General features: G+C 38.5%; 13 protein-coding genes and 3 long non-coding RNA genes across 31 annotated transcripts in view; 11 read left to right on the forward strand and 5 right to left on the reverse strand.

Annotated features, from left to right (window-relative positions):
• The first annotated feature begins 4,630 nt into the window (after nucleotides 1-4,630).
• On the forward strand, nucleotides 4,631-18,999 carry LOC144063627 (cholesterol 7-desaturase nvd-like). Its single transcript, XM_077585351.1, has 7 exons — nucleotides 4,631-5,050; nucleotides 15,798-15,986; nucleotides 16,231-16,409; nucleotides 16,680-16,805; nucleotides 17,066-17,185; nucleotides 17,935-18,111; nucleotides 18,386-18,999. Exons 1-7 carry the CDS (start codon nucleotides 4,648-4,650, stop codon nucleotides 18,545-18,547), a joined length of 1,356 nt encoding a protein of 451 aa, XP_077441477.1. The 5' UTR covers nucleotides 4,631-4,647; the 3' UTR covers nucleotides 18,548-18,999.
• Nucleotides 7,066-14,931, reverse strand: LOC144063628 (uncharacterized). The gene is made up of 2 exons (XR_013296609.1): nucleotides 9,689-14,931; nucleotides 7,066-9,068 (listed from the first exon to the last, which is right to left on the reverse strand). It is a non-coding gene; the product is annotated as an uncharacterized LOC144063628 (long non-coding RNA).
• A 7,501-nt stretch (nucleotides 19,000-26,500) lies between the features above and the next one.
• Nucleotides 26,501-32,964, forward strand: LOC144063626 (cholesterol 7-desaturase nvd-like). The gene is made up of 7 exons (XM_077585350.1): nucleotides 26,501-26,933; nucleotides 29,878-30,066; nucleotides 30,311-30,489; nucleotides 30,760-30,885; nucleotides 31,146-31,265; nucleotides 32,017-32,193; nucleotides 32,474-32,964. Exons 1-7 carry the CDS (start codon nucleotides 26,531-26,533, stop codon nucleotides 32,633-32,635), a joined length of 1,356 nt encoding a protein of 451 aa, XP_077441476.1. The 5' UTR covers nucleotides 26,501-26,530; the 3' UTR covers nucleotides 32,636-32,964.
• A 15,598-nt stretch (nucleotides 32,965-48,562) lies between these two features.
• LOC144034219 (glutamate receptor ionotropic, NMDA 1) lies at nucleotides 48,563-98,216 on the forward strand. Of its 12 annotated transcripts, XM_077542827.1 has the most exons (23): nucleotides 48,940-49,057; nucleotides 56,008-56,022; nucleotides 56,084-56,142; nucleotides 57,576-57,752; nucleotides 66,441-66,503; nucleotides 67,268-67,365; nucleotides 68,237-68,358; nucleotides 69,281-69,455; nucleotides 71,781-71,925; nucleotides 74,798-74,884; nucleotides 75,199-75,346; nucleotides 75,640-75,767; nucleotides 76,715-76,879; nucleotides 78,079-78,197; nucleotides 78,503-78,615; nucleotides 79,035-79,183; nucleotides 81,362-81,519; nucleotides 82,088-82,249; nucleotides 82,533-82,642; nucleotides 82,970-83,115; nucleotides 90,370-90,396; nucleotides 90,997-91,107; nucleotides 96,483-98,216. In XM_077542827.1, the coding sequence occupies exons 3-23, from the start codon at nucleotides 56,122-56,124 to the stop codon at nucleotides 96,549-96,551; spliced, it is 2,493 nt and encodes an 830-aa protein (XP_077398953.1). In that variant the 5' UTR covers nucleotides 48,940-49,057; nucleotides 56,008-56,022; nucleotides 56,084-56,121; the 3' UTR covers nucleotides 96,552-98,216. The 12 variants fall into 12 exon arrangements, with proteins under 12 accessions (XP_077398942.1, XP_077398943.1, XP_077398944.1 ...); XM_077542816.1 differs by having other exon boundaries at nucleotides 48,563-49,057; nucleotides 56,008-56,142; XM_077542817.1 differs by having other exon boundaries at nucleotides 48,563-49,057; nucleotides 56,008-56,142; nucleotides 96,486-98,216.
• Nucleotides 98,217-103,665: 5,449 nt separating this feature from the next.
• LOC144034222 (ectonucleoside triphosphate diphosphohydrolase 2-like) lies at nucleotides 103,666-112,947 on the forward strand. The gene is made up of 9 exons (XM_077542828.1): nucleotides 103,666-103,982; nucleotides 105,374-105,491; nucleotides 105,647-105,797; nucleotides 108,195-108,354; nucleotides 109,355-109,582; nucleotides 109,691-109,960; nucleotides 110,083-110,202; nucleotides 111,392-111,526; nucleotides 111,617-112,947. Exons 1-9 carry the CDS (start codon nucleotides 103,866-103,868, stop codon nucleotides 111,830-111,832), a joined length of 1,515 nt encoding a protein of 504 aa, XP_077398954.1. The 5' UTR covers nucleotides 103,666-103,865; the 3' UTR covers nucleotides 111,833-112,947.
• LOC144034223 (uncharacterized) lies at nucleotides 104,379-111,792 on the reverse strand. The gene is made up of 3 exons (XR_013288181.1): nucleotides 111,736-111,792; nucleotides 105,638-105,733; nucleotides 104,379-105,215 (listed from the first exon to the last, which is right to left on the reverse strand). It is a non-coding gene; the product is annotated as an uncharacterized LOC144034223 (long non-coding RNA).
• Nucleotides 112,948-113,559: 612 nt separating the features above from the next.
• phpt1 (phosphohistidine phosphatase 1) lies at nucleotides 113,560-115,103 on the forward strand. The gene is made up of 3 exons (XM_077542354.1): nucleotides 113,560-113,905; nucleotides 114,347-114,474; nucleotides 114,572-115,103. The coding sequence occupies exons 1-3, from the start codon at nucleotides 113,740-113,742 to the stop codon at nucleotides 114,662-114,664; spliced, it is 387 nt and encodes a 128-aa protein (XP_077398480.1). The 5' UTR covers nucleotides 113,560-113,739; the 3' UTR covers nucleotides 114,665-115,103.
• Nucleotides 115,104-116,889: 1,786 nt separating this feature from the next.
• Nucleotides 116,890-133,661, forward strand: mamdc4 (MAM domain containing 4). The gene is made up of 28 exons (XM_077542394.1): nucleotides 116,890-116,992; nucleotides 118,131-118,214; nucleotides 119,548-119,709; nucleotides 119,900-120,025; nucleotides 120,144-120,377; nucleotides 120,492-120,617; nucleotides 121,820-121,975; nucleotides 122,117-122,220; nucleotides 122,290-122,445; nucleotides 123,954-124,044; nucleotides 124,129-124,242; nucleotides 126,095-126,187; nucleotides 126,271-126,408; nucleotides 126,491-126,630; nucleotides 126,766-127,072; nucleotides 127,301-127,435; nucleotides 128,907-129,034; nucleotides 129,109-129,325; nucleotides 129,393-129,530; nucleotides 129,612-129,739; nucleotides 130,331-130,421; nucleotides 130,557-130,706; nucleotides 130,805-130,930; nucleotides 131,029-131,153; nucleotides 131,231-131,336; nucleotides 131,420-131,623; nucleotides 132,521-132,582; nucleotides 133,053-133,661. Exons 1-28 carry the CDS (start codon nucleotides 116,926-116,928, stop codon nucleotides 133,086-133,088), a joined length of 3,744 nt encoding a protein of 1,247 aa, XP_077398520.1. The 5' UTR covers nucleotides 116,890-116,925; the 3' UTR covers nucleotides 133,089-133,661.
• Nucleotides 133,662-133,832: 171 nt separating this feature from the next.
• Nucleotides 133,833-157,985, reverse strand: LOC144034310 (uncharacterized). The gene is made up of 3 exons (XR_013288198.1): nucleotides 157,881-157,985; nucleotides 151,239-151,302; nucleotides 133,833-133,994 (listed from the first exon to the last, which is right to left on the reverse strand). It is a non-coding gene; the product is annotated as an uncharacterized LOC144034310 (long non-coding RNA).
• On the forward strand, nucleotides 138,503-145,112 carry LOC144033870 (glutamine synthetase-like). 2 transcript variants are annotated; one of them, XM_077542241.1, is made up of 7 exons: nucleotides 138,503-138,540; nucleotides 139,036-139,228; nucleotides 141,597-141,758; nucleotides 141,844-141,990; nucleotides 142,669-142,796; nucleotides 142,929-143,128; nucleotides 144,716-145,112. In XM_077542241.1, the coding sequence occupies exons 2-7, from the start codon at nucleotides 139,060-139,062 to the stop codon at nucleotides 145,023-145,025; spliced, it is 1,116 nt and encodes a 371-aa protein (XP_077398367.1). In that variant the 5' UTR covers nucleotides 138,503-138,540; nucleotides 139,036-139,059; the 3' UTR covers nucleotides 145,026-145,112. The 2 variants fall into 2 exon arrangements, with proteins under 2 accessions (XP_077398367.1, XP_077398368.1); XM_077542242.1 differs by lacking the exons at nucleotides 138,503-138,540; nucleotides 139,036-139,228 and adding an exon at nucleotides 141,298-141,378.
• arrdc1b (arrestin domain containing 1b) lies at nucleotides 157,705-188,527 on the forward strand. 2 transcript variants are annotated; one of them, XM_077543046.1, is made up of 8 exons: nucleotides 157,705-158,087; nucleotides 172,847-172,957; nucleotides 176,752-176,802; nucleotides 179,381-179,535; nucleotides 179,855-180,037; nucleotides 180,990-181,166; nucleotides 182,155-182,611; nucleotides 184,495-188,527. In XM_077543046.1, exons 1-8 carry the CDS (start codon nucleotides 157,970-157,972, stop codon nucleotides 184,557-184,559), a joined length of 1,317 nt encoding a protein of 438 aa, XP_077399172.1. In that variant the 5' UTR covers nucleotides 157,705-157,969; the 3' UTR covers nucleotides 184,560-188,527. The 2 variants fall into 2 exon arrangements, with proteins under 2 accessions (XP_077399172.1, XP_077399173.1); XM_077543047.1 differs by lacking the exon at nucleotides 157,705-158,087 and adding an exon at nucleotides 158,135-158,242.
• Nucleotides 188,528-189,366: 839 nt separating this feature from the next.
• On the forward strand, nucleotides 189,367-195,200 carry slc31a2 (solute carrier family 31 member 2). Of its 2 annotated transcripts, XM_077543099.1 has the most exons (5): nucleotides 189,367-189,457; nucleotides 189,553-189,660; nucleotides 193,280-193,346; nucleotides 194,241-194,469; nucleotides 194,622-195,200. In XM_077543099.1, exons 2-5 carry the CDS (start codon nucleotides 189,652-189,654, stop codon nucleotides 194,785-194,787), a joined length of 471 nt encoding a protein of 156 aa, XP_077399225.1. In that variant the 5' UTR covers nucleotides 189,367-189,457; nucleotides 189,553-189,651; the 3' UTR covers nucleotides 194,788-195,200. The 2 variants fall into 2 exon arrangements, with proteins under 2 accessions (XP_077399225.1, XP_077399223.1); XM_077543097.1 differs by lacking the exon at nucleotides 189,367-189,457 and having other exon boundaries at nucleotides 189,464-189,660.
• A 1,562-nt stretch (nucleotides 195,201-196,762) lies between these two features.
• Nucleotides 196,763-211,248, forward strand: nars1 (asparaginyl-tRNA synthetase 1). Of its 2 annotated transcripts, none has more exons than XM_077542661.1 (15): nucleotides 196,763-196,942; nucleotides 199,806-199,888; nucleotides 200,286-200,351; nucleotides 201,001-201,093; nucleotides 201,178-201,267; nucleotides 201,423-201,501; nucleotides 201,589-201,659; nucleotides 201,841-201,927; nucleotides 202,416-202,637; nucleotides 204,338-204,537; nucleotides 204,802-204,937; nucleotides 205,035-205,148; nucleotides 209,558-209,689; nucleotides 210,192-210,323; nucleotides 210,405-211,248. In XM_077542661.1, the coding sequence occupies exons 1-15, from the start codon at nucleotides 196,921-196,923 to the stop codon at nucleotides 210,534-210,536; spliced, it is 1,659 nt and encodes a 552-aa protein (XP_077398787.1). In that variant the 5' UTR covers nucleotides 196,763-196,920; the 3' UTR covers nucleotides 210,537-211,248. The 2 variants fall into 2 exon arrangements, with proteins under 2 accessions (XP_077398787.1, XP_077398786.1); XM_077542660.1 differs by having other exon boundaries at nucleotides 196,764-196,963.
• A 1,310-nt stretch (nucleotides 211,249-212,558) lies between these two features.
• fech (ferrochelatase) lies at nucleotides 212,559-230,062 on the forward strand. Its single transcript, XM_077543013.1, has 11 exons — nucleotides 212,559-212,778; nucleotides 214,440-214,530; nucleotides 215,582-215,701; nucleotides 215,842-215,990; nucleotides 217,233-217,367; nucleotides 219,062-219,168; nucleotides 219,375-219,473; nucleotides 219,661-219,768; nucleotides 222,615-222,779; nucleotides 224,722-224,781; nucleotides 228,243-230,062. Exons 1-11 carry the CDS (start codon nucleotides 212,742-212,744, stop codon nucleotides 228,378-228,380), a joined length of 1,209 nt encoding a protein of 402 aa, XP_077399139.1. The 5' UTR covers nucleotides 212,559-212,741; the 3' UTR covers nucleotides 228,381-230,062.
• Nucleotides 230,063-247,318: 17,256 nt separating this feature from the next.
• onecut2 (one cut homeobox 2) lies at nucleotides 247,319-275,740 on the reverse strand. Its single transcript, XM_077586346.1, has 2 exons — nucleotides 274,230-275,740; nucleotides 247,319-247,677 (listed from the first exon to the last, which is right to left on the reverse strand). The coding sequence occupies exons 1-2, from the start codon at nucleotides 275,428-275,430 to the stop codon at nucleotides 247,388-247,390; spliced, it is 1,491 nt and encodes a 496-aa protein (XP_077442472.1). The 5' UTR covers nucleotides 275,431-275,740; the 3' UTR covers nucleotides 247,319-247,387.
• A 10,545-nt stretch (nucleotides 275,741-286,285) lies between these two features.
• Nucleotides 286,286-288,358, reverse strand: part of st8sia3 (ST8 alpha-N-acetyl-neuraminide alpha-2,8-sialyltransferase 3) — a 17,610-nt gene continuing 15,537 nt past the window's right edge. The window contains exon 5 of the mRNA XM_077542352.1: nucleotides 286,286-288,358. This exon is cut by the window's right edge and continues 1,922 nt beyond it. The gene's annotated coding sequence lies outside the window, so the exon portion shown is untranslated.

Here is a 288,358-nt window from a genome sequence, read left to right on the forward strand (position 1 = left end):
TGCGCCTGTTTGTTTTCACCGTATTAAGGAAGCATTTGCATTGCATTGCATTGGGGAAGTATCAGAAATGTCCGGATGTTCGGAGAGGACGAAGTTGTGTTGCTGACGTCGGTCACAATTGTTTATGCCAGCAATGGGGTATTTGCCACGGAGGAGGCGGGACTTCCGACTTCCGGGTGTCACACACTTGCGCTGGTACCGGTTCCTGTTTGCGACGTGTGGGCCGCGTCCCGGTGCTTGCGCTGCTTCCGCCCTTGTGCCCCTCAGCTGTGTATTCCCGTCGATGAGTGTAAGTGTGTAGTGTGTCTGTCTCAGTTCTCAGAAGCATTTCAGAGAATTGAGATGGTTGTGGGGCACAGGGGTGGGGGTGCGAGTGTTGGGACGCGGACTGTTGTGTCTCAGCAGTGGCCGGGAACGGCGTGGGTGTGTGACTTACGGAAGTCGGAAGTCCGTGGCATCTACCCCATATGAACGGTGGACACACATTCTTCAAGACGAGTCAAGTCATCTGTTGCACCGGGACCAAGGTTATTCTAGTTAACATAATGAAAAAACTAAAACTAAAATTCAAAAAAACAATCCCACTCCCACTTCCTCCCACTTTCTAAAAACATGCGTGGCAGGTTAATTGAACACTCTAAATTGTCCCTAGGTGTGATTGTGAGTGTGGATGGTTGTTTGTCTCGGTGTACCCTGCGATTGGCTGGCAACTAGTTCGGTGTACCCTGCCTACTGCCTGAAGCCAGTTGGCTTCGGCTCCAGCAAGCACCCCCGTGACCATTGTGAGGAATACGTTTTTAAGAAAATGGATGGATGGATGCATAGGATAAATGTAAAAAAAAAAAAAAAAACTCAAAACGAAATAAAAATTAACTAAAATGAAAATTCAAAAACTATAAAAACCCTGCCCGGGACAGGCGACAAGCTACCTGGAACAACTTCAAAATAAAAGTGTCCCAAGGCTTTGCGCTCCACTTATTTGATAAGGTAAGCTTTATTTTGACGTTGGCCTTCTCTCCGCATTGGTGGCGTGTTGCCAGACAATATGTCAAATATTACCCGTAATGTAAACTGTTTACTTCGCTGTAAAATCGGGAGACATCACTGACCGGGAGACAAGCGGGAGATTGGCTTGTCATTCGGGAGTCTACCGCTTGAATCGAGGAAGTTGGCAATCTGTGTACTATAAAATGATGACTGTGCACAGGTGTAAAACCAAGGCCCTGCGGCCAGATGTGGCCCGCCAGATCATTCAAATCATTTGTCAACCATGAATCCCTGCTAAAATCTACCAACATTTCAAAATGTCATGTGCAATAAATAATGTTGAGATTTTGCAATAATTTTTTGTCACCCATTTTACAGTAATTTCAAAATTGAACAAACTATTACCCTTGTGATTTCAAAACTAGTAAATCATCAGCTTGTTTGTAAATGACGGCAATGTGTAAAATAGCCGCTAAGTGGCAGTCGCACGCCGTCAGCCAAGTGTTGTTGAGGTGAGGAGGCAATTAAGGTTGAAAGATTTCACCTGCTTATTTTCCTCACCGTCTGCAACACTTGGTTGGCACGTCGAACGTTATGTGCTGCGCCGTGTGGTGCTGTTGTTCAGATCTCAATTATTTTTTCATGTTAGTTTGCTTTTAACAATGTTTTTCATGAGTATTGCTGTTGTTGGGCGTCTGTTCAGGCATTTGTTTCAATAGGATGTGGACTCATCTGTCAAGTAATTGTTTCCAAACGTTTAGCACCCTTGGTACGTCTTTTTTGTCTTAAGTTGTGTTCTTTGTTGATGTGTGCTGTTTGTTTTCTGTTTCATTAAGTTTAAAATGTATGTTTTTGCTTAGTTAAAATTAGTTGTGCATGTGCATGATTTATTTTTGAAAGTGTTCATATTTTTATGCATTAAAGTGTGTGTAGGTAATTATTTAGGGTTTCTTATGTTGTAAATTTGCCATTAACCCTTTGCTTTCTTTCTGTATTTCAATGAAATAGTTTCAAAGTGTCTCAAAATAAAGCACCCATATGAAACGTTCCACCTTGTCTTGACCATTTCTGCCAAAGGCAACTACTTTGTGTGTGTATATGTCATAATTTGATGAGGTGAATAAACATTTATTTGGTTTCTTTCATAACAGCCCTCTGACGTAAGACAAAACTACAAATGGGCTTGCGACAAAACTGAGGTTTACACCCATGAGCTGTTGTAACATATTTATCACTCCGCTGACCCCTATTGGAGCCATTATCTCTGGAATTGGAATTAAGAAATCATTGAATTTGTAGAAATTTGTTGATAAGCACATATAGAACCTTTTTCAGGGTTAATACTGTATGTAGAAAATAATTCAGAGCCAAAATGGTGGGACTCAAACTTTTATTGAGGACGTATTTCAGAAAATAATTTTACAAGACATTGAGATGGACGTATTGTGACATGTTGTGTCTTCTTTACACACAGATCCAAACAGGGGACACCTGAAGGTTCTGGTGAACTGGCCTGAATTTGTCTGTACTGGACATCAGTAGCTGGGCATTAGTACAAGGATGAATGAAACCTCCATTAAACAGGATTTGAAGTTATGTTTTATAAAAAATTTGAATCAGCACCCTTCACAACCCCTTATCTAACAACACTCACTGATGCAAAACGTTTGATTTATACAAATAAAATCACGAGCGCAGATACTTTGAAGTCATTCAATATGCATCATCTTGTAAAAGCCAACCAAATGGATCGGAAAATGCAAATTAGCAGTGCACAAAATGACAAATTGACATCAGTCAATGATGGTTTAGTAGTTCACTTGCCTGACTTCCATCTGGACAGCATGAGTTCATTTCACACACATTGAATGTGAATGTGTCACGGCCGATCGAGTGAGCTGGGATACGCTAGTCAGCGGAGTAATTAAGATTATCAAAATATATTATGCATCATATAATGCATCATTATTATGACACATTAATGTTCTACACCACTGTTAATCTACAGGTACGAATAATAAACATATTATTGTTACATACATAGTGTCTATCAAAACCGAGCCATATTTTAGGCCACATTTTCTGTAGTGTAGGTATTAGTGAATTTCATGTTGTGGCCTGTGAGTGTGTACCAACTATTCCAACTAAGAATATTAATGTTGTGGTTACAGGATACACTTTGGCTGTTACCAGGCATCACTCTGATGCATTCGAGACAAAGGGATTAGAAAAAGCAATTGTTTAAATTAGGCTGACCATAATTTAAAAAAAAAAAAAAAGGACACTCGACCTGTCTGATGTGTTACATTTGCTCTGAACACGAAAAAAAAATAGCCCAATACGTTAAAAATAACCAATCCATATAATGCAATTGCCGCACTTGATTAATGAACTTATTTATTTTTGTTACATATATCAAGAACGCAAGAATGGAGGACACCGACCGTTCCAGATGTACAGTATCCAGATACAGTGGTAACTCTGAGTTTTAACATAATTCGTTCCTGCAAAGTGTTCAAAGTCCGAATTGTTCAACCTCCGAACATTTTTTCCCATACTTCGAATTTCAAAAGTGAGTTCAAACTTCGAGGCTTTTTTTAACTCCGATTTTTTGGGTTGAAGTCCGATTTGTACGAGTTCCGAGACGTTCAAACTCCTAGGTTCCACTTTATACAGAATCTACAGTACCTCAAATGACATATGGATTAGGAATGAACCTTCAACTTTGGTGCTGACTACCTGTTAAAGATAGCATCATCATCACTGGCAGGATAAGTGCTGCTTCGTGTCACTCTAGAAAAGTGGTGCTCAACTTCAGTCCTCGAGAATCCCTATCCAGCCTGTTTTCCATGTTTCTCTCCATTAACACACCTGATTCATGATCAGGATCGTTATCAGGCTTCTGCAAAGCTTGCTGATGAGCTGATCATTAGATTCAGCTGTGCTGCAGGAGGGAAACATGGAAAACAGGCTGGATAGGGGCTCTCGAGGACCGAACTTGAGCACCCCTGCTCTAGATAATGCTTGCAGTTAGCAACTTGGCAAGGTAACATGGGTAATTTACTAGTAATAGTTTACTCGCCCACGCTGTAAAAAAATAATTAAAAACATGTTAAAAAAAGAGGGAAATTTGTGTTTTCTGGTGGGTTACATTGAATAGTGGGCCCCCGGGACAATTGTAACATGTTTGACATTTTGACATCTAATTCTAACTTTGGGCCCTTGTCCAAACTGCTATGCAAACTACTTCAAGCGTCCACTAATAAATGGCATGGAAAATATCCGTGTCAGTTATTTGTCAGTTTTTTTCCTCTATACCTTTTTTAAATGATACTTTTTACTGTCTGGCTTTTAGTAAGGGCCAAATGCGCTAAATTTCAGCCTGCATGTCAGTGTTTCTTCAGTAGAGACTTGAGTCAGAGCAAAAGCTTCTTCAAATGTTCTTAGATTTTACGGCCAACTATTTTTCCCAATAAAAATCTTAATTATATTAAGACATTCAAGTAAAAATTAGCTTCTGGCAAATTATGTAATTTTATAAATGAGCTCTATGGAAACGCTTTAAGGCGTGTTTACAGACAGAGGGTGGATTCAAAAAAAGAAAATACTATCTTGCGTTCCTGTTGCCTGCACTCACTTTTCAGAGAGCCAGCCAGTAGCATGAGTCCGAATCAGTATATCAAAAGATTAGCAGCCCCGACCGCCCTGGCGGTATTCGCCCTTCTCTTCATGCAGCCGGAAGAGCCACCAAGCTCGTTCGTGGACACCTCCACTTGGAGGGACACGCTGTTGCAAGGCACTCCAGTGGGCATCATAGCATGTGTTTCCCTCTTCTTGTTGGTCTCCGCGTACAAACTGCTCTTCAGCCCATTGGAGCTGCTCAAGGCACCGGATGATGTGGGATACATCGTGGAGGACGGCCGCTCCAAGGCGCGCACCGCTAATGATGTGCGCCGCCGCAGGACAATGGGAGACCTTCCCCCGGTCTACCCAAACGGCTGGTACCGAGTGCTGGATTCTCACACGCTGGAGAGAGGAGACGTCAGAGATGTGACCATGGTTGGTATGTAGCCTACAACTGCATTCAAATTAGATCATAACAGTTCGGTGTAAAACTCGCTAAACTTGTAGTGCGATGGATTACACAATAAAAATTAGGTTCGATTTGATTAATCTCTAGAGTACAAAGTAACTGAAATTGTTTGAATTTAAGGGCTCTTGTAGCATTTACACAATGATGGCTGAGTTGAGATAACTTAAAATGATGCATGCAAATTGACTTTATTTTGTTAATGTTTCTTTATTCTGTCAGAATGCAAATCACGATTCAAAGTGTTATCCGGGTACAATATTGAACACATTTGTTTACTGTGGCGCTTCATATCGTAGCCTACACTACTAATTAAACTGAAGCATGCTAACCGTTTATGTTTGTTGTGAAATTTGGATACTTAGTGACATTGTCTTGTCTAACAATGCCTCATTGTTGACAGCTTTTCACACGTGTATGTAGTGTGTAGGCTTGTAGCCAGAGAAACATAACTCCCTTAACTCATTCACTGCCATTGACAGCTATAAACGTCAAAAATTCATTTAAACTATTTCTATTAGTTTAACATTTTTTCCCACTTTTGTTAACAAGAGTATGAAAACCTAGAAAATAAACTTTATTGTACATTTAGAACAGATATGAAATTTGTGATTAATAAAGAGTTAACTAGTGAAGTCATGCGATTAATTACAATTAAAAATGTTAATCTCTTGATGAGATGATTATTAAAAATTAGGGGCGTCAGGCGATTAACATTTTTAATCGTAATTAATCGCATGACTTTCAATAGTTAACTCACAATTAATCACAAATGTTATATCTGTTCTAAATGTACAATAAAAACATCTAGGTTTTCATACCCTTGTTAACAAAAGTAGGAAAAAATATGTTAAACTACTCGAAATAGTTTAAATGATTTTTTTACGTTTATAACCGTCAATGGCAGTGAATGAGTTAATCGTGTAATTCTTAGTCTAGCTACAACCATTTGTGAAAGCCTAGCACTTGTCTTGAGTAGTCACAAAATTAATACCACTTGGAGCTCATGACGATTAGTTTACAGTATTGATACTGACCAGAATGGTCAAGGGAAAGATGGCTCAAAAGTTCCCAAATAAAGTAAGGTTGAACTTGTGAAAGCTAGCAGGGCATGGCCCTTCTGAGCAGATGTCAGAAAATTTAAAGATGTCACTTTTGATCCTTCGATGTTGGATCTTCGTACTCTGAGGCAGAATTGACTTAATGGGAAAGATTAGCTACATTTAGACCATTTTTTCATCCTGTGTTGTCACACATGAATAAAATGACAACTTCTTTGTCATAATAATCACCCCCCCCCCATTAAATATTATATTATTCTTAGACAATTGCAACAATTTCCTAATTTTCCAATTTAATTCACAACATTTTTCTCATAATAATGCAACTTTATTCTGTTCAGCCATCATCAATTAATTAATTCTTCTCTGTACAAGTCTGTTTTGGCTTTTTAGCTAATTAAAAGTAGGGAAATAAATTAGATCCATTAATTTGATGATGCCCTGTTCATTTGTCCTTAATGTGTGTGGTGAATGAGTGTTATGCTTTCATGTAGTAATATTATTTTTAGTCAACTTATTCCCACACTCATTTAACAGTAACGTTAAAATGTTACATACAAATTGTTTGTAAAGTTAATAAAGGATTCATTTTAACAATGCCTTTGAACAGATTATTTCTGTTATTATTTCCTATATGGGATAAATGACTTGGAAAGAGTAGCTGGATTATGTCTGAAATCTCTGAGGAAATGTTGATATAGTTTTTGTTTTTGGTATTTAGGTCAGCCATATACTAAATCATTGATTCAATAAATGTATAATGCCAAAACACTTCATTGGGATAAAGCTTGTTAATGTTGGAATTTATTGCTATATTAATATAAATTTAAGTTAATAATCTGACTCCAATTTGTGACCTTACCAAACTATCACTCATCCAACAATAGCATGCTCGTTCTGCAATAGAAAGGTATCAGGAAGCCGGCATTTTCACACACGAGTGGATTTATTCCTAACATTCAAATCTAATACAAACAGCTGGGGTCCCGGGTCCCTATCAATACAATTCTGTACGCCTCTGTTGCCACCAGCAGACGTATTCTCATCCGAGTTGCCCCAGTGAATAGTTATACTACACAATATGCAAATCACACAAGATAAAGACATCCTAACATAATTCTATTGGCTATGTGTTACTGCAGTTTTAACTTTAGCTCTCTATGATTGGACGTCCTTTCTTCGCCAAGTTGTTTTCGGGCTGCTTCTGGCTGGAATCTCCCCCAGACTTCTGGCCTCCGGTCTTATCTCGTCCTTGAAGCTGGCTCCTGTTTACTCTGAAGCACTGCATTTTTGTACATCCTTACTCAAACCCTTATTTCCTTTATTCCCATCTTTACAAGCTCTTATATTCCTTTAATCCCTCTCATGACCTCAGACGACTGAGGTCATCACTCACATACCTTATTTTATTATTAAAGACGAGCTAAAAAAACACTAGCCATTAAGCTAAAAATCTATTAAACACGAGCTAAAAAAACACTAAACAATCAAAAATGAATAAACATCAATAAAGATTTCACTCTTATAAAAAATCTATAAAAAACTTCACTTCTAATAAAAAATTACTACAAAACTTTCACTTCTAATAAAAATCTATAAAACTTTCACTTCTAATAAAAATCTATAAAAAACTTTCACTCTCTCTCATGGCCGCAGGTCCCTGAGACCACCTTCACATACTTACATCCCGGACTCCCGGAGGGCGACAGCTGTCTCCGCTTCCTGGGGGTCCTTCTGTGGGATCATCATATACTGACCACCCGGGGGTAGTTGCCCCAACGTGCGTTCAATTGTCTTAACAGTCAATGATCTGATACATGGAATACAACAACATCCGCATAACACCATGATAGCCTGAATGCTCTTTCATTTTATTACTTAGCGTGCGCAGACCCTCCAATGCCTTAGTAAGGCGACCATCAGGAGATGTATTGTTGGGGATCAGAGTACAACACTGCTCCCCAAAAATACCACACACTCCTCCTCTTTCAGCTAACACCATATCTAAACTCATTCTATTTTGGAATGCCATAAGAGACGTGGCTGCTAATTGCTCGTGCACTGCCTGGAGTGCCGAAGTGGTAAAGTTCGCCAATCGTTGGACATTATAGTGGACATAATTAATCCGGTCCACATTTTTGTTTACTGTAATAAACAGAAAAATACTCTCCCATCCTGCCGCCACTTGATCCACCAATTTGTATTCATCAGGGACCCCTCTCGGAACTCCAATTGCATCTATGTATGTGGGGTCTCCTGCATTCAACCATTCTTGCATGTCCCTTTTCTTCCTCCCAAGGAAGGGGATTCTTCCCCACTGTCTAACTCCTTCCCAATTTATCCTAGCCATGTCTAATGCTGTCACACTAATTGGCATGATCAGCGTTACTAGGGCGCACTTACCTGAGGCATTGGGGGGAAGCCTATCGTACAACACTCTCTCTCCACACCACAGCCAAACATCAGCACGAGCGAGAGGTATTCCTGCTGGCAAAGACACATTTTCATTACACCATGACTCCTGGATGTTTCCAATCCCAGGGCCACTCCCATGTAACTTTAGGCAGGTAAAATTTTGTTGTGCAACATGGATGTCAAAAATGGGCTTTTGCTTTTCCATATTTGTCAGTGGAGAGGCCGAATCCAATTGGCTGCACTTTCCTTGGCCAATTTATCTAACAAATCAAGCCATTGTTGAGTCCAGTTGAAAATTGTCACCCAAGTGTTCACCTGTGTCGGTTGTTTACACTTCAGATTTAACAGTAGTTGTTGTGTCTGTGTCAGCGTCTTACCACCATCTTGCTCTGCTTCATACCATACCTTTCCATTACAGGAATGATACACCATCACTCGTTCTCCTTTCGTTCCATCACTTCTATCATCCCGCACCATATGTTCAAACGCTAACATAGTCCACACAAAGCACAAGCCTGCAAACAAAATAGTCAATAAAGTTAAACATTTGCATCGTCGTCGATTTTGTTCAGACACTTCCGAGTCCGATTTTGATCCAATTCTCGCCATCGACACATTCCCTCTCTTGACCTGCCCGTCCGGGCAGTCAATCTTTAAGCTCACCATTGGCAGGCACAAAGTCTGGGGCCGGGCGCAACTGTGAGTAATGGCACCACTTTTGTGATCGCTTGCACCTCATTTGGGAGGCCGTTCAGCATCGCCGTCCTGAACATCATCTCAGCTTCAGGGTAGCTGCCTGGGTGTTTACCTGTGGTCTCAATCCACAGCTCCAATGCCTGAGCATAATGTTACTCTTTACCGTACATCAAATTTCTGTATTTTTAACGCTGGTTTCTTATTATAGCAGTGTAAATCATTTAAAAACAACATCATCTTAACTCAGAACTATTCATGTCCGGCCGGGCCATGAACAGTCTGAGAAGAGATTTATACTTATACCTTAAATAAACACTGCAGTTCATTTTTAACAACTTGTCACCCAGGTGTGTCAATGTTCCTTCCACACCTAAATGGCATATTCCATGGGCTCTAGAAATTATACTTTTCAATTGTTTCTGAGATGGAACATACTTACCGTATTTCTGCTATAAGGGTCGTCTTTTGTCATCTTTGTAGAACTTATTTTTCCAACTCCCATCCTCTTCATTCGCTGCCTGTAAATTCCTCACACCAAACTTCATTCTCACATCAGACAGACCAATCATTCTCACATCAGACTTCCTTTTCAACCATACACAGACAGACCAGTCATTCCCCCATCTGATAAAGATCAATTTTGATCATTTCAGACCTGAATGTGAAAACTGCAGCCGCTTCCAAATTGCTGCTTCAAAGAGGAAAAACAGACACCTTGTGTCCTGTAGATTAAAAAACAACCAAATTGTGACAATTTGGCCAACACCAGAACTATAAAAAGATCTCCAGCTGAGCTAGCCAGGAGCCATAAAAACAAAAGCCTTTGAGGCAAGAGTTTGTAATGTAAATTTGAATTCTGTAGATTAGAAAAACAACCAACTTAAGCAGATGTAAATTAAGATACTGCAGCGGAGGACCTTTAGGGTCAGGAAGAGATGAAAAAAAAGATTTAAAATAACCCCATTAATCTATTGCAGGTCACGAATCTTCCAAATATCTGCCATCTCAACTAATAAAAGAAACGAGTTATAATCAGAAAAACAAAACAAAATCCCTACTTTACACCAACCAAAAAGTATTCTTAAAATGCTAACTAACCTCACCTCTTCTACAGAGTAGTGGGGGCTTGTAAAAACACAGCAGGGAACTTTGCCTTTGTGCATTCCCCGTGGAATCCAAAGATCAGTGCTGTTGAGCTTAATCAAAATTAAAAATTTAACCATCAAATTTGCCGTAAGTGTTCCATATCTGAGTGAGTCCACTCTGAGAAGCCAAAATTATAAAAGAGAAATGGGAAAAAATAGAAGGCCAAATTCAACAAGCATCAAACAACGGAAAATATAGTATTTAAAGATTAGACTAAATTTTATACTACCCTAATTCACATAAGCTGTTCTCAATTTCCGAAACTGCGTTGCTATAGATCACATCTCCTTTTCCGACACAGTACAGAGTGCAAACTGTACCCAAAACAGACCAAAATATGACTCAAAGGCCGATCTCAGATGACTCGAACTTTGAGTCCACACTGGAGTTCATATTCCTTCCTGTCCTTGTTGATAGCAGTTTATGCAGGGCAAAGTTCAAAGCAGGCCTTAGCTGTCACTGGAGACCGCTGACAGTTTCATCAGGACGGCTGTGATGAGAGTTTGAGATGTCTGCTCAAAGAGTTGATGGACATTTTGCTCAGATAATTCATAAGAGTCATTGAACAGTCTCATGGCGAGCGGATTTGCAGTATACCATCCTTTTCGCAGTCCGTGTGATCACTTCCCCCCCCGAAAGTGACCATTGTTCAGTTCGCCGTCCACTCTGTGCCCAACAGCCAGGTTATTCCAGCACGTTGGAGACACCCAAGAACAACACCTCTCGTCAAAGATTGAACCTGCCTGAAACACTTATACACTCGGAACAGACAGAGGGAGATGAGATCATAGCAAGATATTTATATGCTTGTTATAATTAAAAAAATAATAATTTTCTCAAAAAATATGTATTTTGTAGTTTCATCTAAATATGTTCTACATTATAGCAAGTAGTATTACTATATTTACGCATATGTCTACCATAGACTCCTTCTTCATTACATGTTACCTTAAATTATGCCTCCACATGGAGGGAAGTCTCAAATTCCAGGATTTCTCAGACTTCTAGAATGGGACTCAGATAAGGACAAAGGTTAAATCATTTTCACACCTATGAATGAGTTATCAGAGATGCAGGGGAAATCAAAAAATCTAAAATGAAAAGTCTATTTCAATTAAAATTTGGTTTTATTACTTATTCAACTATATTAAAAGTTGGTTTTATTACTCATTCAACTATAAAAACACAGACCAGATTTAAATAATAATAATAATAATAATAATATGGATAGTGGCCTGTAGTTATCATCTAGACCTCTTTATCTTTCCGCATAACAGGACCAATTTGATTTTATGACTAGAAGACCCCTGCTATTCACACACACAACAGACTACAAGTCCCCCAAATGGAGACTATGGGAGAGAGGACTAAACGTATCACACCCCCTTTCCTTTTTATTTAGTTTAATTTAATTTTAACAGACAACAGTACAAATCACCACCTTCTTAAAACAGCAGCTCACGGCCCCCATCCTCACAGACCTTTAGTCCCTAATCAAGCGTGGGGGGAAGAGCTTTAAAAATTGTCACAGACAAAGGCAGAATTCTCCCCTACTTTCAAAATATGCAGATTTCCTGCTTACCATTCTTTTTCACCCTTTTTTTTTTTTTGAGGACAAAGAATTTTGGAGGGAAAAAATTACTTTCCACCCATCTTTTCTTTCTTTCCTACACTTAAAAATCACTGTCTCAAACAAACTTACACTTCCATTCACTTAACTTCTGCACTTTCCTCATCGGCCATTTTGATTTCTAAAATCTCGCTAGAACATCACACAACACACCTTTCCCATTGTCAGAGTCACACAAACAGTCACAAACTCCCTGCAGGCACACAAACAAGGAAAAAAAAAATCACACAATCCACACATGCTCCAAACATTTCACCAACTGGGCTCAACAAACACTCACACACAACCTCCTCAACTTAATTCAGTGTCGTCTCAGTTGTTGAACCACAGACGAACACAAACCACTCCGAAGTGCGCACTCATTTGTAAAATACACCATTTATTCGTCTAATAATAACTTCACCACGTACTTATAGCTCAAAGGTCGACTTATTCGCGCACAATCCATCGCAACGTTACGGCTGCGACACAGACACGTCGCGCACAATTTAAAACAAACAACGAAAAAAACGCGTGGCCACAACACACCATGGAGCTTAACAAACAAACAAACGCGTACACTCAACAATTCATTTCTAAGCCAAGAGCTCTCGCTTGGTTCAAATTTTCCCCCCGGGTCATCTTTCACAGTCAACACTTCATCCAATTTATGTTCCAATTTCTTAATAGATGCGGCTGCCCGCAGCTAACTCATCCTTAGCCTTAAAAACAGATTCGCACAGTAGCATCTTACCAAAAACTCCTCTTCTGCGCAAAACTTGTACGCTGGCAGAGCCGCTAGCTTAGCATCAGTTTCCTCATTCTCAAAATCACAATCATCTCCACAAACACACCACATTTTACAACGGTGAGAACCAACCACTATCACAATTCGTGCGCATTCATACATTTAAAAGAGTTTCATACTTACGTTGACGCCGTGGTGGAAATGCGTCCAGCATCATGACCTCACTGTTCGCTTAGCGACCAATTCTGACTCTCGACCGGAAGTCTATACAAACCTCCTTAGTTACGGTCAATTTTTTCGTCCATAATATGTAGTAATTAGTCGTTTTTAATATTTATAAAGTCAGTGACGTCTCACTTATGATACTACGATATAACAGATCAAAACTATTCTCATTAATCCCCCCAGAAAAATATTTTTCTTTTTTTTTTTTCCAGACAAACACAAACAAGACGAAAACGAAACAGATATTAAATACCTTTTGCGCGATCAACAAATATATCCTGGATCTTCACGGCGACTTATAACACACAGCCCTCGAACGTAAAAAATTCACGGACGGCTAATATCACACCACGCACCGTCAATAAACGGGCGTTTAACACAGCAGACGTCTTGTGTGTTCAACACAGACCGCTGATAGCACAACACACACAACAGCACTCACTTAAGTGTGATCAACACTTAGCGGCTAATAACACACCTACAATCAACCCAAAAGCCAATCCCCCGTGGTACTCAACCTCTTTCTTTTCCTCTCTTACTTTCTATTCCACTAATCAACTGTGATTCCATTTTAGCGTAATGACCATTAATCTCCGACCAGACTTCAGGGGACCCGAGACCCTCATCACACTTTCTCTTCTCCGCCATCCTTAAATCCACTCGCACGTGTCCTAATCTCTTCTCTTGCAGTTTAATTTTAGTTTTTACATTCACACCGCTTCCACACTGATACGTAAATCCCAGATTTTAAACCGTATCGATACGTAAATCCCAGATTTTACACCGTATCTAACCACGAATAGTTGCGACCTATTCTAGTAGGTAAATCCCAGATTTTATACCCTACTAATGTCCACACTTTATACGTAAATCCCAGATTTTAAACCGTATCAAACCACGAACAGTTCCAAACTTATTCGAGTAGGTAAATCCCAGATTTTATACCCTACTAACACGTCCCACATTCCTTCCTCTCATAATTTAGCGTTGCCAATGTGCAGAATTTAAACAAAAGGAATCTGCTCACCTTGTTTGAGTATGGGCCCAAGAGGAAAACCGATCGGACGTGTGGCTTTTTCAGGTCGTCACCTGAGTGTGGACGTGGATCCCAGATCCTTGAGTCCCAGACTCTTGTGGTTTTCTCGAAGTCCCAGACTTCTTTTTTACCTCTCTTGCATCACGTCGGCGTCACCATAATTGTTGGAATTTATTGCTATATTAATATAAATTTAAGTTAATAATCTGACTCCAATTTGTGACCTTACCAAACTATCACTCATCCAACAATAGCATGCTCGTTCTGCAATAGAAAGGTATCAGGAAGCCGGCATTTTCACACACGAGTGGATTTATTCCTAACATTCAAATCTAATACAAACAGCTGGGGTCCCGGGTCCCTATCAATACAATTCTGTACGCCTCTGTTGCCACCAGCAGACGTATTCTCATCCGAGTTGCCCCAGTGAATAGTTATACTACACAATATGCAAATCACACAAGATAAAGACATCCTAACATAATTCTATTGGCTATGTGTTACTGCAGTTTTAACTTTAGCTCTCTATGATTGGACGTCCTTTCTTCGCCAAGTTGTTTTCGGGCTGCTTCTGGCTGGAATCTCCCCCAGACTTCTGGCCTCCGGTCTTATCTCGTCCTTGAAGCTGGCTCCTGTTTACTCTGAAGCACTGCATTTTTGTACATCCTTACTCAAACCCTTATTTCCTTTATTCCCATCTTTACAAGCTCTTATATTCCTTTATTAAGAATGTGTCATCTACATGTGAGAATTTGCGATTATAAAATTGGATTAGTGAGCAGCAAAATTTTTGACCTTGTGGCAGTCTACACTATTTAGGGACTTCTAAAAATTGTGATGCAGTATACTTTGACTAGAATCTGATGCTGCTTCCTCAGTCAGGACAGCCACAAATCTTGTTCTAATCTCAGAGCAACATTATCACTGTAAAGTGTCAAGTGTTAAACCCCATACTCTAATGACAGTGACGAAGACAAATTAGCCTGTAACAACTCTCGGATTTGATGTGCTATTTTAAATATATTTTTGAAGTTTAGCCACCACACAAAATCAAAATAAATATCAACAAAGATATGGATGGATGGGCCTGGCCTGGTTTTGTGACTTAGCAGGGACTACTGAAAATTAGTTCTTCTTACAAGCATCACATTTTCACATTATTTTAAAGACAATGTTATTTTATGTGATGAATGCTTGAAATGCGGCGTCATGGTGGTTGACTGGTTAGCACCTCCACCTCCCAGTGCAAAGGACGTGAGATTGAGTCCGGGCTTCTGCCTTCCTTATTTATTTATTTATTTATTTAGAAGACAGGCTCCAGCATGACCCTAGTGAGGATAAATTGTTCGGATGATGGATGAATGTATGTATGACTTGCAGTTCTGAAAGTGGGGGTGGCGGCCGTTCTGTGTGAAGTTTGCATGTTCTCCCCATGCTTCTATGGATTTTCTCCAAGTACTCTTGCTTCCTCCATCATTGCAAAACATGTTTCTTAGTTTAATTGAAGATGTGAATGTGAATGGTTGTTAATATGGAGGGGAATAAAGAATGTTGGTTTGATTTTGTAACAAAACAATAGGCGGGGAAAAAATAACCAAAATTTGTATGTCAGCGTAAAGTCTCAGGAAGGTGCCTTTCTAAAACCCAAATAAATGTCATCGTTAACACCATCTGCTCTAATATCTTACATTGTTGCTTTGTCAAAATGACTACTGTGAAAAAAGGTTATTGAAGCAACAAAGTCAGCGGTGGCCTAACGTTCATTCTGCAATTGCATCTCTTAGGTGTAAAGCTGGTAGTTTTCCGAGGTGAGGATGGGAAGGCCTACGTGTTAGATGCCTACTGCCCACACTTGGGTGCCAACCTGGCGGCGGGAGGACGTGTGATGGGAAACTGCATTGAGTGTCCATTCCATGGATGGCAGTTTCGAGGGAACGATGGCAAATGTGAAAGGATACCGTACGCTGAAAAAGGTAATGACCATTTCAGATGCATGTTTATAATCACTTCTGGAATTCAAAGAAAAATATTAAGTAATAAGATAATGTTGTTCAAGCAATAAAGAAAACAAATGCTTGAGCGTATGTTACTTTAGCCTTCTGTATTGTTGATGAATATATCCAGGTCCAAGTGTGCCACCAATCGGAGAGATTTCCCCAAAATAAGGAAGGTCTTTGGTGTACGACGGTATTGCCTTTAATCTATTTGTTCTTTAAGTGCCAGATTTTGCAAAGGTGGACACCTGGCCCAGCTGTGAAGTTAACGGTCAGATCCTGGTTTGGTTTCACTGTGATGGAGAAGATCCTCAATACACTGTTCCAGAGCAGGAGGAGATTACCAAGGGCCAGTGGGTCTATCGTGGAAGAACAGAACATTTTGTCAGTGCTCACATACAGGTACGTTCTTGTGATATATAAAAAACTAAACAAAAAAAACCAACAACTCTTTTACTGCTCACCTTGTGTGTAAAGCAACCTTAATGTAAGAATCATTTTCTTACCAACATGTAAATCAAAATAAGTTTGTGGAATGTGCCATTTTGAGAAAAAAGAAAATGTAAACGTCTCAATTTTTATTGCAAAAGTCCCCCTATAGTTCCTTATAGACTTGATATTGTGATGATGCATAACCGAGTTTTGCATTAAGTTGCCAGCGTCACTCTGCAGGACATTCCTGAAAATGCAGCAGACCTTTCGCACCTGACCCACTTGCACACGCCAGGCATCGTCAGCGGGGTCGATCTTCGCTACACAAACAGCAAAGCTTGGCAGTTTGTGCGACATGATTGGAAAGTATGTTTATTTGCGGCTAATTCATCTTTTCTCTGCCACCATGTTCACCTTCCTGGCATTCTTACAATATGTAAGCCTGATTCTAGAGGACATTGTGCCATTAAATTTGCACTTTGGTGTCTTAATCACACATGTGAAGCATATCACAGACATGTTAAGACATCTTGGCACTCTTTGAAACACTTTTTATATAAGAATTTGCGTTTTAAGTTATGTATTTTTCTCAATTCTATGTACGTGTGCGTGTGTTTTAATTCAAGGCTCAGTGGGCACCAGAGTTTTTTCCCAACAGTCATTGCTCTCAGATGCTGGTGAAACATTCCCTTTATGTGTTTGGATGCCATTGGCCGGTGTTGGATCTCCACGTTGTTGCTAGACAGGTACAAGAAAGTTGAAAGCATCTCACACTGTAAATCAACATTAAATCGATAGCTTGATAATGCATCTTCTTAGACTGCTGGCTTGTAACTGTAATTATGATAATAGGGTCATACTGGGTTACCTTCCTTAAGTGCACAAAGGTACACTCACTGGCTGACTTTAATTTATAAGACCCTTCTTGGCATGGCTCCATTTTATTTAAGGACCTTTAGACAGAGAACTGCAGGACGTTATGCATTACGGTCCTGTGACATTCTCCATCTTTCTGTTCCTCGCGTCAGAACTGAACTAGAGAAGAGATCATTCCGTTTTTATGCCCCCACAGCCTGGAACTCTGTACAGACTTAACTAAAGCTCTCAGGGCCTACTACAGTTGGAGGCTTTCGATCCATATTGACTGATAAACAGTGTGAGACCACTCAGTAGAGCCTGTGTTTATGATTTGTTATTTGTCCTTTAACGTGTATGCACTTTATTTTAAGACATCATACATTTGTAAAATGTATTTAAATGTATTGTATGTATAGTCTCAGTTTTAATGACGTTTGCTGTTGACCTCTTGGCCAGGTCACCCTTGTAAAAGAGATCTTGATCTCAATGGGTTTTTAGCTGGTTAAATAAAGGTGTATGTATACAGTATATATATATATATATATACTTGTGCACAGAACTGTACATTTGAATGCATCCACACAATTGACTGAAGCATGCATATCACATTGAAAACAAAACATTTGATGTGTTTCAGGTAGGACCAGGATTGGTGTTTCTGCAGTTTGACCACAGCTTCTTGGGCAGTGGAGTGATCCTGCAAGGTGTGACACCAGTGGAGCCTCTCTTGCAGTGTGTCTCACATACAATCTTCTATCAGTCAAACATTCCTGCCCCGGTGCCCAAATTTATCTTGAAAGGAGAATCTATTCAGGTAAAGCCTATTCGAAGCATTAGTTTAAAATGACTTGCATACCTTAACTGGAATCCTACATTTCTTCTTCTCCTCCTTCTCCTCCTCTTCTTCTGCTTCTACTGTCGTTTTGCCATTGCAAATACTTTTGCTGGGTAATCACCATCTTCTAAAATGGAGTGTGTGACAATATTCAATGATAGGGTAACAGGAGTATCTGCTACTTCTGTACCACTTAAAATTAATTTACCATTATGCCATCTTTTGTTTACTGTACCGTATGTTGTTTGTCTAGTTTGAGCGGGATGTGATGATCTGGAACAATAAAAAGTACATCTCGAAGCCTCTCCTGGTGAAGGAAGATTCAGCCATCCAGAAACACAGACGCTGGTACAGTCAGTTTTACAGCGAGAACAGTCCTCGACTCCAATACCAGCGGGACACTTTAGACTTTTGACCTCCCTTTAGTTACTTTATAAATATTTACTTTCAAGTTAAGCATAATTTGTGTATGTTCATAATTATTCACCTTATTTTTCTATAGAACTATAAAATAAATATTATATTATGGTACTCACAGTGCCCAGTTGTTATGCAATTAATTAAAGCCAATGCTATGTGTACCTGTAGTAGTGGTGGCAAAATCGAAACTGTGTTTGGTACGTACTGGAACCCAGGCAGAACTTGGGATTCAAATTGCGTTTGTAAATCTGTCTCAGAATCACAATGTCTCGTGACAGTTGCTGTTCCATTACGCGAAGTAAGTGAACATGTAATCCCTTTTCTAAAATTAAATAAAATCCTACCACTGCACTATATGAAAATTCCTGGTCCGAGTGGTATGTTTTTGCAGGTCATTCTTTTTCCTCTCTAATGCTTTCTGTCGAAACTTGGATGATGAAAGATGCCCTGTCGCAAAAAAACAAAAACAAAAAACAAAACCAGACTTGCAAATGTAGAAATTTGTGGTTAAATGTGATAGTACTATGAGTCTCATTAAAGCAATTAAGTCATTTTGGAAAATGATTATTTTTTTCAAAGGCAAAATCAAAACAAACCCATAATCAACAACAGTTTTTGTTGTTGATTATGGGTTTGTCATTTGTTCTTCTATAGGCCTACTTATTTTGACGGGGTAGGGTTTATGCAGTTTTCCCCCCATGATATTATCTCTTTTTTTTTTCTTTTTTTTTACAATTACAGTATATTGCCAGTTATGTAAATTAGGTGATGACAGATAGCCAATAGTTAATTTCCTTACTGTTGAGCAGAGCTGGCAACACTAATCTGCTTTTTGAATGTAATATTTTACAATTGGCCACCAGATGTCCCTGTGGGGAGATGTTTTGAACATTCCAACAGATCAATTCTTTTTCTGAATGAATTGTTACTAATGATGTGATCGTTTTAATGTTCCATTTCTGCCATCCCTAATGAATAGTGTTAAACTGCTATTATTACAATATCGTGTGGGGTCCAACTCTGAACATTTGGGGCACTATGTGAAAGAAGCACATACAGTAGATTAAGATGTGAAAAATAAAGAATAGACAAAGAAGAAAATAGATTCTGGTGTATATACAAATGTAATGATTGATGCCATGTAACTTCTGTGTGCTAGCTGCTAAATAAATTGAGTCAATAAAGGAATGCAAAACTGCTTCTTGAAAAGCCCACATACTGTCTTGGCAATGAGGATGGCGGAGCTGAACTTGAGCCAATCTTCACCCTTTCTGCAGAATGTCGAAGATCCACCGTTCAAAGCATGGAAACAGACTTTTTAGAATTAGTTGCTAGATTTCTGATTCATATCTAATGGAGGAACAAAACTGTGTATTAACCTTTTGCACGTGACTGTCATTGCCCTCATGGGAACGCCCCCTCGGGGACACTGGACGGCAAAAGAGCCACTTGCCTGTATTGTAACCATTGAATCTCATACAGCTTAAAGTCCTTCATCTAACTGATTATCTTTTAAAATGGTCATATCTTGCTTTGCGGTCGGTTGTACAGACAGACAAAGGAATAAACCAAATGTTGCTTTTTATCGCATACCTACCAATGACGTCAATTGATAGCAGCAATCAACAGAAAGGACTGGCAGCCCACAAAGTATTCACGGATTTGCAGCGATCATTTTTTTGCATGGTTAGTAGATTAATGTTGTAATTAGTAGATAAATGGTCATACATTTTACAAGTAAACGTACACTCTAACAAAGATTGTGCATTTGACTGTTTAATAATGGGGGATTTCGTCTTTGTGTTTGGAGTTTTAACTCTGGAGCTGGAGTCATATTCATGAAATTACTGCATAGCTTGCCACTAGCTTGTTCCATGCTAGTAAACATAGTAACATAACATCATCACAGCGTTTTAATATAGAATGGACTGTGTAGAAATAAGTCAATTAGCATGATAAACAAGTTTTACCTTTGCATTACGAGGTATATTGTCCCCCGGTGTGAGCGTAGCATCTCGTCACAGAGATTCAGCCAGCGACAAGCTTTCAAATCAGCCCCGGTGTAAGAAGAAGAGGCGGCATTGACTGCATAATGATATAGGTCGTGCGCTGTGAATTCCAGCTAAGTCGGCGATTTGATGAACTTGGTAAAAACAGCATGTAACAGATAATAAAGGGTTGTTTTCAAACTAGCTCCAACTTCAGTAAATATCGCGCTCTGTGAGTCCCGACTAAATGTGCAACTTCGGCTGACAGGCAACCTTCGGTTGAAGTAATAGATTCCATGGCTCGATGGGCAATAATAACTTTTCATTTGTAAAATAACAGTCGCTAAGTCACTAAGTCGTCCACGTCCACTTCCATTCAACATTTCCTTCCGCCGTTCGTCATAGGGCAGTCACGTGATCACGTGATGTCGGTCAATATTATATGTCAGTCGTGTTAATATATTGTATTGTAGAGTGGATATATTAACAAGCAACATGTTATCATGCATACATTTACTAGCCTATATGAGTCTAAATACACTGTAACAAATTGACTGAATAATTTACAAGACCTAGCTGGCAAAAAAGTTGCCAGCTAGGTCTTGTCTAATATGTCAGTATATTATTCTATTTTACAAGTATTTACTGTATATAAATTACAGTTACTTACCGTATTTACCTTTACAGCAATTCACTATAATCTAGTTTACAACCATTTCTTGTATACTACGGAATTTAAGCTGCCATTAATTTACTGTTAATACATAATACAGTATATCGTAAAATCCATCCATCCATTTTCTTAACCTCTAATTCCTCAAAAGGATGGCTGGAACCAATCCCAGCTGGCTACAGGCAGTACTGAACTGGTTGCCAGCCAATCGCAGGGCACACAGAGACGAACAACCATCCACACTCACAATCACACCTATGGACAATTGAGCGCTCCATTAACCTGCCATGCATGTCTTTGAAATATGGGAGGAGACCGGTGCAACCGGAGAAAACCCACACAGGCACAGGGACAACATGCAAACTCCACCCTGAAAAGCTGAAGCCCAGACTCTATCTCACTCCCTCAGCCACCGTGCCGCCCTCATTGTAAAATTAATCCTTGTTCTGCAGCCGAGTGCTTAAATGAACGTTAGCTGTAATGTTGCCTGTTTATCGGAGAAATGCGATGTGAAGACGATGCAGACTGCCCTCGTGTTAAAATATTACTCACCAATTCCCTGAATCTTTGTCTTTGCTACGGTGACACTACAGGGTCCGCTATTTGCTTCTTCTCCTATAGAGATACCAGCCAAAACCAACAATCTTTACAGTATTTACCTGTAATTCACATATATACATGCCAAAACAGTGGCAAATTACAGTACTTTGTTTCTACCCACAATGCTCTTTTGTTTTACCCATAATTAATTGCTGTGTAGAGTTAATTACCGTAAAATTAAAAAACAAGATAATGCTGTAAATTTTTACTGTCGATTTTACAGAAATGTGTTACAGTGTATACTTCATAGACTCATGAATTCAATCCCAGCTGTATCTCAATTCACATGTCACATGATACCTGTGTTCATTTTCCTGTTGGAAGAAATTTATGTTGAGAAGATTATGGATATATGGATGAACTTCAAGCAAATGACAATGGCTTATTGCAGACCAGATTCCCTGTTAATATATAATATAATAATATAATATATAATAGAAAATGGAAAAAAATATATAAATGTAAGTGAAAATTATCATTTACAGTATAGGCTGCGCTTCAAAGATGCTGAAAGTTTCTAGCTAACTGTAATACAGTGCACTTACAAAAAAAAATACTGAATTTATGTCCTATGGGTTTGGAGGCAGTGATGTTATTTTGGGGGGGCGACATGGCCAGACTCATAATCCTAAAATGAAAACAATAACCCAAAACTTTATTATTTTCAATATGAGCTGCTCTGCGCCCATCCTAAAGGCATCAAGTTAAATTATGACAAATAAATGGTACTCTCTGCTGACTCAAACTGTCACTCTTACTGCTCACATCTAGGCTTAATCAGTATTATTTTCAAAATTCTGCTCGTCGTGGCCACACATGCTGGCATGAGGAACTCCTCTCCCTGGGTCCATTGCCAAGCGGTGCTGGAGGGCACCGGCGCCCTCAAGCTGTATTCGGAGTATCGATGATCAAAGTGGCATGCAATTCATATTAATGTACTTTAACAACAATGTAAGGAAAACTCGAATCGAGATCGGCCAATATGAAACATCTAAAACGTAAAGCATCAGCTCTCTTGCTGACAGAATCTGCTGCATGAAACAAATAAATATGAGAGAGTGTTTTTAATTTTTGATTGCTAGATATTTAATTCAATTTGTATATTGTATTTGTATTTATTTTCACCTTTATTTTTTATATATATATATCATTTTTTCAACTTTATTTATCTATTTATTTTTACTTTTATTTATTACATGTTACTTAATTCATTTATTTATGTATTTAAGTATGTACATTAAAAGTGGTCAATTTCTTTCACACTGGTATCACAATTAATGGTCAAAAAGTTACTTTAAAATTGGCCTGCTTTATAAAGGTATTATGGTCAGTTTGACCTGGATCAAAAATAATTGCTTGGATTCACTCTCTTCCTTGATCATAGAGGATTATTTATCATAATAATAATAATTATTATTATTAAATTTACCATGTTTGGACACGTTTATGAAATGTGCCCTCTGTAGTTTACGCAGCACAGTAGCACACACAGAATGAGGTATACCTGTACTCAGCTGCTGCATGTACTACTGCAAGCAGAATTTGTGTGACATGCTTGTTTCCTAAATCCCAATAGGAAAACTGCAGGCTCATCATTATAATGATTCCATGTAAATTTGGGACAGATGACTATGCTGCCAAACACATTAGGCAAAGGACTTGGAGGGCCTGTAGCAAAGGCAGACAAAATCAGGCAACACGCACTAATTAATTTACTCCCAAAACAAGCTGCTAAGGGTTATGTTAAGTTTATTTATACACATGGACTCACTACTCTGTAAGAAAGAAATAATGTACTTTTTCAACACAGTGCCATTTGCTCGATATGATGGAGCACCTGTGTAATACTGAGTCAAGTGCTTGTGTCAGAAACTGAATTGCAAAGTGTTAAAAAAGCAAAGGGTTTAGACAGAGTAATTTTCCAACATCAGGACAGCTGTTGGGAGAAAGGCAAAACGGGTGACAAATATGACAGATGGGATAACCAAAGGACATCTGTTCCACTGCAGTAAGACTTGGCCGGCATGAATTATCCTCACTGTAGTGTAGTGTCAGTAGGTTGTTTTGCCTCACAAATTGGCACGAGGGTCCCATCTGCAGCGAGCTGTTTGACTGGCACGGAAAGCTCAGTGTCACCTTCCTAGGCTGCAACCACGCACTGAGCCAAAGAACCTTGGCTCACTCACTGCAGTGCCCTTTTTGTCCTAAGGCCACTGCATTCCCACAATGGGCCACAAGGGGAAGACGTAGAGTGACAAATAACTGAACACGTTCTTTTCACTTCCTTTCCTTTCCTTTATTTATTCTTCTCTTTCTTCTACTTCTTTTTTTAAAGCATTTTTATAATGAAGATACTGAATTTCACAAGCCTTTAAGTACACATTTGATTGTTTGGCAGCAAATAGTAGGGCACATTTCGACAAACAACCTCTCACACACGTAATTCCATAATGTTTATGGAATGTGGGAGGAAGTCCTTGGAGCAGGTATGGGCGAATGGTGGGACACTTACACAACCACACTCCCCTTGTGGCCCCTTGATTAAAACAAACAAACAAATAAATAAATAACTTAATTAATTAATTAATAATTAAATTTGGCATTTTCTATACAGAATATATTTTTTTACAACCCTCCCAAAATCTTCACACAATAGTATGTGGTTATTTTGTTGTTTGTTTCAAAGCCTTTGTTGTTGGGTTAGGATGCTGGATCTTTCATGAAAAATGAAATATATTAAGAGCACATATTCTGCACATATACACATACTCTGTCCATAACAAAATTGCATTTTTGTCATGCATCTGACTAGGAAGTGCAAGTTCCTATGTGGCGAATATCTGATGAAAAATTGCGGTCCCCTCCAATATTTAAATTGTCCATCTCTGACAATAACATTGCCTTAAAGTGGAAACAAAAATTTCAATTTATTCAAATAATCTTAATTAATATTTAAATAAACAAAATCACACACTTTTGTTAAAGAAACAAAAAAAAGACCACTGGATTGGCTAGAAATTGACAAAACAAATACTGTACTACTACTACTACCACTACTGCTAATGAAAATTCAGCATTTCCTTATTTTTGACATATATTAACAAATTAATTACACTGGCCTGGTGGTGGTGGTGGTGGTGGGGGGGGGTCGATAATGGTACCCTGAACTTAAAAGATGCACATCCATTTTTTTTCAATCTCGCTGCAAGACCTAAAATTGGTGACACTGACCCCTGAAAGAGAATAGATGCAATTATTTAAACATATATATATTTTAGAATAAATTATTTGCAGATTTTTTTTAATCTACTATTGTTATTAACATTTAATATTTAATGTGATGTACTTTGCTTAATTGAAGATTTGTGGAGCCAAGTATATGACTTTAAGTAGTTGTTCTTTCTAGGTCATTGTCATTAGAAGCTTGAATGCACTTTGTGTGTGCAATATATTATTAGCAGCAAAATCACCTTGAGATCACACAAACAAAATAAGCCAACAAATATTCTGCACGTATGTATTGTTTTTTTGTTTTTGTTTTTTTGGGGGTGTGGTGGGGGGGTGCATACCATTAGCTGAATGCTGATTGTGAACTTCTTAAGGCACCTCCCCCTTGATTTCTTTTGCTCAAAATATAAATGTTTCATCAAGCATTCTTGTCAGTGTTGTACATGTCAGTCAACGAATTGTGTTCTTTCACTAAGAGGGAAAACTAGTTACTTTGAAAGTGGATTTAGATTGTTGTTGATTTAATTCAGATTGCAAGGTACATGTTCTGTATGAGTGCACTTCTGGGCACATCATGTTTGCAAGAATTACTTTCCTGTGCAGAACCATCCTCAGAAAAATGTCAGAGGTCTGTTGTCAAATCACTACACATTTACATGAAACAACATTTACACAATGTCCCTCTGCCTCCGAGCGAACAGGCCTCTCTAATTTGACACACCTATTGATCCATAGCCTATCGATCCACCATTCAACCCCCACTGTTTTTCCTAGCAAACGTAGCAGAAACCTAAAATGCATGGCGTGCATGTGTACTTCAGTTCAGCATGAGAAGAGGCTAGTCCTGACAGGGATATCACATCTATGATTTATGTGGGGCCTAACATAACATGGGAAACACATCAGAAAGACAGGCCTCAGTTTGACAATGACTCACTGAAGCATTCATTTCAAATACCACATCAGCTCTGTTTATGTCAAAGTGTTGGCAAGTGGAAAGCCTGCTTTGGCCTCCCACTCTTGATCAGATAACATGGGTTGCATATCACAGTCGTCCAACCATGGTGAACGTTATAGGGTTGTGTTCACATTAGACTAATGTGAAAAAAATGCTTTGTGTATGAAGAACACATGCATGTTTTGCACACAAGCAGAATGCACGCAAAGCGCTCTGATGTGCATACATTTCAAGCTGAGGGTTTTACTTCATATATATATATATATATATATATATATATATATATATATATATATATATATATATATATATATATATATATATATATATATATATATATATATATATATATATTGGTCCTGTCAAAGTTAAAGCCTTAATTTAGCTTCTGGCAAATTATGTAATTTTATAAATGAGCTCTATGGAAACGCTTCAAGGCGTGTTTACAGACAGAGGGTGGATTCAAAAAAAGAAAATACTAACTTGCGTTCCTGTTGCCTGCACTCACTTTTCAGAGAGCCAGCCAGTAGCATGAGTCCGAATCAGTATATCAAAAGATTAGCAGCCCCGACCGCCCTGGCGGTATTCGCCCTTCTCTTCATGCAGCCGGAAGAGCCACCAAGCTCGTTCGTGGACACCTCCACTTGGAGGGACACGCTGTTGCAAGGCACTCCAGTGGGCATCATAGCATGTGTTTCCCTCTTCTTGTTGGTCTCCGCGTACAAACTGCTCTTCAGCCCATTGGAGCTGCTCAAGGCACCGGATGATGTGGGATACATCGTGGAGGACGGCCGCTCCAAGGCGCGCACCGCTAATGATGTGCGCCGCCGCAGGACAATGGGAGACCTTCCCCCGGTCTACCCAAACGGCTGGTACCGAGTGCTGGATTCTCACACGCTGGAGAGAGGAGACGTCAGAGATGTGACCATGGTTGGTATGTAGCCTACAACTGCATTCAAATTAGACCATAACAGTTCGGTGTAAAACTCGCTAAACTTGTAGTGCGATGGATTACACAATAAAAATTAGGTTCGATTTGATTAATCTCTAGAGTACAAAGTAACTGAAATTGTTTGAATTTAAGGGCTCTTGTAGCATTTACACAATGATGGCTGAGTTGAGATAACTTAAAATGATGCATGCAAATTGACTTTATTTTGTTAATGTTTCTTTATTCTGTCAGAATGCAAATCACGATTCAAAGTGTTATCCGGGTACGATATTGAACACATTTGTTTACTGTGGCGCTTCATATCGTAGCCTACACTGCTAATTAAACTGAAGCATGCTAACCGTTTATGTTTGTTGTGAAATTTGGATACTTAGTGACATTGTCTTGTCTAACAATGCCTCATTGTTGACAGCTTTTCACACGTGTATGTAGTGTGTAGGCTTGTAGCCAGAGAAACATAACTCCCTTAACTCATTCACTGCCATTGACAGCTATAAACGTCAAAAATTCATTTAAACTATTTCTATTAGTTTAACATTTTTTCCCACTTTTGTTAACAAGAGTATGAAAACCTAGAAAATAAACTTTATTGTACATTTAGAACAGATATGAAATTTGTGATTAATAAAGAGTTAACTAGTGAAGTCATGCGATTAATTACAATTAAAAATGTTAATCTCCTGATGAGATGATTATTAAAAATTAGGGGCGTCAGGCGATTAACATTTTTAATCGTAATTAATCGCATGACTTTCAATAGTTAACTCACAATTAATCACAAATGTTATATCTGTTCTAAATGTACAATAAAAACATCTAGGTTTTCATACCCTTGTTAACAAAAATAGGAAAAAATATGTTAAACTACTCGAAATAGTTTAAATGATTTTTTTACGTTTATCACCGTCAATGGCAGTGAATGAGTTAATCGTGTAATTCTTAGTCTAGCTACAACCATTTGTGAAAGCCTAGCACTTGTCTTGAGTAGTCACAAAATTAATACCACTTGGAGCTCATGACGATTAGTTTACAGTATTGATACTGACCAGAATGGTCAAGGGAAAGATGGCTCAAAAGTTCCCAAATAAAGTAAGGTTGAACTTGTGAAAGCTAGCAGGGCATGGCCCTTCTGAGCAGATGTCAGAAAATTTAAAGATGTCACTTTTGATCCTTCCATGTTGGATCTTCGTACTCTGAGGCAGAATTGACTTAATGGGAAAGATTAGCTACATTTAGACCATTTTTTCATCCTGTGTTGTCACACATGAATAAAATGACAACTTCTTTGTCATAATAATCACCCCCCCCCATTAAATATTATATTATTCTTAGACAATTGCAACAATTTCCTAATTTTCCAATTTAATTCACAACATTTTTCTCATAATAATGCAACTTTATTCTGTTCAGCCATCATCAATTAATTAATTCTTCTCTGTACAAGTCTGTTTTGGCTTTTTAGCTAATTAAAAGTAGGGAAATAAATTAGATCCATTAATTTGATGATGCCCTGTTCATTTGTCCTTAATGTGTGTGGTGAATGAGTGTTATGCTTTCATGTAGTAATATTATTTTTAGTCGACTTATTCCCACACTCATTTAACAGTAACGTTAAAATGTTACATACAAATTGTTTGTAAAGTTAATAAAGGATTCATTTTAACAATGCCTTTGAACAGATTATTTCTGTTATTATTTCCTATATGGGATAAATGACTTGGAAAGAGTAGCTGGATTATGTCTGAAATCTCTGAGGAAATGTTGATATAGTTTTTGTTTTTGGTATTTAGGTCAGCCATATACTAAATCATTGATTCAATAAATGTATAATGCCAAAACACTTCATTGGGATAAAGCTTGTTAAGAATGTGTCATCTACATGTGAGAATTTGCGATTATAAAATTGGATTAGTGAGCAGCAAAATTTTTGACCTTGTGGCAGTCTACACTATTTAGGGACTTCTAAAAATTGTGATGCAGTATACTTTGACTAGAATCTGATGCTGCTTCCTCAGTCAGGACAGCCACAAATCTTGTTCTAATCTCAGAGCAACATTATCACTGTAAAGTGTCAAGTGTTAAACCCCATACTCTAATGACAGTGACGAAGACAAATTAGCCTGTAACAACTCTCGGATTTGATGTGCTATTTTAAATATATTTTTGAAGTTTAGCCACCACACAAAATCAAAATAAATATCAACAAAGATATGGATGGATGGGCCTGGCCTGATTTTGTGACTTAGCAGGGACTACTGAAAATTAGTTCTTCTTACAAGCATCACATTTTCACATTATTTTAAAGACAATGTTATTTTATGTGATGAATGCTTGAAATGCGGCGTCATGGTGGTTGACTGGTTAGCACCTCCACCTCCCAGTGCAAAGGACGTGAGATTGAGTCCGGGCTTCTGCCTTCCTTATTTATTTATTTATTTATTTAGAAGACAGGCTCCAGCATGACCCTAGTGAGGATAAATTGTTCGGATAATGGATGAATGTACTGTATGTATGACTTGCAGTTCTGAAAGTGGGGGTGGCGGCCGTTCTGTGTGAAGTTTGCATGTTCTCCCCATGCTTCTATGGATTTTCTCCAAGTACTCTTGCTTCCTCCATCATTGCAAAACATGTTTCTTAGTTTAATTGAAGATGTGAATGTGAATGGTTGTTAATATGGAGGGGAATAAAGAATGTTGGTTTGATTTTGTAACAAAACAATAGGCGGGGAAAAAATAACCAAAATTTGTATGTCAGCGTAAAGTCTCAGGAAGGTGCCTTTCTAAAACCCAAATAAATCTCATCGTTAACACCATCTGCTCTAATATCTTACATTGTTACTTTGTCAAAATGACTACTGTGAAAAAAGGTTATTGAAGCAACAAAGTCAGCGGTGGCCTAACGTTCATTCTGCAATTGCATCTCTTAGGTGTAAAGCTGGTAGTTTTCCGAGGTGAGGATGGGAAGGCCTACGTGTTAGATGCCTACTGCCCACACTTGGGTGCCAACCTGGCGGCGGGAGGACGTGTGACGGGAAACTGCATTGAGTGTCCATTCCATGGATGGCAGTTTCGAGGGAACGATGGCAAATGTGAAAGGATACCGTACGCTGAAAAAGGTAATGACCATTTCAGATGCATGTTTATAATCACTTCTGGAATTTAAAGAAAAATATTAAGTAATAAGATAATGTTGTTCAAGCAATAAAGAAAACAAATGCTTGAGCGTATGTTACTTTAGCCTTCTGTATTGTTGATGAATATATCCAGGTCCAAGTGTGCCACCAATCGGAGAGATTTCCCCAAAATAAGGAAGGTCTTTGGTGTACGACGGTATTGCCTTTAATCTATTTGTTCTTTAAGTGCCAGATTTTGCAAAGGTGGACACCTGGCCCAGCTGTGAAGTTAACGGTCAGATCCTGGTTTGGTTTCACTGTGATGGAGAAGATCCTCAATACACTGTTCCAGAGCAGGAGGAGATTACCAAGGGCCAGTGGGTCTATCGTGGAAGAACAGAACATTTTGTCAGTGCTCACATACAGGTACGTTCTTGTGATATATAAAAAACTAAACAAAAAAAACCAACAACTCTTTCACTGCTCATCTTGTGTGTAAAGCAACCTTAATGTAAGAATCATTTTCTTACCAACATGTAAATCAAAATAAGTTTGTGGAATGTGCCATTTTGAGAAAAAAGAAAATGTAAACGTCTCAATTTTTATTGCAAAAGTCCCCCTATAGTTCCTTATAGACTTGATATTGTGATGATGCATAACCGAGTTTTGCATTAAGTTGCCAGCGTCACTCTGCAGGACATTCCTGAAAATGCAGCAGACCTTTCGCACCTGACTCACTTGCACACGCCAGGCATCGTCAGCGGGGTCGATCTTCGCTACACAAACAGCAAAGCTTGGCAGTTTGTGCGACATGATTGGAAAGTATGTTTATTTGCGGCTAATTCATCTTTTCTCTGCCACCATGTTCACCTTCCTGGCATTCTTACAATATGTAAGCCTGATTCTAGAGGACATTGTGCCATTAAATTTGCACTTTGGTGTCTTAATCACACATGTGAAGCATATCACAGACATGTTAAGACATCTTGGCACTCTTTGAAACACTTTTTATATAAGAATTTGCGTTTTAAGTTATGTATTTTTCTCAATTCTATGTACGTGTGCGTGTGTTTTAATTCAAGGCTCAGTGGGCACCAGAGTTTTTTCCCAACAGTCATTGCTCTCAGATGCTGGTGAAACATTCCCTTTATGTGTTTGGATGCCATTGGCCGGTGTTGGATCTCCACGTTGTTGCTAGACAGGTACAAGAAAGTTGAAAGCATCTCACACTGTAAATCAACATTAAATCGATAGCTTGATAATGCATCTTCTTAGACTGCTGGCTTGTAACTGTAATTATGATAATAGGGTCATACTGGGTTACCTTCTTTAAGTGCACAAAGGTACACTCACTGGCTGACTTTAATTTATAAGACCCTTCTTGGCATGGCTCCATTTTATTTAAGGACTTTTAGACAGAGAACTGCAGGACGTTATGCATTACGGTCCTGTGACATTCTCCATCTTTCTGTTCCTCGCGTCAGAACTGAACTAGAGAAGAGATCATTCCGTTTTTATGCCCCCACAGCCTGGAACTCTGTACAGACTTAACTAAAGCTCTCAGGGCCTACTACAGTTGGAGGCTTTCGATCCATATTGACTGATAAACAGTGTGAGACCACTCAGTAGAGCCTGTGTTTATGATTTGTTATTTGTCCTTTAACGTGTATGCACTTTATTTTAAGACATCATACATTTGTAAAATGTATTTAAATGTATTGTATGTATAGTCTCAGTTTTAATGACGTTTGCTGTTGACCTCTTGGCCAGGTCACCCTTGTAAAAGAGATCTTGATCTCAATGGGTTTTTAGCTGGTTAAATAAAGGTGTATGTATACAGTATATATATATATATATATATACTTGTGCACAGAACTGTACATTTGAATGCATCCACACAATTGACTGAAGCATGCATATCATATTGAAAACAAAACATTTGATGTGTTTCAGGTAGGACCAGGATTGGTGTTTCTGCAGTTTGACCACAGCTTCTTGGGCAGTGGAGTGATCCTGCAAGGTGTGACACCAGTGGAGCCTCTCTTGCAGTGTGTCTCACATACAATCTTCTATCAGTCAAACATTCCTGCCCCGGTGCCCAAATTTATCTTGAAAGGAGAATCTATTCAGGTAAAGCCTATTCGAAGCATTAGTTTAAAATGACTTGCATACCTTAACTGGAATCCTACATTTCTTCTTCTCCTCCTTCTCCTCCTCTTCTTCTGCTTCTACTTCTACTGTCGTTTTGCCATTGCAAATACTTTTGCTGGGTAATCACCATCTTCTAAAATGGAGTGTGTGACAATATTCAATGATAGGGTAACAGGAGTATCTGCTAATTCTGTACCACTTAAAATTAATTTACCATTATGCCATCTTTTGTTTACTGTACCGTATGTTGTTTGTCTAGTTTGAGCGGGATGTGATGATCTGGAACAATAAAAAGTACATCTCGAAGCCTCTCCTGGTGAAGGAAGATTCAGCCATCCAGAAACACAGACGCTGGTACAGTCAGTTTTACAGCGAGAACAGTCCTCGACTCCAATACCAGCGGGACACTTTAGACTTTTGACCTCCCTTTAGTTACTTTATAAATATTTACTTTCAAGTTAAGCATAATTTGTGTATGTTCATAATTATTCACCTTATTTTTCTATAGAACTATAAAATAAATATTATATTATGGTACTCACAGTGCCCAGTTGTTATGCAATTAATTAAAGCCAATGCTATGTGTACCTGTAGTAGTGGTGGCAAAATCGAAACTGTGTTTGGTACGTACTGGAACCCAGGCAGAACTTGGGATTCAAATTGCGTTTGTAAATCTGTCTCAGAATCACAATGTCTCGTGACAGTTGCTGTTCCATTACGCGAAGTAAGTGAACATGTAATCCCTTTTCTAAAATTAAATAAAATCCTACCATTGCACTATATGAAAATTCCTGGTCCGAGTGGTATGTTTTTGCAGGTCATTCTTTTTCCTCTCTAATGCTTTCTGTCGAAACTTAAGATGCCCTGTCGCAAAAAAACTAAAACAAAAAACAAAACCAGACTTGCAAATGTAGAAATTTGTGGTTAAATGTGATAGTACTATGAGTCTCATTAAAGCAATTAAGTCATTTTGGAAAATGATTATTTTTTTCAAAGGCAAAATCAAAACAAACCCATAATCAACAACAGTTTTTGTTGTTGATTATGGGTTTGTCATTTGTTCTTCTATAGGCCTACTTATTTTGACGGGGTAGGGTTTATGCAGTTTTCCCCCCATGATATTATCTCTTTTTTTTTTCTTTTTTTTTACAATTACAGTATATTGCCAGTTATGTAAATTAGGTGATGACAGATAGCCAATAGTTAATTTCCTTACTGTTGAGCAGAGCTGGCAACACTAATCTGCTTTTTGAATGTAATATTTTACAATTGGCCACCAGATGTCCCTGTGGGGAGATGTTTTGAACATTCCAACAGATCAATTCTTTTTCTGAATGAATTGTTACTAATGATGTGATCGTTTTAATGTTCCATTTCTGCCATCCCTAATGAATAGTGTTAAACTGCTATTATTACAATATCGTGTGGGGTCCAACTCTGAACATTTGGGGCACTATGTGAAAGAAGCACATACAGTAGATTAAGATGTGAAAAATAAAGAATAGACAAAGAAGAAAATAGATTCTGGTGTATATACAAATGTAATGATTGATGCCATGTAACTTCTGTGTGCTAGCTGCTAAATAAATTGAGTCAATAAAGGAATGCAAAACTGCTTCTTGAAAAGCCCACATACTGTCTTGGCAATGAGGATGGCGGAGCTGAACTTGAGCCAATCTTCACCCTTTCTGCAGAATGTCGAAGATCCACCGTTCAAAGCATGGAAACAGACTTTTTAGAATTAGTTGCTAGATTTCTGATTCATATCTAATGGAGGAACAAAACTGTGTATTAACCTTTTGCACGTGACTGTCATTGCCCTCATGGGAACGCCCCCTCGGGGACACTGGACGGCAAAAGAGCCACTTGCCTGTATTGTAACCATTGAATCTCATACAGCTTAAAGTCCTTCATCTAACTGATTATCTTTTAAAATGGTCATATCTTGCTTTGCGGTCGGTTGTACAGACAGACAAAGGAATAAACCAAATGTTGCTTTTTATCGCATACCTACCAATGACGTCAATTGATAGCAGCAATCAACAGAAAGGACTGGCAGCCCACAAAGTATTCACGGATTTGCAGCGATCATTTTTTTGCATGGTTAGTAGATTAATGTTGTAATTAGTAGATAAATGGTCATACATTTTACAAGTAAACGTACACTCTAACAAAGATTGTGCATTTGACTGTTTAATAATGGGGGATTTCGTCTTTGTGTTTGGAGTTTTAACTCTGGAGCTGGAGTCATATTCATGAAATTACTGCATAGCTTGCCACTAGCTTGTTCCATGCTAGTAAACATAGTAACATAACATCATCACAGCGTTTTAATATAGAATGGACTGTGTAGAAATAAGTCAATTAGCATGATAAACAAGTTTTACCTTTGCATTACGAGGTATATTGTCCCCCGGTGTGAGCGTAGCATCTCGTCACAGAGATTCAGCCAGCGACAAGCTTTCAAATCAGCCCCGGTGTAAGAAGAAGAGGCGGCATTGACTGCATAATGATATAGGTCGTGCGCTGTGAATTCCAGCTAAGTCGGCGATTTGATGAACTTGGTAAAAACAGCATGTAACAGATAATAAAGGGTTGTTTTCAAACTAGCTCCAACTTCAGTAAATATCGCGCTCTGTGAGTCCCGACTAAATGTGCAACTTCGGCTGACAGGCAACCTTCGGTTGAAGTAATAGATTCCATGGCTCGATGGGCAATAATAACTTTTCATTTGTAAAATAACAGTCGCTAAGTCACTAAGTCGTCCACGTCCACTTCCATTCAACATTTCCTTCCGCCGTTCGTCATAGGGCAGTCACGTGATCACGTGATGTCGGTCAATATTATATGTCAGTCGTGTTAATATATTGTATTGTAGAGTGGATATATTAACAAGCAACATGTTATCATGCATACATTTACTAGCCTATATGAGTCTAAATACACTGTAACAAATTGACTGAATAATTTACAAGACCTAGCTGGCAAAAAAGTTGCCAGCTAGGTCTTGTCTAATATGTCAGTATATTATTCTATTTTACAAGTATTTACTGTATATAAATTACAGTTACTTACCGTATTTACCTTTACAGCAATTCACTATAATCTAGTTTACAACCATTTCTTGTATACTACGGAATTTAAGCTGCCATTAATTTACTGTTAATACATAATACAGTATATCGTAAAATCCATCCATCCATTTTCTTAACCTCTAATTCCTCAAAAGGATGGCTGGAACCAATCCCAGCTGGCTACAGGCAGTACTGAACTGGTTGCCAGCCAATCGCAGGGCACACAGAGACGAACAACCATCCACACTCACAATCACACCTATGGACAATTGAGCGCTCCATTAACCTGCCATGCATGTCTTTGAAATATGGGAGGAGACCGGTGCAACCGGAGAAAACCCACACAGGCACAGGGACAACATGCAAACTCCACCCTGAAAAGCTGAAGCCCAGACTCTATCTCACTCCCTCAGCCACCGTGCCGCCCTCATTGTAAAATTAATCCTTGTTCTGCAGCCGAGTGCTTAAATGAACGTTAGCTGTAATGTTGCCTGTTTATCGGAGAAATGCGATGTGAAGACGATGCAGACTGCCCTCGTGTTAAAATATTACTCACCAATTCCCTGAATCTTTGTCTTTGCTACGGTGACACTACAGGGTCCGCTATTTGCTTCTTCTCCTATAGAGATACCAGCCAAAACCAACAATCTTTACAGTATTTACCTGTAATTCACATATATACATGCCAAAACAGTGGCAAATTACAGTACTTTGTTTCTACCCACAATGCTCTTTTGTTTTACCCATAATTAATTGCTGTGTAGAGTTAATTACCGTAAAATTAAAAAACAAGATAATGCTGTAAATTTTTACTGTCGATTTTACAGAAATGTGTTACAGTGTATACTTCATAGACTCATGAATTCAATCCCAGCTGTATCTCAATTCACATGTCACATGATACCTGTGTTCATTTTCCTGTTGGAAGAAATTTATGTTGAGAAGATTATGGATATATGGATGAACTTCAAGCAAATGACAATGGCTTATTGCAGACCAGATTCCCTGTTAATATATAATATAATAATATAATATATAATAGAAAATGGAAAAAAATATATAAATGTAAGTGAAAATTATCATTTACAGTATAGGCTGCGCTTCAAAGATGCTGAAAGTTTCTAGCTAACTGTAATACAGTGCACTTACAAAAAAAAATACTGAATTTATGTCCTATGGGTTTGGAGGCAGTGATGTTATTTTGGGGGGGCGACATGGCCAGACTCATAATCCTAAAATGAAAACAATAACCCAAAACTTTATTATTTTCAATATGAGCTGCTCTGCGCCCATCCTAAAGGCATCAAGTTAAATTATGACAAATAAATGGTACTCTCTGCTGACTCAAACTGTCACTCTTACTGCTCACATCTAGGCTTAATCAGTATTATTTTCAAAATTCTGCTCGTCGTGGCCACACATGCTGGCATGAGGAACTCCTCTCCCTGGGTCCATTGCCAAGCGGTGCTGGAGGGCACCGGCGCCCTCAAGCTGTATTCGGAGTATCGATGATCAAAGTGGCATGCAATTCATATTAATGTACTTTAACAACAATGTAAGGAAAACTCGAATCGAGATCGGCCAATATGAAACATCTAAAACGTAAAGCATCAGCTCTCTTGCTGACAGAATCTGCTGCATGAAACAAATAAATATGAGAGAGTGTTTTTAATTTTTGATTGCTAGATATTTAATTCAATTTGTATATTGTATTTGTATTTATTTTCACCTTTATTTTTTATATATATATATCATTTTTTCAACTTTATTTATCTATTTATTTTTACTTTTATTTATTACATGTTACTTAATTCATTTATTTATGTATTTAAGTATGTACATTAAAAGTGGTCAATTTCTTTCACACTGGTATCACAATTAATGGTCAAAAAGTTACTTTAAAATTGGCCTGCTTTATAAAGGTATTATGGTCAGTTTGACCTGGATCAAAAATAATTGCTTGGATTCACTCTCTTCCTTGATCATAGAGGATTATTTATCATAATAATAATAATTATTATTATTAAATTTACCATGTTTGGACACGTTTATGAAATGTGCCCTCTGTAGTTTACGCAGCACAGTAGCACACACAGAATGAGGTATACCTGTACTCAGCTGCTGCATGTACTACTGCAAGCAGAATTTGTGTGACATGCTTGTTTCCTAAATCCCAATAGGAAAACTGCAGGCTCATCATTATAATGATTCCATGTAAATTTGGGACAGATGACTATGCTGCCAAACACATTAGGCAAAGGACTTGGAGGGCCTGTAGCAAAGGCAGACAAAATCAGGCAACACGCACTAATTAATTTACTCCCAAAACAAGCTGCTAAGGGTTATGTTAAGTTTATTTATACACATGGACTCACTACTCTGTAAGAAAGAAATAATGTACTTTTTCAACACAGTGCCATTTGCTCGATATGATGGAGCACCTGTGTAATACTGAGTCAAGTGCTTGTGTCAGAAACTGAATTGCAAAGTGTTAAAAAAGCAAAGGGTTTAGACAGAGTAATTTTCCAACATCAGGACAGCTGTTGGGAGAAAGGCAAAACGGGTGACAAATATGACAGATGGGATAACCAAAGGACATCTGTTCCACTGCAGTAAGACTTGGCCGGCATGAATTATCCTCACTGTAGTGTAGTGTCAGTAGGTTGTTTTGCCTCACAAATTGGCACGAGGGTCCCATCTGCAGCGAGCTGTTTGACTGGCACGGAAAGCTCAGTGTCACCTTCCTAGGCTGCAACCACGCACTGAGCCAAAGAACCTTGGCTCACTCACTGCAGTGCCCTTTTTGTCCTAAGGCCACTGCATTCCCACAATGGGCCACAAGGGGAAGACGTAGAGTGACAAATAACTGAACACGTTCTTTTCACTTCCTTTCCTTTCCTTTATTTATTCTTCTCTTTCTTCTACTTCTTTTTTTTAAAGCATTTTTATAATGAAGATACTGAATTTCACAAGCCTTTAAGTACACATTTGATTGTTTGGCAGCAAATAGTAGGGCACATTTCGACAAACAACCTCTCACACACGTAATTCCATAATGTTTATGGAATGTGGGAGGAAGTCCTTGGAGCAGGTATGGGCGAATGGTGGGACACTTACACAACCACACTCCCCTTGTGGCCCCTTGATTAAAACAAACAAACAAATAAATAAATAACTTAATTAATTAATTAATAATTAAATTTGACATTTTCTATACAGTATATATTTTTTTACAACCCTCCCAAAATCTTCACACAATAGTATGTGGTTATTTTGTTGTTTGTTTCAAAGCCTTTGTTGTTGGGTTAGGATGCTGGATCTTTCATGAAAAATGAAATATATTAAGAGCACATATTCTGCACATATACACATACTCTGTCCATAACAAAATTGCATTTTTGTCATGCATCTGACTAGGAAGTGCAAGTTCCTATGTGGCGAATATCTGATGAAAAATTGCGGTCCCCTCCAATATTTAAATTGTCCATCTCTGACAATAACATTGCCTTAAAGTGGAAACAAAAATTTCAATTTATTCAAATAATCTTAATTAATATTTAAATAAACAAAATCACACACTTTTGTTAAAGAAACAAAAAAAAGACCACTGGATTGGCTAGAAATTGACAAAACAAATACTGTACTACTACTACTACCACTACTGCTAATGAAAATTCAGCATTTCCTTATTTTTGACATATATTAACAAATTAATTACACTGGCCTGGTGGGGGCGGGGGGGGGGGGGGGGGGGTCGATAATGGTACCCTGAACTTAAAAGATGCACATCCATTTTTTTTTCAATCTCGCTGCAAGACCTAAAATTGGTGACACTGACCCCTGAAAGAGAATAGATGCAATTATTTAAACATATATATATTTTAGAATAAATTATTTGCAGATTTTTTTTAATCTACTATTGTTATTAACATTTAATATTTAATGTGATGTACTTTGCTTTATTGAAGATTTGTGGAGCCAAGTATATGACTTTAAGTAGTTGTTCTTTCTAGGTCATTGTCATTAGAAGCTTGAATGCACTTTGTGTGTGCAATATATTATTAGCAGCAAAATCACCTTGAGATCACACAAACAAAATAAGCCAACAAATATTCTGCACGTATGTATTGTTTTTTTGTTTTTGTTTTTTTGGGGGTCTGGGGGGGTGCATACCATTAGCTGAATGCTGATTGTGAACTTCTTAAGGCACCTCCCCCTTGATTTCTTTTGCTCAAAATATAAATGTTTCATCAAGCATTCTTGTCAGTGTTGTACATGTCAGTCAACGAATTGTGTTCTTTCACTAAGAGGGAAAACTAGTTACTTTGAAAGTGGATTTAGATTGTTGTTGATTTAATTCAGATTGCAAGGTACATGTTCTGTATGAGTGCACTTCTGGGCACATCATGTTTGCAAGAATTACTTTCCTGTGCAGAACCATCCTCAGAAAAATGTCAGAGGTCTGTTGTCAAATCACTACACATTTACATGAAACAACATTTACACAATGTCCCTCTGCCTCCGAGCGAACAGGCCTCTCTAATTTGACACACCTATTGATCCATAGCCTATCGATCCACCATTCAACCCCCACTGTTTTTCCTAGCAAACGTAGCAGAAACCTAAAATGCATGGCGTGCATGTGTACTTCAGTTCAGCATGAGAAGAGGCTAGTCCTGACAGGGATATCACATCTATGATTTATGTGGGGCCTAACATAACATGGGAAACACATCAGAAAGACAGGCCTCAGTTTGACAATGACTCACTGAAGCATTCATTTCAAATACCACATCAGCTCTGTTTATGTCAAAGTGTTGGCAAGTGGAAAGCCTGCTTTGGCCTCCCACTCTTGATCAGATAACATGGGTTGCATATCACAGTCGTCCAACCATGGTGAACGTTATAGGGTTGTGTTCACATTAGACTAATGTGAAAAAAATGCTTTGTGTATGAAGAACACATGCATGTTTTGCACACAAGCAGAATGCACGCAAAGCGCTCTGATGTGCATACATTTCAAGCTGAGGGTTTTACTTCATATATATATATATATATATATATTGGTCCTGTCAAAGTTAAAGCCTTAACTAATTAATTAATCACAAAAAATTATTGCATTAATCATGTATTAACGCAGATTAATCACACTATTAATTTTGACCACAAAGTATGCTTTAGCTTGACAGCGGATGGTTATGTTAAAGATAGCACAGGTTGTGTTTGAGCAATAAATATAACTACATGCAATAAAATAAATTTTTGTTAAAGTTAAACTGGAGTTATTTTTTAATTTATTTTAAATTATACAAATAATTAACTGATTAGAAAAAGGGGTGGATGAGAATGTGTGCAGTGGATCAAAAAATGTTTAAGATGTCCTTATAACATTAAATGTCAAAAGAATTAACACATAACGTGCTCTTCAAATTTGGCTAGCAAAAAATTTTGTTTAAAAAAAGCCTTTTTAATTAAGTGATTAATCGGGATTAATCAAAATTCTAAGATGTGATTAATCTGATTAAAAATTTTAATCGTTTGACAGCTCTAATATACTGTATATATATATAATCATCAAGTTGGCTATTGTCATTCCCATAAAGGTGCAAATCTCATTGCCCATCTATGAAAATACAAATAGAAAGAAAACTCCACCCATACCCGCAGTTACACTTTGCACTACTGTAGATTTGTGCTTAGTCCTTTGATTAACAGGAAATGTAAGCCAATTGATAAAATGTAGTTACAACAACAAAAAATATATGATTGACACGTGTATATTTTTCTAAATACCGAAATAACACATAAGTAGCACAAAAACTTCTAGTTCACTTTATTGAACTGTATTGTAACTTGTCATCAATTTTATTGGTAAAAGCATACTCTTACCTTTTGTCATGTCTTTATCCTCATCAAACCCAAAAACATGTAAATACATTTTTTAATACTTTGTCCTTCACTCCCCAAAACATATTTACATGTTTTTCTTTTAATGTTTTTTTATGCAAGATCATACAGAAGGCTTTGATGCAGCTTCTGACATGAAGAGGTTGTTTACAGCAATGGCAGGTATTCAAAAAAAAATGACCAGCAGGTGGCAACAGAGTATAAGAGATCAGCCAGGGCCATGTTGCAACAAGCTCTTTTTGTCAGTGTTTTAACCAGGAATATTGATGAAACTTAACTATATTCTAGTGCTAATTGCTGCAAAATGGAAACAGATACAAATATATAATAATATAAATATAAATATTTTTTCCTGATGAAAGACTCGAATCTTTCTTTTGGTAGGTTCCATGTGTTTATAGGAATAGAACAGAATATTCTATGGGCCTTGCAAAATCAGTCAAAATCCAGTAAAGCAGACGGGAGCGAAGGGGGTTGCTTCAGTGAAAATGGCTTGGAGTGAATGAGTTATTGAGCAAATACAAAACAAATCAGCAACATTGGTAGTTTTGAAACTAAAAGAGAAACCAAGAGCTTGAACCAAGAGCCTTAAAATAATTTATATATTTTGCAGTTTGTAGTTTGTACAGTTTGCCCCATCGTCTTTGTCCTCATCTTGTCGGTGGATTTGTACTGCTATTGTGTAGCTAGACTGCTCAGTGCTTGAACTCAAGAGTCTGTTAGTGTACATGCCCTTCTGTGGGTTTGCGTGTGTGATTGTGTTAGATCTTAAAGCCTGCAACAATTTCTGCATGCTTGCCAGCTTGCGCTTATTTTGTGCCTCAGTCTGACTGAGTGCGAGAGCATTTTCAAAACTCGTATGAAACTTATGTAATGACTGCAGAGCGGGTTGGTCCCATCTTACTGATGTGCGAGTGGGTGGAAATAGAAGCAGAGGAAGATTTCTCACCCTCATTTAACAAGGAGCCTTGACACTGCAGGGCTGTCCAATAAGTTAGTGAGTTGAATGCAAACTATCTGCAGCAGTCACATCAAGGCAAGGGGGTAAATATAAATACTGATGCCCTGCTTGCCTCCAACACTCTGAATGCAGAAAAATCTAGACAGAAACACATGTAATGTTTGTTTTTGTACATGTTAGCCTTTTTCTACAACAAAATCAAGCAACAATTGGTACAACTAACTACAACAAAACCATCAGCAGCAGCAACAACAATGCACTGGAACCCATTTTAGATGACAAAAATCTCACTGCCATTTCATAAAAAATAATACAAGACCATAACGACTGTATAGCAACTAACAAGATTATCATCATAAGTGAGATATCAGCTGCATAACAACAGACAATATCAACATCATAACACAATAACTCCATGACCCAACCCATAACAGATACTTTAGTTAGGAATGACTGTTGTAAAGCACAATCTTTTGTACACTGTAAAACTGTAAAAAATGCATTGTGTAATTTACATTATGTCGTCAAACTCTGAACCAAATAAAAATGTTTGTTTTGACAGTAAGAAAATGTTAAAAAGATCACTTTTTTTATTTTTAGAATTCACAAATTATTGTAATTTAAACACAGATAAACTGTAAAACAAAACAAAAAAAACATTGGGACACAGTTAATATTACATCATAGCAGTGTTAGAATAACACTTTTTCTTAGTAGGTTCTTTGGTACACTTAGTTTATGCTAAAAGAAACATCCATTTTACAAATTCATATTACAGATAAGAATATTTAGATATACAGTAAAACCATGTGAATATAAAGGTTAAACTAAATGTATTATGTTCATTCAAAATTGATATGCTGTAGACCTAATAATTAATAATTAATTTATCAGTACACTTTTAAATAATTCTGTTGTTTACTGAAAAAAAAACAACTTGCAGCTGTGGTTACCAGAATAGTTCTATAAAAAAAAAATACAGTGCAAATATAAACATTACAGAACGACTTGTATATTATATATCCTGTAAATTTTAAACTTGTATATTCAACAGTCTTTTAATGATAACTTAACTAAAACACAGTGGCGTGGATCAGTGGTAGAATGGTCGTCTTGCAACCCTGAGGTTGTTATGTTGATCCCAACACACTGTGTTGAATATCCATGAGCAGGTTAATCAAACTCCAGTTGTTTCTGATGCTGTGTAATCAGTACATGAATGAGTAACCAAAATGCAAAGCACTTTGAAGGCTTTGTAAGATAGGGGAGTCCAACCCAAGACACATTAAGAACCACCTCCTCGTTTGAATTAAATTTTGTCCTGGCACGTCTGCAGCATGAAAAAAATACATGTGAGAGCAGAATGTTTTTATTGATTGATTGTTATTTAATTATATTTAAATCTTTATTTTTGTATTTATTTTGAAATTTATTTTTATCCTTATTTATATTTTTTGAATCTAGTTTTTAATTTTTGCATTTATTTTCACTTTTATTTATTTATTTATGGACATATTTTTGTTGTTGTTGTTTTAATTTCCATTTATTTTTATTTTTTGTATTTAATTTTAGATTATTTTGATATCCGTTTTTTCTACTTTTATTCATTTATTCATTTTTAATTTTGGCAGTTTTTGTCTTTCATAATTTTATTTTATTTTGTTCTGTAAAATTTACATGCAGTTTTTTGTTTATTGTACATTGAATCCCGGTAAAATTTAGAAGTAGTTGCTGTTTATTATACATTAAATATTAGTAAAAGGCACAAGCTGTTCTGCAAAGTTACTTACATTTGCACTGTATTTTTTATTTTTACAGAATTTCTCTGGTAACCACAGCTGCCAGATTATTATTATTTTTTTAATTTTATTTTATTTTTTACAGGGATAAGTCAGGAGGTTCCATTTTGGCATTATGGTCCTCATCAAATCGGCTCTCTGTGGTATCACATTGCTGTGGTGGCATTATAAAATACATGAAAAAAAACCCACAAAAAAGCCAAAGAACTTTTGGGTTTTTGTATGATCTATTCTTCACATCTTATACACTAGTACAGCTGCTGACGTATATTTGTATGCTTTCCCGCTCATTATCATTGTTGTTGCTTGTTTTATTAACAAATGGCAACAGTACATGTATAAATAAAATCAGCTGAATTGAATTAAATTGTCACGAGAGACAAAGTGAGACAAATTGAAACCAGTTATCTCCACGCTTGCTTGCTGATGATGAATGGTGATGTGTTCATCCTCGTGATTAATTCATCGGCTCCCTGCAACACCAAGCGACACCAGCGTGTTGACTGATTTATAATTCAGCACACCGTTTGATGATTCTTACACTGGCCCCGTTTTCAAACACCTTTTCAAGTGACGGCATTTGTTGATAATAATAATATGCCTGGAATAAACTCATCATGGCCCAGAGCTTAATCCCCGTGGGTGAAAATATTCATTTAATAATTTAGTAAAAAAACAAATGTGTGTTTGAATTCACACAATGAGCTTATGACTGTTTCCGTTTTGTGAGAGAAGGAGAGAGATTCTTGTTTCCTAGGTAACGGTGAAGTTGATTCATCTCCTGTATGTAGCAGCAAGGATGCTCCTAACATTTACTCGAACCAGAGTTTACACACACTATCTAATCCCACCTTCTGTCACCCACTATAAGGAACACAAGTTGCGTGGGACAGTAAGTGTGTGACAGATGGAAAGATGGATGTGACTGACTTGCTATTTGATTAATGGCCTGTCTACTTTCAGTTCCATTTTATTCCGTGTGCATTAGAGCAAGACAGTAAAATCATATTCTTGGACTCTGCAGGATACTTTCACATTTCACTATCGCATCATTATTGTGTGAATGTTTAACATTGTATGGAGTTTTTCTATTTCTATTCTGCCATGTCTGTATAAACTGTTGGAGAGGCTTGTGGGTGGGCAGTTAACTGATTACCTTGAAACATACAGTATTCTCTCTAGTGTTCAATCTGGTTTCAGAAATGGCCATGGGCGTGTAAAAGCAACCCTTACAAAATCTTGATGTTCTTTATAACTCTGTAATCCGCTTGATAACAAATGCTCCCTTCAGGACTCACCGCTGCACTCCATATTCATCTGTGAATTGGCCTTGCGTCAAAAAACTCACTGGTTCTTGGTAATATACGGTATATACACACTCCTTGGTCTACCTCCACCCTTCCTGTGTCAGTTGGTGCATATCACCTGCTTACAACACTCGCTCAGCTAATGCATCCTCTGCTTTGGGTCTGTCTGTATTTCATGCTGCTGCAGCTACAACCTGGAATGAATTGCAGAAATAATTAAAAAAACAATTTTACTTCTGTGTGTCTGTTTTGAGTTGTTTTGTTGCAACCCTCTGTTTGTGAAAGAATGAAAGCTACTACTACTACTACTAGTCCGACTACTACTACTAGGACTACTACCAGCAGTAGTATTACTACTAGTACTACCATTACTACTACTACGAATAATATAATAAAACTATTATTAAATTAAATGAATTATTAAAAAAAATACTGTATCAATGACTAAATGAGACACCAATATTTCTATTAGTTTAACATTTGTTTCTACTTTTATGTTAACAAGAGTATTAATTGTACATTTAGAATAGATATAAAATTTGCAATTAATTGTGCTTTAACTATTAAAGTCATGCGATTAATTATGATTAAAAAATTTTAATCGCCTGACACCCCCAGATAATAATAATAATAATAATAATAATAATAATAATAATAATAATAATAATAATAATAATAATAATAATAGTGCATTTCTGAAGATTAACCACTGAAAATCAGATATTGCATTTGAATTGTGGTTTAGTAGAATTATTTTCAACAACATGAAACAACTCATGAAATAGGTCTTAACATTTTGTCACAGATTTTTGTAATTTTCAATGAGACAGCCATATCTAGGAAGGTTGGCTACAGACAACTTTAGTTACAAGAATGTCAAGCTGCTTGAAGACGGTTTTAGATAATTTACCTTTAATGAGCTTGTCAATACAGTAATTGTATTTCTACTCTCCAGGGCCCAGTTGTTTAAAGGTAAATGGAACCAATTTTGCATAATGGATTGGATCAATTCTGGAAATGTGTTTCCAGAACAAAACCAAATATGGATTCTCAAATCGGAATAGGTCTCACATTCCAATCTTGGTTTTAATTAGGATCGAGCCCCCAGTTTGTGTTGTTCAAAACTTTTTAATATGATTGGGATTGGGAACTTTGATCCTACAAATCAAGATTATTTTAATCCTGTCATGCATCAAATGTGATTTAAAATTAAATTCTACCTGGTCAAATAAATAATGAAAAGTGACTTTTGGCTTTTCCTGTCTCTTAAAAGCTGTAAAAATCAAACAATAAAGAATTTAATTCTAACTCTAACTAGAAAGTTTCTATTAACAGACACCAGTATAATTTATTGTCCACTAATAGTTTCTGACAATGGCATCCCTTCCTGCACTTACGTAGTCACTTTAATTCTGACTGAAAGTCAGAGGTATGTGTTAATTTTTATTTGGCTCAGGAACATCAGTGACCTCATCACAGAGGGGGACATGCCTCTTTGTAGCAATATTGTGTAGGATATGAAGTCTAGATTTATTTTTATTTAGAGCATTTATTATACGTAATCCTGGGTAGCCCCAAATTTATTTCAAAATATTTTTGATCCAGATTACACCATTTGAGCAACTGGCCAACGTTGCACAAAACTTCAGCCTGGATTGGCTGGCAACCAGTTCAGGGTGTACCCCGCCTACTGCCCAAAGTCAGCTGGGATAGGGTCCAGTTCCCCCGCGACCCTTGTGAGGAATATGCGGTCAAGAAAATGGATGGATGGACAAAACTTAAGCAGATAAACTGCAATGTTATGTGATATCAGGTAAGGTGTGAGCAAAACTAGTCCAATTTCAACTAAAGACGAATGCCATAAGTCTTTTTTGCTCGATTTGATCAAGCTGAAGTTTAGAAACTTATCGCCATTTTGGACACAGTTTTGTATTGTTGCCTAATGCCTACTAAAGTTGAAGTGAATTTAGTGTGACATTCTTGGGAATGTTAGCACTCACTAGGTCCTTCCCCTTCAAGGCACACACAAACACACGAATGCTGCATAGCTTGCATATTTGCATGTGTGTTTTTAGTGTGTGTGTGTGTGTGACTTTTGGCTTGACCCCACTTTTTTCAAACCATATTTCTTTAGCATTTTTTTCAGAACACTAGCAGTTCGAGTACTGAACTCTTCAGTAGTCACTGGTACCAATACCAAACACCGATACCACTAACACTTTTGACACATAACACCCCCCCCACCATTTTTTTTTTAAAGAAAGACCTATATATCCAATGTATCCTTAAAATTGCATGAAATGAAGGACAATTTTCTATTGTTATTATGATGATATTTTCTCTTTATTAAAACTGTCTAATAATAATAAAACATTGGTATGATGGGACTGAAACGGATGAATAACATTTCAATTCATTTTAAATGTGAAAATAACTTTCCATATGAGTAAAATGAGTTGTGAGCTTGGTCATGAAACAAAACTCGTAAGTCAAGAGACCACTGTATTAAAGTTTTGTGACATTTTTGTGTTTTGGTATGCCATGTGATTTTTCTTTGTGAAGAATTAAGAGATTTTTGTGTCATTGTGTTTTTTAGATATGATTTGAATGAATGGGTCATTAATCGCAGAATGCAAAACGTCAGCTCTGATTGTTAGATAGCAAATGCATGAGATAAGCAAAGCAACAGCAATGATGATGATGATCTGTAAATTAAGCTCAGCAAAACATTGCATTTTCATTCGACTTTTTTTTTCTTCTATTTTTTACTTTGACCCTGCTTGTATTATGAGAATGTTGACCAATGTTCTGGGTATGCGTGCATTTTATTTCACGAAACCCTGACTATGAATGGTACGACTATCAATAAATTCTCAGTTACAGAGGGGCTGCGAGCATGCGTAGTTGCGCGTCCACATACAGGTCAATTTAAAGCAAAAAATTAAGAGCCCCCAAAAAATCAAGCTGCTCATATGTGCCTTAATTGGCTCAATAAATGTTGAGGAACTGTTCCCTGCACAGTATTTTTGCAGTTGTGCAGCACCTCACGCCAACGCCCGTACAGAATGAAAAAAAAAAAGTGGTAGTGCATATCGGGAGCGCGCAGGAGCACCAAAGGGCGCGTGCACAGCTGTCAGGACCAAGGACAGCAGCCGCTTATCCCGGAGCGACCTGCAAGGGGGAACTTTCGGCGTGATCATCCCCACACGCTTCATGAGACAGTATAGATGGCCTAGACGAGGATTTTTTTTTTCCACGGGAGAAAGATGCAAGATGTTTCTTCATCGCTTGCTTCTAAGATGATCGTGCTTGGTCCTCCGCATTGCCGATAAATTCACAGCTCTGTCGGTGTTCTCACTGCTTTTTTTTGTGTGTGGCCACCCTCCCTCCATCGCTCCCGGATCACACCGCCCACACTCGTGCCTGCTGCAACCGACTGCCAGAGTCGCGCTGCCGTCCAGAAGCTGCTCGAGCCGAGCCGCCTGCACCGGGGAGAGAAGTGTGCGGGCTGGGGGCTTGTGTTTGACGGTGCTGCTGGTGCAAACGATGCGGCTCTTTCTGTTAGCCGTGCTTGTCTGGTGCTCGTGCGCGCGGGCCGGCTGCGAACCGAAAATTGTCAACATCGGAGCCGTCCTCAGCCAGAAGAGGTACGAGCAGGTCTTCAAAGATGCGGTGACCCAAGCCAACCAAGTCTACGGACGGGACAAATTTAAACTCACGGCCATCTCCGTCACGCATAAACCTAACGCCATCCAAATGGCTCTGTCCGTATGTGAGGACCTCATCTCCAGTCAGGTATGTAAATGCTGCCTAATTTATCTTACTGTGCTGTATTTTCAACTCAACTCTGAAAAGGGTTTGAATTGTGTTGGGAGGGGTTTGGAAGCAAGTCTTTAAATGAAAAGTTAGGTGGGAATCATTTCCTGCACTGTACCGTACTGTATGCCATTCAAGTCTTTTTCCATTCAGTTGCCATGGTTACATCACCATCTCTGAACTCCACATATAGACTTCATACAGGTTCATCCATCCAGCCAATTTTTGCATCACTTATTTTAATTAGGTTCGCGGGTTTGCTGCTGGGGAGGTGGGATAATCCCTGAGATGGTCACCTGCATATCACAATCATGCACATGCACTATTCACACTTAAGGACGTTTTTCAAATGTGGAAGGAAGCCACCTGGAGAAAAAGCATACAAGAATGAGGAGAGTGAATTCTACTCAACCTCTGATCTGCGAGGCGGATGTGGTAACCAGTGATACACCGTGCTGCCAAAGCATTTTGATGGTGAAACACACATTAACATACATACATTCACATTAAAGCAGATTTTAGTGGGACTCCATTTTGACGTCTATCTAATGAGATACTTTGCAAAAGTCACATTTTAACTTTAAACTTCCTTAAAACTGCTGGGCCAAAAATAACCCAATTTTGGTAAATAATAAATAAATAAATAAAAATAATTGGGTCAATACTTGCGTCAATTTGACCCAACAATCTAGGTTGTTTTGTACAAAGCAACCCAAGAAACCCAAGGATCCTAACCCAATAAATTGGTTTGTTAAGTTCACAACCCAAAGTTGGGTCAAATTGACCCAAGTATAGTGGGTTGGTCCATTTTTTGTTTGTTTTGACCAAAATTGGATTATTTTTTACCCTGCAGTTTTGAGAGTGATCATAAATATTTGACACAATTCAAATTTGGGTTTACATATTGAACAATGAAATATGTGAACAATGAAAAATCCATTCATCCAAGTATGCCAGTTCCAACAGGCTACTTCTTACAGTATATGATTACAGTATGATTGCAAGTTTTAACAAAGTAAAATTATCACAATTCACAAGGTTTTGGGTTTTAAATGCCTTTCTTTAGATGCAATTCAGTGTTTTGTTTTTTTGTGTGTGTGTGTGTGGGGGGGGGTATTGTTCTCAAATATCCTCGACCCAAAGTAAACACCGGTTTAACAGTTGAAGTCAATCAAAATCAATCTAAAGTTTTTAAGACTAACTCAATTTGAACTTTCAACCATAACCTCAATTTAGTTAGATTCGCTCCATGGGTTACTTTAACGCTTTACTGGACAAGCAATTCTATTGAGCTCTAAAGTTGGTGTTCACTGTGGAATCACAAAAATCTCAATTACAATCTGATGTTTCTCTTCTCTGAACCAATTAGTTATAATAATAAAAACAACGCTGATTATTATGACTAATTTGTATAATCATATACAATTGATTTTACTGAATAAGATGATAGAAATGTTTAATTTTGAGGAAAGCTCCTAAAAGTGCTGGGTCAAAAATAACACAATTTTGTTCAAAGACTGGACAGACCCACTACTTGGCTCAATTTGACCCAACCTTCTGGGTTGTTATGTACAAAACAACCCGAAGATGGGTCAAATTGACACAAGGAGCGGGCAGGTACAATTTTTGACCAAAATTGTGTTAACCCAACTCTTGGTTGTTAACCCAGAACGTTGGGTCAAATTGAACCAAGTAGCAGGTTGGTCCAATTCTTGACCAAAAGTGGGTTATTTTAAGGTTTAAGGGTGAATGTATTTTGCCTTATAAAGGCTTAATGCAGGTTGTGCATTGAATGAGATACTTTATGAATGCCAACTGTACACCTACAGTACGCCTAATCTTTCCTCATTGAACCGTTAAACTGTCCATTCAACTTGGACATTTTCCCAGATGTTCTTTTAAAAAAAGTCAAAATAAACGATTTTTAACAGAAACACAATTTGGCCAGTTTGGCATGCATTCAAAATGTAACCCAAAACACAAATCAGTTCATTTTCAGCTCCCCGTACAGACAATAGGCTTTGGTTCGGAGGCATATCTCGGATGAAGGGGCTACCGTACATTACAGAACACACAGCTGCAGATCTAGTCAAGTGCAATGAAATTCAGTGAGGGGTGAAAATGGGGGGAAATGCCTTTGACTATTATAGGCAGCCTGACAGGCATGCACTGTATGATAACTGATAGTGATAGTTGTAGTCACCCTCAGTTACAATGTGTTTGATATTCAATGTTGTAACATGTATGCTGCTTTGAAATGCGTATTAAATACATGTCTTTCTGCATTACAATTGTCTTTACAAATGTAGTACATATTGAACCCATTAAACACATTCCATAAGTAATGCATGGTAAGTACGATGCACCTTGGAGAATTGTACAACCATACTCCAACCATATGTTCATGTAAAACGCAACATGTTTTTTAAAAACCTTACATCATGGCATGTTGAGGCGTGAAGTCACTCTCTGTCCCCCCACACATATTATTAGACTTCATGTAATAATAATTATTAATTTAAAATAAAACAACCTCAGCTTGTGTGCCACTCTGTCTCCAGTCCTCTGCATGGTGCAATGACTCTCATCAATACTGTATAGTCACATTCAGTCTTGTAGCACATGTTCACTCGTAACATGTAATCCAAGTCAAAATTGGGCTTTTGCAACAGCACTAATGAAGGTCCATGCACACACACTGGGCCTAATTCAGGCAGAGTCAATGAAAGTTTTAATCCTCTGAGTTTGGCTTGCGGGCGATTGCAGTCACTGAGAGGGAAAGTCTGTGGCAGATGGAGGACTAGATGCCTGCGAGCAATCCTTGGATTGCAACTCTCATTTTTGACCCAAACATACGGGCGGCTTGCGTCCAATAATCCACGGCTGCACGCACACGCCAATTCCGTTCCATTTCCTCCACCACCACAGCGAATTTTTTGGAACCTATTCGATATGATGATGTTTTTCTGAGTGTGTAGCTGGGTGGTTTTTATGGTTTGGTTTGGTTGATCCAAAATAAATGCTTCTTTCTGGTCTTATGTCTCTGATAGTATAGACTTTCAATAAGATTTTCTATAGTGCAAGTGAAATAAATTCATCATGAGGTCAAGGGCAAAATTAGCAATATTACAATTTAAGGCTAGATTATCAACCAGTGCAAGTAATCATTCAATTACCAATTTATGTGTTGAAGCATTTTTAAAGTCTGCTTGCTGGATTTACTTTTATGTGCTTCCAATGACTCAGGATTTAAGTGGATTTAGACTGAGAACTGTATTAAAACAACATGATGGACATGGTTTTGGCCTCATCAAAAAGAAATAGGATTTTTATGAATAATAATGCATGGTTGTTATAAAGAAAATGCCAAAGCACCTTGAAAATATGTCAAAATATAAATAATCTGTAAAACATTTTCATGATAGCATTGCTCATGCATGTGTTGAATGTGATTCAGTGTTTTGTAAAATTGTATACCAAATTATGTGAGTGAGACATATATCAATGAATTTCATTAAATTCAAGGTGTTCTATTGTGATGGTTTACATTGGGAGCTCTGAGTAACATTGAATAATATGTATTTATACAAGTAATTATTCCAGTTTCTACATATTTAAGACATAACATGGTAGCATTCATTTTGTAACCATTGGAAGCAAGGTCAAACTGCTGTGTGTGTAAGTCTGTGTGGAAATGGAGGCGATGATGCAATTCATTTGTGAGAGAAATGTGCGTGCTGCTGACAAGATAAATGCATCTCTAAGGTTTCTACAAAATGTCAGTTCGTCCCAGTTTATCACTAGATTAAAATTTAATCTCTGGACTGCACTTAGTGATGTACGGTAGTCAAGGATGTCAAGTCAAGTACTCAATTTGCACCCCAGTCCATGGATGCCTTATGCCTATAGTAGATTTCTTTCATCAGTCTATTATTTAGCCTGGTAAGACTTTACTTCTCGCTCGAATTTGGCATTGCAGTGAAATCAGATTAAGCGGGGGATAATCCACAATATACTTAGTTTATTGTGTCACTCATATGTCTGGCCAGTTACATATGTAAACAATGTAAATATACCGTGAAAGATTAAATCTACCACAGTTCCTCGTAGCTCTCTATTTTCAGTGCTTAACACCGTTATGTTTTTGCCATTGCTGCCCTAAATTAATGGGCTCAAAAGGCACTGCTCTCAATGAAGTACTGTCCTCAGTGGTGTAGTGGTCCCTGGAGAAGTGGGTATACTCTAAATTTTACTTACTTTAAATTATTTTTTTTTATAGAAAAACACCCTGTTTTAGAAATGGTGACATGTGAGGGAAAAGCCATCGTTTGTAATTACGCAAAAATAATAAAATTATCATGAATGAATGAGGAGCAGTTTGTAATGTAAAATGGATTTATTGTGAGGTAAACATGAATAATATATTATCTACTATAAAATTTAACTACATCATATGAGTTAGTTAGGGCTATAACTTGGTTAACGTTACTTAGACTTAAAAAAATAAGGTAAGGGGGGAGGGGCTTCATAGACATTGAGATAATCTCTGGTCCTGGCATTTATTACAGTTTCATTCATCTAACTGACACAAGATGGCACAGCACTGGGGTTTTTTTGTTCACCCAAAATGCACTGTTTGGTGGTACTATTGACTGAACAAATATTTTGCAGGGGGTAGATCACTGAAAAAAGGTTGAGAACCACTGCCCTACATGATCCTAATCTAGTAAATTTAGGGCTAAATTGCGAACGTTAGGATAACATTACATTTCATAACATTAGCCGAGCCAAAATGCACAGATTAACTATAATGCATTGGCAACAAAAACCTCCTCTGTACAGTCACATTGCCAGTAGTTTAAAACAATGATTTATTTGGAAACAACTTTAAAACTTACCTAGTGTGAATGATGTTTTCATTGTATATTCAGTATGTTCGCATAGCCTGCATGCCATCACTCACTGGAAAGACGTTTATTTATTTTTCTGTCTCGCTCACATTTACTATCATCTCGCAGGAGACGGAGCGACCTGTCAATCAACTAGAGTGGCATTGGCACCCACGCGTTAGCAATAAAGTCCTCGGCATGACCTGCCCTCCTCATTCTCTGATAGGCGCATCAGTTCTCATGCCTTTAATTAACCAATAAGACCGCGAGTGCAGTCCAGCCAGTTAGAGGCAAAGGAGGGTGGGTCATGGCCACTGATCTGTAAATATTACTGGATAGCCGATAGCAGAGCCAATCCAGTAATATACACAGAACAATGGTCATTGCTGAATGGTGCGCAAAAACTGCGCATCCAGGAGGATTCAGATGTGGGTTGACGCAAAATTGGGGATTTAGAAGCGGGTAGATGCCAAACTGACTGAAAAAGAAATCCCTGGACTATACCGCTGGTTGTCCTCATAAAAGCAAAAAACATGTCCACTGTGAAACAACAGGCTCTGCCACAGAAGTCTCATGTCACACGACCCTGTCATCATAGCTCTTGGGAATGTCTTGGCAGTTGAGTGACAGTGGCGAGAAGCGAGTGTCAGTGGCGAGAGGCGAGTGTCCGGCGCCGCTAAATAGCCGGAACCAATGTGCTAAGCGCATGAAAAACCCCACAGAAAACCATTGTTGCACCATGTTTTGGGGGTTTTAGGCCCATTCCTGTCAAAATTTGGGTAACTAATAAAACACTAGCAAGGATATCATCATATCATAGATGCATTAATCAATTAAATACTGCACATGTATTTTAACTCTTATCTAAAGATGCAAACAACAAAGAATACATTCGAGCTGTTTCATATTCAAATCATCATGTCCTCAGCCCGTAGTTCTCGTACTTCTGGCTGCACACACAGGAAGTCCACTATCCTGCGTTCTACTGTACGTTTGGTCACATGACATTCCACAAAAAGTGGATTGACCACACCTAAAAAGTAAAAGAGAAGATGAGCAAAGGTGCTACAGGACTTGGAGGAAGAGGATCAATCTCTACAGAATCAATAGAAAAGGACGAGAAAAAGCATGGATGGACACATGAAGAAACTGTGGGCAGGAAGCAGAGGTGGGGTGGTAATCTGGAAATTTGGGATAAATCCTGAATGGGCGGTCAATTTCAGGCCAACTAGTCAAACGTTTTTGTTTAATAGACCCTAATTCCTATAATGGGTGTCTTCAAATGGCAACCCATACAATGTGTCACGTGGCTGTTTTTTTCTGCCACTATCAAAGACTATTCATATGGAGGACCAAAAATGGCAAAATAAATAAATACATAAATAAATAAATATGTAAATGTGACAATAAAAATTTATAAAAAATCTAAATCTAAAATTAAATAAAAATAATATAAATGAAAATTAAAACAACAAAAATACATAAATAAATAAAAGTAATAAATACAAAAATAAAAACGAGATTCAAAAAGATAAAATACATGTGTAAATAAACAATAAATAAATATATCAATAGAGTTAAATATCAATCAATGAATAAAACTCTGTTCTCATATTTATTTCACGGTGCAGATGCTGTCAGCATGAAATGCGTCATGTTATTCAAATGAGGGGGCGGTCCTAAGTGTGTCTTGGGTTGGACTCTTCACTGCTGCAAACTGCCTTTCGAGGGTGGAGTGTTCTCTCACTCACACCATGCAGGTTGGCGAACATGGAACATGGAAAGCTACAGGAATGGGCGACCAACTTGACCACTGTCACCACAACTTGTGACTTGAAAGTCTAGTTGCTCGACAACGTCACACACTTAGGACCGCCCCTCATTTGAATAACAATTCATGACTTATTCCATGCTGGTCCTTTCCCTGGATCAATGCTATAAAGTAATTCTAATAAATTGATAAAATGCAAGTTGATCTGTGTCACAATAGCACAGGTGATTTGTTTTTGGCTCTCAATGCAAAGTGTTGTGTCCTTGCAGGTCTACGCCATCTTGGTGAGTCACCCGCCCCAGTCCAATGACCACCTGACTCCTACACCTGTCTCCTACACTGCAGGCTTCTACCGCATCCCCGTGGTGGGGCTCACCACTCGCATGTCTATTTACTCAGACAAGGTACGCATGTGCTTTATGAAATGATTTGAATGAAATGCAGGCTGGGAGGGAGGAAGAAAGAGAACGGCCAGAGAGACATGGAGTCAGGAAGTCCCCAGGGAGAACTTCAAAAGCTTCCTAGATTAAATGGCCCATCACTGTCCATTAGAGGGCGGATGATTGAGTATGTTCACAGCATGAAATTGAAAGAACTGCATCAATAATATCTTTGACCTGAATTATGTTTTTATGAAGCACCGACCACTAACAATTAACTTTTAAAGAGAACACATAAATAAAATTCCAAAGGCCAGTTTAGAATTTATGACTGCATAAACGATAAAGATTATGCCAAGGTTATCAAACCTATATTTGTCCTCTGACTCTTGATTTCTCCTCAAGTTTTTGTTGTTGTTGCCTCAAATCAACTATTTTTTTCTTATTTTTATGTTCTGTTATGTTTTAATTAATCAAAGTGACCATATTGAGGCTGAAAATTCATGTTCTTAGGTACTGATTCATGCAAATGTTTACCAGTTTGATAAACACTTCTGGGCTAACAAATTTTGGTCAAATTACCTTCCACTATGCATTCTAATATATATGACGACATTGATTGTGTTCATTATTTCAATGGTTTTCCAAAGTAGGAAACAAATAAATATCAATATGCATACATAGCTTAACATCTGTAATAAATAATAATTGACTCTGTTCACAAGCATATTACATTCGCCTTCATCTGACCATTAGCGTGGATTTTAAACATAGAAAGGGCCAAAACATGCTTTGTAAAAATTAAACTGCACTAAAAAGCTAGCCACCAAAGGGTGCTAGAACTGCACAAATAGAAATCAACCTGACTGTTTTTAAACAGATGTCCTGCTTTTAATATCGTGACATGACGACCATGATATTGTGGCAGTTTTATTATCGCGATATCATGATATTGTCGTTATCGTTACATCCCTAGTTTTTAAAGTAGGCCATCGGTGTACAAATGTGGTCCATACCTGTCACCCACAGGCACCATGTTGGTCATGCAAGAGGAAGAATTCAGCCTTTTTGTTGGAACAATGTTCCCTTTGTAGAGTATAAAAACATTTGCCTTAAGACAATGAGGTCTGAACTATGACAGACAGCCCAGAGGACAGAAGTGCCTTCATGTATTAGCCCATATTAAAGACGGTATGAAAAAACATTACTTGGACCTTTCTAAAGGCCAGAATGTGTCATTGTGCGTAGTTAAATTCCACTTCCAAAATATAATCATCATGACATTCATGCCGTTCATCAGCTAACCCGTTTTGGGCACGTTCTGACATATAAATGACATGAAAGTGCTTCATTTGAACTACGGACTGTTAACAAAGTAAAATCTGTTATTTTATTGTTTACTTAAATGTTTTTCTACAAAAATAAGCTCTCTATATGAAAAATCTCCTTGATCCCAGAGTATCCACCTGTCCTTCCTGCGGACCGTCCCTCCCTACTCGCACCAAGCGCACGTGTGGTTCGACCTGATGCGAGAGTTCAACTGGAACCATATCATCCTGATTGTGAGCGATGACCACGAGGGCCGAGCTGCTCAGAAGAGGCTGGAGACGCTCCTGGAAGAAAGAGAAACCAAGGTGAGATGCTCCGTCTCCTGGGCCACCTGCCCTTTATTTCTCACCTCCCAGAGTTTGTACGTAGCTGTTTCCCTCTCTGTTACGTGGCCACATCTCTTTCTCACCATTGTGTAAGCATTTGCTAACATTCAAGGAACATCAACAGCGTCTAATGTGGTCTACTTTTGACAAAAGTTTGTGCGTTTATTTGCTCATCTTCACGTTGCTTTTTGCCATAGTCCAAAATTATCCCATGTCTATCAACATTGGGAGCCAAATAGTGGACTTTGATGTGAGGCTTTGCAAACCATCATAGACAGAAGTCATGGTGTCTATTGGAGGGGGTCATGGTCGGGATATTTTTCTTCTTAGATGTTTGAATTTATTGTAGCGCACTGGATTTTGGCCATTTTACATAGTGCTGATGCACGCATCTATGTGTGCCTCTGAGCTGCGCATATGGGCCATTGAAATGCTGATCTTACGTGAGGCAAATCTCACATGACCTGCAATGATGCAAAAGGGTGATAAAGGGAAGTGTAGAGAAGCATCTTCCTCATCCTTTTAATAAGCTGAAATTACCCAAGGGTATCTTTTTTTTCTTTCCACTCTCTTTGTGCCTCTCTGGGCCTCTTCGCTGTAATTGTGTACCAGAGTGAAATGAGTCCCGATTCAGAGGTTTAATTAAATCAGAAGGCGAAGACATGGCCAATATGACGCTCTCACTTGAGGCAATTCACAGGATGGCTGTGAAAGCTGTTGAAATAAGTGACCTGGATCAGCCGTGATTAACACGAGGCTTTTGTAACATTTTGGATTTCATCACACTGGATTGGGCTACTCTGCATTTTCAACGCTGCTACTGACATTTAAAATCAGCAAGCACTAACTCACAACATGCAAGAGGGAAACGTGTGTATGAGAAGCATTTTGATGAGAGCCCTGGAAGTATTTTTATGCTTATATTCTGGATCTGAAAATGAAGCTGTAAAAAAAACAGTTTTTGGGAGGGAGTGATGAAAATGAAATAAGTTTTGGACTTTGCAACCGCTATTAAATTTGTGATTGGATCATCAAGGATCCGGAATTGTAACTTCCACTTCCACGTGCATCGGCTTTGGTATTGGTTGCTGTCATGAGTACCCGATATTTATTAGTTGTATTTGCTTTTTCCTATATCTTATCTTACTTGACTTTAAATCAATCAATTATAGATTACCATTAGTCACTACAGTAAGAAAAAAATGATTGTGATTACGGACATGCATTGATATTGTAAACCAGTAATAACTTTTTCACTTGAATGTTTTATGTGATGTGAAATTATATTGAGTTTGACTACCACCTCATCTTGTCATGCTCTAATTAAAAGAGGAATATTGTGCTTAATCACTTAGTTGAGCTTCACTGATGCAGTAAATTGACACTATTTTTAGCAATGTGGCGAGCCATGAGCGAGGTCATTTAGTCACTGGGGGATCACTCACACCACCAGCAAAGAGTTTCCGGACACATTGGACTTAGTCAGAAAGCAAAAGTGAATAACACAACATGAAATATGAATGTGGATACAAAAATAGAACACTCGGGGAAAAAAACTCTTAAGAAAAAAAGACAAACACAATTTTCCTCTCATGTGGAATACGGTTGCTAAGTGGAGAGACGTACTTCGAGATAAACGATTCAACACTCAACTATGATTTAAATGTCATTTCTAAATCATTTAAGCTGCTTTAATATTGTAGCATCCCCTGAGAATGAAAACATTGAATATTTTAGCTTTAACATTTCATTTAATAGTAAGCAATGCAAAATTATTGGTTGCCAATTGAGTTTCAGACATTGCTCTTTTTTTTTTGCACTCCTGAAGCTTAGCATTTTAATGAGAAATTATAAACCACTGACCATTTGTTTCAGTTTCTTGATGCACTATTAACTGTAAAATTTAAAGGATGTATAATATTTAGCATTTTCTTTTGTCTCCAGCACCATGATGTGATAATAATAATAATAATAATATTATTATTATTATTATTATTAATAACAACAACAATAATAATAATAATAATAATAATAATAATAATAATAATAATAATAATAATAATAATAATAATAATAATAATAATAATAATAATAATAATCAATCCATCCATTTTCTTAACCGCTTAGTCCTCATAAGGGTCGCAGGGGGCGCTGGAGCCTATCCCAGCTGGCTTCGGGCAGTAGATGGGGTACGCCCTGAACTAGTTGCACAGCCAATCCAGGGCACAGAGAGACAAACAACCATCCACACTCACAATCATACCCGGGGACAATTTAGAGTGTTCAATTAACCTGACATGCCTGTCTTTGGAATAATAATAATATAATAATAATAATAATAATAATAATAATAATAATAATAATAATAATAATAATAATAATAATAATAATAATAGAGTTTAGTATTGTAGGAGCACAGTAGCATGGTTGGCCACTAGCTTACAGCAGTGTGCTGGAAAATTCCATTAGAGGTCTGACAGGCAGACGAGTCTCCCAGTGGTGTAGACACCAGAACCAGTTGGGTGGTAAACTTCTCAAGATGATGCCTCAATCCATCCATTTTCTTACGCTTTTCCGGGGTTGGGACATTGGGGATTCAGAGACTAGAGAAAGAAAAAAATATACACCTATGCACCTTACGTATATCACTGTTTAAGCACCACTAGCAAAAGAAGCATGTTTGAGACGATTATGAAATGGTGTGTCTGAAGTGAGAGAAGATATTCAGAATGCAGTTGGGATTGAGATGAGATGCCAGGCAGCTGTGCAGAAAACTAAGTGAAGCAGCAAGATGCAACTCTTATGGCCCTATTTTCATGCATTTCATTTCAGCACAAGTCTAGCGCAAAACACAGTTTAACTGTGCATAAGGGTGGAGCTTTCTATATTTTGGTATTTTGCTAGACTAGCACATATGCAGTAGAAGAGGGTGTTTGTCCTTTATGCCCCGTTGTGGGAGGGAACACAGCCAATTCCCGGCCGCTCCCAGCTCATTCCCTTTAAATTCAGCGCAGAGAGAGGCACGCGCGCCGCAAGGATTGCTGGTGTCCATGCATGAGATCAGTGAGTGTAAAGTGCATTTACAGTAAAAGGAGCTGCAAGAAGATCTCCACTTGAGGATGATGTAAAGTTGGACGCTTTGGATGGGCACATGGAGACCGCCTTCTACCCCTGATTGTGTGTCAATGTGTGATGGCGCTATATGATATCATAGCTGGACATTTGTCAATAAAATGAATATTAACATTCAGGAAAAAGCACATGTAAAAATATAGTGCTTTGACTCAAACACACGCTACATACATTATGTGCAGCAAATGCTATTTGAAACATAATTGATGTCCAACTGTTAAAATCTATGTGACCATCCCTCCAATGTAAGGTTTATGTCTCAACTAGCCTAAATTGACAGCATTTAAACAAAATACGAGGGGCAGTCAAAAGTCATGAGCCCTGTTCAAATTTTTTTTTTTTTCGGGGAATTTCAACAATAGCTAAAATATTCATTTAAATATAAACTGTTTTTAAAAAAAAATGCTTGAATGTATCTACAGTACTTGCTGCCCGCCATTTTTCACCATTGGATGTTCATCAGAAGCAAAGAGCTGAATTCCTTGTTTTGAAAGGCCCACCAATAAACCTTTTCAAAAGATTGAAAATGCAAAACCTATTTGCCAAATCAAATCAGTTTTTGTTACACCCCTAATAACTATCCATATAACTTCTACATCACTTATCTAAAGGCCGTGGATATGCTGGGTCCTATGCCAGTTGATTTTGGACTGTGCACCCTGAACTGGTTGGCTGCCAGCCACGTGACACCCATAGACAAACAAGAATTCACTGTCACATTCAAAATTGCGACCATTTTAAAGTCTTCATTTAATTGAAAAAGCCTATTTTTGTAATGTAGGAGGAAATTGCAGTGCCCACCAAAGCCCATGTAACTATATTAGGTAATTATTTTAAGCAGTTCTTAAAGCAGGATTATGATGCTACAGCTTTGTTATGGAACATTCATCAATAAATATGTCACTTCAAATATGGTACGATTTGCATTTCTTTTGTTTTGTTTTTTTAAATCCAATTAGAGGCTAAAAGGAAAGCTGTGAGTCAACCTGCAGTACGCCTGCATATATGTTTGTTCATTTAAGGTATTTTAAGAGATGGTCTCAAAATGCCATTCAGCAGCTGCAGTACTGATGACCTGCAGCAAAGTAGAACATCCCAATTGTGAAATTTACATATTTAATGTACTTAGAAGAATATCCTTTTGGGCCAAAACAGTTTGTATTTGCAACAGGGGCGTTGGATTTGCTCTTTGATAAGCAAAATGTTTGTGTGCAGCAATTGTGGCTCGACGAATCCTATAGGCGTGTCTGCAGCTACTGAGCCAACACTATGAACCTGTTCCCTATTCTTTTTTTTCCAATTAACCTAAGAAGTACTTAAAAGGCATCCCAGACCCTTCTGGCCCGAGTGGTTTCAGGCCAAGGATGTTCTGTGCTCGCACTTCACACTTTGGGCAAACTGCACAGAGGCAGTAACGCAGATCAGAATGTGACACTAATTAGGTGGCTGCACACTAGGAAAGCATTTTGCTTGCGTTGCTAGATGCTGCAAGGCAGGCAATAGAAAGCTCACAATATGAGCGGGAATCATATTGCCTGTTTGAAGTTATTGTTGAAGGAGGTCCATAAACCTCAAAGTCACTTGAACAGCGCACCTTGGTCTCATTCAGTGTTTATTTGCAGATGGATTGTTGAGTGCGTCTGATTATGGGTTGTTGCGTTGTTAAATTCCAATTGATGCTGACAGAATATACTAATAATATACATTGTTGTTTGGTTGTAGTCTGCAGTGGTATAGAAATGAACTACTGTACATTGCAACACGTACAGTGGAAACAAAGTATACACATACATGCTCAAATGCTAGGTTTTTGTGATTTTTTCCCTCGATTATTAAATATGGCTGTTTTTAAGCGTTTTCTAAATAGTCATTTTCAGTTAGTTTTAGAACCCAGTCCTATTACTTACAATTTGTATTATTACTATTTCTTGTTTTTATTAATTGTACATGTTTAAATTTGGGGTTGACTACAGTTTAATGTGATTAAGATTAAGTTAATGTTGTTTAATCGATGATGTCATTCGTATTTTTCCCTGCATGGTGCAGCGGTCCCTACCCTTTTGTTGTACAACGGACTGGTTTCACATAAAGAGACATTTCAATGGTCCACATAGAAACAAACTATTACAAATACAGCTTCACATTACTCTGAATGTAGTAATTAATTATTGGGAGTCCTTTGCATGTTTATCTATTCATCAAGCTGGCCAGGCTCCTTTTGTGTTCCACTGCATAGCCTGTTTTTTAACACGGAACTTTGTAGCAGGCTCCAAAATATTCGGCAGATTTCTGTTTCTCTGTTTCTCTGTCACTTGTGTGTTTCTTTTATCTGAAGATAGAGTTTTTTACATTGCAAGTAACCAAACTACCTGTCACCTTTTTGGTGAAATATTTCCATAGCTGCAATGTTCCGTACTCTGACAAGTGTCATGACACAGTGTTGTGATGTCGGTTTGTATTGTATGGATAAAGGTTTCAATATCACACACTTGTCGCTGACTAACAGTTCGGCGTCAAAGATGGAGCATCACTTCGTGCAGCTACCCTTGTTCGTGGTGCTGGTATTAATATTTCAAGACTAGCAGCAAGCATAATAGCCAAAGCTAGTGTGTTAACCGCTACTCTAATCCACACATAATTTATTTTCATACTCTCCGACCCAGGGCCGGCCCTATGTGATTTGGTGCCCTAGGCGAAAGTGTAGATTGTAGATCCCCCCACCCCCAGACAACTACAAGTAATACAAGTAAATGTTTAGTGCAATTTGTGTAGTTAAACAATGAAACATTGCTCCAATATGAACCTTGTCCCCTTCTCAGCCAGGTGCTAAAGAATCGTTCACTAAATTAGTTGTAAACTTCAGTTTTCTCTGATTTCCTGTGGCGCGCACACACATCTCTGCACTTGGAAGACTTTTTCTTCTTTTTTTTTTGCACTCACTCACACATACATTAACACATACAAATATGGTCCCCCAGGCAGGGAAGCGAACCCATGCCAATCTGCATTGTAGGTACCACTCCGCCACCTGGAGCCCAAGACAGCGCTACCAATGGAATGGCAGTACGTCGGTTACTTCCTACCGGTTTATGAGACCTTTTCCGAATAAAACAACACAATTCTTCAATACAAAAATTCAAAAATAAAAATAATAGCAGGGTCGTTTACATATTTTATTTTAGAAAAGCTGAGGGGGAAAAATATATATATATATTTTTTTGCCCTGCTATTTGGCACCCCTCCACCAGATGGCGCCCTAGGCGACCGCCTAGTTCGCCTATACCATGGGTGGGCAAACTTTTTGACTTGCGGGCCACAATGGGTTTGAAATTTTGACAGATGGGCCGGACCAGGAGCATTTGGACCTCATAGCACAGTAAAAACACACAGATAAATGTACAACCCAATTTACTTATAGTGTGCACTTAGGACTGCGTTTTTCAAATGTGCAAAATCCACATATTTAAAACAGCTTTTTCAATAGCTTCATTTTTATTGTTTTAGCTCAACTTTTGCTGTGTTTTTATGCTTTGTAAAGTGACCTTGGGTGTTCTGAAAGGTGCTGTTTTTAAATGAAATGTATTATTACTATTATTATGATTATTATAAAATAGCCCTAATCCAGGTAGTACGTTTGCCTCAATGAATATGCAAGATGCGGCATTTACACACTATTTGGCAAAGTGGGAGGAGAAATGTAAATAGATTATAATAGCACATACACTGTGATCTGTCAAACCTGGTGACTGCATCTATTACTAATAGATTTCAATTCAAGGCGTAAAGTTAAAGAATTTTTTTCCATTGGCCCACCCATTTTTAACCCGGGCCCACAGTACGTGTGACACATGCGGCTGCATGATAGCCGCTGCTGCCTGTCACGCGCTGAGGACAAAGCGCGTACATCCAATCCGTCTCTGACCACTTTTCCATCTCCGTGGGGGACGCATAGCACACGGTGTTTGTGCAGCAGCTCAAAAAGAAGCCAAAAGCCAACGAGGAAACGCTCATAGAAGTGCTCGACGCACGCCCCGGGGATGTATTCACCAATATCAACAGTCTGCTGCATGCGCGCTCCTCACCTCACCCATGACAACATGTAGAAAGAACATCTTCAGCTGTCAAAAGGGTCAAAACACGCAACAGTGCCACAATGTTGACTGATAGACTGAACTCTTTGTCCCTGCTTTCTTTCAAAAAATAATTGACCGATTCTCTGGACTATCAGGACATTATTGCTGTGTTCAACACAAAACCGTGCCGTCTCCTGCTGTAAATGTCCAAATCCAAATCCAATAAGATAAGATAAGATCCACTGATTGTCACACCCATCTAAGTGGGGCAAAATTTGTTCTCCGCATTTGACCCATCCCCTGAGGGAGCGGTGAGCAGCAACAGCGCTGTGCTCGGGAATCATGTGGTGATCTAACCTCCCAATTCCAACCCTTAATGCTGAGTGTCAAGCAGAGTGGCAATCGGTCCCATTTTTATAGTCTTTGGTATGACCCGGCCGGTAATTGAACCCACAACCTCCCAGTCTCAGGGCGGACACTCTAACCACTCGGCCACTAAGCTGGGAAAAAAAAAAAAAATAATAATAATAATTAAAAATAATAATAATAATAATAATAACAATAATAATAATAATAATAATAATAATAATAATAATAATAATAATAATAATAATAATAATAATAAAAAAATAAAATAAAATAAAATAAAATAAAATAAAATAAAATAAAATAAAATAAAATAAATAAATAAATACATTTCTAGCCTTATTGGATAAATTCAGCGGGCCGGATTGAAACGCATAACGCTATATGCTATAGTAGTCAAAAGTTGTTTGGGAATTATTAAAAACACGTGATTAGCAATTTACCAGCATCAGTTAAATAAATAACACTTGAAAAGACGGTAATACGGTGGACTCTTGTATACTTGCATGCAGCACTCAGAGACTGACCTATTTTCCATTTTTTTCCAATATTTTTTTTACATTAATTTATTCTTTTTTTGTTTTTTGGGCTTAGCCAACACCCATTTTCGTGGAAAACATTTAATTGGAGGTTTATCCTATTCTTTTCATTCATAATGAGTGTCAATTATATATGGAGTTTTGCTATTCATGGGGGATTTACTGTAAATTTCTAGAGTCTTTATGTGCATAAAGGCAACCACGTTTGTGTTTTAGCTGATATGAGTTTCTAGTATGTGGTTGTGTAATATCTGTTGCAATTTATTAATGTATGTGTGTAATAATATTAATCAACCAATAAAATAAAATCAATTAGTATGAAATCATTAACCAAGGCTATAATACTTGCTATCTTTGTATATTATATTGTACTGTAAGTCTGATTTGTACGACCAGTGTTGCTCAACAGTCTTGATGTCTTTGCAAGCCTCACAATGAAAGATCCCAATTTGAAGCGCAAGTGGAGATTTGTTGGAATGCTTTTCTGCCCTCCATTTTCAACTGTTTATAATATTTTTCTGTGTCTGCATATTTTCTCTGTGCACATTACTCATCAGAATAAAAAAAGGAACTATGAAAACCTCGACCAACTGTCCTATGACAACAAGCGAGGACCTAAGGTATATTTGCATGGTCAATGCACGCCGCCCACCAACTTTCCAATCGTAGCAAATAGAAAACCAGCCCGAACCGGTCACCAACAGACCCAGAAATGCCCCCCACCCCCTTGGTAGCACGTGTTTTCTTTAATTTTTAATTTGAGAAATTCCCATGTCGTTTAAATGAAGAATGGTTTTGCTATGGAAAATGTTTTCAGCAAGGAAAAAAAAATCAGCGAGCAGCGCCCTGGCTTCTATCATTTTCATTTTCAATTTCCAAAAGAAGGAATGCATGTCCTCTGAACTCTCACTCTCACACGAAAATAGTTTGCAAGTCTTTTTTTCTTTGTGGAGAACCGGTCGTGTGGGAGCAACCCGCCTCCCGGATGCTACTTCCTCCTTACTTTTCAGCAGCTATTTTTTGTTGTTGTTGAGGCAAAACGTCCCTCTCACCTCCTTCACCTGATTTTAGTTACTGGTTGCATTGACCTTTTTCTTCCCCCCACCTAACACATGCACGTCCTTTTTTTTGGAGCCTTGATAATCCTCAGTTTGCATGTAAAACCAAATGCAAAAGTTTTTTTCCCTTCAAGCTTTTAATTATATTTTTATTCAGCCCGGTAACCCACTGGATCGCTTTCCTTTTTTCTTTTTTTTTTTTTTTAACTTTTCCTCCCGTTTACAAAACATAATCGCCCAAACTCGAACCAAGCAGGTAAAGAGGCATCATGGTATCTAAGGGATGGGAAGTAGCTGGCTTGACCTTTCTTATGACCCCATCACAGGCAGAGAAAGTCCTCCAGTTCAGCCAGGACACTAACTTAACAGCCCTGCTGCTGGAGGCCAAAGAACTGGAGGCCCGAGTCATCATCCTTTCCGCCAGGTGAGAGTTTTTTGTTATTCGACTTTTTTTTATTCTGCAGATTTTCGTCGTTCAACTACTTCTACATTCCTCAACCGATTCAAAACATTCCAGCTTCAATATATTACAAAAATCCATGCTTCGCAGGCAATTATTTTTCTTTTTCAAAACATTCACAGTTTTCCCACAATTAAAAAATGTTCACCCAAAAAATCCCCATTCATTTTCAATGAGACAATTCATTCAAAATGTTCAGCTCATTCAATTCACTTTGGAATCAATTTTCAACATTCCCCTATACACATATTCACCACCATTTGACATAATTCCAAATCATTCAATAACATCTCCCCTCATTTAATTTGTTTTCACATGTTCATTATTTCTTTCAACATTTTAGCATTCACATGCAATTTCTCCAGAAATTGCTTCATCGAGTTTGTAAATTTGATCAATTTCAGTGGAGAACTTTTTTTTGTCCCACAATAAACAATCCAAGAAATATAATTCTAAAAATAACTAATAAATAGAAAATGTATTAAATAGTTTAATGAGGTTTGATCCTGCACATCTAAATAAAAGTTTAAACATCGTTTTAGTGACATCATTGTCATTACTCTGGTCAACTCTGAACCAGCAAGAACACCTTTCATGAATATGTTGCTAATATGTATTACTACTAGTAGTAGTACTGCTACTAACTGCCACTTACTACTAAATCGATAAAATAGTTTATTTTCAAGACAATTATCATGTGCATGAATTAAATTGATCTTGCTTACTTAATACTTTTTCAGGCACTGCAGTTATAATTTCTCTTAATTCAAACTTCACCTGGTCTCAAAAACGTCTTTATTTATTTGCTTTTAATGTCCTCACCATGTCGTTTCAGCGAGGAAGACGCCGCCGCAGTGTACAAGGCTGCCCGCTTCCTCAACATGACAGGCTCAGGCTACGTGTGGCTGGTGGGCGAGCGGGAGATGTCGGGTAAAGCGCTGAGTGAGGCACCAGACGGTACGTTCATCTTTCAGCAGAGACCTGTGGTAAATACACGGGCGTAACTCAAAGGATAATCGCAACAAAAACAGGATTAGTGAAATTAACAATTGATGTATTACTGTACATGATTTCACCATGGAACCAATGTGTGTCGTGTGATGGATAAGCGTTTAAATGTTTAAGCACCATTTGTGTTTAAAGGTTTAAATGTTTTGTGTTCAGTACTCCTTGTTTTCTTCAGTTGAATTGTGTGTTTCCTGGCTTTTCATTGTGCTATTCTGCCATGTTAATGTCCCGATTTCTAATTAACTATTAAGGAAGAGTTTTGCAACTGGTAGAATGGTAAGCTACAACAGCTTTTCTTGTTCTCATTTCTTCAGTTTCTCTCACTACATTGTATCACTTCGTGGTCACCTACTTTGTGTTTCTGCCCTCCCAGTCACCTTCTACAACAAAACCCCTTCTCAGAAAGCATTTTTCCACTTATTTTTGTGCTGTCATCGTCTCCACTTCCACTGTGGCTTCTTGTAGAAGTCAATTGGACCTGGTTGCAATCAGAAAACTTAGCTGAAGTTGGATTATTGACTGCTTTGATGGTGTTTTTGTTTTAACACAAAAAATCGTTTGCCTGATTCCCCAAGTTCTGGATAACAGGAAAAGAGTAAATGAAATCCAACTTCAAGGGACTCTTTACACATGCTGTAAAAGGTCATCAGTAGCAACCAAACAAGAAATAACGTTATTTATGTTGCCCTGCCTGATGACTTATTTTTCCAGGCAGGGCAATCAGATAACTACTGATGTGCCACCTTTTTTCAGGATGTCTAAACTAGAGACCCTATAAGTTTTTGCCCACTTTGAGCATTGCAAAAGGATCCTAGGAGGCAGCTCCTTTTTCAGATCACTGATTATGCGTTTGTCATTGGATCGGTCATAGGTTTGATCGGCCTGCAGCTCATCAATGGGAAGAACGAGTCAGCTCATATCAATGATGCAGTGGCGGTGGTGGCCCAGTCCATCCAGGAGCTCTTTGAGAAGGAAAATATCACTGAGCCACCAAGAGGATGTGTGGGCAACACCAACATCTGGAAAACAGGACCTCTCTTCAAAAGGTATTCATAAATTTATGTTGTTGGAGGTTTTTTGTCTTCAGATTTGATTGAGAAAAGAGGTGTTACTCCATTTTCAAAATGCTTGTCACGTCATCTAAAAAGCAACTATACGTGAATAGAGTGGATAAGAATTACAAACAAAACCACAAAACTGAAAACAAACTTACATATTTTTGTAACTTCCTGTGTCAGTCAGTCTTGGTGACTTTAAATAGATCCATGACCTTTAAGAGGGTAAGACGATAATCTTTTTTTTTTGCCCTTCTCATGGAATACAGTAGGCCTACATGTTTGTCAGTTGGTCCATATTTGCTAGTGCTGTGCAAAATGTTCGTATCTTTCAGATTATATTACAGAGACAAGATGTGATGAATATTTTCAAGCCATTTTGCATATTTTCTTCTTTTTTTTTCTTTTTTGTATTTGATTTTTTTTTTTAAATACAAAATGATTATTACGTATTCCGTATCTGTTCACATAGTCATCACAAAGGATATATTAGGGATGTGGCCGGCGAGGCCCCAAATACTCATTAAATGAGACAGTGACAGTGAATTTAGGTTTTATAAATTGTAAACTAAGGAAAGAGTCCAACAATTTTGTCAACAAGTCATCAAGGCACTTGACTTAAGGATGTCCGGTTGTGCTGCCTTGTTAAACTTGGTATAAGTATGTTACTTTTGCACATAGAACATAACGGCTTCAGCTGGCTGACAATTGGAAATTTGCATGTCATGTGGGATCCCTCAAGGGTCAGTCCTTGGAACCCTTTTGTTTAGTCTGTATATGCGCCCCTTGGGCCGAATTCTTCAGACTGCCACTGTTGGCTATCATGGCTAAGCAGATGACAAACAGCTATATCTTCCAAAGTCCTCCAAAGTCCTTAAAATACAACAGCTCAGTAAAAGTATTGTCACAGTCGAAAACAAACCAAAATGTAATTCAAATAATAAAAATTGTTTTTGGTAATAAAGAGTAGAGGAGACCACTTGGAGTCCCTGTCATTTTAGAAAGACCAAGTCAGACATTTTTTTGATTAATTCAGAACTGACTTTCAGAAGTCATATCAACTATAATTCACTAAAACAGCCTGCCTTTCACTATCTGAAAAATATATTGAGAGTGAAGGGTTGCGTGCCCCAATGCTTAATGCTTTACACTACACTTGATTATTGTAATGGTCTTCTGACTGGACTCCCTCAAAAGAACATCAAAGAGCTGCAGCTCGTTCCAAAACAGATCAGCACTTATTATTTTAAAAGATGTAGACTGGTACCCAGTCAGCTGTAGAAAAGACTTTAAAGTTCTGCTACTGGTCTACAAATCACTGATTGGTTTAGGTCCTGAATACATTAAATAAATTAATATAAACCCAATAGGACTCTGAGGTCTTCAGACTCAGCTCAATTAGTGAAGTCCAGACTCCAAAGCAAACATGGGGAAGCAGCATTTAGCTGTTATGCTGCACATAAATAGAATATACTTCCAACAGATGTGAAGTCAGCCCAAAGTGTAAATGCTTTTAAATCTAGGTTAAAAACTCACTTTTTCCCTTGTGCCTACAACAAAGGTCTTTCGGAGCATTTTAAAATCTTGATTTCCAAAATTTGTTCTCTCAGTAATTGTAGTTTCTAATTCTTTACTTTGCCTTTAAATGTATTTAGCTGTTTTGTTTGTGACCTATTTTAAATGCATAAAAACTTTCAATTATGGGAAGCACATTTAAATTACCTTGTGTATGAAATGCGGTATATAAATAAAGCTTCATGCTAAACATGGTATAAAACGTCCTAATTTTGTTTATTTGGCTGCGTCAAATTTGCTTCAGTGTTGGTTTCACACAAAAAGAAAATATGTTAATTATTATAGTCCTAATATAACGCACATTTAACGTATACCTTTTGTTTCTATAGTAAAATCAATGGCAGAATTATTTATACATTCTAAACTATGAGGCATTGTCGGATCATCAAATACAAGACAACATTAGACTATTGTGTAAAATGCGTTTTTTAAATGAGAAATGCTACAGTGGTTGCAATCACAAATACGAAACAGATTACATCACATATTCTATCTGTGGTACAGAAAATGGCCAGCCGACATTCAAGTGACCCATTTAGACCCTTTTTTCAGCAACATAACAGGAAAACAACTCCATGCAGATGTTTATTAAAACAGCTGACATCAGCTCAACACACGAAGATGAAGCGTTCAACTCCTCTGAGAATACATATATATACAGCACATTATTTCATGCTCAAACACACATCCGCTCTCTCATTATGCACATGGGCTTTAATTATTCGTGTTTGCCTCCCACAGGGTACTCATGTCATCCAAATACCCGGAGGGGCTCACAGGACGCGTGGAGTTCAATGACGACGGGGACAGGAAGTACGCCCACTACAGCATTCTCAACTACCAGAAGAGTCGACTCGTTCAAGTGGGCGCTTATAACGGGACGCAGGTAAACTGACAGCTGCCACAGATTTGCATGGGGGTTCACTTAAGGCATGGTTCAGATTTATAGCTCTTTTCTGCTGTGTTGTGTATATATGACACTTTTCTGTTTAGCTGTGCTCAGCAGAAAAGAAACAGAAGGCAAGTGACACTTGTGTCTACGCTAGAGTGGTCACGACTACATGCACAGACATTTTGGGGGGCAAGTGCTCTGGATGGAAAAAATGGCACATTTATGCTTATGGAATACCTTATTGACAATTCCGAGATGATGTCACAAGTCAAGATGGTGGTCAATTTGGTTAACAAAAACTATCCGAGGATTATTTTGATTTCGAAATGTGATGAGATGTCGTTTGACTACTATGCCAATCGGTGTGGCTTGTATGATAGTCACAGGCAAAAGCACTACAATCAGCCGTTTGTTTTCACCGAAGAAACGAAGCATTTGCATTGCGTTGCATTGGGGAGGTATCAGAAATGTCTGGATGTTCGGAATTGCCAATAGAAGTTTTTAAATAAACATTACACACACATATAATAATTAATAATACCCCGCAGCTTTTTTAGTTTTAATAACAGCCTATATTAGGGCAAAATAGGGCAACACTTGAAGCATTGAAATAACTTACATCTATGGTTTGTACAAAATAATAGCTAATAATTTAGCTAATAATAGCTTCATGCCTGCTGATTTAGTACAAAACACTTAAAAACAAAATGTGAATAGCTTTTAAGATTTTTCAATAAAATTAACCATAAGGAGCAAATCAATATTAAAATAGTTTTAAAAGATGCTAATCACTAGTTAACATGACTCTCTCTGGCCTTGACTCTGACTTTTCATCTTCATGTGTCTTTGGTTTCATCCAAGAGAGCAGAGAGTTGCTTCCCTTGGCCGCTTGCTGTATAGCTCCTTTTCTTTTTCCCCTTTTCAGCTTCTCATTTCTAAGCATTATGCTACAATTAGTAAATAAATAGAGCAATTGTAACCAGACAGACCAAGGGCACGAGAATGAATAAGACTGACTGTGTCCAAGCATCCAGGCATTTATGATATTCACACAATGCAACTCAATGCAAATGCTTCGACCACCGACAACGTATTGGATTGATTTTGCCTGTGACTGCTAGCATAATACAAACCAGACACAAACGACATTTTATCACATTTTGAAGTCAAAATAATCCCCACAAATCAAATTACAATGATCCAAGGTGCAATGCTTTTACATGCACGGACCACTGAGAGTTTCCTTTCACCCTCATTAGTTGCACCCTGTGGTGGTCATCACGTTATCTATTATTGATTTAGCAGCGCATAGCGTTAAACTAGCTAATTAGGTGGCCATTCGGCTAATTTATGCTCAGTTGTTTGTGCTGTATGAGACATGCTACCGCGACCGTGGCTATCACAGTCAATCTCAGTCTCTTGTTCCTAACATAACCATTAAACCACCTAATACTGAATCTATTTGATGGATTACTAATGTACTTTTTTTTTTTGCTTTTGGTTAAGTTTTAAAAGGAACCCCGACTGTAATGACAAGTTTGCTACATAACATTTATTTGGTTGTTACTAACATATCTATGAGATTCATTTTTCAAAAATCCTTTCCAGTTTAATACATTTTGTATAAACTTTATTTGTACGCACGCCACCATTGTTGTTTACGTCGAAATGCATTCTAAGTCACCCTTCCCCACGCCATGCTCTCTTCCCGGTTGCATGTTGTTTCTTTAGGAATGCTACAAGGCTTACCTTGCTTTCTTTATACCCGTTTCGCATTGCTCGACAGAGAGCCAGGCGTCCTTCTACGTCTACGCAGAATGTGTTGCGACATAAACAACAATGGTGGCGTGCGTACAAATAAAGTTTCTACAAAATGTATTAGACAAGAAATTATTTTTGAAAAATTTATCTCATAGATATGTTAGTAACAACCAAATAAATGTTATGTAGCAAACTTATCATTACAGTCGGGGTTCCTTTTAAAACTTTACCAAAAGCAAAAAAAAAGTACATTAGTAATCCATCAAATAGATTCAGGATTAGGTGGTTTAATGGTAAACAGTAGGAGTGTGAAATACTACCTGGTGATTTGATCCGTATCACGATTCATAGGTCACGATTCGATTCGATACAGATTAATCCCGATACGAATCTATAAGTGTATTATTGTGATTTTTTTCTCAAATTTAGAAAATACTAATCAGTAAACTTGTACATGTACACTGTAAGATTTGTATGAAAATGTATTTATTCATCTGAAACTTCAGGCTGTGAGCCACTGTATTTAACAAACAATCTGTTTCTTGTTTGAGCAGCATTGAAATAAAATATTAAGGCTTAATGTTCCAATAATATAAATTCTTCCATGCTTAACGTGTGAACCCTAAGTAAGACGTTTTGTTGAATATTTCCATAAAAAATTGATGTTTAAACATCGATTCGGCTGCATATCGAATCGATTCAAGAATTGTGCGCTGTTATATTGCGATATATTGCCGAATCGTTTTTTTTTTACACCCCTAGTAAACAGATACGCAAACGCAAATTTGGGGTCCAGACTATAATACATACCCTTTTTGTCAACCTAGTTTTGTTATTGTTGTTGTTGTTTTGTTGTTATGTAAAATAGAAGTTCATAAAAAAATACTGGCAATATTATACTGTAAGAAAAAATTTCATGACACCTTAAGGTAGGATGCGGAAGTCAAAGGGCAATCATAAATAACCAAACAGCTGTGGTTATATAGAAATGATTCATTAACGATGCTTACGCTCAATGTAAAGTTCTTATCATCTGCACACCTTATGTCAGCACACTCTCATTATACTGTAAATGTGTGTGTGCTCGTGTGTGGTCTCCCTGTAGGTGGTAATGAACAATCAGCGCAAGATTATCTGGCCTGGTGGGGAGACGGAAAAACCACAAGGCTTCCAGATGTCTACTCGATTAAAGGTAAGGTGGCTTCACATCAACACAGTGATGTGATGTGATGTTCCTGTCCACACAGATCAAGTTTGAAGCACAACTTATGTTCCCTGTGAGTGTGCAGAGGGAAATGAAGCCGCCGCATATCCAAGACCTGCAGCAATATATTAAACATTTCTTTTCAGAAAGGATCTGCAAAAAGCTTCTCATTACTCTGTCTGTGCATATATTCTTGCATAATGTTTCTTGGACATCCTTTTTTCCATTGCTGTTTGCTGGTCCCATTGGTTGAAAACAGCTGAAACAATGTGATCAACAGCTTTCTGTCCTATTTGTTGTAGATAGTGACAATACACCAGGAGCCATTTGTTTATGTGAAACCCACTACGCCAGACGGAACATGCAAGGAGGAAATGACATTAAATGGAGTCTTAATTAAAAAGGTTATCTGCACTGGGCCCAATGAGACCATCCCAGGTAACACATCAGGCACGTTTACATCAATGTGCTTTTAACGCACATTCACCTACTGGAGATGCATACATATATATGCAGTAGGTATTTATATATGTATGCATGCAGCTGAGTGTGCCATTGAGAGTGTGTGACGACTGAGCTAGGTGTGTGTCATGCGCTCAGAGCGACTGCGTGTGAGCATGAAATCTGCATACGGAGAGCGTGAGGCATTTGTCCAGTCAACATGCGCCGGAAAAGGATTTCAATTTATGAAAACAGTATATTTCCTTTTGGTAGATTGTGACTCGCAACCTTTCTGGTTACAGGACGCCCAATTGTGCCGCAGTGTTGTTATGGATTCTGCATTGACCTGCTGATCAAGCTGGCTATGACCATGAACTTTACCTACGAGGTTCATCTGGTGGCTGATGGGAAATTTGGAACCCAGGAGCGGGTTGGTGTCACTTGACCTCACTAATGGACATATTTGTTATTCATTATTTCTGCATATAAATGCACTTGGCACAAATAATGTACACTGCTTCTCACATTTTTCTATGTCAATTTTGGAATTGGTCATTTATCCTACAATTTGGATGGAGATGGATGTCGTAATTCTGAAATTGGTGCCATAGAAGTAGAAGACACCACTGGCAATTATTTTCCAATAGATGAACCTAGCTGTCATCATTGGCTGAAAAATAAGTGATGAAAAAATGCAGACAATTTATGATCTTAAACTTTTTTTTGAAGAGTTAATAACTCCATTTTGGTCTAACTGGTGTTTATATTGGGTGTAATTTCACTGTTAACCACTAGATAGCAGTGACTCAGTAAATTTCAGACGTGGATTTGAAAGAAGAAGAATAAAACAGGAAGTATTTCAACATAATCTAGTTTTTATTAAATATTACTGATTGTTGTCCACTGTAATCCTGCTTTTTACACCAACAGAAAGCTACAGCTGTAGGTTCATTTTATAATTTAACTCTTTGGGCATGATTCTAGATGTATATTGTGAGATGATAAATTATTATTATTATTATTATTAAGTTTGCTATTTTTGTGTTATCCATTGCTCCCGCGCTTTCTCAATTTTATGTACAGTATTTAAATGTGTGTGTATTATTTTTAATGTGATTTTAAAGACCTTAAAAACTGTCATGTCGTAAACACTATAAAAAATGCCTAGGGAGTATTTAAATAGGGTGTTTCTATATTGGGCATTTATTTTACTTGTTTCCGGGGTGGTCTGGAATGTAACACCCATGATGAGGAGAGGGATTGTTGTACTGTCAAAAGGTCTCTTATGTTCGTAGATGACATTTTGATTCAAACTTTTCTGGAATTAAGTCATTTTAATCCAACAGCATCCTAATTTTCATGCTATTGGGGTTGCAGGTGAACAACAGTAACAAGAAAGAGTGGAATGGCATGATGGGAGAGCTCCTGGGGGGCCTAGCTGACATGATTGTTGCCCCGCTGACTATAAACAACGAACGAGCCCAGTACATTGAGTTCTCCAAACCCTTCAAATATCAAGGTCTTACTATCCTGGTTAAAAAGGTAAGTTAATGAGTTTGGAATGATCTCTTAATAAGTAAGCACCCACATGTAGGTTTTTATTCCTCTTTTATGGGAAATAAGATACCACATTGGCCGATGTGCAGCCAAAAATAGAATAAAATTAATCACAAAATATTATTGTATGTATTTTATTATTTATTTATTTTCATAAAAATAGCATAATAAAATAACATTAAAAGAATAGAAAAAGACTTCAAACCCATCAAATATGAAGAAAATCTTCTTAATTGTTGTTCTTTAATTATTCTTGTCAAAATTGGTCATTTTGATACATCTATTACGCAAGTATAAGAGATCATTGTTACAAAACAAAGGTTCAGCTAGTGTGTCACCAAATTTCTAATCACATCATAAATGTTGCTGTAAAGGTTGAGTTACATGCTAGAGCCATCCATGGTTTATTGCTAGTCACCGTCTAGTTTTAGTAAGAATGTGCACATCAAACTATTTTAAGACATTGGCATGTGTTCCTTATATTTTAGATTAGATTTGCATTTGTGTTTTATGTTAGGTGGGAGCTTGAACTTGTAAATGGAATTGATTGCTAACTACTCATTATTAGGGTGTCAAAATTAGTGTGATTTTGAGTTAATTTAAAGTTAATTTTTTTTTTTTAACACGCGATTGGAAAAGCCTGTACTGGGGAGAATTCGAGTCGAAATGCAGCAGACACGTCCATGTCAAAATTTAACAGTGAAAATTTTAAAGAAACATGCTCTGAACTTTCACCAATGTTTTACAAATGCAATTATGCCATCTAGTGGCAGAAAAATGACCTCAACACATATCAATATCACACTCGTTTTTTATAGTACAGTACATATTTTTAATTTCAACTCAATTTTATGCATTTTTATGAAAATAATGTATCAACGACTAAAAGATGCAGCCATATTTCTCTTAGTTTAACATTTTTTCCCCACTTTTATGTTAACAATAATATGAAATTTTTAAACATATATTTATTGCACATTTAGAACAGATTTGTTTTTGTTTTTTTGTTTTTTTTTGTTTTTTGACAGAAAGAACATATTTGTGATTAATCGTGAGTTAACTATTGAAGTCATGCGATTAATAACGATAAAAAAAAATTAATCGCCTGACACCCCGATTTATTACATTATCTACAATAAGTAGTTGAATGTTTATGAGTAACCAGTTGCGATGTATGTTTCCAGGAAATCCCTCGCAGTACACTGGACTCGTTCATGCAGCCTTTTCAAAGTACTCTGTGGCTGCTGGTGGGTCTTTCGGTACATGTGGTGGCGGTGATGCTTTACCTACTAGACCGGTTCAGGTACACAGGGAACAGTGTGTGTGTATGTGCGTGCGTGCGTGTGTGTGTGTGCGCGCGTGCACTCCTAATCCTTGTAGATCTTCCACTCAGTTTAGATGAGAAGACAGACAGATGCGAAGATTAACTCCAACCATCCCATCGCCATATCTCTGTGCTGCCTTCTTTGTCTGTTTTCCTTCTGTTCGTCTTTCTGGCTTTGCTCGCTCATGTTCAGTTCCTTCCCTTGCCCTCAGGCTGCCACGGTTTTCACAGGCACATTCTCTGCAAATGCTCAGTGGATCTCATGCAATCCGTTTCCCTTGCAGCCCGTTTGGAAGATTTAAAGTAAATAGTGAAGAAGAAGAGGAAGATGCCCTCACCTTGTCATCTGCCATGTGGTTCTCCTGGGGAGTGTTGCTCAACTCTGGAATTGGAGAAGGTGACATGCACACCCCGAAAGAGGAGAAATTTGTCATTGGGTTGAATGTGGCACATGGTATTGAGACTTTAGGGCAGAACATTAGTTGTACCTTTCATTGAATTTTCAGTATTTTGTAACTTGTAGATGTCAAAGTCAAGATATTAAGAAGCTTGTTGTTTCTTTGGTCTTTGTGCAATGTGACATGCTCCAGATGATGTGCCTCTCTTTAAAGATGACATTGTAATTGATTTTAGAAAATGCTTTGATACTGTTTGTCTTGTAACAGTTTTACTCCTTTTGTCTTTCTACATATTCACTGGAAAGTGCATTCTTGTCCATTTTTTTTTAGTTCTTCCTTGGTTGTATACAATATACAGAATATATGCTTTAGTCTAGTTTCCGAACAGTGATATTATGTTTTTTTTTTTTACTCGCAGGTGCACCTCGTAGCTTTTCAGCGAGAATCCTTGGCATGGTGTGGGCTGGCTTCGCCATGATCATTGTGGCTTCCTATACTGCCAACTTGGCTGCTTTCCTAGTGCTGGACCGGCCTGAGGAGCGCATCACCGGCATCAATGACCCAAGAGTACGTGATGATACAACCCCAATGTCGCCACTACATCACTTGCAATGTTAACCGGCGCATGACTAGGAACTTAATTAAAGATCTCATATTATTCAACTTTTCAACATACTAAAATATTTCTCAAATGTGTAAAAGACACGTCTGTGACATGCATTCGTCAAAACTGACTTTGGATCTAATATTGTTGCTGTCCCTAAATCAGCCAAAAAATGCTCTGTTCAAAACAACTTGTGTTAGGGGCATGTCACTTTTATGTAAATAGCTGTATCAGGCCACGCCTAGGCCATACCCTTCTCTCTCGAAGGGGCCCATTTTGGTCTTGGTAGCCATGTGCTAATGTTGTGAATGGTAACGACTCGCAATGGCGGGCAGAAGCAGTGTGGTACAATCGTACCAATTTGACAGACATGTCTTTTACACATTTGAGAACTATTTTAATATGTGGAAAAGTGGCATAACGTTTACCGTAAGAAAATGTAGCATAACGTTACTGCAGACACTATGTTGTAGCGTTAGTTTGCGATTGTTTAGGCAATGGTTATTTCGCCGTAACCGGCAACTCTTCTGCAAGCGTTATTTTGCCGTGAATGTCTCGGATTTGCCGTGAATGCTTTTAGACATTTACAAGCGGTTATGAATAACACAAATGTGGACATTTAGGCCACTGCGCGGTCGCAACGTGCAAGCCATCTCGTCGAGACCACTTAGCGGCCGGTTACCATCACAAAGTCACGTCAACTAGGTGGTGAGTTGCCAGTTACGGGAAAATAACCACCGCTGATTGTATCTTGGCAAAACAATACGCGACCACTTCAGTATTATCCAACCACCGTCTGCTTTATCATATCTGACCTCTTGTAACCAAACAATCTCCACACGACAAATGTAGCTCCCACTTTAGGCACTAAAAATACACCAGTAATATGGTACATCTAGGTACATCTCTAATTGGAAGGATAGGAAGGAACTCTAAATCAAAATAAAATGTTTAACTTACATCTTTCACGTTTGCAATTGCGTTTGGGATCACCTTTGGGACCGATCCATTATGCTTAAACAGGCTTTCACTAACAAAACAGTCCTTCAAGAAATGCTGTCAGTACACGTCCTTCAAAAATAAAAATTAATCCACTGTCTTCTCAAAGACTAGGATGAAGGAAACAACCACTTTTTCCTGATCATTGTTTCCCCTCTCCACTAAGCGTTTGCGAGCAGGGAAAAAAAAAAGGAGCAACCAGCTTCTCGAATTTCTGTGTGTGTGCCAAATCTTTACCAGAGGCGGTACCACTAACCCGACGGGGCGGGGTCGAGTGCACTTCCGTGTTTTATTGACGTCACCAAGTCATGGAAGTTTAATCGGCCCGTTTGAAGCACACCTTTTAGAAAGGAGGAGAAAGCTAAAAAATAAAAAATGCGTCGCAGACGTACTTTTTTCATACCTGCTTGGATTGTAGACAGGCTGGCGATGCATATTATTGATAGAAACCCCCACTTAAGTTTCATACCTTCATATTATAAGACCTTTAAAGGGGAAGTCAACCCCCCAAAAAATTATTGACAGTAATATGATCTATGCAGCCCCACTAGTCTAAATATGGTATTTTGGTTAATATTGCGTTAGTGGAGTATGAGTTTAGCAGCAAAATAAAGCAGTTTTTATCAATATCAAAAAGGCGGCCATTTTGCCACTTGCTGTCAAGTGAATCTGACATCACAGTTGCTCGGGTATCAGCTAACAACCAATCACAGCTCAACTTCAGAAAACAGGTAAGCTGTGATTGATCGTTGCCTGGGCTCTTGAGCAAATGTGATGTCATCTTAAATTGACAGCAAGTGGCAAATTGGCCACCCCCTGAGATGGAGAAAAATGGCTGGATTTTGCTTCATAACTTATATTCCACAAATGTAATATTAATCAGAATGTCATGTTTAGACTAGTCGGGTCACATATAACATATTATTGTCAAGAAATGTTTAAGATTGACTTCCCCTTTAAAACTGCTGTTATATGTGCAATCTGGTACAGATCCAAATATACTACTCAGCTTGACAATTTACTAGGGGCGTTGATTTAAAAATAAAATCCCGTGTAGAGGTAATTTTCCCACAAGTATACCAACAAAATATTTTTCAGAAGTACTTATAGTTTTATGACTTTCTGACAAATGTTCTCTTCAGCTCAGAAACCCATCTGACAAGTTCATCTATGCCACGGTGAAGCAGAGCTCCGTGGACATCTACTTCCGGCGGCAGGTGGAGCTTAGCACCATGTACCGCCACATGGAGAAGCACAACTATGAGAGTGCCGCCGAGGCCATCCAGGCAGTGCGTGACAAGTGAGTCTCGGCCAGGCCGCGCTGACCAGAGCGTGTTGGCTGGATGCTCAACCTGTCAAGCACAAAGTTAATGCTGCCCTATTCAGGTTTGGGGGGAGGGACGGCGAGTAGGTGAAGGGACACATGGACCTGTGGATCAGATGGGAATCCGTAGGACTTACTACAGTTATCTGTCTAATCCAGGCCCATGGCTCAGCAGAGAGCAGACTCAGTGGGTGGGTGTGGATTTAACAACCGCACAGGTACCAGAGAGAGGTGGAGCTAACACTGAGTGGAGGAGCACCCTTTTTCAGGTTGTACCCAGACGAACATCTATGAGATGGGGAGGCGTCCCTTACCCATCTGGAATTGGATTACATTTGGCCCATAGGCAGCGGTACCGATTACTGGTAAACGCTGAATGACACACAAGATCTGGTGCACGAGAGCGAGAGAGGGCCGCCGACCATAAATGTGTATGTAGATCATTGTACTGTTGCACCGTAACCCCTCCTCCTCCTCCTCCTCCTCCTCCTCCTCCCTCCCACCTCCTTCCTCCTTCCTCCTCCTGCCTCCCCCTCCCTCACAGCAAGCTGCATGCTTTCATCTGGGACTCTGCGGTGCTGGAGTTTGAAGCCTCGCAGAAGTGCGACCTGGTGACCACGGGAGAGCTGTTTTTCCGTTCGGGCTTTGGCATAGGCATGCGCAAGGACAGCCCCTGGAAACAGAATGTGTCCCTGGCCATTCTCAGGTCTGTCCCAGCCGAAGGTGCATTACTCGTCGGATTTTTTTTTGTGTCTGTTTTTTATCTCTATGATTTCACGGTCATGTATTGACCATTTTTAGTCATCGCCTTGTGTTACATCTCTATTTAGCTCCCTTTCGTACCCTCACTGTCTGTCTATGTCTGTGACCAGTCTTGGTGTCCGTCCCATATAAGTTGCGATCAGGGTATAAGCGACTCTCGCATCTGATTATTTGCACAGTGCATTAACTTTGTCACCTCTCTCCTCACCATCCCTGACCCCTTGCAGTTCTCATGAGAACGGCTTCATGGAAGATCTAGATAAAACCTGGGTGAGATACCAGGAGTGTGACTCAAGGAGCAATGCCCCAGCCACACTCACCTTTGAAAACATGGCAGGTATGGTCCTTAAGGCGTAGAAAAAGCGTTAAAAGTGATTGGACAAAAACTGCAGTGGTAAGTTACTGTAGCCCTTTTTTGTCCAATACCTTTTTACCCAAAACATTTTTTTAGTGTTGGCGTTGGTCATGTGTACCGTCTCTCGTGCTGTGGCTTCGTGGTCGTAAAATATGAGCAATGTGTGCTTTTCAGTTGTCCGTGGGAGCTGTTTTAGAAGAAGGCGTGGCAACCACTGAGCATGACTCACGATGTCCATGCTCAGTGAGAGAAGTGTGTGTTTTTAGCATCAACAGCTCAACTCTTTTCTCTCCTGTTCCCTCTGTACAGGGGTCTTCATGCTTGTGGCTGGTGGCATAGCAGCAGGAATCTTCCTCATCTTCATCGAAATAGCCTATAAGCGCCATAAAGACGCCCGCAGGAAGCAGATGCAGCTCGCCTTTGCGGCCGTTAATGTCTGGAGGAAGAACCTGCAGGTAGGAATCATTTCCTTTGTCCGCACCAGGATTCTCAAAGCTCAAAACTTTCCAAAAATAGTCTTTAATTCATTCAAACCCCAAAAAGTATAAATATGTTGTTGTTGTTTTTTATCATTTTTCCTGCACTCCTAAAAACGTATTTATACAATGTGCGTTTTTTTTATTTATGTTTTTTTATGCTAGAGCATACAGAAGGCTTTGATACAGCTTTTGACATGAAGAGGTCGCCTAAAGCAATGGTAGTTAAATGGCCAGCAGGTGGCAGCAGAGTATAAGAAATCAGCCAGGGCCCTGTTGCAACAAGCTCTTTTTCCCAGTGTTTTCAACAATTTTGTGAACAGATACAAACATACTTTTTCCCCCCTCGCTGTTTTTATAGCAATAGTACAGAATATTTTGTGGACCTTGCAAAATCAGTCCAAATCCAGTACAACAGCCAGGAGCGAAGGGGGTTGCTTCAGTGAAAGTGGCTGGGAGTGAATGAGTTAGCAAATTGGACATTTTAATTCAAACAGATTGTCCATATCATGATGGTTTCCATTATCGCCTGTGTAATCTGTTTAGGTCACATCATGCAAACATAAAAAATAAAAAATACAATTTCCAATTGGTAAAGGCAATCACAGTTAGTTTGTGGTGCAATTCTATTATGTCATTATTGATTCGTTCACTCTGGCCGTAGCCACAAGCTAACAAGGACATGCAGAGCATAAAGATTCACATCAATTCCCTGGTACAATCAAAGAGAACAAATATTTTTCTTGTCATCGTGGTCAAACAGCAAGATGTTGTTGGAGGCCCAAACTGGCAGAAGAAATATGAAAGAGAAATTAAGAGACTTTAACATTACCAAATAACTTTGACAGATTTTGTAGTCCAATATTAACCTTGTAAATACTATTTTCCAAATTATTATGCATGTAGGATTTAAGTTGTGTTTTGTTGTTGTTGGGTTGCTATTTTTTCCCAAAATTTTCAACAGTTTCCCCCAATCTATTAAAACCACTGATATGAATCTGAGACAGGTTTGACCCAGTTTTCCTCTTTCACGTGTAGTGTTTGAGCTACAGTGTATGTACTAAATAAAACACTAAGATGGAATAGCATAAAACAAAATAGAACTTACAACGGTGTAGCCATCATGGTTACAAGTTTAGGGGAAAAGACAGCACTAATCCTCTTAATTCCTTCTATGATAGCTTTCTGTTTGCAGATATTGATAGTACTGACCTCTTTGCACACACCTCTCACCTCAATTTTAATTACTCAATTACTCTTAAATGTGACTGTACAATCAAGTTGCCAGTTGCCAATGGTAAAAGATTCTTCTTACAACAGTTTTACAGTTAATCAGTGGAATTCTGGTGGGCAAGCTGTGGAGAGAAAAAAAACCTTGATGTGGTTGGAAAAAAAAAGATTGCAATTTTGGAATCAGCATGTCAATTTTAACTTAAATCAGCACAAAACTCAATAGTAATTTATTTTTATTTTTTTTATTTTTTGCCCAGTGTAATTTGAATATGGCTCAGATTATCAAACAGGTTTGTCCCGATAAAAGCATATTAACAAAAACTTTAAGTAAAGAAACTGCAACAAGTCAAAAAGAGCAGTTGTAAAAAAACTAAAATTACTGATGATCAGCAAGTAGATATTTGAAGTTGCTGGTAACTCTGGAGTCGCAAGACCCTCTTGATGCAGGTTCCGCCAAAGGCCGCAGTCTTTAAGGCTACTGTATATTTTGTTACGCCCTATCAATCCGCACAACATTTGCTGTTTTATAAATGGTTTCTAACGAATGATAAAAAAAATCCAACATTTTTTTGTTGATAACCATTTGTTTTTTTTTTCTGATTTGCATAATAATTTGGAACACTTTGTTTTTAATTTAAAAAAGCAACAACTTGCCATTGTGGAGAATTTGTTCAATAAAATCCTGATTATAACAAGAATATAATTATCATTAGTCAAAAAATTGTATTCAATGTGAAAAATGGACAAAAAAACAACATAAGGTGGAACACAGTGTGGACTACTTAGCAGAGAATATATTTTTGCCGCATCTTCCATTTGACTTCCCACTTTGAACTATTCATTAATACAATTATATCTTTGGACTGTTTGGCTGACTCACCATTAAAAGTACATGATAAATTTTAAAACAAGTAAGGGCTCCCTCTTGAAAGAGGCACCCTTATCTCCTTCATTCTTACGGTTTCACTGTGATCGGTGACAATGATGTGAGCCTTGCACCATATCTGTATACTGTTGTATGATCCATAACACAATGAAAAAGGTAGAGTATAAAATCACAAGTGCCTGTCAACAAACTAATGTCTTCCTGAAAGTTGTCTGTCATTTTGCTGACTACAGTATAGTGTGTATTTGTTGTGACTGTGAGTGTCCTGACATGGATGTGCATTCTGTGTGTGTGTGTACAGCAGGGGATTGCATGGGATGCGTAGAATGTGGGCGGGGGTGGGGTCGCATCACGGAGAAAGGAGAGGGGCACACTTAACTGCGAGTGGACCAGCACGATTTAGATCCACGTCAACGACGATCGCGTCGATTTTTTTCTGCAAGGCTAAGCAAAGATGGCTCAAGCACGCTCATCTTTGCTCATTAACCATCGCCAGGGCCTTGGAGCTAAAGATAAACATAATCTTCATTGCGCTATCAGTCGCTATAATGAGACCTCATGCGAGGAGTGCTGAGGGAGCCCATGACTTGAGCTAATCCAATATGTCCTGTGCCAGATATTATTCATACTGTTTGGGTGCGCTGATATGATTGCTCACAGTTATCTCATTTTGACAAATGCAAAATGACAACTTGGTTATGTAGGACACGAAACTGTCACGATGGAAAATCTGCAGTGTATGTGGTCTCCTCCTCCCTCAGTGCAGCGACCAATAAGTCCTGGAATCCCACTGTTTGAAATGTTTTAACTGCTTGTATTTGTAAAATGTTTATTATGGCTCACGTCGGTATATGACGCAAACCTGCATACTCCATAAATGAACAAAGAATTGTAACCTCAGAAAATGTGCACTTCTGACTAATCAAAATATGTTCACGCAGTTTACTTCTTACTCCCTCAAAACTGTCTTGGTCTCCCTTTGCTGTTGATGCATAAATATACTTTACTGACCTTTCATTGCACTCTATACAGGTGAACCTCAATCATTTTGAATGTACTGTTAAAGCCTGTGAATAACATGCAACCCGTGGATAATACCCCCCCCCCCAGAAAAAAAAAATCATCCTTAACAACATTTGCTCCCAAAAGCGTATAAACACGTTCTATTGTAAATTTTGTCATGGTCCCAAAAATGTATTTATACGTTTTTTTTCTTTATTTATTTTTTATTTTTATGCCAGAGCATACAGAAGGCTTTGATGCAGCTTTTGACCTGAAAAGGTCACTTAAAGCAATAGTAGTTATTACAACAACAAAAAACGTCCAGCAGTTGGCAGCAGAGTATAAGAAATCAGTCAGGGTCATGTTGCAACAAGCTCTTTTCCCCAGCGTTTTCAACAGGTTTGTGAATAATGATGAAACTTAGCTATATTCTAATGCTAATGGCTGCAAAACAGAGACAGATACGAATATCCTTTTTTTTCCTGATGAAAGAAGAAACTAATCCTTCTTTTGTTAGGTTTCATGTTTTTATAGCAATAGGACACAATATTCTGTGGGTCTTGCAAAATCAGTCAAAATCCAGTAAAACAGACGGGAGCAAAGGGGATTGCTTCCGTGTAAATGGCTGCGAGTTAAGACCTGAAGCACCTATCGGTGACTTTAGAATAACCCAAGAAAAAACGTTTTTCTGGAAATTCAACAATACAGTATTGTCAATGCCTGATATCTCAACTCCTGAAGCAGATAGAAACATAATTCCAAAAACATTTGAGAGCTTACACCTGTGATTTATTTTATATAAATGTTCAATATATTTTAAAAAACAACAACAACAATAAACTTCGCTCAAATAAATCCAATAAAACAGACAAAATATTGTGTGAATAATACAGACTTCCACACATTATTTTTAATTTGAATTATTGCATATTTCATTTAATTATTAGTAGTTTTTATTTGATTTCCTTGTGTTACGATTGCTGATTAAAAAAATATATAATTACATGTGAGCTGGGAGCCCCATGCCGATACATAGCCCTATAAAAGTTTTCATCTCCTGCACAGTCGGGTGAGACCACTGACATATTTATACTTGCCGGAGTGTGTAGGCTCCGGTCATCGTAAATATTGGTTTCAAGTTCTTTAGTAAAAACGTAACTACTGTGTAGCATCTGGGGGAATATTTACCTTCAACCTTGGGGCTCTGTTGTAATAACCTCGGGGAATCGAGTGGTTATCCGTCCTTCATTCTGTTTTAAAAATTTTCGACATTATCATTGTCTACAAACATATCTCTTAACAAAATATCACTGTTGACTGCTTCTGCTGGTTTGAAGTCCTCCAGCACCTTCGTGTATCACCATCATTTATTTCATAACTCCCTCGAATCTGATCAGCCATCAATGCTCAAGTAAAGTTCCAGGAAATGCTACAAGCCCCATGTAACCCTCACGTGTATATTCTGATGCACTTCATTGACTAAGAGACCGAGAATTGGTCAAAACAAAATAAATGACGTATCCGCATTCCTGGCTTTAAATGTAGAAAAGCACTACAGCGCTCCCGGCTCTAATGGTAGAAATACATTAATGCGCTCCTGGACAAAATGGGTTAAAAAGCATTTTTCATCTATGCTTGTGTATAATACGGTCTCCCAATTTGCTGGTATCCTTTAGTATCAGTGTGAATAATCTGAATGATTTAAAAAAAATACCAATAAAGTGTAAATGTTTATAGATCCTGTTTTAAGACTATGCCCTTTTTCCCATTCCAAAGATTATAGCCTTTTAAAATTGTGTTTTAGAAAATTTTATTCTTCAACTGTACACTCTTTTAAAGCTTTACTCAAAGTTCAAGTTCCACCAAATTGTGTTTTAGTGATTTTAGTAAACTGGTTAATGCTTTTCTTTTCTTTTTTACTTTGCTTTTAAAGCTCTTTAACACAGTTTGTAACTGCTTTTGAATGTATTTTAATTACATTATGTGAAGCATATTGAGTTATGCTGTGTATGAAATGCCATGAATCAGTGATTCTTTAAAAATAATAATAATTTATTCATTTTCCAACCCCCTAGGAATTGCCTATAGGTACTGTTTAACATCTAAAAATGTGAAACAAAATTTGGTTTCTCATTAAGCCCCCGTATTAAAATACATATATTAATAAAAATAATAATTATTATTATTATTATTATTTGAGGGGAAAAAAAATAAGTGGTAGTTACTTTGCTTGGTAACAAATTACTTTTAATATGAAGTAATTTAATCACTAAATCAGTTTTTTGGGGGGAGCAAGTAATGAGTACTTTTATAAAGTAACATTCCCAACACTGCCTACTAGTCTAAACATGGTATTCTGATTAATATTGCATTGTGAAATACGGCTCAGAAAACAGGTGAGCCATGATTGGTCATTACCTGAGCAACAGTGATGTAATTTTCAGTCGACAGCAAGTGGTAAAATGGCTGCCCCCTGACATGTATAAAAATTTGTAGATTTTGATGCTTAACGTATCCCTTTTAGCCTATGTTAAATAACAAGGAAAGGAGCATTAGCTTAGATTTGCCTCACGTGATTTTTTTTCACGGAGAGTATCTCAACATTGTTTTACTGTTATTGCGGACTTAGCCATGTTTGTAATGAGCGGACAGAACCGAGGCATTTGTACCGCTGCTCCTCTGTTTTTGTCTTGACGCTCAGCCCTGCATCCTTAGCAACAAACGAGGCTTACCAACCAACATTTCCATTTCAAATATTAGTCAGAAGTGCACTGTCTGAACAAACCTTCTCAAATTATTAAATGAACTGATTCATAAAACCTGTCATGTGATCTGAGTTGATGATGATGATGATGATGATGATGATGATGATGATGATGATGATGAAGATGCACCATAGTGGCACCCTCCACCTGCTGTGGAGAATTAACCAGCTGCGAGCCCCCCACCGATGTGATGGCCTTGCATTCCTTGCACAGCCTGGGCTGTGTGTAAGAAATTATGTTGAAAAAAATAAGTCTCTTGGGAATTGTTTTACGTACCTGAAGAAGACAAAGTTCGTGGCAGTTTGTTTTTCCCAGACTTTCATTATAAACTAACAAAAAATGTCGTTTTCCAACAGGAGAGTCATGTTATTCTTAATTAAAATCAAGCCAGCAATCACTCCTTGTGCCAGCTTTCATCATGCCAACCATGCCTGCCTCCTGATCACATGCCATCAGGGGTTTGAGAGGAACGTGCTGGATGGCAAAAATGTGCCCTTAAAATAAGTGTGGACATGAGACCTGATGAAAAGGAAACACTGCGGGGCCAGTGTTGGAGATTCTGAATTTGTCATGCTGTTTGTTTTGTCTTTCTTTCTGCTATGTTTTGCCATTTTCTTATCTTTCCATCCAACCACAAAAAGTCCTAGCATGATAAAATTCACACCACACAGCCCTGCCCCTCCCAAAGCATCCCACCTGCCCTTCTTACAAACTCTTGCTCCTTACGTTATTTATGCAATGCTTTCTTTTCAGTATAAAGTATGAAGTATTTTCCTTTCACGCCTTAGCTGACTTCTGGTGTATAATTTGAATCTAGAGTCTGCTTTTTAATATTATTTCATACCAGAGGTGACAAATCCAGGTCCAGAAAGTAAAAACCCTGTCACAGTTTGGCTTTAGCCCCAGGTGCTAGCTAGCTTCTAGCTCGCGCTCATGGTGCTCGTTTACCTGCTCAGCTAGCTAGCATAAATAGCTAAAGCCAAACTGTGGCAGCGTTTTTACTTTCTGGACCTGGATTTGCCACCTCTGTTTCATACCATTTCATTCCCTGATGTGTGGGGTGAATTTCCATTATACCCTCTGTGGTATAATGACATTAAATGGGCTTCAGTTACAATTGCTGTTGTATCCCTCCTCCATATGCATTTTAGTGGCTCTCCACTAACCCTATTGTAGCTTGACTTTTTATATCTGCCTGGCTTTGAATGTGGATGTTTGCTTTGCTAGTGGCTTTTTATTCAAGATCTTTTCCCTTTTCCTGATCCCTTGGCTTATGCATAAGGATATTCTTACGTAATAACGATCAAGTGGATGATTCTTTTATTTTTCTTTTCTTCCCCTATGCAGCCATCTTCCTCTCTAGAGACTCAGGATGTAAGAATACCTTAATATGAGTTCTTACATGCACACTAACACAAAATTGTTGAGCTGAGAGTAGTGGCGGGGCACTCTGATGGTGACGGATATGATTAAAATATCTTCTTTTTAAAGTTTTTAAATAGTATGCATGTTGAAATAATGGCAAAGTAGAAGTTATTTGATATATCTTCTAGCTCTTTATATTGGGTCTGGGTGTTATTGATGAAAGGCAGTCGGAACTGTAAAATGTGTGCTCAAGCACTAGTTGGGAATATATGGCCTAGTTTAATTAGTGAAACATGGTATCACACTCACTGACATCTTTACTACCCATCACTCATTCTAATGCATTTCTAGGAGCCCCACGATTGGACTACCGTGACATCTTTGCGGTGCCTGTGTGACAGCTTGCATAAAATTTACGAGTGCCCTCATATCATACGGTTACACCCACTCTCACGTCCTGAACACTCTCTATCTTTCTCTTTGCTCATTTTGCTTCCATCTAATTAGAGCATGACACTTGACGTCGGTTATTGGGAGAGCCAAGTGAAAGCAAGGTTATCTCCCCAAGGCAGAGAACATGAATAATGTTTCTACATATATTTATTTTAGGATAGAAAAAGTGGTAGAGCAGAGCCCGACCCCAAAAAGAAAGCCTCTTTTAGGTCCATCAGTACCACCCTGGCCTCCAGCATCAAGAGACGTAGGTCCTCCAAAGACACGGTAAGGAGACCAAGAAGCAACATCTTCCCTTGTTTATTTCTTCCTCTCTATTTTCTCCTCCTTCTGTCCTCTCTTGAAATCATCTCCATATCCGATCACGAGGGCGTGCCATGCTCCACTCATCCATATCCACAGGGCTCAGCTGCCTCTGCCACGTGTCTGTCAGTTCAGCATTCGATCCATCATCAAACATCTATAGCGCCTCTACTGGCTGGAGGGCTTTAGGTCAGTCAGGTCAGGCCGTGAGCTAGGCTAAAGAGAGGCTAGCTAGCGGCATTGATTAGAAGGAGAATGTTAGAGCGCAATGCGGAGGGGGGTTGGGGGATTTAATGAAATTAATTTTTAAAAAGCTGCCAGTGGTGCGTTGTCTTGGGCTGCTGGTTTGGTTGTGGAATCTGCCAATTGTTTGGTCTTAAGACATGTTGTGATGTGTGTCCTGTAAACGGTCATGTGTGTGTTTGTGATCAGTAGTTTTTGCGGCTTTATATTTCACGTCTTCATGTTTTCTTTGCACCAATCCTGCACTTTGTTTGCTTTTGGTTTGAAGCATGTCCCGCTGTCCTATCATTTTATTCAAAATTCTATTTTCAAGGTGGTTATTTGATGGCCGAGCCTGCTGAGAAGAAAACTAATGAGGTTTCAAACTGATCCAGATGTCTGTTTCAGGATTACACATGGATTTATGTGTATGAATATTCAAGTCAATTCTTTATTTATTTATTTTGCTTTGTCATATTTTGCTGTCATAATTATTGTTTATTTTTCAGTGTCCTTGTCGTGAACCGTCTGTGACTTTTTCAGGGTGTTTTCAGGTGCTGAAGACTTCTTTTTGTTTCTTTCCTTTACTTTTTGAGGCCACAGACTCACTGTGCTACAATGCAAACTGATTTATTTTGTCTTCATTCCTCTTTTAATCTTTTGTTGCCGTGCATTAAGAATATCAGTTTTACAGTTTCGTGTATAACCACAACTTGTTGGATAGCACACAGAAGTGATGCTATATATGTGTGAGACTGCGTGTGTGTTTGTTTAAAGCGGAAGTCAACTTTAAACATTTTGTGATGATAATATGTTATATGTGACCTCACTAGTCTAAACATGACATTCTGATTAATATTACATATGTGGAATATGAGTTATGCAGCAAAATCTAGCCTTTAAAATAAAAAAATCTTGCCACTTGCTGTCGACTGAAGATGACATCACAGTTGCTCAGGCTCTGGCTATGTCCAATGACAGCTCACCTGTTTTCTAAACCTGAACTGTGAACGTTTATTACCTGAGACTTGAGCAACTGTGATGTCATTTTCACTCGACAGCAAGTGGCAAAATGACCCCCTTCTGATAATGATAAAAACTGCTATATTTTGCTGCTTAACTTATATTCCACTAACACAATATTAACAAAAATACCGTGGACTAGTGGGGCTGCATAGAACATATTATTTTCAAGATTTTTGGGGGGCTTTCTCTTTAATATCGTCTCTCAGTTTCTCTTGTGTTCTATGTCCTTATTTTGAACAAAATTACCTTTACTCTCCCTTCTTGAGGTTCAGCAGTAGAACGGAAGAGAAGAAGAGAGAGATTGCCATTATTTTTAGACCTACATCTTCTTTCCTTTACATTTGTGTTCGATTTGGGAGCCCAAGTGGAAAAGTTCAAAGTATAACAGCATTTAGTGTAAACACAAGATGGAACTAAAATATTTGCCATCCTCAGTCTTTGACCTTTATTTTTGATTTTATATAAATGTTCTTCTTTTACATGAATGAATATCAATGGACTTTAGTGTCAGTGTCCCTCACCCACATGCCACACTGCTCCTTTTCTCCCTCTGCAAGCATGCAAACTGTCATAGATGTAGTGGCAGTAGAAAACAGTGTAATACCCTCTTTAGTTGTTCTGTGTACTGATAAGCTCCATCATAGCTGTTTTCATTAAGGCAATTTGAACCTATTAGTATGCTTGTGCCGTCTCTATTGTGCTGCTCCACTTGACCCCAGTAGAGGCCACTGTTAGCTGGCCTATGAAGGCGCAGGAAGCCATGAGCAGGAACTTGAAGGTCAAACTCATGGAGGACGTCCATTCTTAAAGATAATACGAGTATCTCTAGTGTGGATGTCTCTCTAAAAAGGAGCATGGTATTAGGGCTTCACTGAAAACAAAAAACGTGATACTAAGTCAACAAAGTCACAAAATTAGACACTAGATCAGTCCTAATCAAAATAGTGGGGTACTATGTGAACAGGAACGTTTTATTTCTTTTTTTATTCATTTATTTTTGCTGTAGTAGAATAAAGTGAAATTGCACATTCACTACAGTAGGTGGCGCTCCCCTTGTCATAGTGTGCGCAGGGAGTAGAAACAAAATTATGTTCTTCAGCAGATTTATATTTCTTTCTTTTAATAGGGATACGATACCTATAACAGTTAGATAAATTATATTATTTATAGTCACAGCAGAGAGAAGAGCTGGCGCAAAGTATTTTCTTCTTCTGGGGGGCGGGACAGAAAATAATTGTGAAGAATCGAGCTAGATACTAGCAGAAGTGGCATCGCCACTGAATTTTGAGGGTCTGTCATCGTCAGTCTGTCATTATTTCAGGCTGAACCAAACAGCAATCGTCAAACCGTCATCGTTATTTTAACCGCTTTTCCATTATCGCCAAATTAAAGCAGCTTTTTTAGAACGTCAGTAAATTTCATTGGTCCGTCAGTGCATCATTGTTATTGTGATGAAGCAGTGAGTGTTTTTTTTTCTTCAAATAAATACATATTATTAAGTGATGCATCCAGCTCAAATTAGGTATTAGAAATGAGATTTTGAGTTCTTCCTCTTCTTCTACTACTACTTCTTTGTTTCCTTCTACTTCTTCTCTTAGTTATGCGGACGTTGAGAGTAACATAGGCAACGCAAAATGGCTGCCTTCAACCAAGAGAGCCTACTGGAAATCCAGGTTATTAAGCCCTTATCCCACTGAGGTGTGAACATTTGCGACATTAGCGAATGTTGATTTCACGTCAGGGTTCACTCAAGGTTGCAACATTCGCTAAACGTTCTCTAAACAGTTTGAATGGTTCTCTCAACAGTTTAGCGAACGTTGGCGAACCCTGACGGGAGTGCATATTCGCTACCTTCTCCAAAACTCGTAAATGTTCATCACTCAGTGGGATACGGGCTGTAGCGTTGCAGAAATGATCAGACCAAGCAGCAAGCAAACAACAAACTCTTTAATGAAAACACAGAGAAGATTACTGTCGACCGTAATCATGCCAAGACAACAACTACGCTAACTGGTGCCTTTGTGGCCTCTCTAGAATGTAGGAAACTACAGAACTTATGAACTATATGCAAAATTGCTACACTATTAGTTCTGTGGTCCACGTAGGTTATAAATTCTTGTAGGCGCGGAAAATGTGAGCAATGCGGAAGCTGCACAGAGGGGACATGTTTGCTAAAATTATGTAATTTCGCCGTATGGAACTAGCATGAACCAAGCTTCAGTCGTCAGCGAAACGGGAGTCGTCAGTCATTACTGACCCAATTATTGACAATTACATTGACGTTGAAGTCAGTATATTCAGAGAAAAAAAACAAGATCAATTTGAATGTAATTTTCTGACATAATAAAATCCAGATCAACATCAATGGGAATAGTTTAATGTAATCTGTAAATGTTTGTGGGCGAACAAAACTGAAATTGCATCAAGTGTTGGAAAAATATACGCTGTCACTGGAGAGAAGCGACAGCTCCACTCAGCATGCTATGTTTATGGCCGCGTGGAATTTTTTACATCGACATCATAAAATTATAGTTTTTGTCTCACTTTTTCTTTTTTGTGTTGCCCTAATACTCCTTCACATTTCTGCATGTGGCTTCAAGATTTAAATGATTAAAAGTGCTCTGTAATTAAGCACACTACGTATCTGTATATATAAGAACATATTCCTGACAGAATAATTTACTATATTTTATGATTGGATTTTTCAATCAGTTTTGTAAATCAGAAAAAAAAAGCATGAACACTGAAAAATATACCCTGCGGCTGTCAGACCACATTCTCAATGGAAAAATAAATCAAGCAAAATCCCTGTTGCCATAGCAACTAGCAGCCTGCATGGAAACCAAGTCTTGCTGCTCCTCTTTATAATTTACTCCACTCTGCTTTAGATGAAGTGTTCAGTAGTAACGTGATGGCTCGGCCACAACAGCACTTTGAAATCAACCCAAAATGTTATTTTTTTCTCTTCCTGGGCTTCTAAAACAACATTCTACAAAAAAAACTACAATATGTAGAAGAGTAGCTGTAGATGTAGTAGAAGAGTGACTCTTTCAGTGAGAGGAAAACATCCTTTGAAGTAAAGACATGATTCAAATGTGCTGTTGTCTTGGCTCAGGTGTAGTATCTGCTCCCAACTGGCCCACCTCAGGCACAAAAGGTCAAGAACAAAACTGATCAGCCTGAGAGGGGTTAGAAAACCTTGCTGTGGTATTTAAATGCATTTCAAACAAAACATGTACCGGTAATGATGTACAACGGCGTATTAGGGCCCCGTATATATATATATATATTTTTTTTTAGAGGGCAGGGGCAATATTCTGAGAAAAAACGTGCAAATTTTCAAGTTTAAAAAGTGGCTGATTTGCGACTGTTTATAAAATGAAAAGGCAGGATGGAGACGGATTCATTCTTAAATTAAACTTTACTCGTCATACACGGCAGCTAAAGCAACAACACTTCCTGATCCCCTATCAACTGACTAACAATAACCAATCAAAAGCTAGCATACTTTAGATAAATGCAAGTGAATGATGGAGAGCAGCAGATTCGACACATCAATTTAGATACTTGTACAAAAAAATACCAAAATGTATGAATGTGTAAATAATAATACTAAACATAAATGTACAAGTAAATGTACATTTTAACAAATTAACTTAAATGCTTGATCCTCAGGTTGTGGACCTTCGGAAAGCGAGACGTCTGTGTTGCTGGCCGTACCCAATGCTTCAAAGAGCGCTAACATATGGTTAATCTCTGCTTAAGCAATTACCATGTCCTTATTTAAAAATCCCACCTATAAGTATTGGCACAAACATTCGAGTAGAATGCTATGTGTATGTTTAAGTGTAAGTGTGTAAGTTTTTTTCTTGCAAATTTGCCCCTTTAAAAACTCAAAATTTTATTAAAAATTTATGTTTTTGCAATTTTTTTCTCAGAATATTGCTCCCGCTTTTTAAAATTAATATATATTTATGCGTGGCCCGAATACACTGTCATAATTATGATACCACAACTCCACACATTTTTTTTCTGGACAGGAAATGACACCCTTGTGTGTTCTCCCTCCCATTTTCTCTCCATCTCTGCAGCAGTACCCGCCCACTGACATCACGGGACAACTCAATTTGTCTGACCCGTCCGTCAGCACCGTAGTGTAGGGCGCATGACGCCCGCCCAATGAGAGAGGAAAGAGGAAGAGGAAGGTGACTTCCTTTTCACCGCCGGCAAGTGGAGGAACTGAAGACGTGGCTCAAAACACTCAACTTGCACCTTTTGAGCAGTCAGGATTTTCTGACCATACAGGTAGATGTTTGTAGGCTGCCTGAGCATGCACAGAGCCATCCGAATCACATCTACATTTTCTTATTATGTATAATACTACCTACTTACTTATTCTTCTTTTCCTGTCAGTTTGCCAACATAACCTTTGTCGTTTATTCCGATTTTCTTACCTGCCTCATAGCTTTCTGATGTGTTAAGTTACAATAATGAATAAGCCAATTTTAAGACCAGTACTGTAACATATCACTTCCAAGTAGAGCCTATAAACCACTGTAGTATGTTTTTTTTTTTTTGTGGCACAATCCTGCAATATATGTCCAGTAAGCTTCCTCTAAGGAATTTGTTTGTGTGACCTTACGCAATTTAAAATAGTTTTATTGATTTCATCGGCATCACTACTAAAGAGCCTAATGATAAGTATATGATTAATCACGAAAGCATGTGTGTGTGTTTGATCTATTTGTATTTGAATGTCACTTAATGTCATGGAATTACTAATATGTTAACACGTTATAGTTCAGACTCTTTGTAAACTGCATCTGTCCCTCTTTAGTTGTCCACTAAAATGCCAAATGCATTTTTTTTTTCTCCAGAAAAAAAAAATGCCAAATGCATGTTGTTTAGTTAAATTTCTTCACATTTTCTAGAAGCATTTATTTTGCAGCAGATGAAACTGCAAATTCTGTAAGCCATGTTCCGTTTGGGCCTGCCCTCTGTCTTCCTCTCTCTCTCTTGCAGTCTCTCTCTTTTCCGGTCTCGAAAGGGTTGCATCAAAAGGCCGCGTTTTTCAGCCAACCAGCACTCAATCTTTGGTGAAAAACCTTCCTCGGGGCAGAGGTTGTTGCCGGGGAACTTTTTCATGAAGGAGCCTGAGTGAATTTGAAGCATTGCTAAAGCTTGCAAGCGTTGGTTGGATGCAAAAACAGGCCTTTTCCCAGTTTCTGGAGATGAGAAACAACTGCCTTCCTGGTGTCCGGCACCACAAAGCACTTTACGCTGAGATGGCATTTCCAAACTGTTTAAGAAGACATAAAATCACAATAACTGTTTCTTTTTATTCTTATTATTATTCTGCACTGTTAGACACTAACTAAATCTATGATTGATTTTAAACAATGTAACATTTTGCACAATCACATGGTGCCAAACACACTTTTAACAATTTATTCTGGCCTGCATGCTGACATGTTATTACCACTGCTATAGTACTCTTTTCTTTTTCAGTTTTTTTTTTTCGGACATGTGTTGTTGTTACTGTGGATTTAAAATGAATGATGCACTTCAATTGAATGAAATAATAATAGAGTTTGGTTTAGTGATGGGAAACTTGTATAGCGTGCTTGTGTTACGATTGCTGCTGAGAATGTCTTTTACTACTTATCAACACACTTTCACACATGCACACACAAACATGCACACGTTGTTATACAGGCATGCACACACGCTTAATATACCGTATGAACTCCTTGATTTCTTACCTTAATTCAGTGAAACGTTTTGTTAATAGAACTGTAAATAAAATATACTTGCAAGTCCCAAAATTCTGTTTTGAAATTATTTATCACCTAGATATTACTTTTTTCCAAGACCAATAGCTGTACGAGTATACATAATATTCACATGACGTCACCGACCCCCACCCATCGGCAGCCATTTGATGGGTTAAACAATTTTGTGGCAAACAATTGCAGCCAGCGAGACAATGCAAGCAAATGCTGAGGAGCGCTCGTGTTGCTTAATACAAGTTACTTTGATTCATTCATTATTTCATTCATTCCGGATTTTCATGAACCGCTTCACAATGGTACACACGTGCCGTTCAAGGGTGCAAAAATAGGGCGAAAAAAGATGTGAAACGAAACTTCTGTTTTTGATGTTTCTCTACTCCAACACACCTGATTCAATGATCAGGATCATTATCAGGCTCTTGCTGATGAGCTTAAATATGAATCAGCTAGAATCCACATCTCCCATGAGTAGCTAATGCCTTAAATTAATGTATCGGCTAATAACATGTCGGCCCAATACCTGGAATCAATAATCGCCCATCCCTAATTTACATGATTGCGTTAGAGTACATACACATTAAGATTTGGTTTGAAGGTTTGAGACCTTCAAATTATGGTGACCAATATTGACGATTTAGCTTAACTGTAAATTGAGCCTTACATACAAAACCAATTCCAAAAAAGTTGGGCCACTATACAAATTGTGAATAAAAACTGATGCAATTATGTGGAAGTGCCGAATTTCAATATGTTTTTATTTTTTATTCAACATTTTGAAAATACTTTTTTTTTTTTTTTTTTTTTTGGGAGATTGGGACATTTTGAAAATACTAATCAGTAGTGATAGACAAGTGAAGCTTCATGAAACACTTGTGATATTTTCTTATTCCTCTAGATGGCACTCTTATTTAAAGGTGCTAGCTAGCTAAACAGCTAACTAGACAGACAGACAGACAGACAAAGGAAGCTTTATGAAGCACCTATGATATTTTTTGACTCCTCTAGATGGCACGCTTGGGTTTAAAAGCGAACCTCAAGTAAGATGTTTTGTTGAATATTTCCATCAAAAATTGATGTTTAAAAATCGATTTGCCGCATATTGAATCAATACGAGAATTGTGCACGGTAATATTGCGATATATTGCCGAAACGATTTTTTTCAACACCCCTAGAGCCAACAAATCAAAAAAAAAAAAAAAAAAATGGGACAGGTACGAATAAGAGGCTAAGTCAATTTCACTTAAAAAAACAAAACAGCTGGAAGACCACTAATGAGGTCCATTGGCAACTTGATTGGAGTCTAAAAAGAGCTTCTTTGTGTGGTAGTATCTCTCAGAAGTGAAGATGGGTAGAGAATCACCAATTCCTCCAATGTTGCGCAGAAAGATAGTGGAGAAATATCAGAAAGGTGTTTACCAGCGAAAAAATTGCAAAAAGGTTTAAGTAATCATCATCTACAGTGCATATCATCATCCAAAGATTCATAGAATCTGGAACAATCGCTGTGTGTAAGGGTCAAGGCCGAAAAATCATACTGGATGCCCATGATCTTCGGGCCCTTAAACGGCACTGCACCGCAAACAGGAATGCTAACTGTAAGGGAATTCACAGAAAGGGCTCAGCAACACTTCCAGAAAACATTGTGGGTGAACACAATCCACCGTGCCAGCCGCCGTTGCCAGTTGAAACTCGACAGTACAAAGAAGAAGCCATTTCTAAAGCAGACCAAGAAGCGCAGGCGTTTCTCTGGGCCAGGGGTCATTTAAAATGGAGTGTGGCAAAGTGGAAACCTGTTTTGTGGTCAGACCAATCACGATTCGAAGTTTTTTGTGGAAAACTGGGGTGCTATATTATACTGACTAAAGAGGACAAGGACAACCCAAGTTGTTATCAGCACTCAGTTTATAAGCCTGCATCTGTGATGGTATAGGGTTGCATGAGCGCGTGTGGCATCGGCAGCTTCCACATCTGGAAAGGCATCGTCAATGCAGAAAGGTATATTCAGATTGGAGAACAACAAATGCTCCCATCCAGGCATCATCACTTTCAGAGAAGAGCTTGCATTTCTCAACACGATAACGCCAGATCGCATGCAGCACCAATTACAACATCATATCATATCATCCCATCATTAACAGATCTTTCCACTCAAGGAGCAAAACACCTGTCCAGAGTTGCACAACAATAAGCAGACAATTTTTGCAAAACATTACACAGTGATTTGCAAAACTTATATTATACTTATATTTATAAACTACACCATAGATAAGGATTTTGATGTTGCTTACTTACAACTAATTACAAAATCCCCAATGACCACACTAATGAACAAATTAGATCATCACATCCACCAAGTGTGCAAGCACATGTCTGTACTTAATTGAAAACACTTCATGTATTCATTTTATTTGTCTATACTTAACATTAGTAAGAAAAACTACTACAAAGTATTTTGTTTTCATTTCTATTGTTGATTGATATGTTACTGTAACTGAGTATGCTAAGAAATAAATATTTTCAGCCTGCAGCATCAGTATTGTGCAGTGCTTGGTTAGTTTATAGGATTTGTGTACTTTCTCTGTATATCAATCATTTTATCATCTAAATTATAAAAATGCCTGGCAAAAAAAAATCTGGCACATGCTATTCCCTAAAATAGGGGGGTTTTTTTTTTGTTTTGTTTTTTTACAAATGTCTTTTGTAATGGTTACAGTAGTTGACTTCATTAATGTTTGATCAATTGAAGACTGCCTTGGTAAGATGAAAACAAAACAGAATTGTTATATGTGTATGTTTTTAAAGCAAGTGCACATACATTTTGAGGCATATAACTTTGCAAACAATCTAGGAGTTATGCAAAATGAGTGTTTGTTTGGATAATTGTGAGAATGTTTTGAAAAAAGGAGCCCAGTTTTCAAAATTGTACATAAACAATGGGGTAAAATATACCAAATACTGTATACCAAACATCAATATGTAACTAGTGAACTGCTCTTTAAGTGCTTTTGACAAGATCTTCTCTACGATGAGATCTGGATCTGGTCAGTGCTCATGTCCGGGTGGAACTTTTATGTCTGGATATGCAGAAGATAGTTGGGGAAGATGGCGGCCGCTGTGTCTAGCCTCGCTATTTGAAGTTGAAGATGGCAAAGATCTCTACCTGTTCGTCACGCTGGTGGCTGGGATGCTTCTGCTAGGGATTGGAGCCCTCTGGCATCGTCGGATGCTGAGGAAAAAGGCAGATGGGCAAAGAAAAAGGCAGTAGAAATGGCTACTGTGGCTGGAGTGCAAGCCGACCTGTAATGACAAGTCACGGGTGAGGAATGACCTAGCTGCATCCAACGTTGCCACGACCAGAATGAGAATGGACATGACTACAAAGCTGCGCGGTCTGGAGAGGATTGCACGACGTGAAGCAGTGGTGAACAGGAATCAAGATGAAGACAAAACCGACTAAAGGTGTGGCTTTATCCTCAACTATCTAATGCTACTGGACCAAACTGAACAACAAGGGAACTAATCAACATTTGATCAACAAATACTACCTGGAAGATGAACTGATGGAATCAATCAACAACTTACTCAACTAGATATTTGACTAATTACCATATTGATTATCTGCGTCCTAATGTATTCTTGGGACGGGAATTAATAAATTTCGGCTTCATCCCGTCAGCCTTTTTTCTTTTCGAGTGTTACTATAAATACATGTTGTAAACTGTATGTTGAAAATTGTCACAATGATTGTCCGAAAGGAAAAATAAAAACTCTAATGCCAAAAAGTACCTTTCAGAGACAGTGTGTAGAATTTAGTGCCATCTAGTGGTGAACTAACAGAATGCAATGACCTAAGTTCGAAGCAAACACTACGGTGCCTCAGAGGGACCACACTTCACAAGCCTACCTTCTTCTCCTTCAGGTATCTGTAAAAGAAATGTGGCGGCAAAACATGTCAGCCTCTTGTAAGGCGTGGATGCGATCTATGAAATATAATTAGTGATTATTAGACCTTTGACTATATTTAAAAAATATATGTCAATGTATTGTTTTGCATAATATTGTTATTTTTTAATGAATAACCATTGAAAAAAAGAAATTCTACACACTGTCTCTTTAACATGATAAAAGAAGAGATTTTTCAATCCCCGCTAAACAAAATTGGTTATTTCCAAGTTGACTTTCACTGAGAAACCTGGTCGATACAGTAGGTAGGGGCGGCTGCAGCTCAGTTGGTAGCAGTGTTAATTTTGGCAAGAAATTTTAATTTAGTTTTAGTTATAGTCTTTTGACTAAAATTAATTAAAGTTTTAGTCATAATCTAGTCATCTGATTGTATAATCCAATTTTAGTCTATTTCAACTTTTATACAAAAAATTCTAACACACCTATTTGTAACTAGTTTAACACACAAGACACATTTAATCCAACAGTGACTTTATTAATTGTTTCAAAGAAACATGTTGAACTGAGAGCAATATAATTTAAATTAAAAAAAACTGCATAGTTGCTTGAGATTAATTTTACAGCAGCACATTGAATGTCATGTTTGAACATTAAATAAAGTGCAGTAAACACTGAACAGTTTCTGAGTGGTTCTTTTCTCCCACCCGCGTTTCATTCCTTCTGATTTGATTGTGTGAATTTTTCGCCACTGTGTTGTTTTCGTTTTTGTTTTAGTTATTGACGAAATTGTCAGACAATTTTAGTTATCGTTATAGTCTCAATGAATAGCTTCTATTTTAGTTTTTGTAAAATTTTCGTTGTACTAGTTGGTAGTGTTAGTCGTCCATGGACCGAAGGGTCAGGTTTGAATCCCGGTTCTGGCTGTCCACTGTAGAAGAGTCCTTGAAAATTGAAACCCTCAATTGCTCCAGGTCACCATTGTAAACGAGAAACTGTTGATTGTTTTGCCTGGTTAAACAACAAACAAATAAATAAATAACAAAAGGCACCCTGTCTTGAGTTGTTTAATACATCTGCATGTAAACGCCATGAAATAAACGCTGGAAATCTGAATTTTTGTCTCATAGTAATTTTTAAAAAAAATCTGAAATCCAAATATCTTCAGTTTAAAACAAAAACAAACATTGACCTTGCTGTTCCAATATTTTGAAGGGGAATGTACTGTATTTAATTTGAGACACTTTATAATTAAATATTGTTGCAAATCTGCCCCAACACCAGTTTAGTCTTCTGTGGAAAACTTCCCATCCTAGTTTAACTTTCCATTCAAAAGAGGATTCAATTTGCAAGCCAACTTAGGGGCTGCACCCATTTACATGCAAATACTAGACAAAAACAACAAGCAGCCCTGCAGTTCCTCAGTCCAGTCACCTACAATATGGATCCCTGCCAGCCCAAGACATCCATTGTTTTCATCTCACGAGTGAAAAACTGTGTGCTTTGTTCCTCAGACCAAGAAAACGTGGATTTCAGGCTCAATCCAAGCAACAAACGTGCATTGGGTTTCGCTTCACATCAAGTCAGACTGAGTAAAAACATTGTTCCGTCCACAGGACGAGTAGCCTTGGAGCTTAGACGTGGGGAGGATCATAAATCCAACAATGTTTAATGTTGCTTTCTGCAGTGGGATGTAAGCAAGGATTGCAGGAGGTAGTGTGACATCTCCAACTTGAGGCGTTCACATTGCAGACGTCTCGTGAGCCTCTTTTTTACTCGGTCATGGCTCAGTGTGCAGCTCATCCTGCTGTCCTCGTCGTCCTGCTGGTGATCAGTCTGGCTGCAGTCCTGCTTCTCACTGTGCCAAGGGAAGACATTCCCAGGGTGCCCGGCTTTATGGTAAGGTCGCTCCCGAGAGTTATTATTGGATCTGTGCTAGTGTCAGGTTTGTTAACATGTAAGCAAACATCGTATAAGTGAAGCTGTCTGGAGGAATCTCTAATGCTAAACACTTGGTTTGAATTTATATTCACATTTGAAATTATATTCTTATATTTTAGGTACATTACAGTTAGTTTATGTATTTATTGTATTCACATTGAAATTCACAGTTTATGTATCCATTATATACTTACAGAAATAAATATCCAATTTTGTTTTTTTGTTTTGTTTTGTTTATTGAACATATTAACAAGTAGCATAAAAATAAAAGATTTTAAAGAAGAAAAACCTTATACAGTCATCATTAGTCACAGTTTACATGTTCAAAAGGGAAATAGGAAGAAGTTGAAAACGTATATCTGGTCGTACCCCTTATTCTCTGTATGTTTTGACATTATACACTTGCAGAAATAAATAAACATTGGCTTGTAATGGGGGAGTGGTTGTCGGGAGTACAGGAATAGAGTTGTGCTGTACTCTTATTTATGACCCTGTATTCAAATTTTGATGAAAATTAAATCTGAATGAATACAATATTGAATGAAATCAAACACAGTGGAAGTTCTAAACATCCCTGAGGTTTTACAATCTGCAATTCAACTAAAATACACGATGAAAGAACGTCGCAAAAAAACGTGAGACTTTGAACTGCCGTCATGTATGCTCTCTCATCTGGTGTGACCTATTTTAGCTTTAGACATGCATCAAAGGTCAACTCGGGTTTCTGCTGCCTGTGCACAATAAAGGCCACAAACAGTGTTTCTTATTTTATACTGTGTGTGTCTATAAAATGTGTGCAAACAATATCAGAATTTCAGAAAGGTTGCAAGACTGGTGTCACAAAAAGTATATTTCAAACCCGTTGTGGTCCAGATCATCAACCAGCACGTCTACAAAGAGATACTATACTGTTTGCTTCGTTCAGTGCGTGAGAAGAGGCGAGTGTTGTGGCAGGAAACTTGTGGCTGCTTCACCATGACAACCTGCTCAGTCCCATGCCAACTCAACCTGACAACATGTGAATTTTTCATCTTTCCCAAGCCCAGATTATCATTAAAGAGACCCAATTTGAAGATGTAGATGACATCATTATGGCGAGGAATATTTGGAATAATCCTTCCAGGAGTGTGTGGCAGAAAGATGGCTGGGAAAATGCATTAGACTCCAGGGGGGATTACTTGAGTTTGAAATCTAAAAAGACAGTGCATGCAAATTTTGTACCACAACACAAAAACTTTACAGAAGTCAAAGGATTGTTTTTGAAAACTGAACACTTGTATAGAGTTGCTTAACTGTCTCTCTGTGCTTTTTTAACCACTTCTATTTTGTTCTTCAATCTTGTACTGTAGTACGGAATTGTTTTGGATGCTGGATCATCACACACATCCTTATTTGTATACAAATGGCCCGCAGACAAGCAAAATGGCACCGGTGTGGTCACCCAACACAGTGAATGCCATGCAAAGGGTACGTTTGACCTGATTCTCTTCATACAGCATTTTCTACACCACTCGTCCACATTAGGTTCACTGGCTTAGCAATGATTTCATTTATTTCCAAGTAGTACATGATGCTCTAGTTACAACATGAATCATGCCATGAAGTGCTTATACCTCTTTCAGGGGGTGGGATATCCAGCTATGCGGGCCAACAGGGAGCGGCAGGGCAGAGCTTGGAGGAGTGTCTAGAACAGGCGGCGCACGATGTCCCTGCGCATAGACACAAGGTCACACCTGTGTACCTGGGTGCCACAGCTGGCATGAGACTTCTGCAGTGAGTCAGTGTTTGTGTGCGGTTTAGATGGAACTTTGCATTACTTTTCCTTAGGTATCTACAACAGTGGTGTTCAAACTACAGCCCGGGGGCCATTTGGGACCGCCATCCATTTTTCAGTGGCCTGGGGCCCATTCTAAAAATATCATTTGACATAGCTAAAATAAAATAAAATAAAATAAAATAAAATAAAATAAAATAAAATAAAATAAAATAAAATAAAATAAAATAAATACAGGGTGACACAAAAATGGTCATCACCTAAACTTGAATAACTTTAGAAATAATTAACACACAATAAGACAGACTTGTCTATAGCACCGGAACCTGACTTTTGGATTCAAGTTTGTGAAAACGCATTTAAAATGACAAAACACACAAATTTACAACTTATCCAATATAAAATTATTCACAGAACATACATTACTCAATATATGATGAAGAAAATGGGACTCTCAGACTCCGACATTTGTCTCCAATGCTTACAAAACACTACAGACACTTATGTTCATGCTTTATGGTTATGTACTCCGGTTATGTATTTCTGGACTAAAGTCTTAGAAAAACTTTCCGCTATTTTGGACTGTAGGATACCTTTATCTCCAAACTTGTGTTTGCTAGGTGACCTAACAACAACTGACTTACCACATAAACAATTTCAATCTACACTTGTAGCCCTTACTATCGCTAAAAAAACAATTCTTGTTAACTGGAAAAATAAACAAACTCTGAATATCGACCAATGGTCTAACCTCCTCATAAATCACATTTTAATGGAAAAAATATCTGCCTCAAATAAAAACCAAATATCAAAATTTATAGAAACATGGTCTACGTATATAGAATTTTTTAACCTAATTCTGGTTACTTAATTCTGTCTGTTAGCGAGAGCCACTACATCGTGATAACTTACATTGATGTTTCTGCATTTGGCAATTTATTATTATATTATACTATTAGTATGGGATTTTTTTTAATGGGCTTTAGGTGAACTGATGAATACACACACGCTCGCACGCACACACGCACACACACACACACACATTCTCACCCACATACAAAAAAAAAAAAAAAATATATATATATATATATATATATATATATATATATATATGTGTGTATATGTATATATATAAAAAAATAACAATAAAAAATAAAAATAAAATATATATATATAAAAAAAAATAAAAACATTTATTAAATTTTTTTAATTTATTAGTTTTTTTTTTAAAAAAGGAGAGCAATGATGATGTCAAATCGAATGAACAATACTGAGCTCTCCTGGGGAAAAAAAGCAAAAAAAAAAAAAATAATAATAATTAATTATTTTTGTTTTTCAGATTTACCAAGAATATTTAATGTTCTAAAAGTCTACCAAATTTGTCCTTTGAGATGCCATTGACTACTGAGGAAAAGGCATTTATAGTTGAGGCATATTTTCGGCTGAAGTCTATCCACGCAGCTAAATTGCAATTTAAAGAACAATTCGGATGTTGTGAATTTCCTGTCCACTCAATGATCTACAGATGGGTCAACAAGTTCAGAACCCATGGGACTGTGCATAACATCAATGGTAGTCGACAGGAAATTCACGACATCCAAACCGTTCTTTAAATTGCAATTGAGCTGTGTGGATAGACTTCAGCCGAAAATATGCCATCCATCCATCATCTAGCGCTTATCGCGGGGGCAGCAGCTTTAGCAGGGAAGCCCAAAATTCCCTCTCCCCAGCCACTTCAACCTGCTCCTCCAGCGGGATCCCAAGGCGTTCCTAGGCCAGCTGAGAGACATAGTGTCTCCAGCCTGTCCTGGGTCGTCCCCGGGGTCTCCCGCCGGTGGGACATGCCCGGAACACCTCTCCAGGGAGGCATCCAGGAGGCATCCGAACCAGATGGTTTGGATCAACTGGTTCCTCTCAATGCGGAGGAGTAACAGCTCAAAACTGAGTCCCTCCCGGATGGCCGAGTTTCTCACCCTATGTAAGGGAGAGCAGAAAATATGCCTCAGCTATAAATGTCTTTATACTCATTAATTCTTCTTGGTAAATCTGGAAAATAAGTTATTCAAGTTGAGGGTGATGACCTTTTTTTTGTGTCACCCTGTAAATAAATAAATAAATGTTTGGAGATGGTCAAAGTAAGAAGGGAGGGTGTTGAAAAAAAAATAGGCGCCACTATTACGAATAAATTGGTTTATATATCTGTAGCATTTTTCTAGTGGCCCTTAAACGAAAAAGTTTGGACACCCTGATCTAGAACATCTATCCATCGTTTTTTTCCCATACTGCTCCCCCATGCCTGCGTGGGTTTTCTCCGGGTACTTCCATTTTCTCCTACATTCCAAAAACATGCTCACAACGTATAAACTCATGTTAATGTTTTTGTTTTACCCTGCTAGCATTTCCAGTCCAGAGCATTCATCTCAAATTCTGCAAGAAGTTGGCCAAAAAATCCAATCATACCCTTTCAGCTACCAGGGGGCCGCCATTCTGTCCGGTCAAGAGGAAGGAGCATATGGTTGGGTGACCGTCAACTACCTTTTAGAGAATTTCATCAAGGTAAGGGTAAAATCATTAGCAATTTGACTGATTATACCCCTTTCACATTGAGTTGATGCTAGTGCTGGTTAGCTTCACACCAGCAGAGAGTCAAACAAGAGTCATATTACATCGCCAAAATAATGTCCATTGTTTGTACAAGTGACCTGTGGTTACCTCTCCCATCTGCTAACATACGAGGATAAAGCTGGGCTTAAAAACTCCCCTGATGTGGCTGTCAAATTTGAATTCAATATTAAATGTAACACCAAGGTTTGAAGAAGTCAGCTTGGTCATTGACCAAGAAACCAAAGAACCCAGGTTTATGATGATGTTCCTGGTGGAGCCACCAAAAAACATCACCTCTGTCTTATTGTTCTGGTAACTGAAAAAGCTCTGAGCCAGCCAAGTCTTTATATCATTAACACCATGAAAACAGAAGATTGCCAAATATGTTTTTATAAGTCACAAACATTTGAGTGCAGGGATGGATGATGTTTCAGTTTGCTATCTATAGTTGAACTGGGTTAATGGACTGGTCCCTCTAATTTGTGAGACAGTCTCTTTGGGTAAAATGTAGAAAAATTATAATTAAAAATCACTGCATCTGCCCCAAAAGAGGCCGGCCCACCGGGCATCTGCCCTGTATGCCAGATGGCCAGTCCAGCCCTATTTGAGTGTCATCTGCACAAAAGTGGAAGAATATTCCGTGTTTCCTGATTGAGGAACCAAATAGTAAAGTAAATAAAAAGTAAAGGGGGCCTAGAATTGAGCCCTGTGGGACACGACATGTGAGGGGAGCTGAGGAACAGTTACCAAGGCTGACAGAGATGGTCCTGGTTTTGCCTCTAATGTCCACTCACTGTTCCAGGCCGAGGACCAGGATAATCATGGGCCATTGTATCGAATGCAGCAGTTAAATCTAAAAGCTTGAGGCTTGTTTTAGACAAAAAAACGTGTCACTTTTTACACAAAGAACACTAAACTGGTTTATTTCTGTTAAACTGTAATTCCCTTCTAGTATGGCTTTGTAGGACACTGGCTCAGTTCTGGCAGGCCCACAGTGGGAGCCCTCGATTTTGGCGGCGCATCCACCCAGATAACTTTTGTGACTCGGGAGCAAGTTGAGGATGAGAAGGACATGATGAAGCTACGTCTGTATGGTCAGGAGTATTCTCTGTACACACACAGCTTCCTCTGCTACGGGCAGGATCAGGTCCTCAAGAGGCTGCTGGCCCACATCGTCAAGGTACTTGACTTCATTTGTTACTATTTGTCATTACTGTAAGCAAAATATTGCATGATGCTTTCAAAAGTTCTCCATCCATTTCTCCCTCGCCCTCCCTTACTCTCTCAGTCTCAGGGTTATTCAGTATCAGTCACTCACCCGTGCCATCCTACAGACTCTTCTACAAAAGTAAATCTGGACAGTATATTCAACTCTCCATGTACAGCCAAGTACAAACCAAGCACCTATGAAGCGCAAGACTCTTTGCTTATACACGGCAGTGGACATTATGAGCAATGTGTGGGCAATGTGTCAGAGATCTTCTCCTTCGACAGATGCCCCTTCTCTCACTGCTCCTTCGATAAAGTCTTTCAGCCCAATGTGACTGGCAGCTTCATGGTAAGAATGGGTAACATTGGGCTGTTGTAATTGTTGTGACAATCAGTAGAAGATTCCATTGAAATACACTGACTGTATGCACTCACTGTCCATGCAATTATCTCATTTGTCTTTTTAAACAGGCATTTTCGGCCTTCTTCTACATTCACTCCTTCCTGCAGCGCATCACTGGAATCACAGTGGGCACTCCCGTACAAATGGAGGAGGCTGCTCAAACAGTGTGCAAAATGAGTTTTTCTCAGGTAATGTGTAATGTTTCATTTGTGGTTTACGGCACCTGGTAGTAATGTCCCAACTATCCAACTTCCATTTTACTAGGGGTGTCAAAATTAGTGTGTTACTTTTGATTTAATTTAAAAATCCTTTAACGGCACAATTTTTTTAACGACCGAGCCTTACTTGGAAGGTAAAAATTTTGCTGTAATAAATTTAGTAATAATGCATATATTCATGGAGACTGGGGTCAAGTTGCATTTTACAATTTAAAGTTACTCCATGTTAAAGATTAGATAGCTCTTAATATGAAAAGAAAAACTGCACAGAGCTGTCACCAATGTCTTACAAATGCAATTATGCCATCTAGTGGCAGAAAAATTACCTCAACACAAATCAAAATCACACTAGTTTTTTTAACAGTACCTCTTTTCCATTTTAACCCAATTTCATAAATTATTATGAAACTGCTGTATCAATGACTAAAAGATGCAGCCATATTTCTATTACTTTAACATTTTTCCACTGTTTTTAACAAGAGTATGAAAACTTTATTATTTTAAATTTATTCTACATTTAGAACAGATATAAAATGTGCGATTAACCATGAGTTAACTATTGAAGTCATGCGATGATGCGATTAATTACAATTAAAACATTTAATCGCCTGACAACCCCACATTTTATATACATTATTTATTTTTTTTTTATTTTTTTTTTACCAAAGCCACCCATTAGCCACTCAACTGTATGCTTTGCCGATTCTTCCCTTAACATAAACATTTTTAAATTCAATGAAATTGTGAAAATGCACTGAATCATACTGGGAGGTGTTTGCACTATTGTATTATTCCGACCTGGTGGACGATAAACCAAATAATTAGTCATTTAATACATAATTTAAAATGGGTACTTGACCTCTCACAGTAGAATAAATCATTAAAAGTATTTTACGATTAAACTACCACTTAAATTTTTAAAAAGTGCACTTTTTCAACAGTATTACTTTTATCAAAGCAAGAATCCAGGGTTCAAATCCCTACTCAGTGGAAGTTTGTGCATTCAGTGTTCTTGCAAGGTTTTTATGTAGTGCAGGTTTCTGTAACAAGTCTTATTTTTCATTTTGTATTACCTGTATTTTTTATTTTTTTGCTTCCTTTACACTAATGTGCTATTACATTTTTTTTTTTATTGGGATTTTTTTACACATTGATTTAGATGCTGGCTCTTGCTCCAGATCAAGCATCTCGTCTGAGGGACTATTGCGCTTCCTCTGTGTTTGTCAAGGTTCTTCTACTCAAAGGATACAGCTTTGATGACAAGTCATTCTCGCACATTTCTTTCAAGAAGAAGGTGACAGCTTTGGCATATTTTTACTGCAATGTGTATCTGATGCTCTTATGCCAAAGAAATTACAATCCCATTTTGTTTTTGATCCTGCAGGCTGGCAATACCTCAGTTGGGTGGGCTCTGGGTTACATGTTAAGTCTGAGTAATTTGCTGCCACCAGAAAAAGTTCAAACATGGAAGGCATTAGCACCAGGAGTATGGGAAAGCCTTACCGTTCTTTTTGTGCTGCTCTTGGTCACCGTCCTGGTCTTCATCGCATTTCGAGCCTGTGAGTGGAAAAAAAGAGGACTCAGTGACAGAGCTATCTAGACCTGCAATGGCACACAGCGCAGCCAAAAAAAGGCAATTCGATTGTGGCACAGTTTACACTGTTTAGGCTCTGTATATCACCCTGGATTTAAATATGAATGTGAAGTTTCAAAACGTTTTGAACTCATGATTTTATAGGACCTCAAACTTGCTTGCAAAGTGACTTGTAATGTCTCACACTGTATATCTTTTACTGTAATTTCACAAATACTGTACAGATAATGTCTCTGGTGGACCACACACAATGTCGAATATGTATTTAGAAAGTTGTATTTAATTTTTGGAGTACATAACAACACAATTATAAATGTGTTTCTAAAATATTACTGTAAGACCAGACAGGTTCAGTAATATATTACCCTCTGTTTTAGCTAACTTAATTGTATGTTTTTTACATAAATGTGGGAATTGTGGTGATTGTACAGTTTGTACCATTCCTCTTTTACAGTTATGGGGGGAAAAAAACTTTCAGGTACTACTCTACTTTTCCTTAAGTCACTTAAAGACGACCATGACATTTTATAGTTGATGATTCAATTGAAATTATGTCTAATGTTTTTCATTCATTTAAATAAAAATAAAGCACACTTTTGTAAAAGATCAGTAAACGTTGTGGGCTCTAAGTCTCAGCAGAGATTTTAGTCTTCAATAATACAATGAATGTAGTATCTGATATATTGGGTTAAACTGATAACTTTGGTCCGTGTTTAGCTTTAATGGTAAAAAGAAGAGGAAGAATGAGAAGAAGAATAAGAAGAAGAAAAAGAAGAAGAAGAAGATTGTTTGTTATTCTAATGTGTTTTTTATGTGTAGAATACAGTAAGTGTCAGGGGAAAAAATGGTTTGAAAAAACAACACAAAAAACAAGCCAATACTGATGTAGGCTTCACACTAGGACCACCAAGACTAGTTGACTGGTCACGATTGCGGCCAAAATGAGTTATGTATTTGTTGTTGTTGTTTTGTTTTTTTAAAGCTTTTCTTTTCTTTCAAAACTGCCTCAACTTCTGCTACATTGTCTGCCTTGCTGTCTATATTATTATTATTTGTCTAGTTAGCAGCTAATAAAAATGCCAACATCAGGGCCTATTGGTTCTTTTATATCCTGTACGTATTTGAGCATTAAAACATATTGAGATATTGTTCTGCACATTGCTTCAATAAAAATAAATCTTTTTAAAAAACAGACATGAGCATGTTGTCCTTATGGAAATGGCATTCATTCCATACAGTTCATTTGGTTAGGAAGTATGGCCCTACGTGACCCAATGCCCCCAATCCCCCACTAGCCCTCAATAGGGCTACTGAAAATGTATGCTTTTGTTGCCCATCCCTGTCATTTCCCAAAATGTTAATTTAAATGCATACTAAACATACATTAACATTGTAAAAAAAAAATAATAATAAATAAAAATAATAATAATAATAATAATAATAATAATAATAGTAGTAGGTTGTGACGTTGTGACGTTGTGACGTCATGGGCTTGAGGAACTACCTGTTCTGGCTTCGTTCATTCACAATAAAATTTACAGTTTTCAATTGTTGTTTTATTCGCATATTTGCAGTAAATTACTATGTATTATTGATTTAAAAAATATCTGATCAAAGTAAAATACTTGTCAAAACATCAGAATGCCTTTCACGTTGAAAGAATGTAGTATACAAGTCACGCAAATACATTACTTTGAAAACCGTAAACAGAAGCAGATTGAAATTAACGGAAGTGATCCGAATAAGAAACAACTGTAGTTTGTAGGCATGCTTATAATGGTAACAAATTAGATAACTCGCGTGTTTACTTTTTACATGGTGCATTTACACAGGCCGAAACAGATTTTGTAGTTAAAATAGAAACCCTTAATTTTCTAGTTTACTTGCTCGTGTGGCTGTAAAGTTGTGCAGAGATGTGCACCCAAACAAAAGCAGCCGCTCGCATGGTCAATATCCCGCAGGCAGACATCGATCCCTCCGGTGTGTTTAAGTACGTCCTCATCAGAGTCCACAGCAGAGAGGAAGGAGACGACACGGAAGTAGATATTGTCCGTGGATACGGCTGGGCCGAGTACCACGGTGAGTGCTGCTGATGTGTGACAAAATATGGCAACCAAGAAAACAAAAGTATGACTTTGCCATCTGTCACTTGTGTATTGCGGCCCAGACGTTGCTGCGACCTTCAGTTTTGATGCATCACGATTATGAGTTTAATAAGATTTTACGGAATAATTTCAGTCTAATACCACAAGAAATAGGTCATGTGCCATCGGCACACCACAAGATGGCACCCCGACACCACAAACGGAGATAATGAACATGAACGCGGTCTAGCCTTGCTCTGAGTCTATGAGCAATGCTACAATTAATTAAACTGCATAAAAAATGTGCAATGGTAAATAAGTGTAATTTGGCATCTTGGTAATGAAGTTGGTTCAAGTGGAAAAAACACTTAAGTGTTATTTTATATATACAGTATATATATCTAATCACATCAAATGGTTCCTCTTTGCATATCAGCGGATATCTACGAGAAAGTTTCTGACGAGTTGGAAAAGGATGGACTCCTGGACTGTGAGTGTGTCGGAGGGGGAAGGATCAGACATGACGCCCAGACAAAGAAGATCCATGTTTACGGCTACTCTATGGTGAGTGAATTTTACCACTCACACTCCTTTCAAATAGTGACAAAACAGTGTCGTTACCAAGTGTAAGTGCCCATTTCTGTGTTGCTTTACCTTACAGGGATTCGGAAGAGCAAACCACGCAATAACCACTGAAAAACTGAAGGTCCGGTACCCGGACTATGAGGTGACCTGGGATAACGAAGGATACTGAAATGGACAGCAACAAAAATATGATGGACGCGTCTCTAGCCTTTCAGTGTCTCAATTAAATCCTGATATTATGTCTTATTTATGTCACTAAGTAATCCAATGAAGTCACTTGTCACCTTTTTTTGCCATATGGTGTCAATGTTGACTTTTCTTGGTGGGACATTGGAAAATAAAGTTAGGGAAGGGATTGTTTAATAAAATGCTACTAAAGAAAGTCTTCAGAATCGATTTTATTGCTATTGTCAGTTTTTGCAGCTTCAGTATAGACTTTTAAATGAACATATTTGTTATATCCATACCACCTTGATAGACTTCATTCCCACTGAAAGTTAAGGTCGAATTTTTGATACAGCTTTTGCATTGGATCTCATTGTATGATTCTCATGTAATATACTTATGAACAATTGAGTTCATATCAAATAAAAGTACACCATGAAAAATCAGTGTTTCTTATGATTTCATATGTACAGTAGTTAATTACTGTATATGCAGAAGTATTGGGCAATGAAAGTGGTTTTGTGATTTGAAGTATACACCATCACCATGGATTTAAAATAAGTCATTTAAGTGTACTTTCATCTTTAATGCAGTTTGTCTCAGGGAAAAAAATAGAAATTTGGGATTACAACTCTTTTATTCCTTTTTTTGTAGACTTAAAAGTATTTATATTCATTGTACAACTTGTAAGTGTTTTGGTTGAATTGTTCTCCTTAAAGCGACCTTACATTAATCGAACTTTATTTATATAGCACCTTTCATACATTAAAACACAACTGGTTGGTTGTGCTGGAAATACCTGAAGAACAATACCTCCTGTTCTTTAAACTGTTGAGTTGTCTCTATTGTTTCAAAATTAGTGATGCTGCCATGATTGTGGTTTGGCAAAGCATTCTTTTTTTATATACAGTTGTGTTGGCGCAAATCTCCGAAGCGAAACTTCCACGAGTGCTCAACTCTTTTAAAGAAAGACCTATATATCTCACTATAACATTTTTCTTTAAATTGCATGAAATTATTGGATAGTTTTTTCTTCCAATTTCTAATTCCTGATCATAAAACGGCCACAAAAGTGCAGCCGATACTGGTAGCAGCAGCCGTTGCGAGTACCGATACAATGAAATAAGGCCGGGTATTGGCCCGATACCTGGTATCAGTACTCATCCACTCCTAATTAAAGCTATACACTTCATGCATAGTCCACCCTAACTGTTTAACTGTCTTGGGCTTTCTTTGTTGCACCTTCTTCTTTATGATGCGCCAAATGTGCTCTAGAAGTGAAAAAAGTGGACTGCAGGCTGCCCATTTCAATACTCGGCCGGATCCTTTTTCTACGCAGCCATGATGTTGTAATTGGTGCTGCATTTGATTTGGCATTATCGTGTTGAGAAATGCAAGATCTTCTCTGAAAGTGATGATGCCTGGATGGGAGCATTTGTTGTTCTCCAATCTGAATATACCTTTCTGCATTGACGATGCCTTTCCAGATGTGGAAGCTGCCCACGCCGCACGCACTCATGCAACCCTATACCATCACAGATGCAGCACTGCTGATAACAACAAATCCAGTATGATTTTTCGGCCTTGACCCTTACACACAGTGATTTTTCCAGATTCTCTGAATCTTTGGATGATGTTAGGCACTGTTGATGATGATTACTTCAACCTTTTTGCAATTTTTTCGCTGGTAAACACCTTTCTGATATTTCTCCACTATCTTTCTGCTCAACATTGGAGGAATTGGTGATTCTCTACCCATCTTTGCTTCTGATAGACACTGCCACTCCGAGAAGCTCTTTTTCCAATCCAACTCCAATCAAGTTGCCAATGGACCTCATTAGTGGTAACTGGTCTTCCAGCAGTTTTTTTTTTTTTTTTTTTTTACAAGTGCAATTGACTTAGCCTCTCATTGCTACCTGTCCCAACTTTTTATTATTATTATTTTTTTTAGATCTGTTGGCACCATGAAATTTACAATGAACATATTTTTCTATGTTCTATTCTGAACAAAATATTGAAATTTGGCACTTCCACATAACTGCATTCAGTTGTTTTTGTCACAATTTGTATAGTGTCCTAACTTTTGAGGAATTGGGTTTGTAGGTAAAATCGCTGCACATTAATTTGCCACTGTGCCTTATTACACTGTGGTGATGCATGCTGGGAGAATTTAAAGTCCAGTTGTTATCTTTTATGACATAGGAAGGCATTAAGCAAAAGGAGGTAAAAGTCAGAAGCTGTCAGATTGTGCTCTGAGCTGCCAAGATGTGGTGGAAGAGGATTCCACAAATGAAGACCCGAGCACTCATCTTGGCTTTGATTCTGCACTTGGGTAAGTGAAATGCTTCAGAAAGTGTTTTTCTCACTTTCATTTGCTCTCATGAAAGATGATGTTGAATTTGTCATCTAGATCAAATCATTCATTCTCATTCAAAGTGATCGTTGTAGAGCTAATTGACATAATTTTAATACATATTTGATTTATATAATTTTAGTTGTTGTGTACTTTAGTAAATTACTCTAGTATTCAAATATTGTTCTGCTATAGCTACACAAGAGGCTATTATAAATATTATAAGAAGTTAAAACAGTTGGGTTATACCGCAGCCAGTAGGTATAAAAACGTAAACATTTTTCACAGACAAATCTATGTGAGTAGAACATATTACTGTATTACAGTGTGAGTCCCGCACCCAAACATAAATAAATAAAAAGGTGCTGACGATAGAGATGCAGTATGTTTGTCCAATGTGGTCTTCAACACATCTGATTTAGAGACCTTTGGATGGACAGGTGGCATTTTGCCTTCATTAAACTGATTACTTTCTCTCTGGCCTTTGAGACTGCTGCAAAGAACTCCGACAGTCATAAGAAATCAAGATGTTGTTGAAGAAATATATTTTCTTCCGTGTTCGTTGTCTTCCGGGTGGAGAGAATGTTGATTATCAGAATACAGGCTGGAGATCGGTGAACAGTTCCTTCGAAGGTTTTATTTTACAGAATATTCCGGACACAAGCGAGTTTACAGAACATAGCTGCAGCTTCTCGCAAGTGTCAAGTTACAGCGGACTCACAACATTTTTATACTATCTTGAAGGGCGGTACCACAAAAGCCTCCACCAATGAGATAAGACTTTAGAAACATCATTGATTACAGACACTTCAACCACAGACAATGGCCCATTGTTGTGGAAATAGATGAGGTCCCAGTCATGACGATAAGACTTTAAAAACATCATTGATTATAGACACTTGGCAGAAATTGTGATAACACTCACAAAGCTTTACTGAGGAAATACGGAAAATTAAAACAGTTATGACTAAATCTGGGCAGAAGACCCTCTTCAACGTCAACAAACGAATGCCACGGAATGCCACAGCAATATTCATTATCCAAATATAAATATACAATATGATATTCAAATGTCTGTATATTGACTGTCCTCTGCCCACTGTTCTTCCTTCCACAGCTGCTTCTAATCTATGTCTCAGCCCTGAGAGGAAATGCGACTTTGTTTGTGACTGTATGGATTGCAATGATGAACAGGACTGTGGTATGTATGGTTCTTGACATTTAATATTTATCCAATCATCTGTTCCCGATAAAGGGGAAGTCAACCAAAAATAAATAAAAAATCTTGACAATAATATGTTCTATGCAGCCCACTAGTCTAAATATGGTATTTTGGTTAATATTGCGCTACTGGAATATGAGTTAAGCATCCAAATCCAGCAGTTTTAAGCTAAATCAGAAGGCGGCCATTTTACCACTTGCTGTCGAGTGAAAATTACATCATAGCAACTGTGATGTCATTTTGATGTCATTTGTCAGGGCTCAGGTAGCAACCAATCACAGCTCAGCTTCAGAAAACAGGTGAGCTGTGATTGGTCATTGCCTGAGCCCTGAGCAACATTGATGTAATCGTCAGTCGACAGCAAGTGGCAAAATGTCCGCCCACTGAGATGGATAAAGACATCTGGATTTTGCTACATAAATCCTATTCCACAAATGTAATATTAATTATAATGTCATGTTTAGACTAGTGAGGTCACATATAACATATTATTTTGTCAAGAAATGTTTCAGGTTGTCTTCCCCTTTAAAGTCAAGGTTGACCTGGAAATGATCCCACACCCTGTTCAACTGCCAGGTTTTTACAATTTCAAAAATAGATATTCATTACAAAACATGTTCCACCATTAATCATAACATTTACAGCTCAATTAAAAAGAAATAATCTTTTCGGGAGAGCAACTAAAAATAACTAAGATAATTTGTTTTATTTATCGACTCGTAGTTGTGGCTGCGTTCAGAATTACTCACTTATATTTAAAGTCACGATAAATGGGAGTCAGCACACACCTGCTACCATTTAAAGTACCTCAGATTAACCCCAAATAAAGTTCGACTGTTTTAGTAGGCTTTTCCTGAGATGTTTTAGTCCCATTTTACAGAACAAATCATTGTCTATAGAGAGCTTCCACAGTATCAGGAGTTCTCAATTCAGCTTTATTAAAATACAGGTAGAACTAGTCTCTTTCAAAATTATATATATTTTTGCTGTTGAGTTGTTTAGGTTATAGGTAATATTGTCAAAAAGGTTCTTTTACCTTGGTATTTGGCATTGGATAAAGGGTGTGCACCCCCCAACCCCCCTTCCCCATGTCTCCTTTTTTTCCATTTAAGACACTTGACCTGTTCTGTCTTCCTGTTGGTCATTCTTATTTTTTTGTGTTTCCCGGATACTTTGCCATTAAATATCATTCTGATGTACTTCAATAGCAACATACAGTTTGGTATTTGTTTTCTTATTAAAGCAAGTTTTTATTTTATTTTTTTATTGAGTATGGAATGGGACAAGTAGAATAACTCTGTTTATTCCCAAGGCTACAGCGGGGTGGGATTCCAGTGTGACTTTGAGGACACAGGAACATGCGGCTGGGAGGACCAGTCCTTGACTGAAGAATACAAGTGGGAACGACGTCAAAGAGGTGACACGCTGCCGGACAGCGGGCCGTCCTCTGACTTCACCACTGGGACTGCCTCAGGTACCATTTACATTTACATCAATGACACATATGTCACTCGAAAAATAATTAGTGTAGATTTCAGTATTATAATCCATTTTGTAAAATGAACTGGATTTTTTTGGGGGGGGGGGAGGCATTATATGGATTATACTAAACTACACAACGTAATTTGCACTTTCTGTGTATTACTTACGTACGTAACCCACAGGTCGGTTTATGGGTGTGACAGAGGTTAAGTCCAAAGATGTCAAAACTGCAGTCCTTGTGTCACCAAAGATGCAAGAGTCCTCACCAACATGTCGCCTTCGTCTTAGATATTTCCTGTGGGATTCAGGTAAGCGGTTATATTTTTCTCAAAACCATAGCGACGTTTTAATTGCAGTGCATTCATTATTATGATGTAAGTGATGTGATGACGCCAGAGCTCAGATCGAAATGTGACATCCCTCTAGGTGAAACAGGACTTGGCTCCTCTTCACTGTTGGCGTCTGTCTTCCGCCAAGACTCTGAAAAGGCCATCGTGTGGCGGCCTGAAGGCACCAGCGTCCGTGGGTGGCGAGAGGCCACCATCTTTCTGGGCCGCATCGCCGCACCCTTTCGGATCCATCTTTACTCAAACCGCTTTGAGGGGCGAAGAGGAGATGTTGCTGTGGACCAGTTGGAGTTTCTGGACTGTGCTTTGCCCTGTGAGCATCTAAATAGCTTTATTTTTTTGTAGCAATACTATACAGTATTTATTAAATGGCTGTTCTTGTGATCCGGGTTACATCCACACCCTTTCCTACTCCTTACTTCTCCAGTGTCACTCCCTGGAAAAGAGTGTCCAGCCGAAATGCTGGCATGTAAGCGTGGGGGCTGCGTCAATCAACGTCAGGTATGTGATGGCACTGATGACTGTGGCGATGGAACCGATGAAGAGAATTGTGGTGAGTAATCACAAATGCATACAGAGCTCTCTCCTGTCGCATATGGAAGACATTGGTCTCATACGCCTTTAGAAATGACACGAAACAGTTGAAAACATTTTGGGTTTTAGCCGTATCTTTGAAACAATCTCTAAATCTTTAAACTAGTCAGTCTTTTTCAAGCTTCCAGTTAAATCACAGTTTGGCATATGGTAGAACACAAATTGAGGTTACTGTATGTATTAGAGGTGGGCATTCCGTCAATACTGACGGACTGTCTGTCAGTCCTTCACTGACGGATACCCGGACGAATTATGAGAACCTTTAAAAAAAAATTAAAAAATTCTGGACTAAGAAGTTAAGAAGCATTAATGGAAGAGTGTTTTCGTCAATCAGTTTAATCATCTCTAACCGTGTCAAGTACTGACGGACCTCTCAGTCCATCACTGACGGACACCAAAAAATGACAACCTGACTATGACGGAAGGGTGGCCAGGGCACTGACATATGACGATGACAGATCAGCAAAATTTTGTAAAAGGCCCACCTCTGTAATTTATGAGGTAAAACAATTCAAATCAGTCCTTATAAACAAATCAATTAATAAACTGAGGTTACCATATTCAGATAATTTATAATATTACAATATGTTTTTAATTGTAGATACTTTGGTGTATTATATTTTATACAGATGTGACATTTTATTACGTAGGTTTCTTTATTTAGGCTTTATTTAGGCTAGGTGTTAAGACACAGATAAATCAAAGCAAAGATTCCAATGGGAAATCTTTATGGTTTACCCAGGTGAGACATACAATAAAGGGATTTACTATTAAAGTTTATATAATATGCGCATCGCACAGAATACTACTGTGTGTTATAAAGAGATACAGTGGGAATGTCTGGTTCCTGGGATTTGGAAGTGCTAAGTGGACACTTATGCATATTCATATTGACTAACATTATCAGACGAATCAAAGAAAGCTGTGTCCAGAAGTTTCTTTATGATTCTCCATCCTGACAATATTCGGAATTGTCTGTGTAGGAGCCCCATGTTTGATTTGTTGATTGTTCCTCCAGCCACTAAGGGGCACTGTGTTTTGTTTTGTTTTTACAGCTTGGATGGATGATTTCACTTCAATACAATTTGCATAAATAACTATACGTGCGTGCGTGTGCGTGTGCGTGTGTGCGTGCGTGCGTGCGTGCGTGTGTGTGTGCAGAGGGATATCGGCGCTGTGACTTTGAGAATGACGAGTGCGATTGGGACCTCAGGTCACTGTCCAATCTAAAATGGGTAAGGACGAGTCAGGAAAACATCTCCATCACAGACCCTCTGAAAGGACCAGGACGGGATCATTCCAACAACAGCGCATTGGGTACTACTTGTGCCAATTCTAATTCATTATTCAAACCGATTTTTGCTCCAATATGTCATGTGCACATTCTTTTTTTAATTAATCAACAACAATATCCATCCATCCATCCTCTACTTAGACTAAAGTTAATGAATATTGCAGGTCACTTCTTGTATGTTACTGTTCCTGATGGAGGGCTCCGAAAAGATTGGGCTGCTTTCCAAAGTCCTCGCCTAGAACCCACCAATAGTACTCATCCTTGCAAGGCAAGCCCACATGGTCATTTGTTATTGCGACAGTATTTGCATTCAGCTCATTTGAACTTCTTGCTGTAGATGGTCATGTACACACACCAGTTCGGGCCGAGTTCCGGTGGGCTGACGGTACTGGTGGCCGATAAGAGCATCAGACCAGTGTGGAAGCGGGGCGGAGCTCTGGGTGATGTTTGGGTAAAGGCTGAAGTGGAAATTGTCAATAACTCTACTTTTCAAGTGAGTGCTTATTATCCTAAGCCCACACACACAAAACACAGTATCTCATATGTATTTGTTTGAAATATATTTCATATTCATATTTCATATCACTGCAAAAAGGACAGTAGAAAATTTAAGAAAAAAATATAGTAAAATAAGAAAATTATTACTTCAAATAAGCAAATTATCTACCAACAGAACAAGACAATTTTACTTAAATTTACCTGTAAAATTTTGAAAAATAAGAATTTGTAAGATTTTGAAAAATAAGATAATACTAGGCCCATGTCAACCACAGCGGTCTAGAAAATAGTAGAGATGCACGATAATATCGGTGGCTGATAATTATCGGCAATTATCAACTAATTTGACATCACACAGATAGACCAGATAATACAGAAAACCGCCGATAATAATAGACTTGCCGCAATGGTCCATCTGTTGTGGTTGTGGGTAGCTCAAGTTGTGCCCAACTCCTCAACCCCTCCCCTCTCCTATGGTAGTGTTGCATATTTGTGACTTCATAATGCGCACAACAGACCTCGTGTTGACAGAAGATGCAACATGGCAGTCGCCAATGTGGGCTTTCTTTACTGTGTCTTCCCAAAATGTTACCCTCACAGTTTTTGTTGCATTTTCAGCTTCATGATGCTTTAAACAATGTTTCAATGTATTTGTACATGTTAGCCTTATAGTAGGACTCGAAAGTATATTTATATTCAAGTTAATTTTGCAAACAATTATCGGCTTACTTATCGGTTATCGACATCGGCACTTTCTAAATTATTGGTTTATCAGTAACATATAGCATTATCGTATCCCTAGAAAATAGTATTTTTAGACTAAAAACAAGTACTGGTAATGTTGACTTTTTTCAAGCTGTAATAAATAGAACTATTTTCTTAAAATACATAAGTATTTTTTTACACTTGGAAAACTTAGCCTGAGTGTCAAGCGAGGAGGTAAAAGGTCACATTGAGGTCTACGTCTGAGGGTAGTCACTCTAACCTAGACCGCTGAGCTGGTACTGGAACAAGGAAAAATGATCTTAGTAAATATAACGAAACGAACCATTTAAGCTATATTGCACTTTTGTCTGATTGTTCTCATACTTGTATTTTTTCCATTTATCTTATTACTAGATTATGCAAAATCTTAAAATAAGAAAAAAAAATCATCTTATGAAACTCTAGTTCAGGGCCTTTGATGTTGGTTAAGTTGTCATCTTATAATGTGGAAAATGCTTGTTTTAAGCCTCTTAGTACTTAAACTGGGTGTTAACACTCAATACCAAGATTGCCTGATCAAATAAGATAATTAAGTAATAAGTATCCTAAAATAAGCACAATGATCTTGTCTGACAATTTTATTTTGAGTAAAAATAACTTGTCAAAGCAAAAGAAGCAAATTGAGGTTAAAATTAAGAAATTATATCTTACTTAAGATTTCACTTTTTGCAGTGTGACACTGTTCCTTATCTATGATACTTTCTCTTCATTTCTCTCAATTATCCTCTCTTGTCACAGATTCTTATAATGGCAGCAATCAGGGAACTTGCATATGGAGGTGTCGCGATCGACAACATTGTGCTGTCTCCCGAATGTCGTGGATCAAACGGTAATAATGACAAGAGTGTATTTAATGTTATCACACAATATCCTCATTAGTGGAATTGCCTGCAGTGACACACTTTCTTTTCAGAAAGTATGTGGTTGGAAGGATTTCCTAAAGCTCCCAAGGACCCTTGCACAGTTCCTGAAAAGATGTGTGACTTTGAAACTGACTGCGAGGGAGCAGAGGATGAAGCTGTGTGTGGTGAGTTTATTGAACTCGTTTGTTCACATTTATTTCCTTGTATCAAGTTTGCTCTCGAGCATTCTTGTCTTTTGACGGGAACGGTAATGCGTCATTTTATGGCGTAAGTGTGGTATGCAGATAATTGAGTTCGCACCCTTGGGATTACCTTTTAACAACCATCTTTATTACTCGATGACATAACTTGCACTTAATCGCACTTGTCTTATTTTACCTCCAGAGTTACAGTTCTTACATGTATATGTCACTTTCTATTTTGCATGCTCAAAGCACTTACAATGGATGCATTATTCACGTCCTCACACATTCACAGGGTTAGGGTTAGGGTTAGGGTTAGGGTTAGGGTTAGGGTTAGGGTTAGGGTTAGGGTTAGGGTTAGGGTTAGGGTTAGGGTTAGGGTTAGGGTTAGGGTTAGGGTTAGGGTTAGGGTTTAAATAAATCTTTATTACTCGATGACATAACTTGCACTTAATCGCACTTGTCTTATTTTACCTCCAGAGTTACAGTTCTTACATGTATATGTCACTTTCTATTTTGCATGCTCAAAGCACTTACAATGGATGCATTATTCACGTCCTCACACATTCACACTCACTACATGCGTATAGCCACAGCTGCCCTGGGGCAGGCTGACAGGTGTGGCTGTGCTATATATATATATATATATAATAGTGTGAGAAAATGTGTGTGAAGTGTCTTGTCCAAGGACACAACAACACATGATTTAGAGAAGAGTGGGTATCAAACAACTGAACCTTTGGTTACTGGACGGCCCACTCTACCCCCTGATCTACGGCCACAGCCACTCAAATAATCATATAATTCATAGAGTGAGAACCATTACTGACCTGGTAATCCGGTAAGCAAAATTTGCTTGGCAGGAATTCTTAAAACTAATATGTAAACTCTAGCCTCTTTCTAAAACAGTAACAGGTCCTAAAATTTGAAAACGTGTCAAAATATTTAGTAAAATGTGTTTATTACAAGCATGAAATTCTGTTACGTAAGAAAAGTTTACTTAAAATAAGTGGTAACTTTTTATTAATAAAGATTTTTATTTATTTTTTACATTAGTACATCTTTTCTTGAAACAGAACATGTGGTTCAAGTAGGGGGTAATTGGTCTCATTATTATAGTCTTTTATGACCCAGCCACAAATTGAACCCACAACCTACTAGTTTAAGGGTAGTCACTCCACCACTAGGCCACTGAGCTGGTTATGTACTTTCATGATATGCAATTATGAGTAGTACAGTTCTGATTCCGCAGTGCCTTCTACTTTTTGTTGTTGCATGGCTGTGTCAATAATGTGAAATGTGCTTGAGAAAAAAACAAAATGGCAAAAAAACCCAAAAAAAAGCTGTTTTCAAACTTTAATGCATGTTATTGTCTAATTTCTCAATTGAGAAGTTGTGCAATTGGCTTTATTGATCATGTGTATGTAGTGTATGTACATGCTCTGAGTGGAAGTGAGTCCGTGTGACAATCAGTGGTACTTTTTGGTCAAGGGATTCCTGAAAAAATGTCAGCCTCTAACACAGATTAACCAATATATATTGGTTGAAAATATCTACCATTCTTGAGTGGTTGTTTTAACCAAAGGATCTGTGGGACACATAACTACTAGCTAGATTGGTCAAATGTAATCTTTTTTATTTTTTATTTTAACAATCCGTTTTAGGGTGTATTATTTAAGCTTGAGTATTTTTCCCCCTTAATATTAGCACAGTTTGACTCCCCTAAGCATGTCACAATTGTCACAGTGGTTATGCTCATTACTTAAAAAATAAATAAATACAAATAAAAAAACTGGAAAATGTTGATTTGCTAATATTATTTTCTGTGTCACAGGGGACTTCTCATACAGTAAAGGCAGCTCAGGCTGGACAGACACAAGCATTGGGAGTCAAGGTTGGGTGCTTCACCAGAATTCTACAGCTAAAGGTACAGATTGACACGGATCAATGGTTTATTTATTTATTTTAAGTGATATAACAACATTATAAACTCATGCTTGTTTTGGGCAGAAGAGCACTTATATGTTGCCGAGGCCCCAGGCCAACAGCTGACAGAGGCGCAAACACGCACTCCTCTTCTGGGTCCATCTGGGCCGGCTTGTACCTTTCAATTTGATTTTGCACTCACTGGAGAGCCGACTCACATCGGTACTCTTATGAATCAATTGCACTGAATTTCGTCTTGTTTTGCATACATCAAACATTTGACTATTATGTCTCGTACCTGCAGGTGACCTAACAGTCCGGGTGATAGACAGCATGTTGGGTGTGCGGCCTAAACTGTGGGAGTTCAGTGGAAAGACCGGAATAGGGGAGGCAGAGTGGCAATCTGCACAAATTGCCATCGGAGCCAGGGAACATCGTTTTCAGGTGCATATTTTCTATGATTTACTTGTTTTTGTGACAGTGATTAAAAAGTATATATAAAACAGTGTGTATGACAAAACACAGAATTATGTTTAAAAAAATTCCACCTTGGCTCATCTTTTCCTCTTCTCCCATCAGTTGGCGTTAGAATCTCGTGCGGTGAAACTGTCTCCTTCCGCCGAGATTAAAGTAAAAAATGTTCACTTCTCTGGCTGCCATGCAGACTATTTCCCATCTCCTTCAACAGGTAACTTTTATCATGAATATATCATCAAGAGTTCCAGACAGAATGGTTTAACACATTTGTTGCAATACTTTCTTTTGCACGGCTATTGGGAAGAACTGTCGTGTAACTTTGAGGCTGGACTGTGTGGGTGGCACCAGGACAACAGTGACAACTTTGATTGGACACTGCTTGATGGGACGGACCACACCATTGGGATTGGTACACTCATTTAACATCTTAGATGATGATGCACATGTAAAGGTCTCTCTTCCTGAGTGGACATGCATAGAATCTTGCAGTATGTGTGTAATAAAGCTTCATAGTTAAAATAATCATCATTGGTACATTCCACACCAACAACTTAGTTTATTTTGATTGAAAAAGGAACATCTTACTACTTACTTACTACTACTGTAATTGTTTTGCTTTATCCCCCTCTTGTGATAGGTAAAAGTCTTGTGGTGGACATGTGGAGTTCCTCTCTGCGTGGTGTTTTTGGACGTTTACTATCCTTGCCACTATTAGCAGGTCATAGCGGCCATTGTCTGACCTTCTTCTACAAAATCTATGGGACAAACGCTGGTGAGGTACTCAGCCAGGATGTCTCGTCTAGAAAGGTCTTTCACCATCAGTAGCACTGAGCTGATGTATAGGGAAAAAATAATAGTTACCTCTCACATACACCAAAAGAGAAAATAAATGTCTCACACACACACACACACAAAATTCTTACATGAATACCTCTTACGTTCGCCGGAAAAAATAACACCAAGAAATATCTCATACCAAAAAAAAAAAACACACACACACACACTCATTCAAAAACGTTCACATTTAAGCAGGAAGTCTCTCTCACACACGAAAACCATCTCACACTCCTCCAAACAACTCACTCTCCTAAAAACACATACCAAAAGACATTTCACACAAAAAAACTCTTATAATCACAGGAAAACATCTCACACAAAACACCCAGACACTCATTTAATTACCCCCCCCCCCCCCCCCCAAAAAAAAAACATCTCATACACACACAAAAAACGTTCACATAAAAACTTTCACTCTTAACAAGAAAACCTTTCACACTGCCAAAGAAAACTCAACTCAACTCCTCTGACTCACCAAAACACCTCACCATGGCATCAAAAAACATCTCATAAACACCCCAAAAACCCAGACTCACCTAAAAACCTCTCATTAATAATAATTTTAAAAAATATATCTCACTCATATAAAAAAACATTCACATTAACCAAAATACAAGATAATAGAAAATAAAACACTCACACTTAAAATAAGCTCTAACTCTCACATGAGTTTGGAGTGATTGTGATGTAACTGAGAATTTGTTCTCATGTGAGATCTTCCTGGAGTGAGTGTGGGATGTCTTCTGGTATGACAGGTTTTTGGGTGTGTGTGAGATGTTTTTGGTTAGTGTGAGAGGCGTTTCACTGTGGGTACGGGTGTTTAATGGGTGAACGTGATGTGTTTTTTTTTTATCAAGTGAGAAATGTGGTTTTGGTGTCTGAAACATTTTGTGGTGTGTCTTTTTTGCGTGTGAGGTTTTTTTTTTGTAAAAAAAAGACTCAAACTCACCACAAATGTCTCTCTCACACACACACACACACACCAAAAACACATCTCACTTGACAAAAAACCTTTCACACTCACCTAAAGGCATCTCACATAAAAAAAAAATCTCACCTATGCAAAAAAGAAAAGAAAAAAGAACCCTCTCACATTCACCCCTCAAAACACTCTACCACAGTAGAGGCCTCTCACTCTCACTCAAAAATATCTCCTATTTAACGAATAATCTCTCACTCACACTAAGACTTTTGACATTCACAAAAATACAACTAAAAACACATCTGACAACAAAAAACACACACAAGCCCTTTCAAATTACCCCATAAAACTTCACACACAAAAACATAACATGCACCAAAAGATGTTTCAAACTGTCACACACAAACACCATTATGCACCTAATATTTTCTCATTATGTTGTAAAGAGCCTTAAAATGTTCTGAATATCATTATCTTCTCTTAGGGACTCTCAATGTGAAGTTATTTGATAAACAAGGTTATGAGAAGTTGCTGTGGACCCGCAGTGGAGCTCATGGCAACATGTGGCATGAAGCACACTGCCCAGTGCCACACCAGCTCACAACATATCAGGTATGCTGCAACACCCACAGCTAGAAAAATGATTACTTACTAATCACTTACTCGAATATTTACCCCGCCCGCAGCTGATGTTTGAAGCAGTACGCTCCGGTTTTGACGGCCAGGTGGCCATTGATGATGTGGCGCTTGTGGACCATCCTTGTTCTGTGCAGAAGATGTGTTCTTTTGAGGGTCAGGAATGTGGCTACAGAAGTTCTGGTCAGGTTTATTGGGTTCATAGAAACGGACACACTGCAGCAATGATGGAACCCAAAAACGATCACACTCTGGAGACAGAACTGGGTAATGACAAGTAGTTTTTTTGAAGTTCAACATCAATGTTTTACATGATCTTCTGTGTGTATGGCAGGTTTCTACATGATGGTTAAAACTGGCGGAAGCGTCCTTCCCGCTGGCACTACCGCAACCCTCACATCGCCCGTTCACCAGGGAACAGCCAAAACCGAGTGTCTGAATTTCTGGTATCACATGGGAAACGAGAACCCTGGTGAGTCCGACAAACACATTAAAAGTCACAGACAGCTTCACACTCAATCACAAACAAATCACAAATGTGAATGGTTTGCAGGTTCTTTGTCAGTGTATATGAAGCTAGTGGAAGGCGAGAGGGTCAAGATCTTCACGGACAGTCTGAACCAGGGAGATGTCTGGCGCCATGCTAATGGCAACATCTCCAGCAACATGATGGACTGGCAGGTAGGATGGGGTGTCATTAAAATACTTGGAAATATGTTTTTTTTTTTATATTAGCATGCATTTCAATTTCTAAAAGAATATACAGTGCATAATAAATACATATGATGGGCGAGTACCGAGTTCCAATCAGGAACTAGAAACTAGAAGAGGTAGTAGTAAAAGAAAAAGAGGAAAGAAGAAGCTTGGGTAAAGATTATCTGGTAAATCACCAGATAAGGTAACCGTTAGCCTAGCCTAGCCTGGTAAGTTACCAATAGCAGTTATTTTAGCTTCTTCTATATTTTATTCTTTGCATTGTGGCAAACTCCCTGTTTCACGGTTTTTATGTCCTGAACCTGGATTCCCCAACCCTGGTCACTTTATATAAAAAACATCACATACTAGTTCACTCTCCACGTTGACATCATGGATGGAAGCCGGAAGTTTGCCTGATGCATTTTAGAGGTTTAGTTTTCTTCAAGAATTCCAAATTGTATAGCATTCAACTTCAAAGTTTCCACTGTAAATAGGATTTTAAAAAAAACTGCTGCTATTATGCTCAAACTTGTAATGTTAAGAAAATCAGGCTTTTGTTTTTGTTTTGTTCTTCAGCTGCAGTTTGAGGTAATAGGAAGAGGAGGCAAAGACACTCATGTTGCGATTGACGATATTTTCCTTTCTGCTCATCCATGTGAAAATCAAGGTTTGTGGGGGTTCAAGAACAATTTCATCAATCTACTTGTTTTTGAACTCTCAAGTCCACGTTCAATGAAATACAAAATATATGTCGTCTGTTTTTCATGCTACAAACTAGCGTTTGTGTTGGACATTGTCTTAGGTTCAAAGTGCAGTCTTGAAAAAGGAATGTGCACTTGGAGTAACACTCAAAACATCAAGTGGGACGAACTGGATTGGGAGTTGACGAGTCACGAAAAAGAGAAGCACTACTCTACCCCCTCGGAAGACCATAGCCTTGGAACAGAGAAAGGTCAATACAATAACCAAATACATCTAAAACAGAGGACATTCAAAGGAGAGGGTGTGTCCATTTCACACTGACCATCTTCCCTCATTTCCTTTTGCCAGGCCACTTCCTATTCATTCCAAGTAGCAACCGGACAGCGGCCAATCAGAAGGCTCACCTGCTGAGCCCTCACCTACCACCCACAAAAGGCACTTGCCTAAAATTCTGGGCCTACAAACCATATTCATGTAAGAATCTAGTATCAATAGTTTTGAATAGGTACTTTATTTGGCTGCTTTGAACAGAATTAGCATGTATAAATGTTTCATTATTCTGCATCTTGTAGCGGACAGCCAGCTGAAGGTGTGGACACTGTCCAAAGGTCTTCTCAATGAGCAGCAGGATGTCAAAGAGCTAGGAGGCCCATGGAGACGCTTTGACATTGACATTGTGTCCAATGAGGAATACCAGGTTCAACTCTAATGTCATGTAAATTTAATCGGACCCGTTGTGACACTGACTACTCTCCATTTTGTTTTTGTTGCCAGATTGTGTTTGAGGGAATCAAAGGTGCCTCTGGTTTCTTGGCCCTAGATGATATTGAGTACACCGTCGGGGTCAACTGTGCTAAAAAAGTCACAGATGGAGCCACAAGTAAGGAAAGCCAATCTTTTTTGTTTAAAATACCAGTCAGAGTATCTTGTGTGCATGGAATCCTTATTCCGTTTCCTCTGTAGCCTCAACTAAGCCTAGCAATGCGGGAGGGATTGCAGCATCAGTCATTGTGGTCCTGCTGCTGACTGGCACATTGATTGGCCTCTTCGTTTACTACCTGCGGACCCACGTTAGGGGCAGGGCTTTGACCGACCCATCATCGTCATCGTCTCCTGAAGACCAAACTGGTTTCAGTAATAACATCTATGAAGCGGATCTCACGGCAAGTTCATCTCATTAAAAGCTGTAGTAGAACCTCAATCCAGTTAAAGAACAATCCATCAACCCATCCTCCATCTATTACTTTGGAGTTAAGCAGTATCAAACGTATGGCCCGTGGGCCAGAACCGGACCGTCATGGGGCCCAAACTGCAGTTTGACACTCAAATGAACTGCTATTTGTGTCTACTGGAGGGTGCACTGTTGGCCCATTAAATGCTATTCTAGAAAGTGGTTGCTAATTAGAATTTGATGCAAAAATGTACACTTATTTTTGTTAAGAAATTTCAGATTACTCCACAATAAGAAAATAACAATAATAATCATAAAAATAGAATAATATCAGAATTTGCTTGTAATTATTTGCATTAAAAAACAGGCAATATTTTTGTCCTGTTGTTATTTATAGCCTATTAGGGCACAGACATTCTGGTCCAACCCACTTGAGATCAAATTTGGGTGTAAAAGGCCACTGAATTCAAAGAGTTTGACACCCCTGGATTAATACAGGGTGACAGAAAAAAAAGAGAGAACTTTTTAACAATCCAATAAAACCAAGAGTGATGAAAGAAAAAAAAATATAGTAATTGAAACTTTAAAACATGCCATTTAACAAACAACGTTGGAATATTCTTCTTTTTTTAAATTACATCCTGTAGATGACATTCTCCTGTATGAATCTATTGAAATCTGCTAATGAGATTCCTCATTGACTGCTGCAAAATCTCAGTTTAGATAGCTGGGATTCCATCATTGCTTGATTGTAAATGGCATGTTTTAAGGTTTCAATTACTATGAATAAAATATTTTTCTTCCATCACTCTTGGTTTTCTTGGATTGTTAAAAGGTTTCTGTTTTTTTGTGTCACCGTGTACATTAATACTGTTCTCCGTGTGAACAGGAAGACCACATGAGAGTTCCACCAGCACATACTCACCCAATGGCAGCTGGGTTCAACAATATCTCTGTAAGTGTCTAAAGCTAAAGCTAGTATTTTCACTAGGGGTAAGGTAAAAAAAATTGATAGGGGATATATCATTGTGGTGATTTTTACAATACACGTATTGATATGGAAGCATCAGAATCGATATTGCACATTCATTTATAAAGTTTCCCATCATGTATCTGACAGCTGCTCAACAAAGCACTGCTTACATTTGAATAGAAAAAAACATTTTTGCCACTCAGCATAATAAAAACATAATTTGAGTATAACATTGGACTGTTTTCATAAAAAATGCACGTAATCTATATTATCGGGTTACGCATCGCCTTGAAGGCCATATATCGAGAAAAATGTGTATTGCTATACGTATCGTATTCGTGACCCCTGTATCATGATACGCTTTGTATCGTGAGGTTGTTGGCAATACCTAGCCGTACTTTTTACAGTACAATATATGGACTGTTCACTGCTATACAATATTGTGTCTGCAGGTGTCTGCTGGTGTCAGAGAGAGGGAGGTGGCGTGAGACAGGAGGAAAGTCAGTCCCGCTACCATTCGGTGGCCTTGTGAAATTTAGGCGACATCACAGCAGAAGAACTGTTTGTGTCGACTTTGCATCACACACACATAGAAATACTTACACTGATAATGGTATAATCACCACATACTATTCATTTACATCTGGCGATGACCTCAAGGCCGTGCAACTCATTGCCGATGGGCCGACAGAGGTGGAGGTCCAAGGAAGTTTTGTTTCATGGGTGGGATCTGTATCCTAAAGTTAGAAAACATCTGCTTGTCTAAGCCTGAGCATTCCCTGAGATGACACAAGACATGCGAAATAAGTTGCGAAAATCAAGTTTGAAAGACAAGAGCTTATGAAGAGGTGCGGTCGAACAGTTGTACGGTGGACATCATCCTTGACGGATCATAAGGACAAAGTTTTACAAGGACAGTTCTAAACTGATAGCGTGCCCTGCCGGGAAAGAGGAAGGAGGAATGATTGTTAAGATAAGAAGGGTCAACAGCTTTTGGAAGGATATTTTACATGCTTGAACCTGTATAACTTTAATGACATTATTAAATTGATGAGCATTGATATAGTTCTGTCTGTGTCTTTTTAATACATACCTGGGAAATAATAATGCATTTTAAGTATTTTCATTTGAATGAAATTTTATTTGAATATAAACCATGATACAGCCAGCGTATACCAATTCTAAATTATTTATGCAAGGTGAGTCAAAAATGTTTATGGATACAAGTTTTTCTTTGGGTCATTATCTTGCTGCATGACAATAGATATCCTGATCAAATTGGATTTATAATTCTTGAAATTGGCACACCAGATGTTTCTGTAGACTTCTGAGTTCATTTTGCTGCTGCCATCAAATGCGAGGGAAAATGCGATCTTCCAGGATGGGCATAAGTTCTGTATGCACAGTAAATAGATGTTAGAGGTATACAGTATATGCTCAAATGTCTCTCATATTCATCGTTTAATGTAAAACTCAAATTCCAATTCAGTACGTAGCAACAAAAAAAAGTAACCTTTTCAATGCCTTTGGAGTGAAGTATAACTACTGTACCATAATGGCCACTCTATGGGTGATTTTTATACTATTATGTTCAACTTCATCACCCTGATATATTTTATTTTTTTAAATTGGGTTAATAGTAAAAAAGGCATGATGACACAAGTAACATGCTCAATCAAAAAAAATCAGTTTCTTTCAAGAAGGGAATGACATCATCCTGTCCCTAGCAACCATCTGGGCTCAGTAACTCTCATCATTCAGATGAAATACATTCATTTCAAGGATGCCTGTTGTCATGGTTGCATGGAGAGTGCGGGACCACATCTGCAGCCATTTGTGTCTGGTGAAATAAAGGACTGAGGAGCCGGAGTAGTCGAGGGACACAAAAATAGTGCACCAGTTTCTTAGAAGTGTTTTGTTAATGTTTTGATTCATTTGAATGGATCCCTCTGTGCTCATCTTCTGGCTGTACGTGATGATCGCACATGAGCTGCTCTGTGGATGGATGCATTACCGGAGACAGAGTGTCAAGCTCTGCAATCAGGCTGGACTTCATCTGCACCCAAGGTGTTGTGTGTGTATGTGTGTGTGTGTGCATGATTTGATTTAGTCAAAGTTATTCCTTTACAGTTCACCATTGGGGGGGATTTACATTGACAACACTGCATTCGGAGAAACTGGAAGTTCTGTATAATTTATTACAAGACAGCCATTTTACCCGTGAGCTTCCCCAAACTCAAAAACAAACTCACTCAGAATTTGAACCAAGAACGTTGTAACACCAGCGTGACTTCAAATGACAGTAAGCTACTGAGTTCAGGCACGGCGCTATACCGAGCCTTAGGGGGTGCTCTACATCACTGCACTGCAGAATGTAAAATTTGTTTTGTGTGTTTTCCCAATAGTGGCCAGAGGCGTCAAAGAACATGGTGGAGAGGCAACCACTCATTCAAGAGTACCAGAGAAGGCGGGTGCCTGAGCAAGTCCCGACGCATCATGAGAAAAACCTAAAGAAAACACTCACACTCAGCAAACAACAAGGTTCCAGTTGCCTTGATTCAACATTTGTGGACTATCATAACCTAGTTTTTATTTATTTTATTTTATTTTTTTGCAAACACGTAGGTATTTGTTGATTGTTTTATGATTGATGACATTGATATATTGATGTTTTATGTGCAGGAGCAATCCCAGGGGCATGAAACAATAAAAATCTGACATTATAACAATAAATAATGGAATTCTTTTTTAAATAATCAACCATTTTTATTTCTTAAATTCACATTGTGTGTAGCAGCAAACTGTAATTTCTTCTAGCAAAGCTATATTGATAAAAAGAAAAAAGATATACAGTAATCTACTGTAATGTAATTTGGAAAACATTTGTTGTGCAGACCCCAAAAGTCAAACTCAAAACTCAGGACTCTGTTGTGAAAACAAATAAATAACATTACAGTTATTCTACTTATATTATAAAAACTTTTAGGCCACCCCTCTTGTCTGACATATGGTGTACGGCATACCCTAATATTTCCAGTTCTGTGTAGCGAGTCGATTTTCTCTCCAAAATCCAGACACTTATTAATTTGCCTGCTATTTTGCGATTCCAAATTGGATGTTCTCCGCTTACACGTGGTTCCATCCAGACATCTGTGAAAAGTGGGTTTAGCTTTTAATTTCACAGAAATAAATAATTAAACGCGCTAGACGCGTCAGTCTTCGGTTAGCTTAGCAATTAGCATGCCTCTCCCTTCATCAAAATACTTGTATTGTACCTTATTCGCCACCATAGAGGCTCTGATTACTGACTTCAGGGTTGGGTTGCACAATTGGGTAGATGCCACGGATTTCCAACTTCCGGGTTTCACACATCAGCGCTTTTTCTGGCCACTGCTGGCTGCATTCCAACACTCGCACCCCCACCCCTGTGCCCCCCAACCTTCATAACCCATCGGCGGGAGTGCGCAGGACATCGCAGTTCTCTGAAATCCTTCAGACAACTGAGACAGACACACTACACACTCGCACCCGTCGACGGGAACGCGCAACCGAGGGGCACAAAGGCGGAAACGCAAGTACTGAGACGCGGCCCATAAGTCGCAAACTGGAACTGGAAACAAAGCTGATGTGTGAAACCCGGAAGTCGAAAGTCCCGCCTCCTCCGTGGCATATACCCCATTTATTGAAAAAAATATCAATATTCCAATATTGGCCCATGGAATATGCATATCGCAAAGACATGCAATAAGTTTTAGATGTGACCCGCTCTAGCAAAAGAGTTCGCAAGTCGAAATGATCAATATTGTGATACTGACGATTTTAGACAGTTTGGACATAAATGTCAATTTTGCGATTTCTCCCAAAAATAGCCTCCTTGGGGTCTCTAGTTTAATTTCCCATCAGAACAAAGGTAAAAAATGTAATAGAAGTATATAAAAATAAGCAATTATTAAACAGTAATGGTACATATGAATGTTTTGATGATAAGCGGTTCTGATAATGGATAGATGGACAAAGCAACCCAAAAAAGTCTAAGTACAACATATTGTGACCATGCTCGAAAGTGAACAGAATGGCGCACTGTAATTGTTCAAACGGTTCCACTTGCCAATAGACAAGCGTGATTAGGCAGGTTGGTGATGTACAGTAGTGCTAAAAGAAAATGTCTCTCTTTATAGGGGATCACTTTTCTCGCCAGACTTTGGCCACTTGGAGACGAATAAGTTAAACCACTTGCTTTGTCGCAACACCTGCGCTCCGTTCCCGGTCAACATAATTACAGATAGGCCTATCCATTGGACCCTATTGCTCCTGCAAGATAATTAATTACCTGTTTTGACAGGGAGTGTTTCTAACAGCCAACATATGCATGACTTACATACTTTCTGCATAAATATGTCAGAGGTTTGTCTTCAGTGCACATCATTTTTGAGCACTGAGAATTTTTTCTTTGTCAATGACGATCATGAGGCCACAGAGAAACGGAGCAAATCTATTTCTTTTATTTTTATTTTTAAGATGTTCTCTCGTGGCCGTGTGCTAACACCACTAACAACAAACACCACTAATCAACAGATCAGAGCCATGTTCTTCACCTTAGGTAATCGTCTGGGCTTTTGTTCCGAAGTTCTACCTTGTCATCTGTGTCGTTCAGCAACATTGATGTTATTTACTGCCAAGTAACAAAGCCTGGGGCAAGAGTTTATTCCATAGAGCACTGTTTGTTAAGGTATGGTGGACTTTTTTTCATTTCAGTGTCATGTGAGGCCACTGCTGTCTGCTGATGGCATTTTAATTCCTGCGTCATCCACAAAATAAAAAATTCTCACAAACTGTCAAATGCATCACATAACTATTAAAAACACATTGGTTTAGGAAGGCATTCAAGTACAATCTGATTATTAAAAAAAATATTATTAATGTAATATGTTTGTATTTAAAAAAAAAAAAAGTATATTTTCACCATGTGAACCTTTGTGACTCATGTCTGTAAGAAGTGTTATATGAATGAAATATACTTAATTGTTTCTCACCCTCAGGCAACTCCAGTAGAGCCAAATTACACACAACCTTCATGAGTACAAAATGGATGAATAGATAAACATGTTTAACTAGTCCTGCATGAATCAGAAAGACGTCTGCTTATTAATATATAACACAAATAATGCAGCATCAAGAAAACAAACCTGGCAAAGTTGGCTTGTTTTGCATTTTCCTATAAAATAAACATATAATTCTGTGACACTTTGTGTTTTAAGTCATCATCATTCTTTGATAGAGTCTCTATGATCTGGTTCTTACATGCAGCTGAAGCCTGTAAAGTTGCTGATATCTTAGTCTGGTTCTTGCATGAGTTATTGACTTTCCATCATCATACTTGATTTAATTGAGGTCACTGAGCTGCAAACCTTGACTCATCTTAACAACTCATAGTCAGCCACTAATAGCAGCAGGCACTATTCTAATGAGTGGTTGTTTGGTTTGTCATGAAAGTTTATGTTCACCTCAGCTAAGCCTGTGCACTGTACTGAATGATTAGTTTATTTTCACATGGCTTATTGAAGTTTTTATGTTGTTGTTTTTTACTAACTACTGAAGCACTAAAAATTGAAATTTACTCAATTGCTTGGTTTGTCTTTGGATGTGGGCACATTATCTTGATGCAATTCAATCAATTCTAATTCAACATCATAAAATGTATATTGAAATAATTCCAAAATGTTGCATAATTCCTAATAATTACAGTACTTGTACAGTAAAAGAATTGAGAACAGTTGGAATCTCGTTCACAGACACATTCAGAGTCTGTCTGTGACGTCACATTCTACGTTAGATTACACTTGACTGCTAATCATTTGCATGCAGTTAAATACCCCAAACAGGTTTTGCCCTGTGCTGATCGAGAGCTGTCTGTAGACAAGTGAAGTCACCTCCGACAAAGTAAGTTGTGTGCTTTATATGGAATACCTGCTGTATGACTGGAAAATACAATCAATGCAATTTCTAATATTTTTAGGTTCCTATTGAATGAAAACTAAAACATGTCAGGAAGCTGTAACAATAACCATACTGCTGAAGGAAGTATGCTGGGTTTGAGTAAATATTAGCAAGATTTATGAGGTATCAGTTTAACTATTTAACCGCTGAATTTGAACATTTTCAGTAAACAATTGCTACCAAAACAATATTTTTTTTTCTGTTGACTTGGTGACCTTACAAATATAATACAGGAAAGATGACTGAAAATTAAAGAAACATTGACAAACAGAACCACCAGAAATCTTCCAGAGGCAATACAAAGAAAAAACAATTAGTGTTACAAATGAATAAAAATCTGTAGTTAGGTGAGTCATTAACATTATGTGTAGAGCTCCTTACTTTAATAAAAATATGTATTAAATTGTACTTACAATAAGTTATAAAATGCCATTTCAGGATAGAGACACCTTCCAGGTAAACATGTCATCAACATCGATCAGCTCTTGCTTTAACAAGGTTGTGCGCGAGCATTACATTAGGCTGCCACAAGGGGACAAATGCCAGGTGACTTACATCTGGATTGATGGAACTGGAGAGGGGCTTCGCAACAAAACCCGGACCCTGGATACTGAACCAAAAAGTATACAAGGTAAATATATTGTTTTAATGATCGACTACCTGACAACAACTTCTCCGTTTTAAGGACATTATAAACGTTGCGGTGACGATATTTTTAACGATATTGGTAATAATTACTGAACAATAGATTGGTGATTGGTGCTTTGGAATAATATAACTTTTATTGCTGCACAATATTTAAGGCACTTTTTTTTTTACCACAATTGAAATGAATAGAAAAAATAAATATAGCAACCGTTATGGAATGAAATGGAAATAAAAACAACACATAAAGCACATTTACTTAGCAAATACAAAGAAAACCCAAACCTACATAAGTCAGTGGCAAATTGCATGAGTCAAGAAAGTCCATTATTTTCTCATGTGTGGTTGATCCTCATGTTGTAGAGGCAAAAAAAAAAAATGCTTTGTAAATTGCAGGCCAGTGTATTGTTGAAAAATGTTTTCCCCTGCGATTATTTAGGCAGTGGTTATTTTGCTGTAACCGGCAACCCTCCTGTGAGCATTATTTTGCCGTGAACGTCTCTGATTGGTCAATAAGAGGAGCGAGAAAATGCAGTAGACATTACTAGCGGGTATGAATAAGCGGTTTACGCCGCGGTTTATGCCGCTGCGCAACAGCAACGCGCACGCCGTCTCGTCGAGGGCACGTTAGTGTAGCGGCCGGTTAGCATAACAAAGTCACGTCAACTATGAGGAGAGTTACCGGTCACTGTAAAATAACCACCGCGGATTGTTTATCTTGGTCAAACATTACGCGACCGCTTCAGTATTATCCAACCACCGTCAATTTGTTTGTTTTTCCCATAAGGAGTGCATCTAATCCATTAATTAACTTTTGTTCATGACTCACAACACAAGTTGTTTCCATGTCCTCCTTGCGTGTCTTTAGCCTGTGCATCCTCTTAACTTTAACGGCAACAATTGTCCTGCACAATTTGCAAACCAATGTCTTTTTTGCATCATATTTGACCTCTCGTAAGCAAACATTCTCCACACGACGAAGGTAGCTCACTCCCACTTTGCCGACAGCCTCACACGCTCCAACATTGTTTTTATGCCGCAGCGAGAGACCCATGTACGTCCAAATACACTCGAAGACGTATGATATGTTGTTATGATGTGTATGTTACGCATTACGTCATCACGTCAATTTTGCGATATTTCACATTTTTATCACCCCAAAAAATACACCAGTAATATCGTAGAAGGTATGATATGGAACCACCAGGTTGAGGTTAATACTAATTTTAACACAGTGGTTCTTAACCTTGTTTGGAGGTACAAAACCCCACCAGTTTCCTAGGCTCATTCACCAAACCCTTCTTTATTGAAAAATATTTATTTTTTTCAAATTCAACACTTAGATATAGGATTTATTGGTAAATAAATAAAATGAACAGGAAGAGTAACCTTTTCATTTAATCTGGCTCTCTTCACCTTGAATTCAGAAAGCGTGTTCTTGTATTCCCCATTATATAGCATAAGGAAGTGTTCCTTTTGTTTTGTTAGATAGCTAATTGTGCTGGACTAAAATTGCTCAACTTAGCATTGCAAACCATGCAGTTAGGATGCTGAGTCCCATCACTCAACTCATCTCTTAAGATGGAACCCAGGGCCAATGAAAACAGCAGAGGCCCCAGAATTGAACACTTTACGTTCCGTTATACATCCATCCATTTTCTTAACCGCTTGTCCTCACAAGGGTCGTGGGGGGCGCTGGAGCATGTGAATTCATATTGCACCTATTCGTCAAACCAGTTTCTTTTTTTGCTTGATATAGTATGAAGGGATTGCAATAATAAAATAAATCCCACAATGTACCACCATACCAGCCACAAGTCGACTACAGAGTGCACAAAATTCCCTGCAGCACAAGGAATGTAGCGTGATCACCAGCAGCAAATGATGGCCTAGAGCAGAGGTGGGCAATCTCGGTCCTCGAGGGCCGTAGTCCTGCAGGTTTTGGAGGTTTCTCACTTCCAACGCAAGCTGATTCCAATCAACAGGCTCATTATCAGACTTATGCAGAGCTTGCTGATGAGCTGATCATATATCAGCTGTGTTGGAGAAAGGCAACATGCAAAACCTGCAGGACTCTGGCCCTCGATGCCCACCTCTGGCCTAGAGGGATGTATCATCACAAATCATTTGAGTCGGGTATGTGTCTTGACCTTCGCCGAACACCTGAGAATGACTCACAGAACCCTGGAGTTCAATCAAGCCCAACTTAAGAACCACTGCTTTAACAACATTGCTATCAGACAGGAGAATTACAGTGTTTATACCTTGAATGTGTTTGCATGCACAAATCCGAACATGGTATTAAAAACCATGTGGTGTTTCTCTGATTTATAAATCAATCTGATTACTGGTAGATATTCCTGAATGGAACTTTGATGGGTCAAGCACATATCAGTCTGAAGGCTCCAACAGCGACATGTACCTCGTCCCAGTGTCTATGTTCAAAGATCCATTCACTCTTGACCCCAACAAACTAGTCCTCTGCGAAGTTTTCAAGTACAACCGCCTTCCTGCAGGTACCCTCTCTACTTTCTTTCTTGACATATTTTATTCTCCAAACTAAGACAGGAAATCTGAAACTGTTTTTGTTGATGTGTTTAGGAACAAACCATCGCGTAAGCTGCAAGAAAGTCATGGACCAGGTTAAAGAGCACCAGATATGGTTTGGCATTGAGCAGGAATACACACTCATGGGAAATGATGGACGTCCATTTGGTTGGCCGAAAAATGGATTCCCTGCACCCCAAGGTCAGTATGTCGACAGTGGACAGTATTGCAATGCAACTATTGACTTGGCAAAAGTTGCTCACTCTTCCTGTAAATACACAATAGGACATTGAGTACAACTGTACTTCGCCATTTCCATAAAAGCAATGTTAACAACCACACTACAAGGCCTCTCTGGTATGCACACGCCGATCTCATCTCTCGGAGCCAGTGAGTCAATTGTTAAGAGGGACCTATGCTCCTTCCTCCCTGATTTTGATGCAAATGAAGATGCCACTATGATTGGTCGGGAGTCAGCTACATTCCATCCCATAATGGCAAACGGCCCTTTCTAGCTACGCCCGTCTATGAAAATTCCCAAACAAAGAACCAAAAAGAGAAACCACCCAGGCACATGTGACAATCACACACACTTGGTTAGGTTACCCAGGTCTTAGGGGATCACAGCACATGAAAAAGAGGAAGGTGAGTTGACTAGCCAGGTCACCTTCTCCTAGCAAACTTCTGGGATTTGATGTCCTAATCAAGGCAAAGCAATTAGACACTATTCAGGATGCAGACTAGCATCTCTTCGACAACTAGTGGCCAACTCATGGCCCTCCAGTTCCAAAGCTCCTTTCATCGTTCAGGTAATCCCAAGGGCGATGTAGACATTACACAACTCATTGTTTGACTCTTTTTTTTTTTTTTTTTTTAAAGGTCCCTACTACTGTGGAGTAGGCGCAGACAAAGCTATTGGACGGGACATTGTGGAGTGTCACTACAAGGCATGTCTCTATGCTGGGATCAAGATCTTTGGAACAAATGCTGAGGTTTTGCCATCTCAGGCAAGTATGGAAAGAAAACATGATTTACATTGCCATGGTGATTCTTCCTTTAAGAAATGTTCTTTTATTATACATCCCTGGAAGCCCTTTTAGTTATTTGCATTATAACCTTGTCTTTACTTCAAATTTCAGTGGGAGTTCCAAGTAGGTCCCTGTGAAGGTATTGAGATTTGTGATCAACTGTGGGTTGCACGCTTCCTGTTGCACCGTATATGCGAAGACTTTGGGGTTATTGCAACACTGGACCCCAAACCAATGACGGGTAACTGGAATAGTTCTGGTGCCCACACTAATGTCAGCACCAAGAAGATGAGGGAAGAAGGAGGACTGCAGTGAGTAAATAATTCTACCAAAAATGTGCATTGGTAGTCATTTGTAACTCTTGTAACTTTCTGTAGTTCTTGTATTTCCTCAAACAATAATGGAGTTATTCACTCATCTGCAAAGGGGACAAAGAAGGAAAAGAGCATTTATTTGGGGCAAAGTCATTTGTTCAAGTTGTTAAATACTGCTATAGAGTGGAGGTCAAGTTTATCTTAACACAGAAAAAAATACCTACTATGCTTTCTTTTTTTCTGAATTTTATAAAGTTCCTATGGATGTCCCTGTATTTCAATGTAAAACAATTCATTTGATTGGGGGATTACACTCCTCAGCCTCCCTGTTAAGGTCTATTCAAGGGTGCTGGAGAGGAGGGTCGGACATAAAGTCAAATCTCAGATTCAGGAGGAGCAGTGTGGTCTCCGTCCTGGTCGTGGAACAGTGGACCAGGTCTACATCATAGGCAGGGTCCTCGAGGGTTCATGGGAGTTGGCCAAACTAGTCTACATGTGTTTTGTGGACTTGGCGAAGGTGTCTGACCATGTCCCTCGTGATTGCGATCTCCAACTATTACTGGAGTAGTTTGAAGCCAAGTGTGAAGCAGTTGGGAACAATACTCCCAAATCTGAGACCAAAGTCCTCAGTCAGAAAAGGATGGAGTGTCCTCTCCAAGAGGAGGAGTTCAAGTATCTTGTTCAAGTATTGTTTTTTTCGTAAGTGAGGGAAGAATGGAATGTCAGCTTGACAGGCAGATAGGTAAAGCATCTGCAGTGACCCAGACTCTGTATCTGTTCGTCGTGGTGAAAAAGGAGCTGAGCCAAAAGGCAAAGCTCTCAATTTACAGATCAAGATAGATTCTCTCACATATGGCCAAGATTCCAGATACAAGTGGCGTGAGTTTCCTGCACAGGGTATCCATGATCTCCCTTAGAGATAGGGTGAGAAGCTCGTTCATCCAAGAGGGGCTTTGAATAGAGCCACTGCTCCTCCACATTGAGAGGAACCAGATGAGGTGGCTCCGGCATCTGGATGGGTGCCTCCTGGACGCCACCCTGGTGAGGCTTTCTGGGCATGTCAGGAGGAGGCCACGGGGACGACCCAGTACACGCTGGAGAGACTATGCGCTCTATTTTCTTTCCCAGCACATGTCTGGCGCAAAGCGCAGTTTAACTGTACGCATGGGTGGAGTTTGCTTTCTTTTAGTATTTTCATAGACTTGCACCAGTAGAAAAGCTGTAATGGGTGTTTTGCGCTGTTGTACGCCTTTCTGAGAGTGTTTTCCTGGCCAATCAGAGCAGCCTCCCTCATTTGCAGAGAGAGGAGGGCCCGGAGTGTAGTCTAACCTAGAACACCGGGCTTGACATTGTGGAAACAGAAACTGACTTGCAGGGGTCCGTGCATGACATTGGCAGCAAAACCTCAAGATCTTACCTTGCGGATAATATGATATGGGCAATTTGAAACCAGCTTGCACCCACAATGTGTTTCTGTTAAGCACTTTATATTCTGTATACCAAATTTATTTTATCTGGTAAATCTACTTGTTAAATATATAGAACTAGTAATCACCCATTGACTTGTGTACTTTTTTTCGACAGATACATTGAGCAGGCCATCGAGAAGCTGAGCAAAAAACACATGGAGCATATTAAAGTGTATGACGCACACGATGGTCAGGACAACGTCAAACGTCTCATAGGACATCTTGAGACCTCCAACTTGAATGAATTCTCTGCTGGAATTGCAAACAGAGATGCCAGCATCCGCATTCCTCGTCACGTGGGTCAACAAAAGAAAGGCTACTTTGAGGACCGTCGCCCTGCAGCCAACTGTGACCCGTACCTTGTGACCAAGGCTATCGCAAGCACCTGCCTGCTTAATGATGATGATGAAGTAAAGGACAATTAGATGAAAAGACTTGAGCCTGGTTTATACTTCTGCGTTTGCTCTTGCATTAATAAAATCAAGTACTGCGTCGCTCATGCGGCGCACACATCTCAAAATCTTGAACACTTTCTAGCGATCCAAGAGTCCATTATGAAAGTTCAAATGGTGTATTGTGGTCCAGATGATTTCCAATCTATTCACAATTCACAGTTCCAAGCGATCTAAAACAAATTTATGCAAATGCAAAAGTAGTCAACAAAACTGTCTCTCTACACCGTCTTTGTGAAGCAAAAAAGAAAAGTCCAGCATCCACATTGCACACCCCCCTCAACACACCTGTTATGCGTTCGTTGCAAGTCCTCCAACAATAACGACCACATTGGTCGTTTTGCCATACACTAAAATACGACCAAGTGTTATAAATTGGATTTTAGAGTCCTCTATCAGCCATGTTGTGTCAGCCATGTTAAATAGCAAAACAAAGTAATGGGAATCGAACCCGGGTCATCTGGACGGAAGACAAACATTTATCTTACTGAGCAAAATGGCCACTAATGATCTTCATGTTTTTTTGGTGTCCACATGTATGTCAATTCGCAGTCAGACTAATGATTGGGGTTAGGATGATGCTCTCAGTGAGGTTGTACAGTACACGTCACGTCTTTACATGGGACACTAATAGTGAGGTTGTAGACCGTTAGAAAACATGTAAACAATACTAAAACAATCACTGATCAAATAGCTCTGTCAGATAAACACTCCTTGTCTTCGGATCAGATGGACCGAGCTTGAGTCTCACATTTGGATATTTGCGCTATTTAACATGGCCGATAGATGTCGCTAAACTAATATATGCAACACTAGGTCGTAATTTGGCAGCTTTCCAAAACGACCTATGTGGTTGTAATTATTGGAGGACTGTCTCATTCGTTAATCAATACTATACTATACTATACTATACTATACTATACTATACTATACTATACTATACTATACTATACTATACTATAGTCACTTGAATTAAATTCATCCAAAATGAATCCCAAGTGAATTAAATTCATCCAAAATGAATCCATTATGATAATGAACTCATAATTAATTAAACTTAATATATTCACTTTGGATTAATTTAATTCAATTGTGTGTTACCAACTGAAGCTATGTTATTAAATTGGTCAGTTCAATTTGTAATCTCAAATTGGTTCAACAATTCTCTTCTCTCTTGAGTGTGCGGCATTACTGCGCAGGCAATTAAATATTCTTTGTGAGATGGTTATCAGGCAGTGCCTAGATGTTTTGGCATTTCCAGACAGTTATCTTTTTGAATGGTACCGTTTCACATTACAGTCCATCATCTACATACACAACTTAATCCGTCATTTGCAACCAGCCGTAGCTGCTTGAACAATATTTTTATTTATCATCTTTAGTTTTTTTTATATTTCATCTTAAATCAAGTGCGCTTCTCCCCCGCAGGATTGCCAGTACCAGCCTAGCTACAATAAAACTTAATTTGAGCATTAGTGTGTAACAGGCAGCGTCCACCCCGGGGTCGAACCCACGTCGCAATCAAGTATCCCGTGTACAAGGGCAAATTACTTCACCTGAGCGAAATTTCTGTGTCACCGCTGTGGCTTGGGGGAGCACTTGAAGGATTGTTTTCCTCGACATGACGAGTGTACTCTGCCTCCGATTGGCTCATCAATCCTCATGCCAAAAGTTAGCTAATTTAATCAGCGTAATCAGGGGGTACCAGCCAATTAGAGGCAGAGGAGGGTAGGCCATGGCACACAAGAGTGTACCAGGGTTTTTTTATGCTGCATTCGAGGATGGTCGGAAGTCGGACTTATCCCAGTTGTTTTTTTCCAGTTCCGATCTGAAAGCATTTAAGGCGAAAGTAAACAACCAAAATGGCGGAGAGTGATGAATTGTTTTTTAATTTGGTCCTCATTACTCATTTTGACCTCCAGCAAACTTGCCTTCTTGCAAATTTGCTTCATTTATTGTTTTTATCTTATTTCATACAGTTCAGTAGTTCATAGTATAATTCCATGCAAGGAGATACTGTCACATATGTTGTGCTAAGTGAAGTTGTGTCAAATATTTATGAATGAAAAAAAAGCCATCTAGTTTCATACTCGAGTAAATTGTGTTTTACCATTCACGGTCTGTTTTTCCAAAGGGGTCGCTATTGTAGAGTGACGTCACATTGTAGTTTGTCGGTGAAGTTGGCATATTTTTTTTTTCCGACTTTGCAAGTGGGATTTCCGAGTTCAAGTGGGCGTTCCCGTACACTCTTCCTGGTTTGAAGTCGGAAAAGTTGGGAATAACCGTGCCTTCACGTGCTATGGTAAAGATGGACCTTACCATTCGGACACTCCTAATTACGACTGAGTTCTGTTCATGTGCTTTTGTTGTTGTCGCAACAAAATACACATGGCACAAGGCTTTTAGTTTAACATTGGTGTGTACTGCGTCTGCTAGAGTGGGGCAATCAATGCTTGAGTGAGCAGAGAAAAAAAAAATCTTTCGAAAATTTCACTTCAACTTGTCTCCGTGGCCACACTATTTGCTCACTAAACATCAAATTTGGACATTCTGTAATCACAAGGATCTTCTTTCAGACAAACCCACTTTTGTGTAACAAATGTGTCATTTAGTTCCTTTTCTTTGACTTCAAGGGAGGAGAAGTCACTCTAATGGGGTACCGCACGAATGCTATTTTTAGCAGCTTGAACCGGATGGAGGTCAAACAGAAGCGGGTTCGTTGACGGCCTATGCTAGTACTGCTTGTTTTGTTCTCGTTTATCTCCACACAAAAAAAAACATGCCGAGTAAACACAGCTTTTATGGAACACTACGACCGTCCACATATGAAGTATATATTCTTTATTCATTATTCATAGCGCTTTTTGGCGCTAGCCTTTCACCTTCATATGTACATTTTGTTGGGTGCCTGCATGCTCCTATGATGACAATCCTGCTCTTGCCGGCTACCACCATCCCGAAGAGGTAAGCGATTGTCTTTATTTTTATTTTCTTTGGCGTTTTTACAGTGCAGGGGCATTATTTAAAATTTCATGGCTTTCATACTCAGTTTTACAGTAAATCTCAACTGGGAGTGTCAAATGCAGTGAACAGCTTGTTTTTGTATGGTCTCTCTGTATCATGGATTTTGACCTGCATAAATGAGGGTTTACTGTACCATGGTAGAAACTTTGGACAAATTAATAGTAAAAAAAAAAGGAAAATAATATGTAGGACTTACAATTTAGTGGCGCCCCAAAGAAAATAATTGCAACCTACCCAGGAGATTTTACAAGCATATTTTAAAATTTTAAAGCAATATATTGCTACTTTTAGGGAAATATTAGTACTTGTTGGTGCATTACTTAAGGTGAATACAACAGTGATATGCAGAAACATGGAATAGACTCTGACTTTTATAAACATCTTTGTTGTCCAGGTCATGGAAATATTAAATCAACAACGTTGACAAGATTTCTTGAAAATGACACTACTGAGATCATTTGTTGTAAAATGATGGCACGTGATGTTGTTATGGTCCTCAAAGGGAAGTTCCTTCTTTTTGATTGTTGTGTGCAGTTCTTTTGCACCTCAAATAGATTGAACATTCTTTTTGAGGTAAACAATGTCAAAAGCTTGGTCAGAGAACCCTGTTTTAAAAGTCCTTGAGTAAGATAAACCCCCAGTTGCTCCTGATTCTGCTTCATCAATAGGTGTTTTGCGTACCTTAAAGGGAGAAAAGTGCTATCCAAACAAATGCACATTCACCAAACTTGCGCATCTGTTTAAAGGAGGCCTTTCTTGTTTTACACGGATGAGTTCCTTCATGCAAAGACAATGAACAACATCAAGCACAACTCCATGGTAAGCACTCCCCATGGGGTACATCCACCAGATATTCATCCATCCACATCCAGGGCTGGACTGGCACAAAAAAAAATCAGTCCTGACATTTTGACCTGGCCCCAGCTCTTGCCTTATGTAGCTCTGCCATTGATGTTTATTGATGATGTTTTAGGTTGCTATCTATAGTCAAAATGGATTGACAGAATGGTCCCTCTAAATTGTGGGCCAGTCTTTTGGTGTATAATGTAGGAAAATAACTATGAAAAAGCACTGCATCTGCCTCAAAAGAGGCCGGCCCACCGGGCATCTGCCCTGTATGCCAGATGGCCAGTCCACATCCCAGGACATCACTTAGTACTTATCGCCACTGATTCGCTAGACAGTCGCACAGCACATATTCATGCCATCGCTTTGGGTGGCCTGTCCTCATGCTGCCTGCGCATAAGGCAAGCAAATGTATGTTCCACTACACCAGTGACTTAATACAGATACAAAATGAAAAGTTAGAGCTGAAGAAGCTATTTGGATTAAAAGTCAAACATTTTCAACAACCAAGGAGTCACCCAGTTGCCTCTATTTAGGTTTGTCGGTTCAAAATAATACTAAACCACACGTGACTCATGAGCAGAATCACATTTTACACACACACACACGTCCACGTTTTAAATGGATTTTAACAAAACTCCCACTAGGTGGTGCTATTAGCGTTGTTCACTATTAACACAATGCCTGAATCATATAGGTACACTACAACTGGCTCAATTCTGGTGGGACAGTTGGTTTTGTGTTAGATGGCGTGCTTTTAAATATAAAGTAGTTGCCTTTGTTTTTCAATTTGTTATATTTCGTCAGCTTTCTTAATGTGAAGTCCAGTATGTGTGTGATTACCCGCAAGATCCTGTATGTGTTTACACGATTTCTGCACAATTCACCAAATCAGATTTGAGACTTTTATTACCATTGTTAATGTTAACTTTTTTTTAAAGTAATTACATAAATAAATAGATAATATGTCCATAAATTACTTCCAAATCAAATGTATTAAAATTTACTACAATATAGTACGTGGTATGTACTGAACTAAAGTAAAAAGGTGCACATTGGGAACATTCTATTCCAAATCAGAACATTTTGCATAGTTTCTTTCTTACGTACCATGCACACATAGAACACTAGATGCACATAAGTAGCCCACAGCAAGTCTGATTAACCACTCCTGACACAAGCATCACAACAAGCCCTATCTGTTCTAGCATATCTTAACACATATACTGTAGTTCCCAATAAATATACAGTAGGATAGAATAGTAATATGTTGGATGCAAATACATTGTTCGACATTAAGGACACTCTGTGCCCATCTGTGCTTGATTTGTTCTAAATACAAAAGTTTTGCATGTAATTTTGGGAAGAAAAGGCTTGAGGAACAGTTCTGATGGCCGGACTTTATCTTAAATCACGCTTACGCTGGCCTTGGTTACGCAAACACAGCGAGATGATGAGAGGCAGCTTGCGATACCTCTGTATCATAGGTGTCAAACTCCGGCCCTTGAGGGCCGCAGTCCTACAGGTTTTTGAGGTTTCCCTCCTCCAACATGTTGACATTTAACATTTTCAATTTATATTTTTACTGTTTTTGAATTTACTTATAGGTATATAGATGCCATATAACTATGTGTAGTTAAATTAATAACACTGTGATAATGATTTTGTGAAATATATTGGAACCTCTCACTCCCTGCCAGCTCTTGAGATAAGAATGTGTATGTTTTAAAAGTTGTCAAGTTCTCATGTCATTAGTCATTTGGTCGTAAAAACTGAAGGTCCAAGGTCAAAGCCTGTCTACATCATTTCTCCGAGGCTGGTGGGGAGCTGAGATAATCGTATCAGTATCATCATTTCTGCTTATTAAGAACACTAATTCTTTGTCAAGTCTAAGGGGGAGAGAAACTTTTGTACTAGTATAAAGCGACTGTGTGTTTCCATATTCGACACACTGGAAGCTTAACATCACCTTTCGAATGTAAGCTTTTTTTCCTGTGTCTTAAGAGCTCTTAATAAACTCCTTGCAAGGGAAACTTTTTCATGAGATCTCAATTCTGATTTATTTGAACACGCAAAAGATTACACTTAATAAAGTAATCAAATAATGCCTTCAAACACAAGCTGATTCCAATTAGCAGGATCGCTATGCAGAGCTCGCTGATGAGCTGATCATATATCAGCTGTGATGGAGAACGGAAACATCCAAAACCTGCAGGACTGCGACCGTCCAGGGCCAGAGTTTGACACCTATGCTCTGTATAGTGGCAAAGCTTAGGCTCCGCCCATGGTCAGCATAGTAAGGAAAGCTGGACTCACCATTGGCCCATATGTGGATGAGGACTGGCTCACTTCCATGAGACAGGGGCACCCCTTCTGATTTCTGCAAGACAATAAATAAAGTATATAAAGTATGGTATAATTATTTTTTATTTCGGGGGTATTTTAATGAAAGTATCTCAAAGGCATGTTATTAATACCCGAAAGGAGTGTTTTTAATAGAAAAAGATTAATAGGTCTCTTTGCGATGTGACTTGTTTAGGCCCTAATTGTTTCTGCCCACCCAAGCTTTTAATTTCACATTTATGAGCACAACTGTAGATGTACCATTTTATGAAATATTTTCTGACGAATAACAATATTAATGTGAATTGTTGTCCAGGTCAAATATAGTTAATAAAATATTGACCCGATTTTATAACGGTAGCGCTGGAACACGTTGCATTGAAGAGATTGGTTTCCTTTTCAAAATGTGCATCTGCACTTATCACTCATTAGTCACTTCACTGTTTTCACTTGTTCATCTTATCATGACTCCACTTTTGATACCTGTAGTTCATCACCACAATCTGCTTTCCAGAACTTTCCACATGCCGTAATAGGACCTAGGCTAAAATGTTGTCGCTCAGTAGGTAGCAATGTTCACTTTTGCCTTATATTAAGTGGAGGTGACATAAGGTGTTAATATCCGTTACTTCCTGACATATAATCCTATCACTCTTGGGTGTACTACTTTAGAATGACTCATTAATTAACGAAGCTGCTTGAGTGAACACTTTTATGACTAAACAAAAGAAGCAGTGTGAATATACGTAGACAGCATACCAGATTTCCATGGATACAAGGAAGTAACTTGGCAACCATTGTGCTTGTCTGTCGTCATAGAAAGATCTGTTTCAGGGCCCTTACTAGAATATTAACATCCTGGTGGGCTGTTAATCATGGAGATATTGCATGTCTCTATCTTTAGGTCTAATGTCAACAGTAAATGAGAATCATGTTCCTTGTGGGTATTTTATTCTGAAATGTTGGTCTCTTCAACAGTTGCTTATCATTGCAGTTGCTTATCTTCAATGATGACAGACAGTGCAGAGACCAAGAACACATAAAAGTATTCAAGAATTGAGAGTTCTGATGCGATCATTTCCGTTCAAGATGTACCGGTATGTATTTGAGTATGTTGTATTGCATGTTATTATTGTAAAAAGAAAAACGCATACAAACTAATTACATTTTTACAGTAAATGGAAAATGTCGAGTTAAGTTATAAGTTAGCTTTGGTGTTTGATGTTTTCCTGTTATGCCAAGACAGTATGGTATAATATTATTATTAGCAGGCAATATGGATATCGATATCCTCATTTTCTGTAAATATTTCATTTGTACTTACATAGTCAAGTTGTAGTGAAACAAAATGTCAAATATTATGCCGCATTTAGTTTTAGGGATATTTTTAGAGTTTTAGTCTCAGGTATTAACAGGCAGGGACACCATAAGTAGTGTAATGTAATGGCAAAGGGCCCCTGACAGGGTCCTAAATACACTGTGCTGTGTTTGGGAACTCTTCCTAGCCACTATGTAGCTCCCATAGTGGTTTCACCCTTTTGTAGTGTTGTTTAAATGTTTAGTAAGTAAATTTGTTTATTCCTTTCAGTGGGGGTCAAAAGCAGTCGTTGCTGTTGAAAAGTGCGGGGTTTGGTAAATTTTGTGATATCTGTACTTTACTGGAGTATTTATTTTTCAGATGACTTCATTTTACTACATACATTTGAAAACTATCTGGCGAGAAATCTGGAGTAGGCTTCCTCGGAATAAAAGCATGGACAACATTTATCAATGCTGATGCTGATGGTTTTCCATGCCAAGTATTTGTTATCGTTGGCGAGAATGATTTGTGGCAAATGAGTTGTGCCTTTGCTGCCTAAAAAAACACACACAACCATCCGGTAGTCAAACAGACGGCGGCATATTAGGGCCACATACAAATATTTTGTTAGAGAGGGGGGTAATATTCAGAGAAAAAACTCACAAATTTACAAGAATAAGTTTGAATATTTGCGACATTATAAATAGTGTTGTTCCGATACCGTTTTTTTCTACCCCGATACCGTTTCCGATACCAGTTTTGCAGTATCGGACGATACCGTAGCGATAACTAGGTTGTTGTTTTTTTCTCACCATGAAAAAGCTGCCCTGCATTGGTTCAGAGCATTCAAGAGCCAATAGGATATCTTGGTTCAGCATGCAGTGAACACATCACACATCAGTGAATTTCGTGCACGATCAAGACACAAAATGCTGCATCCAACCCAAGAAGGGCAAGACTCACAGAGGACCACATTGAAAGTGCACTTTCTAAACCCTTTTATGTCTTAATATATTTGCACTTTTCAATTTTAGCCTTTTAAAAAAGGTGGAGCTGAGTGCAACTGCAGCATTTGATGTTGACTTTTACTGATTGTTTCTGTTTTGTAGTTTACTACCTCAAAATATTGTTGAGTGTTATTTACATTTGTGTAGTTTACAACCTCAAAATATAGTTCGGATTACTTGTATAGTTAACCACCTCAATTTTTTCTTATCTTATGTGTGTTTTTAGTACCAGATCCACAGCGGCAATTCATGGTGGAAGTGGATGCGTCCAATGAGGGGATCGGAGCTGTCCTGTCTCAACGTGCAGAGAAGGATGGAAAGATGCACCCCCGCGCATTCTTTTCACGACGATTATCCAAGGCCGAGCGGAACTATGACGTTGGGGACAAAGAGCTTCTGGCCGTCAAGCTTGCTCTGGAAGAGAGGAGGCACTGGCTTGAGGGGGCAAAGCATCCATTCGTGGTCTGGACCGATCACAAGAACCTGGAATACATACGCAAAGCCAAGAGACTCAACTCACGCCATGCCAGATGGGCACTGTTCTTCAACCGGTTTTCCTTCTCTCTCACTTACAGGCCGGGGTCTCAAAACGTCAAACCCGACGCCCTGTCCCGTCTCTACGACCCTGAGCCTGTAACTAAGGAACCAGAGACCATCCTTTCGCCGGACTGTGTGATTGGAGCCGTGACATGGCAAATCGAGAGGGAAGTGAAACAAGCCAACGGTGAGGCAACCCCACCAAAAGGGTGCCCGGCGAATAGACTTTTTGTTCCAGAGCAGCTGCGCCCACAGGTGATCCATTGGGGTCACACCTCGCTTCTATCCTGTCATCCAGGAGTTCGACGGACAATTTACGCCATCTCCCGGTGTTTCTGGTGGCCTTCCATGGAGCCGGAGGTCCGGGAGTACATCGAGGCCTGCTCGGTATGTGCTCGAAACAAGACATCCACCAGATCACGCATGGGTCTGCTACAGCCTCTTCCCATTCCTTCCAGACCATGGGCAGAAATTTCCCTGGATTTTGTCACGGGACTTCCTCTCTCCAAAGGAAAGACCACCATTCTCACAGTAGTCGACCGATTTTCTAAGATGGTCCGATTCTTAGTCAAAGCTTCCCTCAGCCAAGGAAATGGCTGAGGTCATGATTAAACACGTTTTTCGAGTTTACGGGTTCCCTAGAGACATTGTGTCGGATCGGGGGCCCCAGTTTGTGTCACGCTTTTGGAAGGAATTTTGCCGCCTAATAGGCGCCAAAGCCAGCCTAACCTCAGGGTACCACCCTGAGGCTAATGGTCAGTCGGAACGTCTCAACCAGCAGCTGGAAACCGGTTTACGGTGCCTTGTATCTCAGAACCAGGCATCGTGGAGCAAACACCTGGTCTGGGTTGAGTTTGCCCATAACTCCCTGCCCACCTCTGCCACTGGACTCACCCCCTTCAAATGCGTTTTTGGATACAACCCTCCTTTTATTGCTAACCTAGAGTCTGAGGCCTCTGTTCCCTCAGCCCATGCCTTGGTCCGTCGTTGCCATCGCGTCTGGGCAGCCGCTCGGCAGGTTCTGGAGCGCCAGAGGGACAGAGGCAAGCGAGCAGCGGATCGGAAAAGGAGACCTGCTCCAGTATACCAGCCAGGGAACAAAGTGTGGTTGTCAGCCAAACATCTGCATTTAAAGGTGCCATGCCAAAAGTTGGCGCCTCGGTTTGTGGGCCCATACCCCATCTCCAAGGTGATCAACCCGGCCGCGGTCCGTCTTCGCCTGCCTCGGTCTCTGCGTGTTCACCCAACGTTCCACGTAAGCCAAGTCAAGCCAGTCAGGGAGAGTTCTCTGGTTCCGGCTCCTACGCCCCCGTCGCCTCCTGTGATTGTGGATGGGGGGCCCGTCTACAAAGTCAAGCGATTGCTGGCCGTCCGCAAGCGGGGCCGGGGCAGGCAGTTCTTGGTGGACTGGGAGGGGTATGGGCCCGAGGAAAGACAGTGGATACCTTCCCGCTTCATCATGGATGACTCTCTAATTGAAGACTTTTTTAGGGATCATCCTGACCAGCCTGGGCCGTCAGGAGTCGGCCCTAGGGGGAGGGGTACTGTCACACCGCGGTGAGGGTGTCTTGTCATTTCCTGTTTTATTGTGAAAAGTCTGACTCCTCTCGTTTCAGGTCACTTGCCTCGTCACTCGTGTGGTGTCTGTGTCAACCCTGATTGTTTCCACCTGTTCCCCATTACCCTCATGTGTTAAATAGTCTGCGTTTTCCCTGTCTTGTGCCGAAGTGTTTTCGTTTGAGCCACTGAAGCCTGCCATTGACCACAGCCTTGTTACCTAATTGCCTTGTTACCTAATTGCCTTGTTACCTAATTGCCTTGTTGCCTTTATTGCCTTGTCTTGTGAGAGAACCTTTGTTTGTAATTTTGTATAACTTAGTTTTGTTTAGTCATAGAGTGATTTTTGGTTTTGAATGTAGTTTTGAACTTCCTCCCTTTTGGAGCGCTTTCAGTTAATGTTTGAATAGTCTTTATTTTCTCCCTCTCATCGAAGAGCTTTTGTTTTGTTAATTAAAAAGCTGCTTTACCCTCCACCTCTTCCTCTGCGTCTGAGTCCAAAAACAGCCACGTTGTGTCAAGTAATAATAAAAGATAAGTGAAAAATATTGTATATTAGAAGTGTTGATTTCATCACATTTATTTATGAAATGTGTAAGGCCATTTGTATTTTCAACTACCAGACTATATGAACAGCCTGTATAAGACACAATAAAATGATTTTTAAAAACTAAATACATTAATAAACTGAAAGGAAAATATCTAGTGCCCATAAAAAGTCCCATTCAAACTATGTGGTTGTATAAGCTTTTTCAAGGCAAGTGCAAGAAATTAAATTACATTCGATACAACAGTGAGTGCTTCAAGTATGTTTAGGAGTACAGTAGCTCACATTTATCTAGAGTTCATCACAACCTGTGGTGTCGCAGTTTGAACACCGGGTGGCGCATTGGGTGCCACCCACGTAATGACACACTTCAACCAAGACAGCCGAAGAAGAAAGTCATGGCTGGTGTATGGATTTTAGCATTGTGATTAAATATAAATAGAAGACTGATTACTGAGAATACTGCACAGATAATCAAACCCAATGTCTGCTACAAGCACAGACAGTAATCCCCTCCCAATTTAAGACTATTTGCGGCAATCGAAGGCTTTTATCTGCCGTGATTGGATCTCGACGAAGTTACATGCTATGCTAATGGCCACAGTGAACGCAAGTAAACTTGCACACTCTAATGGGAAAAGTGAAAGTATGGAAGAGGTTCAGCTTAGCCCTGCAATTCTAAGCCTACGTCACAAGTCAAAATGATGGTCAACTCAGTGAAAGGAAGCTCTCCGCTCATTGAAAAGCATTGGACTTTGGATCGTTGTAATTTGATTTGTTTATTTTTTATTTCAAAATGTGATGCAATATCGTTTGACTACAATAATCTGCCTGGTTTGTATGCTAGTCAAAGGCAAAAGCAATACAAAATTTGTTTACACCGTGCAAAAGGACACATTTGCATTGATTGCATTGCATTATGGAAATAGAAATGCCCCGATGTTCTGAATTGGCAATAGGCGAAATGGTGTGGAAAATAAGCACAAGAAATGGCGACTGTGAAAATGGAGAATCAATTGGTTTTGTCAAAACAGAGTGACGTCTTGTCTCATGTACAGAGCCATTGCCCCTGAAGTACAGTACAGTAGTTGATACAAAAACAACAACAATAACGAAAGCAACCAAATATATTTCGTACCAGTCATAGCCTATCATACTGGTTTATCATGACCTCATCCAACTGACCAAAATATATTTTTTAATGTGTACTTTTGTACTTAAATACTTATTTTACCGTTTTTCTTTTTACACAATCGTGTCTTATGCAAAGAGTCAGACTATGACTACTTTTGCCATTTGTTATCAGGGCTGAGCAATAGAGACTGTTTTGAGTTGAAGAACTCCTCTAGATGTTGCTTTTCTCGTTTTATCAGATTAGAACGTTGACTGTCACATGTAGACAGAGCAAGTGCGGGTGCTAATCTGTTTCCGGAGGACTTTCTTTGTGGCTTTGTGCAAGCCACCCCCTCTCCTTTTTTATGTTTTTCCTGGCTCTCCTTGTCTACACTGCCATCCCAAGGATCAATTTGTGTTTGTGGGAAAGAGTCGATTAACACAATAGAAGAGTTATAGCGTGAATTTAGGTGAACCGTACACAAGTATGAATTTATACAATCCACTTGACCGTCAGATAAGTGAGTTTGTCCCTCCCATGACTGACAACGCACCGTTCAGTGACGTCAATTCTCTTCGAGCCAGCAGGTGAGAGTCAAGCATCGCGTCTTCGCGCAAAGCCGACAAGTAGCGGAGCGCAGCCATGGGAAAGCTACAAGAATTTGACATCACTTTCGCTAACAACAAAGTGGTTTACAGCCCGGGAGAATCTATCGGCGGAACTGTCAAAATACGCATCAGCAACTCGCTGCAGTACAAAGGTAATGTCTGCTGTGCTCGAACATGTTAAAGGAGAGGAGTGTGTTGCCCGGGGAAGAGCGCTGTGATACACGAAGCAGGGCAAACTTTACAGTTGCTGGCTGAAATGTGGAAGAATACACAGCAGTGTTGCTGGGCTACAATGCGTTACCTCCAGGTAGTTTAACGTTGTAGAATGTTGTGTTTTCACCCTTTTATTTCCCCTCATATGGCTTCAAAGCAAGTCGGTGGTGTTTGTTATCAAGACGCGTGAAAACCACATCCTAGACTACATCCTGCTTGATACATGCTTACACTTGTTTTGTTAACATGACAAACTTGTCTGGCTGTAGAACTTGGACTAACAGTCTTGTCAAAATAAAATAGCGGGTGTTAGCGTACACGGGATGTAGGCTACATTTGTCAGAAATGTGAACAAGTGAATTGAATTCAGGTCATCTGACAATGATGGGATTGAAATTGAATAGTAAGGTGGTCTCAGTAGTTGTCCTTAAAATGAACAATAGGTGTCACATAGGATGTCAATATATTGCACAAGTCCTGAATAACAGTCTTTGGTAATAAAAAAGTGGTTCACATGGCTGACTTTTATGTAGCTAATGTGGGATCAATTCCCCCTCAATGGCCATATGTGTGAATGTGAGTGTTAAATTGTCTTTCTCTCGTTGGCTAATGACTAATCTGGGTGGTGTCTGCCTTTCCGCCAGTCAGTTCTGAGATAGTTGGGGGTACTCATAAAGTGACACACCTTCACATTGTCTACTAGCTTGCTAATAAAATATTGCCTGCTGTATTGATGCCTTAGACATGACACCGGTTTCAGACAAAAATGTAATGGTCTGGAGTAGTGGTGGGCAATTAATAAGAAACAAATAAGAAAAATTAATAAGAAATCGGAATGTCAACATGATAACACTATCTTTGTCCTTTTTTGTCCAGGTATTTAGAAAAAGTGTATTGTCTTGTTTCAGTAAATTTCTTCGTGTGTAAATGTGGTACTATATGTTTTGTAATTAAGAAAGAAAAATATAAGCATTAAAATGAAATGTTATTTTTTTGTCCATATCAGGGATGTTCAATACCACTTTTTCAGGCAGGTACGAGTACGGTACTCAACTCATCACTGACTAGTCATCATGAGTCGTAACCGATACTAATAACAGGTACTGATATCACTAGTACTTTTGATGCATAAAATTTCCCCATGAAAACAATGACAGATCATTTTAGATAAATACATGTATACCAACATAGCATTTTCCTTAAAAGTGCAGGAAATTTTTGACAATTTCCTATTCTTCAAATGTCCAATTTCTAGTGTTCCTAATAGATGCACAAGAGGGTGGCCGGGTACCAATACCTTGAAATAAGGCTGTTGATTAGCCCGATACTGATACCTGGTATCAGTACTTGCCAATCCCTAGTCCATATGTACCCTGCACTCTAAAAACAGTTGGGTCAAAAATGGACTGATCCTCTACTTGGGTTGATTTGACCCAACTTTGAGTCAAGAAATGTTTTTTTCAGCGTTTAACAACTCATACATATTGGTCAGATCTTTTACTTGGGTCAAAAAAATGGGTCATTTTGTATAAAACAACCCAGACCGTTGAGTCAAATTGACCCATAAAGTGGATCGGCCCATTTTTTTAGCCATAATTGGGTTACTTTTGACCCAACTGTTTTTAGAGTGTGTGATTGGCTGGCGTGTAGTCAAAGGTGCACCCCGCTTCCAAAGTCAGCTAAGACAGGTTTCAGTCCCCTGTGACTCTATTGAGTATAAGTTATATTAAAATATATAAATACACATAAAAATGGATAATTTTCTTGAATATATCTAACAGCTAAAAAGAAACCCCATAATTCAACATCTCATGCAATTACAGTATTGAATAGAAGACAAAAAAAATATATATATATATATGTATATTTTGAATTGAACTACTGAAACAAAGAATCTTCCAAACAATATTCTAATTTATTTTTGATTCACCTGTAGTTTATTTAGCCTATTGATAAAATGTCACATCCTGGAGTCCTCTGACCTGTTCACGGAGGTATTCTAGTTAAGCCGCATTGCACTCCATTTCAGGCTTTCAGAATTAATGTGCTGTAATTGCTGAGCCTGCATTTTGCGTTCAATGCTACGCGCCTCTTAAGCATGACTGCTGATTATTCAATCAAAAAGAATGCTTGAATCATGCTGAACCAGGAAAACAGCTTTATCCATGTTGTGTCCACACAGTTTGCATTTAGTATTAAGATTAGCAACTCATTTGGTGAGTGTGCCGGGACAGTTATTGAAACAGGTCCCATACTCTTCTCTTCCCTTGCTTTACCAGGGCTGGATCATTCGGTGAGATGACAGGAGGGCAAGCAATACAATTTAAACATAGCTGGAATTAGACCACTAATGTGCACTAAGAGGGGGCAAGCCCTCATAACACTGAAGCTCGGCACATCATTTCCAGACTCAAGATGGTTCACGGGCAGCAGAGAATTAGTTGCTGAGGACATAGGAAGGTGGATTGTGAATGTATATTGCGGTGTCTGTGCTGTGCTGTCCTTTGTGCTTTTGCCTGTGAGACACACTCGATATTTTAGACCAAATTTACTGCCTCACTATATTATTGATGATAACACCATTAGACAGTATTTATATTGATTGTCTTCCTTTCAAAGTCGTTTAAGTGGAATCATACAGTAAGAAACCGTTATAGTTACAAATTGAACATGTGCTGTCGTGTTACTACTAGTATTGTGATGTTAGATTAACTGATCAGTGTCATCAAATATATTGCATGGATATCATTAAATTGCAGCTCAGACCTTTCTGTGTGTAGTTTTCCTGTTCTCCCCGTGCACTAGGAGCAGACCACAAACTGCAACCTCCCACAACAGTACAAGTGCAGTCTATAGTGCACATTTATTTGACTTAAAGCCAGTCAAATAAATTATTTGACTGGATTATTTGACTTAGTTGTTAACTTGTGAATGCAAATAATCATTTCAAGCCTGACCCAAGGAGAAAGGATCAGACCTAATACATCATCTTATTTTTGTCTAACAGAAAAGTACTTTGAGCAGTTGGAATGGTAATGGCTGTAAGCAACGTTCAGCCTTTTTAAATTGCAGTGAATTTATGTCAGTGTTTGAAAAGCTGTATAATAAAGTTGAATTGTGTTCTGATCAAATAGACACTGAATTATCCTATTACAGTTTCCCATAAAGGTACTGTATACTGCCTCAGTCATGCATGCCTGCACTCATATACTGTTGTAACAAGTAACAAATAAGAACATCACCTTAACGTTGTAGCATTCAAACTCATCTTTCTCAGAATAAAAAGAATGAATGCTTGTGAAATTGTGTAAATATTGTTATATAATTTTCTGTTCGTCGTGGTGCTGTTTGTGTTTAAACATTTGTTGTTTAAATGTTTATACTCCAACATCATTGCTATTAATTAGCAGCTTTATGCAAGCACACATTGAGTCTTTTTGAAGAACAGTTTGCCATCTGCCAAACTGCACACCGTACATTTGCAAACTTGATGGGAGAGCACATTCGTTACCCTCCCCAACACTCACAAATGTTCGCCAATCAGTGGGATATGGGTTTTACCACACTCATCACTACACTGGAATGTTGACCCGAATCGCTCTCTCTCTTCTCCTTTGCAAAGTGATGGTACGTACTTGGGAGCTTTGTATTGGCGGTTATAGTATTGGCTCTACAAAATATTGTTGTCTTTAGTAGTTTCGTTTTACTGTTACAGCATTTGGTGGTGCGGATTGACAGCTGCTCGTTAGCTAGTGTTCGCCTTCTCAGACTGTGTACAAAGATAGCATAGATACGTATTTTGCAAGTGACCCCTTAACAAAAAGAAGTATAATTAAGTATGCTTGAAGTATACTCAAAATTAGGAGTAAGTTTGCGTCTACCCACTTCTGAATTCTCCTTGATGCGCAATAAATACATTTTACATCATAAACTGCTCCTAATTCATTCACGATAATAGTATTATTGTGCGTAATTACAAATAACAGCATTTTCTTACACGTCACCGTTTTTAAAACGGGGCGTTTTTCTAGAAGCAAGTCCGGTCCCAGAGAGCCCCTATCCAGCCTGTTTTCCATGTTTCCCTCCTGCAGTGCAGCTGAATCTAGCTAATCAGCTAACCAGCAAGCTTTGCAGAAGTCTGATAACGATCCTGATCATGAATCAGGTGTGTTAGTGGAAAGAAACATGGAAAACAGGCTGGATAGGGGCTGTCGAGGTACGAACTAGAAGGCACTTGCTAAGGAACCCTAATTATAGGTTACATTTATTTATAAAGCCTGTTATATCATGTGGCTGGATAGCCTAAAGATGAAGGTCGTTACCTTTAGTACCAGTGTTCGCTCGTTCGATCCCTGGCAATTCATCACTGGGCTTTTTGCTGTAAACTAAACTGTGGACATAAGTGTACCACAAAGCATACTTAATAGTGTACTTTAAGTATACTTGGAAGTTGAAAGTGTGCTTAAGTGTACTAAAATGTTACAATTTAGTCCCAAGGAGTTTACATAAAGTTTACTTTTAGTACAAGAATAAGTATGCTTGAAAAATAAACTTAGGTATACTTAAGTATACTCTATATAGTATACTATATTATGTACTTAAAGTATGCTACTTTTTGGTAAGGGACTGTACTAATGGTGTCATTAAAAAAACTTGCCATGCACTTGAAGCACCATCCGCTAGTTTGCTACGTGAGCCAAACACATGTTGATTGTGGCAAGGCGTCCGTGTCCAAAACACGTGAGTCGCGATTAGTCAACCACAAGCTATAACCGACATATCACAGTTGGTTCAACCCCTACCCTCTGATATTTCAAGAGGCATAACTTCACACCAGTCAGTGTACTGTGTCTTTAAAGATGCACCACAGTCTGGATAGTTGCAGCAACTTCACACTCTTTCACCGTAAAATTAATATCCATACTTTGCCCCCCCCCCCCCACACACACACACACACACAACCAACAGTCTCACTCCTCTGCCAGTAATTTAGATGTGTTGTAAGAAGATTCCCGCTCACTCCCCTTGATAAACAGAGACACAGCCCTGGAGCCACTTTCAACACTGCCCTATTTATGCAGTAAAATGAGACAGCAAAGAGAATGTGAGCATTCTATGTTATTCTTTGTTAAGTAAATTACAGTGCTTTTGAGATGCATAGCAAAGACTAACTCCAGACCAACTTTTTTTTTTTTTTTCCACTAGGAGAGTATTAGCCCCCAACCTGAAATAGTATGGCTTAAGTGATGGTAACTAGGCTGAATTGTGGAGTCAGCAACAAAAAATATTCAAGAATAGTAATTATATTAAAAAATATATACAAAAATATATATACTGTATATGTATATATAGCGGCAAAAGGCCACCATTTAGGGGCAGTCTGGAGCTCTGGGCAGCTTTATTTATGTAGCACATTACACAAGGTAACTCAATGTGCTTCAGATAATTAAAAGTACATTCAAGAGCAGTTCCAAGTAAAAGCGTTAAATGCATTTTAAAGCAATGTAAAGAACTAACAAGTGTCTAACTAAAATTATTAAAAGGGCATATGGTGCAAGAACGATACTTTGGAAAACATGGTTTTAAAAATACTTTGAATGTGAAAAGAGAATTCTATTGGGATGTTTTGAATCTTTATTCGTTCAAATTATTTAGCCTGATAATAAAGGATACCTGGCCTGTGGGACTCCGGAGGCAGCTGACAGGTACCGGCTGGCCAAGCAGAATGCAGCTTCGGTGGTCGCTGAGGCAAAAACTCTGACAACTTCTCAGGAGAGGAAAGCATTGCGCCAATAACACTGTGTATAGTAGAGATGGGGTGCTGCTGACCTCGACTCGGGACGTCGTGAATCGGTGGGGAGAATACTTCGAAGGCCTCCTCAATTCCACCGACACGTCTTCCTTTGACGAAGCAGGGTCTGGGGACTCTGAGGTGGGCTCCCCTATCTCTGGGGTCGAAGTCACTGAGGTGATTGAAAAGCTCCACGGTGGCAGGGCCCCGGGGGTGGATGAGATCCGCCCGGAGTTCTTAAGGGCTCTAGATGTTGTGGGGCTGTCGTGGTTGACACACTTTTACAACATCGCGTGGACATCGGGGACAGTGCCTCTGGATTGGCAGACCAATGTCAGAGTTTGGTCAGCATTGCCAGCAGTAAGTCGAATTAGTTTCCAGTGAGTGTTGGACTCCGCCAAGGTTGCTCTTTGTCATCGATTCTGTTCATAACCTTTATGGACAGAATTTCTAGGCGCAGCCGAGGCGTTGAGGGGTCCGGTTAGGTGGCCTCAACATTGCATCTCTGCTTTTTGCAGATTATGTGGTGCTGTTGGCTTCTTCAAGCCGTGATCTCCAATTTTCGCTGGAGCGGTTCACAGCTTAGTGTGAAGCAGTTGGGATGAACATCAGCACCTTCAAATCCGAGACCATGGTCCTCAGTCGGAAAAAGGTGGAGTGCCCTCTCCGGGTCGCGGATGAGATCCTGCCCCAAGTGGAGGAGTTCAAGTATCTTGGGATCTTGTTCACGAGTGAGGGTAGGTTGGAGCGGGAGATCGACAAGCGGATCGGTGCAGCGACTGCAGTGATGCGGAGTCTGTATCGGTCCGTTGTGGTAAAGAAGGAGCTGAGCCGAAAGGCAAAGCTCTCGATTTACTGGTCGATCTACGCTCCTACCCTCACCTATGGTCACGAGCTGTGGGTTGTAACCGAAAGAACAAGATCCCGGATACAAGCGGCCGAAATGAGTTTCCTCCGCAGGATGTCAGAGCTCTCTCTTAGAGATAGGGTGAAAAGCTCGGTCATCCGGGAGGCACTCCGTGTCGAGCGTGTTGAGAGGAACCAGTTGAGGTGGCTCGGGCATCTGGTTCAGATGTCTCCTGGACGCCTCCCTCGAGAGGTGATCCGGGCATGTCTCACCGGCGGGAGGCCCCGGGGAGGACCCAGTACACGCTGGAGAGACTATGGCCTGGAAACGCTTTGGGATCCCGTCGGAGGAACTGGTTGAAGTGGCTGGGGAGAGGGAAGTCTGGGCTTCCCTGCTAAAGCTGCTGCCCCTGCGACCCGACCCTGGATAAGTGGTAGATGATGGATGGATGGAATAAAGGATACCAGCAAATAAGCACAAATACTATTATACACAAATACAGTGAAAAACCTGCTTTTTAAGGTTGATTTTGGGGGGTGGCTCTCCTAATGTATAAAGGGAAATATTATTCACAAGAAATTACGATAGTGTGGAACAGAATTTGCAGATTACATACTACATGGCCGCTAGTTTTATGATGTAACTTTTTCAGGGATAAACCTCTTACCCCTGCATGCAAACATGCAAGGATTTGTTTGTGTTGTGTTGTGTTGTGTGCGTGCGTGCGTGCGAGCGTGCGTGCGTGCGTGCGAGCGTGCGTGCGTGCGTGCGTAATGTGCATACAGATGTGTTTGTCTCTTATCCCTCTAGAGTCCAATCTGACAGCATTGCTAAGCAAATAAGAACAAATTAAGGGTACTACTACTACCCAGCATTTAAGTTTCCAGAGTTTTTTTTGTTTCCTAAAAATATTTTTTGAAGAACTCTATTGTACAGTAGACTTACCACATTCTTAAAGATAATCTCCTTTTTTTTGTTTGGGTGGCGGCGCTTGAAACTTCTTTTGTTGTGTATTCAAAACACCATATCAGCTCTTTGAATCAAAACACCTGTCTATGGGCAATGAAAGGTTGGCAACATTTTATTTTGCATTTAAGTGTTAGTTCCCCAAACACATGAAAAATGATACTCTTTACGGCAAAGACAAACTTCATTTGGTCAATTAATGAATCGTCTAGGGAATTTGACTCGACAACTTGTTCTTAGTCCAAGGAGACGCTACAGTACTTTATCACATTATCGCTTATACGGTATCTCTTTCAGCTGCATGTTGCTCAGCCAGATCGCCCCGGTTACTGCTTTGTGATGTTAAAACTTTGGTGTGTGTCGGATAACTAGTGGGGCCGCCGCCTCTTGTGACGCGAGCGGAGTTAATCATCCATGTCTGAGCATAATTTGCAGCCGCCTATCTCCACACGACTGACATGGCTCCTACCAGGAAATACATGCTGGTTATGTTATGTATCTATCTGTATCTGTGTAGTTTTTATGAATATTGTGTACTGTAAAAAATGTACAGTATTGCCACTGCATAGTACTGGTATCAGTGCAACACCTTTGGGATAAAGTCGAATGGAGAGGGTGAGCCAGCAAACCCCCTCTCTGCGCTTAGATAGATATTATTGTTATGCGGCACTGAAAGTTGAGAAGCAAATAATTATTTTGGTCTACTGTTGGACTTTTAACACAGGATATGTTTATGATAACACACCCTTGCACCACTTTCCATTTTCAACCATGATTATTTCTTCACTCTCACTGCTAAACATTCAGGAGGTTATCAGGCGGCAGTGTTCAGTCATCAAGGAACATGTTGGAAAGTGAGACAGACTGAACATTTAGATATACTAAAACTTTAATGACAGTAGTAAGGTTAGTATTGGATTACTCTTGTCTTCCCAACTGAGAGATCAAGCCTGATGTTTCTTTAAAAGGTATTTGTTGCACTAAAAAAGGTTTTCAAGTTCAATAAATTATCCTCAAAGACATAGGAATGTTTTGGCACCAGCAGGACAGGAACATTTAATAAATTAAAGTAATTCAAATCTCATTCACACTCTTACTGTCACATTGAAATAGTTTTGTCTGTAATGATGTAGTTCCTCTAGACAGTGAGCCAAAACTAGAGTCACCACATTTTAGTGTAAAAAAGGAACCATTATCATTGGCCTAAGATCCTAAGCATTTTTTACCAGCTAACAAAGTGTGTGCCTATGATGATTATGTGATGCAACATGCATTGCAAGTGACGAGTGTGTTTTTCTCATTTGCTCGGAGCACTTTTGAATTATTTTATTCCGTGTTTTGTGTTTTGACCCATTGTTAGCAGGACTTTCCTGTGCTACAGTTTGATTATTCAGTAAATGTGCATTTGGATTAGCGAGAGATTGCTAACTAACAAAAGTGGTGCAAAATAGGTAAAAACCTTAACAGGAAAATATGCCCTGAAGGATGGAATTCCTGCTTTGGGTGAACAGGTTTTGTGACAAAGGAAAATAATTCAACAAGCTCAGGCAGGTCGAAACTCCCTTGTAACATTTTGCCAAAGTGTATCAATCGGTCAGGTTTTTTTAACTGTAAAAATGTTCCTTTCATAGTATTTTAATCAGGCACCAGTCATGTGTTGTTGTATGTGGAAAGTAGTAGTTTTTATAGTAGTCACTATCATACTATCATCACCAATTAATTGGTAGATTTGACTTTGCTAGAAGATACCCAGTGTGCACCCATTCCAGTCAAGTATTTAAACTCCCATCTCGAAAAAAAACAAAACTGTTGACAACATCCTCTCGGATGGTTAGTAGCACTAGGATTGTCTCTGCTTGCATACACTCTCACTGAAGCATAAAGAGGATTTGGATGAACTCCAATGTGTTGCTAACAAATCCAGCTGGCTGCTGAGTCAGAGCATGTTCGACACACAGCATCCTGAGCACTGGTGGGAGACAGTCAGTCTCCCTGCAGATTGTATGGTTCATTGTGGGGCTCCTAGTGGATATTCATGTGTTCCACTTCCAGCACAGTGCAGCTACATGGAATTAATTATTTAAGAATCCCAAATCAATTTCTACATATTTTGACCCAGAGTCATTACATGCTTACTATAATGATGTTTGCAGTTTTAATATTGCTGCCTATATACTAATTGAGCTAACCAGTTCCAAGATGAAGCATCTATTGTTAGTGTGCTTTTACACGAACAAGAACTGAATGGAGCATTTGGATATTTGAGAGGCTAAAGTCCTGATTTGTTTACTGCACTTGTGCGTATCCATGAGAGAGACTCTCCACACTTTGCTTTTTCAGCCACACGTACACATTGTGGCATTTACAAGATAGTGAGGACCACTTTTATTATTGTAAGCAGCTAATCTCACTTACTCGCTTTTAACTCACAGAATGCAGGCAAGTCATTCTTCCCCATTTCATGTACAATCACGGTGTCACAGCAAAATTAAATCACCACGTAGCAACAAACTAGAGAGCACCACCAATAAAACAACTGGACCACTAACTAACAGAATAATTAACACAGAACATGCATTTCAAACACTATTTCAATCCCTAGTGCCGCAAAGCATGCTGGGAGCGCCTCCAAGCTCCCAGCGATGCTATAATATAAACATCTATAAGATATAAATATTAACAAGGCTCAAAATAAGAAGTTTCACATCGCAGTTTGTGAGGTGAAATTTGCATTTGCGTTTCTTCAAAATACAAAGAATGACAAAACTGAGAATCAACCACCCTACGTTACTTACTGCGGGTAGTCGAAGATCGAGGGAAGCTCTGTACTGCATATGCCGCAGTAGCTAGCTAGAAACGAGCGAGCTACTAGTGTGCCTAAAAATGTTGAGTTAGTCACTCACTCCTAAGCCCGTAATCATCGCCTCTGTGGCGAATAAGCTACATTTCTGACTCGTTTTTTTTTTCTTTCTTTTTTTCTCTTCTCTTTCTGACTAGTATCATTCTCACGAAGCGATGACAAGAAAAGATGGATAAGCCATGCTAATTGCTAAGCTAACCCTAACACGGCTAGTGCGTTTAACGTTGGAATTAAGTGCTTAAGAAATAGAAACTGTTGATCCATTTGTTATGTTGCCATATCTTTGCTATTTAATAAAACCACTGCTTCAAACAAACAGACAAATAATTATATATTGACGATTCAAATTTGTGTGAAAAATGTTTATGTCAACTGTGTTTCTTCAAGAAACATTTAGTAGCCATATACAAAAACAGACTTTTGAAATTTGTGTAATTGTTTTGCTGTTGTCTTCAACTGTGACACCCTCAGTTTACCATCATACAAATATATTTCATTTTTGGGGGGTAAATGTCATTGTTCAAACTAATGTGTCATCCTTTGTCAAGGTCCATCTGGCTCCTCTGGCTCCATGAGTCTGTCAAGATGGCACCCATTATTTATCTGTAGACAGACAGTCTCTGCTGAAATCCCCTAAGACAGGGAAATGCATTGTTTCTTCTCAGATGTGAACAGATTGTTGCCACAGTTACCTTGAAAAAGTAACCCTGCTGAACATAAAATTGACAACTGGTTTCGCCTTAAAGACATTTTTTCTTTAACAGTGATGTTTACGAATGAAATTTCTTTTTTTTTTCATAAAAATTAAAGACGACCTTTTTTGACTTAACATAAGTAATGATTTTTATTTAAAACAATACGTCTTTATAGATTGCACTTAACATAAGGGGGCTACAAGTTTTGATTAAATAAATAAGTAAGCAAATAAATAAATAGATAAATAAAACCTTTTTAGAATTGACTTTTTTTGGCCTGAAACATTTATTGTAAACTGTTAATATTGTCATGGCAGAACTTAACATTTACAGTATAATATACAGTGCTGCTCAAAAATTTGTGAACCCTGCAGGCATAGTCAGATTGTTTGTATAAAATATTAAAATAACCTTATTAAATGTTTAGTCATACCCCAATCTATAATGCTGACTTTCAAAATAATGGACTTGAACAAAAATAATTCATTTTATAAACTGCCCGCTTCAGGTCCCGCCACAGTAGTTTGAAAAAATTGAAGTCATGATTTTGACTGGACACATCCAGAACATGAATCTTGTTGTATTGTTGGAATGCTTTAGATTATTGTCATCTTGCATGATCCATCTTCTACCAGGCTGTAGCTTCACAAAGGACGGCTTCAGGCTATGATCCAGGATTTCACAATATTGCTCTGAATTCATGATTCCCTGGACTATGTGGAGTTGTATGTATGTATGTATGTATATATATACATACTGTATATATATATACTGTATATATATATATATATATATATATATATATATATGGATGGATGGATGGATGGATGGATGGATGGATGGATGGATGGATGGATGGATGGATGGATGGATAGATAGATAGATAGATAGATAGATAGATAGATAGATAGATAGATAGATAGATAGATAGATAGATAGATAGATAGATAGATAGATAGATAGATAGATAGATAGATAGATAGATAGATAGATAGATAGATAGATAGATAGATAGATAGATAGATAGATAGATAGATAGATAGATAGATAGATAGATAGATAGATAGATAGATAGATGGATAGATAGATAGATAGATAGAGACTAAGGCATTCATTTCTTTCTTTATTTGTCTGCATTATTAGAAGACTCAACTATGTTTTGTGCTTTTGTTGTCGGTTCTCCCACCTCCCTGAAATTGTGCCAACAATCTGGCGAGGCCATCTGCCTCCTTGTGTGTGTCCCGTGTTTTTTTTTTAAGCGAGACGAGCGGAATTCAAAGGTGCAAAGGAACGCTTGGTCAATTGCTCTTTTTCACATTGCATTTTTTCAAATAATGCTAGTTTAAGTTTACACACCTCACATGAGTCAAGTGTATTGAACCAGAATAAATGCACTAAAATTGGAAACACCCAATGTCGAAAATAAACACTATTTTAAATGTTAAATATTTGTACTAATCAAATGCATGTTGATGTGTATTTCAGCAAAAAAGCGCTACTCAGTATTACATTACTTGTGAATAATTCATAATTTTGACATAAGCTCTAGTCCTTCATGAACACTTGAATTGAATTGAATTGAATTTATTTATTTAAAAGGGACAATGCACATTAATCAACATTTTACAATGTAAATATGCCCAAGTTAGCTAAGCCAAGCTAATTTTCATTGGCAGTTCCTCGGGCGGACGTAGAAGACAGCCTAAAATGAGAGTCATTTAAATCACAAATCAATCTCCAACAATATACAATAATATTACCCAAGTGCATTTCCTGTACAGTTGATAGTGCTAACTAATCTGTCTCATTTAATGAGAGCCGTTTTGGCCCGACTTCAGCCACTATACTACTAATACCATAATACTTATGGTATTCTATTCTATTACTATCTATTCTTTTCACTCCTAGTTTCACCTTTTGTAGAAATTAGGGTTACTACTTTTAGGCATTTTGTATCCAATCATTTCTATCTGTTTATTATGAGTTTAGTCACTGATGGTAAAGTGGTTTATTTGGTGCATGGTTGTCTGTTTCTATGTGCCCTGTGATCAACTGGCACCAAGTCCTGTAGTTTTTCTGCCCAAAGGCAAAAATTACGATACACTTTTTTTGTCTTATTTATTTATTCATTTATTTATCTCTTTATTTATTGATTTATCTATTTATTCATTTTATATTTAAAATTCAGCTATATGTTGCTGTAAAGTCATCTGAATTTAAATAAAAGAATTATCTTCAAAAAATGTTTTGCACATACTTTTTGAGGCAAGCATTGTAATCAAATGATCCTCGTGACTTGTGCACATATTTTGGCCCACTTTTCTTGAGCAAGCTCCTTCCACAGATGTTCAAAGTGATTTAGATATGAGCTGTTCAGAATCAAAAGCAAAATATGTTGCGCAGTGGCAGAAATATTAGTCTTAGCGTTTCAACCAGATTATGACCCAAAGCACACAGCTCAAAATACCCAACAGTGGGTCAGAGCAAGACATGAGCTATTCAGTAAGGTCTGATCTAAATCGTATTGAACATCTGTGGGAAGATCTCAGACATGCAGTTGTGAGAAGTTGCCTTTCAACCTGAGGCGGCTGGTGCAGCTTACTCGAGAGGAGTAACAGGTGCGCAAGTATCATTGTGAGTTACAGAAGTATACTACCAATATTGTCCATGTCTGTAACAGTTGAGCTGTGAATTTTTTATACCCAGGTTCAAGGTTAGGACTGAGGTTAAAATAAATATTAGGAATTATCTTTTCATACTGCTGCTTGGCTGCCTCTCTGTTTAATCCTCTGGCTGCTGTCAGACTGTGTGTGTTTGTGTTTGTGTATTTTTTCAGATGGTTTTCATATCCTCACAGACAGAAAGGTCGATGAGAGATGACACAGAAAGGCTGGGATCACACTGCAGATATACTTTATAGCCAAACATTATGTTATGGTCTTTAGTGAAGCTCCGGCCCATCGATCAACAATTGATTTCCGTGGAAAAATGTGATTGGCCTTTTGATGCTGTCAATGCCTTTGATTGCAGATCACAAAAAAACAATCATCTGCAGCTACTACTTTGCATCTTACAGTCAACTAGAGACTAGACCAAACCAATAACCGAATCATAAAATATATGTGTTTTTTCTGCATTGTCTATTCCAAATATTGTTGTTGTTTTTTTATAGTGAAGGCATCCAAAACACTGATACATCAATCAATCGAAAAAAATGGACAGATTAATCAGTTATTAAATAATCATTAGTGAGCAGCTCTAAAATAAAGTGTGCAACTAATCCATGTGATCAGAATCGGTATCAGGCAATCTCACTTGTGGGTCTTCAGTATCGGAATCGGCAACATCGGAACACCCCTAGTCTTTACTGTATACTTCAATCAAATGTGAGATTGATTTAATAGTGTTGAATGTTGCAAAGCACCTTTTAGATTAGAAAAGAGCAAGTCCTTTTTACGTCCTTATTAGATGCCAAGTCTCTCATATTAAGTGTGGAAATTACAAATTTGTGTTCTTATTGCTTTTCTCTCTTTTCACAGCCATCAAGGTGAACTGTCAGGGCTCATGTGGGATCTCCAACAAAATGAATGACACTTCATGCACTATTGAGGAGCAGTACTTCAACAGCACTTTATCTGTTGCTGACAAAGGTGATTTAAATGTCTTTCTAGCATTGTTGTGTACCTTTATTTAACAGGCATAATTTCAAAATTAGAAATGGGAGTGAATCCAGCATGGACAAAATGTTATAGATGTTTACAGATCTACATCATGGGCGTCAATAGATCTGTTAATAAATTTGAAAGATTATCTATTTTCATATAAATGAATCAATAATGCTAAAGACATACACCACTGACTTTCCTTTGAAAATCAATTCATTTGACTGATTTGAATATTTTAAACGCATAGTCTGACACTTTTGTTTTGGCCTGTCCGGGACGTTTCTGGGCGGGGACTCAACGTTTTCCCTCCAACCAAACCGCGGAGACAAGCGACGACCAGTGGCATATGCTAATATCATTGTGTGAACCCCTGTTCCTGATTGGTGGACTGGTTTCACGCTCGTTCCTGGTTGGCTACTGTCCTCGGCTTCCTCAAGCATCAGTTGTGTGTGCTGTGTTTACAAACAGCAACAGAAATCGGTCGGACCATACCTTTAATTATTGGCAGCTTTTCTCATTCAATCAGTAATACTTGTTAGGCTACTTTGGGGGAGGGGGGGGGGGCTCTTTAGTAATATTTTTCTAACATTTAACACCAAATATATTAAATGTATTATTATTGAAATTGTAAAAGAATTACATAAATATACAAAATATTCCCAAAACATTGGTATGCAAAAATTGTTGTATTATTCTAGCAACAGTTATAGTTGTACACAGTGCTGGACTGCTGTTGATTGGTTCAGTTTGCTGTCTTTATTGTAAACGGATTGCGCCCTCTAAATTGGGAGGCTAGCCTCTTTTGGTGAAATGGAGGAATATAATAATTAAATAACACTGCATTTGCCCCAAAAGATGCCGGCCCACCGGGGGCAACTGCCTGTATGTCAGATGGCCAGCCCAGCCGTGGTTGTGCATCTTTTTTAAGAAAGAAAGAAAAAAAAGTCATATTTGTAAATAAATGAGAATAGGAGCAATAATACAACCCAATCAACCCCTCAATATACACTGCTAACAGAGCATCCCATAAATAATGTATGACGCAGCCTCTCTCTGTCCTCCCCTTTATCGCTGCAGTTTTTCCGTATCTCAATCTCTTTCGAAAATGGCCTGCTTTGCCGCAAGGACTGAGCAAGGTAAGCAGAGCCAGACAAGTAAGGTGAATAACTAGCACACAGATATCACTGCTACACCCTCTTAAGCAAAAAAATAATAAAAATAATGATGATAAAATGTACACTGAGATGATTTGGACATGTCCAGAGGAGAGATAGTGAGTATATTGGCAGAAAGATGCTGAGTTTCCATATGGCAGGCAGAAGGTCTAGAGGAAAACCAAAGAGGAGGTTTATGGATGTGACATGAAGGTGGTTGGTGTGAGAGCAGAGGATGCTGAGGACAGGGTTAGATGGAGGAAGGGAAAAGCTGAAAGGAAAAGAAGAAGAAGAAGAAGAAGAAGACCCTGCGGACAAAGGATGACTAATGTGGTGCTTGGAAAAATGACGACAAATATGAACGTGTCAGTTTCATTGTGTCACTGTTATCAGTTAATGACCTACAGGAAACTTAAATCTTTCTCCTCCTGCTGCTGCTGTGCAAATGTGATGTCAAACCACGCTTGCTGTAGCAAGCTGATAATAGATAATTTTTTAAGTTAACCTTCTTATAACCTGATGTCATTTTACTATCAAGTCAATAAAAAAACATGAATTGCATGTGGTGAATATACAGCGATTTCATTTTGTCCTATAGTGAAAATTTGAGATTTGGATCTATTTTTTATTTTATTTTTGTAATCCATGATGTCAAATTTTAACTGGTCAGATAAGAGCTTTCTCCTGTTGCCACCTTTGAAAGAAAGACGGGAAGCACATTAAAATAGTGAACAGAAAACAATCTTCATCTTAATCAACTTCATGCCATCGATATTACTCATCTTCATCATTTGCTACACTATACAACAGTGAGATGAAGGAAAACAGGCCAGTTGTGTGTTTATGTTCACAAATCGCTATCTGTCCACATGAAAACCCATTCAAAAAAGCAACCAGAAGAAGCCTGGAGAAAGTACTTCCTAGAAAAGGCAGGTTTAAAAATGAACAAATCCAGATTTTTCATCTTCATGTCATCCTGGTGCGTGGGCTATAATCGTAAACATGATGCAAGTGACCTCTCTCACTTAACTCAACACACACACACGCATGCGAAAATTCTCCCTACATGAAACAGTCCAATTAGAGAAAGTGGCAAGTCGAGAAGAAAGATGTATTACGCTTTGACTTATACCATAATAAATCTCATTGGCTCAAGGTGTTTGCGTTGTGGCGGTAACATGAAAGTCAAACTCCTGCAGCTGCTCTTACTAATTCCGTTAAAAAGGCAACTGTGGCAAACTCCATTAGCATCCTGTACACGCTCTTATTTTCTTGTTTAAACACTATGGGCCTCATTCACTAATAAATGCGTAGGAATGTTCGTACCCTGCACACACGTTGAGTGTATACACAGAATCACAGTTGGATTCACAACATTTTCTTCGCACCATTGTGCGTATGTTGATAAATCAGAATTCAATCTAAATGGCACTATCGTTTGCCTTTTTTGGGGGGGAGGGGGTCTTTTTGTGGCACCCTCATTTGCATAACTCACGCCCATTTTCACCCCAAAAAGGGCATCTATTTTTAAAGGGATACTTGGCAAAGTTCATATTTCATCCAGAATTACAGTAATTTGATAACTTAATTATTTTTAAATTAAATACCTTTAAAAACACATTTTCCCACTAAAAATAGGTAACGACCAATCACGGCTCACCTGTTTTCTGGCTTTGGTCAGCAAATAGAGCCATGATTTGACCTATTTTCCTCAGCACAGGTGATGTCATCGTCAGTCGATAGCAAGTGCCAAAAATAATTTTTTAAAAGTATTAATTGATCATGAAAAAAATGACGTTATCACTTTATTATAGACATAATATTATCTTCTTACAATTGGAAATGGCTCAATGAGTCACGTATCCCTTAATTACCAATGTGCAGAGTTGTTTGTTTTTTTATTTTGCGAGATGGCCTCTAACTTCTCAGTCGTTATCTAATTTTCATAATGTTCATATCAACTGAAAGCTTGCTGAACTTGCTGAACAGTGAACAAAGAACCTGAGATGATAAAATAATGATGTCATTTTTTATTAATTCTGAAGGTAAATAAAAGAATGCTGTACACAAAACACACGTGCATGTGTAAGCCAACTTGATCGATACAAGCAGACAAGAATGACGCACCATCTTGTAGTTTTGGCATTATTAAAATCCAAACTAAGAGTTCATTATTTTATCATCTATAAGGGCAAGTGTTAAAAAGGATGCTGACCCAAAGTTGTACTGGTGCAGAAGAATGCTGGGTCGATAGCTGTTTTTCTTTTCTTTTTTTCTTTTTTAATCATTGATTAACTGCTGAAAAGTGCTTTGTGCTTTGCCATGCAGTCACGTGTTTTGGCCATTACTCATCGGGCTATTAATCACCCTTGTTGGCTAGTTTCAATTGAGAGCGGGTCACTTCAAACAACATATGAGTTCATCTGTCGTTTGAACAACATAACCTTTATCAGTGAAACTCAACCCGGCTGGGAAAATAGGCGTAACACCACCTGGATATTCAATGTTTGCATGTAGGTACAATCACAAAGGGACTAACACTAGCGTTTTTTTGTGTATGTTATTTATTTCACTAGTGTTTGCTCTGTGCTGTAAGTGATAAATCGTTTTGTTTTGTTTTCACAGGAACTCTGGCAGCAGGCGAACACAATTTCCCTTTCCAGTTTCTTATCCCAGGTGTGAACTTTCTTTCAATGATCTGTTTACTTCATTGCTGTTCGAGCACACCTTTGGTTCTTAAATTGTTGTGTAGGCTTTTATTAGAAATCCAGGACACCTGATAACATATAGTTCAGTATGACACAAAGCAGATACATATCTGTGATTGGTGGGTTTAAGTCGTGAGGTTATTCCTAGTTAGGAAATGTGGAATGAATTTGTGCATCTTATCTTTGCATTGCTCTTAACATATGCCTTCTAAACGCATGACTGTGCAAGTAACCTCAAGATCAACACAACATACTTATTAAGAGTGAAGTTTGCTCTCACACAAACACACTAGCGTGGGCTGAGGCGCAAGAGACTTGGTTTATTTTTAGTCCCTCTCCTGTTGTGCAGTCGGGGATTAATTGGTCGTCATGCCCCCTTGCTTTTCCTCGCCCCCCTCACGCTCTTTGACTGACAGGCTTTGGATAAGGAGAGCCAGGGGCTGATTTTTAGCACGTGTCAAGGTGGAATAAACAATGCCCACAAGCTATGTCCCTTTATGAGTGAATGATATTTGGTTGATTAACACTGAGGCATAAGGTGGAACCTCCAAAGTGAATACATTTTAACCCCAAAAATGTGTACAGTGCAGTGCACTCTGTGACCAAAAATGTGTGTGCCCAGCCTCTCACCCAATGTCATAATGGGCAAGCTGTGAAAAAATATAAAGAGGATTTGTTAACTTTATTAACTCCTTGATAAAACGTTTATCTAACAGTTAACCTTCTTCTATACAGTGCCAGACTTTTATAAATGGTGTGTGGGTGGGGGTGGGGGGGTCAAGGATACTTAGAGTCTCTAAATGTTGAAATATATTTAAATACATATTATAGTACATGTAAGCGTTCAGGAAATTCAGGCCTCCTCTCTGGCTCCAGTGCTTCTATTATTGGTGTTAGGCCAAATCTTCCTATGTTACAATTTGGTATATTTCCTATTTTTCAAAAATCTATACTGACTAATAGCCCAGTCCACACATATTGATCAATCTAACTGTGTTACATGTTACTAAACATGTTATTTTTGGGTCCTCCTGAAAGCTAATGATTTTTTAGGTACAAGGATTCCGCTCAACACCAGCGATACCTGTATATGGTGTTTGCTGAGCGTTACTGTAAACTAAGGTTGTTTTATAAATTGCTAGAATGAATGTGATATGAAGTGTATAATAGTTTAAATCTGCTTGCTAACATTTACAGTGCTAAATATCAAACAGAGATAACCCAAGTAAACATCAAATGCAGTTGTTGTTTTTTTAAGATGATTTTATTTAACGGTATTAAGGGGGGAACAAATTCAAAGCTACCTGACCCCGTGTAAAAAAAAAAAAATCAATCAATCAATAAATAAATAAATAGAATACGGTACACTTTGTTGCTGCTAAGGGTGACAGGTAGCTTTGAATATTTTTCCCCCTAATAAATAAAACCACCATTTAAAAACTGAATTTTATGTTTACTTGGTTATATTTGTCTCAATTTGTTTGATAGTCTTAAACATAATATAAACACTTTTTGATTGAACTTAAACTCTGGAGGACTTTAGAGGGTCAACTGTATCTTGTAAAAACTGTTTTTAGTTATATCCCATAAGTATGTATGTACATATGTATGTGTGAAGGTATACTGTGTGTGTACAATGTTTCAATATTCATGTATTTATGATAAATTAATTACATTTTAATTGTATCTATGTATTTTCTGTTTTTGATTGTATTTTACAATGCACATGTAGTATTTTTCCACAAGGGACTGCCTTCTCCATCTTGGACACTATAATTGTCTAAAGTTGAGGCTTTAAGCAACTTTTTTGCATTTTTCCATGAGGCAACATTGAGTAAGGGTTGTGGCTAAGATAAACTCAAAACTAGCATGCTTAATACTGTATTAGAATGAGGCTATAGAGGAAACAATGGTTGTCTAGTTCCACAGGGGCATAAATTATAGGAGTGTAGAACTGCAAAGATGAAACAGTGACACATACAGTAAATGTTCCTGTTTAGTGTTTGTAAGATGCCATTTTGTTGTAACTATGAAAACACTTCTTGGATTTATTTGAAAGGTGAGACAATATTGACACACGTCCTAAAACCTTTTGTTATCAAAACATTTCACTCAATATCAAGCTTTAAATGTGGTTTTCATGTAAACGCAATGCAATGAGTATCCATGTGTAGCATTTCCCTCGGGAATGTTATTCTGCTGCTTGTTCTGCTTTTGCTGCCAGGCTGACTGCAACCACCTGCCTTTCCTGGTTAATTCTAGAGGCAGACTTATCCCTTGAGAAATTTCTCACTGAGGAACAGGCTAGAAGTAATACAATAACAAGCTGGGTTTTTATTTCAGATGCCGCCCCTAACACTGTTTAGGTCAATTATTTGTGATGGTAAAACCCCATTTTACATTTATAACCCTCAAGTTTTTTTCCTTTTGTGGCCTTCAATATCCTTGTCTTGATTCACAAAAATGCAGTTCAGACAAAACACACCGAGTGTATTTTTAAAGACATGGGTATTCAAATTCCTTTTTTTTTCCTGGCATTCCATCAGCTGCAGCACCAACTTCTTTTGAAGGACCGTTTGGAAAGATTATATACCGTGTGAAAGCTGCCATCGACACGCCTCGCTTTGCCAAGGACTACAAAGCCCAGAGGCCTTTCTACCTTCTCAACTTGCTCAACCTTAATGAGGTGCCGGACATTGATGTAAGTGCAGATCTTATTAACCTTTAGCCGTGATTAAGGTTGATTTGATGTCACATCTGAGGAAGATCTCAGTGCAGCACACAGACGCGCCTGCCTCACCGCAAAAGGCTACGAGTTCAAAAGGGCTCCGCCCATTTTGTGTGACATTTTCGTTCCCTGGGATTGACTGATAACTTGTCCTGGGTTTACCCCTAAATTAGCTGGGAATGGTCTGTGGCTTTACTGAGACATTGAAAACAAGATATGCGGCTAGCTGGATGGATGGACGAATGTCGTCAGTTTCTCGATACAATCATTCAACTTGCTTCTGTCTCTGCAGCACATGAGCTACGCTGTCACTACTAAGAAATTTAACTACCTTCTGGTGAAGTCTGGGACTCTAATGTTGAAAGCTCGCAGTGACCTCAGGGGCTATATTCCTGGTCAGGTGATCAAGCTAGCCACTGAGATCCACAACAAGTCTGGAAAAGACACGGGATGTGTACTGGCAAGTCTCATACAGGTAAAGTCTGAAAGCCTGAACTATATAGAAAGTAGGGATGTTCAATACCACTTTTATTCAAACAGATACCAATACATGCACGCTCAACTCTAGAGTAAGCACTAATACTACTAGTGCTTTGATACATAAAATGTACCCCCAAAACAGCGACAGATAATAAAAATTAAAAAATACCTAATTATCTCATTATAGCCTTTTCCTTAAAATTACATAAAAATAATGGAATTATATTCTTCTAATTTCTATTTCTTGAGCGTAAAACAACCACATGGGGCCGCTGTCATGAGTACTGACATCTTGATATAAGGCCCAGTATTGGTAATCGCCCATCCTAGTAGAAAGGAATTGATAATACAGTATTTATGAAAGGTTTGCTGAAAATGCTTAAAGTGGGAGACAGCCCCAAAAATTATTTACACTAATATGTTCCAAGCAGCCCACTAGTCTAAACACGGAAATTTGTTCAATATTGTGTTTGTGGAATATGAATTATGCAGCAAAATACACCTGTTTTTATCCATCTCGGAGGGCGGACAGTTTACCACTTACTCTTCATTTAAAAAGGCATCCCAGTTGCTCAGGGCTCAAGTAGTGACCAATCACAGCTCATCTGTTTTTATGAAGCTGAGCCTTGATTGGTCATGACTGTGCAACTGTGATGTCATTTTCAATTGGCACCAAGTGGCAAAATGGCCGCCCCCTGAGATGAATAAAAATGGGTAGATTTTGCTGCTTTTTTGGGTTGACATCCCCTTTAATTTCTTAAAACACCACCACATGGAGGAATCCTCAAATATTCAAATTTTTGGCAGTTAAATGAATGCACAAAAAAATGTTAGTGTAAGAAAATGGTAATCGAACTAATTGTAATTGATGTTCAACCCTGCAACAGTGTTAGTTGTAAGTGCCACATATTTCTCTTCTCATGTCTTTGATTTTCTTTTCTTACCAGAAAGTGACTTACAAGACCAAGCGGCACATTTTTGACCTACGTACCATTGCAGAGGTGGAGGGAGCCGGCGTGAAGGCAGGAAAACACGCGGAGTGGAGAGAACAGATCATTGTCCCACCTCTTCCTCAGTCAGCGCTGACAGGCTGCAGCCTCATCGATATTGACTATTTCATTCAGGTTTGCGGCTCTGATGGAATGATTTAAAGTGGAAGTCAACCTTAAACATTTCTTGACAATAATATGTTATATGTGACCTCACTAGTCTAAACATGACATTCTGCTTAATATTACATTTGTGGAATATGAGTTATGAAGCAAAATCCAGCCATTTTTATCCATCTCAGGGGGCGGCCATATTGCCACCTGCTGTCATCTGAAAATGACATCACTGTTGCTCAGGGCTCAGGCAACAACCATTAATCCATTTTAAAACCATTAAGCCATTGTTTTATCCATCTCAGCTTCAGAAAACAGGTTAACTGTGATTGGTCGTTGCATGAGCCCTGAGCAACATTGATGTCATTTTCAGATGACAGCAAGTGGCAAAATGGCCACCCCCTGAGATGGATACAAATGGCAGGATATTGCTTCATAACTCATATTCCACTAACACAATATCAACCAGAATACCATATTTAGACTAGTCGGGCTGCATAGAACATATTATTGTCAAAATAAATTGAGGTTTTGACTTCCCGTTTAAAGATCCTATGACATTCATTTTAATTGAGGCGTACAGAATGAAACCATATTAATATGATATTGGTGGAAAAAGTGACAATCATTTGCTTTGCTGTAAAATTTCAGATACTTTTTCTTTACTATAAAATCCCCCAACCTGTTGATAATTGTACCCATATACCCATCCATAGTACTGACCTATTTATTTATAGCTTTCATTTGATTAAAAATAAATAAAAATACATGAAAAAATTAGTGTGGGATAAATATTTCCAGTGCTATCTTTAAACATATCAGTGTAGTCAGTATAGCTGACTAATCAAAAGTCATTTGTCAAGGAATTGACCAAATTATTATGCATCTATTCTACACTATATTGTAGTAAATTTCGATAGCTTAGATTCCCTTTTACAAAGCAAATCAGATTTTTGTTCATGACAAATGTGTTTGTCTGAAGTAAAAACGTTATCAATTGTGATTGCAGATAGCACTAAAATCTCCGGATGCAGTTGTCACCCTGCCCATCTACATTGGGAACATTGCCGTGAACTTGTCTCCTGCAAGGACTGTACCTTCGACTCCAGATCACTGCAGTGTGGCAGACGCGCCCAATGCAGCAGGGGTGACACCCAGTGCCCCTCCGGTTGAGGACAATGAAGAGCTGTGTGCAGGCGGTGCCGCCAGCGAAGAGATCCCCACCAAAAGTCATTCTCAGCAAGATCCCTCTGGTCAGCCTGTCACCATGTCCCCGAGCGCTTTTAGCCACGCACCCAGTTCAGTGCTGCTTCCTGGCCGCAGACAGCCCGACGCTTCTGCCCCCTTGTTCTGTCTTTCAACCGGGGCCACCATACCTTTCTTCACTGATGGCGACCCCACACCTGTGCCTACTTCCTGTTCGCTCATCTTGCCACCAGAATACAGCAGTTGGGACTATCCTCATGGTAAGCGTATGGTGTGTCAAAATAACAAATTGATTTTCATAATCCCTACAGTTCATTCAGCCCTACAGTGAATATACAACATTTTACACCCATAAAGGCCTGTTTTTTTAGATTTAAAAATTAGACCAAGATAAATAATTTAAAAAGTTGCTCCATTGATGTGACCAATAACCTCTCCAACTGTGGGATGACCAAAAATCTCAGGACAAACCTACGTCAGGGTCTTATTTGGGGTTAATCTGAGGCACTTTAACGGTGGTGGGTGGGTGCTGACTTCCATTTAACATGCTTTTACAGTAAATGCAACTGATTAATTCTGAAACAAGTCACATCCCCACTTATAAGAAGGTGTACACACCTGTGCAACCACATTGCCTGTGTTAGCCATTTTTGTTTGTTGTACAGTTTATAAGTCACATTAGTAGTGGAAAAAGTTCTGAAATTTATTATTTTCTTCGTCTCTTTTTTATGTCTCAAAAACCTGTCATTTGGACTGCGGTGTGTAGACTTTTTATACACTGCAAAAACTAAAATCTTAAGTAAGTAATAATTTCTTAAATTTAACCTAAATTTGCTTATTTTGATTTGACAAGTTATTTTTACTTGAAATGAAATTGTCAGGCAAGACCATTGTGCTTATTTTAGGATACTTATTACTTAATTATCTTATTTGATCGGGCAGTCTTGGTATTGAGTGTTAACAGCCAGTTTAAGTACTGTGAGGCTTAAAACAAGCATTTCCCACATTTTAAGATGACAACTAATCAACATCAAAGGCCCCGAACTGGGGTTTCATAAATTTTCTCATTTTAAGATTTGGCATAATTTAGTAATAAGATAAATGGAAAAAAATACAAGTATGAAAACAGACGAGTGCAATATGGTTCATTTCGTTGTATTTACTAAGCTCATTTGTCCTTCTTTCAGTACCAGCTCAGTGGTCTAGTTGTAGACTGCAAACACTCAGACTTGAAGGTTATGGGTTCAATTCCTGGCTATGTCATGACAAAGAAAATGGGACCTGTTACCTCCCTGCTTGACACTCAGGCTAAGTTATCCAAATGTAAAAAAAAAACAAAAACAAAACTCATGTATTTTAGGAATATAGTTCTATTTATTACAGCTTGAAAAAAGATGACATTACTGTCTGAAAATACTATTGTCAAGACCGCAGTGGTTGATATGGGCCTAGTATTATTTTATTATTTCTCAAAATCTTAGAGGTAAATTTAAGTAAAAATGTTTTGTTCTGTTGGCAGATAATTTAGCTTATTTGAAGTAATAATTTTCTTATTTTACAATATTTTTATTTTTTTACAGTGTATATCTACTATAGCTCTTCAATTCAGATGATAAATTAACTCAACAACTAAGATTGCTTTTGTATTAAAGCTACAAAGTAAACTAAATGTAAACATTTTCTTCTAAATACAAAAAAACGTTAATAGAATTAGTTAGTAATCCTATTTTCACGTTGCAATGACTTTGCTCTTCAAGTGTGACATTGCAAGTAAGCTTTTATCCACAACAAATATGCATAGTGTTTGTTTTACTTTTATTGCGCAAAGATTAATACCGTTTCTTTCAAGTATTTCAAAGGTCTTATTCAGCCCAGTACATTTTTATCGCACATCTTTGTTTTCAAGTTCCCCAAATGACTCATGAAAGTAACGCAATATGACTTCCTATCTGGTTTAAATCTGTGTCACAGTGCCTCCACCCACTTATGAAAAAAGCTGCAATCACTAACTTCAGCTACAAACACCAACTTCAGTTTAAAAAAATAGACCATAGAAGAAGTGCGCCATGAAGCAACTTCTCTGAATGAATCACGAAAGTAACGTAATATGTCATCCTCCTTTGTTTCTATCTCTGTGTCACAGAGCCTCCACCCACTTATGAAGAAAGCTGCAGTAGCACCAACTTCAATTTAAACAGTGGACAATAGAAGAAGCAGATGATGAAGCACCACCCACTGCGCCGGATCATGGAAATACCCTATTGAAAAGAGGACCGGCTTCAAAACACCAAAGATGAATATGTCCTCGACAAAAAGGGATCATGTCTTATTGTGAATATAAGAATCGTATTTTGATCGCACATCCGATCAGACAGTAATAGACAGAGCATCTCAACACCATTGTGCTTAAACTAATGCTGGAAAAAAGTGATTGGACTTTTATCTAATATAAGGAAAAGCGCTGTGAGCCAATAGGATTTTTTTTTTCTGTGCTCCGGCCAAACAGCAGGTCAGGGTATCCTGAAATAACCTGCCTGAGACTCTCTTCAGGGTCTTACCTTCTCACATGGGCAGTGTAACAATGGAGAAAATGGAATAGCGATAAGTGACCCAAACTAAAGTGATGTTTTGTGACTGGAGCTCTGTTTGACATAGGTATTGACTGCGAGAGGAGTTCATTCATTCCCTTGCTGGACCCGTCGTAGCACCTCATCTTACACTTGCAGAGGAATTTGTCCTGGCTCCCGAGGGAATGCTGACAATGGCTCATGTCCACCGCCTCAATTGTGGAGATAATCAAAGCGAAAACAACATTAGCTAGCAAGTTGTACTGCAGACTTTGACTAAGCTGCAGTAGAGGAGGTGGACGTGGACCACGCTAAAAGAGACTCACTCTCATCCCTAGTGGATAAGACTGTAAATGAGCACCAAGGCATAAGTTTCCTCATTTAAAGTGTGTGTAAAGCGGTCGGACAAACATTCCTACACAAAGTACCAGATTGATCAATTTGGACTTGTGAGTGAAGACGTGCCTAAATTTACACACAGCTCACGCAAAACCTTGCGCTTGAACAATGAAACTACAGCATCACCAACAAGATGAAAAGAAACAAAACATAGTTTGAGCCATGGATTACTTGCACCCACATTTCAATGAAAGCAAAGTGCCATCACACAACAAATTCAACTACGTGAACAGGAAATAATTGTATTTATTATGCTCAAATAATCTGCGATCTAAATGGGTTGGAGGAATTAATTTAAGCACAATTCATTCATTCTACAGAATAGCTCTGTGGGTGTGTGCCGCCAATAAGAGCGCATGTACGCTAGGGATGTAACGATATCCAAACATCACGATACGATAATTATCACAATATTGTGGGAAGGTTGGGATACAAAAGGTCACAATATTGTTAAAAAAAAGAGCTCATACAAAAAAAAAACCACACACACACACAATATTGTGCTTTTGTTCATTACAGCAATTAAAAATATTATAATTTTTTTTAATATTATATATAAAAAATATATTTATTGAGGCACTTACTTGCCAATGCACGCACACATTTGAGTTCCTCCACATATTAACTCTGTTCACAAGCATATTACGTTCCCCTTCATCTGAAAAACAGCGTGGATTTTAAACATGGAAGGGCCAAAACATGCCTTGTGAAAATGTAACTGCACTAAAATACTAGCCACCACAGGGCGTTAGAACTGCACAAATGGAAATCAGCCTGACTTTTTTTTTTAACAGATGTGCTGCTTTTAACATGACGATGACGATATATTGTGGCAGTTTTAATATTGCGATATCACGATATTGCCGTTATCGCTACATCCCAAATATAAGGTAGTGACATCACGTGTCAACAGCCTGCAATAGGTGTATCCAAAAAATGGGCTTGTCCTCCTCCAGTTAAATAAAGATAATTCTCATCAGTGGACTGTGACATTGGCATTGAGTTGCATGTCAAACCATATTTTTTTCACTTATGCCATGTCTTTTTTTTTTTTGTAACATCTGGAATAATTGTTCCAAAGAGTAGTATTTATTTGTTTCCACTGTGTCACTGTCAGTTTCCTAGATTATCTCGCCCTCTTTGCCATGATTTTGGATTTCCTAAAGAGAGATGTGTCTCAATACAAATGAGACTGACTTAAAGTTGAGGCCTGTGCTGCATTCGAGGAAGGTGGGAAGTTGGATTTTTCCCACTCGGATTGTCTCAGTTTCGCCCTCAAAGCGTTCGCGGCGAATGAAAACAACAAAGATGGCTGATTCCAATAAATTGTTTGTTCTGGTTCACACAGTCCATACAAATCATATATTTTGAATAACTAAATGAATGTTAGAATGAATAAAGAAATAATCATGTAAGTTATATTTTGCCATTCACAGTCTGTCTCCATATTGTCGTCATTGTCAAGTGACGTCAGATTGAAGCCGGCCTGCAAAGTGCAGGGTGGCAGGACATACTTCAAGGGGAAGTCAACCCCCATTTTTTTGTGACAATAAGTTCTTTACGGCCCCACTAGTCTAAATACAATATTCTGGTTAATATTGCGTTAGTGGAATATGGGTTAAGCAGCAAAATCCAGACATTTTTATCCATCTCAGGGGGCAGCCATTTTGCCACTTGCTGTTGATTGAAGATGACATCACAGTTGCTCAAGTCTCAGGTAACAACCAATCACAGCACAGCTTCAGAAAACAGGTGAGATCTGATTGGTTGTTGCCTCAGCCCTGAGCAACAGTGATGTCATCTTTAGTTGACAGAAAGAGGCAAAATGGCCGCCCCCTGACGTGGATAAAAATGGCTGGATTTTGCTTCATAACTCATATTCCAAAAATGTAATATTAATGAGAATGCCATGTTTAGACTAGTGAGGTCACATACAACATGTTATTGTTAAGAAATGTTTAAAGTTGACTTCCACTTTAAAGATAAGGTGACAGGTTCAGACCCTCATAAGATGCTCACAGTCGAGACACTCCTCTCTAAGATTTTTTAAGGTTGTTACAGTGACTCGGTCATCTCATTATGATGCTCCCTGAGCACCTTTCAATAGAAGTGTCCCTACATACCCTGCTGGTGGAAAACCTTTTAGTACACTCAGAATACACCCGAGGGATTGAATCCTGATGATATTAAAAGAAACATACAGTAACTAAATCCCCATGAAAATATGGCAATGCATTGCTGTCGGATGTTTGGATTTTTATTTATCCAAAGTTAAAATGTTACATGTTTTTGCTGTACATTTTAAACGTAGGAGGCAGTGTGTTAGTGGTTAGCATGTCTGTCTCACAGTTCTGGAGGTTCTTGGTTTGAAGCTCTCTTGGGAGTTGGTATGTTTTCATTGTGATTTTATTGACTTGTCTGGGTTATTTTAACTGAACTTACTTCAAACTCCAGTCATAAAATGTTAGTTTTGTGCAAGTTAATTTTCACTTAATTTCCCTCAAATTTGGTATTGAGCAGATCATACTTACAATATGTCACACATCAATCTATTTTCTGGTATGACATTGACTGTAAGTAACTTTCACTTGGATGTTGGGAGAGACCTGAAGACCAGCTGATCTGAATATTCTGTATTATTATTTACATTTAATTTCTTCCTGTGTGAAATTAGAAACTATGGCACATCCAGAAACAGCGGTTTTACCGTAAGTAAAACAGCATTGGTCTCATCATTATCATGTTGGAAAATTTGATGGCGTTACAGTACTGTACTTCTAAGCCATAAGTAGAAGGTCAGGATCTGCGTCTGTTGCTTCATGTGGACTATGCCAAAAACAATTGATGTATAAGAAACAATAGACTCTTATGAATTCTGGAATTGTTGTAGGAAATATGTACAATACCCATGATTGCCAAGAAAAGCAGCAATTTAGCTGAAATGATTTTTGCATTGCCTGCAACATTTTTGCTTCTCCAATTTTTGACCAAAGAGTACAATAGTAGTGATTAAACACTTTTTGTGCAGTTTTTATACTCATCCTTTCTCACATATTGAGAAGTGGCATCTGGTTTTGTATTTTTTTTTTATATATATACTTGTAACTGGTTTACAGGTGCATTATGCAGATAGCAGTTTTAGCACCTTGTGTAATATTCTGTATCAAAAGTGTATCATAGAACAATAAAGTTATCTGACTTGTTTGGTCATTTGTGAACAATGTCACCTCATAGCTTTGTGTTTTCAAAAACACATCGTCATTAAACAGCACACTGCTACCATTAAAAGTGACTCAAATCTAAACAGCTCACTTAACTCTATAGGAATTCTGAGATGGGTATATTGTCATTGTAGACATTGAAATTCCCAAAAATATCAGTCTAATCAGATTGAGTAATTTTCCTGTTTCCTGTGCACTCTGGTACAAACCAATGTATAATAAATCTGGTAATTGCATTGTTGAGGTCTGGATGGCTTCAGGCTCATTAACTAAATTAGCCGGTGTTGGTTAATCACTCTCATCAGCACAGCTGTGTTGATTGAGACGCTTGACAACCACTGTGCAAGTTACAGTATTTTGTCCGCCGTGTGAGAGTCAGATATGAGCACTTATACAAGATTTCACATGAATCACCTTTGGTGATTAAATTGTTTTAATAGTAATGATATAATGATCCTGTTTGATATATCATAGGCAAGACAGTCAGAAACATTCTATTTTATGAAACATGTACATAATATGTCATATATTCGTATGATAATACTAATGGAAGGAATGTTCATGTTTGTGCATGATAACTTGGCTCAACAAGAATTAGCAAACTCTGTACCATGGTGTACTCCTGACCTCTTGTGGAAGAAACAAATACTGCACATATCTATTAGCTGTGAATTACGTATATCAGTCAAATAAAAAAGGGGACTGATGTGTTGGTTCGACTATTATGTATATAATACTTTGTGAACATGAGCAACATTGCACCTGCATTCTGATTCACATTATGACTCCCCCCCCCCCAAAAAAAAAAACCTACACGCATGCGCAGAAGCTACATAAACCGGAAATGGTTTGACAATCGTCCCGCACCGGAAAAACTCCATTGACCGTCAGCCTATTGTTTATTGTCTGAAGTCACAAGGTACAGTACTGTAGTTTTGGGGTGGATTTTGTTCGTCTGTCCTACTCAGGGAGTGCAACAAAAAAGGTCTCATACTTGACATCTCGTTATCAAAGCATCAAGAGTCAGCCAGCCAGAAAAAGCAGCCCGCGATGGGTAAACGGAGTTAACTACAGTACAACAACTGACGCTTTCCGTCGTCCAGCAAGTTCAACATGATGCCAGTGAGTTTCGTTACAGAACATTTTGACTACTCACATCCATGCGTTCGCCTTAGTAACGTAATGAATGTGTGCCTTGATGCTCTTGCCTGTGTTGTGCCCATGAAGCCAGCTTCATAAACATACAAGCGTAATGATGCATTATATTCACTAAGTTTTGGCATTCAAAATAAATTTTGTGGGACTCAATTACAACCCATGTGCTTTAATTCACAATTCAAAGAATAAAGATTTTACCTTTTATCAGAGAATCACTGTAAAATAGTTTACCATTCCTCAACATCGATTTGATCAAACAGTGCTTAACGTTTTTTGTTTTGTTTTTTAGACCACCTGTTATATCTGCCACAGAGACCATGTGGAATTTTGCGTGTTTTCATGCGCACTCTTTAAATTTTTAAAATTTTAAATGCTTTTCAGGCTATGCCGCTTTGGACGGATTTCAAACAGAAATTCACCCAAGTTTGAGCCATCTTCCTGGACAAATCATAAATTAATCAAGCATAACATTCAACCACTGACTCTTTTTTTTCTGGTCAGCAATGCAAGTAAATAACTATAATATGGCATATTAAATGATTTAAAATGTTTTCAGTTTATGTAAAAATCAGCCAGTTTAAAAAGTCATAGATAATAATAATTATCATTTTGCATTAAATATATTTGTTACAGAGCTTCTATATCCGGTATTAACGTAAGTTAAAGTGCAGAAACACAATTTTGAATGTGTTTAATTTAGGGCTGTCGTGGCATAAATTTTAATTTGGTTATTGTGTTCTCATGACTTTGTTAAGCATTGCATATGTCTAACATTCAATGTGCTGTTCTCTTTCAATTCTGAATGTCTTATTTCATTTTTTGTACACAAAAATACAACGTATATTTAGGGTACCAACTCTCAAAAACATAACAACAAAATATTGCACTTTATCTGCAACTTTGTATCCAACATTGATGTTTGCTTGAGAAGTGCACTTGTTTCTGAAACTTTATTATTAACATTATCCAAAGAATTTCTTTCTCAGGGCACCCAGCTGTTTCAAGGTTAAAGTACTCCTTAGCCTGTTTTTCTTTTTAAATAACTAAATGAAGTTCACTGTTGAGAAGCTTCTCTCACAGACAAGTTGTTTAATGGGCAGTACCTCTGTTGGCAAATTACTTGTGCTTCATATTTTTTTGGCTCTTCCTCCTCGGTTTCACTGCCGGCATTAACTTGGCTGGGGAGTTAGTACAAGGGGTGGAGCTGCAGCATGGCAATTTAAAAATAAATGTAGGTCTTTATGTTGCATACTATTTCAAACAGATATAATGAAAGTACCGAAAAACAAAAATATAGATACAATATTTTGGTGACCAAGCAGCAAGCATTCATAATGAACGTTTATCTTATTCTACTGCTCGCAAAAGTAAGTAATGAAAACTGCCGAGATACCTTAAATCTGATCGGATGCAAATCTGTACCTAGTTCTACTTGCAATTGCTACATTGACTGTTCATGTGAGCGCTGTCCATGTGAATTATGAGTACAGAATATCAGTAGAGTGCTATTTGCAGATGATTGGGACTGGGCCGGTCCGCAAATAGAACTGAGGTACGCTCTCAAAACTAGTTACAGCTGGTCGTTAAACGTGTATACTGTACTGTATGTACGTAGTTCCAGAAGTCAACAAAAAGAAGTTGGATGTGAAAAGAGTGACAGACGCAAGAACATTGTCTTTGCGTATGGACTCTATATTCTGGTACACTTCAAAGTCAAACCTGGTAACACCCCTGAGACAAATGGAGGCATGGTACACCCCAAAGACCGGACAGGCAAACACCCCTTACCTTACCCAGAAACACAATCTTGGCGTATGCTGTTCAATGCACTGATAAATGTGCTGATGTGTATATTGGGAACGCCAAGCAGCCACTGAGCAGGCTCATGTTATGGTTTCAAAAAATAACAGGGGAGGCCGTCTAAGTCAAGAAACATCTTAAGTAAATGTTGATGGTGGGGACGATTGTGTGATAATTTACCTGATTAAATATTAACCTGAATATGTAATACAGTAGAAGTGTTAAAGAGCTCCTCTTTATATTGTTCTAGTTCATATTTGTAATGACTGTGAATGTTTATCAATTGAATAAATGTTGAAAAGTGTGCCGTTATTATTGATTATTGACAGAGAATCCACATACTCAGCTCTGCTTCTCCTCCCTCAAATGTTCCTTCCAAATAAATGTTACACCGCTTAAAAAAATAATTAACAGACTTTCCAGTGGCATCACATCCATTGCCGAAAAGGACTTTTACTGCAAAAAAATATTTGATGACTTACTTTTTGTGCTTTTTATACAGTACAACATCTTCTGGAGAGTGGTGTGTCCATTAACTCAAGAAATCTTTTTCCCGATAAAGTCTCAGTAAATTATGCTAACGCTGTACTTACCTGACAGCTGTTATGCTTTATGCTCCTTGCTCCTTATTAGGGAAAGAAAGTGTCATTATTTTAAAATTAAAATAAAATGCATATTTTTTTAACTACTAGGTAACTCAGTTATTATGCTTTAAGTTTGTTTATCACAAGGCAAAATATCCTATATAATGTATAAGGTATGCAATCTAATTTTCAATAAAATGGAAACATCTGATCTTTGTTCGCCGTTGTTGCATGCAAAGCTCTTTTGTTCTCATAAGGCAGTCAAAACTTGGCATCATGTAACATTTATTATATCAAAGCTGACATCAGCAGATGGCAATTTATTGATACACAAATATGTGTTTTCGTTTTGATGTTGGTGTGCAAAAATAAAATAAAATGTGGGTGAAGAAAAGTTTCGGACACATTCCAGCATCACTTTGCCCCATGTCAAATGATCCATCATGTCTCCAATATATTAATACCATTAATTTTGGGGGAGCTGAAGTAACCCTAAAGTAAATCCAAGCACACCCAAAATTTGAGAAGTAGTTTGAGTGGGTAGCCTTACTTTACTTAAACCAATATATGTGGCAAATTCCTTTATTGCTACCACTCAACAGCAGCATACTGCATTATTGTAAAAAAAATAAAAATAAAAAATCTGTTTTGGGGTTGACTTCCCCTTTAGATAATAGCTCACACACAGAGACATTATTTTGTCTGTCACATTACATTCACACATCTACTGCAGCAACAGAAAATACGAACAATGTGCTGTTATTTTCTAATTGGGTTTTGAGTCATGTGAATTTCATTTCATTTCAAAGTTGGCAGTGATTGAATAATTTTTCAGAATTTCGAAATCCAGGAAGAAGTACAACAGGAGAACCGTATGCGACACCTGCAGGGCATTTTGCAGTATTACGTCTTCACAAAGAGGTCATGTTTTTTTTTTTTTTTTTTTTAACCCATATCAGTTGGTTTGTTTGCATGTCTACATGACTGCAAGCAACCAAAAACCACAACTGTGAAAGTTCTGTGTACGTAGAATGACTTTGTCCTTGGCACATATTGGGAAGAAGCATCATTGTATGAGGAAACATTAGATGTGGAGCCTAATCAAATCTTGTGGAAGCGCTTAAAGGCTTATATTGTACACATATGTGCCATTTTACTTAACATTGTCTGAACAAATCTTTTGTATATTTATTTTTCAGATGACATTCGAGGCGTCAAGTAGTGTGACGCTCCTGTTTGACTTCTGGCATGTAAACAGCCCTGGAGGTACAAAACCATTCCCAAAAATTTGAATATCATGGGAAAGTTCATTTATTACCATAATTCCATTCCATTAAAAGTCAAACTTTCATCAATTATAGATTGAGGGTTCGCAATTTAAGTGATTTCAGGTATTCTTTTTCTTTCTTTTTAATAATTTGGGCTTCCAGCTCATAAAACCCACTAAAGCAGAATTTTAAAAAAAAGAATTACATGATAAAAAAAAAAATTGAATGCTGTGAAAAAATCACCGTGTATACTTCTCAGTGTTTTGCAGGGGGGTAAAAAGACAGAATTTAGGATCACATCGAATGAATGAAAATATGGTATTTTCGAAATATGTAAAATTATTTTATTTTGTGTTATTTTGTTTCGCTTATCTTTACTGATTCATATTCCATGCACAGCACTTTGTATTCAGCGATGGTTGTTTTAAAGTGCTTTATAAATAAAGGTGAGATATTTTAGATGGCATTTTTTTCTACTGGAAAGTAGTTATTGTAGTTTATCTTAAACAAATGTAATACTTTTTTAAATTTTGATTAGGTAAAACAAATAAATAAAATCAAAATGTGATGAACTCACATGGAGCGCCCCAGAATTGAGTTTGAGTTTGTTTGAACATGAAAAAGAAGAAAATAAAAAATAAAAATTAAAAAAATTATCAATAACAAAAATAAAACAACATCAAAAATTACAAAACAAGCCAAATTTGACAACACACACCTAATATTGATTTTCCATGTTCAAAGGGAAGTGGGAAGTGGGAAGAAGTCACAAGACGCTCCATGCTTTCTGAATTTGTATATCTATTCTTCATCCAGAATGGACTGCATTAACCCATAAAGGTTTCACTGTATATTGTTTCTGCTCCAAATCTTTGTATGTGTGTCCCCTCAGGTATGTTTGCGTCAGTGATAGTGGTCATGCTGGTGACAGTCTTGTATGAGCTGCTCAAAGTGTGGAGGGTGTGGCTTAACAGGAGCACGGCTTTGGCTCGGTATTTCACTCCTTATTCCAGCGAGCCGGCCAGCCAGAGCAACAGCAATCCTGTGCTGGAAAGCAGCACCTCTGAATCCTCATTGACTCCCAAAGAATCAACCCCCATCTTTCCGAGCAACAGCGGCGGGTATTTTATTTCTAGTTTCCACAACTTTTTTATTTTTGTTTTTTATAGCTAATGCTTTTTTTTCTGCCAAATTGTTACTATGATCAAATGACTTTCTTTACAAGAGAGACTTAAATAAATGGATAAATTAATTATCTGTATCCTGTCCTCAGCTGGTTGCTCCACGGAATCCAGACATTGCTCCACTTGCTACAGGTGACGTTGGGCTACATGCTGATGTTGTGTGTCATGTCCTTCAACACTTGGATCTTCCTCGGCGTCATCGCAGGTTCCACACTGGGTTATTTCATCTCATTCCCTCTGATAGATCAGCGTTGATGGACAGTACAAGCCAGGGTGTTTTCTCCTCAGAATGAAAAGGATTGTGTTTTTGGTTAAGATGTGTGGATATCCTCATGATTTACTGTTTGGATGCTTGGGGTATTTTAGTTTTGGTCAAATTGTTAGAGAACCAGTTGCTTGTGGTTTCCCCCCACAGCTCCAGCGGACATTCATTCATGTAAAAGATATTATTTCTACATGGCCTTAAATGATTCGAAATTGTGATGATCAAGTAAAAATTCAAAGCGAGGAAATGTATTGTGATCAACACTGACTTCATTATTATCAGTAACTTTGTAGATTAACGCTACCGATTACATTGACAGGTCTGATTACCATGATACCTATGTTAATTTTATTGTACACTAATTACAACACATTTGTTTGGTTAAAATAAAGGGAAAAAACAATTATGCATTAAAAATTGTCTTTGATTCAAAAGTCATTTAATCTTTGCACACTAAAACTGAATTTATTTGTACACATGATTTCAGTTATCTGTCGCAAAAAAACTGCAGAGGCCACTTTGAAGAATTCCATTGTGGGATTTTACTCGCTCTGAAAGGCTAATCAGGAGCACTGGGACGATCTTTATTACAATGGTTATCACCAAAAGGAGAAACAATTTATTATTTGACAAGAAACCACGCCACTGTAACACTGTTATACATTTTTCTGGGATCAAAGAAAGTGTCTGATATACATAAAAGGGAGTGGTTGAATGCTTGATATGAATGAAAACTGTCATAAGTTTTTCCAATTGTAAATAAATTTCAACGAAATTGCCACAAAGTCCCCATTCCTGTTCAAAATGATAAAACATGGAGAGCTGACTGAAAATGAAATTACTCATCAAAGCACTTGATGATTCTTAATGGCTATTACAGGTGCAGTAATAAATTTGTTAATCACCGTAAATGTTTTCTATTTGTGTTCTCATACTTGGTGAAATAATGAGTCTGATCTTGTAAGCACAGAATGTGAATATCGATGTTGGAAGGAATAAAAAGCTGTTTTAGACTGATACAGTAGGGATAGTACAATTATAGATCTTCAGTAAAATGTTGTGAACTAAAGTGGGCTGGTCTGAGCCATGAAACTCCCGGGCTGAAAATGAGTCTCACTCTAGTCCTGCTTGTTGGTGACATAAGTCACCGAGGACTGTGATTGTTATTTTAATTAACTTTAGCTCAGCTATTTTTAAGATAATATTTTTGGACTGTAACGCAATGTTGAGTATGTTTGAAATTGTTTAAAGGGGACAGTGTGTACAAGAATGTTTTTATTTTCCAATGTTTATTCATTAAAAAAAAATACTATTAATTCCAATAACATGCCCCAAAAAAGTTCTATCACATCAACAATAACATAAATATATATATATATATATATATAATGTAATCGTCTTGTACATAGGACGTGCCACACCTTACAGGGAAGAGGCTGCCATCTTTCTGCGACGGCTATCCAAAGGAGAAGAACTTTGTAAAAGTAGTCAAGTTTACGTCACAAGTCAAAATGTTAAATAAAATTAAAAAAATCAGAAATGCCCGGATGTTTGTTTCTAAGCGTAGTCATTGCATTCTATTAGTTTACCAGTAGATGGCGCTAAATTCTACACACTTTTAAAGTGCTCTACAAATAAAGTTGATTTTAGTCAAACTTTTTTTTTGTTATATCCTTAAAATGCTAAACACTTCCAGATTTCGGTTTCATAAATTTTTCAAGAAGATTTAATCTTTATTTGTCTCTTAAGTACAACTCAACATGTAATTTAATAACATGTAACATACTGTACCGTGTACGCTGTATTTAAAACGAAACCAAAAAAACAAGTTCATTTATGAGAAAAAGGGTGTTTCAAATGATCATGCTTACAATAGAATTCCACCAATTGAATTTGCGGGTATTGAATCTCCGTTGAAACAGTCCAATGGGTGACAGTATTCTTCGGCTCACAGCGGAAGAAGTTCCTTGGGTTTTAGCGTATGCGGTAGGAACAGTGTGTGTACGTGTAGGGCTACATGTCAAGCACTGCAGCAGGACCGATACAGCACCGGCACTTGCATCTTGCCTTGTGTGTTTTACGAAATCATTTCGTGAGCGGACTACAACAGCGCCTGGACTGATATGGCGACAGATATAACTAAAGGTGTGGACCAAGTGTCTGTTGGTAAGGAAGAAAACAATGAAAATGTACGTGCTAAGTATATTAGCCACCTAGCTTCTGATGACATGTGTACAGTACCAATTGCATCAGTCACAGGTATGCTAGCAGTTAGCATGCTAGTAATTCCCGAATTCTCAGATTCACCTATGTTTTAGCTAATTTACGAAGCATTAACGTATTACATGGTGAAGATAAAACGGACGTGTGAAAATGAAGTCATTGTAGCGTAATTGTAACCGTCACAGCTGTCATTTTGCTACACTGAATGTATTGTTGCGTCAGTCAATTACGTTCACTTATCGTCAGGACATAATTTAAATAAAACCTGTATAATAAACGTCATTAGTTGTCAACTGTAGTGTAAATCATTGTGTTTTGTGTAGATTGAATGAATAGAAGAGACGAATATTGTGCATTGCCCATTATTATTATTATTATTTTACATTTGGGAACAACATCATGAAAGCTAACAGTTTGTGATTTATTATTCAATAGATCAAATTGTTGTTGCACTCAATTGTTCGTTTGTGGGCTTAATTCGGGCTGATGCAGTATCTAAACCGAAAATGATCTCATATAGTGCTACCAAATTCAAGATTATTATAAGATTTTTTTTTTTTTTAAAGTGTGATTAAAAATAAATTTTCTTTCATGTCATCTGACCGGAATGACCAAATCCGACACAGTGGCTACCAGCAATAATCCATTTATGTTAAACTTTAAAGGAGAGTGAAACATAAAATAATAATAAATATATAAATAAATATGGCTCACACTTTATTCATTACATTAGTACATTATTATATTCCTTATATTGATAAGTTGATTGATATATATATATATATATATATATATATATACATATACACATACATATTTCATGTTTGTCCACTTAAGATGTGTTAATTTGGACAAGAGATTTTTGTTATTTTAGACAAAATTTTGCAGAGGCCACTAATGGTAGTCAATCAGTGAATTTAGCTTGTAAGTTTTAGTGTGTCAATTCAAAATAATAGTTATTGTCATGTTATTAATTGATTAACTTCAGCCATGTGCTTTTATTGCTCTCTATATCAAAACTTCAAAGGAAGCAAGTGCCTGAAACTTCTTTCGGACGACGGTTGTATTGTGTAATGCCTCATATGTGACTTCTTATTTTGTTCACCTTTCAAGGAGGTATCATTAAATACAGGTTAAAAAAAAAAAAAAACTTTCCAAAATATATGATTCTGCTTCCCTGCACATAAAAAAAACCTGCTCCTTTTCTTCACCAAAGCATACATTCAATAACAAGAATAGAGACAATCTCACACACACACTGTACAGTATATGCTAATTACATCAGTGTACGTGATGTAGGGTTGCTGAATATCAGTACCACCAATTGAATTATTGGGTATTGAATCGACTTAGAACAATGTCCAATGAGCGTACGACTTTTATAGCCCACAGAGAAAAGGACGTCCTTATTTAGATTGCAGCAAATGTAGCAAAACCAGTGTGTAGAGCTATTAGTCAAGCACTACAACAGGACCAAGCACAGCCGGTAGACTTGCCTCTTGCATTTTTTATTTTTATATAATTTCGTCAGCGGACTGCAAAAGCGCCGATATGGCAACAGATGTAAGCACAGATGTGGACCAAGTGGCTGATGGTAAGTAAGAAAATCATTGAAAGTCTCTAGGCTAAATACCGGTATGTCAGTCGCCTCACTTCTGGTGAAATGCAGTACCTTACCAATTGCATCAGTCGCAGACATGCTCACAGTTAGCATAATAGTAATTCCCAAGCTCTCAGACTGACTAATTTGCGCTGAATTAACGTACTGCTCAAAATAGTGTTGTATTAATGTTAGTGTTGTAATATAATTAAATAAATAGCCGAATGGTAACCCATTGCAGCTGTTATTTTGCCGCACTGGATCTACTGCTACATCAGTGAATTATGTTCGCGTATCACAATTTAATTGTTCTCACAATTTCTGTAAAAAAAAAGACATTTGCTATCACCTGTAGTATAAATCATACACTCAATGTTTTATGTAGTGACTGTGCTGCAATAAAAAAAAAAAGCAATAAAAAAAAAATAGTGCATTCGTGTAATGGCGCTAAGTTTTTTCTTCCAAATTTATTGTTACGCCAGGTGCAACATTCAATGTAAAATGATAAGACTAATAATAATCATTTAAGATAACAGTTTGTGATTTCTTCATTTCATTGCTGTAAGATCCAATGCATTTAAGGGTTTTACAACCTTTTATACTGGTCTGTATTATGGATTTATTAGTGCTTTAACTATTCAGATTGAAACCGAAAATAGCAGTACCCTTCCTTATTTTTGTTCTGATATGCTTGAGCCTTTATTGTCCATCAAATTGAAACCTTACTCCCTTGCTTAACCTATTTCCTTATCAAGGCCACTTATTAGGGCCTCAATAAATCAATACAGCCGAGATCCAGGTGCATTTGGGTATTGTGCTGTATGTAACAAAAGAGTATTGAAAAACCACAAGTGACAAAATTTATGAAATACAATACAAATATGTCTTTGTAATGTCAGAAACATGATGCGCCCCTTCCAACTCGCAGAATTTGAGCCTCTAATCCAGATACGGCAACACATTAATTACACCAGGTACTCTTTCCTCCTGATTCAGGCTTATTTCTCTGCAGTAACATCCTGTGTGGAAAAATAGTCACTTCACAATCCTGCGATATAAGTGAAAATAAGCGAATAACCTGTGACTATTAAAAAACACGTAATAGGGAAGCTGCAGAAAGTGACCAGTCATATGGAGATGACTAAGTGTATTAACCATCAATCTACTGTACTTGTGTACCCCCAGGGGAAGTGTATGTGTCGGACAAATGTGGCAACGACCAGGATGGAGATGGGTCCGAGCAGAAACCCTTCAAGACACCTCTCAAGGTAAGCACAGTACAGGCAATGTTTCAAGTTGCATTTTTTTTTACATTCACAGCTGTGATTCAAGTGTAAAAATAGTTCACTGCTATTATTACAGAGTCATGAAAAAAATATTAACTCAAATTCAAATACCACAAAACACTGATCTGAATTAAGAACTCACAAGGTCAAGCTATCCCCCAAACATCCTCAACCTTTGATGCTGACTGAACTGAACGCCATTGAGGTCACGCTCACACCATGTGCATCCATCGATATGACTCAAAATAAACTCCAAAGTTTTGTATTAAGTTTTCACTCCTATTTTTTTAACTAGTTAATTAAAAAAAAAAAATCCAAGAATGTTGGTGATATTTTCACCCTGATATCTGATGATTGTGTTTTTGATTTACCTTCACAGGCTCTGCTCTTCATTGGCAAAGAACCATTCCCTACAATCTACGTAGACTCACAGAAAGAGGAAGAGGTAGCAGGATTTTTTGTTTTGTTTCACATTTACTTAGTAACATAACTATGAGATTCATTTTTCAAAAATCATTTCCAGTTTAATACATTTTGTAGAAACTTTATTTGGATGTACGCCGTCATTGTTATTAACGTCGCAACGCATTCAGTGCGTAGTGACGTAGAATGGCGACTGTATATCAACACAAAAATGTTCTTTGCAATATGTTCTATATGCCCCCACTAGTGAATACATGATATTCTCATTAATATTGCATTTATGGAAAAATAATTAACCAGATTAATCCATCTGTTTTCATTCTTTCTCATGGGGCAGACATTTTGCAAGCACTACGTTGTCAATTTCAAACACTAAGAGGATGTTCTCCACCCCAACACGTTTAAGAAAATAAATAAATAAAACACTGGCTCCACTCTACCTACCTGCAACTACGTACGCCACACTCTGGTCTGTTCATATTCTTTGGTATTTTACGGCAGAGTGCATCATGAACTTTGTTGCAAGCACATTTAATTTGCGATTATTATTGATATTATTTTGGTATCTTTATATCGTGCATTACTTTACAAGATTTGCACATTATTAAGAATCGTATATAACCATTTGTAGTAAATTTCAATGTTTTTGATATCTTGTTTGTTTCTGTCAGCGTTGGGCAGTGATCTCCAAGACGCAGATGAAGAATGCAAAGAAAGCTTTTAACCGTGAACAGGCCAAGAATGAGTCCAAAGAAAAAAAAGAGGTGTGTATATTGGTTGCTACTTTTGTTGTTGTTTTCTTCATCAGTCTGACTGTTTTGTTTTTTTGATGTATGTTTGTTTTACAGGCGGAAGATACTGAAAGGAGAGAGAAGAACCTGGAAGAAGCCAAGAAAATAATTATTGAAAAGGACGCCAGTTTGCCCAATCCGGAGACGGTTCGTCTTTGGGTTTATTGTTGTTTAATCCTCAGTCATTTTGATGAATGGAATGTTGATATAAGCAACAACTTTAATGTCAGAACGGGAGTCATTTGGCAGTGTTGATATCCTCCAATTTCCCTTGAGCTTTCCCTTCTTCTTGTATTTTGCAGGTAAAAATCAATGCTCTGGAACCAAAGAGAGGTCAGAGAGTCAAAGTGTTTGGATGGGTTCATCGCCTTAGGCGACAAGGTTGGCAGACTTCAAATCACACATAGATGGATATTTACTACTCTCCAAAAAGTTGACCCATTTTAATTGAATTGTTTTTGTCTACAGGGAAAAATTTGATGTTTCTTGTGTTGAGAGATGGAACGGGTTTCCTGCAGTGTGTGCTGTCTGATAAACTGGTAAAATTAACCCTTTATGACCTTTTTTGAAAATATTGAAATTGTCCATTGACTGACATCACTCATAAAATATATTGTTCTCCTGTGTAGTTATTGTTTTACTCACTTTCGCAGTATTTAATTTTTTTTAATGTTTGTGTATTAACGTCTACCAACTGACTGTTCTTGTTCTTGTCTCCAGTGCCAGTGCTATAATGGCTTATTGTTATCCACGGAGAGCAGTGTAGCACTTTATGGGACCGTGACGCAAGTTCCTGAAGGAAAACAGGTGAACACGCCCGCTTATCATGCACACAAACCCAAAATGCTTACATATTTTGCACGTTTCAATAAAGTCATTTATTCAAAATGATTATATATTACATGTATTTTTTTTTCACTATGTAAAACTATCGACAGTGTTCCCATACACTGATGGGCCGATGGCGACTGCACATTGCATTACCATGACGACTATGGGTAGTTCTTGGGGTAGCTGCACTTTGTGTGCTACTTATCAGATGCTAATTCTATTGGCTACTGCAAATCTGTGCATCAGTTTTTTTTTTAATGGAGCTCTGCTTACGTTTTTGTATCGCCATAGTGTTTCAGACAGCCGCAGTGCAGGGGACTGATCCACCTCTGGATATTGGCTCAGCCTGGCTGCCGAGTTACTGAAACTTGTTGTGGGCGTGGCTATTGTGTAAATTAGTGGAATTGTGCTGACATAGTAAAATTCAGAAACGGCCTTTTCCCAAGTTTCTATTACTCTCCTAGGCGCCAGGAGGTCATGAACTCCACTGCGACTTCTGGGAGCTGATTGGCCTGGCGCCAGCAGGCGGGGCCGACAACATCCTGAATGAAGAGTCTGACGTGGACGTCCAGCTTAACAACCGTCACATGATGATCAGAGGAGAGAACGTGTCCAAGGTCCTCAGAGTCCGATCCACGGTCACGCAGTGCTTCAGGGAGCACTTCTTCAGCCGTGGCTACTACGAGGTGAAGCACAACTTCAAAAGGGCATCTTAGTTTACTACCTGCTAATGCAGGACCAGCTGGAGGGTTAAGCCTGGATGGCAATTTTTAACATTTCAAACAATTTTCAAAATGTGGGGAAAAAATAGGCAGCTGCTTCTGTTTTTATTTCCGGCTTCAGCACGAGCTATTATACTACTTCTCTACTACCTTTTTTCTAGACCGATACCAGTGCGAGCACCCATCTCTTTAGTCAGTGATACCATGCGTGCTTTTGAGATATAAAAATCCCCCTCCCCAAAATAATTTTAAAAGATGACCTATATATATCCCAATATAGCATTTTTCCTTAAAATTGCCTGAAATTAACGGCAATTTTATATTGTTCTCATTTCTAGTTCTTGATCATACAACAGCCACAATAGGGTAGCTGATAAAGGGATTGGTACTCACCAATCCCTAATATTAAGGACGTTTAACATTAATAATTATTTTCCAAGCACATTTGGGAGAAAAACACACTCTTAACAGATGCCAGGCTTGCTGGAGGATTGATCAGTATCACCTGATTATCTGGTCTGTGTTGACTTATAGCAAAAATGGGGAATCGGGTTCAAAATCGGTCCGACAATTGATATGCGTGTACTCGGCTTTAATTTACCAAATCAATGGCTTACTTGTTACTCCGTAGCAAAGGGGATCATATTTATTCTATTAGTCTTCTTCATATTGTCGCTGCTATGTGAAAAACACTTACGTCCATTTTTATCACTTTTTTACATTTATATGTTTTTGGAAATCTAAAAAATGGACATAAGTGTTTTCACATAGCAAGGACAATATCTGGATTTTCTTAAAAATGATTTCCAATCCGCTGTGCTCTCATTGCAATGTGTGTTTTAAATGTGCTTTCTTCAACTTGCTGATCGTTTTTTCTTTCTTCTTTTTTTGACTGTGATCGATGTGCTGCATTCAGGAACTGGAATTTTTTACAAAAATGCTACACTGTATTGGGATATATAAGTCTTTCTGTCTTTTTTTTTTGTGGTGGGGCTTGGGGGCAGAATTTCATGTATCAAAAGTGCAAGTGTTATCGGTAGTTGGTATCGCACTACGATCGGGCTGGGGGGAAAAATTGGTATCAAACATCCCTACTAAAAGTATAGTCTAAACAGTTAAAGGGGAAGTCGACCCCACAATTTTTTTTTTTTTTACAGTAATATGTTTTATGCAGCCCCACTGGCCTAAATACGATATTCTGAAGCAAGAATTATGAAGCAAAATCCAGCCTTTTTTAAATTTAAATCCATCTCAGGGGGCGGCCATTTTGCCACTTGCTGTGGACTGAAGATGACATCACAGTTCCCCAAGGTCTCAGGCCACGACCAATCACAGCTCACCTGTTTTCTGTAGCTGTGCTTTGATTGGTCTTTGCTGAGCCCTGAGCAACTGATGCCATTTTCACTCAACAGCAAGTGGCAAAATGGCCGCCCCCTGAGATGGATTAAAAAAAAAGGCTGGATTTTGCTTCATAATTCTTATTCCACAAATGTAATATTAATCAGAATGTCATGTTTAGGCTCGTGAGGTCCCATATAAGAAATGTTTATGGTTCATCTGTATTATGTACTGGATGAGGGGATCTCAGCTATTTGCGTAGGCAAACCCAGACGCTGCCTTTCATCGGCCACACACTTAATCAAGAATTCTTGTTTCCTGTGTAGGTTTTTCCTCCGACTTTGGTGCAGACTCAGGTGGAGGGCGGCTCCACGCTGTTTAACCTCAACTACTTTGGCGAGCAGGCGTACCTGACGCAGTCTTCCCAGCTTTACCTGGAGACGTGCATCCCTGCGCTGGGCGACAATTTCTGCATTGCTCAGTCATACCGAGCTGAGCAGTCGCGCACCCGCAGGCATCTCTCAGAGTGAGCACGCCAGTCAATCTACTCTCTAGCCAAGCAAAACAAATGCGACTAGTTTACCGTACAGTGCGTCCACATTCTTCAGTGAGTAACCTTAAGGTGAACCCAGACACGCAGCCAAGTTAGTCACTAGTAGTTGTTGTCCGCTAATTTCTGAGTTTACGGTACAGCACCAGCTGGCTTTGTACTAGCATGCAAAGCAAAATGGTGTCTGTGTGAAGTGGATGCCTCTTTTATGATGTATCGTCTCCATTATTTTCTGCACAGGTACACTCACGTTGAAGCCGAGTGTCCCTTCATAACCTTTGAGGATCTGCTGAACAGACTGGAGGATTTGGTGTGCGATGTTGTGGACCGAGTGCTAAAATCCCCTGCGGCGGAACTGCTCTATGACATCAACCCGGTACCAAACGAGATCCACTGGGGTGGTTTGGTGGAGTTTGGGAATTGCATTCTGAATTTGACATTTTATTTACAGATAATGTATTCATATGTTTCAGGACTTCAAACCTCCTAAAAGGCCGTTCAAGAGGATGAACTACTCTGATGCCATCGAGTGGCTCAAAGAACATGACGTCAAGAAGGATGATGGAACCTACTATGAGTTTGGAGAGGTGAGCATGACGCAAACGTTTATTTGAATATTTTTCTCGTGGCATCATAAATCCTATGTGAAGTCTGTAATTCACAATGCGTGACTATAATATGGTAGGAACTTGGTGATAGTTTTTTAGTAGGGTTGGGTATCGATTCTAATTTCCTCTATCAATTTGATTTTGATTCACAAGAGTTCAGTTCCGTTCGATTTCAATTTCTTCCGATTCAATTCACTGCAGTTCAATCCGATATTGATTCATTATGGAGCATCAATCGCTCTTAAATGTTAACGAGATGCTAAAAACTGCCCACATTTTAAATTCCAATGTAAATTTTGTGGAGGCAGTAAGCGGTCAAATGATTTAGTTTATTAATGAAAGTAACACGTGTTGTAATCACTATAGTGTTACACAAACATTGACATCAGCAAAGATGAGATGAAGATATTTTCATAATTAAAATTCAATAGTTAAAAAGATTTTTGAATTATCAGGTCTTTCACAAATGTATGATAATACTTTTAAATACATTAGTAAATAGTAAATTTCAAGAAAACAGTCCGTCCGTCCGTCCGTCTTCTTCCGCTTATCCGGGGTCGGGTCGCGGGGGCAGCAGCTTTAGCAGGGAAGCCCAGACTTCCCTCTCCCCAGCCACTTCAGCCAGCTCATCTGACGGGACCCCAAGGCGTTCCCAGGACAGCCGAGAGACATAGTCTCTCCAGCGTGTCCTGGGTCGTCCCCGGGGCCTCCTGCCGGTAGGACATGCCTGGAACACCTCCCCAGGGAGGCGTCCAGGAGGCATCCGAACCAGATGCCCGAGCCACCTCAACTGGTTCCTCTCAACGTGGAGGAGCAGCGACTCGACGCTGAGTCCCTCTCGGATGACCGAGCTTCTCACCCTATCTCTAAGGGAGAGCCCGGCTACCCTGCGGAGGAAACTCATTTCGGCCGCTTGTATCCGGGATCTTATTCTTTCGGTCACGACCCACAGCTCGTGACCATAGGTGAGGGTAGGAACGTAGATCGACCGGTAAATCGAGAGCTTTGCCTTTCGGCTCAGCTCCTTCTTCACCACAACGGACCGATACAGCGTCCGCATCGCTGCAGACGCTGCACCGATCCGCCTGTCGATCTCCCGCTCTAACCTACCCCCACTCGTGAACAAGACCCCAAGATACTTGAACTCCTCCACTTGGGGCAGGACCTCCTCCCCGACCCGGAGAGGGCACTCCACCCTTTTCCGACTGAGGACCATGGTCTCGGATTTGGAGGTGCTGATCCTCATCCCAACCGCTTCACACTCGGCTGCGAACCGCTCCAGTGAGAGCTGGAGGTCACGGCTTGAAGAAGCCAACAGCACCACATCATCTGCAAAAAGCAGAGATGCAATGCTGAGGCCACCAAACCGGACCCCCTCAACGCCTCGGCTACGCCTAGAAATTCTGTCCATAAAAGTTATGAACAGAATCGGTGACAAAGGGCAACCTTGGCGGAGTCCAACCCTCACCGGAAACAAATTCGACTTACTGCCGGCAATGCGGACCAGACTCTGACATCGGTCGTACAGGGACCGAATGGCCCGTATCAGGGGGCTCGGTAACCCATACTCCCGAAGCACCCCCCACAGAACTCCCCGAGGTACACGGTCAAACGCCTTCTCCAAGTCCACAAAGCACATGTGGACTGGTTGGGCGAATTCCCACGCACCCTCGAGGATCCTGCTGAGGGTGTAGAGCTGGTCCACTGTTCCACGGCCGGGACGAAAACCACACTGCTCCTCCTGGATCCGAGATTCGACCTCCCGACGGACCCTCCTCTCCAGCACCCCTGAATAGACCTTACCTGGGAGGCTGAGGAGTGTGATCCCTCTAAAGTTGGAACACACCCTCCGGTCCCCCTTCTTAAAAAGGGGAACCACCACCCCGGTCTGCCAATCCAGAGGCACCGTCCCCGATGTCCACGCGATGCTGCAGAGACGTGTCAACCACGACAGCCCCACAACATCCAGAGCCTTCAGGAACTCCGGGCGGATCTCATCCACCACCGAGAAGCTTTCCAACCACCTCGGCGACTTCGACCCCAGAGATAGGGGAGCCCACCTCAGAGTCCCCAGACCCTGCTTCCTCAAAGGAAGGCGTGTTGGTGGAATTGAGGAGGTCTTCGAAGTACTCTCCCCACCGGTTCACGACGTCCCGAGTCGAGGTCAACAGCACTCTGTCTCCACTATACACAGTGTTAACGGTGCACTGCTTTCCTCTCCTGAGACGCCGGATGGTGGACCAGAATTTCCTCGAAGCCGTCCGGAAGTCGTTTTCCATGGCCTCACCGAACTCCTCCCATGCCCGAGTTTTTGCCTCAGCGACCGCCAAAGCCGCATTCCGCTTGGCCAGCCGGTACCCGTCAGCAGCCTCCGGAGTCCCACAGGCCAAAAAGGCCCGATAGGACTCCTTCTTCAGCTTGACGGCATCCCTTACCGCTGGTGTCCACCAGCGGGTTCGAGGATTGCCGCCACGACAGGCACCAACCACCTTACGGCCACAGCTCCGATCGGCCGCCTCAACAATTGAAGCGCGGAACATGGTCCACTCGGACTCAATGTCCCCCGCCTCCCCCGGGACAATGGAGAAGCTCTGCCGGAGATGGGCGTTGAAACTCTTTCTGACAGGGGATTCTGCCAGACGTTCCCAGCAGACCCTCACAGTACGTTTGGGCCTGCCTGGTCGGACCGGCATCTTACCCCGCCATCGGAGCCAACACACCACCAGGTGGTGATCAGTTGACAGCTCCGCCCCTCTCTTAACCCGAGTGTCCAACACATACGGCCGCAAGTCCGATGACACGACTACAAAGTCGATCATCGAACTACGGCCTAGGGTGTCCTGGTGCCAGGTGCACATATGGACACTCTTGTGCTTGAACATGGTGTTCGTTATGGACAGTCCGTGGCGAGCACAGAAGTCCAATAACAAAACACCACTCGGGTTTCGATCGGGGGGGCCATTCCTCCCAATCACGCCCCTCCAGGTCTCACTGTCATTACCCACGTGAGCGTTGAAGTCCCCCAGTAGAACGAGGGAGTCTCCAGGGGGTGCGCTCTCCAGCACACTCTCCAAGGACTCCAGAAAGGGTGGGTACTCTGAGCTGCTGTTCGGTGCATAAGCACAAACAACAGTCATGACCCGTCCCCCCACCCGAAGGCGGAGGGAGGCTACCCTCTCATTCACCGGGGTAAACCCCAACGTACAGGCGGCTAGCTGGGGGGCAATGAGTATGCCCACACCTGCTCTGCGCCTCTCACCGTGGGCAACTCCAGAGTGGAAGAGGGTCCAGCCCCTCTCGAGAGGATTGGTACCAGAACCCAAGCCGTGTGTGGAGGTGAGTCCGACTATATCTAGTCGGAACTTCTCAGCCTCGCACACCAGTTCGAGCTCCTTCCCTGTCAGAGAGGTGACATTCCATGTCCCCAGAGCTAGCTTCAGTAGCCGGGGGTCAGACCGCCAAGGCCCCCGCCTTTGGCTGCCACCCAACTCACTGCGCACCGACCCCTTTGGCCCCTTCCACCGGTGGTGAGCCCATGGGAAGGGGGACCCACGTTGCCTTTTCGGGCTGTGCCCGGCCGGTCCCCATGGGTATAGGCCCGGCCACCAGACGCTCGCCTTCGAGCCCCACCTCCAGGCCTAGCTCCAGAGGGGGGCCCCGGTGACCCGCGTCTGGGCAAGGGAAACGAAAATCCAAGGTTTGTACTCATCATTGGGGTCGTTTGAGCCATGCTTTGTCTGGTCCCTCACCTAGGACCTGTTTGCCTTGGGTGGCCCTACCAGGGGCATGAAGCCCCGGACAACATAGCTCCCAGGCTCATTGGGACACGCAAACCCCTCCACCACGATAAGGTGATGACTCACGGAGGGGTCAAACCGAAATCAAGAAAACAGTAAGATTTAAAAAATGGCCTTTAAAATTTCATTTTCTTATTAATTTATGGGAAAAAGATATTAAAATAATTAATTCATGGTTATATGGATCGAAATCGGGCTCGAAAAGGAAAAATCAGCAACTAATTGCTAATACATTCCACAAGATGGCTGCAATACACTGTATTAAGTTCCTTAATTCACTTACACGTTCACAAACAGTTGTTCCTGGGCAGCAAGATGGCGCCAAAGCAATGCTAATGTACTATATAACAGTTTTACCTGAATACTTAAATTGAGAATAGGCATGTTTTTCAGCAAATAATTCCCCAAGAAAATGGCCAAATATGTGCATTTACAAATGGCAAACTGAAAATTGGAGCAGTGCTTAACAAAATAAAATTCTACTCTCAAAATAATAATTCACTGAGATCACCCATGAATTCCTTTTTATACTAAATGTGTTATCCTCATAACCTTCTTATCATTTGTCTTTGCTGTTTTTGTGTCTGTCAGGACATCCCAGAGGCCCCCGAGAGGCTGATGACAGATGCCATCAACGAAACAATTCTCCTTTGTCGTTTCCCAGCCGAGATCAAATCCTTCTACATGCAGCGCTGCCCTGAGGACAGTCGGCTCACAGAGTCGGTAGGCGCCATTATTGATCGCGCTGGCCTCGATTCAAACTGCACTCAACTCTGCAAAGCCCACAAGATCCCTATTGGATCGAAAACTAAATTGTGCACCTTTCTGCTTATGCTGTATTGCGAGCTTAGTAGGGGGTCTTCTGTGCCTCTTCCTCTCTTAACTCTTTGACTGCCAACCGTTTTCAGAAAAGGGATGCTGTGGGTGCCAGCTGATTTAAGCATTTTGACTGATCTTTTAAGGTCCACAGAAAATTTTGTGTTTGGACTATGGAAGCACACATACTACCAAATGAAAGATTGAACTCTCATCTTTCATCAGCACAGCTGGCCATGGCTTTCCTCCACCCGTTTCCCAAAAAAAAACAAAAAAACATAGTTAACGTCTTAACGTTTTTGGCAGCCCTCATTTCGATTTTACTAAACGTTATTAAACGTGTTTGGCAGTCAAAGAGTTTAATCCCACTGACGGTGACAAGTGATATACCAATTTAACCGTCTTGCAGGTTGACGTTTTGATGCCAAATGTGGGTGAGATTGTAGGAGGTTCGATGCGTATCTGGGACGCCGAGGAGCTGTTTGAGGGCTACAAGAGGGAGGGCATCGACCCAACCCCGTACTACTGGTACACCGATCAGGTAACTGACCACTTTCTGGGTGACTTTTTGCCTACCTGCTTAATTGAGCATATACATTTCTTACTTACTTCTATGATTCAGAGGAAGTATGGCACATGTCCTCATGGTGGTTACGGCCTTGGCCTCGAGCGTTTCCTCACCTGGCTGCTGAACAGACACCACATCAGAGACGTCTGCCTTTACCCAAGATTCATCCAGCGCTGCCGGCCCTAAACACACTCACTCTAGGCCTCGCCTGAACCATCACATAAACGTCAATATTGAATCAATGTTCCAGTGTTTTTTCTGTTGCCGTCTTCATTACCGGTTCTCAAATTGAGACCCAATCACACCAAGTTGTCGTCCGTATGGTGCTCATCCACGCTTCTGATTGTGTCCCCCGCAATAGTGCAATCACGTTCGCTTAATCATGTCTACTTGTGCTGTCAACAACAAACGCATTTCCCCGTAATTGTGAAGTACTGAATGTGCTTGATGGTTTCCTGCCTTAATTGTCGTCTTTCTAGCTCGGTCTACGCTCGGGCTGAAGCTTTGCAATTATTCTACAATCGGCAACACGGCTCAAAGTGTTTTTTGTTTTTGTTTTTTTAGCAATTGCTCCTCATTTTCCTCTCCTGTCCAAATATCCAAGAAGGAAAAATTGGCAAGATTTTTGTGTGTCTTTGGATTGTTTACAGTGATGATGCTGATGTGTATTCACAGTTGGGAATAACTTCAAATCACTATAGTAACATTGGCAATTTTGTCGTGCTGAAGAACATTTGATTACTTTCTTGCAAGGAAATGAACAAAAGTCTGGGCTGCTACTGGTGAATCAAGTAATAACGGTTATGTATGTGGCATCAAATTTTTGTTGGGTTCTTTTTTGTGATCTGAGAAAATTGGAGTATACGGCACTTAAATAAAATGATGCAAACAAACACAACTGAGTAGTTTGGTGTGTTACTTATATAAATGATTTTCCTATCTGCATATGGATATATGAAAACACTAACAAAAAACGTCCTTTGGACTATTTGATTAAACTATGATAATATTATGACCATATAATTTGACTTTCTCTAAACTTGTGAATGCAAATGTACAATGGTTTCAATACTTTTTGCACAACTTGTGGTTTCTAACTAGGAACTGAAGGGCAAAATTCACAACGGGTGTTTCATCATGAAGGGACCACCAAAACATTTCCTGGTTCAGTTGGTGGCCAAACTGTCATTAGCAGTTTGCGGCAGATACAGAGACTGAAAGAGTCGCACAGAAAATTTGTATTAACAGAACACATTTTAGGCTTATTTTGAAATTTCACCCGAAAATCAAATTCTGTACAGTGCAGTATGCCTAACTGAGAGTAATGTATATGTTTCCTCCTGTAAATCTGGGACTAGATGGTGAAAGTCATAACTGAAATTCACGTTATGAATAACAATAACCAGTAGATGGCAGTAGACAATGAAAATGATGACGTAACAAGCGGTGTATGCGTGATGATCCGTTTCCACGTGGTATTAGACACAAGTTTGGACTTGTTTGGCATAAATGTTCTCTCTTTCACGTGGATGAGAGAGAGACTACAGAAAGAAGGCAGTGCTTCAAGTAGATCAAGAAAAACCGGTACAATTTAAAATCGATGGTCGGGAATGTACGTGCACGTACTAAACTAAAGGCACGTGTGTATATTTATGCTTGAACACTATATAAGTATGTATTTTAGTTCAAACATCAATGGTCATTTTACACAAACGATCTACACATTGTAAACCATACATAACTCACTGTGAAGTCAGTGGGCGTGTCCACTACAAGCAAGGGTGGTGTTATAGTAGCGTGACGTACATTGAACGTAATAGATTTACAACACGTTGTCAAGCTAGAGGTCGTTGATAAACGGAAGTGACATAATTTACCTGGAAAATAAAGTATACCCTAGACATGACCTCCCCCCCCAAAAAAAAGCCAACAAAAACGAAACGAAGTTGTGTTCTTGTGTGGCTTTTTAAAACAATTAAATACAATAAAGGAGTTACGCTTTGCGTGTAGAAATATTTAATTTATTGCTTTTATTTCATCTGTAATGGGAGGCAACTTTGTTTTCACTTCCTTCTAAATCTCAACCTACACAGAAAATATATGCAATCCTGTTAGTACGGCATATGCTTTCCGTATTTGGATGGAAAAGTCTATTTTGGAGAAGTTTTTACGTTTGAACAATATCCGGAAGTAATAACCATGCCACCTAACTTGACATTGCTGAGACACAGCCAGCTGGAGGCGATAGCTGAAGGAATCTCGTTCACATATCGAACAGTGAAATACGCGGGAGGAGGAAACAACCGCAGGCACAGTTGAAGAGACCAAAAGTGCACGACTTATTTGTCAGCGCGTTTTTTTGTGGGACGACAACAATTGGAAACTATCATAATGACAGTCCTGGGCAACGCCGGTCGCTTGATCCAATGTGAGTATAGTACTACCGAGCTAAGTTAGCCTCGGACGATCAATGTATAGACATGCGAGTTGCTATTTATTTGAGTAAACTATTGTTCCGTCTGCGGTGTTGTCTAGGTATAGTTAAAAGGTCATGAATGGTGTAGCCTTACACGGAGTAATTAGTAAATACACATCGTTGACATTGGCGTCAGTTTCATAAATCAGTGGCAAGTTAAATGGTTAAAGACGCTCAATTTCCGGTCAGGCCTTTCCGTAATTAAAAAAAACAGTTTGTTATTGTAATTTGCGTCTCTTTAAATCTATGTTTTAACGACCCTAATTATTAAGTACCTTTTATGATTCACCTTTGTTGTCCAGTTACTGTCCCACCACTATTACAAGTTTAAAATCATAGGTTAGTCTTAAATGTTATTTTATTTTGTAAACTAAATTTTTATTTCCGTTCGTCGCTAACTTCAAATTGGGCTTGCCTAACGACAGCTCAACATGAGTGTGTTTTAATGTTCACTGTTACTTTTGTGTAATTAAATGTACATATTGGTTCCAGTATCTTTTTCCCGAGTAATGTTTGTTTTAACCAGAAACATTACAATTTACTCAGTGGAGCATTTAGTCTGAGTTACACAATTTCGGCATTTTAAACTTGCATAATCTCATTCGGCACCCTGGCGGCGTTTTAAGGTATTGCAGCATGAGAAATAAATGTTTTTTCAGAGATTTGGGTGTAGAACAGCAAAGTAAAAAGTACCACTGATTGTCACACCCACCAAAACGTCTGTCAACAGTCAACAAAATATTTTCTCTGGGTAATACAGCTTCCTCCCACATTCCAAAAACATGTAGACCTATGAGCCTAATTGAAGATTGTGAAAATGTGCGTGTGCATTGTTTATTTGTAATTGTTTGGTGTATGTGTCCCCTGTGATTGACTGGCAAGCAGTCCAGGGCGTGATGATGATGATGATGATGAATGAATGAATGAATAGTTTACTTGCAGCTCCATATATAACACAAAAGAAAATACGAAAATCCTTTCTATTAACAAATCAATAGTCTCTTTGCACAAATCCACTACTTCCTGAACTCAATAGCACTCCTTAATTAATCCAGGTGTGCCTGACTTTAGTAACCACGGCGACAATGCAGGTTTTAGATGTTTCCGAACACAGCTGATTCCTATATTCAGCTCATTAGCGAGCTCTGCAGAAGCCTGATAACGATCCTGATATTTAGAATCAGGTGTGTTGGAGGATGAAAACATTTAATACCTGCAACACTCTGGCCCATAACAAAACAAAATACACAGTAAATTTCGTAAAGTAAATTTTACTAAAAACATTTTTTTTTTAAAGACAATAGGTCCCAGTCTAAACAGACTAAACTTTACACTTGGAAGAGAGTAGAATATCAACAACAAAAAATCACTCAAGGGTTGACGAACGATCCCGCAACTTTCAGCATGAGGGACGGCCACTCTACCACTTGAGCTATGTCAGTACATAGAAAATGTGTCCAACAACCATTTAGGATTTTTTTTCTTTTCTGGAAAAAACTTTTTCTTCATGCATAGTTTGAAACAAAAAGTGACCGATTGTTAAGTGCTGTATGTCAACATGTTTCACTCAGTAACTAATATGTCAGATTGATTTTATTTTTGATCTGCTGCAGTTGCCAGGAGCAGTGTCAGCCTAAGCATGAGGACTCGCGCCACTGTTGCAGCTTTGGCCCATAACGCGACCCCAGAAACACAGGACAATAGGTGAAAAGCATGCACACACACACAAATAATATTTCACTACTAAGTTAATTTGAAATGATTGCATCAGCATATATGAAAAACAAACTTTTTCGCTTATTTTCAGATTACCTTTTGAATTTTTCTCTGACAGTTATGGGAAAAGTTCCGTAATTGGGGTGCTAAAATTAACTGAAGGTCCCAAGCAATAAGAAACCTTGATTTTATTGCATCCCACCTGGGGATGTGTGGAGGTTGGAGTCGGATGACCTCATTTCACTAAAACAAGAGAGGCAGAATATTAATACAGTAAAGTAGAAAATTCATGATGAAAGTTCATGGATAACAATATATTTTAACATTAACTATTAGGGCTGGGCGATATGACCAAAAAATAAAATCTACATTTTTGCAGTCATTCAGGACGATCACGATTTTAATCTAATAAATCCAGCAAACATGTATTTAATGATTTCATTTATTAAAAAAAATTCCTGTGCAAAATGTTCAGACAACAATAATGTGTACTGATTCTAAATCATAAACTTTCATTAGCATTCATAGTTTGTGCTTAAATGCCACAATTAAGTAGTTGGTAGCGATTGTAAACATGTCTTGTAAAGCACCCATTCAGCATTCTGCCACTTGTGCAAAATTACAAAAATATTTGGATGTAAAAGAACATAAGAACAACAGTCTTTAATAATCAAAAACACAAAATTTGATTTCACGATTTAGCAAATTTTCAACAATTCGATTTTTAAAATGACGATTTATCGAAATAAATTGATTTATTGCCCAGCCCTATTAACTATATAATTTTTATTTATTTATTTATTTATTCTTTTTTACAGAATGGTTAATTAACCATTAAAGAAACATTTGGGTGGTGATTTAAATATTTCTTACGGTACATGGGTACAGATTTTTAGATTGCGTAGATGTAAAGTATCTAATGTTGTGAGTTATTATACCATGTAAAAATATTATCAATAAATTAGACACATTTTTTGCAGCAGAGGTAAGATTATGATATTGGCTCACTTTAATTCCTGCTTTGGAACTTGTTGTGCAGGAAACCCAAGACAGGCATCCTGATGCTGAACATGGGAGGACCTGAAAAACTTGAAGACGTACACGACTTCCTGTTGAGACTCTTCATGGACACAGACTTGATGAAACTCCCAGTACAGAAGTACGAAATGTTGTCGAAACACATTTGTATAATGCATTTTTAAGGGCAATACGTAAAAAAAAAAAAATGTTGGTTCTGATTTTATATTCAGTTACAAGAGATAGACCTACCAGGTGTAATCGTCCTTTTATACCCCACAGTAAGCTCGGCCCATTCATTGCCAAGCGCCGCACGCCAAAGATTCAGGAGCAGTATAGTAAGATCGGAGGGGGCTCGCCCATCAAACGTTGGACCGCCATGCAGGGAGAGGGCATGGTCAGGCTGTTGGACGAAATGAGCCCTGAGACTGGTGAGAGCGAGCATCCATACAGCATATTTATAAACAGGTGTTGCCATCTCGCCTGTCGCGTTCCCAAAGAAAGAAATGCATTTTTACATGTGGCAAAAAAAGCAGGCTCCATGTATTGATTTTATCATATGATATCTTATAATATACAGTGTTTTTCTACAGATTTGGGTTGAGGGGGGGGGGGGGGGTGTGGGGTGGCTCAATCCTGTTACTACATCTCCTCTAGCCTCGCGATCCACAAAGTGACGGGGAACTAACGTTGCATGCGGTAGGTATAGTTGGTCACGGCATGTGTTTAAAAATGATCTATTTTTAATAAAAAAAAATTGAAAACTACTTGGGTGGTGGCCAGTTTACTTGGGTGGCCCGCCCAAGTATTAACATTGTGTGGGAAACACTGATATAATAGAATTAGTGCCCCTTACTTGGAAATCCGGTACTGGGGGAATTCAAGTCGCAACGCAGCAGAAACGTCAACATTTAGCAGTAATAAATTGAATAATAATGCATATATTTGTGGTGACTGGGGGTCAAGTTGCATTTTACAATTTTAAAAATGTGCAGAATTTAACAAGCTACTTCATCATAAAGATTAGATAGCTCTTAATATGAAAAGAAAATGTGTAGAAGTGGTCACCAATGTCTTACAAATGTAATTATGCCATCTAGTGGCAGTAAAATGACCAACAAAATATTTACATTCATTTTTTACAGTACAGTATATCTTTTTAATTTTAACTCCATTTTATGAATTATTATGAAATTACTGTATCAATATTTAAAAACAAAAAAAATCAATTTTTATGTTAACAAGAGTATGAAAATGTAGAATAAATATTGTATTGTACATTTTAAACATATATCAAATTTGCAATTAATTGTGAGTTAACTATTGACTACCTGGGACACCTAAATATAATGTAAAGAAATGTCTACACTAATTTCTGGACACCAGAAACTTTACCTCAGTTTCAGACTACTGTGAAATTACATGACTTCTTGTCTGCATCAGCGGCAATCTGCGGGTGCAAAATGAAGATAGCAACACGTTGAAGGAGCGGTTGCTGACACGCCTGCTTCACACCTCACTGATAACACAAAGTGGACCCTAAACAGCAAAACTCAAAACTGATGTTGTTGATAACTTGTCCCGGGCCAGTCTGCTGTCCTCCACACCCCTAAAAAGCTTCTAGCGTTACTTTACATATCACTTTGAAATCTTTCTTTTTCTTTCCCATCCAGCTCCTCATAAGTTCTACATCGGGTTCCGGTATGTCCACCCGCTGACTGAGGAGGCCATCGAGGAGATGGAGAAAGACGGAGTGGACCGAGCTGTGGCCTTCACACAATATCCTCAGTACAGCTGCTCCACCACAGGTCACAGACGCACGTCATCTATTGTTGACATCATAGTAATAAACACTGACAGTGTTTCGGATAATGGCGTAGAACTGAGAAAGTTTTCCCACAATGCACCACGCTAATGAGGGTGTTGCATGGTTAACTGGTGTAACAAAAAGGAGGTGGCCAAATATTTGCACACATGCCAGTACAATTAGTCTCTAAAAAGAGTTTCTGTTGTTTTATTCATTTATATTTTCATTTGAAGTGTGTGGCACACATTTCTCTGCGAAATGCATTGCGTGTAGTAATGGTTAAACAATTCTGAATACAATTTTTTTTTTACATGATTTTATTGCCCACAACACGCTATTTGATCAAATGAGCCATTTTGATCATGTATATTCTGTATTCATGATCATATTGAATATTTGGCATGTGTCCCCAAAACCGCTGTCCACTCTGTAGTTATGAGGTTACTGCCTCTTTAAAAATCTGCTTATGTTTTCAACGACATTACGATAGACTGATTATCGGACGGGAAGATTATCGGCGCCCATATGCAGTATTTTTGTCGAATATCGGCATCGGCCTTTTTTTCTTTTCTCTCTTTTTTTTTTTTTTATAAATGTGATGGCCGATAATAAATCAATTTAAAACTGTGTTAACTTGAGGGAATTATTTATTTAAATTATCAGGTAACTTTAAATTGGATGCTGCTGACTCATTGTCTGCACCTTCCGTTTTTGTTTGAATTTAAAACTGAGATAAGTGAAAATTTTACATTTCAGTTATTTTGCAATTTTGGAAAACTCTTTTTACTTGTTAAAGCTTTTATTTAAGTTCTTAAGACATGCTAATGACCTTGTGAGCTCCCTGAACATTTTTGCTAGAATTTTAAAGCAAAGCATCAAAGATTAAAATAGAAAACATTTCGCTAATCTGAAAAGTTGTTTAAAGAACACATGCTAGAAGACATTTTGTCTTTCTTCAATTGAGGCTAGATGTAGAGAAACTATTTGCACTTATATTTAACAATTTAAATCGTATTGTGTGTATATTTGGATGTTGTCAAGCGTTCTTAAAATGTCCACTCATCGTGAAATATCAGTTGATTTAAAAAAAATAAAAAATAAAAAATAAAAAAAAACTTCAGAAATTCAAAATACATTTGTTTAAAAGTACAGTGTCAACCTGCTAACTGAAGCATGTTGCTAAATCAACCATGTGCTCATAAAATGCTACTATTAGCTAAAAATGTCCACCCTGTTAGTTACCTCGCATATATTGTTGTCTTTGTGTACATTTTCTGTTTTTTTTAAGTGTGGGAGCTTGACAATTTGCATATTTGCAAAGCATTAACCGTACTTTATACAATTATTATGAAGTTAAGTGAAAAATCTCTCAATTTCTGGGGCGTGAAATGGGGAAGCCTCAAAGGCACCTTATGATGATATTGACCCGTTTGCTAAATTCCTCAAGCATTATCGAGTGGCAGCACCAAATGATAGAGTACAAGCTCCAAAAAGAAATAAAAAATAAAGATTTGAGGGAGTCTCCACATTGCTGTTTTGGTGAAATGTAGTTTTATTTTATTTGTTACCACAGCCAATTACTGCTCACCAATAAATTCAACAATTGCTTGGTGATAAAATTACGTAAGTAATAAGATATTATTAACAATATTATATTTTTGTTCTTAATGTGATTCTTTGTTGTTGTTTCAACAGGTAGCAGTTTAAACGCCATCTACCGTTACTATAGAAACAAAGGCGACAGGCCAAAAATGTGTTGGAGTGTCATTGACCGTTGGCCCACACACCCTCTGCTGGTGGAGGTGAGACGCACACGCGCACACACGAGCACTAATGGGGCAGAAAGAACAGGAGGGCAAATGATTACAAAGATTTCATGTAAGCACAAAGTTGTCATAGCAACGATTGAGTCGCAAGCCTCATTATATAGTTGGATGTCATTTTAGTAGAGGGACGCTGCATTTAATTTTTTTGAGATAATAATTGCCTTTTGTGTGTGTACGTGCAGTGTTTTGCAGAACACGTCAGTAATGAGCTGCTGAAGTTTCCTGACGCGAAAAGAGATGATGTCGTGATTCTATTCTCAGCCCATTCACTTCCTATGGCTGTAAGTGCAACATGATATTGCCTGTCCGGCTGTATGCTATTTTTATATCAAATCTACTGCTGACACAATCTGAAAGCATTTGTCATACAGTAAAACGAATTGGAATATGATATATATTTGCTAGATGAAACAACCTAATCTATGAACAATTATGAGCGACAGTGCTACTGTTGTGTAATGTGTGCAGGTTGTAAACAGAGGTGACCCATACCCCCAGGAAGTGGGCGCCACAGTCCAGAGAGTTATGGAGAGACTCGGACACTGTAACCCTTACAGACTTGTGTGGCAGTCCAGGGTAAATGTTTGCATGCTTAAGAACCTTATCAATCAACTGGATCTATCTGGTGGTAATCTACAGTTAAGCATAGATCCTAATAACATGTAATAGGTCACACTGATTCTCAAAAGTGTCTAGCGGTACGCCGGCTCCCTCTAGTGGTGCTCATCGATACCGCTTATTACAGATTATTAACTCTTTGACTGCCAGACGTTTTCAGAAAAGGGATGCCGTGGGTGCCAGCCGATTTAAGCATTTTGACTGATCTTTCAAGGTCCACAGAAAATTTTTAGTTTCTACCTTATTCCGTTTTTCAGTAATCAACAATAGAAAATGGTTAGTTTCACCCAAATGCTCTGTTTTGAAACAAAATACGGAGGAATCAAGCTTTTTGTGAAACGATATTATTTCATGCACTTTTTTTTTTTTTTCCATGAATGATGCCACAAACACCTAAACAGTGCTTTACTTCTTTAAAACACTGCCACCAACAATGAAAAAGTGTTTTTTGATAGCAAAATATGTTTATTTACATTCAACAGCGTAACAATTTGACAAAACAATTTGGCAAACTATTTACAAATGTGTGCAACCGTGGTACTATTTACAATTGTGTGGATGTTTCAAATACAGTTTTTCTTTTTGTAACACTCCCCTGCGTGAAAGGGGACGCAGCAGGATTTGCACAACAGATTAGTTTCACTGCGATTGCAGACGCTACACTTTTTTGCTGGCTTTTTTTTCCGGGGAATAGCAAGTATATACTGCAGTGTGTGTTTGGCCATGTTGCCATCAAGTCTACTCTCAGGATCATGATACGGTGACGTTACGGTGGTGTTACGGCTGGCTTCCTCATGTCCTTCAGTTCCTATACCGGGTGGTAAGAAATGTTCTGATCCATCTTATCCGCTCCATTCATGGTGGCATCGTAGTCCAGAACCAGTGTCTTCTCCGTGATCAGACTGTATCCACTCCTCCGATGAATATGCATTGGACTCGGGGCACTCTTCGTCGTCTGATTGTATGTTTGAGTAGAAGTGCTCGGTTGTGCTCCGCGTTTTCCGGCGTAAGCATCGCTAGCCGGTGAGGCTTTATGACGTGGTCATAGCCGCCGCGTCAACACTTCCAACTTCGGCGTCAACCTCGGAGTCACCATCATCATCATCGTCGTCATCAATGTGCTCTTTAGCACTGGTTGATGCTTCTCTTCTTTGAAAAAAACGATCAAGCGTGAGCTGCTTGCCACCGGTCGCCATTTTCGCTTTCTCAGCCATTGTCCCCTCAACACTCTAGCTCCGCCTCACGTCTTCTACTACTGACGCCTACCGGATCTTGTCCAAAGAGAGTCATTGCTGCCATCTAGGGGCCAAAAATAGTCATTATACTAACTAGATCTGCTTGATACTTTCAGCACAGCTGGCCAAGGCTTTCCTCCACCCGTTTCCCAAAAAAAAAAAAAAAAAAAAACTTGGTGAACGTCTTTTAACGTCGTCAGCGCTCCTCCGTAGGATTTTACTAAACGTTATTTAGCGTTTTTGGCAGTCAAAGAGTTAAAAGTAAAGGAGGCCAATAACTGATATTTGGAGCCGATATTCACTTTCACTACAAGGAATTTTTTTTAGCATCAAAATAAAAAAAATACAAACTACAACTCTTTATTGAATATTTTTAAAGTATATGTTTATTGAATAACTATTAAAGATGCATTGTGCCATTTAAAAAGGTAATATTTAATACATCATGCATGCTCCACCAATGCCCAGATGAGTACAAAGAGCCCTGACTTTTTTACTCTGACTACACCTTTCAGCTTTTATCTTCCCGTTATAGTAGAGTGGAGTGGTGGAGGGTGACGTCATGCACGTCCCTGCGTAGTAGCCGACATGTGGCGTTGTGCTAGCATTAGCCTGTGGTGTTGGCTAGCATACGACACTGCACGCATGAGCTGCTAACTTTCCACAGTTGGGATTCTGCAGTTACATTTTGGGCCAGAGGTGGAAGTCGCGAAAAAAAAGAAATAAAAAAAATGGATATATATATTTATTTGTTTATTTATTTTACTTCTTTGTTTTAAAATTCTAGCAAAAAGTTCAAGGTCCTCCCAGGAACATTAGCATGTCTTTAAAAGTTATAAATAAATAAAGTAAATAGCTCCCTATTGTTTTCTCCAGTAAAGTTTTTCAAACTTTAAAAATATCTGAAATGTTAAATTTTCGCTTATCTCAGTTTTAATTTCAAGCAAAAACAGAAGGTGCAGAGAGTTTCCAGGGACAGCAGCATCCCACATAAAGTTAACAGATTAGTTAATTCAAATGAATAATTTCCTCAAGTTAACACAGTTTTAAATTGATTTATCGGCCTTCACATTAAAAAAAAAAAAAGGCAGATCCCAATATTTATCAAAATGCTGATAATCGGCCTGGCTGATAAACGGTCTATCCCCATCGTAAACCTCTTTTTACAAATGCAAACACAACATTTGAGAACCAAACTGTTTTTCCCCCACTGAAAAAATGCGCTGTAGCATGACCTATTAACCTTTATGAAAATCTTCTTTTGGTGTTCCTGCTATATTATACAGTAGCCAAATTCTCAGTCAGCATGCTCATTAATTTGCGGTCAAATCACCTTTATTTATATAGCACATTATCATGCAAAGAAACGACTCAAAGTGCTTACTAATATCTGTTAAAAAAAACACACTTTTTTAAAATCATATTGCATGTTCAATAATACCAACTGAAACTCTCCAAGTAGCTGATTTTTATTTTTTCACCTCAAGATGGAGCCACTTGTCTATGTAATGGAGATAGTCATCTACCTCAGTGTACTGAATGCATCATGTCCTGCGTTTCCTCCCTCAGGTGGGGCCCATGCCGTGGCTCGGCCCTCAGACGGACGAAGTCATCAAAGGCCTTTGTGAAAGGGGGAAAAAGAACATCCTGCTAGTGCCAATCGCCTTCACCTCCGACCACATCGAGACTTTACACGAGCTGGACATCGAGTATGGACAGGTGCTGGGTGAGGAGGTGAGAAGTTGCTCAAGTTTCATCCAGTCTGGAAAATCATACAGAGGACTACACAGTCTGCACACTGCTTGAATAATGCCCAAGATTAAACTAATAGTTAAGATCTGAGTTTTTGTTGAGTCGACTTTAAGTTATTATTGGATCCATTTAGGAACAATTGATGTTTACTACACTCACCAAATGTCTATTCAACAAACAAAAAAAATCAGCTCAAAAGTCCTTTTGGAAATGTGGCTCCTTCCCTGCCCCCAACTTACTAAATAAATAAATAAATACATACATACACCTTATTGTCATAACAAACAAAAACAAAGTTTTAAAACAAAACTACCATAACGCTTTGTATTTCATTTTGGCAGAGTAAAATAATACAACCAGCTTTAAATGTCACTGTATTTAAATTTTTAACTAGCTCAAATTAAGGCTTTAAATGCATTAAAGAGCATTGAATACGATGCCTAGATGCATTAAAAATTTAAATACAGTTGATGTAAAAACATTGTTGTTCATGCTTTATTTCACATACAGTTTTGTGCAAAATGTCTATTTAGCAATAATAAACGTGTATATATATATATATATATATATATATATATATATATATATATATATATAAAATATGACATTTATTATGTTTTTGTGGGAATTGGTGACTGGTTGTTATTTACAATTAACAAAATCGGCTGGCGTCCACAAGTTGCTTCATGTTCCAAATACCAATTTCTCTGAATTTGAAAACAAAAATGTACTGTTCCTGTCACCAACGTCCAACATGAAACACTAACGCCCACTAGTGGTAGAAAATTACTGCAACACAAATCTGGCTCGATGGCTCGCATTCCTTTTAACTGATTATTTCTTTCTAACTTCAAATAACTATGAATTACTGACTATAAACTTACTTTATCAGTGAAATAAAAGATACAACCACATTTGTTTTTTGTTACTGTATTTGTCTACTTTTATGTTAGTTAATGAATATGAAAAACTTGAAAAAGTATTTAGTTAGAACTTGCGATTAATGCGAGTTAACAATAGAAATCATACTATTAATTCCGGTTAAAAAAATTTAATCAACTGATACTCCTAATATATAAACGGTATGCGTATATGTGTGTTCGTGGGCACTAAATTACTTTTAAGTTAAAAATGTCATTAAAAAGCATTGAATTTGATTTGCAGATACCTGCAAAAACCCTGACAACAATGTACGGACACATTTTCGTAATGTTAGTGTCTGCTTAGAAGGAGATAAGTGTCTCGTTGTCATGGGGGCACCCAATTTAATGGTCTATATTTTTTGGTGGTCCAGTCTGGTCGGGACCCTTCTGCCGTCTACAGGATCAAGTAACATCAGTGGATCGCTGGTCTCCAGAGAAATTGTTCAGGATGTGTGTTAGGTTCTGTCTATGTCCAGCAGCCGAGTGTCGTGTCTGTCGGATGGCACCAGCAAGGTGACCACAGATCAATGTGACTGGTGCCACAAAGGCACACACACTTTGCTGCGCTAGTTCTTTATTCATAAACGACAAGCTTTAAACTAATATGAAATCATTTAGTGAATGTTCCGTTCCAATGTTTTCCGTGTTGAAATTGCAATCAAATGATTTGTTTTATTTATAGGGCACTCCATGAACTCTACTAAACAGTCTGAGCCACTTCAAGTGTCTCAACAGACAAGAAAATGAAATCTACTGTAAGAAATACATGCAAGCTCCGAACGAAGCGCTTGTCTTGTAAAAAAAAAATACTGCAAAAATGAAAACCCTTCACGTTATGCCAACACACATTACTTTAATGATACTTTTTTTCACTGTGAACTTTATTTAGCACCGCTTGTATTTCCTATATATGGGGAAAAAAATGAAAATTTCAGTTATTTTATTCTGCTGCTTTAGCTTTTTAATCTGATTTGATTTGAATGTTGTTTTCCCCTTGTCAGTGTGGTGTGGAGAACCTCAGAAGAGCAGAGTCGTTGAATGGGAATCCTCTATTTATGAAGGTACATGCACCCACGCACACATATTTGAGCAAACAGTTTTACATTTCTCCTACACACCACTATTTGAAATAGGATACGCAATACCACATTTTTCTCAAGTACTCAACTGTTGAATAGCCACATAATACTTTTAATACGAAGAATGTTCCCCGAAAAGCAATGAATGATGGGCCTAATTAAAAAAAAAAAAAAAAGACCTTGACATCCCAATAAAGCTTTTTTTCCTCATAAAGTTGCATGACATTTATGGCAATTTTCAGTTGTTGTTTTTTATAGTTCTAATTTATTTCACATTGCTTGAATATTTTGAAAACGAGCAACAATACTTATATAGTATAGTAGATAATTCCAATCTAGCGTTTTTCTGCCGGTGGCTCCATTGAAATAATGCATCACTGCTCGCTAATGGGCAGTGAAAGCTAGCAGACTCGGACGTTAGCTGAAAGCTACTTGAGGCTAACCGCAATCGCCGCTAGTTTAGTATTTAGTCAGCCAGCGATTGCACAAGTTTAATACTACTTATTACTCCTCTATGGGTATTTACTTAGATGAATATAATTGCCTAAACACATTTTACTCCTTTGTATGAGGCACATAAGATACTTGTACCACTTCTTCTTTCCATTATCTGAAATTGCTAATGGCTAATGGCTAGGTCACATGTATGACTGGCAGCAAGTATGTACATATGTGGAGAGGAGATACTGTAGTTGTGAGATTTAATGAAGGAAAGGAGGAGGGGGTGATGCAGGACAGACACGCAGGAGACCACGGCAGCCCGTTTGGTGGAATATGTAAACTCCAAACAGGATGCTGTCAATAAATGGATTCCCTCCCTCCCCTCTACCCCCTTTACTATCTTCTGCCTTTCTCTTGTCTCTCATTTCTGACGGTCTTTTTTTCTATCCCTCACTCCTCTGCCTCCTTTTACTGTCTGCCCTACAACAGCTAACTGCTCCACCTCTAATAGTTCTTTGAGTGTTGTATTTTGTGTGTGTGTGTGTGTGTGTGTGTGTATTTGAGTGAGAGAGAGGGTTTATTAAAGCAAGGAACAGATCAATGGGAATCTTAAGAGCTGACTATAGTAGAACTGAACTGCCCAGCTGTCTGGCTGGTCAAGCCCGCCTTTGCTCAAAGACCCCATGGCAGGCCCATGTGTGTGTGTGTGTGTGTGTGTGTGTGTGTGTGTGTGTGTGTGTGTGTGTGTGTGTGTTAAATCAATAGCAAATTTCATGTCTTCTATATTGTATTAACTTTTGGATAACTTCCCCTCCTTTGAGTACACCACATGTTGTAAAGAGGACTTGTATTCATCTGCTTTGCCGAGATTATTTACAATCATTGGCCAGCATTTCAGTCAACCATTGGGCTGTTAACCTGCCAGTCTTCATACACAGAGCCATTGATTGGTTGTGATGTTAGTCACCGTGTACACCTGTCAATACTTACTGTTATCAGCAGCAGAAGTGTTAAATGCTAGTACTTTGTTACTTGTCCAACTGGGATTGTGCCAGGGACAGTCGAAAGTTTGCAAACCGTGATCATCCGTTACCAAAATTTATATTAATAACTTCAAACACTGCGGATATTAGTGGTCACCCCCAATATTTCTGATTTGAATGAACAATGCAACTATTTCACAACTCAAAAATAGCTACTGTACTATGACAAAATAATGTTTATTTTCGACACCTCAAGTGTGTGTTTGTGTGATGATCGGTGTCATTGTACTAATGAAAAAAAACAATAGATGGAAAGCAGGGTAATGAAAATGAACAGACTAGGGATGGGAAAGTACCAATACCGGATATCTGTGGCAATACCAGCCTTAGTTTAAGGTATCGTTACTCACAACGATGGCTGCCCTCTTTTGGCCATTTTATGAAAAGGAAGTAGCTATGACAAATTAGAAGAATACACTCTAAAAAGAGTTGGGTCAAAAATAACCCAACTATGAGTCAAAAATGGACCGAATTTGACCCAACTTTGAGTCGAGAAATGGGTCTTTTTGTGTAAAACAACTCATAAATATTGGTCAAATCCTTTTATTTGGGTCCAAAAATGGGGGCATTTTGTATAAAACAAGTAAGAAAGTTGGGTCAAATTGACCCCTAAAGTTGATTGGCCCATTTTTGATTCATAGTTGGGTTACTTTTGACCCAACAGTTTTTAGTGTGTAGAAAAGTGCTACCCTCACTTTTCATGGGTGATATGTTCCACGCACAATGGTAAATTTCCGCAAAGTTATGGTTATAGAAAAAAAAAAAGTTGTTCTTTCAATAACGCTAATACTGTCTGTCACCTTAATGAGCGCTTCTTAGGCTTGAACAGAAGCCTCTTTGAAATTAATTGCCTTCAATCAACTTGTTGTTCTACTTCTGCAAGTACGTGTGAACAGAGGGGGGAGGACGGGGACCCGCTTTGCATACAAGTAACTGGGGTCTGTTCTAAAAAAAAATTGCTCACGAGTGATGGGACACTGATTTGCTAAAAAGAATTAAAAGAAGTTAAATGCCCAAAAAAATTTAAAGTTAAGGTACACGGTTCTTAATTTAACAAATATTCTCTATTTTGATTAAAAATGTAATAGATTGTGTTGAATGAAAAAAAATGTTATTTATAATTACTCAAATGTTACAACAAAGGACAAAATAGCATCATTTTAAATAAAGAATTTTATGGGGTACTCACTACTGAAAGTGGGGGCGATAAAAATCTGCGATAGAGTGAATCTGCAAGAAGTGAACCACAAAGTAGAGTGGGACCACTGTATTTAGGATATATATCTTCATTTAAAATAATCCGTCATTATTTTTTGGGGGTGGCAGTGGTATGCACAAGTGGTATTGATATTTGGTATCGGAATTGGCGACTACTCAAGAATTGAGTACTTGTACTACTATGGGTCGGGGGGGGGGGGGGGGGGGTGGGGCTGTATACTGTAAAAACCCATTTAGTGGATGTTCACTGTATACTTTCGCTAACTACTGTCACTCTCTTCTTTAGTATAATAGCGCAATGCATGGTCGAAGTGCAGACAAACGGCAAATCCTGGTCCAGAAACTAAAAACCCTGCCACAGTTTGGCTTTAGCCCTCGTGCTAGCTAGCTCGCTCCCTAGCATGTAAACAAGCACACGGGGAGCTGGCTAGGGAGCTAGCTAGCTAGCGCCTGGGGCTAAGGCCAAACTGTGGCAGTTTGGCTTTAGCCCTCGTGCTAGCTAGCTCGCTCCCTAGCATGTAAACAAGCATCCGGGGAACTAGCTAGGGAACTAGCTAGCTAGCACCTGGGGCTAAAGCCAAACTGTGTCAGGGTTTTTACTTTCTGGACCTGGATTTGCCACCTCCTACTGTATAGAAGTGGCAAAATAAATGGTATTGAGCTATTAAAAATAATTTTTAAAAAAATTAAGAAAAAAGGAAGGGAAACCAGTTTACATTTCTTATCTTGCTCGTTGTCCAGGCTCTGGCAGAACTGGTCCAGTCCCACCTGAAGTCCAATGAGCCCTGTTCCCGCCAGCTGACCCTGCGCTGCCCGCTGTGCACCAATCCCACCTGCGGAGAGACCAAGGCCTTTTTCGCCAGTCAGAAACTGTCATAGAACCTGCGACGTGCACGGGCAAACGCACACATTGTGCATACGTGCGCTTGGCCGTGAACACACATCGTGGCTCTGGAGACGTCATGCACTGTCCAATGTGAAAAAAACATTCAATGAAGGACGAGGTGTTCATGCAGACCTTCTAAAGGGAAAAATATGTCAGAGGGAGTGGTTGAAATAAGCTGTGTCAGCATCTCATACTTTTTTTTTCTCAGCTTGTCTTTTGTTCACACAGAAACAATTTCTTGATCTTTTTGCTTATTGGGAAGGTGGGAAACACATTCAAATAAACAAAGTCAGACAATTGTAAGAATATTCTATCCAAGTTTTACTGATCATACATCTGCATATAAATAAGAAGTGATACTGTGCAAAAACGGCTTCATCCCAATCAAAATAACAGGAAAAACATTTGCACTTGTGTATAATTCCCACTTTTTTTTGTTGCAAAGGTTTGCGCTTACATTCCATCATCTCTGCACTTCACTCTCCTTTTTGTTTTTCGGCTGACTGAGCACAATCGAAAGATTGCGATGTTTGTCTTGTCGTGTCAAGATAGGCTAGCGTAAAAGTGTTAATCACAATGATGAGCTTAAAAACCTCCTCGTCTCAATTCTCGCGATAATTGATGAACTTTTTGACTGCTGGTTAGCATATTCTACAGATTTTTCTAAACTTCCATGTTTGGTAGCAGTTTCGTTCAAGGTCAACTGCCTGCTTAAAGCAGAGCAGCTCATCCTTTACCCATCCTTGCTGCTGTTTCATGATTATGTTTAAAAGGGGACAACTCTTGCTAATAAGAAAATTGCTTCCTGTCGCGAGACTGAAATTGAGCATGTGTAATGTTTTAGTTTTTTCCCATGTTGCCATTATAATGTGCCTTTTACATTGGTGAATAAGGTTTTCTTTGTATGATTTAGATTTCTACAAATTAGTCATGAGAAGAGTGACCTTATCAAATGACATTTACAGATTGATGCCAAATTATGTAACATCTTGTCTATTGTTTCTCTTAAAGAGATTTTAATCAGATAAGAAGAACCACATTGAAGGGGAGATGAGAATATCACAAGTTCCATGTTTCACTTTTGTCAACAGTGGCACCTTTTGTAAGCACTGATACTCAGTATCAACTGTCTCCTCCCCTAAAATCCAAAATGGCACTTTACAGCAAAAATTCTCTCCACGTAATTCAAATATGCTCGTGCTTCCAAAAGTTCGATAAGGTTGCTAAAAAAAATTGTTTTAAACAGTCCGTAAACACATGTCTTTATGTACGACTAGGGTTGTGTCAAATGTCAAGATTGTTTTTGTTAAGTTTCCAGACTAATTAAAGCAAAGTTTGTGAACAGCTAATTGCAGATATAAGATAAGATAAGATTTTAGGCTTTGTGCTAAAATAAGCTAAGGTAGAGTTCACTTCTGGCCACAGGACAAGAAACAGTTGAAAAAGGTTCACTGCTGTTTGTACTTTAAGGCAATATCTGCTGCCAAAAGTTGCAGTGCAAAGTGCATTGAGTAGAATTACTTTAAAAATAAGATTGTTTTTTTCCCAAGTGTTTGCATTTATTTATTTGCTTTTGGTTTGTTGTATTACATTTGTCTGCATTGTGTAAAACAAAAATTGAGTCATGGGGTGTCAGCATGTCTTCCTGTATAGTCAAATAAATGGCAAAACGTCATACATGATTGAAAACTGATTTCTGGTGGTTGAGGAAAAAAGTCATTTCAATTGATAGAATCAATACCGAGTTGCCGCTATTTGATATGCACTTCTGAGCGAGTCCAGTCAGACGTTATGATAATCGAGTCTACTGCATTGGGAAGCAACAACCTCATTTTTTTTTTTGGTTCATCCAGCTGTTCATTGAACTGCTGTCATCTGGGGACATTGTCAAATAATGTCATCTACATAGCCAACATTGTTGTTCTGAAGCATTAGACCCAAAAGTAACATACGCACAGACTGAACAAAAGAGGACCAATGATTGAGCTTTGAGGGGACCCCACATGTCATGGCCATTCGATCTGATCCAAAAAGTAACTCCTTTCCTCCAAAAAAGGACCTGAACCATTTTTAAGACTGTTCCATTTAACCTCACCCAAGTTTCCAACCTGTTCAACAGGTGAACAACTGTATCAAACGCTGCATTGAGATCCAGTAAAACAAGACCTTATATCACATTTAGTACTTTAACAAAAACTGTTTCTGTACTGTGATGAAGTCGCAAATGTGATTGAAATTCATTAGAGTTCATTTGAGATCAAAAAATTGCTGAGTTCAGAGTTTCAGCTTCAGTTTTATTTGACCTTCTAAAATACAGTTTTATGTTTATAAATTTCCTTTTGAGATTTGTCATTTTCCAGGTGAACTTATCCAGAAGTTACATATTATTGTGAGAAGCCAAAAGTCTCAAGTACTTGAAAGTTCTTTGGATTTTTTTAAAAATCCAAATGCTGTAGAGCAGCAACATTAGCTATCAGGCAAGCAAGAATGTTTTGCTAAATTGCTCAAAAGCAACCCAAACCAGAATGATATTTGCTTGTTTTGTTTTGTCTTGTTTTGTTTCTCCACATGAGCTAGCAGGCTAGCCAGAATGTTTTGCTAAATTACTCAAATACGACCCAAACCAGAATATCAGACAACATCTTCAGGTAACGAGGTCACGAACGTGATCTTGAGTTTGTGTCAAACATATTTTTACATGTTATTGTGAGAAGCCAAAAATCTCAAGTACTAGAAAGTTATTTGGATTTAAAAAAAATCCAAATTGCTATAGAGCCGCAACATTAGCTAGCAGGCTAGCCAGAATGTTTTGCTAAATTACTCAGACGACCCAAACCAGAATGACACTAGCTTGTATGTTTTGTTTTGTTTCGTTTTGTTTTCCTAATTGGTCAGTCAGCATCTGCTAAGTCATCTGCTTCAATGGCTGATGCAAGAGGGTCGAAATAAATCAGTTCTACATGTTGTGATTCTCTCTACTTTGTCCAGATTCACTTTCTCCCTCAGTCCTTTGCCTTTCTGCCACCATTTTCCTTCTTGTATTGAAAGAGGCTAATAATTTGTCCTCTTTTGCGTGTTCCAAAAGACTTGAAGACAGATTTTTTGTAAGAAAAAACACCTTGCAAGGATGATTTATTTTACAGAGAATTCTCCAGTCACCGGCAACAATTTACATCACGTAAAAAGGTGGAATTAAAGAGTGCCCAATGTGCCCCCTCTTTTGCGGAATCCAGCTTTTAAAGAATCCAAATCAGTAGGGAACACCTATTTCTCCTCCCATCATGAATAGTAAATATGTTATATAACAGAGTTGCAGCTGTGTTGATCTCTCCGGGTACTTTTTCTCAAAACAATATCTCACAAACAAATTGAGTGGCCGTGAGTGATGATGCGAACAGAGTCAGTGGTGTGTGTGTGCTATTTCGAAGCAGAATATGTTCTCACGAACAGAATGTGTTTTCGCACTCTGAGAAGGAATTTTTTAGACGAAACAATGTGTACCAGCTTAGGTTAAGGTCAAATTATACTGAGTTCAACACTATTTCACTTACTTTACACATCTATAAAACATTTCAACATGGTTAATATATGAAATAAAGAATTAAAATGTTAATAATGTCTAACAGTATCCTGTTTTTTTGTTTACTATTATTCATTCTTCTATTCTCCCTTCTCCTCCCTCCAAACATCTTCTTGTCCTGTTACTTCCGTTCTCTCCTCATTTTCTTTTCTTTTCTATTCCCCCATCTTCACTATATCAATCCTCATCTTCCCTTTCTTCCTCCTTTCTCAGCGTGGTCATTTTCTCCTTCCACCCCTCCTCTTTTCTGCCTTTATGTCTGACCAATCTTTTCCCCATCTCCCTCTCCACCGCCTTCCACACCTTCCCATTCATTTCTATCAGTTTGCCTCCCCCTCATAGCTTCACCTCCCTCCGAGTTCCCCCCCCCCCCCCCCCCGAACCTCCCAGCAGCCCCCCCTGCGGTGTTGCAATCACCTCTGCTGCTGTTGATTAAGCCGAGAGAGATTGGCTGTCCACGACCCAATAACCCCTGAGGTTGCAAGGCTTGGCGCCCTCTCCCCTTTTCTCCCCCCTCATCCCATTTTGCACACCCCCTCCTCAGCATCTGAGCCAACTATAGTCTTTGCCTTCATTTTTTTTTCTGTCACTGTCACCTCTTACCTTTTTCTCTTTCTTCCTCTTGTATCACCCCATCTTTCCTTGTCCACTTTTCTCTACTCTCCCCCTTTTCTGGCCCGTCATCACAAGTTTACAACTTATCATTTTCCCCCTATTAAATCCCTTAGCTTCTTACTCATTGTCCTTGACTACATAATTGTATTTCCTTTATTCACAGTCCTTCCAACCTTTCCAGTTTCATTTCATTCAGTTAACTTTCTTCCATTTTTCTCTCCTTTAGTCCTTGTTTCCACTGACCTTCTTCCTCTCCTTGTTGTCCTGTTTTTCAAGATTACCTTACATTCACATCGCAGACTCAGACTCACTTGTGGGAAATGTGATCAAGACTACGATTACATACATTTGGTACAATGTATGTAGTGCTATTTTGCCCCCCAAAAGTACAATTTAACTCATTTTACAAGAAGTCACATATCGACGCCTTCTTAAAATAATCGCCTAAGTACTTTTTTTCTTATTTTTCAGGAAACACACACACAAAATTAATCATTTGCAGTATGAGGAGATGATTTAGGCAACAAAATATTTTTTGAAAAAAAAACTTGGGAAATTAGAAGCGTGTCAGAGCCTTACTGTATATAGTGTACAGGCACTAGCTCAATATTTGAGGAACAAATATGGTCACCCTCTTAAAAATAATTGCTTGAGTTGATTTGATTTCGATTCACATAGAGTTTAATTCCATTCCATTTTCTTTATTTGATTCTATTCAATCCAATCCAATATCAATCAATATGCATATATTTATGGAACATCAATTCTTCTTAATTAAATTCCGAATTCAATTATGCAGTCAGCAAGAACTTTCGTTTATTTTTGTTAATTGAGTTGATGGGTCTTATGATTACGTAAGTGTTACACAAACATTGACATTAGCAAAGATGAGATGGAAGTACTTCTTTCATAATTGTAATTCAATAATTGTATATATAAATGAAAAAGGTTCTGTGTGGGCATTCTTTAAATGTTCCCACAAATTTGGGTCATTGATTGAAAATACAATTTGTCCACATGCAGAGACAAAAAAAATCCTAAACAAAAGGTCGCAGTATGACAAAATGAGTAATTGATCGTGTAATGGTCCATTGGCCTGACTTGGTTCAACTGATCCCCGGTGAAGGTGTGAAGCAAGTGTGAAAGCTTGCCGTCTTCCGATGTGTCCTGTGATTGACTGCCAACTTGTGGGAGCGCTTTTGCCTGAAGTCAGCTGAGATAAGCTCCAGTTACCCTGAAAAGGACATGCGCTATAAAACAGGCATGGCTGGATGCATGCTGAAAAATTGAGTGCAAAAAAAACAAGCTTTCTTCAGTATACATTGAGCAATATAAAGGAGTAATGTAATTGAGTAATGTAATCTAATTCCACAGCTACCACTCCAACACACTTATTTAGTCATTTTAAGCAACTACAATTTTCAAATATTTACACACTTCCATGAAACTGCAACGACAAATGAGGAGGATAACATGTGACTCCATTAGGACTCTAAACATTTCTACTTTGCCCTTGTCTCTTATTTCGCTTTCTTGCGTTTTCAACACCCAAATCGCTCTTCTCCTTGCTCCATTTACTCTGTCTGCTAGCCACGCAGCTCAGGTGTGTGTGTTCACATGCACGTGTGTGTATTGTGTGGTGAGTGCAGGCTGCTCGTAATTGAAAAGCTGCAAGGCCAACCCTGTGACCTCCTATTGAGAGAACAGCCATTGATTTCTGCAGAGAAAGGGAGAGAGGTATGAAGTTGAAAAAGAAAAAGAAAAACATATTGAAGAACAGAGAGGACGGATGAAGAAATTGAGAGATGACAGGAGGGGGTGAATTAAAAACGCACTAAAAATCAAAGAAGGCGAGTCTTGTGTTGGTTTGTATTGCCCGTCAACTTGATCCAGTAACTGAACAGTAATGCTGCGATATTATTTGATCCAAACCAAATTGTCATGGATTTATTTCGGCACTATGACGACTCCTCAACAAGTCTGTGGTGGAGAAGGGGGTCACACCAGCAATCTTGTAATTCTGAGAAGAACACTCTAGCCCTCAAGTAGAAATGATCCAGACAGTGGTGACTCTCCAGTGAATAGCATCCCAGTGCTTGATTTCATATTGTTGTACCACCGAATGAGGGATGTTGCTGAAGTGTGCAGTTCTCCACCACTTCCAAACCGCATCCTCAATGATCAGCAAAACTTAAATTAATACCTCGCCGACTAGCCGACAGTGATGTATAACTGAGCATTTATAACTAAATATTGAACTGAGTCTCATTAGATTGGGTGTCTAACAAAATGTGAGATATGATAACGATGTTATACTTACACGTAACAAATAATTGATTATCAAATTAATAGATAACGTTTTTTAAAAAAATCTATCAATCATTTTAGATATCAAAGGACAAATTTACCACCACACATTAAAGTGGTGTGCAATCAGCACTTACCTCTGACAGCGTCCTGTGACACGAGATCTGGTCCGGTTTTGGTCGAGACGAAAGCAGTCCGGCAAGTTGGCTGGGGTCACGGATATAAAGCGTTTTTCTTCCAAAAACAATTTGTGTTCAAAAGAGTGACACATTTGCATCACAAAACTGCCCATTAGGGAAAAAAAGTCACATTCCATTACCGCCGGGCTCTACTTTTCTGTTCGTATCGTTGCGCGGCGCACTGCATCCAGCTGACAGACGCGCACAAACCAAGTTGTTTAGAAGTGTTTACCTGGCGCGAGACAGCTAATGGAGAGCGAGAGCCATTAGGAAATAACATTACGATTGTATTAACTTTATAAGCTTGTATAACTAAGGAGTGTTGTGTGGTCCTGTGTTGCACATTCTGTTTTGTATTCCTGTGTACAAGTGTTTGTGAACGCATCGCACGTCTCGCTCATCCATTCATTGTTGGTAACGTGTGCCGATTCGGCTTGTGAGTAAAGTGTCTTGTGTTCGGCGTTGGCTGCGGCCAACAGTAGTAGTAAAAATGGTGCGGATGCGTGATTTCCCGGGCTGTACCAGTAAAAAAGTTCCCTGAATCTCAGCACACTTTTCACGGCTCTCCGAGCACTTCAAACAAGTGCACTCCATTTGTCAGTGACAGTCATCCGCTCACTCAGGGCTCCGTTCTAATTCCATCTGACGAATTTCGGCATCAGTATATTCGGGTTCATAAAGATTCCCCCTTGACTCAGCGCTAAAGACATTGTCGTCGTAGTCAAACATGTTATCGTGAGTTTCCAAAGTTATAATATCGGTGGATGCAGCGTGCCGTGCAGTGATACGAACAGAAAAATAGTCCCTGGCGGAGTCAAGAGATTTTTTTTATGTGCAGTTTTGTGATCCAAATGTATCACTCGTTTGAACACAAATTGTTTTTAGGAGAAAAACTTTACATTTTTTTAATTAATTATTTTAAATCATTTTTTTTCATTCATTTTAAAAAGAAAAAGGACAATATAAAGCAATATTCAAATTCAAAGTAAAGGAAAAGAATGAAAGGGGACAGAAAGAAGTAAAAAGTATTTCCGTGTCCCCAGCCAACTTGCCAGACTACTTTCGTCTCGACCAAAACCGAACCGGGTCTCGAGTCAGTGCAGATTGCACACCACTTTATGTGAGGAGAACATACAGATTCATGTCCAAAAACCCAAACTATCCCTTTAACAGAAGCCCAGAGGTGTTGCTTGAGAAGGATTTCATGTGTATAAATCCCGTGTTTATTTAGTGTTTATTTCTGAATAAAATTTCTGGACTCTACCTTTAAAGTAATGTCCTGTTTCTGATTAAAATGGATGGAAGTGTAAATGTTCTACCCCCCCCCCCCCAACCCCGATTAATCAAAAATCGACAGACTAATCGATTACTGAAATAATTGTTAGTTGCAGTTCTTCTTGTACACAATGCTCATTTTGTATGTTATTCCAGAGCCAGCAAGTGAAAATCTGCAATCAGACTGTAGATGAGTTTTTAGTATCTCCTCATTTGCACTCATTGACGACATTAGACTGAGGTCGGAGATCTGAATCAATAAATTACAACTGCAGTATTTATGTAAACCTGTATACCTGTATTATTACCAATCATGATTTTTTAAATAATTGTTTTTATTGTGCAGGATTACAGAATGAGTACCGTATATGTTTTTGGTATCATTTCCATCATTATTTCCCCCTTGCAATAATTTCTGGCTCCATCTCTGTCACTTTGCGGGGGTTGGCCTCAATCTGATGATATCTCAGGCTTGCCCGCAGGGTTTAATCAACTTCTTTCTGATGGAATCAACAAAAGAAGAGCATAGCTTCACAATGAGGAGCTTAATAGCACATCTGTGCGAGAGGCTGTTTCGATGCCTGCAGATTTCTTATCAGTGTACTTACAGCAGCGAGAGTCATATTTATTTGCCACAGTAAACATTTTCCCCTCTGGCTCTTTTGTCACCACAGGTTGTACGAATTAAGACAGCAGTGTTTTACAAACGTTTAAACTGCAGTCACTCTTGGTTTTCCCACGCTTTGTCCTCTTTATCAGGCATCTGACCCACAGGTAATAGAAAGACAATGTCACCAGATTTAACAGCAACCCAATGGCCTGCTGTTTCCTTGGCAACAGTGGGAGGGGAGAAGGAGGAGGAGGGCATGGAGTGATTAAAAGGAGAGCCGAAGAGGCGGCGGAGTTTAAAGGTGAAAAGTGATGAGGTGGATTGATGATGGAAGGTAGATGCTCGGATGATTACAGAGATGGAGGAAAGCAGCTGATTGTGAAGTAGATAATAAAAAAAAAAAAAGGGGGGGGGGCAACTGACATTACTATTCAAGTTGTCAGTGTTCATGTAAATTACAGGAAAAGACGATTCTATAGATGCTTTAAAGTAGTAGTAATAATGTCCTGCTGCTAATAACTAATCATAACTCGCCTCCTCCACATGTAGTACCAACACTGAACTGTGAGAGGCAGCATCGTGCCACAGGGCATCCAAATGGAAAATAAAGAGAGGAAGGAAGGGTAGTAGAAGTAGTAGTAGAGTAACAAATCAAAGCTAAGCTAACACCAGGGTAATCGCTCAGGCTAATCATTTGCAGAAAACAGACATTCTGGTTTTTGTTGGCTTTGATTGCAAGTTAAATGCTCAAATGTGTGCTGATTGTTTGTGTCATGCAGCAAAAGAATATATATATATATATATATTTTTTTTTAAATATATATGTTAATGGCGGGGAATTGTTTTACATGCAAATATTTACTGAAACTATACCTTTACTGTTTCATTGTTTCATAGTGAAGACTATGGCGTGTTATGACTTAGCTACATATTTCGGTAACAAAATGGATGCCTTAGGAACGCATCTCCATCAGTTTGTTCGTCAGTATTCTCACACAAAATCCAAAGGAGTACCAAAGTGGTACATTTACACATTTAAAACTGCTGAAAAGTAGCTAGCTAGGTTCCCTTTTGTATGCCGCTTGTTCTCATTAGATTTGCAAATGCGCTCAAGTGCCTTTTTCAGCTGAATTTCAGCACAAACACACATTTGATAATGATATAGTGAAATATCTATACATCAAATATTGCTAACCTGTTACACTTCCCTCCAAAAGTATTGGAATAATGTCAAAAGTTAAATGCTGAATGAGACAAGAGAACAGTTCATCTTATTTCTTTAATTTCAGGTTTATAGTTTGCCATGAAAGCTGAACACTTTTTAGGTGATCATAAGTATTGCCACAGATAAAGCAGACTTAAATAGGGGTCAATGGCGAATATGTTTGTCCAATGGCGCTTATATTATGAATGATCATGAGGTAGTACAAAGTAACCAATTTGTGTCTTTTATTATGAAATCAAGACAGGAGTTTGTATCATTCGCAAAACAGTCAAGAACCGGATCGGAGCAGCTATGAGGTTTGTAGCGTCTCACAATAACGACGTCAAAAAGTTATACCCTTTTAGCAACTGGTATGTAGTGGTTATATTAGGATATCATACGGTACAAAAACAATTATTAGAATGAATTTTGTCCAACAAATATATATTTTCATAATCATTTTTCGTGTGTGGCAAGCTATCTTGTTTTGTTTAGATTGCTAATTGCTAGCCTCATAACTTTGATTTGCTGTTGTGCTTGAAAGTTTACATACAGCGTAAACTTAGGAGCACACTATGTTATGGTGAGTATATTACAATTTATACATTGAGCAGCTTTAAATTTTGGAGTTTGACTTGCCCAGTTCCACTATTTTGCTTAATTGCTACGACAGTGTTTTTTGGGTGATCATCTTGCTGCATATTTGGTGAAGGATCTCCCAATCATCTTTTTTTCATTAACCACCTATCAGGTTGAGCACCTGGCTGGAAAGTCCCATTTAAGGGTGCTTCCAAAGGTGTTGGCTAACAACCTAATTTGACTTCCACTGGCCAGTATGCATTTTGAAAGAGGCATCCAAGGCAAACTTATATTTTTCAATATATTTTTGACAAAGAACAGTAATGAGACTGGAATCATGTTCATGGATAAGACCATTGTGACGTTTTTATTGAGTTTCTCCCCGTCTTTCATACATAGAGTGGAACAATCATTCTCCAATTATCTCCTTCATGTTTGATCATCATTTTATTCCACAACAAAAATGTTCAGTCATGTCTCTTTTTATTTATCAACCAAAATGTAGAAAATGTAAAAAATGCTTCATCTGGTTTGGATTTACTGTGTGGAAACTATGGAAAGAATGGTAGAAAAAAAAGCGATTTGGTTTTGATGACATTTTAGAGTGAGAGAGCTGGAGGATAAAACTGATTGAATAAGGAAAACAAATCAGGAGCAGATGACCTTTGACCCTTTACTAATGGTGTTGATGATTTACAGAATCCAGTTGAAGTTTGAATTGGAAAATAAATAATAAATTGTCACTTAGTCATGTAAATAAATGCATTGCATTCTGCAAGTTTTGTGTTAGCAGGTCAAAGGTCATACTAGACGCAATAGGCTAATAAAGTGATGATGATACTGATGGCGATGAGTATGAGGTCAAGAATAGAGTCACTATGCATTACATGGATAGCTAACTGTAAATACACTCATGCATAAACTCTGGCCTATAGCACTGCTATGTATGACGACACTGTGATGCACAGGTGAAGAAAGACACTGACATAACAATTGAAAGTAGGTATAAAAATAAATTTCGCATGGTTGAATATTGAATTCAAACAGCTCATCAAAGAGGTCTGTATTATTTCTGGGCGGAAACAAACTTTGGCGCCCTTTCAATTCCAAATGTTCCCAGTTCTAAACATACAGTTGTACACAAGGGGACAATCACCCCTATACATCAACCAAACAACACATTTTAATTTTAAACAAAGCCCTCCCACCTCCATCCCGTTTGAATGGGACAGAGTAACATCAACAAGAAACAGAGCATAGAAGAAGACAAACATTTTCTCATTTTTGGTTTATCAATTACAAAAAAAGTATAAAGCTTGCCTCCCACCCACAGTTTTCCTTAAAATTACCAAAAAGAAAACAAGAACAGGAAGAAGAGTGACTAATTTACGACAATTTTAACATCATTATCATCATCCTCGTCATCATCATCATCATCATCATCATCATCACTAGTGTCTATGAGGTATATCTGCAACAGTTTGGAAAGGAGAGCACGATCTGCACTCAAATGGGTTTGGGTGTTTTCTCTCCACATTTAAAGCTTTACAACCATCAGGAAAAACAAAGCAAGTACCTTAGTTTGGCATTTACACAAAATACTGATCTTAAGTCATGAGAGGATGTTCACATCTCGTTCACATAAGTGGAAAAGCAGCTCAGATTAAAGTGAAAATAACATCACTGAGAATTTCTTTGCTGTGATTATGTTGCAAAGAATCAAAGGGCAGAGACGAAACTACAAGTGGCAGCATGGAGGTTTGTTTTTCACTGGTAAAAGTATGTATTTAAAGGTCAGTAGAAAGTATAGACTTCACTTTGCGGCTCCAGCAAGTTACTATATCGAATGGTTTGGGTGGAAAACGTTAATTCCTCGCTAAAAGTACAGCAAATGATAGAGCTGGATGAAAATATAATTCGTAATACTGATCAATTGAATGACACATTTTCTGCTTCGGGTTATTTATTTATTTTAATCAAATGTTATGTGACTTGTGTCTTGAGGTGTGCTTCTTTAGCCCAGAGAGCGTATATCATCATGTAGTATATGTTGTTTGACTTTTGGCCTAGCACACAATTTAAGACCAGCCATTAAAAGCCAACAATATAGACTGAAATAAAATGTTGTCTAAAAAAAAAAGTAAAATAATGCTTGAAAAAGATTTTAACTTGACTTCAAATATATTTGATTGGTGTCATTTTCTGCAAAGTTTGAGAGAGCTAAATCAACAGTAAATCGTATTATTTTTTCAATATTATTTATATTTGTGCCACTTCTCTACATTTGTGAACAAGAAACAGAAAATGTGTATCAGGAATCCTAAAAAATGTCCACTCTTTAATAATAATAAAAAAAGACAATAAATGGCTGCCTCATTCACGTCGTTTCTTTGGATTGGGTCTCTTTCTGGGGAACAGAGACCTTACAAAGGCCAAGAAAGGTGGAGATAAAAAATAAAATAATCTGCATTACTATTGCAAAATCAAGAGTGGAGCTGTACGCAGACGGCACTGATGAAGAAGTAGAAATAAAATAGTTTTCTTTGGTTTCATCGAGACGATCAAAAGGGCAAATGGAAATTCAGTGAGGTACCTCTGTGGCTCTCACTGCCGAAATAGACTTTTCTTTGTTTTTACACGCACGCACGCACGCACACACTCATTCTTTTTCTTCCTAACGAGACAACCAAATGAGTCAGTGTGTTTGCGTTCCTGCACACTCATACACTAATGTCCTGATGGAATCTGATCGATGCAGCAGATAAAGAATGTGGAACTGGTGTGTGTTAGCATCACATCCCTTAAACAATAACCTGGATAAGCTCTTAAATTTTGTTTCCTATGTTGAGATATCACACATTTGTCTTTTTTTTCTTTCTTTTTTTAAAGAGATTTTTGCAACTTGGTTTAAGGGGGAAGTCAACCCATAAATGTATTGGGGTAAAAATCCACAATATGCTCTATGCAGCCCCACTAGTCAAAACACGGCATACTAATTAATATTGCATTTATGGAATATGAGTTAAATAGCAAAATGCACCTGTTTTCAGCCATCTCAGGTGGCGGCCATTTTGTCACTTGGTGTCAACTGGAAATGACATCACAGTTGCTCAGGTAACGACCAATCACGGCTCATCTGTTTTCTTAAGTTGAGCTGTGATTGGTTGTTACCTAAGCAATTGTGATGCCATTTTTAGTCAACAGCAAGTAGCAAAATGGCCGCCCACTGAGATGGATAAAAACAGGTGGATTTTGGTTCTTAACGCGTATTCTACAAACACAATATTTATCAGAATGCTGTATTTAGACTAGTGGGGGCACATAAAACGTTTTATTGTCAAGAAAATTTGACTTCTCATCTAAAAGCATAAAAAAATGAACAGACACACCAACTGAATATTGTGATGTGTGTCTGCCAGATTTTGTTACATCAACACAAAATATGTTGCTGGTGCATATATTGTGATTAAAAACAATTCTGGTTGCCAAGTTATTAGTCAGTTTTATATGTTGAATTTGTTTTCGTTTATATCTATTGAATCCATTAAATGCAAAATACTATAAATGAGTATTAGAGCCACACTGAGAAGAAAAGCAAAGCATGACCAAAGCTGACCGTTTTTAAAACAGTAACTTGGGGATGTTCATAAATCGGAAGACAGAAAGTGGAAGAACACATTTTGCCTTTAAAATGGAATCATCTGAATTCAAAGCTGTGTTTTGAAGAGAAATTATGTTATTTTAGTCATCAATGGCTTATTTGTATTTATAAGTTCTCAAGTATACGAACCATTTTATTCAGACCTCCCTTTTCACTCTGCCCACCTCAACTCTTCTTATTTATTTTTTAGCCAAATCTCATTTTTAGCATATGCTGTGGGCCGCTAAAATATGAATAGCGGGCCACAAATGGCCCCAGGCGTAGTTTGGACACCCCTGGAATAGCCAAACAACCAGCATTAACCCTCACATTCCCACATTCCAATTTTCATTGGACTCAACATGATTTTTGCCCATGTGGGTGGGACATTTTAAACAAATAATAACATTTAAAATGAAAAGTTTGCTCTTGCAATATTATGACTGAGCTTGGAAGAAAATAATATTTTCAGTATGGCTTCGTCATAAAATACGAAGTTATCGAAACAACTTATTTTGGTGTGGAAAATAGGGAGTGTAATTGATCAAACAATTTAATACTATAACATATAAGAATACGTTCTTAACCAGGGTATGAGTTGCATGGATGTAAACACACACAGTTTATTTGCCTGTCTCAAGGATTCCAGTTATCTTTGGTAGTTCAGTTACATCAATGTGTGGCCCGCTCTTCACCTGAAAGTCATTGTTTATTCAACAATGGTCAGCAGAATGCAAACAAATGACAAGCAAAGACCAATTTAAACAATAAATGAGCAGGAACAAAGAGAGATTCAGTGCTCGTCATTTGTTGGCTTTTTCCTTGGTTTTATGTTCAAAAATGAAACATCATCCCCTACCGACAAAAAATAAAATAAAAATACTGAGCGCATGAGTGGACATTCAGATGTAAGTCTAGTTTAACATTCCTACATTGTTCTGTCATTAAGTCTAAGCATTCATAAAAGAACATTGCCTTTGCTTTTTGTTTTTGTTCATTTTTGTTTTTAAAGTAAAGCTAACTAAGAATAAATTAAGAGGCCTGGCATAAGCACTGCATCTTTGATGCAACTAACATTCTTAAATACATAAATATTCATTGAAAACAATTACATCTAATTAAATATCATTAAATTATCATCAAGTACAAAGCTAGTGTGTTCTAAACACCTTATAAATAAATACAGCATCAAACAGAAAGAAAAAGGAACATACAATGTAAACTTTGGCAAAACTAATCTTCATCAAAAGGGCAAAGGGCTCAGTGGGAGATTTGGTAACACAATTTGTTCGCTTAAATTAGAAACATAAATTACATAAAATAAAATAAAAACACACACACATTTAGCAAAAAAATAATAATAATCCCACGTAGGAATGTAATACTAGACATAATTATTGGCAATAATTTTTAAGTACTTCGAGCAAACAAGCAATGAAATCCTCTTTGGAACATTTTTGGTTTCATACTCCACTTTTTTTCCCCCCTTTTTCTTTTTCTTTTTGTTTTGCCTGTAATTACATCCAGACATAATTGCAAGTGAGAATGGAAAATGGCCGCCACCCCTGGCTCCATAAACGACACCCCTCCATTGGGTATTGCGTAACACGATTGGAGGGCTCAGTGGGTGGGGGCATCTCTTTGGACTAGAAGCTTTACATACAGAAAGAGAGAAAATTAAGGATAAAGCTATTTGACCGATATTTGAGCAGTTTCTCTCAGTGTGTGTTGATGTTGTGTCATTTTGTTTGGTTTCATTTATTGTCGTTGTTCATTATGGAGCAGCAGCAGAGTTCCCCTCCTCTTCAAGAACACACTAATGTGCATCTTCCAAGCTACATGATCCTTCTCCAAAACGGTAAGGTGGGTTTTTGTGCAAGCTATGCTAATCGACATTGAACTCTGACAAATTTCCTGTTGGAATTGAGTTCAATTAGATATGTCAGAGTATGTCAGTGTGCTAGTACAGCAAAGAGTCTTTGGTATAAACTGTACGTCTCACATTAGCATCATTGTCACTCTTCTTGTTTTTGGAAGCTCAACAAATCAGTCAGCAGAAACATGAATGTTTCCTGTTGGACTGGATGGAAGCAAAACATAGCTGACGGAAGCAATTGTTAGCTAACAACTGTGTTAGCTGTAGCTGTGTGTTAGCTGTTGTAGTTGTTTTTTAATGGTGACTAGAATGAACTTCCTCCTGCTCAAATGTATTATGAACAAAAAGGCGGGAATTCAAAAATATTCCCTGCATTTAAGCCTGGGAAGTTCGGAGGTAGACTTGCCTTGTGGAGAAGCTAACAGCCAAAGCTAATGGCTTGATACTTTCTTACCTTATATTTACTCAAATTAGTTGTATGACGGCATCAGCAGGTGGGAATTTGAGTCAAAGCTAGTTACCAAAGATTAGCAAACTTGACTGGACATAAAGTAAACCCACAATATTTTGTAAGAAACAATGTAGGCCTTGTTAAAAAGTACTACAGCACATGGAAGAAAACGCAAAGCACGTCATGTGACAGGTACTCACAAGCTGCTTATCCAAAGTTGGGCTGTTACAAGAGGAGGAGAACTGCTTCTGGCGTTAACAGTGAATCTTTGGTTTGTTAGCTGAGGTTTCTGTTGTTCGTTTAACCATTTTTACTTTGAAAAACTGCATAGGCACACGTTAAAGACACTCTTCAACCGTGAGAGACACATTAATGTTTGGACATTTGCGGGCTGGAGGGAAGAACGTTGATGACGCCGTCCCCCGTTTCCCTCTTCCCTCCTTCCCGTGTGGCTTTCCCTTTTTCAGTCCCCAACTTGGCCGGCCTGACCACACGTGAGCCAGAACAAAGCTATTCCTCCATTCTTGTGATGTCATCCATTCCTCGATCCTTGACATCGCTGAATCCACTCTTTTAAATTTTTTTCCAAATATTTTTTTTGTTTTTTGGTAGTAATACTCTTCCATCCTCAGTCCGTTTGTTGGAACAGTTAGGTGCAGAAAAAGGGTTTTCTTTGGTTTCGATTTGTCAATAAATAGAAAAAGTCTCAATGTCCTCAATCTCAAGCCTTTGGCTTGCTTCTAACCAGGCTTGGACTCAGCCTGGGGTTTCTAAAGGAGCAGGGGCTGCTGACTGGCGCCTTTGCTTTGGTTTGGTTGCAATTTTTTGGTTTGATAGCTCATGTAAGAGATGATTGATGAGGTGATTATGGATCGTAAAGGCTGCTAGAACACAGTAGGAGGTGATGGCGGTTGAGGTGTTTTTTTGGGGGGGTTTTTTGGTATTTACATCATATGCGAAAGGCTATACAGAGTGATCGTAGAGGGCATACAGTATTTTGGTAACAATACGTGCTGGCCGACATTCGTATGGACATCAATACAAGCCTAGGTAGGCTGCAAGCAAATGTAGATCAATGACAATCGTGTCTTTATCAACCTGATTTGTTTGAAGCGCTACAACCTGTCCTTTTGCTTACTAGCCTAATGATCCTCTGCAGGAGACCGACTTTCCAGACATCGTCTTTAGATTGTCCTCTTTAACTATTACAAAGGCCCTGATTCGCCTGGGCAGTCCATTCCCCACAGGATCAAAAGGCCTACTGTTGGTCTTTGCGGTGGTTTGATGTCTTAAAAGGTCGAGTAGAAGATTTAAACCAAAAATGAAGAACTAGTCTTGAAGTCTGAGATCCCTCAAATGTACTGATCGTCAAACATATTCTATAAACTGTTCTAAAGTCTACAATAAGTATCTCAAAACAGAATTTGTGAAATTGTAAAAACTGTACAATTCACTGCCACAAAGTGGCTTTTTTTTTTTAGGTTTCTTTTTTCTAGTAGTGTAGATGGTTTCTCCCAGTTTAAGAGTACAAAAGCACAGGCCAGATTGGTTTAGCATGACCGTGTTTCTGTCAGGTTGTCAATTTGGGGAAGACTTTTGGGAAAAGACTGAAGGTTGCGTGAGTGTGTGAATGTACAATTATACAGAACATTACATGATGAGATGGCGAGAACGCAGAGTGGATTTCAGCCACTGTTTAGAAAAATGGCATCCTGAGTTTTCTAAGATGCGAAAAACCACTCGGTTTGGCAGAGAGCTCCAGTTCTATTGCAAAACAAATGTGCTTCAACATTGTGCTCACATACCTTGTACATACTCAATACTCATACTTATTCACCGTACTCCACTGAATTGGAGGAAAACTTGAATGTTGGCTCAGACTGTGAGGAAAGTTTATGTGCCTGGGAGGGTACTAGTGTTGTATGTGTCCTTGTGCTTCCATTTTAAGCCATTTCCTAACTAAGAACTGTTGAATTTGTCTATGGTAAGACTGAAGCTTCAAGTAAAAACGGTAGCATGTGTTGAACTCTGTTTGGAAGGGGAAATGATTGGTTTTCTGTAATCGAACTTGAGGGTGAGATTAATTCAGTGAAAAAAGGTGACCGTTAAAAAATAAATAAGAATCAAGTCTGATGTTTTCATTCGTGAGAAATCTTTCCATGCTCTTTGGTTTGGTAATAAGTAGCCTATGTTTTGGACATCTGATGAAATGTCCATTCATTTTTAGCACAATCTGTAGTCATAAAGCTTTCATTGGTTCGTCCATTGGTTGATTCCTAGCTTATATTGCATAATAGAAAACATATATTGTCCTCTCGTCTTTGGTATTTGGGCTAGTGTGCCAGTTTCTTGTCACACATGAGACACCAGCAGTTTATTTTTTTAATATATAGTTTTGTTCTGTGGCAAAGCTTTTACCCCTCAGCTTTTGAATGGATTTGTATGAGTTTGGAGAAGGCGGTTTGGCTACAAGTCGTCACAGTGAGCAGCCCCTCTCTAAGTTTGTCACCTCTGACAAATGCAAACAGACAAACAAAACAAAAAGTCAAATGTTTGGTTTCCCGGTTTCCACTCCTTGCTTGGATTAGGCTAATCATGGACCCATGCCCTCAACCTCGCAAACCCCCTACCGTAACCCTCCCCGTCCCAACCCTCATCCCTGTTATCTACCCCGCCGCCTATTATCACGCTTTGGTACAAGTGCTGGACGCTGAAGATTGGGCGCCGGGACTGGCTCCGTCGTCTGTCCATTTGTCCAGGCTCCGGCGTCGGGCATTCATGAAGAAATTGCTGACGGTGGTGAGTTCGAGGCCCAGCTGCTGCGAGATGGTGAGCTGCATCTCTTTGGAAGGCCGCTTGTTTTCTTTGAAGATGGCCAGCAGCGTCCGCCTCTGCAGGTCGGTGAAGACCAACCGGGATTTCTTTGGTGTGTTGTTCCGCTCCTTTGCTGTGTCCTGCTCCTTCCGCTTGCATGCTACAACCCACGGGCAAATGAGACGAGAAATAGAAAATGTTAGAGTTGCTTATTCTTTTTGCCAATTAACATGATCAGTATTGATCTAGTGCCAAAATTAACCGACTAATCGACAACTAATTAATGATCAAATTGATCTACAACTACTTAAGTAATTGAGTCATTTTTTAGAGCAATTGTTTAACTTAAAATTATCCATATCCTCTGATTTCAGGTCCTCAATATCTTCACATTCGGTACAAACTGTGAAAAGGTTAGCGACTCTTGCTTTAGAACGTCTGCTTCAAAGTCAAGACCAGGCCGGTGACCAGTTTAGCGTGTATTATGCCTCTTGCTCAAAGACATTACCCCTAAAAAGCCAACCGTATCAAGACATTTTGAGCCCTGTATTTATATGAGTATAATATTTGTTCCCATTAAAACCCTGACGTATATGATCTGACACACGCATTGGACAGATAATTCATTAGAGGGCAGTATCAGCCAGCTGATGGCTTTTCCAGCAACCTTGCAAGATCGCCCCAATTGAGAAAGGAGAGGCACCTATACTTATTAATAGTGGGAAATTTTCTTTCTGATTTTTGGAAATACTAATGTTTGATATGTCTGTTTATTATTCTATTTGACAGTTATAAATGTACAAATTTAAAGCATTGTGCCCAGCTGTATCAAATATGACACAAATCAAAAGTCGTATGTGGAAGTTGATCTAAAAAAAATTGATTGTTTGTTTGTTCAAAAGGACCAATAAATACAGTACTCTATTTACAAAGAATCAGAATTTTCTCTCATATATTTCATGGTTCAGGCTTTAAAGGGTTAATTTAATTTAATTTAATTAATTTTAGTAATTATTATTATTATTTTTTTAGAATTAAAAAAAAAAAATTCCAAATCCAATCTTCAACCCAATCTGCCGGGTCAAATAAATTAACCTAACCCAGGGTAAATGTAGCCCAATCTGCTCAAAATCCACAGCTACCCTTTGAATGACTATTTTGAAAAAATTTTTGGTGTAATTGAATTATAGTCAGATGTAAAATAAGCCAAACAGGCACAAACACAGAATAAACTGGACGCAACTCGTCGGTAAATTGATTTGTTTTTGTTTGTTTTTAATTACAAATAGATGTTGGGCTTCACAATCGACTTTATCTTGGAGCTATCAGACTAAACTAGATATCCATCCATCCATCCATTTTCTTGACCGCTTTTCCTCACAAGGGTCGCGGGGGTGCTGGAGCCTATCCCAGCTTAAACTAGATATATGAAATGAAATATTACAATAATTGTACAGGTAGTCTAGTCTGAACAGGACATGAAAACATGAATGCGTTTTCACCAGACAATGCATGAGGAAAAAGTGCAGACAAGTGTCAAATGTAAAAGTAGAGGCATCGCAATCACTCAACACACTCACACAAACACAACCACTGCCGTCAAGGAACACGCTTGAGTGATTCAATCAGGGGAGTTTTCACCCTCTGATCGGGGGTTACAGTGAGGATCGAATGCACAATTATATTATTCAAAAGGGGTTTGCCGGTCTGAGAACAAGGGGGAGGGTTGAGAATAAAGCGGTAGGTGAGCGTAAAGAGGAGGGGTGTATTCTTTAAAGGTGAGACGGGATCAATGGGATCAATACGGCAGGGTTGCTTGTCTTTCATCAGCTCTCTGCCGTGAATCGGAGTGTTGCATAACGTGTCCATAAGCACAGACAGTATCAGCACAAAATATGGAAGATCACTTGGATAGTTTACCTCCTTCGTCTCGGTCACCGTAATAAATATAGTACTGTAGTAATGGCATTGTAACAGTCCCCCAATGAGTATGCTGCAATCAATGTTCTTATGTCCGTATTATTCAGCTCTGTATTATTGCACAAAAGAAGCGCAGAGTAGCAGTCAATTCTTTCTTCCTCAAAGAACAATCTACTTCTATATTAAAATAGGGACACTCAGATCCTTTTATGCAGCCATTTATTAAGCTGTACTCTCTTTCCAAGCCATTTGTCAAACATTTCTATTTGTCCCCATGTGACCCCAAGACTCAACAAACCTATGGACTTGGCCCAAGTGATAGCACGGATGAACTGACATCTTGGATGAAAGTTGAAAGTCCACATAATGTGGACTTAGACATTTTTTTTAAATGATCTTTTTACCTGTAAATAGTCACAGAGGGTGTTGAGGCAACCATTGGGTACAGTTTATGTAGCGTTCCTTTAATTCAACATATAAATATATGGCAACTTATGTCTATTAAATAAAGTGTCTCTTAGCTGTAGAAAATTAATATATGGAATGCTATGTAATGTTTTTCCTTTGGTCTTTGTACATTATTATTTTGGAGTAAAATTCCATAGTTTGATTCTATTCTATGTTGTTGTTTCTGAATACATTATATGTCTCACTCAAAATACAGTAAAACAAAAATCCAAGTACTAAACTAAAAAAATAATAATAAATGACTGGCAAGAAAACACATTTTTCATTTTCTGTATAAAATTGTATGACCCGTATATTCATACATAATAGCTGATTAATCGATATTCAGTATTTCAGACTTCACATTCACACACTCAGATATTGCAAATAAGAACTTTAAAAACACATCGTTGACAAAGCCTCCATCATTGAGGCATTATTCCAACCCCTGAAGCGTTGAGTCAAGGGTTCAGGTTCAAGAGCTGCTCACATACAACAAACTGTCAAGTCCAGGGGCATCCCAATGTTCATTTATTGACACATTTATTGTAAATAAAAACTCAGATGAAAAGCAGACATGGGCTGAGACAAACAGACTGAAGTGGAACAACAATTGTAGAGTAGGAGGCGAAATGAGAAAAGTAGAAAATGAAAACACTTTAGATGATGGAAGAGGTGAACGAGAGAATTGAGTAGAAGCCAGACAAAGAAGTATTGTAAAAAAATGTGTTAGCCTCACCCTGTTTTACTTTTTTTTTTTTTACTTGAGTTTTTTTTTTTTTTAAAGGAACATTGCACATTAATTAATATAAATAAATATAAAATGTAACATAAAATACTATTGGAAGGATTAGTAGGGCAGCTAGTTTACATCTATAATCCTTCAGGCGGGGCACACTACTTAGTGTACATACCAGTCTTTAACATAAAAGGGGCTCGAAGATGGAACATGGCAACATGCCCTTAAAATGAGAAATTTTAATTTCGAGAGCAACACCATAGTGACGAAAACGCGTAGTAAACGGCAAACTTTAACAATGATTGACAGCTGTTGTAGATCAACCAGCTGCCACAACATGAATAGGCAAAAAAAAAAAGATTGAACATTCTCCAGGCTACCAAAAGAGGAACCAATGCATAGCCAATGTTGCACTTTGTACATGGATGCTTAATTTAGCAGATGCTAGCTGTTACCACACGCAAAATGTGGGTTTCGTTCATTTGTGCTGCTACGGTTTAATAGATATAACATAGTTGAATTTAATAACCGACCAATACCATAAAAAATACTTTTTACGGCATAAATGACGGCGGCGGCAGCCAAATTAGCAGATGCTAGGTTGCTAACGTACCTAAATAACACTGCCAGGACTTGTGTGAAGCTGCTAATTTCGATGGCATTTTGACTACACATTAGGGGGAAATGAATCCGGGTTGTACAAACTTGTAAAGCCTTTGTATGATCAGATTTGCAAGCATTCAGCAGTGTAAGAGAGGGGGTAATTCCATGTAGTAGCGTCGCCGAGTGTTGAGAGAAATAGTCACGTGACCTCCGCATCTCTATTGGGCAAGCTTGCGCCGGAAATCTGTTGTCCTTGCAAGCTGCACCTTGGCACATACAAAGAAAACAAAGTGCAGTGTGAAAAAGCCTCAAGTCTCCTCCCCCAAACCGGAAGCTTGGCATAGTACCAAGATTGGACTGTGAGAGGCGGCATGGTACCACAGGGCATGATTAATTGTAGAAGTATAATAAATGGAGAAAGCTAGCACATCTGGCAACTACAGTATGGTTGGTTGTAAACTGTTGTCGTTTTTAGCATTTTACCATTTTAAATGACTTGGGAGTTACAAGACACTTACATCATTATTTATGAAAATGATTCCTGTCAACTAGTGATGGACAGCTGAATCCTTCTGAAACGTTGGATCTTTCCATTTAAATACTTCCAAAAGGTTAATTTCTGGCTAAGTGAAAATCTAAATCTTCATTTTGTGTGATGGCCTTTTTTGCAGTCTTGCAACAGTATCCACAAGGGAATAATCACTGACATTAAAACACCATAATACTCCGAAACCAATTTAGAGAACAAACAAAAAGACTTGGAATTGGAATAACAGAAGCTTCTGAATTATACAGTGGTGGTATCATATTTCATTGCATACGGGCATATGATGTGTGATATCTTAGTTAGAGAGAAAAGTTGTGATTCATGATGATTCATGCTTCAACCCGCGGTCCATAAAATACTTGCCGGATTTCTCAACACGCTTCAAAGCCACAATTTGCCCCATCATTACGTTCAACAACTTGATTCTAATGACTCGTGTTACCAACAGATGAATAGAAAAGCCTATGCAGTTATTCTAAAAAAGGAAGACATGTTTACATTTCACTCCTGTTGACATTTGTGGTGCTAATGGGATGATTTTTGTGTTGTTGTCTTTGCCTCATGTCTGATCTTTTGGCTCTCCATCAGTTTTGCTTTCATCATCATTCTTTTGTCCCCATTAACTCCCTGCACCATTGTCTTTCTTTCGTCCATCCTCCTTCACCGCCACCCATCATTTTGCTTCTTCTGGCCTGCTTGCATCACTCTCCCCTGCCTCTCCCTCATCTTTTCTGACTTGCTTCATCCATCTTTTTTTCCTTTCACCATGGCTTGCCTCCTCTTGCACTCTGTATCATTTTTTTTATTGCACCATTACCACTTAAGCTTGGTATCCATTACACTGAGGGCATGTAAGTGCAGTAAGTAGTAAAGTCGTCCTTCAACATACATTTCACTGCTGGAGTGTGGCGCCACATTTTGGCACGTCACAACACTCCATCAGGAGCCGGCAGAGCTGAATGATTATTTTGTTCAATATTTTGTCAGCAACTTGTCACTTGTGACACTGTTTCTCCCAAATATGTACACTGTTAATTGAGATTTTAGTTCTCACAATCTATGTTCTTTTGCTGAATTCTAGTTGTGGTGAAAGGATGACAATTTTATGACTTACAGGTTATATTAAATTATGCACTATATAATCAATCATTTATAGTATATTTCTTCCTGGTTGGTCAAACAGCAACAGCGTAACATGTTGCCAAGCTGTCCAAGACATTCTGAAATGCTATGCAATCATTTAGAATAAGGAAGCAAAACACATACATTTTCAAACAAGCGGCCATCCACATAAATATCAATACATTGATCCTTCCCTCTGAGTGGCTGCCATGTTTACAAGTCCCCCGATGATCTTAAAGCCCTGATCATAAAATGACACATGTGGCTTGTATCATAGCTACGCCTGATGTTTGTAACAAACCAATCCGCGTCAAAATCGCTAAGAATTCAATGAGTTCTAATGAACTTATTGGATCCAAACACACGGCTTGTTCTATTGCAAGCCAAACACACTGCTTGCTCTATCTATCTATTATATATCTATTCTCTCCGCCGCTAGCTAGTGAACCAAGTAGCATGCAGGCTAACCCATACAGCATTCAGGATGATTGCCGCAAGGACTATTTACTACAGTTTTACAACACAACAGTGTGCGATAGCGGCCCAGATTCTACCGTTAGCGAGAATGCAATGCAAGATTATACTAAGGTAAACCATTTTAAACTTAAAGAAACAACTTTTCCGTACTTAGAAATGCAGCAGTAACACGTTTGAATAATTGCATGTTGGATTTCATAAATCACTTTGGACAACGTATGGTGTACAAGGCTCGAAATAAGCGGCCTTGCATCGCAGTTTTTGCGTCAAAATGTAGATATTGCGAGGCAAATGGACACACTGACGAGCAAAACCGCTACCGGGCACACCACAATTATGCAGGGATTAAATAACCACAACGGAATTCTGTCATTAAAAAACAAACAAAAAAAAATAATAAATGAACAGACGTGTGCACTTTTACAGAGAAGCTTCACTTAGGCGAAAATGTCATTTGAAAATGTCACAATGAAGGTGTATTAACAACTAAAATGTGTAAAAACTTTTATTTTGGAAATGCTGTGGGAACTGGTAAATAAATCTTTACTACGTGTTTTCCAAACGATGCCCAGTGAAAATTTGCTGCCGCTTCTGATCCACCAAGTAACTCCAAAGATAAGTAAAGCTTAACCACAGTTTAGCATTCAGTTTACACGCTCGAACTATCAATCAAACTACCTATTAAAAATCAAGGCTGCATTTATTGTCATGTGTCATGTCAATGTAACAGCGCTAACATCTGTATTCCTCTAACCGTCTGTGTTAAGGACTGTGCGAAGTAGTTGGCAATGTGAGAGACCAGTTACTGCAGCTCAAAATGTGGTATCTATCAATATGGAGTAACAAGATATTTATCTGGCACAAATAAATACTCACAAAAATCAATGAAATTTTTTGAATTGTTAAATATTCTTTGTTAAATATTGCTGTAGAATATCATTGTACGATGTTTTGCAGAAAGAATTATGAAGCAATTGAACCTCAACTCAAGTGACGTGCATTTTTTATGGATGCCTTGCTTATTTGATAATCATAATCAAATACTAATATATTAAATAGCGGCATCCATGTCAGTTATATTGTCATATTTTTATTGCTTAAAGATGTATGGCAGAGTTTAAATTGTTAAAGGTTTTTCTACATCATGCATGTTCCACTAATGTCCAGATGAGGTCAAAGAGCCATGACTTTTTAACTGCGGCTGCGCCTATCAGCTTGTATCTTCCCTTTGAAAAGCGGCGAACACTCCAGTTTCTTGGGGGTGGGGAGGGGCCGAGTGGGGGAAGGTGACAACCAGTGGACATGTGGTGTTGTATTGGCTAGCGTACGCACATGGACATGGATGGAAATTGAAAAAATAAAAATAAAAAAACAAGAAGAGGCCGGCATTGAGGACAACCCGAACTCCAGCTCAGACTCCAAGAAAACTGAAACGACGAATAATTTATTCAAGCGCACGTACTCGCACGCGCACCATGCACAAGCTTGACAAAGAGGCTAAAGTGATGCTTTAAGGCCAAAGGTGGCAATCGCGAGTAAAAAAGTTTGTTTTGTTTTTGTTTTTATTTGTTCATTTTTCCTTTCGGACAATCATAGAGAGAATTTACAACATTCACTTTTCACATACATTTATACCCGAAAAGAAAAAGAGCTGACGGGATGAAGCCGAAGCCTATTAATTCCCGTTCCCAGAATGCAATAGGGCGCAGATAATCAAAGCGGTAATTCGTCACATATCTAGTTGTGTGAATTATCAGGTTGTTGACTGATGCGAAAGTTCGTCTTCCCAATAGTCTTTGTTGATCAAAACATTGATTTGTTCTCTTGTTGATCAGTTTGGTCCAGTAGCATAAGATAGCTAAGGATAAATGGCAGCACGCGTCCAGCTAGTCAGTTTCTTCCTCGTCTCGATTTCTGTTCATCGCTGCCTTCTGACGAGCAATCATGTCCAGGTAAAAAGAAATTGCTCCTCAATATTTTAAGTTGCTCCTCAAATGATGTTTTTGATTTGAAAATATGCTCCTCGAAAAAAATATTTCAAAATAAAACACTATAAGTCTCCTCCATTACTATTTAAATAAAAAAAATATTTTTAATTTTTTTTTTTAATATAGTCTTTTTTTCCCTGGACGGTGTTTCCCACATCATGTTATTACTTGGGCGGGTCACCCAAGTAAACTGGCCACCAAAGTAGATTTCAAGAAAATTTAATAAAAATATATATAAAAAAAACCATGTCGCGACCAGATATACTGCATGTAACATTAGTTCGCCGTCACTCACTTGTGGATCACGTGGAGACGTAAGTAGCAGGAACACCCCCAAAGTCCACCCACCCAAGTAGATTTCAAATCTGTGGGAAACACTGCTGGATATATGTCGTATTAATTTACGTCGATAAGTCCAATCATAATTTGCCCGCTGACATTGGCACAAGTTACGAAATAATACACAAGAATATAGTAGGCACACTATCACACACACACTATAATAATATATAGCCCCCTGTCCACTACTGTGATGGGTCAAATGCAAAGGTCAAATTTCATGTACATGTGTGTACATGACAAATAAAGATGATTCTTCTTCATCTTATTCTTTTCACACACACACACACACTATAAATTAGATTTATATTAAGGCATGCAATATTTTAGCACTTAGAAATCAGCACTCCATATTACTGCATCCCTGTGTTCATTTGAGTGTGTCAGTGTGTGGTTGTGCTTAATACACCGTGATCATTTCCTCTTCCCACTTTGCCAACCGGAAATGCTTTCTCTGCCTCTACAGTATACTGTATCTCTGCTTAGTTTGAAAATTAAAGCTCCCAAAATATAAAGGTCCTAACAGGATTGAACCAAGGGCTTTGTATTTCCACCAAGCAGCACAATTTGGTCCAATTCATTGTGTACACAATTTTTTGGTTTTCATTAAACAAAGTTAATGTAGACTACCAAAATAATCAATATTTTTGTAGGCCATAGCAGAAATGACTATTAATTAAGTCGATGACCCACACTGACTATCCTTTTCTGTTTATGTAAACACACATAACACACACACATTTACACACAAACACACACACACGTGTGGAAAACTTGTTCAAGATCAATTCCACATACACTGTCCTACTGATGGAAATACCCACAGGAGCACTAAAAGTGTAATCACCAACTGCTTTAAGACGTTTTTAATGTAAAGAAAAATATGGAATTACATCAGCGCTATTCAATACACTTAGCGGCTGAAGCACTTAATCATGAATGCAACTGATTGGAGATCAATATGAGCATACAATTAATGGTGTAAATGTGCTCTGGGTGTGTTTCTGAGATATTTGTGATTCCTAACACAACATGCAATTGTGTTATGGAGCTCTTTTACGGGGGAGTCATCAAAAGATACATTCACCAAATAGTTGCATATCAATGTTATATAGATGACACTGGGTGGGGGGGGGGGGGTCTTTAGGATTTACTTAATTTGAATATGTACATTGGTTGCACATGATTAAATTGTGTTAAACACATAATTTCTTTATTTTCAAGGAAAATGCATCAGCTTACCACATTTTAACCATACTTGTAAATAGAAAAAAAAAAACAATTAGAAACATGGCAATGTAAAAATTAACAGGAACATAAGCTCATACAATGCATCATTTAATGTTACAATATATAAACCAAACATTGAAAAATGTAATGCAGTTTCAGATCTGCATCTGCTTCAGGCAGGAAATAGTTGACAGTGTGGATCCAGAATTTGACTGTAACCATTATCAATGTAGTTCTACCAGTTTGCACCCAATTATTAGGAATTGACCTTATTTAATTTTTGCACATATTTCAAATAGTATAAAATCATATTAGTATTTTAATTTGAGTTTAGTCAGGTTAGATCAACAGATTGCTTAAATTAAAGCCACTCTTTTTGAGGCCAAATGTTGTAACCTGACAAGCTAAGAGGTTTTTGTCCCCTAACATTGTTTACTTTAACAAAGTCACATCTGAAATAGAAAGCTGAAATGTTACTTGATGAGTCATTTATCTCAATTTCCTTATGGTTGTCCATCATTTCAGTTTTGCGTCAGAAATATGTTTCACCATTTGTACACTTGTCCAATAGTTCAACATATTCTATCTTGGTACATGTAGGCATTGCCAGCAAAGAAGCACTAGTGCCAGAAAATTGTGTCATACACACAGCGGGGAAATGTACCAAAGACTTTAGATTGTTACGTTTCAAAAAGCCTACACAGAAATTCTGACACAAAATAAACAAGCGAACAATAGTCCCAATATGAAAAACATAAAAACATAAAATCTACATCAAAAAATCTAATCTATCTCTCTATCTATCTATCTATCTATCTATCTATCTATCTATCTATCTATCTATCTATCTATCTATCTATCTATCTAATCTATCTATCCATCCATCCATCCATCCATCCATCCATCCATCCATCCATCCATCCATCTATCTATCTATCTATCTATCTATCTATCTATCTATCTATCTATCTATCTATCTATCTATCTATCTATCTATCTATCTATCTGCGCTAGCTAGGTAAGATAGCTTGCTAGCTAGCTACCTATCTATCCATCCTCAAGACACGATGCGACTACTGCAACAGAATGATTAACTAGACTTCAAATTAATAAAAGTTTGTATTTCTAATCTCGTCTCTCTGGAGAGGCATAAAGGCTTCAGGGAAAACATTCACTAACCTTGACTTGCTAAATGTTGACAGTGAGGTTGAGTCAAAGGAAGCCACTGTTTGGTCACACACATACACGTATACACACTAGACAAGACTAATAGATGATGAGTTAACTGGCTTCTCTGTACTCGATCTTATCAGCTTTGTTTTTGGCGTCCCAAAGCCATCGGCGGTCTGTCTCACAGCACACAGTTCGGCGTAGAGCAAACACAGGCAGAGAGATAATATTCTGCGATCAATACTTTGGATTGTTATTGATGATTGATCAAGAGGAAATGGAAATCGTTGCAAACCGCTCACCGCTGTCCTTGTCTCTGTTTTGATCAGGTCATACAAGTTGATCAGATTCCTTGTCGGTTAAATGCAAAACAGAGTCGTACTAGTTGTACTAATCTGACATTTTTTGACATCAGAATTACATTTTGTGGTGGCACAATGAATGGGAAAAGATAATGAATGGATGTGGATAATTTGGAAGAATGCTTCAGTATGGATAGTGAAAGGATGTGGACGATAAAAGGAAGGCTGGATAGCGAATGGATGGACGCACATTTCCAGCTACTCCCGGGAACCTGTGACTATTAAAGGCTGTAATATTTACAATTGGATCCTATCCATTTAATCTCAAACCTAATCCAATAACAGACGGTATCAACTAAATGAATCCAGTTATGTGGCACAATCAAATAGAAGAGGATTACACCCAATCTCATAAATCTAATGCACATCAAATGAGAGCTCCTTTTAATGCTTTTACCATCAAATGTGAAGGAAAAAAAGAAAAAGAAAATCTGACCGTCAGGTTTCTTCATTGTCTCGCCTTATGTTCAGGTTTCCTTTTGGCTTATCAGCACAAGCCGAGCCAATGATAAATCTTGGGGTTAGCTGAAGAAACACTCTCTGGATAGGAGATAATACTGTAAATGCCATCTATACTTCAAAATTGTGAACAATTGAGGATTAAGTCCTAATTCAGTACCGTATACAGTAATTATTATTAATATGACCGACAAAACTATGTGTTACACAGTATACTGGAAAAATAGTAATAATTAAAAATAAAAAAATTCACATAAATGTTATTTAAAAAAAGATGCAATACGCAAACTCCCTGTAAATATGTTTGCTAACAGTGAACTTTCATAATGAATCCAAAACAGTGGATGCTATCAATATTAGTTAGCTGTGTTGCATAAACTCCTTTGATATAAACACACTGAGTGAGTTATTTATGCAAGTCCAATGCATGGACTTTGTTGTGCACCCATTGCAGGATTAATTCAGGCTTGCAAAATACAAGTTTGGCTGGGCCATTTTGTGTAAATATAAAATGTTCGATTTAAAAAATAAAAAATAATCGATTTGATTTTTTCCTAATTTTATATTATTATTATATATATTTTTTACATAAACCAAGAACTTAAAAAGTTTTGCTTTTATTTTATCAGTTAACAAAAGTAACCATATTTATTGTCTTGGAATCAATGTGCAAAACTTCTACCTTGAATGAAATACTTCTGGAAATGTAATGTATGTGTTGATAAAGTAGAAAAGTACAACTTTTTTTGTCAACTTTGTTTTAAAAGCTAAACAGCGCTACTTGTGTCCCTCAATATGACACAAATAAACATCACATTTTGGCTTTAATGCAAGAACCAAGATCTGAGCTTGTTATCCCCTCCAACTGTCTGCTGAAGTACAAGTACCGTTATGTAAATTGAGGTGGCTGTTTTGCCATGAGTGGCAAATTTCCTTTTAGCGTTATTTGATTGGCCAGTCCCCGGAATAAGAAAGTCTTGGCCTGCCGTAAATCGGCTATTTTACCGTGATTAGTCCGCTTCACTAAGTTCACCCCTTCTATAGATCTCCTTTCACTTTTCAATTTGTTTTGTCACTGAAAATAGGCTGTTATCACTATACTGCATTTCATAAGGATTTTATGTCGCAGACGACGCAGAGGCTGATAAGTGTTACAGGCAAGGCGAGTCCGTCTTGACGAGATAGCGTACATGTTGCGACCACGCAGCGACATAAACGTGCACATTTGTGCTATTATAAGCTTGTAAATGTCTATAAGCAATCAAGATAAAATATCCAATTTACAGCGGGCTTAAGATTTCCTCGCTCCGGCGTTTGACCAATATTGGAGCCGTTAAGAGCAAAACTATCGCTAGCATTTGAGTTGCCAGTCACGGCAAAATAACCACTGCCTAAACAAATGGCGTGGGGCAACTTGAGCAATATACTTGCGGCTAGGTAGCAGTAGCACATACCTGGGTTCTCCCGTTTTCAGCAGGTGGTGAAATCGAGTCTTATTAGCGAGGTGCAACGTGTCCGCTTTGGTGATTTCTCTTATCTTATTTCTTGTAGTGTTCTTTATTACGTGCTTCCTTGTGTTAATGACTCCACCACAGTGACATTGTACACTGTTTGTTTGTTTTTAGTGGGAGTTTCTTTGCTGTTGTTGAGTTCCTCTCATACGGAGTGTGTGAAGAAACGACTAGCAGAGCTAAAGCTACGGAAGCCCATGCGGCGCAACGAAAGGGGGGGGGGGGGGGTTAACTCGATGTTATAATTTTTTTAATTGTCCACAACAGAACAAAAAAAATAGATTTATCATCCAGCCCTACAACACAGTGAATGCTTACTAAGGCTGCAATTTGCAATGTTATAGAAATATGCTGCATCCTACTGAACGGTCTTTTGTAATATTTTGCCCCACTTTAAATTAAGATAAATAATGTCACCAAAATAGCAGAAACAGCTCTTAGTATGATGTACTACAAACCACAGCAATACACAGTAATTCAATATAAACACCTGGTTTAATTAATTTCAGGAATACATGCCTCGGAAACAATCGGAAGAATTTAGTCAGTGACAGGTGAGCGGTACCTTGATGACCAGTTTAATTTGTCACGTAACCATGCTGCAATCTGAAGTTACTTGTATATTAAAACAATATTTTGACTTGAAATTAGATGAAATTCGATTAAAAAGTTCCAACCCCATAAAACCACAAGATTTATTTTTGGTTGTGATTTAAGTAAAGAAAAACAGGACTGTATTGTAAATAAAAATACATTTAAGAAAGTTCACGAAAATATAGCATATACAGCCATTCAGCTATTACGGTCAGACTTGTCTGGAGCCAATAGAAATCATAAAATTCTAAATTACGCAAGTACTGGTAAGACATTACAGTAAAGACTTGGCAAAGCTTCGCCGGGGTGGAAAGTGGAAACTCTGAATTTGGTGATTTCAATCAGCATTGAGTCCAGACTCAGGCAGTCATTGAAAAAGAAAGATTTTCATGTATACTACTGTATGTCCATCCATCCATCCATCCATTTTCTTGACCGCTTTTACTCACAAGGGTCGCGGGGTGCTGGAGCCTATCCCAGCTGGCTTCGGGCAGTAGGCGGGGCACACCCTGAACTGGTTGCCAGCCAATCACAGGGCACACAGAGACAAACAACCATACTCACAATCACACCTATGGACAATTTGGAGTGTTCAATTAACCTGCCATGCATGTCTTTGGAATGTGGGAGGAAACAGGAGTACCCGGTGAAAACCCACGCAAGCACGGGGAGAACATGCAAACTCCACCCAGGAAGGCCGAAGCCCGGACTCGATCTACTACAGTATGTCAAACGTCCAAATACTTTTGACTCATCTACATAAAATGGCTGTAGTGTACAGTAATTCCTGGAGCCCTAATTTTAAGAGGCAAACGTGCACATGCTAAATGTAGATTTGGAAACTGTCTACTGTTTTACAGTCTACTGCATGTTTGCAGATAATTTGAGTCAGGTATGCTTTTCAATTATGCTGTTGTTTATCTTTAATGGTCATATTTTAGTGTGGCGTGTATGTTTTCTGCGGCATCAAAACAATTTTGCTTGTAATGATAATAATGGTAAACTTTTCATTTCCTAGCATGTTAATCGTCACATTTCCCTACCAGTGCGATGGCAAAATCATAAAAACTCTCTCTAAGGAGTACATACGGTCAGTCAGCACTCCCTCCCCCACTCACTACTCCCCGCTCTTCCAGGAACCAGTCTAGATCAGGTTCCTACAGATCAATGGAGATCTAGGTCCGTACCGTTTACGTTATCGTTGCCAGTATTAATGCTCTTTTAATCTGCTCTGGATTACTGCCATCGATCCACATACATCCACCCCAACGCACGGGCCAAGCCCAAACTGCTGCTTCACGATCGAACTCGCACACATTGCCGCAGAAACCTACTGACTGTCTCTCTCTCTCTCTCTCTCTCTCTTTCTCTCTCTCTCTCTCTCTCTCTCTCTCTCTCTCTCTCTCTCACACACACACACACACACACACGCACACACACACACACACACATGCGCACACACAGTTTGTTTTACTATCTTTGTGGAGACATCTCATTGACATAATGCATTTCCTAGCTCCTTCCCCTAACCCCAACCGTCAAAAATTATTGCCTACTGCTATTCCTTACCCTAACCTAAATCATAACCCAATTCAAACCTAAACTCTTAAACCAAGTCTTGACCCTCAAAAAGAGGTCTAAACATGTGGGGCCCAGCAAAATGGCCCCGCATGGACGGGTGGGCCCCACAACTCTGTGAAATCCCTAAATGTTGACCCAACTATGTAACAAACAAACACACACACACACACAATATCTAAATAAAGCAGACCAGAGACAACAAATATTGCTGTTTGGTGTCAGTATCTGAGCGTCAGCTAAGCATTGATCCACTACAGACGCACATCAGCACATTTACAGGCAGCTGAGGCAACAACAGACAAGAACTCATCAAACAACAACCAATCTATTTTTCACTGGATGCTGGTGATTACAGACGCTCCCCTACTTACGAACATTCGAGTTACGAACAACGGTACATACGAACATGTCTGCGCGCATGTCAAAAAATGTTCGGAAAGCGATGCTGTAAGTTAGATTTTTTTATTGCGCACCTTTTTCCGAGTACTGTAGTGCTTCTTTCCGCCGCTAATACCGACGCTTGGCGCTGTGAGAGCTCACCCAGCATTGGAGGCTCAGCAACGTGTCGAGGAGGAGGAAGAAGAAGAAACGCCTGTCGCTCATAGATAAAGCCATCGCACTCTTCGAGCAGCAAGACCCAAATATTGAACGTTGCACAAAGGTTGCAAATCAATTGAATGATGCCATACAGTGCTACCGCATCATTTATGATGAAAAAAGAAGAAAACTGTGCAATCGTAGTTAGATCGCTTCTTTCGGCCAGTTTCTAGTAAATCCTCCAATGAAGATACTCATCAACCCTCATCTTCTTCTCCGCGACCCTCAACTTCTTCCTACATTGAAGTTACGGAGGAGGAAGTAACTTTTGAAGCCCATTCCAGCGACGACGAAGAACCTCTCATGATATAAAATCCTCCTCTTCCTCCTCCTCCTCCTCCATCAAATCCTTAAGCATCGAGTACATCTTCCAAAAGTAAGTTAAACTTCATTTTATTTATCTTATTACGTACATGTACATACTGTGTGTGTCTATCGCTCTCTCTCTCTAACATACGTAGTACAGTACTGTACGTATTCTCTTTAAACATAAATTATAATACAAAATATAGCACTGAAGCAACTTACGAACAAATTCACCTTACGAACGATCGCTCGGAACGTAACTCGTTCGTAAGTTGGGGAGCGTCTGTATATGATTCATCCATTTTCAATATCTCTTGTCCTCATTATGGTTGTGGGGTACATGCTGGACCAAGTTGCCAGCCAATAGCAAGACATAAACACATAGCCATTCACACCTAAGAGACAATTGGTGTAAGTTTTCAATTAGCCTAACACATACGGTTTTTAATGTAGGAGGAAATTTGAGGCACAGGCAAATTCCATACAGTAGGGCCTCAGCTGAGATTCAAACCCTCGACTTTTGACTATTTTTTTACAATGATAATAATAATTTGTTCAAAGAATTGATTTGTACAAAGATTCCGACGGGTTATCCTATTCTGCTGGCATATTTATGAATGAAATACAATGAATCCACCACACACGTCTGGATCGCACCAAATCTGTCTGCACCTTGATAAATCCACCAAAATTGTGTTACACCACCCGCGCCATCATTTAGACCTATTTTTTGTGAGTCTAAAATCGGGTGTACTTTTTGTCACCAAATTGCGAGATGTGCTAGGGGTGTGGCAGCAGCGTCTGCCGGAACGGCCGTAGAGGCACAATGCGTTCCCAGACAAGGCAGATGAGACTTGCCACTAGACTAGGCATGAAAATTATCTACGAAAATAGGACCCCTAAACTCTAATCTTCTGATTATATAATAATTGTTATATCCTTGAATATCGTTAAATATTTTCATACTCAAGGCACTAAATGCTGTTTTGTGTGTAATATTTAATTTTAGCATGATAATAAATTTGATGGGCCTATTTTAACCTCGTGACTGCACAATTTTGTCCAACACAAGGTCAAATACCAAAAGGCAATGAGTTTTATTTGTCCTTTTATTTCTCTCAGTGCTGTTTGTCTTTCACCATAAAGCCTGTCCTGAGACTGACGGCTCCGTGCCGCCTGTCTTTATTCATTACACCTGCAGACAGAGTTATTTCAGCCACGCTGTGACACCAATACTAATGAACCAGAGGGAAGTAGAGGGTGAGACAGAACATTTCTGAATGACAACACAGAAGAGACGGACAAAGCGAAAAATGACGGTTGGCGAGTGATGTCCAAAGTCCTCTACCTATTTATCTACTGTTCGTTTCGATACATCATCAGGAGTCACAGTAGCTACTGAGATTTAATGTCATCAATTCCCACAACCCAGCAGCCAGTTTGGACAGTTTTGTTCAAAAGTTATCATGTCAATCCCGAGTAAAATTTCAATGAATAACATTTGAGCCAATGTAGGTTTTTAAGTTGACAATTTTCATTAGTCCCTCTCTGAATGGTGCTTGGGGGACACCAGGCTCTATAAAAACATGAAAAGAAAATTCATTCATTCCCATTTTTATTTACTCAAAATTGTGAGTGAGGGCCTGACTCACAACCTTCACTATGTTTATACAAAAACTGTTTACGATTAAAATCAGGGCTCAAATTCTTCGAAAAGTGTGTACATTTGGTCTACAAAAGATCTTCATTTCACTTCTGTTGGAGAATTGTCTTCATGTCCCTCCGTTATTCCTTCGCACAGATGTTTGTGTGAATTCTAAAAGCGCTCGGCCTCGATGAGCTCAGAGTACAGATGTCACGTTTGATTTGACCGTCTTAATAAAGCTGAGACAGGACCATTTTCTCCTCTAAACTTGGGTTGCTCTGTTGAGCTGAACAACACTTGTACCACTCCAACACCTCCATCGCGCCATAATTGTTGTTGACAGGGTAAATAAAATAAATCACTACGCAACACCAGTGATATTCTAAGCCACCGTGAATGTTGCAAAGAGTGAGAACAAGCAAGGCAGATGTTTGCACTTTGACCAGAGCAGCTAGAATTATTTTCTGTTTCCCTTTTACTCTAAAGGTGAAAAACCAACAACAGCCACAAAGCAAAGACCTTCAAAGGTCACTTGCTGATGTAGGGGCACAACAGGTCTCCCACTTTATGCGGAGCCGCACAGCAATTTGATCTCTCGTGCTACATCCCACAGTTTGATTGACTGCCGTTTTCTAAAGTCGGTTCTCTGCTGGACAGACTAAAACCTGTCTTTTATCCCCGAGGCTATCAAGAAAGCAGTCAAGGCTGTCATCACAGGTTGGGTGCCAATCAAAGTGTGCATCCTGCAAACACCTCGGCTGCCTTTGCTTTATCCAACGGAGGAGAAGGGCTCCAGTTACAAAAAAAATAATAATAATCTGGTGAAGGTGATGGAAGGCAGTTCTCAAAAGCATGGTAACAAATGTGAAGACATCAGTCAGACACTCTAATGCCATGTTAGTTACAAAAAAAAAAAAAAACAGTAACAACCAGTAAGTAGGATCATGTTTTTAGATTTTTTTTTTTTTGCTTTGATGTTGGAACTTTTAAAAAGTTTTATCCAATGTGGAGTTACTTGCAGGACTTGGCTTGCGATCCACAGAGTAAAAGGGTATCACCATAACCACAACAAATTCTTGCTCGATAGGAACGCATTGAACACATTTCAGTATGAGGATGTTATAATGTAATCTCACATGACGTCCCTCCTGTTTGCTAAAAGCTGAGTTTGAATGTAAACAAACACAGTTACCTAATGGTTGGTGAGTAACACACAGATAAATGTTCCTGTCCCATTGAGCCCTCTTGCTCACTTCACTTTGACTCAATTGACTTCTTCTTACTCACTAAATGAGTAACATGCTCTGGTTGGCGAATTATACATTGTTCATTAGTCTTTTATTAGCAACACATGTCAAGCAAAAGGTAATGAGGATAAAGCCCTACTTCTGGTATCCCACTGAGCGCTGAACTTTTGCGAGGGGTTCCTTCAAGGACTCAACGATTTTTGAGGGATGTTTGCAAACAGTTTTAATGCTCGCTGACAGTTTTTCTTATCTTGGAAATTTGGAACATCCTCAAAATTAGAATATGTTAAAAATATCCTTGCAACAAGAAAAAACATTAAAACTGTTGGTGGAAATCTGGCAAACGTCAGCATTTAACATTCACTACCTTTCGCCCGTCAGTGGGATTCGGGCTAGAATAAAAATGTATTATGTAAGTACAGTATACAGTATTATAGTGGTGTATCAATATTATGAATGTACTAATGACATTACACAATATTTGGGAGGAAAACCCCAATAAAGTATGTCATACAATAGTTTTCTGTAGTTAAAATAAATTTTACTGTATATTAACTCGTTCACTCCCTGCCATTTTCACTGAAGCAACCCCCTTCGCTCCCAGCAGTTTTACTGGATTTTGTCTGATTTTGCAAGGCCCACAGACACGGAACCTACCAAAAGAAAGATTAGTCTTTTCTTTGATAGAACGAATTTCACCCCACTTAAGTGGGTGTGACAATCAGTGGTACTAAAAAAGTGTATTTTTATCTGTTTAAGTTTTGCAGCAATTAGCAATAGAATACAGTATAGCTAAGTTTCATCATTATTCACAAATTTTTAAAACACTGGGGAAATTTGCTCTTTTGCAACATGGCCCTGGTTGATCTCTTATACTCTGCTGCAACCCTTTTTTGTAATAACTACCATTGCTTTAAGCGTTCCCTTCAAGTCAGAGGCTGCATGAAAGAATTCTGTATGCTCTAGCATTAAAAAAAAAAGTATAAATACGTTTTTGGGACCATTACAATATTTAAAATAGAATGTTTAGGGTTTAGTAAACTGTGTTTTCTTCAGATGAGGTGTAGTTTTCCACATCTCAATTAATAATGTGGAATTCTCTTGGGAGACCACAATGACAAGCCTGGCACATTGTTAACTAAACTAAACTAATATTACCGCTACTATACAAATCTAGATCATATTGTGATGTGCTTGCATCTGCAATAACACAATACTATACAACCCAAAATGCTGACATTGGATAAACAATTACGACGTGTTGCAGCTATGTTATGTGCATGTGCTTCAAGTGTATCATGTTGTGGTGGTGTTTGGTAAACAAGAAGTGAAGATTACAATATTTTCTGTCAAATCATCTCAAACTGAAACCCTACAAAGCTCTCACGCCTCCTCCCAGCAGCCTAAAATCCATTATTATGGATCAATAGCAGACGGTGAATATGCAGGAGGTCCAAAGAAGAGAAGCTGAAAACAGAAGCAATCTGTATTCTCACAGTCTGCAACTGTAAGTCCAAATACATACACACAAAAACACAAGGAGAGTAACTGCTGGTAATTGGCGTGCCATAAAGTAGAGTCCAGCTCATTAATAATGCAGTCTACTTGCAACTGGACACGTAAAATGGAAAATATTTAGAGCCTATAATCATTTGGATTTTCAGTACAATTTGACCAAAGCCACTGCACTTAATACTTACACATATTCAAGTCAAGTGTGACATTTCAAAATTCTTATTACACTGCCCCCAAATATTTTCTATTGGAAATATGCAACGGAAGGATGTCAAGCTAGCGTTAACTCGTAGCAAACATGTCACAAAATGCATTTGTACTGAGCTTGCCTATTCTAACACTGATTTGAGGATCGTTTTCTTGTCATCCATAATTCACTTGGAGTCGCAGGCAGCATCCTCCAAGCAAACAATGGGCTCCACACTTCCTCCCCCCTTTTGTTCCCTCCCTCCATTTTGCCTGGTTAACCCGGCTGTGAGGTGAAGAAGAAGTGAAGTGAGCAGACCGAGGAGGGTCACGCCGAGATTCCCATCAATAATTCATCGGGCTGCTGCTGCCTCTGCTCTTGTGTTCAATTCCCCTGACAATCACATAATACCTCCCCCCAAAAGAGAGAACGAGAGGGAGAAACTGATTCAAAAAAGGTAGGAGGAGGCAACGCTTGGGATACATTTCAAGGCCGCACCTTTTGAGCGTTTTTCGACTATAGGAACAGCCCCCATAGGGTCACCTTCAGGAATATATATATATATATATATATATATATATATATATATATATATATATATATATATATATATATATATATATATATATATATATATATATATTTTACAAATTCACAATTTCAGAGCCATTAAAATTGATGGGTGAGACTTCCAAGCACACCAAACTTAATTACAAGCCAATGATTGGAGTTTAATTCACGGGTTCTTTTGCTTATTCTGTATCGGTTTGGCAATCTGTGATTAAAGGCAATCAAAGCAGCACGGGAGTTATTACACAAATGTCGTAACTTTTCAGAACTGGGAAAGTCTTAAAACTGGACTAGACTAAATGTTGAAGATGTCTGTGGACAGAGGTGGCAAATCCAGGTCCAGAAAGTAAAAACCTTGTCACAGTTTGGCTTTAGCCCCAGGTGCTAGCTAGCTCCAATGCTGCTCGTTTAGCTAGCTAGCTAACTAGCATCAATGGCTAAAGCCAAACTGTGGCAGGGTTTTTACTTTCTGGACCTGGATTTGACACTTCTGTCTGTGGATAGTACCACCCAAGCAGCTACTGTACTTTCCAAAAGGTATTTAGCATAGCTGGACAAAAATATATATATATATTAAAAAAATAAGGAGTGTCACATGTTTGTTAGTTAGCAAGCAGGCTACTTTTGGGTTTATAGTAAACTGATGAGCAGGGCTATTCCATTGTGCAGTTCCATTCCATAAATAATTTTATGTGGGATAATAGTAACCACAATTTTGAAGATGTCTTTCAACTTGCACACAGTAGAGCCCTGACAAAGAACGTGTTTCTCCTGATTTAACCTCACCTCAGCTGTTTCCAGTCAGATATCAATACTCAGTATGACCTTTGCTTTGAGAGAAATATTCCCAAAAAGTTGAAGACAATTGCAATGGCGGACACAGTAGATGCAAAGGAATTGGCCTACGATGCTTTCATATAGAACAGTCGGATTGGTATCAAAAAGATTATGAAATGATTCAAAGTGTTTATTCCTTGCAACTGCTACATTTACCACAGCTAATATCCGGGGTGTTGCAGCTAACCTTTGACCTCAGCTCTATAAGCTGGCTGTAGCATTATTGATCTAGGATTTGCAGCTCCCTGTTGACCCATAGCCGTTCGAAAAGCCATATTGGTGAAGAGTGAGTGCAATGAAATAACTATTGTAATCCCTGCACAGCCCCACGCACAGTTTTCACAATAATAGCCACAGCTGGTCACCTCCTTTAACAACATTGAGTCGTAGTGCGTCAGTGGTAGTTCACAATGGAAGAACAAGCTAGTGTTGCTTTATCATTAAACTGAGCACAATGTTTTAAAGCTCCACACATACATATTGTACTGTATTCTTTTTTTCTTTTCTTTTTTTGGAACCACAAACAACATTCTGTGATTGTCACCGAGGAACCAGAATTATTCTTATTGGCCAAGTATGTAAAAAAAAAAAAAGTTGGATATAGCTATGCAAAAAGAGTAATAAGCAGGTGAGTAATAAAGAAGACAGTGTGGATATTTTAGAGGCTATTGGCAATGATTGTCCTATTTATTGACCATCTCCGCACTTTGCTTTTTAGCCATAGGTACTGTAAATACTAATTTTTGATTGGCTGTTACATATGCAACATTGCATCACTGTTCCCTTTTGATTCAAAATTTGAATCACAGGAAAACTGGTTGCTGATGGTTGGCAAGTCAACTAGTTGCTCAGTCAATTTTGGTCGCATCGTTTGGTGTGTGGCCAGCTTTAGCGTCGAAATGGCAAGCACCCAATCACAAACTAAGACTGCAAAGCATCTATATTACAGTTAGTGAAATCCAAATCTTCTTTAACAAAAGATAACAAGCCTTTTAAATATGGCTGTCAGGCGATTACATTTTTTTATCTTAATTAATCGCATGACTTCAATAGTTAACTCATGATTAATCGCAAATTTTATATCTGTTCTAAATGTACAATAATGTTTTTTTTCCCTACATTTTCATACTCTTAACAAAGTGGAAAAAATGTTAAACAGAAATATGGCTGCATCTTTTAGTCATTGATACAGTAATTTAATAGTAATTCATAGAATTGAGTTAAAATTATAACGATGTACTGTAATGTAAAAAACGAGTGTGACAGTGATTTGTGTTGAGGTCATTTTTCTTCCACTAGATGGCATAATTGCACTTGTAAGACGTTGGTGACAGCTCAGTGCATGTTTCTTTTCATATTAAGAGCTATCTAATCTTTAACATGAAGTAACTTGTGAAATTCTGCACATTTTTAAAATTGCAAAATACAACTTGACCCCGCTCGCCACAAATATATGCATTATTATTAAATTTATTACTGCTAAATTTTGATGTGGACGTGTCTGCTGTGTTGTCACTAGAAATCCCCCAGTACAGGCTTTCAAAGTAAGGGGCGGTCATTAATCACGCGTTAAAAAAATTTGTGTCCTTAACTCATTCACTGCCATTGACGGCTATAGACGTCAAAAATTAATTTTAACTATTTCTGTTAGTTAAACATTTTTTTTCCACTTTTGTTAACAAGAGTATTTTTTTATTGTACATTTAGAACAGATATAAAATGTGTGATTAATCGTGAGTTAACTATTGAAGTCATTCGATTAATTACAATTAAAAATTATAATCGCCTGACGCGACTTAAAGTAGGGCTGGGCAATAAATCGAATTAATTTGATACATCGTCATTTTAAAAAATCGAATCGTTGGAAAATTTCTAAATCGTGAAATCGAATTTTGTCTTTTGGATTATTAAAAGCTGTTGTTCTTATGTTATGTTAACAGTCAAATGTTTTTGTGGCAGAATGCTGGATGGGTGATTTACAAGACATGTTTACAATAGCTACCAATTACTTAATTGTGTCATTTAAGAAAAAATTATGAATGTTAAGTTTATGTCAAAACTAATTTATAATCAGTGTACATTATTGTTGGTTGAACACTTCACACATGAATTATTTTTTAACAAGTGAGACCTTTAAATCAATGTTTGTTGGGTTTATTATGGATCCTGAATGTCTGTAAAAATCGAGATTTTATTTTTTGCCTATTTCGCCCAGCTCTACCTTAAAGGAACTTTAAATTAACACTAATTTTGACACCCCTAATTTTAATATGGGGATTATGTTATAAGGCTGTATTCTATCTCGCTCCTTTGTTTACACTATCCATGAAAATGGCAGCTGGTTGCAATCTACCATTTTTTAGTTTACTTATGGTGTCATTCACCTGGCGGCTTTTTGGAGTTTGGAAAATGTGTCTGGGAAAATACTGCTTGTGACAATGACGATCACATACAATTACTGTTTGATACTGACAATTACTGATGATAAAGCAAAACTCCAAGAGTGAATTTTAGACGTTGAACATAAGCACACCAAGCATGTTGCTTAAGTCAGACAGTGTGGAAAGCGAAGCTCCACAAGACAGCAGAAGCAGGATGCGGTTCAGTGTGCGTCTGCGTGCTACCATTTTACAACACACATAGAATGAAAGCGCCTCGCCCGCCCCTCCGCACCCCAACCCCCTCCTTCACTCAAGGCATTTCCTGTTAATCTATATAATCAAACAACAGCCGTCAAAACTAAGCAGCCCCTGCCACAGGGTCGATAGACAGAAATCAAGGAATCAAAGGACAGTGCAATTGTGCAGAGATAATCTCATCTGTCAGATCTTGAGCGCAAACTGCTTATAGACACATTTGAAAGAGGAGGAGAAAAAAAGTAGAGACTATCACTCGGTCGTCTTTGTTGCTTGATTTTGAACAGAATTTCATATATTTATCTCCAATTTTTAAAGCACAAATTTGCACCAAACTATTCTGCCGGTCACGATGATTGATTGATTTTCTTCTTTAACTTTAAAATGGTCATGATTTAAAATCAAAAGTAGAACATTGTGTTCATGATAAACAGCTCAACAACAATTTCAGCCACAATCCTAAAAACTTCAGTGTTTTGAAACCTTGGTTAGTATTATAAAATTGTATAAATAGACTTTGATATTTCACCATGAAATTTTATTAATAAAGAAAAAATCTTCAAAATTGGACTGAGAGAACAAACGTGTTTGTTGTCAGTCTATTTGAGAAAACCACCAATAAAAAGAGTAAAATTAATAGGAGTAGCCTACACATAAATCTAATTGAATAAATGCAATTTTTGTTATCCAAATCAAATCTAGCAGCACTACAATACAAAGCAATCTAAAATAAATTCCATCGCTCATTGTTTCAGATTTAATAACACGCCTTATTTAAACAGTTTTGGATTTAAGTACCATGCACACTGTTTACTTATACAAGACATCATTTTTTAACCTGCTGCTTGCTACCAAAACAGTAACTTCATTTGAAAATCAAGATCTTTTTAGAGTGTTAGATTTTAACAAAATTTTCCATCCTAACTAAGATTGAAAGTTATATTTTACTGTAGTACATTATAAGAATTACAACCACCAACAACTTGAAATAAAACACTTATTCCCCTCTCATTTCTTTTTTTTATTTTTGGGATTTTTATGATGAACTACTTTTTCATAATAAGCTTTATTACTGAATGCATTCTGTATTATCCATAGCTCTAATTCAAATATTTAGATCTTTATTGTTTATCTGTTAGTTTTTTTGTTGCTTTCTTTAATTTTGCTTTTAGTGATTGGTACGTCTCCCTTTAAAAACAACAACAAAACACTGCTCTTCAATGAGTGAAGAGCTCAAAGAGAAGAATAAAATGAAAATACATTTTGTATTCACTAATCCTGCGCTATAGATTTGTCGCTACAAAAAAAAAAAAAAAGTGCCGTTTTGAAGAGAAAGGTGAAATGAACCTTGCCTTAACTGAGTGGCCATAAGAAAAGTGCTTGTACAGCACAACTAAACCTCAGCAGTATCACTCAAGCCTCCTTTTGGTGCAATTTACCACCGCAATCATGTCTCTCCAACAACACCTTTAAAAAAAAAAAAAAAAAACACCTGAACCTTTTGTAAGGCCCCTGCTGCTGAGGCTGTCCCCTGCAGACAATGAGGAATTGTTGGGACACAAACCAGGTTCCTCACTAGAGGGGGCCCCAGACCCACTCAAGTGACAACCTTTCTGTCACAACCTCCTGAGCCCCTCAAGCAAGCTGAATTTGTTTAGGTACCATCCCCATTCTTTCTTTCTTTTTATCTATCTATCCATCTATCAAGCACGACTAATTTCTTATAATAAGCAAAACATCGCATGAACGTTACTCATTAACACCAACTGTTGTTCGCTGTAATTTAATGCAAGAGTGTGCGTGAGAACATTGTGTTTGGAGGGAAATCCTCTGACCTGGTCATTCCCCATCGATCTCCTTATTTGTTGATCAATAATGGTAAACATAATGCCATGTGATTCCAAATAAACTTCATGAGGTCCACTTGATCGTTCATTTTTTCTCAGTGGCGACAGGGGTAGTATATTTTGAACTAAAATCAGACAAATATGGCGACTGTGTTTTAGTGGTAAGGGGGGAAAAAATCTGCATAGTGGATTTATGTTTTAAGTTAATGCGCACAGTAAATGAAGATGTGAGTTACCTGCCAGTCTGAGTGTCGACATCCTCTGAAATTCAGGCTCCTGCAACCACTTCCACATCCGCCTGAAGGTCTCCCGGCCTGACTTTAGTTTACTCCAGGGTTTGGGGTTCCTCAGCAGGTCCGACAGGGTGCCCTGGGAGCGGCACAGGACTCTCTGGGCGAAGATGGCTTGAGGAATGCTGTACCTCTTCAACTCAGCCGTGATCCTCTGCGCCACTTCCTTGGTGTTGATCTCTTCCAGCTGCCCCGAACTGTTCCCCCCCAGCGTCCCCGAGGAGGAGGGCGGTCTTTCCCTGGTGGAAGCCAACACGGGCCCGTGGGATGGAGAGTGGAGATGAGGGTGGGGGTGCTGTCCAGCAGACGAAACGGGATGTCCCGGGTGGTGCATACCGTTCAGGTGCGGCATCATCCCGCTCGCCGGGCCAGCGAGGCCTCGGTGCTGGTGGTGGTCCCCCCTGGTGAGCATGGAGGCGGTGGGGTCGAAATTGAGCATCTTGTCGTGGCCTCCGTGCGTCGTGGTGCCGTAGTTGTGGAGACCCTGCTGAGTGTTGTGGAGGGAGCCCAGGCCGTTACCGAGCACCGGGGATAGACTCTGACCCATCCCGGACATGGGATCCTTGTGGTAGGGGTTGTAAAGGTTGTTCATGCCTGGTAGCCCACGCTCGTCCCGCATCAGGGTGAAGCTCCCGCTCACGTTACCGGAAAGCCGCTGGTGATGGTGGTGGTGGTGGTGATGGAACTTGTCCGACACGGTGGAGATGGGGGGGAGCGGCTGCAGCGGGGTTAAGGTGGTGTAAGTGCCGCTCATCCCCATCCCGGTAGAGGACGTGTCGCAGGGCACGCTCATGGCGTGGTGCAGCGGCAGGGACAGATCCGGACGGTACTCCCCGCTGCCGTCCAGTATGGTGGCCATGCCGGACACCATGGCCGAGCGGGATGATGCGGCAGCGGCGGCCAGGTCCTGGTGTATCCGCAGGGCAGCCGCTGCCGCCGCCCCGTGGCCCCCCACCGCCCCCGAAGAGCTCCCGCGGCCGTGGTGAGGGCTGTGGCCGCTCATCAGCTCCACGTCAGGAGCCATGGAGCTTACCGCCACCCCGCCGTGGAGGCTGCCGATGCCGTCCATTGTCATGTCCGTGTTCATGGCGTAAACGTCCAGATCCTTGGCCAGGCATCGATAGGCGTTAGTGTAGGCAGTCTTCATTCATCTGTCGTCAGTCCATCAGGTCGAGCGGAAATATTTCTCCTTCTTCTCCTCCTTCCTCTCTCCTCTTCTACCCCCTGATGCGCCGGGATGGGTCAGTAGTCGTATCCCCCCTTTTCCTTCACTTCCTCGTCTGTTTCCCCGTGCCCCGATGGCCTCTCCACTCTTCTCTCTTTGTGTTTGTTCCCCGTTGGGTGCACATCCGAATTGTGTTGAACTCGATCATACGGGCCTGTGCGGTGGCTCCCCCATGTCCAGCCCTCTCCTCCTCCTGTGTTGCTCTGCTCCTCAGACGGGAGCTGTCCACGGTCCCCTAGTGGACCGCTCAACCCAACATGCTGCCGAAGGGAGGGGTGGAAAAGAGCGATCGCGTAAATGGGGCGGCACCCTCTTTGACTGATTGAGTGTTTAACCAATCAGGGTACGCACTGGGACGTAGTGGGCGGGATGAGCGATATCTCCAGTCGATGCAACATTGTCATCACTGTAACCAACTTCCCCCTTTAGGTAGTGCACATTAAATATATAGAAACTAAGCATTCTATTTTGTTATTCACATTCACACATTAAATATTTTTATTATATTTAAATTGTATGCTTATCCACATTAGGCACATCATGTTTGTTCTATCCAGCTAGCATTCAGCATGCTGAAAAACTACACTCTTGTCACACCTAAACCAGTGGTGTCCAAACTATGGCCCAGGAACTATTTGCGGCCAATCGTGCATTTTTCAGCAGCACGTGGCATATAATAAAAATGAAACTTGACATGCCTGACAAGGCTGGTAAAAAAATAAATAAAAGTGGAGGTAAGTGAGAAGGTAAGGTGTCGAATAAATAAATAGATGCCACTACTACTACTACTACTACGACTACTAATAGTAAAGTGGTTAGAGCTTAGATACATATAAACCATTTAAAACTTAAATAATAACACAATTTCTCTTCAAGATCGACATTATGGTGAATAAAAATAATTCAATTTTAGAAGCATTGTTTCTTCCACTTTCTGCTCTGTCAGGGTCCAATTTAAAAAAAATCTTGAAAATCCTCAAACTATTTGCCTTAAAAAAAAAAGCTGTTATCTAGCAGCTTTTCAAATTGATTAGAAAACAAACAATGTATAATTGTTTGATTGATTGATTGAATGATTGATTTCAGTGTGTTTAACAAAGTCAAAGAATTTTAAAAGGCCCTTGTATCCTTCCATTGTTCTGTATGCGGTTTCAAATGAAAAAGTTTGGACACCCCCGCACTAAACAATATATGATCATTTACAAGAGCTGTAGAAAAATCCTGCCTTACAAGGAAAACAATGCTTACAGTGGCAAGGAACTGCATTGCAACATGGGCATTTCTAATATTTGCATTCAGGACGTATTCATTATCTTAAGTCACCCTAAAAGTTAAAACACCTTTCACATCAATTACACAGTGAGCAAACGACAGCCATTAATAACAAAACAAACCGGTAAATACCTTAGTGACAGCGTCAGTCAAAACTTATTGTCTTTGCAAAGGCAGACATTTTAACATAGCTCTTTCTCTATCCCAATGTGTAGGCCTAAGATTAGTGTACAGTACTGTATATACAACATTTGTTATTAGATATTATATTATTAAAAAGCAAACTATAGGGAGAATTGTAAAAAATAAAAATAAAAGAATGACCTGCAGTTGAGGAATTTCAGTATATGCATGTACAATATACGTAGTGATACTGTAAAGTATATGATAGGGCTAACAAACCTCTGGTAGGATCACACACACAGACACACTCGCACACAATAATCTGCAAGTTTTTTTTTTTTGTAATAGGCTGAGGGGTGCTGTTTGTCTCGGCTGTTGCTGCAGCTGCCAGGGAACAATTTGCCCACAGGGATCATTAAAATTTGATCTCATCTTAGCTCTTACCTCATCACCCTCTGCCTCTGATTGTTAAGATAAAGGTGGCAGGAAGTAGCAAGTGATAAAACCAGCCTCGAACCAATATTCTTTAAAAGCTGTCACATTCCTTTTGTGCTTTTTACATGTGATATCTTAAAACACAAACGGTTAAATCAAAACGAAGATGTCATGTTTGAGTGCCCTCCAAAACTGCTTTATAAAATAAATGAATTCTTATTATTTTTTTTAAATAAAAAAAATTCTGTAGTTGAATGTTACATTGAAACCAACAATTGACAGAACAGTAAATTGATGAATGCAGATGTAAACGTAATCCCTGATGAAGATGAAGTACTTTGAGTTGGATGTTTTGAGCAGTTAACACACTGGCGGTGTTAAGTGCAAACTGCTGCCGTGTAAATGGTGAGCATGGGGATGTTATTGACAGTCTCGGGGTGGATGGATGAGTGTGGGAGCTGCAATGAAAGAGCATTATGGCCTGTAGCCTGTTTACTGCACAATTCATTACACTTCCAAGGACAAATGAGAGCGAAAGAACTGTTGCCCCAGCTCGCCTTCTGTCATTCAGCCATCAGCGAAGCGTAACGTGAAATTATCATCAATGATCAAAAAAAGTTTTTCTTACCATACAAATGAGTATCTTACCATATTAACAATTTTTCAGAAAATGCAGTGTTTAAGATTGTGACAAGTTTTAGTGGGAAAAAAACTTTTTTTTTTAATGAAATGCTACCTTTTCCAAACAGTTTCCTTCCAAGATGGGCTTTATGAAACTGTTTTGAGAACTAATCCATCTGGCCTGTGAGATTAAGATGCCCCCCAAACTAAAGCTTTCCATGCAAAGCATCGCCCACAGAGATCAACAGATAATCAATGCGAGTCACTAAAACTAATAAGATAAAATGTTGAACGTTACAGTGGAAAAAAAAGAAAAAAAAGAAAATTCTGTTGTGGCTCAAGAAAAAAAATTACTTGATGGCTCACATTCATTTTAACTATGCAATTACGCATGTAATTACCGCTAAACACACTGCTCATCTCTACACTGACAACAAATGGTTTAATTGGATGCACTGTATCTATTTGGTTGTGAACTCTATCTTTAATCTCCACCAATTTTTGCTGCTCTTTCAGTCCATCTTCTTGCAAATTGTCACTGACTGTAAAAAAAAAATACCCCTATAAAATGTACTGGGCTTGGGTGATAAGAAGGATGATGAGGAGACTTAAAAAAGACAAGATGGAGGAGGAGCAGGCTGGGTAGTTGGGCAGATGTTGCTTTGTTTAAAGACTGTTGGGTAATTAAGGGCAGAGGAACAGAAGCCTGACCCATTTTCTTCTTTTGATCAGCTGTCAGAGGGACAGGCAGGGGGTCCGCTGAGGGACAACCTGTCTATTTCCTCTTCAAAAGTTTTGTCTTGCTTGCAGACCAAAGAGGGCTGCAATGTTTCACGTTCATTCAAAACGTAAGGACCAGTATAAAGATGTTGAGGATGTGGGGAGAACTGTAAGAGGACCGTGGCTGATTACAAAGTGGGCAGAAATTGAAGAGGAAGACTGCATGTAGGTAAAAGATCTCACGGCAGATATAAGGCAAAAGCTGCAAAGTGGGTGGAGTTCTGATGCACGTCGGGGCTGTAAAGTGGGCTTGTAGAAGGCCCAAGGATGAGGAGGTGAGGAAGAGCAGATGTTTTGGGAGGAAGAAGAGGCCGGGAAAGATGTGGCAGAGGAGGAAAGATTGTTTGGATTACACAGTCGCATAAATCATCAACACTGCTGGGAGTCATGTTTATTATTTGACCTGTACTCTTAAATTGTATTAACACTGTGCAGTGTTCGCCAGTGTTCATTTTTTACTAAATTTTCAGTTAATATTTATTTTGAAATTTTAACACTGAGGAAAGAGTTAAACACCAATTCTGATGAGGACCAAATACACTCAGACATGGTGTTAAATTAACAAAGCAACCCTGATGCCTGAAAGTGAACACAATCAATTTGCATTCAACGTTGAGAGGCTTCATTCTCCACGAACAAGAAATATAAAAGTAGTTTTCTTTTCGAAAACCAAAAAACACAATAAAGTGTCACCATTTTTTTGTGTTTTGATAGAACACATTCTCCACTACCCATAATAAACAAACAGTGCAGTCTTGTTGTCTTGTGTCGTCCCCTGTAAAGTATGAACCAACTAATTTAGCTAATAGCTAACTAATTTTTAAAAAAATTTTTTTTTACACACATTACGCTCATTATTGTTTTTTTTCTCTCTTTCTTCCTTTTTCTCTTTTTTTCTGGAAGTATGAACCAGGAATTTGTAAGCTAACTAATTTTTTTTAATTATTTTTTTTTTTACACACATTACGCTCATTATTGTTTCTTTTAATACGGTTAGGTTATAACAAGAATTTAATATGAAATGGTTCAATGGTATTGCATTACACAAATATGACAGACAAACAGATAAATGCATTTTCTGAAAATAGCTGCATGCATATAATATTGTGTTTTGCCACAAAAAACAATGTCATTATTTTGATGCTATGGTTTGTCATGTATACGAAAAAATTAATGTATGCTTTCCAAACTATTTTCTACTAGCTAATTCTACTACATTCTCATGAAAACATTCTGTTTGTAGTGAGTTTTGACATGCATATACGTTGTAGCGGTATTGGTGGCGTATGTGTAACTAAATCACATGACACGACACGGCAAGAAAAGCGAGTTTTTTTGCTGTTTTTTAAGCAAGTCTTCAAAACAAATGGGCTGTACTTTTTGGATATGTTTTTTTTTTATTGTCACTTGAAGTCATCCATTTGGTTATAGAGTAGCTTTTGCCCAGTTGAACAGTTGGATTGTAATTCAAATATAAAACAGTAGATTGAGAAAATAAATAGTTTTTAGAAGTTCAATACATTTTATAACAATGTTTTAATCATTTGTTTAACCCCCCGGTGTAATACTAGTGTTTTAAAAAATCTCACTTTTTTTTGTAACTGGAATCATTCATACTTTTCCATTATTTCCGTTTTTGTGTTGGTGGTCTGTGGGAAATCGCATGGCTCTGCTGCCTTGCTATAGTGAGGAATGTCATTTTTAAGTTAGCAAATATGGACCACTGGATAGTGCTGGAGTCATTGGATATGGAAGTCAATGTTTGGTCACTTTGTTGCTACTTGCAGACAGACACAAAGGCAGATTAGCTGGCTGACTGTTGAGATAATCAATAGCCTGTTTATTTACACTCTTTGGAGTCATGTTGCTCAACCACAGATGCAGAAAAAACACGAAATCTGGGTAACATTGCGATTGTAAGCGGTCACAATTATAGATTTAATTAAGCCTTTTGATTGATAACCACCTGAATCACTTAACACTACTGTGACTAGCATGTTTAAAAAAAAGATTTAAAAAAAAAAGATTTAAAAAAAAAGAAGAAAAAAAAAAGAAGAGAGACAGAGTTCGTGTGCGTCCTGGTGAGTTTGGCATCTTGTAAAATACGAATAAAACTGCCGAACGATCGGACATTTTATCCACCACTCTGTGCGCTCTCTCTCTTTTTCTGTGTCCGTGTCTCTCTGTCCCGGGCCATCTGCTGTGTCCTGAGCAGCAGTATTGATCTGCAGCTTTGTGCTGGAGACCACATGCTAATCTATATAGCGTTAGTGACAAACCCCGCTCGGCTTTGCCTCGCATCTGTCCCACTGACTCTCTCTCTCTCTCTCTCTCTCCTCTTTTCTCCAAATATAACCAGTGTCATCCTCCCTCTCTGAATCGCTACCTCTCGATCCTTCTCTCCCTCAATGACCGAGCATTTTTTTGGGGATGAGGGAGCCATCTGTCCGCCAGTAAACTCATCTTCCTCCTCCTCCTGCAGTGGTTGGGTTCTGCATGGTGAGTCCTGTTCCATGTGTTGTGCTTTTGACGGCAGCCATTTTCAGTCTCAGACTCAAGAGGTGCCCAAAAATGAGAAATAGTTGCAAACAGCTGCGTGTAACATCATTTACAGCTTTTCACAGAGTGGAACTTAAATTGTAGATTTTGAGAATATTACACCTCAATATACAATCTACACAATTATTGACGTAAACAAAATGTAAATAAAATACAATTTTCTTATACATAATTTTATGTTGGAGTGCCTTTTTAAATTTAAATATATAAAATAAAAACTATGTTACATGAATTATAGAACAGAAATAAACTACATAACATGTTAAGAGTGTAAATATATTTCGTATGTGTCTGTTGTCATTTTCATCTGGGAACTGTCATATACAACATTTAATGCATATCGTTTTTTTTTTAAAGAAACATTTCAATATTTACAGTATGCTATAAGTAACAAAATTATTCACTAACTAAATAAATGACAACATCCAGTTATATAGAGTGATGTCCATTACACAGCATATAAAGTACTAGTATATTTTTATATTTAAAGAGTCAAAATTTAAAAACACATTATTGATGTATAAAAAGGTAATAGATAATTTTTTTAATGTGTGAATATACAGTATAAAGAACCACAAATATACCAGCGTTACACACTCTATATAAATAAAGCAGTATGTGTTTTTAGAATCATTTTAATATAAATATAAAGTACAAATAACAAAAATACACATGAAAAAATACGTAACAAAAATACAGCGATTAAATACGTTGACTGGCTAAATAATGATAACAAGCTGTACTTGCAGTGCAAGCATGCATTAGCCATGTCAAATTTGATATGTTCATAGAGTCCAAATCTACATGCAAATATTTGATGTTTAAAAATGTCATAATTTTTTTAAAACATTGAAATGTGCAGACACTGACTAACTAAATAAAATGTAGCTGGGTATGTTATGCTGCGGATGATGCAATACACTGTACAGAATACAGATATAGGCTATTTGTCCATTTGTATATGCACACATATTCTACATAAACACACGTATATATTGTATGTATAAAAAAAAATTGTTCTTAAGAAAGGTTAAAGCATATGAAGAAACATTGTAGTTTCTGACTAAATTAATAAAGTTCAGTAAAGCGTGATTTTCAATTGTCAATATTACATACAGTATTACCATAACATAATTTATGAATGATCAACAAGTCCCAATCTGCAAACACATGTTTTAATTATGAAAAGGTAATAATCTTTTATTGAAAAATACGTAAATAAAAAACAACTAAGTCTATGCATAATAAATCTTATTTTTAGGTACATACATGGTAAACTAACGTTTTTTAAACCGACTGAACTCACTGATATTATGAAATGTAAATACAGTATGTACATGTTCGTGTTCAGTGAAGTGGCGACAAATCTATTATTTACAACACACACACACACACGCACGCCTCACACACAACAGAATTGTAAGAGAGTAAATAGTAACAACGTAACATCACATATAGATCATCCTTAGTCCTTGGTTTGGAGAATCAAATAAAGAAAAAGCTCCACTTTATTCTTCCTCCATCTGATGCCACCTTCCTCCTCCTCACTTGCAGCACCTCCTCTTTCTCCTTTATTCTGTTGAAATCTTTTCAAACTTTTCAGACCTGCTGCCTCTTTTGTTGCGGTTCTGTTGGCCATGAAATCAGCTATTAATGAGAACACAATGGCCGCGTGCAGAGCCGCCCGCTGTATTCAAATGTGACCACACGCCATCATCTCTGTGTGTCCAACTCTAAATAAACACTCACTCAACAACCATTCAGCTCTGTCTATGAATTAGTGTGTTGGTTATTAGAAATTCTTGAACTTGGAAATCTGCAATGCAGGGTTACAAATGAGGTTTGAAGAGAAACTTTGTTTTTTTTAGATCATTTTAGCGGCAGGATTTCATTATTTTTTCATCATTCATATGTTTCCATGTGATGCTGGATGTGAGTATTATTTTAGTAATGTTGTAAAAAAAAAAAAAAACTTGAAAAAACCTCAACATTTCATCTAGAATTTTTTTTTAATTCAATTTTTTTTTAATGTAAGTTCCGCTGTTTGAAAATTGTCTTTCTCGCATTTTGCGACAAAGAAATACGAGTTTACAAAACTGTTGCCCCCAACATAAAGATAGAAGTAAAAACGACTTAGCAATTTTTTTGCAGCAAACAAATAACTTGTTATTGTAGCCATAATTGTCAGTAATTTATATTTTAAAGTTGTTTAAAAATAAATTATTATTTTACCCCCCAAAAAATGCAAGTTGTGTTTTTTTCCCCTTATAGATACAGTTGTTTATATACTATATGTGAACATACTGTACATACAGTATGATTACTATTTATTGACTCCACAAATGCAACTCTGCAATTCTAAATAAATGTTGCATCTATACTTTAAGAGGACTGGACAAACTAGACAGGGAATAAATTATATTTTTGGCTTTTTTTCATTTTTTTCTTCCAACTATTCCCTGTGAGAGCCCATTACAAATATACCATTTGTAACTTTCTGTCATCCAAAGCAAAGCTATAATAACATTGTGTCATCGGAATATTTTCCACATTTTACATAATTTCAAGGCTTGCCATCCCCTCAAGTTAAACACACATTGGACAGGACACACATGCAGCTCCATGCATGCATACACATACAGTACAGTATGCTTGAGCAAACATTAGAAAGAACATGACCACAGGCAGAACGAGCTCATGCTAATTCAAATCAATATTAGTGATGAATTTCCATGGGAGCTTTGTTTCCTTCCACTGAACATGCACGGTGATCTGAGGGCAGCTTTTATTTCTCATCTGTACACACAAGAGTCATCAATACCAAGCATGTGCGCGCATGTGTTTGAATACCTCTCAACTTTTTGGTTACAAATGGAGAGAAAAGTGTCACCATAAGCATGATGATGTTTTTTTTGTTGCGATTTTATAAAGAAATGTAAAATATGTTGTTGAATAGTTGCATTCTTTCCACCTAACAACAAATTGTGAATATTCTTCCCCCCAAACCATAAATTAATTCTACCTAATGAGTTATTAGGTTCATAATGATTATGTGCAGGTCTGATATTATGGTAGCCATGTAAGAAAGTGTATACATTTTATACTGTACTACAGCTGTTCCTTTTATACAGTAGGTATTATTTTTAAGTAAAAGTTCATATTAAGTAAAATGTTTGTCCACATGAAGACTTGTCAGTCATTTACAATCAGAATCCGATGTATTGGTCAAGTGTGTAAAAATCATAATGACCGACAGGGGGCGGCAGAATGAGAAGCCTGACTGTTCACTAATTAGCGCCCCAAGTTTCTTAGATAGAAACAAATAAAACGTGGAAGGAGGTGAGGGAGGAAAAAGGCCCAAACTGTGCTCCTTTAAGGAGCAAGTTCAGCTTTTTATTATATCATTCTAAATGACAGTAAAAATTAATTTAATACACTCGTTAGCACACCCTTTAAAAAAATGCTATGAAAATCTATGACATTTTTGGAGTTGCATTTGAAAATAAATGTGTGACGCTTTTATGAAGGAAGTGTACAAACAAATTCCTCCGTGTTACCACGTATGAGGCAAAGTTAGTTTTACAGAGTTGTTATTCATTAACCAAAGACTCAAAGGTGCGGGGGAACTATTGACACTCCTCCCTTTGCATGATTATTTAATGTCCTCTGGAGTGTAGTTCTTTTAATCATAACATTTGATTTAACCTATTGATTTCTTCTCGGCCTGAAGAGGGAGTGGGGTCTCTGACTTTTTAAACTTCTGATCAAAGAGGCGGATAAGAAGGAGAAGAAAAGGAGTATTAATAATTTACAGCAACTACACAAGCTGAATTAGAGATGACAGGAGATTAGTGGAGTCTATTAATGTGACCAAAAGCGCCTCAGAGCTGCTAGAGATTTAATATGACTATTATTCCGTGAATCAATGACATGCTACACATTGAACCTGGTTGTGTGGACATTGTTAATGTGACGCATTGGTGCATATTTGTATGTGACACTTGACACTACCTGAAATGTATGAAAAGAATTAAATGTCAATTCATTTTTGAAATGTTGTTTTTCTGTTTTGCTTGCTAGCTGAAATCAGTTATTGAAGATCTTTTTAACAAATTGGCCTCTGATTTCAAACAATCAATTTGGTAATCATACAATAACACCTTTTCTCATTTCCAGTAATGATTAATGAAAGCTTCTTTTGGTAAATTCACTGATGTTTACCTTGAAATGATGCATTCACATGTTTTGAAAAATATTTTTGACGCAACATCAGATTACGGCTTTTAATTAAGTCTAGCATTTGACTTGATCCCAGTTTTTCTTTTGTTACAAGATGCTGACATAAATCAGCAGAGTGAAGGGGTCAGAGGTCAAAGGTCAGTCTCCCCTGGCACACGCCTTCTGACCTCTCACTCACGTACATGCTGACCTACATTGCTTGGCCTTTTTCTCTCATTTTTTTTCATTTAAATTTTAGGGACACGTTAATTTACAGTAGCAAAGATTATATAATTTATTTACCCTTTTATATCAAATGAACATGTTGAATCACAAAACCGAACTAATATTTAAAAAAAAAAAAACATATATCAAAGAATATGTTCATAAATATGTTAAGTTTGTATGTAAGAATAATAAAAAAAAATCTAAATGTGAATTACAAAGCACTTTCACTCCTTAACCAAATAATTTTATGAGTCTAAAATGTATTTTTAAATCTTACATAGATCATGGAAATCACATATACAGTATCTTTCATGGCCTTAGAGACAGTGTGCAGTGTGGTTGAATGGAACGGTGCCTTACTGTAAACACACACAGCTGCACGTGGGGCAAGTCCCGAAGTCTAATAGTCGTAGCCTTTTTTGTTAGAACTAGAACAACAGATCAGGAGATGAAATGAGAACATAGTCAAAATATGTTTTCACCCCAAAAAAGTATAAATAAATCTGAATGCTGAAAAAAAAAATGACAGCACACATTTTTTTAAATTGGAGAATTTTATGACGTTTAATCTCTGAATGATGAATAAGGTACTCAATAGCAGATATGTTTCATTTTAGGCTTCTCACACAAGTTTCCTCTGCAGCATATTGTCTATTAGAATGCAGTGATACATTACATATTCATCTTCATGGATTGGGAAGCTACACGACAAACTTTTATTTCAAGATGAAATGTTCATAATATTTTTTAAACATTTGTATGTGTCACAATAAATATTTCTAAAGAAAGAAAACCAACAAACTGAGTTGGAAAGAAAAAAAAGTCCACAAACAGTATCTATGTTTAAAATGTGAAAATAAAATGACTCCAAATGTTAAGATATGTAGGGAAAGGTTTGAACATTTAAAACTTAAAAGGCAAAACCACATAAAAAATAGTACTCATTTTGCTTCTCATCTTGATAACACATTGTATCATAAATCCAAACACATTAGAGAATGACTACACAATGAGTCATTTTAGTACATTCACTATGTGAGTGATGCTGGTTCACAAGAAATTCAGTATAATAGGAAGAAGTATACTCTAGAATGTTACATATGTTATTCCATGTCCCTGCAATTCTAGTTAATCTGCATATTATATACATATATGGAAGGCGCAGAGTAATCAATTATTATGTTAATCCATAATTATATTGGAAATTGATTAATCATTAAAATATTTTATTTAATTTAAAATAGTCCAAATCATTGCAATTCCAGCCGCTCAACAGCGTATATTCCCTGATTCGTGCGTGAAAGCAGCAAAAGTCAAACATTTGTGCATTTTCTGCACTCTCAATTTGAAAAAAATCAAGTCCAGTTTTTAAATATAGCGATGGAAATTAAAACTTGTTTTCAATTCGATTCATCAACAAAATAATCCATAGATTCAGCGATTATTAAAATAATCATTAGGTATGGGCACACCACACGAGTGTGTGTTTGTGACACCTACAGGAAATTAAAATCTAAGAAAATATGGATATGGAGTTCGTCATCCCTTTTCAGTTCTAACAGTTTATTTTCTTCTGTGAAGATTTTGTACAATATTTTGTAGTGCATTTGTGGGATTTGTTTTGTCTATTCATCCAGAAGACCAGTAAGTCAGAGAGAGAGGACGGATGTCTCTGGTTGTGTCCGTCAAAAGTTCTTCCACGCCAAACTCATTCAAGCATGCCCTGATGGACCTTGCTTTGTACACTGGGACAAAATGGCCTTCTCTGTACTGCTACCTAAAGCATAGGATTGTCCCAAAAAAAAGTCTCAGGATAACTTGCAATATATGATAAGGGACAAAAATTTTATGAGCACATGCCATTTGAGGGAACGGTAAAGGTATGATGGACATTATCAACCCACCTGAGGTGGACCTACACAACCTTAACATATCACATCCAGCACTAAAAAAACATCCCTAAACACACCGAAAAAAACAATTGGTGATACATACTGGACAAAACCTGAGTATGCAAATGTAAATAAAAAAACCTGGACATAAATAAGGCATGGAGTATAATACTGCGTATATCCTCATAGGGAGTAAATAAAACCGTTGATGATGCACGATAAATAGATTTTAATTAGTGCAACAGCCTATTATAAACACATTGTGTTTTTGTTGTTGTTGTCATTTTGGCCTCCATCCTCTTAACTACTGGTGAGAATGTTCTAGGCAACAATTAGTTCACATGAAAGAAAAGTCGATTGCTTTTATACACTTAAATACTATATTTTGTATTAAACATCTTAACCTAAGAAAATTAAGCACTTTCAAAAAACATAAACAAACAGAGCCTGGAGATAACACATACAGTAAATGCAGTCAATTGGACAACAATTCTGAACCTAGTTGTATGAAAGTTGAATGTGTACTCTATTTATTATTAATGCGATTTTGGTACATTCTTTGTGTACGTTCCTTAAGAGACAGGTTTAATTTGTTATGTGACCATGCAGGTAACTCAAAACACTCTTTCTCAATTGAAATGAATGGAAATGCTATTAATATGTTCTAGCTCCACCCCCCCCCCCCCCAAAAAAAAAAAAAAAAACGAACACATTTTTTTTGT

The sequence above is a fragment of the Vanacampus margaritifer genome, chromosome 14 (assembly GCF_051991255.1).
Source record: "Vanacampus margaritifer isolate UIUO_Vmar chromosome 14, RoL_Vmar_1.0, whole genome shotgun sequence".
In the NCBI taxonomy this organism is placed as follows: domain Eukaryota; kingdom Metazoa; phylum Chordata; class Actinopteri; order Syngnathiformes; family Syngnathidae; genus Vanacampus; species Vanacampus margaritifer.

Excerpts from the sequence above, each read along its gene's own strand:
- LOC144063627 (XM_077585351.1), top strand. The coding sequence starts at position 4,648 with ATGAGTCCGAATCAGTATATCAAAAGATTAGCAGCCCCGACCGCCCTG. Across the intron at positions 15,987-16,230 it reads GATACCGTACGCTGAAAAAG|TGCCAGATTTTGCAAAGGTG; the intron begins GTAATGACCATT and ends TTGTTCTTTAAG. Across the intron at positions 18,112-18,385 it reads TGAAAGGAGAATCTATTCAG|TTTGAGCGGGATGTGATGAT; the intron begins GTAAAGCCTATT and ends TTGTTTGTCTAG.
- LOC144063626 (XM_077585350.1), top strand. The coding sequence starts at position 26,531 with ATGAGTCCGAATCAGTATATCAAAAGATTAGCAGCCCCGACCGCCCTG. Across the intron at positions 30,490-30,759 it reads TTGTCAGTGCTCACATACAG|GACATTCCTGAAAATGCAGC; the intron begins GTACGTTCTTGT and ends GTCACTCTGCAG. Across the intron at positions 30,886-31,145 it reads TTGTGCGACATGATTGGAAA|GCTCAGTGGGCACCAGAGTT; the intron begins GTATGTTTATTT and ends TTTTAATTCAAG.
- LOC144034219 (XM_077542816.1), top strand. The coding sequence starts at position 48,809 with ATGCGGCTCTTTCTGTTAGCCGTGCTTGTCTGGTGCTCGTGCGCGCGG. Across the intron at positions 76,880-78,078 it reads TTACTATCCTGGTTAAAAAG|GAAATCCCTCGCAGTACACT; the intron begins GTAAGTTAATGA and ends GTATGTTTCCAG. Across the intron at positions 83,116-90,369 it reads TCTGGAGGAAGAACCTGCAG|CCATCTTCCTCTCTAGAGAC; the intron begins GTAGGAATCATT and ends TCCCCTATGCAG.
- LOC144034222 (XM_077542828.1), top strand. The coding sequence starts at position 103,866 with ATGGCTCAGTGTGCAGCTCATCCTGCTGTCCTCGTCGTCCTGCTGGTG. Across the intron at positions 105,492-105,646 it reads CAGTGAATGCCATGCAAAGG|GGGGTGGGATATCCAGCTAT; the intron begins GTACGTTTGACC and ends TACCTCTTTCAG. Across the intron at positions 111,527-111,616 it reads ACATTTCTTTCAAGAAGAAG|GCTGGCAATACCTCAGTTGG; the intron begins GTGACAGCTTTG and ends TTGATCCTGCAG.
- phpt1 (XM_077542354.1), top strand. The coding sequence starts at position 113,740 with ATGTGCACCCAAACAAAAGCAGCCGCTCGCATGGTCAATATCCCGCAG. Across the intron at positions 113,906-114,346 it reads CGGCTGGGCCGAGTACCACG|CGGATATCTACGAGAAAGTT; the intron begins GTGAGTGCTGCT and ends TTTGCATATCAG. Across the intron at positions 114,475-114,571 it reads ATGTTTACGGCTACTCTATG|GGATTCGGAAGAGCAAACCA; the intron begins GTGAGTGAATTT and ends TTTACCTTACAG.
- mamdc4 (XM_077542394.1), top strand. The coding sequence starts at position 116,926 with ATGTGGTGGAAGAGGATTCCACAAATGAAGACCCGAGCACTCATCTTG. Across the intron at positions 121,976-122,116 it reads TTCCAACAACAGCGCATTGG|GTCACTTCTTGTATGTTACT; the intron begins GTACTACTTGTG and ends TGAATATTGCAG. Across the intron at positions 124,045-124,128 it reads CGAATGTCGTGGATCAAACG|AAAGTATGTGGTTGGAAGGA; the intron begins GTAATAATGACA and ends CTTTCTTTTCAG.
- LOC144033870 (XM_077542241.1), top strand. The coding sequence starts at position 139,060 with ATGTCATCAACATCGATCAGCTCTTGCTTTAACAAGGTTGTGCGCGAG. Across the intron at positions 141,991-142,668 it reads TGGATTCCCTGCACCCCAAG|GTCCCTACTACTGTGGAGTA; the intron begins GTCAGTATGTCG and ends TTTTTTTTAAAG. Across the intron at positions 143,129-144,715 it reads AGGGAAGAAGGAGGACTGCA|ATACATTGAGCAGGCCATCG; the intron begins GTGAGTAAATAA and ends TTTTTTCGACAG.
- arrdc1b (XM_077543046.1), top strand. The coding sequence starts at position 157,970 with ATGGGAAAGCTACAAGAATTTGACATCACTTTCGCTAACAACAAAGTG. Across the intron at positions 158,088-172,846 it reads CAACTCGCTGCAGTACAAAG|CCATCAAGGTGAACTGTCAG; the intron begins GTAATGTCTGCT and ends CTCTTTTCACAG. Across the intron at positions 182,612-184,494 it reads CAGTTGGGACTATCCTCATG|AGCCTCCACCCACTTATGAA; the intron begins GTAAGCGTATGG and ends TCTGTGTCACAG.
- slc31a2 (XM_077543099.1), top strand. Across the intron at positions 193,347-194,240 it reads GCATGTAAACAGCCCTGGAG|GTATGTTTGCGTCAGTGATA; the intron begins GTACAAAACCAT and ends GTGTCCCCTCAG. Across the intron at positions 194,470-194,621 it reads TTTCCGAGCAACAGCGGCGG|CTGGTTGCTCCACGGAATCC; the intron begins GTATTTTATTTC and ends TCCTGTCCTCAG.
- nars1 (XM_077542660.1), top strand. The coding sequence starts at position 196,921 with ATGGCGACAGATATAACTAAAGGTGTGGACCAAGTGTCTGTTG. Across the intron at positions 204,538-204,801 it reads ACCCGCAGGCATCTCTCAGA|GTACACTCACGTTGAAGCCG; the intron begins GTGAGCACGCCA and ends TTTTCTGCACAG. Across the intron at positions 205,149-209,557 it reads CCTACTATGAGTTTGGAGAG|GACATCCCAGAGGCCCCCGA; the intron begins GTGAGCATGACG and ends TGTGTCTGTCAG.
- fech (XM_077543013.1), top strand. The coding sequence starts at position 212,742 with ATGACAGTCCTGGGCAACGCCGGTCGCTTGATCCAAT. Across the intron at positions 212,779-214,439 it reads CGCCGGTCGCTTGATCCAAT|TTGCCAGGAGCAGTGTCAGC; the intron begins GTGAGTATAGTA and ends GATCTGCTGCAG. Across the intron at positions 214,531-215,581 it reads CCAGAAACACAGGACAATAG|GAAACCCAAGACAGGCATCC; the intron begins GTGAAAAGCATG and ends CTTGTTGTGCAG.
- onecut2 (XM_077586346.1), bottom strand. The coding sequence starts at position 275,430 with ATGAAGACTGCCTACACTAACGCCTATCGATGCCTGGCCAAGGATCTG. Across the intron at positions 247,678-274,229 it reads GTCGACACTCAGACTGGCAG|CATGCAAGCGGAAGGAGCAG; the intron begins GTAACTCACATC and ends CGTGGGTTGTAG.